The sequence below is a fragment of the Labrus mixtus genome, chromosome 20 (assembly GCF_963584025.1).
Source record: "Labrus mixtus chromosome 20, fLabMix1.1, whole genome shotgun sequence".
NCBI classification, from domain to species: Eukaryota; Metazoa; Chordata; class Actinopteri; order Labriformes; family Labridae; genus Labrus; species Labrus mixtus.
The window spans coordinates 6,881,763-7,118,614 of NC_083631.1; the positions used below are offsets into that span (position 1 = coordinate 6,881,763).

Here is a 236,852-nt window from a genome sequence, read left to right on the forward strand (position 1 = left end):
TTACTTATTTATGCTCAGCAGCCCGTGAACAGCAATTTAAAGGTTGACACCAGTGAAATGAGATTAAATAGCGTGAAGTGAAGACATATTGTGTTTGTGAGGGAGGGATGAGCAAATTAATCAGCACAGAAGAGAGGAAACAGCTGCTTTATGGCTGTTTGTAATGCCACCTCTCTGAAGATCAAAGCGCCTTTGGATGCCAGACGAAGATTCATGTTGATTCATTCAAGCAATTCCCAGTATTTTCAAGCATATAGTGTAAAACAGTAACACTTTTTGTGCTTGTAATGGAAAGACTTACAGGCACACTGCCACATTCGTTCCACAGTTTGATGCATGATGTTCTGTTTTTTTTTTTCTACAGAAAACATTTACTGTTATCTAATGTGTGGGACTTTTGCAGCAGAAACCAAAATAATGAACCTGGAAGATATGATTTTCTGCCTGACAAGTGAAGCGTTTCAATCTCTCTTTCACAATCTCTCCAAATCACGCAGCACCTGACACCTGTGTGGACTGCAAATTTACCACAGAACCTCCTCTGTCTGTCTCGCAACGAGCAGTAAAGCTCTGCAGCTACAAAATCTCTCAATATGCATCACTGAGAAAGCTCCCCTTTTCTTTTTTCTCTGTATAACTTCTGGGTCCCACTGCAGCAAATAAAAAGACACTGACTGTAAATTGACCTGCGCCTGTTTGTCTTCCGTTCCCTCTCACAAACTTTTACAGGGACATGTGTGCGTCTGTTGGGTGACATCTCAGTTTCAAGGTCATTCAGGATCCCTGAACATTGTGTTTTGGAAAATATAGAGATGTAGGCAGCAACAGTATATCTGAAAAAAATAAAATCCCCTGTGTGGATCCGTCTGTCTCTGGAGAAAACATGCTGAAAACTCAGAGCTCATTTTCTTAAAGGAGGAGTTTGCATTTTGAAAAGTTTCTTTTTTTTCCCTTTTAAAACACTAAATTAAAAGCTGAACACCACTTTCATGCCCCCCATCCTACAGCTTCAAAAACAAGCATGTTATCTTAGCTTAGCAGAGAGACTAGAAACAGGAAGGAAAAGCTAACCAGGCTCCATCCAAAGGTAACAAAAGCTTATCTCCCACATTAAAAAGTGACACGTTGGCTGGGCTCAGTCACATCTTCTCGGCTGGTTGCGAGGCAACCTCACTGCAGCACCGTGATTCCAGGAAGTTACAACAAAACAGGATCCAACATGTTAGAGGTGTTGTTTGGCTGACTTTTATACCTCAAAGCCACCATCACCACCTCTCTGCTAAGCTAGGCTAATTGGCTGCTGGTGCTAGCTGTTTATTTTAAGTAAACAGGGGCGTCTCCAGGATTTCTGGGCCCCATGAAAAGGGCCCCTCCACCACAGCCACAACCTAACCCCTGATATAAGATAAGAATGTACTTTTATTGTCCCCTTGGTGAGATTTTCCTTAGACTCCATCCAGCTGCAATTTACAAGTGATACAAAATATAGAACAATTCCATAGAACTGTATCACTATTTCAGGTCTAATATAGGCTCCAATCCCCCCTCCCCCCCACTACTCATAGTACAGACATGTTAGCTGTATTCAACTTCTCAACTAACTCTTATGAGGGGGAGGGGGGACTGTTTATGAACCCGTTCCTCAAACATATTATATACAGCTTTTATTTTATTTTTATTCAGCTATTATAAGAACTTCTGATAGGTACTTTCCTTCATGCTCTAACCATCAACAGGAAAATACATGAACACCACCTCCAAGTGTTACAAGAATAAGTGGTGCCTAATGGAAAAATGGGGAACAAGATGTGGTCCAAGTCGCGCAGGTGAGAAAAAAAACCATGCCTAATTTCCAGTGTGCGATAAATAAATCAGTGCTTCTTGACTGCAGATTAAACCCAGAAAGTCATCATTTTATTATCTGATGTTGATTCATGGGAGAGACTCTCAAAGTCACAGAGTAATAAAGCAGACATGTGACTCTTCATGATCCTTTTATCTTTGTGGAATCTAATCAGATGCTGGTGGCTCGCCTCCTCCCAGAGGGGCCGTGGATAAGTGCATTATCTAGATCATTCCACCGCTGCTAACGAAATCACCAGCAGCCAACGCTTCCTACCCGAGAGAAGAACCCCGCCCTCCTTTCAGCCGACACATTAAGCCCCCCCGCTCTCGACTGACGTGAGCGGGTCACATGACTCTCATCAGGAAGGAAAAGCAGGGACATTTATTTATTTGTGGACATAAATCCACGCAGGCCTCTATTTATAGAAAGGCTTGCTATTTATGAATATGATCTTCCTGTTCTTAGCAGCTCAAAGTAAGCTCATCCTGCTTTGGATCAAGCAACAAACTTATTAATTTGCTCTGAACTAATGACAGACAAAAGGGCTAAAGGTTGACGCTGGGACAGATGGGGGAACGTGCTTTTTTCAGTGAATGGCCTGCCGATAGTTTTTAGATTGATGTCTGAGCTTCGGACACTAGAGGATGCCGGTGGGATCAGCAAGAGTATATCTGAGAGAATGAAAAATAAACATCTGTGTGTCTGAAAGCGGTGAGAGCGGATTGGTTATTATATGATGAGAGTGAGGCTCCACAGATCAGCAGCCTTACCGCCAAGGTCAGTATCACCGGGTCTCCCATATGTTCCTCCTGCTGGCCGCTCCGGGCTGACAGGATGCTGCATCAAGTTAAAGCAGATGTGCAGCGTCTTATGAACGCTTAACAGAGGACACTTTATCGTATATTTGTGTTCCCATTCAGGCTGTTTGATCACCATGTGAAGGATAAAGTCAGGGTTGGCAAACTTGCAACCCACAGGCCAGATTTGGCCCGCCAGAAGGCTTCATTTGAATCAAGAATATTTTCAATACGTACTGTCACCCAGTTGAAAAATTAAAGCAAAAGGTCAATTTGATCGTCCAATGAATTAATCAAACATGGATCTCTGAACTGTCTTCTTCAGCAGGGAGTTCATCAGAAAAGAAAAGATGCTGCCATCACTGCTGCTTCTGCTGCATTCTGCAAGCTCAGCAAACGTGCTGTCCTAGAAGAGAAAGGTTGAAGTTTTGGAGGTTTTTCTTTTGTCTTTGTCTTCTTTGCTTGCAACAGCTTGTCAAGTTTGATTAGCTCTGCATGAGATAACCAGATGCACAGAGCTGCACTGACGCGCGCTCCTCGTGACAGAGTTCATTACTCTCCACACTTCTTACCAGTTTCCTGTCAAGTCCAGGCTTGACGATAAAAGTGATAAACGTTTCACCAATTATAAGAAAGCTTCCTCCCCTGGAGTGAACCGTAAAGAGCAGCGCATCCAGATAAGAGACGCTCATAACGGTCACATGCGACACAGCTCCAGACACACGGACAGAGTGGGTGCAAACGTGCTGACTGTTTGGACAACCTGCTGCTGTGACGCCACAATTTCCCAGTTTGGGATCAATAAAGTAATTCTGTTCTATTCTAATCTATTCTATTTCCTTCCTCTTATCCGAGGTCGGGTCACGGTGGCAGCAAGCGCAATAAGTCAACCCAGACTTCCCATTACCCAGCAACGTTCTTGAGGTATTATAAGGTGTTCCCAGGCCAGATAGATATATACTCCCTAGTCTGCATCTGGTTCTTCTGTTTTTGCATTTTTGGCATACTGCGGATCTTGCCTTTGTTTCCACACTGCATCTCGTATTTTGTCCAAATCAGGATGTACTACTAGTTTAGTAGGCGGTTTCAAAAACAGCCTGAGACTCAATACACAGAAGGTAATTACACACAGGTGAGACTAACGAGGCACAGGTGAAAGCAATAGTAGCGAGGCACATAATTACAAAGGGGTGTAAAGACAACAAGTGAAACAATCCAGGGAGTTAAATCAATGCATCTGTTCAAACAGTCTGTTACATTTGACATGGACCAAAGCAGCACAAAAGGCTCACATTTTTTACACCTCCTCAGATAAAGAAAGTGCTCACTCTACAGAAGTGTCGGCTTATCCTGATTTACAGTACTCTTGAAGGTCTTCTTTTGCATAAGCCCCCCCTCTTCCTGAGCTACACTCTCCCATGTCCAGCTCCTCAGTCTGCTGTCCTTACGGCCTAACCTTGACTACTTAATAGACCTGAAAGCGGTTTCTCAACAAATACTTCACACTTATTTATAAGCACCTTGTACCATAACTTTCCACCCACAGTATATGACTAGTTATGACTTATAGATAACTAAAAATACTGAATATAATTTAAAATTCATAAGGTAATGATACTTTCACCCCGATAAACAGCCAACACTACAACCAATCAGGACTGTGACATAAAGAATTGTTTGGACAACGTCCCAAACTTGATTAGTTATATTGGTGTGAACGGGATGATTTGTGCTTTTTAAGGCCTAACATCCCTTAATGCTTCCTGGGAGGCCTTTACATCCTGTTGAGCTGGAGATAAATTTGCCTTTAACTGTGCGTTCACATTCACATGATGGAGTCCTTGTCTGTTTGGAGCATTAGCCGTGCACGTCCTCAGAAATTAATGCTATGCTAACACAAGGTACAGAAAGTTTTAAAGACTAAGACCCACATCTGTATGATGATGTGTCATCACCACTGGCTGCACAGCAAGAAACATGCCTGCCAAAATATTTTGCGACAGGTAATTAAGTTGACGTGGAAACCTGCAAAAAACTAAATAGAAAGAAGTTTGGACGTCACGTTTGTGCACAGAGGAACATGTTGGAAAAGCAGAGTGGGGACGGGGCTGACGGTGGTGCAGCTGTCACTTCCTTCTGTCTCAGAATTAACGGAGAAGTCATTTTCTTGAGCATTGCCGTGTTTCTTGTTTCCCCGTCTGCACATCAAGTGGTTGCATATGTCCTCCAGTGACACACTCAGTGCACAGTCATGTATGTAAACAACTACGATCATGACACAGCTGGTTGTGTTTGCAAACGCAGGGTAAAAAAAAAAGCCTTAAGGACCACTGGTCATTGATATCAGCAGGATGTTTCTCACACACGTCCACGAGGCAGTGACCTGAATCGAAGGTGAAAAACTGCATAACTCAACCTTCTTTCATTTTTTTTCGCATTTCAAATCTTTACAACTTTCCATCTAGAATACGCTGACACCCTTTATTTATCAAGGACTTAAATATTCTGTATGGATGTCAGTAATGCTCCAGTATTCATATGCATTAGAGGAGATTTAGACGCAGCAGGCTCTCAGTGCAGGCTTGCATTGTGCCAAAAAAGCCAATCGTTCACCTGAGTTACACCGGCCATGATTGATCACGGCGAGATTTTGGGCTGACTCATTGTTCTGAAGACGAGAGTTTCAAGGTTGTTCCCATTAACACCACTAAATTCTGCATAATTGATAGCAGGCTTGCTCTAGTCAAGTCATCTCTCACAAGGCTGCAGACAGTGAAAAGCATCTTTTTTTCCCCCTCACTAATAGCAATTTGAGCTGTGATGTTATCCAGCTGGATATGCATATGAACATGTGGTTTATGAGCCGAACAAGTTTGCACAAAAATGTGTTTGGGTGTAGATTTATGGCTCTGACACAGGCACTGAAAGACGGTAATTCTCCTCCTCATTTCCCTCCTGCATCTGTTGCTAAATGTCTTTTTTTCAGCCAGCGGTTACATAAAACAAAGTCTGTGTTACAAAGCACCGCATCCTGATGACACCTCTCATATGCTCCTGAGGGGTTTACTCAGCGGGGCCACATGGTGCGATGCTCAAAGGGCTTGGGCGACATTGCATTATTTCCACAGTGCCCTTTGAGGAGTTTCAAAGCCTTGTGTAAATATGTACCCACTCAAGGGTGAGTTACACTCCAGTGTTTGATCTGCGACAAGAAAATGCACAGACATGCACTCAAACACGCCTTTAATCATACCCTCTGTCCCCTCCTTGAATCTTTCCCCTTTCTTTAAGATGACGCCACTGAGAAATGACATACAAGCATCTGAGCTGAGATGTCTTGTGTTGCCTCAGCAGCAAAGGTTACACAAGACACATGGTTTATTTAATTTTTTTATATGTAGTAACTTTTTAAACCTTATTTTCTTCCATTGTTCCTGCTGTAGCTTTGTCCTTGGACCATTTCTGGGTCATTCTTTTTACATCATTCACGACCTTCCCCTGGAGACCATTCCTCTCGTCTGACAGGGAAAGTCTCCAGCTGTGAGGTGCATGTGTGAAGGACATACTCCAGAAGATTTCAGGGGCAGTCTGTCCTGACATTTTATAAGTTTTCAGGAGTTCATGTATGAAAACGGCTTTCTTCCCTTATTTTGTTCCGATTTGAATCACTTTGGCTGCATGTACAGTATGTATGAAAAATGCAAAATACATAAAGTTTGGTTGAGTTAGCCTTTAACTTAGGGTTAAAGGCAGGGTTACACTTTTTAAGATTTTGGTTGAAATTGTCTTTAGGCCCCAAGAAAAATTAATAACTCATGTGCTCTAAAAAAGGAACAAAGAAATTCTGTCATCTGTAGCAGTTGTCAGCCTGTCAAAACTTCGACCAATGTCTGCCACGAGGTACCAATCTGATGAACCAATCAGACGCCTCCCTGTCTTCCTGCTCATTCTCTACCCAATGCATACAAGAGCCCACACTCAAAGTGATGAGCTGAGGTCCGCTTCTGGACCAACGGCGCTCGTGCACGTAAGTGAGGGGGCGTGGCTTTTGAGGGAGCACAGAGGGGAGGGGGTGGGTGCAGACGGAGCACTGAGGGAATGCTACTTTTAAAATCATGCTAGTTTTTGAAAATTACCAACACCGCCTTTAAGTGTTTGTTTTTTGGGATGAAAATGAAAGCAAACTATGCTACTATTATGTTAAATAATGCATATTTTATATATCATAAAGCTGTGTAAACTGCCTCATGTTCCTTTATAATCCTTCATTTAGCAGCCTATGGTCTATGTTGCGTGTTAGTACACACATTTAATGCTAAGTGGTAACATTACACTAACTGTGCAAAGCTTTTGGTATCTGTCATAAAGAAGATTAGTTGTGACGGCAAACGGCAGAGCTTAGATTTAATGGGATAAGGAAAAGTATAATTAACCCAGATTCAAAACTGAAATTTTATAGCAAAGGCAGAGATGACAGAGACAGCAATTAGCGTGCGTGTGTGTGCGTTTGAGTGTGTATATGTGTGAGAGAAGCCTTCAAAAGCACTGAATCAAGGTCCCCGAGCACAGAGCTTTTGACAGCCCCTGTCTCATTCAGACGGATTCGTGGGCGAGATTTCTCAGTGCTGCAATACGACTGATTCCAGCTTTGAGGTGTTTTGGTGTGATTAAAAATGTCTGGATTCTGTAGGGAGTTCTGCATAAACACAATGTTTAGGGGATCAATGTTCATGTTCATTCCTTCTGCTACGAGGCATGAAGGTGAGTGTTCAAAATAGCTGTTTGTGACTTTAAATGTGAATCTACGCCCCGCATGAGGCTTCAGGCTGCTCATTCAGGCTCATTCTTCATTTTTCATTATTCTTCTTTCCACTGAGGACAACAAAATCATTTGTGATCTGTGAAGTATTCAGAATGAGACTGATTAACCTAAAAAGGGAGCCCCAGCTGCAGGTGGAGGGAAGATGCCAAACTTGTCTCTGATTCAAATGTTGCAGCAACACCCAGGGTGCATGGCCTGTTTGCTATCACGTTATCAAAGAATGTATGGCTCCATGGTTTGTTGACTGCCTTTTTGAAGCCTCAATTTTTTTTAGATTTTGGCAGCTGCTATGTTGGTTTTCTGGGATTTTCTGGAGCCAAAAGTTACCATTTTTTTGGATGAGAGGTTGCACTGGAGGGAGGCGAGGGGGGTTGGCAAACACTAGGATATCGTATAGCTGTAAAGTGTTTGATCATGGATTATTTATGAGCTGGCAAATTAACTTGAGCATTTTTTTCCCCTTTAAATGAGATTCTGTTTGTAATGGTAGCTGACTGGAGTTCAATAATTAGACCAAAGAAGGTTAGGCTGGGTACACACTGGATGATTTTACGCCTGATTTGCCCCCCCTATCTATCGGAGGGGCATGGCTCAATTTGCAGCTTATTGCAACTGATTATTTGTTCAAATAATCCTCAATAGCGTGGTGTCAATACGAAAATATTTTACTGCTCCCAACCAATCAGAGCCTCCTGATCTTGGACCTTACAATTCCAGATCGGGTTCCTCCAACAGTATACCTGCAATGGCCATTAAGGGCGAGTAGAAGCGTCACCAACCGGATGTTGCATACTTTTACAGCTCCCAAACATGGCTTTTGATATGCTTCAGCCAATTGCCCACTTCTCCATAGGACAAGAAAGCTATATGTGAATTTTCCTGCCGGGAAAATATCAATCCTGAACCAAAGGCTCTATATGCCACAAAATATTAAAAAATCAATCTATTTTTGTAATACTGCAAGCCATGTTTATTGTCTGATATCTGCATCAAAATAATCCCAAAGAGACTCCAACAATGAAGCATGGTAGAGAGGAGAAGTTTAGTGACTTAAGTTAGCTGAAGTTAGATCTAACGCTTCAACGTCACCCCTATTTATACACGACTTTAAGCCTTAATATAATTTAACAAATGAGTTTTATTTTCATTTGCTCCTAATAAAATTTACAAGGAATAGAGAAATGAGCTAGTTAGACCATACCATTTTGTACTAGGTTGTTAAACATGTTTAATCCTGCCTTAAAGTTAGGCATTTTATTATGGGGCCTAATAGGGACTGACTCGTGTTTGGAGCCAGCCTCAAGTGGCCACTTGATGAACTGCAGTTTTACGCAGGTACTGCCTTAGTCATATTAAAATACTCTGCTCCCAAACACCCATTTTCCGGATCTCCAGATTGTATGACTGCAGTCCTGATAAATTAACAGTGACAATGTTCAGTGGCCTTTAACAGAAGCTCATAAAAACAAGCCCTCTGCTGGATAAAAAACAAAAACAGTTTCATTGATTCCGGGATCATGGATGCTCTGTTTATCGCTGGTAAATGTTTCATGGTGTCACTGAAGCATAGAAAAACTCACAGTTCATGGCAAGGGACTTGAGTTTCCTCAGACACGGCTCACCCCTTGTGAAATGTGGCGCCTGACATCAAATATGTTATTAAATTTTCACACGCTGCTGACCGCAATATCATCAGGAGCAAACGCTCGCTGCTGCTGTGTGTGCGCCCTCGGGTGCTCAGACCTGTTTACTTGGTGAGAAGAGAGTGTTTGCATGATTTCAAAGTGCAAACTATTCCAACACTAGAGGTGCTTTGATGATTTATCTTACCGTGCTACGAGGTCAACACCGACCTCACTCCGCCTGGTGCTGAGAATGATTAGTTATTAAAGCCAAGCTCACCTTTGAGGAGCGTGTTAATGGACCTGAGGGGGAATTTAAATTGCAAAATGTGTACATGCAACCTTTACGAGAACCTTCCTGCAACTTATCGCTCTTCGTAAGCATGTAAAACATCCAGTCTGAGTCTGAGTTTCAGCTAAGTGATTGAAAAATATGAGAACAAATGACTCAGCAGCTTCTCCTTATGAAAAAAACCTCATCTTTGTTCGTCGCTCTTTAGAATAGGAAGGATTTCAAAAATGTGATTCAACCAGCAAGAAATTACAAAATGTACATTTCCTCTGTCATGCAGCCACTTTAAGAAATAAAGTTTGAAATCAAAGTGAAATAGATTTGACCCTGTTCATTTAAAAATCTATTTTCAAATATGAAGGTTTTTTCTCTCTCTCTCTCTCTCTCTCTCTCTCTCTCACTCAACTACTTCTAGCCTCCTCCAGGCGCCAGCACATCATCTATTCAAGTTTTTATTTTTTTTTTGACTGAGATTTATATCTGCTTCAACTCGGAGAAACGTTTCTGGGAATAATTTGGTGCAGAGCAACCCCAAAGCTGCTCAAATCCTAGTTTCTGTATCAGTCACGATGAGACTGTCAGGGCTATGTGCCGGTTAACTGATGATTTGTACCATGAAAACTTTGACACTGAAGAAGAAGACTGGAATGGATGCTTTGTAGCGACTTTTGTCACTTACGCTCTGGTTTATGTTTTTCTGATAAATACACTGCTTTCACTTTCTGCCCTCTCAGTTGTTCTCTTGTGCTTTAAACTTTGTGTTCAGGCTGTTACATCAACACAATGTTGTAGACAAGAGTTAGTTGTTTGGCTTAAAGTCCTCTGTTTGCCCGGTAGATTAGGGCTTTGATTTATGACTTTGCTCTGGGAAACTAATGAGCTGCAGCAGTGCAGCATCAGTCAGGAAATAAATAGTCCTTTTACCCACTGGACCCTTGTGTGGGTAAAAACCGATGGGTGCAATGATGATTTCTGTGTCTTTTTTCTCCCTGGGTTTTTGTTCCATCAAGGCACTATTTTTGTAACAGGAGCATTGACGTCAATGAAGAAATAAATGAAATGCAGAGTTTCAGAGAATCAAGGTTAAAGCCAATGGAATCACAAATCCACAAAGGCCTTTTAACCGTGTAATTTAAGGTTCTAAAGAAATGGGTGTTGCTGGTTTACAAAGGCTGATGTCCTCGCGACAGTCCCTGATTCAAGTCCGGTCCTTGCCATTTGCTGCATGTCATCCACCATTCTTCAAAAATATATTGGAAAGAGAAAGGTCTCTTTCTAATATATTTGCTGCTAATAGATGCTAATAGTTTTACTATACACCATAAAGGCCTGACTGCCCACTGTGCCAGCGGAGATGTTCCCTGGAGCATATCTTTAGCTGTGGGCAGAAAGCCCTGGGAGAGAGGAGATACGGGTGGAAACATGACCAGGTGCTGAAGGCACGAGTAGACAACATCTGCACTGGTATCCTGCACAGTAAACAACAACTCCACACACTGAGCACAACATCACCTTGGTCAGACTGGGAGGAAGACCACAGGTGGCGCACAGGGCCTGATCTGGGCTGCGAGCCACAGCCCTCGAGTCGCAGCTAAAGTTCGATCTTATAGCAACTTAAGTTTCCAGACTACATCGCAACACTCATGGTCATGGTGGAACTCACTGTCCCCTGAAAAGACCACCTGAAGGAGGCCCATGAGCACAAGAGAGCAAAATATCTCAATCTGGTGGAGGGCTTTAGAACCCCATGTAAGGCCCAGTACAAAACCATTGAGGTTGGCTGCAGAGGCTTTGCAGGCCAGTATCTCCATCAGACACTCTGATCTGAACCAGTTCTCTTGCCCGCTTCCATCGCTGCAACACTTGTTGGTTTGTCATGGAAAACCGAGAGGCGTCCAAAACGGCTGTGTGGGGGTGCCTTAAAACCGCCTACCTTCTCTGGTCCAAACAAATCCAGAGCATTCAGGACCAGAATCTAAAGTTAGAAGGAGGACATACTGGCTGCTGCGTTGTTGTCAGTGGAATCCAGCTCTTCAACATAGCATGTTTCCTTAATGTCTGATGATGTAGTAAGGTCATTTCATGATTTCATTCAGTAGCTATATGCTCCTAAGAGCATTCCATTTACTGTATACATTATATATCTCATCATTCAGTAACCCTTCTGCCTCCTATATTCTGACAGACATGCATACAGACTGTCAGACTGCATAACACTGATTGTTTCATGTGCTACTTTCATGTGCAGAACCAGGAAGATGTCAATTAAAAAATGTGATTGGCCATGCATCACAGCTGTTTATGGATCTAGGTTCTCTCACAGTTATGACAGTTTATTTTCAGTCAGATTTTAAGGGAATAATGTTTGAGTCTCCCAGCCCTGATATCATACATGCATTTTCTCTTTTCAATTTAAAGCCACATTTTCCGAGGATTTCAAACAAACGTATTAGCAGATTACGCTCTCAAACAGCTGCTGTTGATTAATCCTGCTCGGTTGTAAACTGCAAAATGATGTACCTTCTTCAAGGGTGCAAAGCAAATTAATAGCCATCTCCATTGTCAACCTAACTGCTTCTGTGAAGCACTGCCAGGAAAAATATGGCACGTCTGAAAAGGATGTGGCCTTGCTAGCAATCGCACAGCATAAGCAGGCAGTCTTTTGAATGCTTTGGCAGACTTAAGCTCTTCTGTCACAAAGGATGGGAGGCCGTCCTTGAGGGACAATGAATGAGCGGTCCAGCTTGGACAGAGAGTACAGTACATACGTAACTCCTTATTTTATACTGTTCCATTATATTCAGCAAAGTATTGAATCAGTGCAGCGAAACTGTACCATTTTACATTTGTACCTTTACTCAGGGGGGAATTTGAACCAGCGTGTAATGCTTTGAGTTTGTGCTCTGATGTACTTTTCTTTTTCTATTCTCTGCCCCACTGCTGAAAACAATAATTGGTGTGAATATCTAATTAGTTAAAGAATAACGAGTGAAGCAAAATAGTAAAGCTTTAACTACCTACTTTAGTGTTTGGCCGGTTAACTCTGCACCAAGTTTTTTTTTTAGCTACAGTCTGAGGACAAATTGTCCTCTAAAAGCATTTTTATTTATGGACTTGTGGTGTTGCAGGTGTAAAGCGATTAATCCTTGCATTGATCATTGTTGAAAGTCCAACTACCAAACCTGAGATGCCAGAATGGAGTTGGAGCAGAGTGATGAAAACAATGGTCTGACTGTTAGCTTCACTTTTATGCAGATGTTTATTTAAAGAGTTGCCCGTTGAGATTGCATTTAACACTGTGCAAGTTCCCCTCTTTTATTCTCCACACAGACTGTTTCTGTGCATACAACCAGAGCCCACTCAAATTCAAGTACACAACACGACTTTTACTACAAACAGAAACAAGGACATTTAAAAAAAAACATTGGTCTTTCAGATTCTGCATTCATACGCTGATTTTTTTTTTTTTTTTTTAAACTCTGCACAAGGTGGAACAATGATTTTCTTTCAGAGCATTATTATGGGAACATCAAGAAGTAAAAAAAAAAGTAGCTCTTTGAGGAAAGGCACACTTCATTTGGATAATAAGATGAACACCTAGTGCTTACTCAGGTTATAATATAACAATACTAACTCAAACTGTCTCTAAGTGTCATGCTGTCATTGTCTGTCCATTTCCATACCAAGATTCACTATAACACTCCTCGTTGCCTTGCTTGTTGTAGCGTGGCATTGCAGTGAAAAAAAACTCTTTGTGCTCCTTCATCTAGCAACACCTACTGAAACACCTGAGTCAAACTACCAACCTATTTTATTTTTTTATTATTATTTTTTTTACTTTTATTTTATTGCACTTAAAAAGCAAAAAAAAAAACCCCCACAATAGATCAATGGAAAAACAGACGGTACATAATGATTAGTTAATTAACAAAATATACATTTAGAAAGAAATGAGATTTAGAGTGCTTCAGCTAAATATATTTGAAATTAAGACTTATAACTTCTCTGAAGCATTCAGAGCTTTACGTAAGAGGTTCATTCAATAGAGAGAACATTAGAAACGTAATATTAGCTCACGTCTGTCCTTGAGCACAGAGAAGTTTGTGAAAAGCCTGAAATGTGTTTTCAGCTCTTCAGAAATGTGAGTGACTGCTTCTAATTGACCCTCATCCTGCTTTATTTAGCATCATATTCTGTCAGTATTGATTCGTGCCCACGGGAGCAGAACTCAGTGGGAGGCTGTCGGGACAGCATGTAGCAGTAGATAACAACAAGAGAAAGAATATAGCATACCACTTACACGGCAGCTTTGGAGACTAATTACTTTGTTTGTGTCACCATACAGCGGTTGAAAGGCTGAAGGCAGTGGTATGTGTACAGAGCCTGAGGGCACAATCTCATTTTACATTCAGCTGCCTTTTGTAGCTCCCCACGGCTGCAGGGAGCTGTCCATAGTTTAATATGAAATGACATTTACGAAGCGAAGATTTGCCATATTTGCTCACATTGAATCCTCATGATATTTGCAGATGCTTTGTTTGGTTTGTTAGCAAGATGTCCAAGTTTGACATTACAGGGCAGGGCCTGCTGATGAGCCTTCATGGATTCATTGTTGGTGTTCAGCATTCAAGATTACCATCAAATCTAAAAAAATAATATCTAAAATACCATTGGTAAAGAAACTTTAAAAAAATGCAGGAAGAGTACTGGAGATTTACTTTTTTGAATCTGTGCATGCCATCTTTGTGGTACCAGAAGTTTTGCAACTTCTAGCAGACTGAAAAAAATCAGCTGACCTTGGGGGACATCTAGTGGTGGATCATGGAACTTCTTCAAGATTGTAATGTTGTATTATAAAGGTGGAGCTTCCACAGAATTACAACAAATGTTTTCAGAGTGACAAGTGGAGATCAAATTGGAAATATCAAAATATAAGTATCCAAATTAATTCATGTCTGTTACTTGTCAAAGTAATGTCCCTGGAGTTTATTCCACATTTGGGTCATTGTTTCCATTTAAAGTCCATAATGAACTATTTGAAAATGTTTATTGTGTGACACATAAGGTAAAATAGTACGGAAGCCCCAAGTGGACATGAGGCCATAAATTTAACTTTACTTATTTTCCCCATGATACAGAGTAATTTTTCTGTTTTCATGAGGTCTTAACTTCTTCTTATATCTTGAATAATAAAGCTGGTTTTCACTTGATAACGAGTTCTTCTTTTTTTTGATTCTTATTTTCAGGCTTTTGCCATTATTAGGACAGTGTACTGAGTAAGAAGCCAGGGAGAGAGAGAGAGTGGAGAATGACATGCAGGAAAGGAGCCACACATTGGACTTGATCTTGGGGGCCGCCCGCATGGAGGAGTATAACCTGCATACATGGGGCGTGACCTATGACCGCAAGGCCGTCTGTGCTGGATAACGAGGAAACACTTGTTTCTTAGGAACTTATCCTAAGTTCACTGGGAAACCAGCATTGTCATCCTAAAATAAGGAGATTAATAAATCAAGATCTCTTTAAAAAACTAAATAGTAACCTACTTATTTTCATGGAAAAACAGAGTAAATAAAAAGAACACAACATTTGGATACCATGTCCTCTTAGGGCTTCCGTAAAATAGAAATAGTGGAGGTAAAAGAAAAGAATGAGCTACAGTAATTCTTATGCAAAATTCGGTTGTAAATAATTACAGAAAGTCAAAACTTTTTTGCTCATTATCTAATACAATGCGTGCGTGTGTGTGTGTGTGTGTGTGTGTGTGTGTGTGTGTGTGTGTGTGTGTGTGTGTGTGTGTGTGTGTGTGTGTGTGTGTGTGTGTGTGTGTGTGTGTGTGTGTGTGTGTTTGGTAGATGATGTGATGTGTGATTTCATTGTGTTGTGGATTAGTTACCTCCAGGGAGCGCCCGTCTCATGCATGAAGTCTTTTGTCCACATTTTCTACCTGCCTGCAGCCTGCAGCCAGCGTCAAGCCACAAAGAAAGATCCAGAAGAACAATACTGACACAAGTACTACAAAATAAAAGCATGATGAAGAAACCACGATGTTGGGAGTCAAAAAATGACATTCAATATTTAGCAGAGTAATAAAATGGGACAGCCATTAATATTGAGATATGAAAATCTGTGATAAGCACTGCCAAGATATATGCTTTATTGTGTTTATTTTGATTATTTTTTCTCGTGTTTTTGGTTGTTTCTTTGTCTTGTTTTGAAATTTGTATATCATTTGTGAAGGATGATAATTGTAAAAAGAAACAAAAGTAATAACAGGTAGACTAATTGGCCTACAGGATGAAGACTGAATTTTTTTGTTTGTTTTTAAGATAAATAAAATAATTTTTAAACCATAGTCAAATGATGGTTGATTTTCTGCAGAAGTTTGAGGTCTAGATTTGTTGCCAGAAACAAATTTAGAAACTTAAAAATCTAGCCTACAACTATAGGCTTATTGTTAATAATGCAACTCAATTAAACAGATACACTATTTGGAGGAAGGCTACAGCAAATCATAGATATAACCATAAACAACACAATAGGCTATTTGACAAACCTTGCAAAAATCCAAGGTTTAATTTGAAGGTAGCCGACCGGAAACGGGTCTCACCGCTCGTTCCGGTTGGCTTGACAACCTGTGTCCACCTTTTCCTACCTCCACAGACCTCCTCCTCCCCTCCTCTGAATTAACCACCTCCAACAAGTTTGACAGCTCAGCTTTTTCACAGCAGCAGCGAAAAGACAGCTGGACTCTCTCTACATTCCCCTTTTTTCTTTCTCACAGTTTTTTTTTTTTTACCTTTTTTATTTTGGTCGCTATGTGTGCGTCTTGCGTCTCCTGCTGGCTATGAGGGATTTCACGTGTACGTAGCTTTGGCCACTTTGCCCATTTTGGATTTTTGTTTTAAGAATTCCGGTAGTCCTGGAGTTGGCGTTTCGTAGTTTTTAATTTTTTTTTCTGTCTTGGGAGTCGCTTGGGATATAAAATTCAACATGTCGAGGAGCACGGAGGAGGTGTCCAAGCTCACCGAAAGTACTTACAAGGTGGGTGCTGCTGGGAACATAACAGGTGCGACCACGACTGGTGGAAAAAAAAAAACAACATACCTGCATGAATTCATGTGCCCACTGCTGCCCTGAGCTGTAGTTCAACTTTCCACAATATCTGAAAAAAATAGTTTTGACCTGCTTATTGTCTTGCAGGAGTTTTTAATTAGCTTTAGTTTAGTGAAGCACTCAAGCTATTTGAATGGGATAAAACTGCTGCACTCAAGGGAAACCTAACCTGGCTGATACATATGCTAATTTAAGGCTTTTGTAAAGATGATAAATAACTGTCAGTACTTTAAAACGAGTCATTTCTAACATTTTACCAGGGTAGTTCAGCCTTTTTTAAGGACCCCTGAGTGTTTCCTCTTATTTAGTTACTTCTTTTTTGAGTTCAACACACAATTCAAACACAAAATATTTAAACTCAACACCTATATTTATCCTTAGAGGATTTGTGAGAGACAATAACTAGTGTTAAAGAAAAAAAAGCCCCACCCTAGGAGCGACGTTTACTCGTGAAAGTGTTGCAACAAATTCAGCACTTAAATGAGCAATATTGTATTTTGTATAAGCAATTGCTTGGAAATTAAGGAGTCAGTCACTTTTTGTGTGTGAAAAGTTTCCCAAAAATTTGTTTGAGTACTCTGCTGCATCTATGAAGAAGGTTTTCTATGGGATTTGATTGCTACCAAAAGAGAAATCTGACCATTAATAACAATAAAAGTAACATCAGTGGATGAAAGCCACTCTTCAGTGAGAGTTATGTAACTTCCACACACTGTGTAGCCAAATTTGCTCTTACCAAAGTGAAGGTGAGTTTGTATAAAGAGTCTAGAGGGGTCAAAAAAGGGCATTTTAAGTCTTTTTGAACAGCTTTCCTAGGTCCGCCCTCCCTCTCGGGACAGCCCATTGCAGCTCCTTGGTGTGATGAAACGCAGGTAAAAGACTCCAGGTTTAATAATTTAGCTGCCTGTGTGTGTTGTGTGGTAAGATTATACAGCAGCAGGCTCCTTCAGCAGCCATCACCTCCCTATGATACGATTATGTTTACAGGAGGAGGGCAGCAACTTACAGCCGCGCTCTGCTGTCTTTGTGTTGTGCAAAGATTGCACTTTAGAGAGCACATTTTCCAGAAATGCTAAGAGGTGTCATTTACTGTCAGGAGCGGTTCGCTTATCGTTCACCTTTTGTTGACGCTCTGAGTCACACGTTTTTGATCACTGCAGGCGAAGCGGTTTCTTTAAGGAGGTCTGCTGCAGCTGTATCTTTTTCTCCATTGAACATTTGCTAAGACCTCAATCTGTTACAGAGTGATAAAATCTGAGACATGATGCAGCCTCTCTGTAACATTGATCAAGAAATGTATGTGGGTGACTTTGTGCCTAAAGGTCAGAGCTCCAGTTAATAAACAGTCCAGGACATGGACTGAGAGCGTCTCATCCTCCCTCACCTTTACTCCCAAGTGATGTCACTCATTCACATTTGAGTCACCCAACTGGAAACCTGCCTGTGTTTCGACATAATTTCAACAATTACAAAGCTTGAATGAACACTGCATGACTAACTGTCCCCTCCTTTTTTGTTTCCACCCACCCAGAGTGTGATGGAGCAGTTCAACCCAGGGCTGAGGAACCTGGTCAACCTGGGGAAAAACTACGAGAAATCCGTAGCAGGTGAGTAGTTTTACTACAAGAGGGACCGTCACTGTAACAGAGTTTAGGAAATCTTGTAACCAGATCTTTGAAGGGTTGCTGTGAGGCTTTCAACACAGAGCCGATCATCTTCCTGAGAGTTTCCATGGCAACAAAATATTTTTTTTCATCACACATGTTTTGCCTGGATTGCCACCTATAACCAACAACAAAAACATTTTTTTTGGTATTCTGAATGATATTTTAAAGGTCACATATTATTCAAAATACACTTCACCATGTCTTTATAACACACATATGTGTACCAAGTCTGTCTACAAACCCCACAATGATGAGAAAAGTCCATCTTCTCCGTCTTTTGCCTGCTCCACTTTTCAGAAAACGTGTGCCTCAAACAGGCCGTTTGGAGATTTTCCCTTCATGACATCACAAAGGGCAGTAACCCCTCCCCCAGGTGGTTGACACTCCCACAGCTAGGTGTTTGTTCTGCCCTCTGAGTCTGCCTTCTCACCGTAAACAATAGGGCATGAAGCAAGAAAGCCTGAGCCACATCTCCTTCCAGAGAGGGGGCGTGGTCAGACACAGCTCATTTACATATTTAAAGCTACAGACACAGAAACAGTCTGTTCAAGAAACTTCACACACATGTTTTGAGGAGCTCTGAGACTTAATTACACTGGTTGAAGAGGAGGAGAATATGTGACCTTTAAAGAAACGAATGTCCTGAAAAATGCACAAAAATATTGGACACATTTATTTTGCACACATTAGTTAGCCTCTGTTTGTTTCACAAATTCTCATGACAAACATTAATACTCATTTTCACTTTCCCAGCAATGACCCTGGCAGGAAAGATGTATTTTGATGCAATGTCTAAGATTGGGGAGAACGCTGCGGTGTCTCCGGTCTCCAGAGAATTAGGTAAGTGTCTTTGTCCTCTGGCTGTCTACTGGGATAAACTGGGGGAGGTCTGAAGACTGAGGAGACTTTCTTTGTCTCCTAGAACACTTTATCAGTTCTTTTGGAGCCCTTCTTGTCCATCCTCTTTATCAGTTTTCTCTTCTACCCTTTACATAAATGCTGTCTTTAATTTTGATCGCCGTGTTTTGCTCGCAGTGCTTCTCGATCAATACAAATGTAAGACTGACACATTTATCAATGAGACAAACAGTCATAAAAGGAAGATAAAGTAACATAAACACCCCCAGTCATCGATCTAAAACTCAAACATGCAAATACAACCACTTAAAAAAAGTCCTGCAGGAAAAGTCTGGTCTCATTTTTCTCCAGCGTTCAGAGTAAAGTCTCCAAGAATCAGATATTCAGAACACAGAGAGGAGTCTTTCAAAGTCTTTAATGTATTCCACAAAAAAATGAAAACAAGCTTGTGTTGTTTTCGTAGATTTTTTTTTCTGCTTCAGTTGAAGGAATCACTGCGGCATTTTGAACAAGCTGTTGTACCTTTTGAAACAGCAGAAAGTAAACAAGAAGAACAAGTGTGCAGTGTCGGATGTTGTCATTATCATCGAGGTAGACAAACAAGGGAGTCCTGCCGCTCGATCACAGCGGCAGTTATACTCTGATTAATGTCAGCGTGATGCGTGTGATGGATGTACTACAGTACTGTGTGTGTGTGTGTGTGTGTGTGTGTGTGTGCGCGCGCTGAGAAACACACTGCAGACGGTTTGTTTGCTTCTCTGTTAGTTTCTCTTTAACTCCCCACGCTCCGGCTCCCACAGGCTCATTTGCAGCCTGAAGAAGTCTGGCGTCCTCACCCGGCGTCACTGGTGGCACACTTTGATTTAACCGCTGCACGTCTCTCAGCTCCCCTGCTGATTAGCAGCAAAATCGCTAATTAAATTCAGCAGCACAATGGGAAGTGCCACGTGGTTCAGTACAAGTCCTGGCACAGCCCAAGTGACGCTCCAAACACAAAATGAAGGATTCATTTTAGAGACCGAATAACATTGAGTTTTATCCTAAGTTAATTTCAGCTACGATACATTTTAAAGGTGACTGGCATTCACATGTCGGCTCTCCATCCCGCCATCTGTTCAGCATGTTGGAAGCAGTCTTTGTTGTTGTTGCTAAGACTTTTGAGTGTTGGCAACTAATGAGACTTCAGAAAATAAGGTGTGAATTATGCTGACATGAACGGCCAGATATGTTTTGGTATGAAAACATATTTTAAAGAGGAGTGGGGTTATAAGCTGTTGGATCTGTGCAAAATAGATAACAACAAAATATCAAGTCATTAATCAGTCCCCAAAAGATAACAGAGACAAACAAAAAGGAGGAATTATTGGCATCTGTCTGAGTCCATCTTTCCACCGTAAACAATAGGGCATGGAGCGAGAAAGCCAGAGCCACCCAAACACTTCCAGAGAGGGGGCGTGGTCAGACACAGCTCATTTACATATTTAAAGCTACAGACACAGAAACAGCCTGTTCTGAGCAGGGCTGAAATAGAGGGGTTTATAGGCATGATCAAATACAGGCTCAGAGTGGATTTAGAACAAGAAACTTCACACACATGTTTTTGGGGAGCTCTGAGACTTATTCAAACTGGTTGAATATGTGAATATGTGACCTGTCCTACCCAATGTAAATGGTGTATGGTAAATGGAGTTGAGTTTCCAGTCTTCTGACTACTCAAAGTGCTTTTACATCGCAGGCCACACCTACACATTCACAACCTTTCACACACTGATGACAGAGGCTGCTATGTAAAGTAACCATCATCAGTAACTAATCCCATTCATACACACTCATGTCTCTTTAGGGATCTCAAGGGCTCGACACTGTGATTCTTTTTAACACCAATTATCCAACAATCTTAAAGAAAGAACATTTATTGATTGACTGATTCTCTCCAGTTAGTAAAGTAAATGTATTCAAATGTTTGAGTGATCTCCTGCTGTGTGAGGGCATCTTTAGAGCAGTTAATGAAGAATGAGGACAGCTTGCTTCCTGTGATGGGAAATGAAGAGGAAATGAAGGGAGGGATGCAAACAAAGTTGATGATTATCAGCGTCCATCGAAAGTAATTAAACCTCGACTCTTTACGAATTATCCCGGGTGTTAATATTCACATAAACAGAGAAAAATATCCCCCCTCAGTAGACATGATGCAGGAGTGACATTAGCATTATGAAACCGTTTTTATGTAGGGTGAAGTCAAAATGTCAAAGCTGAGTCACACTCACCTCTGATCTGTGGACAGACAGCTCCCACTAATCCCCGAAAGAGAGAGAGACAGACGGAGACAGGGGAGAGGCAGATCAGTGTAGTCTGACTCATTATGGGGGATTATGTAAAGCAGGAGGCGATTAAACACACCATCCTTATAGTCATCTCGTCTAATGAAGCGGGGCTGTTAACCTAAATGAATTGTAACTGGAGTCCGACGTGCACATCCCAGTAAGCCGGACCTGTGCAACTAAGTGCCATCAGGATCTCCAGACTGATATGGAGTCGTCCTATAAAGAGGGACATGGAGGCATAACATCTGGCTGGAAACGTAAAGTTTTGGACAAAGAATAAGAAAACTGTCTGGTTCCATTCTCTCCTCCTGCTCCTGTTCCTTCTCGTGGTTGTAGTGAAGCTACCCCGTCAGAAACCTGAGCTCCGGTGACGCGTAGCCGACCAGAAACTAGATACTCTCGAGAGGCATTCGAGGACCAGTGTACCTCGTCCTCCTACCTTCTTTCTTTAATTCCTTTAGTCTCCCTCCTCCTCCTCCTCCTCCTCCTCCTCCTCCTCCTCCTCTGACAGAGGTCAAATATCAACAGTTGTTTCATTCAAGCACTCAGGTTTCCGAGCCGTTTCATTATCTGGTTGAAACATCACAAGAATTAAGATCTTAAGGTGCAAGATGTAAAAAAAAAACACAAATAGTTTGGACTACATGGAACTGTATGTACAGATCCTACAGATTCTTATTTCCATTTGTTGTCAGAGTGGTACTGACCAATCACGTATCGGCATGCTTTGGTGTAGGAGGAGCAGTTTGTATGCTTCTCTTGTGATCTGAACACATGGTCACTTCTCAAGTTGGTAATTGGACTGTGAACAATGCAGCGCACACAAAAGGAAGTCTCGGCTGGAAGTCTTTTAACGCCTAGCGATGGCTGCTTAGAAGTTGTCCGCGGCCCCTAGAGGCATAAACAGTCGTCTGATTATAGTCGACGGGTTCAGAGATTTGACATGTAACTGATTCAGTTTGCTAAAATATGTTGGAATAGTTCTGGCAAACCGCAAACATGAAGCGTTTTGTTATTCTTCAACAGCAGCGATAGCTTTGCAGCCACTTCATGGACAAACACACACACACACACACACACACACACACACTGTCCTTTGATGGTCCTGGCTCGTTCAAATGGCAGCAGTCCCACTTTACATAATCCCAGCATGTTTGCAGGGTGTGTCAGGTGGCTCTCTGCGATGCCAGGATTATTTTGCCCACGGTAAACCACACAGGAAGAACTGTGGGCTGCTGTCAAAATCAGCTCACAGTAGGTTGTTGTTGCTCTTATTTTCTTCTTCTGTTTTTTTGCACACATTCTGCTGAGGTTACGTGATGTATTTTCTATTTAACTTTATCTGTTGTACTTTATCTCTGCTCCACGGAAACCACAAAGCAGCAAGAGAATGAAGGCTCGTAAGAATCAAGTGACTGATTTAGTGTAGTTTCACAGAACTTGACTACTGCCCAGAGATGAAGACATGTGACACAGTGAAAGTTAAACCCCACAGGGAAACAGTTGATGAAACTAAAAACATGGACACCCACAGATACTAAAAGGGATCATGATGTTCATGTGTTTCTTCTAATGACACCAGTCATTATAGCAACTGAAGAATTATTTGAACTTGTAACGGTCTGTCCTGCTTAGTTTTTGTTCCTGCAGCTCCCGTTTCTGAGCGCACCTGAATGTATCTCTCATTATCATCATCGTCAAAGGACACGTCTCTCATGGTATGCAAACTGTCATTAAAGCCATCACCAGGCATCAGTATCCAACACGACACCGGTCGTTAACGGGATCGTCTTAAGAATCTAACAATTGTGGGTTAACTCCTGAGCTAGCTGAATTGTGTTTCACTTTGTGTTTGAGCAGCTTCTATCAAACCTTTAACATCTCACAGTCAGACAGACATGACTCCATCCTGGACAAACAGCAGCCCGTCTGAGTGGTGTGGCTTTATCTCTGTTTCATTTTTTTGTTAGCTATTGGCGGTGCATTGCCTCCGCATGACACACTTTTGCCCTCACACCTTGCCTCGAAAGAGAACACCTGTTGCCCGGCAACGTGTTGCAAAGGCCGTGACAACAATAAACAAATGAGTGAGGTCTGGCTGGAAGGAGGAGACAGTTGATTGCTGGAGCTTTATGCTAGTTCAGACTTTTTGTATGCACAAGATAAAAAAACACATTTACATTGATATTCAGATATTTCATGATAATTATTTATGTCCTCAAAGTCTGTCAGGTATTTGGCTCTACATTATACCTGCTGACTGTTGTCAGAAGAAATTGTTTTGATTGTAGATAAGGAGACTTTAAGTCAGATGTGTCACTCACTTTGTTAAGACATTTTTTTCTCCACCATGTTCGTCCCCCTCTTTCCCACCTCCCCTCCGTCTTTTCTTTCTCTTTTACTCAGATGATCTTTCGTCCTTTCTCTGCCGAGCTGTTTGAAGTGCTCAAAGAGTCAAAGAGCGAGTCTCCCCCATTAGGGAAGGTGTGCCGGTAAAAGGTGTTGGAGACAGAACAGGGAGAGGCTCTGTTTACATGCTGATGAATGTACAGGGTCACACATCAGACTGGCTGCTCATTGAACATCTGTCAGGGAGTTATGCAGTCACACATTTTTTACACATTCATCACTGCCCTGATGAGGAAATCATCAAAATGTCCCATTGGTTGTCAGATATCTTTGATTCTTTTCTGTATCAGTTGGTCTGGTGTGTCACACGTATGCAGCAACTGAAACCTCAAAACCCAGTAAATATTAAATGTCTGAAGTCTCGTTAATGTACCGAGCTAACACCTCCTCTCCGTGTTAGTCCAGGTCGCTGAATGTTTAACAGACAAATTAAATATCCCACTTCATTTGCAGGGCCGGAAGAAATCTGTGTTTTTTTTCTTCTCGAGGTTGCATCACTGCTCACAACCCCGGTGTGTACAGAGCAGCTGTACGTGCTGGCTCCTGAGGAATGTTTCCTTATTTACTCACTGTGCATGGAAAATAAATACACATGGGAAAAGCTCAGTGTGGGAAAGAAATGTTCAGTGTCAGTGTTGAGTTTCCATCCTGAAGATCTGCATCCAACAACACATGATCCCAGGTCCACTCAAACATTTCTATCTGTCGTTGATTCTACTTTAATGCTGCACACATGAACTTTAAACTGCTTTTTATTAAAGCCACATATATTTAGCTTGTCTCTGAAACAACTGTGTACTTTGCTGTTTTTAAGAGAAGACGATATACTGAAATAATTAAATTTTACTCTATTATTGCGACATGCTACACACAAATGCACAAACAGGATCCTATGAACACGCACCAATGGAGAGATATCAGGGTGGGGGAGGTGTGTGTGTGGGGTGGGGGGTGGGGGGTGTCAGTGCCTTGCTCAAGGATGCCTCAGGAAGTGTACTTACACCTCTCCAGCTACCAGACCAATTTACAGACCTGGTCCGCACCAGGACTTGATCCAGTTCCCAACCCAAGTCCCTACAGACTGAGCTACTTTGTGAAGAAATATCTTCCAGGAGTTTATTCCCAGATTGGCCAACTCTCTGATGAAACTGCTGTAGTTTTTGCTCTTTCTCCATCATTCTTTCTTCTTCTACTTCCTGCAATTAATTCAGTCTCCATCTTCTGTCTGTCATCGGTCAGCCCTCTCACGGTTTGTTGCAAAAACACACATTGTTCTTTCATGTCCACCAGTCATCGGGGTGTAAATAACGATGTTTGTTTGGGGGGAAGCCAAACATTCATAGAAGTGTTACTACATAAACACTGACTCCTGCAGAGGCCTTTTATCGTTTGTTTGCAGCACAATCGAGGCTACAGCCACCACAGCTGTAGCCTCGATTGTGCTGCAAACAAACACAACACACACGAGTCGTCCTGAAGGCCGTCTGGATCAGATGTGTTCAGTTTTGTTGAGTTCTGATATCTGTGCCGTGTTCTTTAGCAGGAAGGTCAATAGGAAATGAATTACAGTTTCCCATGTAGTCACCATAATCCTAATTTTATTGCTTTTTTTGGCAACAGTTAGAGACAGCAGGTTATAACTTGTGGCTGCCTGCCATAAAAGCTTTTTTTATTACTTCCCGAGCGGCAGGTGGTCCGGTTTTTCCGGTCCTGGCACACGTGTTTGCTTTTCCTTTCATCCCAGCGAAGGAAATCCTTTGTAACACAAATCTGTAGTTGCTGACATCTGATGGATTTGAGTTCTTTGTATACAGTACACACCGTATCATTGTTGACTCACACGTTGAAACTGTTGCATGATATACTGAACCTCACCTCTACATTGATTCGCTCTCTTTTCTTCTCTCGTTGTGTTTCAGGCGTCGTGCTGATGGAAATCTCCGAGGTCCACAGGAGGGTTCATCTGGAGCTGGAGGAAAATGTGAGCGCTACATGTGTTTGTGTGCTTACGTTACACGCTTCCAGAATATTATTATGCAACATAACTGCTCTCCTAATTGCCCCGCATCACCCTCCAAGCCTGTTGTTCACTGTTTTTCACGACAACCGCACGCCAAGCCTCAATTCACTAAACACCGTTTAGAGGCACACACACTCAGCCTGCAGCTCTCTCTCTCCCTCTCTCTCTCTCTCTCTCTCTCTCTCTCTCTCCTCCTCCTCACCATCAACTACATTATCTTCACAAATAAGAAACGCGTGTAGAGGAAGGGAGAACAACAGGTTCAGGCTACAGGAGCACCTGTTGGTTTGTTTCCTCGATGAGAACAGAAGACAGGTCTCGACGTGCCCGGGGAAAACACCAGCTGGAGCTGTTAATACATTTAGAGTAATCAAGGCTGCAAGATGCTTACACCACAGTACAAACTCAAATAATCATCATCTTTATTTTATTTATGTGATTTAAGACCAGTAGCACAAAGCATGGAGCATAAACAAACTCAAACATTCATAAACACAAGGCGTGGCTCTTTACAACAAACTCACTTCTTCAAAAAAGAAACGGAGGTTACTGAAAACTGTTCGCCTCTCTGAGTGTGAAATAATAAGTTCAAACATTGAGGAGCAGCTTACATGATGCTTCAAACAAAAACCTTAGTCCATAACAGAATCTTACATTCTTACATTTAAAGGCTTTATATGTGATTTTTCACACTTAAATGTAATAGAAATCAAGTATATCCTCTGAAAATAACTCTGTGAGTCATGACTGTCTACAATGGGTGTAACACCCGAGTCCCACTGTCTGTGATGTTTTCAGAGTTTTCAGAGTCCTATCGCGGCTTCTCCTACGTCCTCCTGTTAGCTGTAGCATTAGCTGCACATAACGCTCGGTTCTAGCCCCCCTCGAAAAAAATTTGTCAGTGCGCCGTCATTGTCAGTGTGAGATCACTGATCTAAGCCCATTGGCTCGTTGTGGCAAGCCCTGCAGCTCACGATGAAATTTCTGAGAAGCGTGCTGAGCAACTGACCAATAACGACAGAGCGGATCGGCAGACCAATCAGAGCAGACTTGGCACACGTGGGGTCTAACAGTGTGGGCTCAGCAGAGCGTAGCTGACGGATTCAGAGCGTAGAGGGAGCAAGGAGGAGCAGTACATGAAAACAGACACTTTTTTCAAACTTTAGCTATTGTGAACGTACAAAAGTAGATACATAGATTAAATATACGAACCCCAAAAAGGGCATAATATGGGCTCTTTAACTGCGTTTCTAGATCACGGTCATTTCAAATTTACATGCAATGTGAAGATACGAGCATAATAAAGATCGCTAGCATTAGCATGCTAACACAACAATGCACCGCAAGTTGTTTTGGTTTCATGCTGGTGCTCAAGGGCGACATCTGCTGGATGAAGAAATCACATATAAAGCGTTTAAACCAAATATGACACTCATCTCCCAAACCATGGGTACAACGAGCCCTGCAAATCCTCTGAAATCTGTCCATCTCTTCAAAGATTCACTTGGTGTAAGAATAGACTGGAATATACTTCATTGTCTCCTTTTAATGCAAAGGCAGACATTTGTCTTTGACTAGTTTTTTATGCAAACACACACCATTTTTACATCCCTGCCCTCGGATCGAGTGGTTAATAGTTGTCCGTTTTTTTTCAAACCTATTCAGTCTGTTAAATGACTCAAGACGTTTCCTGATCCCAGGATGTCATCTTAAAATCCTACATGCACTTAGCAGACGCTTTTATTCAAAGTGCCGTACATTTGAGAGAAAGAACAACACAAGCAAGGATCTAAAAAAAAGAGGAAACAACATCAGGAAGTGCAAACAGTTTTAAGTCTGATCGGACACACATTCTTTCTGTCCCTACTTATCACATTTATAAAAGGGCAACAGTTGGTAAAATGTGATTTTTAAATGCATCCCTTGCCTCTCTGTAAGACTCCAGACAAAACAAATCCAGAGTTTGAGTTTAAAAGTTGCATTTTCAAGTCTTTCTTTGGGGGTCTTAAAGCACTTTCCTCTGGGGCTTTGTTGCTAACAGTCTCTGTGAGTGGGATGATTGTGAATGTTTGAGTCACAGCATCAGTTCAGGTCACAGAAGAAGATGGAAGAAAACCCATGTGGACTTAGGTGAGGGTGTGTGTTTGAGAAGCTCTATGTAGTGTGTGTGTGTGTGTGTGTGTGTGTGTGTGTGTGTGTGTGTGTGTGTGTGTGTGTGTGTGTGTGTGTGTGTGTGTGTGTGTGTGTGTGTGTGTGTGTGTGTGTGTGTGTGTGTGTGTGTGTGTGTGTGTGTGTGTGTGTGTGTGTGTGTGTGTGTGTGTGTGTGTGTGTGTGTGTGTGTGTGTGTGTGTGTGTGTGTGTGTGTGTGTGTTCAGTTTCGGGGTCTTCTAATTCACTTCCCCTCCCCATATGGGGTCTCGAGCTCCATCGCTTAAACGCTGCACTGAAGGGAGCGCTTCGACACATCGGCTCTGATGAGAGAGAGCAGAGAGGACAGGAGACGGAAAGAGAGAAAGCTGCGGGCATTCCCACGCTTTGTGTCTGACTCATTCATAAGCGCTGCCTCGGCCTTGGCCGTCGCCCCCGCACACACGCACCCATACACTCTAATCGATCACTCTCCACTTCTTTCTTTGAGACTTTAGGGTTTTTTTTTTTTTCCCTTTTTGCCGCTTACAGCTAACGGACAAACTGTTGCACTCCCATCATCCCCTCATGTTTCTAATCACCAGTGTGTTTTCTTCCCCTCTCCTCCTCCTCCTCTCCTGAAGTTTAAAAGGTTTCACAGAGAGATAATAGCCGAGCTGGAGAAAAAGACTGACATGGACGTCAAATACATGACAGTGAGTACTTCCTGTGTGTGTGTGTGTGTCAGGAGAACACACACTGCTTTATAAAATATGTTTTGTCTGTTTCATGTTTGTTTTTTATCAGTGTATCAAACACACAAGCTTCTTTTCAAGGCATTCAAAGGATCCTCACGTTATTGTCTGTTCCACCAAAGTCTAAACACAAAGAGGGATTCTGTGTATTTAGCTTCTGATGTGTGCGGGAGTTGTGAAGGATGTGAAAACTTGACTTATGATAAATCCTGCATGCAAGTCAGTACACTCTCAGAACCTTTGACCCCTGTAGTCATGTCCTTTTGGAGTGAAAAATAAAGCTCCTGTAACTTTCTTCAGACCTCGGTCCCTGTGATGGAGAACCTTGTAAAGTCCCCTGCACATTGATTATGTTCCTCTGATGGAAATGCTTCTTTTATTGGCTTACTGAATGTTCAGGAAGCTCCTATAATCAAGTCTGTGTTCAAAAGGCCTCAGTGTAAAACTCTTCATGATCAAGAACTGTGATCATGAAGAGTTTGGTGATAACTCAGTTACACGAGGGCTTTATCAACAGCATGACATTATCCTGTGCAGCAACTCACTGCTATCATTTTCTACCATCATGTCTGTTGTCATGGCGATTAATTTATGTCCATGTGCAAGTTGTTGCTACAGCAACATACAGAAGAAAACATGTTTCATGCAAACTATAACACAGAGCATTTTCCGTTTTCCTTTTTAAAATCAGAATCTGTAACTGATAATGCTTCGTCTTGTTGTGTTACACGTGCAAACATCTGCACAGAGGTGGCTGGATATGAGCGTTATTTCAATAAAATGTTACATTTGATCTGATTTAATATCATAATTCAGTTGTTATTGTCTTATTTTCAAATTCTAATGCAGCTTCTGCAAACTGTAGATGCAGCAAAAGTTACTCTAGGATATCACATTTTATACATACAAATTAATAAAGGTTGTAAATAATGCAGTTACAATAACCTTAGAAATCTAGCCTTCCATTAAAGCTGGCATGTACTTGCTGTTGTGATTTGTAAATTTTCATTTGAAGGTTTTTGTTATGTCCACTGGATTTTTAAAGCATCCAAACTCGAGCATGGAATAAGATATGATGGGTGGATTATGTTTCACTGAGTTGATACAAATGAGAATTTAAAAGCTTTCCCTCAGGGGACATTAAAGTTTCTCCTGTTCTAAGACATCCTCAAGTGCAAACTCACTTTTAGGAGAGGTTAGCCAACATGGCCACTGATGTCATGTTGATGCTCCAGCACTGACGTGGATCTGTCCTCTGCTGCAGGCCACCTTTAAGAGATATCAGATGGAGCACAAGATGAAGCAGGACTCACTGGAGAGGTCGCAGTCAGACCTGAAGAAGCTGAGGAGGAAGAGCCAGGGCAAGAACGCCAACAAGTACGAGAACAAGGAGAGCGAGGTGAGCACGCCTGCAGACATGTGACACACACACACACTCATTTGTGCATGGACATAATTACACACACATTAAGAACCCTTGACACCTGACACACACCGTGTCAAAGGCTGTGTAACAGTATTCATTTACAGTGTGTAGAGTGTCAGCTCCATGTTGGTTGTTTTGCCACACATGACACCCACATGCAGTCCTCTCCTGCACCAGCATAGCTCCTACTGATACACACTGATAAATGAAGACACACACACAAGCCAACAAAACAACAACAACAGAAGAACATCGTGATATAAACAGCAGCTCAGTTTCTGCTTGTATCTCAGAAAAATGTGCTGCTCCCTCTCCAAACATAGCAAAACAGGAGAAGAAGCATTTGTTTCTACTCTAATCAGTCGATCAATAAATTTTTCCAGGTATGTGTACACATTCAAGGAATTTGACTGCAGCAATTTACATATAAACAGACATGTGTGCAGAAGAAGCAGAGAAGGGAGGAGTAGGAAAAAAAAATGCAAGCTGCAACCTCCGATTTCAAAAACAATGGAGCTAATGCTGAAGTGATTAAAAAAAAAAAAAACTTGCAGTTCACCGAGTGTCCACTTGAGGCTGGCTGCAGAAGCCACATACACAACCATTCAAAAATGCCTGTTTTTTAAAGAAATAAACAGCTTTGGCTCTTAGCCTGGTGTTAGGTTGACTGAAAGTTAGGGGGAGAGGGTTTTTCCAGTATGGCCACCCCCATCAATACCCCCTGCAGTAACCATTGGGTGACGTCACTCAGGCTTTGAGCGGTCTTACTTCCTTTCCTGTCTGACATTCCTTTAAAACTTCACATCCATGCATGGGTTTGATGAAATGTTAAGTGTGATGGTAGCTTCACAAAGTTCAGCTGTTTTTGTAGTTTTGAGTTTATGTTGCCCCCCCCCCTCCGTACATGATAATAATTTTACACAAGCCTCTAAAAAGAAACCTCTGATGTGATTGATATACATTCTCCTCGCAGTTCAGTCTGTTTGTATAAAGCATCATTCATGCTCTTTTTCAGAAAGTAACTGTATCTTTTAAGTTGTTTAACTGAGTGTGAACGATGAATCACTGTGGAACATTGTGTTGTTACTGTTAGTTGAAGTTGTTACCACACACACACACACACACACACACGGACACACCCTCACAGTGACTAGAACGACAGCAGAAGAAGAAGAGTTCTCTCTATCATCCATCCAGTCAGAGAGCCTGTTCACCTGGGTGTGTGTGTGTGTGTCACTGTGAGTATTAAAGGGTTTGTGTATTCGGTCATCACGCTCAGCCCCTCCCATAGGCTGACTGAGGTAAAGAACAGGAGAGGAAATACATCACTAAAGTAGGCTTATTGCAGGTTTCACCTTCTACATACACTGTCCTACTGGATGGAAAAAGTGCTGACAGAAACTGACTTTACCCAGTTTTTATAAAGAGCTGGATCGTCCCCATCATTTGGTCCCGGCCCAAAAATATGGAAGTTCTGGTAGCTGGAGAGGTGGCAGGTCACTTCCCGAGTACAGCCGAGATGCCCTTATTAAATAAGGGCATATAATTTCTAAAAGAAGAGCTCAACATTTGTTAGTTTCAGTACTATAATGTTAGAATTTAGGATTTTTTCATGTCATCGTAAAGCATGACATCTCGTCATTTGAACATGTGAATATATAATACAACTTTATTTATGAAGCACCTTTAAAATCACTGTCACAAAGCTTCATAGACAACAAACACAGTCAGAGAGCAAAATCACACACATGTTCACAAAATCAAAAAAACATTTTAAGAAATATTTAAAACAAAATAAACTTGAACACTAGACAGAGAGTGAGAGTTATATGAAGGCCTGTATAAATGACACCTTGCACCTGAGTCTAGTTTATCAGTTAAGTTAGATGATGAATCGATAGAAAAAGTTGTGTTCAGTCTTAGAAGTTAACTTTTCAGCGGAAATGTCATTATAGTTTAACATAAAACAAACTGTAAGAATTTAGTGTAACATAGCACCTTTTCAAGCTTTTTTTTTTAAATCTAACTTCCTTGTCTCATCTAGATTATATTTTTATGAGCTTCCCCATTACTCTGCACTCCTTTCCCGACAGTCTCTCCATCCCTTCTCCACCTTCTTTTGTTTCCACTTCTACGTCATCCGTCGCCCGTCACCCAGCCATGAGTCAGAGTTTTTGCTCACTTATCTTATTTTTAGGACAGGTCTTAGAATGACAGACATCTGTCAAAAAGCAGAAAAAAAAAGATTTTTCTGTTGTTAAAAACTGTAAACTAATTGATTCAATGACTCTCCAAGGAAATACAATTGAGCTCCAAGCTCTACTCTATGAACACAAATTAATAACAATAAAAAAGAGAAGACTGAGATAAGAATGGAGGCTTTGAAATGTCAGTTAGGTTGTGTGTGTGTGTGTGTGTGTGTGTGTGTGTGTGTGTGTGTGTGTGTGTGTGTGTGTGTGTGTGTGTGTGTGTGTGTGTGTGTGTGTGTGTGTGTGTGTGTGTGTGTGTGTGTGTGTGTGTGTGTGTGTGTGTGTGTGTGTGTGTGTGTGTGTGTGTGTGTGTGTGTGTGGCCTGTTGCCATCCCTCGCTCTTTCTTGCCTGTAGTTCTTAAGATAAACATATGTTGTCCGTAGTTGTCCATGGCAACAAGCCCGCTGCAGTGTTGATAGATTCAAAGTGATTAAGTTGGGGTGTGTGTCCATGTAGGCTGTGTCTGTGAGTGTGTGTGTGAGGAAATAGCATTTCAAACTCGACGTTTTATCCCTCATCCACTTCTCAGTAGAAATTATTCCACCACTTCTATGAAAGTTCTTTGAAAGATGTAATCATCTGGTTAATAGTTTAAATGAACCCTTAGTACTTCTTAACTATCTTAACTAACAAACGTGACAGATATATCTGAGGCAGCTGATGATAGATACATAAATCAGTACAGGTTCATGATTAAAGCTGTGCATATGCAGGGAGAAAGAAATACGGCCACACATTTTTATCAGTTTTATGTTTGACTTCTTCTATTTCAGAAACCTTAATCATTCTGCTAGTGGGTGCACATGCAGCAGTCTCGATTTCATCCCGCAGAAATTTATGTAAACACTCTTTAAAAGAAAAAACATGCAAACACTTATTCGACTTGTTGATGAGAAGAAATGCAATTTATCAGATTGTGTTGCGTCGGTAAGGTTTCTCAAACAGCACCAGAACAACTGTTGTCCAGCATGTCTGAGGCTATTTTTACCTCCCACGCCGCTAACGCCTCACATGAAGCTGCAAAGTATCATCGCAGAGACGTCTCGATCAGCGTGATCAAACACCTGAGGGGTGGTAGCTGATTTGTTTTTCAGTACAGAGCTCGTCATGATGCCCACTTTACAGAATGTTTTATGATTCAGGATCAAGCGGAAACCTGCGGTGTTGAAAGATGAAGTCGATGCAGAAATGCAAAAAAAACTGCAGTTCCTCGAGTGTCCACTATAGGCTGGCTTCTAAAGCCCCGGGAGTCACTTACACACCTGTTCATAAAATACTCTTTATATATATATATATATATATATGTATATATACACTTTTTATATCAGCTGTAAACATGTTTACAGCCCTGTACATAAAACAACATAGTATGCATAGCTCATGTCTTACTTTGCATTCACTGTAGGTTTTGATTTTATGAAGAATCAGTGTAATGCATAATAAGGGGCGTGGCTTATCTGACTGCAAACAAGTTACTGCATATTGATGATTGGTGTACTGTACATGAAGTTAGAGAAAAGTTTTCATCATGTCACTTAGATCTGTCAAACAGTTTCTTATGAACCTAATCTGACATTGTTGAGATCCATTATGTTCTTGAGTTGGTTAAGCAGCAGGAGAGGCGCTCCTTACAGCAGCAGGGTAAGATGGCGGGATGTCCCAGGTAAATGCAAACACCTGCGGCAGTGCGGTAACTGGAAAAACAGAGGATTAAGATTAAAGACATAATACTGTAAAGGGAGAGCGATGGGGCAGTAATGAAAAGCAGAGGATTAAGATTAAAGACATAGGGCCAGATTTACTAAGCTCCCAATTAAAGAGTACTAAATTGCGTGTTCACTCCAAAAGTTTGCACGTTTTGCGGGTGATCTACTAAGAAAATTTGCGTGACTGACAACAGGTGCAAACCTTGTGGAGGCGGTACTATTTAAGTTAGGTTTTTGCGTGTTCTACTGGTTTATATCATGGAGAGTTTGGACAGAAAGCAGGACGACCGCAAGCACAAAATAAGTATTAGTGGGAGAGGCAAATAAACGCACAATACTTTCGAGTTATAGGAGATAAATCTGAATATTACAAAGAAAATTTTGGTTATAAGAAAACATCGGCATTAAACAGGGCTTCTCTTTTCTTCCCTTAATCTTAAGAATGAAGTGTCATACATTGCGCAGGAGGTGCGCACTGTGTCCTCTGTGGCACAGGCGCTCGGGCCGTTGTTGCGCACTAGACAGCTGGCCAGTGCTGTGTCTGATCGGACATAAATGCCCTGGAAAAAGGTACAAACAGTGGTGAGGTCCCCCCAATCCAAGCATCCTACAGAGTAGCAGCAGCCGGCTTTAGAGGGAGGTGACGTGCGCATTATGGAGAGGAGCGCACCGGAGGGGGCGAGCTGGGGGAGAGACGCGCGATCCGAGAAAAAGGAAATCCCTGTTTAAAATATAATGTTGGCGAAAAGAGGAAAATAAGACGACATAAATGTCAATGTTGAAATTCTATAGAATACAGAGGCTGTGAATGTTCAGTTTTGTTTGGCTACATGGCAACAATAGCCTGTAGTTGAATCATGGTGTTTCTCTTCCTTAACGATTAGAATATTGAATCAAATAAAAAAAATTAAATGCATGCCATTTATTTTTCTGTCATTTGAAACATGTAAACACTTGTGGGGAAAAACACGATCTTTATGCCTTCTTTTGTTGTGCCTATGTCTCCTCCTAACTTCAATAACAGCAGCCTGTTGTGCGTAACACTGGCCTCCTGGGTTAGCACGTTCTTTTCAAAGGTGTTAAATTCAGACACTATCACAATCACCGCAGTTTTTGACAGGTTTGGTAAATCACAATGCGTGTACTAACTTAACTTGTTTGCCTTTTGTCCTCCCAGTATTTTGCATGTTAGGGCAGAAATGCCCCATATTGCATATGCATTAAGGCAAACATACTAAATGGACAATGCGTGTTGTTTTGCTCATTTGAAAGAAGCAATCGTCACTGCGCGCCGTTAGTAGATCAGATAGCACATTTTTTGCTGGTGGTATCAAGTTTGCCCACGTTTTAAGACACGCAAACCTTTAGTAAATCTAGCCCATAGTACTGTAAAGGGAGAGCAACGGGGCAGTAATGAAAAGCAGAGAGAGCTATTTCTGCTGCCGCCCGTGTGAGTGTACATGTTTGCTGCAGAACTTTGCATCTGCTTCATCTGTTGACACGTAGACAAAAAGGTAAGCCTGTTATCAAGATCTCATGAGCTCTAAATGGATGGGTTCATGTCAGGACTTCCTGGCATTAGAGAGACAGACGGGCAGACAGACAGACAGACAGACGGACAGGACTGTGTGGACAAAGTTGATATCACATCTGCTGAGAGTCACTTAGCTTTTATGACTGGATTCTACACAGTCCAACCTTTTTATGTTTACCACAGTGTACAGAAGCAAAGACATATAAGAACAATAAAGATAGCTCACTGCATGGATTGTAGCCTCCCATTGGTTTACTGACGGCACTTACTTTAAGTTATGACAGATCCTCTCAAGCTGCTTTTATTCAGACATATTGGGTTTGTGGGTTTAAAGGCCTTTACATTGTGCCCTTATGTAACCCTCCCAATGAATGCGGTTTAATTAGCCTGCGTTCTGAGGCTTAATGTCGAGGACGTTTGTCTGGGCTTCCCTCAGAAGATGAAGATGAACTTTTTGTACCTAAATGCACTTAACCCGACATAGTTTAGTGATGAATCGAGCCCTGGGCCATTTGAGGAGAGCGGTTGTTCAAGCTGAATAGAGAGGGCGTGTCCCATCGAGTTAACAGTCGTTACAGGCGTGCCAATTCCAGCCCGCTGGATGAGGATGACGACATGGATCTCGCATGAAGCTTTGACTGAAAGTCAGGGACAAAAGAAGTTCTCCTACTCCCATTTTTTTTTTGATGGGTGTGGTTCTGATGGCATTATGTCATCATTGCTATCAGTGTGAAACTGTGATATATATATATATTATATGATGAACAGATGATGAATTCTTGATAATCTGAAACAGTTTTCTCAGTATGGTACACTAAATTTACTCAGAAGCACAACTGAATATGAGTTTATTTAAAAAATTTAAGCCCCCAATTAGATAATCGAAATACTTCTGCTGATGGGTGAAATAAACTTTAGAAAGCTGAAAAATAACAAATCAATAAATGTTCAGTTCTGCAAGCCACAGTTCCCAAAGTCCCCGTACTAATGCCAAAGACCAAGAACCTTTCAATGGCTAAAAAAATGTCCTAAAGAGTTCATTTAGACCCTGGTTCTAGTAGTGGAAACCCACTTGTTACACCACAAAAGTTCCCTAGTTCCTGGGCAAAGTTCCTGCAGTGGAAACACACTTCATGATTATGAAAACAAAAAGGTTTGACAATGAATGAAAGATCCACTTTGAAGATGAATGGATTGAAGTGTACTTATTACACTTTAACACACACACACGCTCAATGACACATACACACACACACCAGATGACCTCTGACCTCTTTATGATCCTGGTCTGTCTGTGTAGATAAGACCTCCCCTCCCCAAAGCGGCTGGCCCCTCCTCCTTTTGTTGCTCTTTTCCTTTAAACTGAACGCTGAATCTGTCAACACAGTTAACTCTCCTAATGACACCTCTGACCCTGCAAGAGAGAGATTAGAATATTTAGAAAGGAAACATGCTCCTTCCATAGTGTTTGTGTTGTTGTGTTTGTGTACAGATCTGAAAGGTAAAGGGACGAGATGGCTACAAAGCATGTGTCCGAGCAGATAAGACACGATACATTTGAGACTTGGTGAGGCAGCGGATAGTAACAATGGTCTGCTCCTGTGTGTGTTTGCTTTCAGTGCCTGGAGACGTTGACGAGCCGTCAGATGGACATGCAGTTGTTCATCGCTGACGGCTGTAAGGAGGCTCTGCTGGAGGAGAAGAGACGTTTTTGTTTCCTGGTGGACAAACACTGCTTGTTCTCCTACCAGTTCGCCTCCTTCCATGACAAGGTACAACACACTCCTGTCACTCCTCATGTAACAATCAAGAAGAAGGTTTTAGGCTATGTGGAGGAGGTGGTGGAGAAATCCAAACATTGGCACCAAAGCTTTTAACAGCAGAGCTCGGACGTGAAACACATGACTTTGTACCTCACATTGAAAACCTTCACCATCTTTAAATCTAATTAAAACACCAGCAGGAACATTTTATTTCAGCGTGTTTATGTTCTCTCTTTCTTCTGATTACATGTGTGTTCTTTAAATATCTCGCCTTGTTTCCCGTGCCCTCTGGACAGGCCAGAGACATTCTGACTTCAAAGCTGAGCAGCTGGCAGGACCAGTGCAACGACGCCACTGACATGCCCGACAGCATCCTGTCCATGATCGAAGGACTGCGAGCGCCCGTCACCATCACCCCTCTGCCCTCCCCCTCCCCGTCCCGGCACAGCGTGGTACAATGGGTTGGACGAAGGGACAAATTGAGATGCATGCTTTTACTCGATATGTTGCAAAATGTGTTTTAAAGGCTAAAACACAGTCTTGATAAGTTTATTGATTTATGAGATAATGAATTGCACCACATGTTCCCCCTAAAGACTCGATTTCAGAGCACCCTGATGTGGACGTGTGCATATTAATGGAAAGAGAATAGCAATCTTATCGATACCTAATGGGGTGCCGGTAACCTAGCAGTGGTGCAGAGGCTTAAGTCCTCCAGGCGGGCGGCCCGGGTTCGGATCCGACCTGTGGCCCCTTTCCTGCATGTCTCTCTCTCTCTCTCTCTCTCTCGCTCTCTCTCTCTCTCTCTCTCTCTCTCTCTCTCCCTGGTTTCTGGGTTTAAATGTATTAAGCATGATATCGCTCAAGAGGTTGAAATGACTCATGCAGGGTTTTTAGTAGGTTTGCATCTCGCTAAATATGCTTTATAGGTTACTTTTTAGCTTTTGATAAACTTTGAACTTGAACTTTTAATTTGTTTTCATATAAAACGTACAAATAAAAACAGATTTTAATTGGGTTATATGTTGTAGACTAACACCAAATTGTCCACATTTTGATCTTTTTGTGTTTAACATGGAATTTAAATTCTTTATCAAGAAAAGCTTTGAATGCTTTTCTGTGAAACACTGACCTTCAACATGAGGTTGTATTCATGTTAACACGTGCAGCAAACAGATTTCTGCTTTTTGAACTTTTGTTTGTTTTATAATTAATCTACAAATAGTTCAAATAAATGTAAATTGAGGCTGGAACCCTGAAATATGTTGAAAAGTTAAAGGGAGTGTGAACATTTGCTAACATTATAATGACTGTTTTTGTTGCAGAACATGTCCGCTCCCCCGGCCCCCCCTCTGAAAGCTCAGACCAGCCCTCTGGCCAACATGTTCACCCAGGAGAACAACACGTCCACTGTAAACACCATCAGCAACAATCACACAGGTATTTCAGCACGAGATGACCCTCACTCTGCACGAGCCTCTGTGCCATTGTGGCTTGAAGCTTTAGGCTGCTAGCATGGCTATTGATTCTTGGCATTGTTATTGTGTATATCGACACTCTTCATCCTTCATTAGTTTTTTCTTGTTTTCCTTCAGACCACGCAAACAGCGAGGACAGCAGCCTGCCCAGGTCCGTGTCTGTCGCTACGGGCCTCAACAATATTGTGAAGAGGCCGCGTGTGCGAACCATCTTCCCCCACACTGCCGGCAACAACTCCACGCTGCTCAGCTTCGACGAGGGCGACGTCATCACCCTGCTGATCCCCGACGAGAGAGACGGCTGGATGTACGGAGAAATGGAGAAGAACGGAAAGTAAGTGGAATCGCTCCTGATGCATTTTGGTGAAAACCACTGTAAGAATATTACCTTGATAATAAATAAAACTTACTTACTGTTGCCTCTCAGTTCTACAGATTTAACAACTAAGAGGTGATCCAAGATCCCCACAGAGAGCAACATCATAGGCACCATATTTTAATTGCAGATAAACTATATAACTTTTTGCACTCTGCTCATAAAAACTACTGAAAAAGTCTTTCATTCTTGCATTCATGAATGATTTTATCAATATTTCTGTATATTTAGAGAATCAATTGAAGTCTTTAGTTTGTAATTTATGACACAGTTTTGATATCTTTTCCAATTATAATGGTTATTAACTTTCATCGTGCAGAAGCCTTTACGGAAGATGGAAATAAGAAAATGTTGGACTCATTTCATATTTATAATGTGGAGTTCTAAAATGTTAAAGTCATTCAGCCGTCTTCCCATCATTCAGGTGATTGACAGAGAGTTTCTGCATGTTCATTACTGGACAGATGGCCCCTCGCCTGATTGTCATGCTGACCATGTATACACACACACACACACACACACACACACACACACACACATACACACACACACACACACACACACACACACACACACACACACACACACACATACACACACACAAGAGTGCTGCCAGAGCTGGAACACTCACTGATACAGAAATCAAAGTAAAGTATGGCCTGAGGGTGGGATGTATGATAGTGGACTGAAGGGGGGAGAGAGAGAGAGTGAGCACCACCTGCTCTCCCACACTGACAGACAGACACCTCCAGAGCTGAGGCTCTCCCCGGGTCTGTGATGTCTGACTTTTTTTAAACAGAGATTTGATACGAAGCCTTTGGAAGTGTGTTTTTGGAATTTTAATCATTTATCATGTTTGATCTTTGTCACTATCAAGGGAAATCACCTGGCAGAAAGAAAACACAGATCGAGGGCAGGCGGCCATCATTTCAGAGTTGTTTTCAAAAGTGAGGCTGCTGCGAACTAAAACTTTGTTCTCGCTGCCTGGCCACTGAGAGCGAGGCTAGCCGGAGTACCTGCAGGCTTAAAAAGTGTAAATCATCATGTTCATCAGAGCACAGCTTCTAAAAAGATAGACACTGCGTCCTGCAGGAGGGCTGGCTTCGATGCATTCGGGTCTCACACTTAGTTTTTCTGTTTGTCATAAATCAGCTTTGACTATGTTTCCCCAACAACATGCCTGGCAAGACCCAGGCCTGACGCCATGACGCCCACACACGCTGTTGATGGACAGAGGGATGAATATATACAGGGCAAAGATACATGTGAATCACTGTGAGGGAAAACAAGCTGGTCATAAATCAAACCACTCAACGTTTAGCAAACGATAACATCGTTATAGCATGCTCTCTTTTCTGACATCAGCTGGATTGCAGAGTCTTTTTATTCATGCAGGAGTGTTAAGAGTTCATTGTTCCTGTACAGGAAAGTGAACAGTCCTGGCTTCCAGAGGGTCGTCGATGAACAGGATTGTTATTAACGTCAAGCTAACCTGTTCATTGGTCAGCAGTAAAATCCCTGTTGGAACCAAACAAGTGTTCTCAGTGTAAATATTATAAAATGCATGCTTTACTTTACGTTATACTACACTCCATGTTGTTATCAAAATATGACCACTCATTGCAAAATCCTCTCTAATCGTGCAGGCTTATAACCAACTCTCCACGTTGACAGAATTGATGTGATTTTTTATATTGATGTCAACGTTAGAGTTATGGTCAAAATGTTTGTCTTAATTCATGTATCATGAATATGCTTTTTGCAGCTTTTGGCTAAGGTCGTAACCAGTAGATGCTCTTAATAAAAGTTACCTATAGTGGGGGTGGAGGTGTCTTTATGTTGCGCCTCATGTGCGAGAGGCTATACAGGTGGTCCTTAAAAGGGGGGCAGCCGGGTTCGGAGTCCAGCCCCTGGCTCCTTTCCAGCATGTCATTCCCCCACTCTCTGTCCTGATTTTTCACTCTATCCACTGTCGTATCAAACAAAGGCTTAAAAATGCGCAGAAATAAAAACTTTAAAAGAAAAGGTAAAACAGTCAAATATATATATTTTGTTTCCACATGACTGAAAACTGGTGAACACACCCCAACTCAGGAAGTGGGACCGTCTGAGGAGCTTGAAGGGTGTCTTTTATTCCTTCTGTTTCTATCCAGAGGTTTTTCGATGTGTGTGTGCAGTGAGAGCCGACGGGGAGGCTGGCAGTATGATTAATCACAGATGTAATCACCCCTAACTTTGCCTCTCTCTCTCTCTTTCTTTGTGTCTCACAGGAGGGGCTGGTTCCCTTCATCTTACTGCCGTGCACTCTCTGAGCCACTCGTGAATAACAACAGGTAAGGAGACGCCCCACACACACACACACACACACACACACACACACACACACACACACACAGCAGGTGGTTTCAGGTTTCAGGCAGCTGCATTGTTGGCCTCTGGTTACAACTATTAGCGTGATAACCTTTCTAATCCTGTCGGGGACTCTCCCATTCCTCAATCTTTGATTCCCGTTGTGCTTCGGTCACATTTTCCTCCTGATTTCCTCCATCATCTTCGAGCCATATGAAACCTTTCTGTGTGTGCTGTTACATGACTCATGCACATTCGGGAAGACCTGTGATGCATTCATTGTTCTTCAGGATTAACACAACCCCTTTAGAAATCTTCTGCTCCTATTAATATTAAATATCCCTCCAATCTGTGTAATCGAAATGGATCTAAAAATAGACTCCTCGGGCAAGTTCAGCAGGAAAATATCAGGAACCAGGATGTTGTGTGCTGATGAATAGATTTTTACTGCTGATTAGAAAGAGAGAGAGATCAGAGAGTGGGCTGCAGCCTGTTCTTCAAAGAGACTAATCCCTGTCGGATACATTTATTAGATCTTAATGTGCTGAACCTCCCACAGAGACGCTGCCAGCCTGCTCGCATCCAGGGGAACAGAAAGTTTAAACTATAACCAGCGCTGGGGGACACAAGTACACACATCAACATCCTTTTTTTTAGTCTGTGTAGAAGAGCATTAGTGTTGGCATTGTCCCTAAAAACCTTACGGGCATTTTGAGTTGAGTCCTCGTCTGATCCAGTACTTTTCAAACCTAAAGAAGAACCAAGAAAGTTTGAAATGTAAGAGCGTGTTCTGGAGATTCATCTTCTTCTTAATTGTCATGTTTCATCCTGTGTCTCCTCTGCAGTGTGTCTTCTGCCCCGTACCGCAGCAGAAGTGTGGTCAACCTGCACCACCAGGACACAGAGACGGACGAGGCCACCATGGTGCTCCCCCCGGCGGACTACAGCGACGGCTTGCAGCGGAACGCCGTCAAATTCAATGCGTTGAGCAGCAGCGACAACGTCACCACACACAACAACCACCAGCACTCGCCCACGCCCTCTGTGGCCTCCTCCAACTCGTACGAGCACAACACGGTCAGTCAGCAGCTTGTGCTCTTAGCTCTCATTTTCAGAGTTTAATGAAATATTATCCAGGAAGCCTCCGCCCTGCCTTTTTAAAAACGATTGTATCTAGGAACTTAATCAGCCCAGAAAATTTGACCTCCTGTCTTCTGCCAGACCCTGCGGTGCTGCTGTCACAGACGTGGCATTGTGACTTGAAAGGACTGGCAATGTGAGGCTACATCTCACCTGATACCTGCTGCAGCACGGCTACTGTACACTCAGATGTACTGTGTGTGTGTGTGTGTGTGTGTGTGTGTGTGTGTGTGTGTGTGTGTGTGTGTGTGTGTGTGTGTGTGTGTGTGTGTGTGTGTGTGTGTGTGTGTGTGTGTGTGTGTGTGTGTGTGTGTGTGTGTGTCTGTGTGTGTGTGTGTGTGTGTGTGTGTGTGTGTGTGTGGTGTCAGGTGAACTCTGCATCTCTGCATTAGGCAACTGATTACATTCTGATACACCCCGGGTGTCAGCTGACTGATACATGAAAAAAATCAGTTATGTCGCAGGAATAGTTTAACATTAAGTTTGCCTCAGGCCGGGTTTAGACTACAGCAGTTTAAAAATCCCAGCTGGTTTTTATTATCTGGCTGCAACACACACTTGGGAGAGACTCTGAGAGATATTCATTCTGCTAATCTCAAACCTTTTACTGCATACAAAGATTGACGGCACGTCTCCACTTCATCCAGTTGCACAAAAGTGAAGCCAAAATACAGACAGCGTCGGCACTAGCATGACACTGGTGATGTAATTTGGAGCCTGAACATGCGCGGCAGACTCAGACGTGATTTTGACTTCCCACTAAAAGACAAAGTTGTGCACTTAACTCTTTTCTGCTCAAACAGCTTTTTCTTTTCCATTTCTTCTGTGATACGGGAACATTAATTGAATGTAGCTCATGGAAAATGAGAAAACGGTCAGTTTTTGTTTGCATCGAACAACAGAAAAGTGCCTGAGGTCACATGATTAGCATGATATGTTGCTCATATGCACATTGCAAATGTGATTATTAAAAAATATATATCGTTCAGCCCTCCTCAAAAAACATGTAGCATTGATCTTAAGACAAAGAACTGTCTTTATATCGTCCAACTCTGGCACTTTGTCCTCCATCTTGGAATACAGGAGAACATGTGTGAATACAGCTGTTGTGTTGCAGAATTCGTTTTTTTGAGTCTGTGTCCGTTGGGCGCTGACAGAAAGTCTTAAAGTTTGTTTGAGGCTTCGAGGATGAATAGCAACCGTTTTCTAACCACAACAGAAAATCAGTTTGAAACTTTTTGGATTTTTATTTATTTTTTCTGTCATCAAGAGATACATGAAGTCAGCTGAGGTTAAATAGCTGCTTTCATTTTGTGTTGCAGTGAATGCACGTCGTGCATGTTACATGTCCATCCATCTCCAGCGTCCTCTCCTAACAGCAGCTCAGCTTCAGTCATTACTTTACGGATGCTCGTCTGTTTGCATAGCATGCAAAGCGTCACCCAAAGTAGTGGTTTCCTGCCTCTGAGAGCTTTTGTAGTTCCTCTGCGTTGGATGAATGTAAATATGTTGTGGCACGTCAGGTCAAAGCCACCTGCCCTCTCTGCACGATCACACCAGCACCACTTTTAAGATAACATTTCACTCTTTTCCACCAAAGTGAGCTGGCAATGGTTTGACAGATAGGATTTTATCCATGCAAATATTTATTCAAAATGTATCAACAACAACACGCACTTCATCACTTTTTACTCATCTAAAAAAGTTCAAATGTTTTACTTATGCTATCTAAAGAGATGCTTATTCCAGCTTCTTTACAACCAGATTTCATATTTAGAGACCACCAGAGACGCAGAGAAGACAGAACTAGAGATAAGTGATGAAACAGTCTGGAGAGGGAGATTAAGATCCATAACAATCGGATGTTTTCACTCTTTGGAAGTCAAACAGTTTTCACAGGAAGAAGCAGAGCAGGATTTTCTGGCACAACTTCACCAACTACCAAGGTGCATGAAGAGTGGAAGTCTTGGAGAGGTCATGAAGCTCCAGCAACATTTATAGTATGAAGATCAACTTTTTGAACAAATTAGACCGACGCGTATCGGCCCTGATGAAGGCCGCTCTGTTTTAGTACACATCCACTCCCCTCTGGAGAGCAGTGGGCGAGCTGAAGTTGATGAAGTGAATGTCTGTAAAAGTGAATGTCTGTAAAAGATTAGGAAGATGTGGAAGAGATGTGATGTTAGTTATATGGACATTACTGGAAAGCCCCTTAAGACTGCTTTTTTTCCCTACAACTTCTTTATTTAATGTTTTATGTGGTATAAATGACAATATTAATTTGCTTTCGAGAGGTAGAGACCCCTGCAGATAAAGTTCAAAACTGCAGGAAGCCTTCATTAAAAAGCCCTGTAACGAGGTCAGCTAACAGCTCCTTCTGAAGTCCAGTTTGTGCCAAGGAGCAGCGGGGAGAACTCTTTTTTTATTTGTCCGCTTTATTGGCCAGGTATGCTTACACACTCGAGTGAACTGTGCTCTCTATGTACAAAGGTATAACATTAAATATCAACGATAGACACAAAATAAGCAAAGACTAATATGTACCAGACTAAATAAGATATCGGTGCTGTTTCTTTGAAAGACAAGAATACCTCTGCAGTAAATTCTGCTTCAGTTTAAACCTTGTGAAAGATGAACATCGAGGAAATCGTGACCTCCAAACAAGCTTGTAGGAACAGCCGAGCTGAAGTTAGCAGCAGATAGCTGCAGAACTAAAGTTACACTAAACAAACATGTGATTTATTTAGGCCTCTGTCATCATGAGAAAATACTAAAACTGGCTGCATGACATAATATTTTGTAAAAGATATAAAAACGTATCAACATGTAAAAAAGGTGCATGAACATATTTGTAGCCCCGTCACTAAAACACTCAGACACACACACTCACACTCAGACGTCTGACGTGGTTGGTCAGATAGTTAGTGATGTTTGACCCAGATCGAGGTTCAGCGGTCAGATGGCACTTTGAGATACTTTTCTTCCTGTTGCCTCGGCACTATTTATTATTTACCATCATTTGGTCCACAGCCACATGAAGGCACGAGCGCCTGTGTGTGTGTGTGTGTGTGTGTGTGTGTGTGTGTGTGTGTGTGTGTGTGTGTGTGTCACTGTGGAGCCCCATCTCTCTACCTCTGACTCTGTATTATGGTTGGAATTCCACTTTGTGTGAACCCGATACCCACCTTTCTTCTCCGCCTCGCTCTCTCTCCGTTCTATCAGTTTCTTGTTTGTCTCTTTATCTCCCTTCATCTGCACACTTCTCTGTCTCTCTTTCACGCTCATTGTATCCCTCCCTCCACTTCCAGGGTAAATAAGGGTCGCCTGCAGAGAAGTTTACATGCAGTCAGACTTGCAAAGCTTTCACTCTGTGCAGACCACACACACACACACACACACACACACACACACACACACACACACACACACACACACACACACACACACACGTCCCAGAATAGACTTGCGTGTGGGAAAAAGTTCTCCACTTCTGCATTAGACTGTAATACTTTAGTTTATGTTCAGTTCAGTGTGTGTGTGGGTGGCTGAGGTTGTGTGTTGGTGTGTGCATGTCTCTGCCTGTGGCTGCTGCATTATAAACTTTAATGTCAATATGCTTTCTGAGTTGCAAAGTTCAGGCGATAACAACATGGTTGTTGTTGTTTTTTTAGCCTGTTTGGAGTTTTTTGCGCTCCATATTGATTTCATGCCAAACTTGAAAATCTGAAATATTCACATTCTTTTGCCTTCTTGGTGTCATCAAACTGCTATAAATCATTTCCCAGCCTTGCATGTTGGTCTAGAGGAAGGACAGGTGAGAGGAGGGGGAGGAAGGGGAGATTAGAGGCCTGAGTGCTGCAGGAGGTGGGGTTACCCTGGAATGCACTGTCACCATGAGAAAAAATGCACCCTCACTGGTTTGTTGAGGGAAAGATAACGACTCAAAGGAATGAATCTATTCAGAGGACAGAGAGAGAGAGAGAGAGAGAGTGATGTGAGAAAGTTAAAGGGCAGAGTATCATTTAAAAGAAAAAACAACAACACTCAACGTTTAACAGAGCAGAACAGACAGAGGGGAAGACGACCTTTGCTCCCTCACTGAGCATGTAGAAGTTTGTGTACACACCTGTTATTTAACTGAAAGACAAAAAGAGAGACAGTGAACATTTCAGAGAATCATTAAGAACTCTTCATGTAAGAAATGATTGCCTGATTGACGTGATTTTGAATCTAAAAATCTGTAAATGCAGAACAGATGTGAAACTCTGAACGTCCCGTGGGATTAAACGGGGGTCACAGTCACAGTGAGAGTGACTTTGCCAAAACTGAGCGCGACAGGAAAATCAGTGACCCGATCCACTGCTGACCTCTTGTGGAGGCTGTGCTGTACTGCAGGTTTATAACAGGACGACAGAGCCAGCAGCAAGGAAGTTCAGCTACACTACTCACACAAAAATATAAAGAAATATATGTCATTTAAGAATTATTTTTATAAATAAATAACTTTGACATGGTTGTCAGTCCAGGGTGTAACCCCGCCTCTTGCCCAATGACAGCTGGGATCGGCTCCAGCTACGATGCGACCCAGAACGGGAAAAGCGTTATAGATAATGGGTGGATGGATTCATCATAATTTCTCATGCTGGTTTATAATATAGACTATAACTCTCCTCCTGAACATAGTCTACTCTTTCAGGAGTACATTGAGATTTCTTCATTTTTTTCAGATCAACATGATGAGGGTCAAAGGTCATGCTGTGGTTCCACATTGTATTAAAGCGTGTTCTTGCCTCCTGAGACTCGTGCTGGTTTCATCCTGATCCTGACTTGATGTTAATCCCTCAAAGTCTTGGACGCAAACATTTTTCAAAAAGATTTTTTTGTTTTTCTGTGATCTAAATGATGAACATGAACCCTGCACAGGATGACTGACTTTGACTCTACATGAGAAAACTTGATGTGGGTGATTGACGACCAGACTTGAATTTCTAGAAGGTCGAGATTCCACAGTGACTGTCTTGTGATGTGACAGAGCACGTCGTCTTTCCCTCCCCCGTCCTTTCATCCTGTGCGTGCGTGCGTGCGTGCGTGCGTGCGTGCGTGCGTGCGTGCGTGCGTGCGTGCGATACAGTTCAACAAACAGAAAGAAAGAGGGATGTTTCAGGTATTAATACATGAATCTGTATTTTCTCCACAGGCGGCTCAGACTAACGGCGTCTCCAGAGCTCAGCCTGCTTACCTCGCGTAAGTCCCATAAGAACATCAAACCACATGATCGTCCTGTCTCTCATGTAGACTTGCACACTTCACACACATCTTTTTTTTTTTGCATTTTCACAGAGGAGGGAACCCATTCGCCACAGTCCGACTACGTCCTACCGTCACCAATGACCGCTCTGCACCGGCCATCTGATCCACAGGTCCTCCATCCCCACACGCCCTCTTCTTCTTCCTCTTCTTCTTCTTCTTCCGGGTCGTGCAGCTGAGCGCAGACTTTACTGCTCCTGCAGATCCTCCTGATCGGGATGGAGAGAACACATGGAGGGCAAAACGCCATTTGAATGTTGGACCCCCTTTACTGCTGCAAACACTCATCTGGAAGTATTGTGGGACCCGTTTTATTTACCAAACAGATGCTCCTATATTTAAGATATATATATATTTTCCATGTCTGTTTTGTCCCTCCGTTTGTGGTGACATTTAAAGACGCCTTTCTTACCTGCACTTGAGAAACGAATGAGAAACAAATGGGCAAAGAAAAGACTGTATGTGATGTATTTAAACTGTTTGATGTTGGCTCGTTTGACGTCAAAATGACTGTTAGGAATCTTTGCTGTTGCCATAGAGACAGTAAAAGAATGTACTGTAGAGGACCTCTGCATTTCACCTGCAGGTCCTCATGACAACGTTGAATCCCGGTGTCGACACCAAAACGATGTCGGCCGCTGTGAGGAAACTGCAAACATGTAAAGAGATGCATTTGAAAAAAATCAAAGGAAACACACAAGTGATCTTTCTCCTCAAGTCCCTCTTGTGTATATACTTGTACATCAGATGTTATGACTATTGTTCTCTGCCATCTAACTGAACTTTTTGTAGAGCTAGACGATCATGGAGACGGACTTTTGCCTTAATGACACAAACATACCTACTGTAAGACAAGAATCATGTTCCTGTTGCATTCTTCAGATTGTGGACACGAGTTGTGACTCATCTTCGCATTGACAGTGCAATCATTGTGCTTTCACCGCATCATGTGGCACCAAAGTGTGTACACTTGTTTTTGGTCTTTGGCCAACATAACACTCTTATCAGAATCTGCTGTATGAAAATAAAGATTTATTTCTTCAAGCTCCTATTTTTGCTTGTTATCGCACAAACTATCTACACAACAGTCACGTTTACACCAAAAGGAAATGAAAACCCAGGAACTACTTTTCTCTTCCTGTGAAGAGTTTTGATGTTCTCCCTTTGCACGCCTGGGTTCTCTGGCCCACACGCCAAAGCAAAAGAAAAGGTACTTGTTGCTATGGTTTTTAGAAAATGCTGACATACTCAATCATATTTTTAATGCTCCAAGTCCATGCCTCACAGATTCTGTACCTTAAGAGAGTTTTTTTTTAACCGCAGAAACTTTTTCATAGTTATAAGAACTGTTGGAACCCTCCCTCTTTTTTATTGGAACTATTTTAGTCCCTAGAAGCACATTTAGAGGAACCTTTTTAGCTCCTGCTTGATAGTAGGTGCCATGACGGTGTGAATGCTGACAGAGAAAAAGTCCTCATGGTGTGCAGCTCTCAGGGAAGCTCCTCTCCAAAAAGTCCCCAGAACTGTTTGGTCTGAAAACACCTATCGTCTCTGCAGAAAGTTCTTGCAGGGAAAAGTAGTTCAAGTTCTGTTTTGAATGATTTGCTGTGCATTCATTATATGTATGTATGAAAACTAACAGTATGTGTGTGCATTATTTACAGAGTTGGTGTTCATCCATTTGAAAAAATAAATCAAGAGTCAGACACATAGGTAGCATTCTTTTTTAATTACAGTAACTTATATATCAAAAGTAAGAACCTCAATCATAAGAGCGTGCGTAGTGTGTTTTCTAAAGCAAGAAGTTTCTTTAATTTCAATCCCTCCCACCCCGTTAGATCTCTTCTTCTCCTGCCGTGGACAGTTCTATAACATCTTTCTGAATGGAAGACGTAGACACAGAGACACCGCAGATACACCGACGTAGACATTCTCCGTTGATTGTCTGGTTGGGGAGGAATGGGGGCAGGGTGACTTGTCACAGAGTGGAGTACTAAGATACAAATCCAGAGATTATACACATTAGTGAGAGATTTCTTTCAGCTTTCACTCTCAGCATGCTTCCTCGAAGTGAGGCTCCTCCCATTAAAAGGGGGGGGGGGGGGGGAGCCTGCGATTTGACATAATAGTCCTCTTAAAAGTCGGCCCCGAAGTCCCGAGTACAACAGTGATTGAGGTTGTAAAGTTGAGGGCTTTTTCAGATTGTATGTACCTGAGTTCTGCATTGGCCCTGGAAAAGCACAACCCAGCAGAAGAATCGTCAAACGAATGACCAGTGCAAATATGGCCCCAAGAAAAAAACATCGACAAAAAAAACTGACCAACTGTAACTGTTCGAGACAAGTCCATCGTTTCAGCCAGAACAGCTCCTATCCAAAGATCTTCACACATCCTCTTTTTTTTTTAGAGACATGTTTCTGTTATTCCGTGAAGCACAGAGCGAGAAAAAGGATTACATAAAAACATGTTTGTTTGTTTTTTCCAGAAAGCGAACACAAACGGCAATCTACATGGATGCTGTGATGAGTACAATGTTCCTAAACACAATTTTAACAAAAAAATAAAAATATGTAGAAAGCGTAATAGCAAAGACAAAAAAAAAAAATAGGATCAAATAAAACTAGGCACAAAATCTGACATGTGCCGTGATTATTTGTGGCTTGATGCAACATGAAGGAATCTGCTCAGATCCTATAAATACTGAGCTTCATCTACAGAAAAGCGTCATGACTGATGGAATCTCTGATGATCACTCGTGAAGTGAAGGCACTGACAAGACAGGGACACAAACAGACGCTAGAATATTACGTTCTCAACTAGCAGATGAAAATAGATTTCTACACGTTCCTCTAATAAAAAAAGTTCACATCATAATCCAAGGTCAATATCTTGATCATTTGCAGTACATAACGTCATGGCAACAGCAAAGTGCAATATTAAGAAAACATCAAATAAAAAAAAAAAAAAGAAATGCTAGATTATGTGTGTGTGTGTTTTGTACGCATGGGGAGCAACAAGCGAGGAGCATGAGCTGGGGTTTTGGTCCCTCTAGCCGAAGGTGGCGCCGCAGTTGGGACACCTTCTCTGACGCAGGGCGAAGCAGAAGAGGAGGCCCAGGGGGAAGAAGAAGATGGCACACAGAATCCCCAGGCAAGTGAAGTCATCCTCCAGGACACCGACTCTGCAAAACACACGGAAAACAGTCAATTTAGCAAATCTTTCACCAAGTGCTTTTTTTTTTTAAATTTTAACTCATTCATTTACTTCCCCAATCTTTATGAACGCTTCATTTGATGAGACCAAAAACACATTTTAATGAAGCTATTTTTAGCTTTCTCACTTCTTGAATCTCTAAGTCTCCCATTTTTACAGTTTTTTTTTTGTCTGTCTGTCAAAAAATAAAAATAAATAACTGCCGGGTCTTGAAGCATTATGTATTGAAATCTGTGTTACAGGTCAAGACATGGTAAACAAAGAGCTCATGCTGGTCTCATGACTGACCTCTGCAGAGCAGCGTGGAGAGTCATACTGCTGGAGGCCCCGAGAAGGATTTAACTCATGCAACACATCGACCACGCTCCCCCAGAGATTTAACTCATGCAACACGTCGACCTCGCTCCTCCAGAGATTTAACTCATGCAACACATCGACCTCGCTCCCCCAGAGATTTAACTCATGCAACACATCGACCTCGCTCCTCCAGAGATTTAACTCATGCAACATGTCGACCTCACTCCTCCAGAGATTTAACTCATGCAACATGTCGACCTCACTCCTCCAGAGATTTAACTCATGCAACACATCGACCTCGCTCCTCCAGAGATTTAACTCATGCAACATGTCGACCTCACTCCTCCAGAGATTTAACTCATGCAACACGTCGACCTCACTCCTCCAGAGATTTAACTCATGCAACATGTCGACCTCACTCCTCCAGAGATTTAACTCATGCAACATGTCGACCTCACTCCTCCAGAGATTTAACTCATGCAACACGTCGACCTCACTCCTCCAGAGATTTAACTCATGCAACATGTCGACCTCACTCCTCCAGAGATTTAACTCATGCAACATGTCGACCTCGCTCCTCCAGAGATGGAAAATAAATCTATTATAAATATTATAAAGAGCGCTCTTACTGCTGATGCTTTTATAAAGTGTCACACAGCTGTGGATTTAGAATCATTAGAATGCAGAATTATCACAGGTAAGCTCGATAAACACTCAAAGTATGAGATTCTGCGGCGCTGATGAACTGGTTTAGAGCTCATTAACATGATTTCAGCCTCTTACACGCCATTGTAATCAATAGGGTGTGAGCAAACAGTGTTTGGCCTACAATGCACCGCACCACACTCTGTGTCAGAACTATTTGGATTAGCACAACTTGTTTGCACACTCGTGCCAGGAACCGCCACTCTAATCGGCCAAGGAAACAGAGCCCGACCTCAAGTGTTCCAGCCAGTTTCAACACCTCGTGAAGTTAACACACACACCATACTGTTCTCACAATGTGAGAGAGAGAAGCACAACTACTGTCTTCAGGACATTAAGTAATAAACTCTCAATGTGAAAGATGTGATATTATTTTTAGAGTTTAATCGTCAAAAGGAATTATTTGTTTGTGCTGTTATGCAGCTTTTTTCATTGTTTTTGTCTGGTTTAGACTTTACTTAATATTACAGTCATTTTCAGAGACTGGTCATGTAGGTCACTTAAAAAGGACCACTGATAACCATGCAAACGTTCAGTTAAAGTTTACTTCGGGGACTTCCAGGGTATCACTGCTTGTGTACTCGCAGCAGTAAACAAACCCGCTGCAGCGCTCGGTGAATTAAAGCTCCACTACCAGGTTTAATAATTAAAGGATCAGAGTGTAATATTATTGGCATTACGTGCTGAAGCTGCAGATTGCAACCGAATGATTCCTCCTCCCCTCTCTCTCCTCTTCCAGGTTTGCAGGAGAATCTTTTGGTGGATGAAATACTCTTGCATGTAACACAAAAGATCTGCCCAAGAGCAAATGTGCGGTTCGTCTATTTGCGGCTACTGTAGAAATATGGTGATACAACACGACTGGTTCCACATAAGACGAGATGAAACACTCCTGTAGATATAAATATCTCATTATAAAAAGTACAAAAGGTCTCAACTAGGGCCGCGCAATTAACTGTGACTTCACACTTATTGCATTAAGAGCAGCACTGACAATAAACATGTTGCCATAAATAAGAACAATAACTATACATACACAAGAAATGCTTGCTCACACAGCATGCCCGGGTATAATGACTTTGCTTTCACAACATATTAGTGCAGTCAAATGAAGCTCAAGATAGCCTCAAATTAAACTTTTTTTTTTCTCATTTATTTTGGATTCGGGAGGATATTTTGTCAACACCGGTTTTGGGTAAAACATCAAAAAGACATAAAAACTGTCAGTCTAGGGCTCCGGTGGCCTAGTGGTTGGTGCACACGCCCCACGTGCGAAGGCTGTGGTTCTCCTGGAGGGTGGCCCCTGGTTTCAAATCCGACCTGTGGCTCCTTTCTCGCATGTAATTCCCCATTCTCTCTCTCTCTCTTCCTGATTTCTGACTCTATCCACTGTCCTATCTCTAAAATAAAAGCAAAAAAGCCCAAAAATAAACCTTAAAAAAAAACTGTCAGTTAAAGTGTATCAGCATTCTGTGAATTGCACTTCATATGGTTTTCTCCTTTGTTATCACACTTCCCTTTTTTTCTCCTATTGTGCAGTCTCAACATCAACTTTTATTATCAGATGATTAAACTGTCATTTCTGCATAAAGAAAGATCACCCTAAATTGTGCACAAATGTCCTTTAAGCAGCTGGTACGGACATTTACAGTCTACGGTATGGACACAGAATAAATGTCATAACTCAGTTTGAACCAGTTTAGAGGGAGCTCGTCTGACTTCAGTTTGTTCTCGTCATGTCTCGTGTTCTGCGCTCACCTTTTGCCCCGTCACAAGTTTGAGTCTGAAATCATCTGACTGACAGGATGTTGACTCAACCACAGAGAAAGCTTCTCCAAAAAAAAAAAAAATGAAAGTCACATCTGCTTATCTGTTCTGCCTTACAACATCAAATGCATGAACAATAAAAGTATATAACCAGATCGTAAAAAAATATATAAAAAGCAAGCACAGACACAAAGACAGTTGATCGTTTTTAGTGTGACAGAAAGCCGCTGCGGTTCCAGTAAGCACGAGACTCTCACATACAAACACATGCTTCAACACAGACCTCTCTGTTAGTGAATGCTCTCATGTGCATTAGTGGTTTCTCAGTTTGCTTCCCTGTATCAACTCAGGACACTTAGGCGTCATGTAATCATGTTAGCTCTCCATTATCTACTGTAACAGACACCGGCCGGAGGTCTGTGAGTCCTCACCTGCAGGCGGGGCAGCCTCCCACCACCACTACAGAGGGCTGGATGATGGTGTAGGTCCCAGGATAGGGCTGCTGGGACACAGCCGGGGCCATCTGGGCTGGAGGGTATCCTGCGTATGACAGAGGAAGAGCGCACTCCATTATTTTATTGACAGGACATGGGAGGAGAGAGAGTGGGGGACGACGTGAAGCAAAGAGCTGAGGATGGATTTGAACCCACGGCTGCTAGACTGTACCCTCCTGACATGGGGGCTGCGCAACATGACCTCTAAGCAATACCGGCTGCAGCACTCTCCTTTATCAGAGGGACAGGACAGTGGATAGAGTCGGAAATCTGGGAGAGACAAAGAGTGCACAGCTCCTACATTGCACTTTTTTTGTGTTTTTTTTTTTTTTTAATATTTTTTTTTTTAATTCTATTTTATATATTGTAATAGCTTCTTATACTGTATTATTTAAATTGTTGCTAGTTCTGCGTTATTTCCTTGTTAATTGTTTAGGATTGGATTCGACCCGGGCCGCCCCACTTGGAGGGACTACAGCCTCCTCCTTTTAAAACCATACAAACATGAATATTTTTTATGATCGATAGAATCAAACAGTACAGAAACTTTTTTTTAAAAGTTCATCTATTTCTTCAGACAGATACATAAGAGAGGAATGAATCCATCAAAAAAGGGCGGGTAAAGACCTGCACACCTGTCTTAAAAGCATTGGCCATGTGTCCGTACAGAAAACATTGTCAATGCTTTTGTGCAACTTAGACCGTGTGCAGGAGTTTGTCTGCAATATTTGTGAATGAAAAACGAGAAATTAACAAATATTGGGCGTCTTGAATTTCTATTTCCATCGCCATGGATCGAAACAGGTAATAATATTGTTTGGCTTTTACTCAAATTGTATCCAAATCTAAAATTATAGTGTTGTGACAATCCTAATAAAATATTTAAAGAACAACAACAACAACAACAACAACTGATTAAGGCACAGTATGAAAACTGAATTAAAAAGAATGATCATACGAGGTTAGATTGATTCATCTGTATGAACGAGTGTAAACAGGGCCTGTCACCTGAGTTTATCTCAAACAGCTCCACAGTCAGATAGTAACAGAACACCAGGTTCAAAGTCAAGTCTCAGAGAGCTTCATGAAGTCATGTGACATTTATCTCTGTGTGTGTGTGTGTGTGTGTGTGTGTGTGTGTGTGTGTGTGTGTGTGTGTGTGTGTGTGTGTGTGTGTGTGTGTGTGTGTGTGAAAGCAGGTTTAAACAAGCAAATGTCCTTTAACAGAGCTTTTATCTGACTGAGAGTAGACTCTGTGTGTTCAGCTGACAGAAAGTCATGATAGCATGATTTGCATTGGAAACAGTGAGAAGTTATTTTCAGAAGTAAGTTACATCTGATTATAATGAAGGTGATAAAAAAGGCCACTTGGATAAAGTATAAAGAAACAACTTGACACGTCACTGTTGTGTGTGTGTGTGTGTGTGTGTGTGTGTGTGTGTGTGTAGGAGATTTGGGGATTCACTTGTTTTTTTTCAGGAGGTATTGATTTGTTTAAACGACTTGTGTAAACAGTCAACTTTGATAACCACACTTGAATTCTCAGAGGTGTTTACCTAAAGCCTTCGTCTGATATGGATGCCTTCATCTGACACATTTAAAGGAATAGCTGTACTTTCATGAGGATCTCTGTCAGACTACATTCATCCACAGTGAAGACTTAAAAACATTGTGCTTCTGCAAACAGGATATCACTTGCAGTTACAGGAAATGTGCGAAATGTCAGGAAAGCTTAACTTCCTTGCTGTGTTTGCTGACTGCAGATTTTTATACAGATACAATAAAATGATGGTAGCCTCCTTCACATAAAGTTGACATACAGTGGAAATAAAGGGGCTTAGTTAGCTCAACTGTTTGCTCTTTGCTGGTGCTGCAAAGCTACCTGCACACTTAAAAAAAAAAAACAATATTTACATATTTAACATTATGAGGCCTCTTATAAAAAGCATATACAACGTTTGGTTGAATTCTCTGACTATAAACGTTAGTTTTTTTTTTCATTCTTGAGGTACCTTAAAAGGAGCATGTTGTCTAATCTCTGCAAAATCTGCTCAATATTTGTATGTGCTTATTCTGCGCATGCGCAAAATTATGGCCACCGATAAACGAAACTAGTGACTAGTTCGCAGAAATTCAAATGTAGGCCTAGTGACATACTTTTGTTGTTCAAACCCCGCTCCTTAATGAGTCACAAATATTTCCAAACTCTGAGCCATCACAGAGCGAGCTTTAGACGAACGCGGAAGTGAGACGAAGTGATTCCTCTCTACTTTGTGGTAAACGTGAGGGACCGTGTGTGTTTGTGTGTGTGTGTGTGTGTGTGTGTGTGTGTGTGTGTGTGTGTGTGTGTGTGTGTGTGTGTGTGTGTGTGTGTGTGTGTGTGTGTGTGTGTGTGTGTGTGTGTGTGTGTGTGTGTGTGTGTGTGTGTGTGTGTGTGTGTGTGTGTGTGTGTGTGTGTGTGTGTGAAACAAAAACAGGGCTACTTGCCTTGGCCATCGGGGTACGAGTACGGCGGCGGGGCCGACGCGGGGATGGCCCCGTAGTTGTGCTGCGGCGGGCCGTACACATGAGCCCCGGGGCCGGGGTAGGGGGGAGGTATGTCCTGATTCTGAAGAAGAGGTTTGCTGTCCATCATCTCACCCGACGTAACGTCCTCAAGTTGTCTCGTTCTCGTGCTTAACTTAATGAACTCAAAAAGCAGAAAAACTCAAAACTGAACTCCAGCTTATCGGCTTGTGTTGCACAGACGCGACAAAAACAAAGAAAACAAAGAAAAGATGCTGCGCAAAAATGAAACTTCGTCCCTCTCCATGCGCCAACTTTGTCCCCGTCGGCGCAACAACCCCAAAAAATCCTCCAAATGTAAAGACAGGAATGGCCCGAGTCAGTCTGGTAATGGTTAACTTAACTCCATTTTCCCTCTTGAAGTTGGTCCTTTGGCACAGAAACGACAGTGAGCGGTCATCGCAGCGTCTTCTAACTCGGCTAGAAGTCAGAGAGGCTTTTTCCTTTCTGTCTGGATTGTCACAAGAGAAGAATCATGTGATGCGCTGCTGTAGCGCCTCTGCGCAGCCAAAGGCTTCTTAAAGCGACAGTCCATGAAAACAAAAGGCTGGAGTGCGTCACGCAGCGCACTGCAGAGACACAGACATCAGCTTCATCTTCATTCAGAAGCACACACTTACCTTCCGATGCACACTGATTTAGTGTTTAATGCAGTTATTGGTACAGTTCATAATGAGGTCACCGCATCAGGGTGTGAATAGACCCCATTGTGTGGAGGGAGGGCACACTTGTTTCCTCTGACTTACATAATATTTGTCCTGATTATGAGTGGGCTCCCCTTGGTGTTGCATAATATTTGATTCATGGCTTCAGATTTAATCAGGGGAGGAGGCTGCAGGTTGGGGAACGATGATAATGTGTCAGTGAATAAACCTCATGTTATGAGAACACATTTTTAAGGTAATGGGAGACACTATTTTCTCTTATGAATGATGATGACACTTTGTTTAGAGTATCATGGGCTCCTCTATATCAATGTTTCTAAACTGGTCTAGCCTCTGGAGGACCCTATGACTACTCCTTAATAAATATTGCAAACCAAATATCAGATATTTTTCAACCAGAATTATTTATGCTTATTTTATTCATATATTTTTTAAGATTTAATTTAGGGCTTTTTTCTTTTGTTGGTTTCTCGCTCCAAGAGTGAGGTTTTTTTTTTTATAAATGCAGAAAGGGTTGCACTATCTTGTAAAATATTTTACTCTGATTCAATAAAGCCCCCTTGAATCCTTGAGAACATGGTCCTCCATCATTACAATCCACAAACTGATTAGCAGTCATAACATATGTGACCAGCTGAGGCCTTTATACAACCTGCAGACTTTTCCTCAACAAGGCCCACCTGCAGCTCAGGTGAATCTCTTTTGGACATAATGCAGTAATATGTGTCTCCACCTCTGTCCGAGGTTCTGAACCATATAGGACCCTCAGGATGTCGGAGCTGTCCTTGGTGTAGTTAGAGGTAGCATCAAATAATTTACAAGTCCATTGCATCTTTTGTACATTTAGAATTTTTTAACATTTTATTATATCATATATTTTAATTGCTTTTTATATTTTTTATCTAATTCTTATTACAGCAGGAGCACTGTTGATTGTTTTATAGCCTTTCACTATTGTTGCTCAATGTCTAAATGCTAACTGTTTTGCTAAAACACCAAGTCACATTCCTTGTGACCATATAGTGGGCAATAAAAAAAACATTATTCTGATTAGAAGCCAACAAAACAAGGACTCAACTAAGTATTTTTTAAGTGAATAAAAAAATAAAAAGTATCAGTACAAAATAATTACAACTATTTAAAATTGTTATTTAATGCCTTGAAACATTTTTTCCAATTATTTCAGTAGCACCTGTCTTCCTGGTGGCGGCAGCATCTAACTGAGCATGCGCGAAATGATTTCCTTCTCTCTAACATGTTTCTGATTGGACAAATAAGACTTGTTGAAACTTTCGTTTGTTGCGACTGTCCCCAGTATCCCCTACAACACACACACACACACACACACACACACACACACACACACACACACACACACTGTAGGAGAAATTGGGCTATTGAGCAAGTTAAAGAAAGGAGGTTCTTGGTTAGGATTTTTAAGAAAGTGTCTTCACTATTCAGTCATTTCTTTTCTTACTGGTTCTTGGTAATCTTTATGCAAAACAAACATGCAGTCTATTTTCTGCTTTAGATAAAATGTTGCCAAACAGGTAACGCCAACCCCGTGCTTCAATAATTAACTTGGTTGGCGCTGAATAAATTATTAAAATATGCGCGTCAATCTGAAGCGGTGCGTCCAAAAAAAAAACAGGTGCTCCGGTGTTCCACCAATAAGAAGACGAGATCCCGCCTCCTTGCAGAGTCTCAACCAATCAGAACGGCACTTCCTCCATTTCCTGTTGTGGTTGTGGACTCGGGGAGTTGGATAGAGAGAGAGCATTCCTCTGGTCCAGAATGACAATTAAACACCGCTGCAGGAATGTGCACGAATGACTTTACCTCTCCTGTGCACAGGTGTTGCTCATGACACAGCCTCACAGGTAAGAAACTGTGACGTATTTCTAAACCTGTAAGTGTTAGCTCAGTGCTAACCGCAGCCTCTACTGTAAACAGCTTAGTGCCGACTTTGCGGCAAACGGCTCCATATCAGCTTTCTGTGTTATTATGCTGCATGGTGTTGTTGTTCACCGTGAGGTTTAAATGTGTCTTAGCATGGGCCTCGGAGACGGCAGGTATCAGCTGTTACACCTGATGCCATGACATGTTGATATTCCCTTGACAACCGCGGATCGGATCGGATATCCCACCTTTAATCAGGTAGGTCCGGAGTGTTTGTGATCCTGACTGGAGCATATGTTCACACAGCTCCACGCAATGGTAGTACATTTATTCTGCAGAATACCAAGACAATTAGATAGTTAGATATTAAATATTTACCTCTACAGATATTATTTTGGCTTATTTGTATTTGAGAATGAAAGTTAAAGCGACTGTTTTTAATCACATAAGTCTATATATCCAATCAAAGTGAGTCGATTTAAGGCCTGTTTGAATGTGTAGCAGTGACAGTCAATACTGTAGAGGATTAGTATCAGTCGATAAAGCAAGAGCTCAGGACTTCCGGTCAGAAACTTCAAATTAAAACTCCATGGCAACGGTTAAGTGCTCACTTGGAAACAAATATCAGTTTCTCTCATGATTATTTTTTTTAGAAGAAGTAACACCGACTATTAAATGTTAGGAAATGTTAAAGGGAATATCTAAAAAAAAAAAGCTGTCAAAACTTTAAGGGGGAAGTTGAAATAAACAAAATGTTGCTTTCTGTAAAACTTTAAGATGAAAACAAAAGAGATCTGGTAAAGTGAAGAAAACGTGGAACAACTTTTCTCAACATTTTAACAGAAATATCAAGTATCAGTACTTTCTAATCATTTACATTTAATTAAATTGTTTTGATAAAATTTAGATTCAACATTCTCAAACTTCCGAAAAATTATTTAACACATAAACTGACAAACAGTAATAAACAAATAAAATAAACCTGTGATTAACAAATAATCCCTCTGTGCTCTTTATTTACTAGTCCACATAACGGCATTTCAGGATGTTAAAAAGGTTAAAGTGCACGTGTATAAAATAACAACCTTCCCTCCTGTCTCTGTTCAGGGGTCATCATGCCCGCCATCACGCTGCTGTGGGCCGTGGACGTGTACGGCAGGGTGTACAGCCTCTCCACAGCCGGTCAGCGCTGGGAGCGAGCGGACGACCTGCTGCTGGAGCTGAAGAGGGTCACTTCGGGGAAGGGGCGCTGCTGGGGCATCGGCTGTGACCACCATGTTTACCTCAACATGATGCCCAGTGAGACCTCCATCCGCTACCGGGAGGAGACCTATGAAAACCAGGTCAGTCAAACTCACATGTACGTCTACAACGCACAATGTAGCGCTGTATGTTGGTAATGCTAAAGTTGTTGTGTGTGTGTGTGTGTGTGTGTGTGTGTGTGTGTGTGTGTGTGTGTGTGTGTGTGTGTGTGTGTGTGTGTGTGTGTGTGTGTGTGTGTGTGTGTGTGTGTGTGTGTGTGTGTGTGTCTCTGTGTGTGTCTGTGTGTCTGTGTGTCTGTGTCTCTGTGTGTGTGTGTGTGTGTGTGTGTGTGTTTCCAGAGGTGGAACCCAGTCGACAGCTTCACTGACACACTGCTGCCCACTGACCGCTGGCCGTGGAGCGACGTGACCGGGATGAACCCTCAGCCGCTCCACAGCTTTCAGCTTCCCTCCAGAAGCTGGGAGTGGGAGGGGGACTGGTATGTGGACCAGAGCTGTGGAGGAGAACCCAGCCAGACCGGGGTACATTGAAGTCTCTACTTTTTATTGGTTTGCTATCTTTCCAGTTTTAACTGATAAATGCTTTTTTTTCCACACTCTGAACACTAAATCCAGCGGCTTGTGACTCTCTCCTCAGGGCTGGGAGTATGCAGTCGATTTCCCAGCAAACTTCTCCCCCGACAAGAAGTGGAACTCGTGTGTCCGTCGTCGGCGCTGGATCCGCTACAGGAGATACATCGCACAAGGCACCTGGGCCAAGGTTTGGACACTCTTTATTGACATTTCATCAAATAACTTTCAATGTAAAAAGTTTCATAAAGGTCGGAGGGTTCATGTGAAGTCACTGTCTCTCTTCAGGTCCCGCTGGATAATCCCAGGAAGCCCCCGCTGCCGCTCTGTGACATCAGCTGTGGGGGTTGGGAGATGAGCGACCAGTCTGGAAGGTATCCTTACCTGTGGGGCGTGTCCCAACAAGGACAGGTGAGACTATTGGACAACACATCGATTCACAGGGCAGAGCAATTAGTATATAATCCACCAAACTGGATAACTATTTATGTCACCCCCCCCCCCCCCCCCCCCCCCCCCCCACTCTCTCTCTCCCCTGGTTAAAAAAACACTCATCATCTCACAAAGGTTTTTAGAGCAGGTGAAGTACACCTAGCTTTCTCTTCATTTCCTTTAACAGACATTTAGAAACAGTCAATTGCAATTAAAAAAAAAGTTTAGGGTTGTAAATATTGCTGCTAATTTGTATCACATTTGGAAACTGGAGCTGATGTCAGTAGGAGTGACTTTATTTTCTTGCCACTAGAGGGCAGCATGACTCCATGTCATTTCTGTATTTCAAACTTTAGGGTCCTTTCAATCACATGAAATCTTTTTGAGTTATTTCAACAAAAACTTTTCACTGTTTAATCTTTAATATAAAATGTTCTGTTCTTGCACACACATAAGTATCCTATTTATACATTATATAATGCATTATAGATGTATGATTTTTACTTAATGCTGTGTGCTGTCCCATACAGTCCAGTCTTCTAGCTGTGTTTGTACCCTGTAGGTGTGGTTCAGGGAGGGGATCCACCCTCGGGTCCCGGAGGGTACCTGCTGGGAGGAAGTAGAAGTGCCCAAAGAGGTGGCTCAGCTGTCAGCCGGCCCCGGAGACCTGCTGTGGGCTTTGCTGTGGGACGGGAACCTGCTGGTCCGTACTGGCCTCACCTTGGACAGCCCGACTGGTCAGTGTTCACCGAACTTCACATTTACTCTTCCCCACAAAGAAAAAAACAAACAAACCACGACACAAACATGACCTATGACCAATCAAAACAAAAAACAAAGCATCATATGAGTTCTAATCACCCAGGGTGTAACATAATCATTATTTTTAATAACCTCTTGTCTTTTTAGGAGCTTGTAATGCATTTTCTCTCAGTGGAAATTGCTTTGGATCAGAGCCATAAATGATCTCTGTTACAGCGTCATAATCTACAAAGCATTACTTCTCCACAGTCTTTTTAAATATCTTTGAAACAGGAGGGCGAGCATTCGCTTTTTATGATTACGAGGGAATTCTACGAGACACAACATTGACTGTAACCATCATGGTGGTAGCTGTATAACACGAGGTCTAGACTTTGCACAGCGTCAGTAACCACTTGATCTTCCTCCTCCATCAGGCACGTCGTGGGTGGAGGTGGAATCACCAGGAAAAGAGGTTGAAGCTCTTCATGTGGCTGTGGGAGTCAGTGTGGTCTGGTTGGTCACTAAAGACTACAAGGTGAAAACAACAATCCTCAAACATGTGTTTAAATCTCTGCAGAGTTCAGCTTATTGTCATCACGGCTCTAACTTATGTGTGTGTGTGTTTAAAGGTGTGGTTCAGGCGCGGCGTGAACTCCCACAATCCCTGTGGCTCTGGCTGGATCGCCATCGGAGGGGAGATGATGATGGTGGATGTAGGACTCAACGATCAGGTTAAAAATGTTCTCCTGATAATGACATCATTGTTTATTTTTTTGGGGTATGACACATTTTAGCGGGGACGCAGTAGCTCAGTCTGTAGGGACTTGGGTTGGGAATTGGAGGGTTGCCGGTTCAAGTCCCAGTGCGTACCGAGTCCAGTCTGGTAGTACCAGGTCACTTTCTGAGCACTGTGGAGGGGCCCTTGAGCAAGTCCCCTCACTCTATCTATCTCTACATAAAACTACATTTTTGTTGTTTGTTTTATAAATTGTTTAAAAAAAAAACTAAATATTGCAGTCCATTCAAAACTTAAAGGTAAACTCCCACACACTGACTAACTTGCAAAAAGACATTTGACAACATTTTGGTACTACACCTTTGTCTGCCTGATCAGAATTACAAGTAGTCACTATTTGCATTCATTGTGATTGAACTCTGTGATTATTATTACGACTGAAGGAGGTTTTCAAAATGACTCGATGACAAAAGTTTAGGTTAAAGGGGAGTAAGTTAAAACAGATTTGATCAGCATTTTACGATATTTAATCACACAGATCTATACCATAGACTGTAAATATTAACTTCCATACAGAAATGTTGAAGATCTTTCATCATTAACGATAACATTTTATTTCAGTGTCCCTGTTTTTTTATTATTCCTTTAATCCTTCCTGCTGCTTTTTTTTCTGACCCACTTTGTCTCTCGCTGCGTCCCCTCTACTCGAGTCACTATAGCCTGGACGTTGGATCTGGTTTCAGGTTAAGCCAGATCTGGGCCCCCTTCGCTCTGTATCTCACTCCTGAAGACTTCGCTAGCACTGCAAACTCATTTCTCACACCTCCTCCCCTTCTCTCTCTCTCACCCCCGTCCCGTCCCCCCCTCCTGCAGCCTCGAGTCCCGTCCTGTAACTCGAGTACAGACGATCCAGCCAATGTCCCAGCAGCAGCAGCAGCACCTCAGGCCCAGCCTTATATATCCCCAGACTATATCCCCACTGACCTGACATATGGGAGACTCCCTAATTAGAAGCTGGCCAAGGCCTCGTCATCATATCCCATATTTCATATTGCCGGGCTGTAATTATGGGTATGGCTTGTGTGAGGTGGCAGGCGCCAGTGTTACAGTATATGTCCTTATAAAGTCACAGTCGCCTGTGTCCTAATAGTGCCTCTGATACGTCTGTGAGGACTAATACACGTTTTATAGTGACATTCATTAGGATTCTGACGCATTATTTCCTCTTATGGTGTTACTGGTTTTTTTTCAGGAGCAGCCTAATAAAGAGATCAGACATGCTACAACAGGTGTTTTTGTGCGTGCGATCGTTTCCTCTCACCTTTGCTCTTCATTGTTGTCCTCTGTGTTCACCCGTCAGGTGTGGGCGGTAGGCGAGGACCGCGGCCTGTATTTCAGGATGGGTGTGACCCCGTCTGAACCCAGCGGGAGCGGCTGGATCCCCGTCTCTGCCCAGTGGGGGAACAGTAAAGAAGTTCTACCAGCCAGGTCAGTACGGGTAAACAAGTTGTCTGAGTAAGGTGCTTTGAGGTGTCCCGGTTATTTAAAGAGCTTCTGCATTGGCACATGGGTCAACGTATACGAGGACATGAGATCTCAGCCTATAAGCACTTTGTTTTCTCTTTAAAGGTTCTCAGATTAAATATGACGGACTCAAACAAATGTTTTTTTCGCCAAAGAGGAATCGTGAAAAAGGTTTACTCCAATCAAAGCAGTCGTTAACGGTCAACTCCAGATAACAGATTTATTTCACTGATGTCTAAAGCTGGTGCTTCAGAGCGCTTTTTCAGTTCAGGAAGTTGTGCAGCTTAACTCTTATAATAGAAACAGAGGAGCATAACTGAGAAATATATTGATGAATATCACATAAGCTTCAGGAACTTTCCCCCGGAATTAAAGGCCTTTTAGAGAACTACATGCATTTCAACCAAAGGAACTGGGGTCTTCAATTAGTTCTGGGGTAAATAATGTACCGCAGAAAAAAGGCCCTGCTCTGGGGGGGTAGTACTTTCCAAAGGTCCAGAGAATTTGGGGGCAGGGCCTGCAGCGTTGAACGTCTCTGATTGGTCAGGCACAGGCTCATGTAGCGTTAGGTATCGTCTCTGATTGGCTGGGTACTTTTAGGTAACCCTCCAATAAAAGAGAATCTTACTTATACTTTCAGCAGATCTTGTTTGATCAGCAACCAAAGAAGATGAATATTGACACTGAAAGTCTGGAGGAACATAACCACATTTTAGATAGAAACTAACGTTATCATTCTGTGCATATTCTTCTGCTAATTATGAGCGAATGTAACTGTTATCTAGGAATGTACACCTTTATTATTATAAGGTATCACACTCTCAAACTGTGATGTCAGCAAGGAAATGTTTGAATGCTTTGATCAGCTGTTATCTCACAGCAGGACACAGGTTATCAAGTATTTGATTGTACCTGTAGAAATCGTTCTTGGTGATATCTTCAGTTGTTTATGTTTTAGACCAGGAGCCTAGCACCTTCTCACCTCCTAATACTCGATATGAAGTCGTTTTTTCAATACTTGAAGTCAACCTGACTATTTTTCTAATCCTCCCTCCTCCTTCCACTTGTGTTTGTCTTTTATTAGGAATGAGTGTGAGTTAAGCACCCAGCTGACCGAGGCCTCGAGGGGCTCAGTGTTGAGCTGCACGGACTCAGACTCAGAGTTGGGCCCCGCTGAGCCACAAAACAACCGCAATGACACGCCGGTCCCGGAGGCAGCGGCCCCTTCTGTGGTCCCTCTGGGGGCGGCTGACACACCTTCACCTCCCCTGAACACAGAGGACACTCCGTCCGCCCCCCTCCAGGACGCCCCCAAACCCTTCATCCCCGCGAGCGACAGCTTCATCAACAGCCTGGTGTCAGACCGCGACAAAACCTCCACACAGCCGGCGTCCATCACAGAGGCCCCTCGGGAGGACGGCGAGGAGACGTCCCCGGCCCCCGTCCTGCTGACCCCTGTGGCGGCGGGACAAGACGTGCCGTGGATGAATGTAGATCTGGAGGGGGCGGAGGCAGCTCGCAGTGCACACGCATTGGGGCTCTCATCAGGGGACGCCGGTGCTGCGGCCACCTACGCCCTCGGGACTCTGGAGACTTCTCAGGCTGTGGGGGAAGAGGATGGACCGGTGTGGGCCTGGATCTCCGGTGGAGGCTGCGATGTGGACGCAGAGTCACAGATCAGCTGGCTCAGTTCCTCAGGTATGTGGAAAAACTAGTGTACAATTATTTCACACATAAGAGTCATGACTGTTCTCAATAAACTTTCAAAATCAAAAACACCTTAGGTGATTGTCCGTTTTATTTCCATCCCTGTTGTTTGAATGTCGTGCACTTTGTGTCTGCGTTAGAGATAACTCCATGTGTCATCACTCAGCTCATCCGTCTACCTGTGTGTGTCTGTGTCTCCGTCAGGTCCCCTCACCAGCTCCCTGTCACTGACTCCGGTTCAGTCAGCAGCCTGGAGCGAGCAGCAGGAGCACAAAGAGGAGATCAGCAAGAAACCGCTAGAGAGGAGCAACGTGAGACTGCTTTTATCTTGATTATTAATGAACTAATGTTTATCTTACAGCCTCCTGTGTGAGGTTTTTAACTGGATATCTTAACAGACTAAGATTAATCCCGAGGCCTCTATAGAACCGTTCTCTCCAGGTCGTGGTAAATTGAAGCTTGATCCAAAGGCAACTGGATGTTGATCTTCTACAAAGTCCAGTTGTCTTTGGATCAAGATTTGAATGACCATCAAGAAGATTGATAGTTTCTACATAGTTCTTTTTTTTAATGGCAGAAACAGCTGCCACACTGTAGATGTCGGACTAGATGATAAATTGCGCGCTGCAGAACGAGCCTTTGTTTACATTTTTCACAGAAAAAGATCAACAGTGAGTAATACCTTTTGTCTGCTGAAATGAATCAGGATGAGTTTTACTCCTTTTGCACAGAGCAGACAGGATCAGCAAAGACATCAGATTGTTCCACAGGGACACAAAACCAACACAAACCCAAAGATCCTCACAGGAGCTATGAGCAGTTTTCTTTTGTATAAGAAATTAACATGGAAGTCACATTTACAGAGAGTCTTTCATGGTGAACAAACGGTGTTGCACAGGCTCAGTCAGTCAGCATCTGTGTACACTCACTGCGAGAGGATCACCCTAAAGTAGGAGTGCACAGAGAGAGGGTGTGTGGGATGTTAAGGTTCCATGTCTCTGTCATCTCTTTGTCTCATCCTCCTGTGTCTGTCCTCAGTCTGTGTGGGTACGTAAAGGTTCGCTGCGCTGGTGGAGAGACTGGAAGCCTCAGCGCTGGGTGGATGTGGGTGTAGCCCTGGAACAGTCAACCAAACCCGACGGGAGGAAGGACAGCATCTTCTTTGTCTACTACACACAGTATGATGAGAAAAAGGTTGGTTCAGCTGTAATATTTTTTTAATTCTCATTTGTTTAACACATCCCTTTCTACTCAAAAGTCTCCCCTTTTTCTCTTTCAGTACCTTCATGTGTTTATAAACGAGGTGACGGCGCTGGTTCCGGTGCTCAGGGACTCCCACCATGCCTTTGCTGTGTACACGGCCCAGAGGACCAAGCAGAGGTGGCCTCTGGTCCTGGCGGCACAAACTGAGAGGGACATGAATGAATGGGTAAAAAATAAACACAGAATCAACTTTATGAACCTCTAAGGTCTCTCCAGCTGAAGCCCATTTCTGATCACATGTCCTGTTGTCTCCCGGTCCTGTCCTGCATGTTTAGCTTAGCTTGTTGTCTGACTGTTGCTGTGAGTGTCGGGGGATCACAGGACCCCCGTCCAGACACGCCCTGTGGTCCACGACCTCAAAGGGAGACATCATGGTCCACGAGCCGTCCTTCTCTCTGGAGGCTCCTGCTCAGACACCGGCCTGTGACCTCATGTGAGACTTTTTTTAAATCAGTTTTATTTGTATTTATTTACAGGTTTCAGTTTTACAATTTTTCTTTCCACAAAACAACACATGTACAGTACAAGACAAAAAAACAACAGAATCAGGGCAGCCAGTATCACAGTGGTAACATCTCAGGGGGACGACTCAGCTGGGACGACTCAGATGTGTGCAGGCAAAAAAACTTCAAGTTGAACACCAAGACAACCGGAGCTACTCCAATATGGCAAAAACCACCATTCTGATTATTTTGATTGCTATTGACATCATGATAATTAAACACAATTATGCAATGATTTGACAACATCTGCATCACCTGTATTAGAACGCTCTGAACACTATGAAAAACAAGCAATAAATCAGTGAAATCATATATAAATAATGATATATAATAATACAAAGAAAATCTAATAAATTTACCTTGTTTTTTAGATAGTGTCGATGTTCTCTTGTGTCCAAAACATACCTATAATATAATGTTTTTCACACATCACAACACCTATGATCATGAAGAGCAGAACACAGCATGCAGCACAGTGTAATAATTTACTCTACATAGTCTTGTTTCATGATCATGGGAAGCCAAATTCTTGATTTAAATTTGATGAATTGTTCTGCACTAAGACCGGCTCCTCTAGCCGGGAAGGCAGGGGTCTCTATGTCTGTAGACTTGTTTGATGCTGTGCCAAGAAAGGTCTCCAAACACCCAGTATTCACTCTTTGTATTAGGTTTGTGCAGAAGCAGTTTTTCCATTGAAGTAGACTTCCAGGTTAATAAAATCATTTTTTTCTGCAAACCCCTGATACAGTTCCCAAATGCAGAGCAATCTGCAAACTGCATGTGAGCTTGTTAAGTGTCTGCAGAGCCTCCAAAGACGGCCAGGTTGTATTTTGGCTGAAGATCTCTGGAATAGGCTTTTGAAAAGACACATGAACTGACGCCCTAAAGTCACATAAGACAGAGAAAATCCAGACAAGATGAACCCTCACCCTCACACCTGTAGATTTGGTTTCATTCTCTACTTCTTTAATCAGCTGTCCCCTCTCTCTCTCTTTAAACTCTGCATCGTGTCATGTTGCTAACATCGCTTACTCACCGCTCCGCCTGCTGGAAGTGTGTCATACTCCTGCTGCTCATCTGTGTGTCTCTTTCACTTTTGCTCTGTGTGCATGAACACTAAAGTTGCTAACACTGGGTGCTTCCGCTGTGTGGTGCTGCAGGTTCTGGCGGCAGGTCCCAGGTCACCTGCGCTGCGTAGAGTCAAGCAGTCTAGGGCTGGTGTGGGGCATCGGGTGGGACGGCACTGCCTGGGTCTACAGCGGGCGCTTTGGGCACCAAGCCACCCCGGGTAATCAAGGCCCTGTAGACAATTTTATATAGATGTCATCTTCTCCTTTCTTTGATAAATATATAAATACATTTGAGTCCTGCATACTCCTGATTATTATTATTATAATAATTGTTTAGTTATTCTCTTGGAGCTGGAGCGATTTTAATATATCATAATTTAGAAGGAAACTAGGCTAAGGCTGTTTGCTTTGGGCGTATTTTTACACATTATAACCAGTGCATTTTCTTCTTGCTAACAGCTTGTAGTAATGTGTGCAAGTACCTAAGCACGGTCTGTTGTAGCTACAGAGACATGCATATATGCAAAAAGACGTCAGGGTATTTAGCTGTCTATCATTACATCCTGTCCATGTGCGCGTGTTCTCTGCAGGAGATGAGGTTGAGGTGCACCAGCAGACTGATGTCAGGAGTGTTCATGTGTACGAGAATCAAAGATGGAACCCAATGACAGGATATACAGACAAGTAAAAACCATTATTTAAACACATTGAGTTTATCTCCATTCTCTTTGAATTCTCAGAATTATAATAGTTGGTATTTTCTGGTTCCAGAGGACTTCCTACAGACCGCCCTATGTGGAGCGATGAGAGCGGCCTGAAGGAGTGCACCAAAGGAAACACACACCCCCCCTCCCCTCAGTGGTCCTGGGTAGGTGGCATGGGTTGAAAGTGACTCCTGCGTACACACACTTTATTTCTTGTTTCATCATGAGCTCATTCTCCATCACCTGTGTGTGCATTCAGGTGTCAGAGTGGGCGGTGGACTACAACGTTCCTGGAGGGACGGACAAAGAGGGCTGGCAGTACGCCGCAGACTTCCCTGTGTACGTTATTTATTTTTTATTACCTCAATGAACACACCTCACTGTAAGAGAAACTGTCTAACCTTCTGTCTCCTGCAGGACGTTTCATGGCCACAAAACCATGAAAGACTTTGTAAGACGCAGAAGATGGACCAGGTGATCACACACACACACACACACACACATTCTGTAGCTCATAACTCGTTATTTTCTCAGCATAAAAAACAATCACATATTCTGGTTATTACAGGAAGTGTAAACTCTCGCTGAGAGGTCCATGGCTGCAGGTCCCGCCCATTTCTCTGAGTGACATCTCTGTGATGCCGTGTCTGGCACAGAGCAGCATGGAGCAGGTCCCCGTGTGGGCGCTCAATGATAAAGGAGATGTTCTGTGTCGACTGGGAGTCAGCCCCCAAAACCCAGCGGTGAGAAAAACAAAAACTTCTTGAAAATTTCTCTTTAATGGTAAAAAATGTGTATTTAAAAACAGTGTTTCTGAAAGGTTAGTTTAAAGTCGGGGAATAATTAACTCTACATCTATGCTTCGGCATTTGGATGAAAACATTTCTGACACGTTCAAATTCTGACATCATTCCAGAAGCTAAGATAATCGAGGCAACGCCTGCGAGCCAGCGAGACAGCTTGAGCTGCACTGATTTTAAACAAAAACAAAACATTTTAATCTAATTTCATTGGGTTTTGATTTCACAGGGCAGCTCCTGGCTGCATGTGGGCACAGACCAGCCCTTTAAGTCCATTTCCATCGGCGGAGCCAACCAGGTGTGGGCCATCGCCAAAGATGGAGCTGTTTTCTACAGAGGATCTGTCTCTCCACAAAACCCTGCAGGTGAGTTGAAGATATGAAACTCAATGCATCATATATGCAGGACATCATTTCAAAATGTTCGAATAGTAATCTCCCACTTCTAAAGAAAAAAATAACTATCTTGTCCCCCTACAGGAGAATGCTGGTACCACATCCCGTCCCCACTCAGACAGACTCTCACTCAGCTGTCTGTGGGGAGGACCTCTGTGTTTGCTGTGGATGAAAACAGTGAGGAGAAGTTAACACCATGTTTTTATTTTCATTAGATTGGGTTGGATTTAACCCTCCTCTGTCTTCATTTAGGTAACTTGTGGTTTAGACAAGGCCTCACCCCCAGCTACCCTCAGGGCTCCGCCTGGGAGCTGATCTCTAACAACGTCACCAAGGTTTCTGTGGGACCGCTGGACCAGGTGGGTCATACTGCCTCTGTCAAAGAGACTGAAGTCAGACACCAGTTAACATGAGAGCTGACTTTATCTGATGATAAATAATGGATTTTGTTTTTGGGTTCTGTATTCTCTGCAGGTGTGGATCATAGCAGACGGGGTTCCAGGTTTCACATCGGAGACCCCTGGAGCTGTCTGCCACAGGCTGGGGGTGGGACCCATGCAACCCAAGGGCCAGGGTTGGGACTATGGAATAGGAGTGAGCTCATCATTACATGTCCTGTCTTTGATTCATTCCATTTGGACTTTATAAAAACCCTTAAATTTCAGGGATATTTTAAATAGTTTCTGGACAACAATGCATTTTGAATTATATAGAATTATCACCATCTTACATCACTTTTAGGTTCTAACTGTCATTGATGTGTGTTACATTTTCAGGGAGGCTGGGAGCACATCAGTGTGAGGGGAAACTCAGCAGAGGCTCCTCGGGCCCCCCATCTTCCTCCTGCAGGACCCCCACGCAGCCCGCTCCCCCACCAGCGTCCTCCTGCACAAGTGAACGGGAACGCTGTGGGTGTGTAACGCCCCCTCACACGTCTCCTCCTCCTCCTCCTCCTCTTCTTCCTCTTCCTGCAGCCCTGTTTGTGCCTGGATCAAACGTTTGTGTGTCGTCAGACCGCTCCCACAGGCCCGCACCCCCCTTTCTCGTAGAGGGGGTTGCACAATCATTCAAACCACCGAGTTTAGACTTTAGTGTGTTGGTTTGGATTTGATGGATGGATGAATGTTTCCTCCTGGCTTGTTCCCCAGGCAGAGACCGGGTCAGAGTGCAGCGATCGAAAAAGAGAGCACAAGAGCATTTAAGTAGAAGGACCTGGATGTCATGTAGGATACAACAAAACATGGGAGTGCATGTGTTTGCTCTTACCAGGCTTTAGCTACTGGGTGATTTGGGACCTAGCAATAGCTTTTACTATAATGAACAATCTCCTGTGAAAACCTGAGCGGGCGGGACTTTGATAAAGGGCTAAGGCTCGGGTACCGGACTAACTTCAAACTCACAATCCCACTGTAGCCTGAACTGTTTCTAGACTCTTTGTTTTGTTTGTTCTTGCCTGTCAGACGTTTGCATGTGGTTTTTATTTATGTATTTATTTATGAAGCATTTGTTGAATTCTTTCAGTGTTTGCAATGGAGTGTGTTTTTTCCGCCCATGTTGCTACGTCGAGCCTTTTTAATAATCAAAGGTTTCTCTAAAAAATGATGACTGGCACAAAAAATGAAATCTTCATCCTTCAGGAAAATCAAAACTCTGTTTAATTACAAGCAATGGGAGGGACCGAGAACATTTACATTTACCTCTCTATCGCTTACAATAAGAAAAGTTCTTCCTGTTCCGTGTTTTCTCCGTCCAGCGTGAAATGACCGTGACTGTTGAAGCTGCATAGCAGGTCTGAGTGTCACCAGAGCTCGACATTCATCCTACAGGGGCATTGAAATGTGAAATAAACGTCTCAAAACATGACACGTCCGCCTGTATTTGTTCATTATTTCTGAAGTTATTCTTATGGCAGTAAATGAATTGTGTGGATGAAAGTTTCATCATGAAAACAGATGTTATAAAGTCAGGAAACATATTCATAAAAACAGACTTATTCAACGTTCTGTCACACTAAGAAAGCTTTGCGACTTCATCACAAGCTCAGGGCGAAGTTAGACGACAATTTAGAGTTCTTAATACAGACGTTGACAGAATTCAAAGACATGCAGGGTACATATGAACCTTCACCCTGAAGACCACCATCATCCAAACTCAAAGTCAAATTTCATCCTATCAACTCGATATTCTTCTTCTGATGCTTATTTAAAAAGTGCTTAAAAAAACAAAGTTTTAGGAAGATTCGATGGCCTCGTTGTTTTTCAAAGGTGTCCTGACCCAACGAGGGGTCGCCAGGGGGTTCAAGGGCAGAGTCCTCGAAACTTTGAGGGAAGAGAGAGGGAAATAGAACAAAAATAAAAATCCACTAACAACAAAATTTGTGTAAATAACAAAAATTCAATCTGAGATCTTTTTAATCACTGCATATCAAATTCTGTTCTATTGATTGATGGAAAGACTGTGAACAAAAACAACATATGGAATGAAATAAACAAATGTATAAATTGTTAATATATGTCAGGAAATTTATTTTTAAAAATGGAATATCAGATGTTTTGATAATTGACATCATAATGTACAGGAAGGGGAAAGGGATTTAAGACAACTTGCAATTGAGGGGTCCTTGGCAAAGTTTGGGAACATGTGGCCTAGTGGTTAGTTAGTGCACCATATGTACAGAGGCTGTAGTCTTTGAAGCGGGAGGCCAGGGTCCAAAGGGGGATTGGAAGTTTGAATGCAGCACAAAACACTGACGGAGCAGAGGGAGGGGCCGGAAATCTAGCACCATCAAATTGGGAGGATGAGTTTGATGTTGAGGATGAACGAGTGCAGCTCGAGCCGTCTGCCTGAACTTTGTCCCCTTACCACCACCACAGGAATAATATTCAACATCCTCTGAGCAGGTTTCTGTACCGACCGGTCTCTCAACATGTGAAGCACACGCTCAGACTTCAGAAGTTCTTTTGCATTTATTTTCATATTAAACAGTGTAATTATAAACATTTCATTCAATTACACTAAGCATGATAAATATGACGTAAAAATATTTTTAAAATCTACACGTTTCTTTAAGGACAGAATGAATTCACACCTCCTTTAGTGTCTTAAATTAACCGCTTTTTGCCGATGATGACGGTGATATGTTCCTCTGATCAACCCAGCTTTTTAAGTTACAAAATGAAACCTCATACCTACTTACATCATTTCCCAATTTACAGACAGAAAAAAAAAAAAGAAAAAAAGAATAACATTTACATACATCGGTACAGTTGAACATTAAGTTACATTTCTCAAATGTGCAAGATTAAGCAAATGTATACTGTAGTCAAATAAAACAAGATCTCCTTAAATAAACGTTCAAGTTTAACTGAAGCACAGGCTGCTGGTTTCAAACAGAGGTGGACATTGTCTAAGATACTGTACAGTGCCTTCTGTGTGTGGAGGGGGGCATGGACTGGATCTCCTGCAGGTGCAGATAGACTCGTACAGTAACTGTATTACCTACATTAAATAACTGGTCTTATAGCTGTACACTGAAACCTTGTGTTTGAATGTCCTGCTGCGGGACTGGTTGCTACAGAAACTGATGAAACACACACACTCTTACACACAGTGGCAATTATAGAGTCTGTTGGGGCCCTAGGCAAAAACTCATTGGGGGCCCCTGCAACCAGCAATATAACCATTATGTCTGCCAGTTTCCAGACGCTTACTCGTCCTTCTCTCATTCTTTTTTCACTCCCAGATAGATCATTACTTTGCCTTTCCTTCTGTTAATTTCATTCACAAATGTTGGTTTTCAAAGTAAAAAATGCATGCCACGCTTAGCAGGGCAACGAGAGGGAGTGCTGTCAGATGGGGGCCCCCCTCAGGGAGATATCCTACTGTCATTGCAAAACTCGCACATTTTGAGTAGCTGCTGTGGTTTAAAATGTGTCAGCCCTTGGGGGCCCCCTAGTGGCCTGTGGCCCCAATCAGTTGCCTGCCTTGCCTGTTGACTAACAGCAGCTCTGCTTACACACGCTTACACACACACACACACACATACACACACACACACATCCTGACACGCCCTGTACAGCCATAGATATGATGTTCAGCCTATAAATGATAATATTCAACAATGAAATGCTGGAAACTGCAACCAGGCGAGGAGGAAAATGTCATAAGAACAGGTTCATTAAGTTTGACACCTTAAGTTAAAAAATAAAAATAAAAAGGCAGACAACTCTGTTCATGACGCTGATAAAAGCAGCAGTGTTTTTGTTCTAGTAGTGTTTTTCTGTGAAGCTTTAAGTCCCTGCACATTACTGAAGAAACGCTCGCCTTCCCATGACGCAAACTTGAACTAATCAACAAACTCCATTGCACATTTGTTCACAAACAGCTTATTACATTTCTTCATTCTGACATTTAAAAATAAAATATACAACTTTTTTCTTTTCTTAAACACAATCTTACAAAATTGTGATTTGAAATTTAGTAGTGATCATAAATGGAAGAGTGCGGCTGTTTTTTTCATTTTTTTTGTACAGCATCACAGGCACTGTGATGACACCCGGTGACTTAACCATCCGAGCAACGTCCTGCACGTTTCAGAGCATTCAATGAAGTGTTACACACCGGACTTTCAGCTGGATTTCACCTCAGTAAGGATCAACAAACAACCCTCGATTAACAGCACAAACTATTCTTACGGAGACGTCTCAAAGATATGAAACTACGATCTGCAGATGTTCCCTTTACTCAAAAATAAAAGGAACATTCAGTGAGTCACCTTTGTAGATGAGAGATCTTTAAGTTGTACGATCATCCTATGCATGGATTTCTCTTCCTTAACGTCAACCCTTCTTTTTACAAAAGTTGCTACAGAAGGAAAAACACACATAGCTTCTCTCCGATAAGGAGACTGCACAGGTAGTGCATGACAAAGAAAAAAAAAAGTACTCTTCCATAAAAGGCAACCACAGAAATAAATCGCACAACATGAAGGAGGGAAATGAATCATGTTGGAGCAAAAAGTGTGGATCTTCAGATTTACATCTGCTGTAATCAAGGAGATGATTCCTCTTCAGTCTGTCGTGTTCAGAACATATAAAGTCATGTCTTCGTTTCTTTTTTTTTCTTTTTGGTGATGCAAAAGTCCTGGAAACGGAGTGCACTTGGACACACAATGAAAAGAAGCAGCCAAACACCTGGAATGCGTTTGATGAGTCTTTAAAGCAAACATTTAGAAACTTTTTTTTTTTTTTTTCCTGCCCACATGGAATTGCACTGAACTGAGACCACACACACACACACACACACACACACACACACACACTGATGTGGATGGAGACGTGATGTGGGGCTCAGACCCCCGGGGCCGGGCCTGGTCTGTCTTATTTTTACGTCAGCCATTTTTCTTTCGGCCATGTCTGTGTAGGTAAAGAACTGTTCTGCCTGAGAGAAGCATCCGCGGGTTGCCCCACTAACCGCGTCATCTGTCCTTATTCAGCCGATTTAAAAAAAAGTGCGAGTAAAAGGTTCATTTTTTTTCCAATAAGTGTGATGGAAAATAGTCCGTTCATTTATCAGGCTAGTCCTTTTCTCCGTCTTCACTGCTTCCTGAGGGGAACAAAAGAAGAGGAAGAAGGTTAAAACATGAAATCAGCTTATAAATGAATGACAGAAACAAGTGACTTTATTGTGTCATTATGTGGCCCAATAAGGAAGTCATATCTGCTCATAGCTTAAATAAGTTTATAAGAGAAGCAACATTTGATCATATCAGAAAAGATATGCACCAAGAAACAAGAAATGAGAATAAACAAAGTGTTTTCTTTCAGTTAAATATCTTTCACCTGAGCTGGTTGATTCCCCGTATCTTCCCATATTTCCTTTCCAAACTAGTGCATTTCAAAAACCTGTTCCTCTAAGCCTGTTTAAAAACATCACACATGCCCTCACGCTTCACTTGCCTCCTTGTTCGATGTCAGAGTCGGTGAGATGCGTGAGCGAGAAGCTGGCGATGCTAGCCGGTGAGATGGAGAAACGGGAGTAGTTGGAGGAGCCGGTCCAGCTGGGCTCCAGGACTGTGCTGGGCGGAGAGGTGAAGCGTGACGCCGCAGATGTCGACATGGTCTTTGATGCGGGGCTTTTGTCCGTCTTGGGCAGGAAGGCGGGCGAAGGGGAGGAGAAGTCGTCGTCCCACTCGAACCCACCACCTGTACAGATGAAAGGAATGAGTGTTTGCAAAGTGTGTTCATCAGTGGAGCACGTTTTCAAAGCTTCTGGTCGTACCTTCTTCATCTGTGGAGCTTTCAGAGTTGGTGAAGCGGTTCATGTAGCTGGAGCTGGACACTGGGCTGCTGAGCTCTGGTGCCTGACTGTTTGAGCCTGAGGAGTGGTCACCCAGTTCCTTGGTGGGAGTCTCCTAAAAGTCAATGATTGGGATATTAAACAGAATGCTTATTAAAAAGTGTTCCACTAGCTGAAGAAGATATTGCACTCACAACAAGTGCAAGTTCAATCAAGAGGAGGACAGCTGCATTTTTTCTAACAAGTGGGTCCAGTTCAATTAACTCCCTTTTAGATTTTTTTCCAGTTCAGCCTCAAACTAGAGTCATTTCTCAGACTATACACGGTAAAAGCACAAAGATAATTTAGATACTTGATGTCTCCTTACAAACTACACGTCAATAGTTTCCTTAACGATGTAATACACCATAGTTGATTTAATGTGCAGGTTCTAATTTACAGATTAAGAGCTTGAATTTTCTTTTTGGTGCTTTGAGGAGTACCCCCAAAGCTCAATTTCAATCATATTTTGATCTGACTTCAGTAAATCAGGGTCCTTTATGAAAAGGTAACTAGAAAACTGCTGCAGCAATTTCTTTAACAAACAAAAGCGCCTAAACAAATCCGACTTGTTTTGATTTTTTTCTTCTTTTTTTTTTGAAGCTGCGGCAAAATTTGAAATTTCAAGTTTGCAAAAAAAAAACAGATCTGTATATCTTAGAAAGACTACAAAAACAACTACTCTTTACCTGATCGAACAGGTAGACGGTGACATCATCGAAGAAGGACACGGCTCTTCTGGAGTTGTCCGCACTGAACCTTGCAGGAAACTGGGGAGACGACGCCTCGATGTTCAGCGTGGTTGGCTTCAACAAGCTCTTCAGGTTCTTGGCCCTGCTGTCGTCCGAGACGATAACCGGCACTGGATGAACCGTATCGTCCTCGCTGTCCGAGCTGGAGCTGTGGAGCTGGTACGCACGCATGTCATCGTCCGAGTCCTCGCTGTTCTCGTCTTCCTCGTCTGCATCCCCGCCGTCCTCCTGTCCGTCTAAAGCGGAGCCGTCCCGCCTCCCCAGGTAACGGCCCTCCATGTCTGGCTCTTTTATTTTGTGACCATCGCTTGCATACGTCCTGGTTAGTTTGGCGTGGACTGCGTTTGATGGGGCAGCAGAAGGAAGTGGAGACGAGCTTTCTTCGGTTGGATCTTGTTCTTCGGGGGATGTGATGTCCTTCAACAAATCGGGCTGGTTTCCATCTTCAATATGATTGTTAACAGACTCTGCAGCGTTATTCTCAGGTTTCTCTGTGATATCTAAATCTGCTTGTGTTGTTACGCCTCCAACATGCTGATCAGGTGTTTGTCCACTAGACAATGCCTCAGCAGATTCAGAAGATTCCTGCTGAGGAATTAGGGAATCTTCATCTTTCTTTGTGTTAACCTCCAATGCTGGACCCCCGCTGACCGGATTGTTGGAGTTCCTCAGCCATGCTGCTTCAACAGAACCTCCTGCAATCATTTCTTCAGACTTCTTCTCGGGCTCTGATTCGTTGTCAGAGAAGTAGGCGGAGTCCCTGTAATTACTCCCCATGAGCGGTTCCTCAGCGGGAGCTTCATGCTCAGCTTCCTGGTCCTCACTTGGATCCTCGATGTGAGCATCCGGCACACCCTCGACTTCAGAGATGACGATCTCGGGTGGAACCAGATTTGTCGCCGACGCGGGCTCTTCTGTCTCCTCCTCTTCTTTAGCAACACTCAAGCCATTCTTTACAGGGGATTGTTCTTTGACGTTCGGCTGAGAGTTCCACTCGGGAGACTCCAGGTTCTCCGTCTCATACCCGCTGTCGGATATTTTGTACGGAGGCTGGAGTTTGTGTTGGGCTATTTGAGCATTTAGATCTTCTCCTTGTTCGGCTAACCTGTGGATGTCAAGGGAGTCTAAAGAGTCCGGGGTCTCGGCGGAGTTTTCTATGGTGGGTAGAGTGGTGGACATGCTGTCCTCCAGTAAACTGTCCTGGCTGATCTGGTCCAAAGATGGACCAGAGACCAACAGAGAGGACCTGCCAAGAGGACGCCCATTAGTGTCCATGAAGGACTCCTCGTGATCAGAGAGGGTGGTTTCCAGTTCTATGTCAGCATCCTCGGTAAGTTCACTCAACAGGTCGTTACTTGTTAGGTCTTCATTGTGCCCGTTGTCTGTGGACAATTCTTGGACTTGCAAGGTTTCTGACATTTCAGTTTCTGCGGGCTGAAGATCATCCTTTGAGGTTCCAATGTCTTCTTCAAGGCTGGGGATTTTGGCATCTGTGCACAATGAGTCCATAGTGGCACTTTGAGAGAGTGCAGGTGTGTGATGATCAGTTTGACTGACGGTCACCTCAAACCTCTCTGAGGTAGAATCAAAACCAGAGTCTAGACCTCTGTCAGAGGACTGCAGGAGACCAAAGTCATCAGTGGAAGAACTATTTCTAACTGGCAGCTGGATGCTTGTGTTATCTTCTGCGACCACAGTAATGGAAGGCACCAGTGTTTGATTTCCTATCAAAGACGGATACGACTCGTCCAAGCTGGCACTCGGAGAGTCTAAAAGCTCCTCTCGTGAAGATGTGCTACTTGATGCGGGTTTAAGATAATTGTCTGGTATGGTTAAGCTGCATAAGCTGTCAAGGTTGTCCCAAGAACGCATTCTGAACGAGTCTTCTGGTTCGTGGGCGATGCCGGGTAAAAGAAAGTTCTCCTGCGGACTTGAGAAACCAGATCCTTCTTTCATCAGGTTATTTTCTTTAAGAAACAAAAAGTTGTCGGCTAGTTTTTCAGAGTTCAGAAGCCTGCTCACGTCTGTGTTTCTCTCCCCCTCCACTTCGACAGAATACGCAGGGTGAGTGGCTTCTGAACTACCCCCTAAAAAAGCATCCACATAGCTTTTATCTATATCCACCACCTGGACTTCTAATGACGCAGCTTCATGGAAAGGGTTTCCATTTCGCTCTGGAAGCTCCATAAAACTCTGTCCCCAGGAAGGAGAGTCCCCCTGCTTGGACCCACCTTCAGTGAATATGTTGGTGTGGTATGGACTGTCATTTTCCAGAGATGACCAGATGTGGCTGTCTGGTAAATAAGAGTCCTTGGAGTCAATACTTTGGTGGAAAAAATCAGCATCAGTGCTCGACTCATCCAGACGGACATCTTGGAGAACGACGAAGTCTTGCCGGCCCGAGCTGAAGTCCAAGTCTTGCCCTCTGCTGCCTTCTCCCCCAACAGTGCTCTCTCCTTGTTCTTCTAGTTGAATGTAATATTCATTCCCATTTGTGGGCTTTTGTACATCAAACACTGGTACAATCCCATGGATTCCTGAAGTAGTGTTCCCAGCTTCTGTGTGCTCTGCTCTGGCTACAGAATCAGGGAAATGTGCCTGGATGTCTTCACTGGAAACAGGGAAGAACATGCTGTGATAGTTCAGCATCGTGTCCATGCTTGAGCGTCTGTGGTTGCCTTCGTAGTGGTCGTGCTTGGCTGCCTCCCAAACGTACTCAAAGCTGAGACCTTTGCTTGTTTCCGTGACGGTGAGAACTTCATCGATCTCCTGTCGCAGGGCGTCATCAGCGAACTGCTCCAAGATAGGGAAGGAGGAGTGGCTAACAGTGGTCTGGCGTGTGGAGGGGTTAGGCTTCAGAGCATCCCAGCGTTGCTCAAAATCTTCTTCCATGTCCTTCTGGCCTTGCATGCGCAGGTAGGTAAGCAGACGGTGTACTTCCTCTGCCGTTGCCCGCTTGTCTGGAGACAGCCAGCAGAACTGCAGGACCTCGTACCTGCAGACATTTTCAAACAAGATATATTTTTATTAACTGTGATCATTTGGGATGGCTGGTATAAACAGGCTAGCAGGGCTAAACCATCCCAAAATGAGAACATTGACAAGACCGCTACCGCAGGTCGTTCATACCATCTGCAGTCAGACTGTTCAACAGTACCACCACCTGACTCTAATAATGTTCACAATCAATAATTCTACACATTGTGTGTTTTTTTAAGAACTGTCCTCTGTCGTTCCACAAGTGAAAGTGTATTTAGTATATGCCTAGTATTATTTTATCTCTATTGTATTTTTCTTGCTTTATTTAATGAATGTAAATATGTTTGTTTTTTTACTTTTTGCTATTGTTGCTAATTAAACTCCTGTTTTTGAGCTGTTGTAACAACAAAATGTCCCCCAATGGGGGATCAATAAAGTTTATCTTTATCTTTATTGTTCTTCAAATAATTCAAATTTAACATTTTTGTGGAACCTAGAGTAGCAACCACACGTAATAGTTACAATTAAACGTGATATCTATAATCTGTCTACAGCCCGAGTACTGTAGCATCCTCTTCCATAGTGGAAATGATTGACAGCTGTCATGGCACGCCCCCTGTGATTGCTGATCATTCGGACTATTGACTAATGACACAACTGTAGCGTTACAGACTGTAGAGAAGCTAAGAAACTAATTTTCAACCCTAACTTAAGAAACGCTCCATTTTCCTTAACATTGCTGTGTAAAATATATTTTTTTAGAATTACCACGATCACAAGACCAATTCTGTTAGTGAGCAATTGACATGATGTGTTAGCATCAAGCTAACAAACTTAGATGTACATCATTTTCCATCTGTGATCAAATTGCACCCCCCTCTGACAGTAATCAACATCCGCCACTGCTCTCAACACATTTTTAGAAAACTATCTGTATGACGTTTGTTCTAATAGACATGTCAAGAGGACTCACCATCTGTCCGAATAAGGAAGCTCCAGCTGCGGCTTAAAGAGTTTGACTTGTTGATCCTTGATGACATGATTGAGAACCTCTCGGTCGGACAGATGTGGATACGGCTGAGCAGCGTTCTCAAAGAGCTCCCACAATGTGACGCCCAAGGCCCTGCGGACGAGCAAGAAGAAAAGAGCTGTTGGAATTTACGCTAGGACACCTTACACATCACCCGTTTAGAAAAGTACCTTAAAGTTTAATGACCAAGGGGGTTAAGTGGTTATCAGGTGAGCTGTTGTGAATGTTCAAACCCACAACAACAAAAACAATTCATGATTCATAAAGAAGCCACGATAGCAAGAACCAAACAGGAATACTTCACTAAAAGATAGACATGATGCCTCCATGGAGAACATTGTTATTATTACCATATTGTTATTGTGAGAGGAGTCCGGCTCTTGTAATTACAGCTACCTTATGTAACCTCTGTAATTTATGACCAGAAAGCATCTGACCAACGACTCGTCCCGTAAAGGGGGGGGGGGGGGGGCTACTCAGAATTTACAGTGTGGAGAGATGCTTAGTTGGTGCAGTGTCAAATTTCCTTTTACTCTCTTCTGGAAATAATCCAGATCTTTGGTGATTTACGAACTCTGGAATTAGCAGAAAGGGCTTCATTTCTCAGCAAGTGGCCGGAGATATACAGTAATGCAATGACCTGCCATAATGTATTTTGGGGTTACTACAAGTACATAAAACATGTTTATATTTAATTTTCTCAGAAGAGTCATTTTAGTCCACTCACGGGCATTATGATTTATGTGTTTTTTAAAGCTGTCCTTTAGTGTAGTGAGGAGTTGTAAACAGGTACCTACCACACATTGCTGGGCTTGGTCGGCTCCATGGTAACCACACCCCCGTGTCGCTCGCCCACCAGTTCAGGGGCCAACCAGCGGAGGGGTGCAAACACATCATCCTCCGTGATGATGTAATCCTCCTATAATAACATTAGTCACAAAATCAGTCACACAGAGTGTTTGCAACTTTCACAAACTGCAGGGATCCAGAAAACTGTGCAGGGTATTTTAACTCCTCATTGCAATAAGAGAAATCATTTGTTTATTTGCTCCGACTGAAGCAGTGCACTCTTCCTTAGCCTCTCTCTTTCTTTACAGAAATAGATTGGCTGGGTGACCTTATCTTATGAGTATTAAATTCAGACAGCCGAACTGACGGATCAGCAGTATTTAGGGAATGCAGCAGACAGAACTTCCTTAGGACATATGCAGCGTTTCAAGTTTCAGGAGAGGACGATCGGAATTGTTCAGTGAAATATTGAATCAATCAAATGCTGACACCTGCATGGCCTATGACAACACAAAAGGTTTATATCCTGCCAGGTCATCCGGGGCTGGGAGTCAAAGATAGAAGTTGACAGTGACTTCAGACAGGCAACTTAAGTTCAGCTGTTGCACAATACAGACCGCTTGTTAGCCAACTTCAGAGGGAACCTTTTTGTTATTTAGTTAAATTTCAGGCTTCATTTATAAAGACCTTTTTTTTGGCCTTTTGTATTTAATTTAAATGACATCTGAAGAGAGGCGTCAAATATGGGAACAAGAGACCGGGGTAAACAATCAACGATTCAAGGCCGGGAACCGTCCTGATGTGACCGATGCATCGAGGCCTGCAGCGTCCATATATGGAGCACCAGGTCTACCTACTGAGCACAACAGGCGCCCCAAACAACCCGCTTGTTCAAAGCTAAACCTTTCCTGACATGCTCCTCTTTGGCCAATCAGAAGGACTCGTCACAGGCCACATTTTAACAACAGCTTTGGCTCCTCTGTGTATTGGAAGGTATTTCTTACAAACGTCCAAATCAGTGGTCTCTAAATGAACAAATCAGGCAAAACAAACAGAAATGCTTTCACTGATTATTTCATCTTAAAAACCTGGGCTAACCTTCAGGTCTTTGTTAGGAAGTGTTATTTTGTTCCCTAACTGCACAGAGACTTCAAATGGCAAAGACAACCCCAGAGGGATGGATTTGCAGTGTATGCAGGAAGTGGCTTATTAAAATCCAATAGAGACACAGACCCCTGAGAAGTCTTTATCTGGGATGGTTTGATCACTACATTAAAATGCAGCACTATTAAGACTTGTTGGAATCTAACTAGTAATCCTAAATAATGTGATATTGACCAATAGCATCAACCCTCAAAGCTTTGATTGGATTATGTGCATTTAATTGTTGATGTGTTTTAGTAAACAAACAAGTCTAATGTACTGTATCTGTGTGCAACAAGCTCCTAGTGTTGACAAAGACATTGAGCTCAATACAGCTGAAGGAGAACAAATCTGAAACTGAGGTCAAAGCTTACTTTGTATCTGTAGGGTCCAATTCCATAGTCTCCCACTTTGACAGTAAGATCTGCAGTCAGGTAGCAGTTCCTCAGAGCCAAATCACTATGAAAAAAAAAAAGGGAGAAAGAAATCAGCATGACACTTAGGGATGGCTTCATGGGAAACAGGGTCATAAAGATGAAATCAGGCAATGATTGTGAAGCAGGATGTTTCTTTTTTGTCAGGGGATGTTCAGCTTTTTTCCCCAGTTAGTGTTTAACCTGTACATTGTAATGTTGTACATTGTATTACTGTCTATAAATGCCTGCAGAGACCAGGTTAAAGGAACCACAAACTCAATGTTATCAATAACAACAGGTTATCTTCGATCTGATCGCCGCGTCAAAAGCCTCATGACCTCATAAGAATCAACTGCAAGGGAGTTGGGCAATGATCTTGAATGACTTTGGCAGCTATAGGAAATTCTTCTTCTGTCATTTGTCTCTGCTCTTCACAACAAGACATACAGGGGCTATTCCTGACTCGTGCATACAGCAGAAGGATAACGTTTCAGGAGGGGAGACACAGGCTTTGCAGGGCTGCCAGGAGAGGGCGTCAGAAGCCGAAGCCGTCTCTGCACATAAAGCATTGACATGTGGTAGATCATTCTCAAGAGAATGGAGTGGCAGGCTTCGGTTTCCTGTGAGCCCCCAGCGGCATTCCCTCCGCGCAAGTTTCAAGTCCCCCTTTACCCGCCTAGCGACAATCTCTGCTGACACCGGTGTTCCTGTGTGTACACGACCGGCTACTGTCAGAGCCGCTGAAACCTCTGGAAGATAGATGGTGATTTATTTTTGACTCTCATGTCCCCTGTCCGCTGCGTTTGGCTCAAAGCCTCACATATAGTAACATAGAAATGGGTCCAATGTCTTAACCCTACAAGGCTAATACTAGCACTGCAATGATCACTCCTATGACATGTGGACATCTGTGGAATTAGGTGTAATATCTGAAGGCACCTTCTTGATTCGATCTGTGATACCAGCTACTGTTTCAAGGTCTGCAACATTACATCAACCACTCAGTTTAGCAGCACTTTAGCATCCTGTAGCAACATTTCATTTCAAAGTAAAGTTAACATCGTTATTGCTTGAGATAGTATCCCACAGTGACTCTGAAATATAATTAAAATTAATTGTAGTAAATGCTTGAGAGGCTTATTGCAAAGCTTGGGAGCTTAAACATCTTTTGTAGTTCATCCTTAAGGGAAACTAGGAAAGAAGTAATTAACAAATCTCTTTGTATTTCACTTTTGGGAACAAATTTAAGAGCCTGAAATCAGCTTAAGAGAAAGAAAGAAACTTCCTTCTTCAGTTTCACGTCCCTCACACCCTCTGAGGTTTCAGCTCTGGATATCAGCCCTCACAGCGCCGGCCAAGAGGGTTTTGTGTCTGTGGCAGCGCACCATAACCAACCAGTCAATCACCTCCTGTTCACTTTTACCTGCTGCTCTCACTACCATCTCATTTCTGTCTCCCTTTTTACATGTTTGTGGCCTTGAACTGACAGAAATATTTTTAAGACTTGGAACTTAATTTAGTCCACATGGAGGAGAGCCTGTACAACTCCCATTAAGTTGTAGCAAGGATTAAAACACGACTCCCAATATTGGGCTATCCTTTTACACGCAAAGAGCAGAATCATCATATCCCTCTGGCAGCGGACAGCTGACACTGTGGCAATGCATGCGAGCTGTGTAATTGGAACCCTCTGAGCTTATTCTGAGCATGCAAAATAGAGCTGATGAGCGGCACATCGTATGTTACCCCCAAGCCACACGTTCCCAACACCCCCCTGTACCCTGCAGGTGGCCCACAGCCAGACATCCAGCACTCCCAGGGGGTAAAAATGAAAATGAAATGCAGCCTCTCTGCTGTACAAACCTTTTTTGGAGAACACTGGCACTCTTAAGACCGGGTGGACACTGAGCACTAAAGTTAAACTAACTGTTGACCTAACTTTTTACATCCATAGTTTATGAGGCTATGTCAAATTACAAACCCGGAAAGAAATGACAAAACATAAATCACAGCATGAAACTTGTAGTAAAACATATTTGATCCAAAGATTAAGGGCGACAATTTTTAGATGTATTTTATGCCTTGAGAAATGCGATATTAAAAGTTTTGAGATTTGTCTTTTAAGTCATAAAATTGGAAAAAAAATCTAAATCCCTTTAAGACCCAAATGTTGCACTGGACAAGAGAAAAAACACTTTCAGGTAAAACTATGAAAATGTTGGCAAAGAGACAAATGTGAAGCATCTGTGAGAAATTGTAAATTAAACTTTTGTTGTTCTTCTTGTCTGTTGTTGTCCACTAAGAATGAGAGCTTTATCCTAAACCCCCTTTTTTGAAGAATTGTTATGAAAAGCTAAGTTCGGTGGGTCTAACACCTTTATACTCTTTTTATTTTTGCATTCATGAAATGCTACCTGTGCAAGAAGTTGTGTTTGTGAAGGTGAGTGACACCAGCAGCGATTTCACAAGCCATCCTCTGCAGTTGCAGCAGCTCAGCATTTCGAAACACCCAGTCCTGCTGGGAAAGGTAGCCTCGCAAGTCGCCCTGTGAAGACACAAACAAGCAGACGACACACACGTTTAGCGGCTCATCAATGTCAAACATCAACATTTATGGATGAAGGAAAAGATTCAGTTGTTTTACAGCAATAGTGGAAATTGAACAGGTGGTAAAATGCACTGCGCAGAGATGACCACATGGGGGCAGCAGGCTGTTCCTGTCTCAGCACTTCTCACTGCTGATGGGCGAGAGCACCAAATAAGGGTAACGCTGTTTGGTGGACCTCGATGCTGTGTCACAGAGATTTAAAAATAAAAGAGTCCAGCTCAGGTCAGTGAAATAAACTGTGTCTTCATCCAGCTGAGTTTCAGAGCTCAATGAGAGAGGAGAACAAGGTGTCCGCAGACAAAAACTTTAAGTTTACCTTTAACAGCACCCACAGAATAAACTCACACAGGTATACACACAAGGTTATTATGTAAGAATAAAGCTCGTCATGTCAGACAGTATTACCGATATTAGACCTACAGGGGTCTCTGTGTTTAGACTGAGGAACTCTAAATGTGAACAAGGGTCAACTGTGTGGAGCTGGTCTGGAATTTCTGTGGTCACTATATATTTCATATAGTGACCATTCACCGACGAGTTACAGAACAAATAATGGTAATTAAACTGCTAATAAGCCAAGCTTTTCGGATGATGTGAGTCACCATTTTGTTTTAGAAAACAGTTTGACTCAGATTCCAAAATGTGAAAGCTTTTAAATTGTCTTTTGAGAAACAATGTTGGAGTGAAGGGGATTCCTGATTAGCCAGCAGAACAGAGTATCTCCTGAGGAATGAGCTATTAAGAACACACTGTACACACACGGCAAACTACTCTCATAATATATGAGCCGCTTTGTTGAAAATGTCAACTCAAATGCGGTTACTGAGCATTCAAGTCTCTATGTCTGTCTGTGTGTTTACAAAGGCTTTATTGTCCCCGAGCTATCCCCACTACAAGCAGCTTAGATCTGTCGTCTTACATAAGCACCTTGGGTTTGCTTCAGCCATGTTCACCCCTGCACACACAAACACGAACGCATAGAAAAAGTGCTGCACAAAAAACAGCTCTGAGAATAAACCTTCAGAGAAGAGCTATATTCAATGTATTGTAAGTGACACCCCCTCTGCCTGTCTGTATCTGTGAAGGCTCCGCAGCAGGTGATTAGGTCTGGGTGTCTGGGGGAGGGGGGGGAACCCAGTGCTGTTAATGAAATGACATTAACTGTGAACAGCCAAAACAATTAGGCCGCGTGTGAAACCCACAAATAAACACGGCCGAGTTCCCACTACAACAAATTACATTCTGGCTCGGGTCACCGTTTGATGAGTTGCATATAAAAAGAGGATTTTCAAGATATGAAGGGCTTGTTGTCTAAGCTACTAGAAACAGGTGATATCATGGTTTATTTTTAGCTTATTTTGTGTAAGCATAACAGAGACAGTGCGGCAAATAGAGAGTAAAGCACCTCATGGAAGGTGTGATTATTATTTAAAAGTAAAATCAATTCAAAGTGTGGTCAGTAACGTATACCGTACAAGTTCATAAAGAATGCCATGACAGTGACATAAAGAGCACTTCCATATTTGTGCGAGAATTGTCGCTTTAACAGCCGTTACAAATGCAGGAGATCAACAACTTTCGAAAAGCTAAACGTCAGCTGGCTTACATCCGAGGATCCATGCATTAGAGGCTGTCACTCACACTCTGGCATGTGACATTCTGTAGCCCCTGTACCAGTTGCTGGATGTATTTTGATGTCTAAAATGCTTTGAGTCAGGGTTACCCGGCACGGGTGATATGGGACAGAAAAACCAGCATCAATCTCCGGGCTGTCAGAGGGAACGTCACAGCATATTGGCTTTTTGGGATTCATCTTTTCCACTGTGCAGCTGCGGTGTCATATTTCATGTTTCGACATCTAGGAGTTGATCGACATGGCCTGAAGTAATGAAGAGGCCACAGACAAGTCGTCTTTTATTTGAAATCTCACATGAGAACAGGCTTCTTCTTTTTTTGACATGAAGCAAATTATTGTAAAGTTTCATATGCAAGTACTGAAAATGACCTTGTGCTGTTTATTACAAAGATGGTCTAAGACAAAGTCCGCCCTTAGATGAGGAACTGAAAAGTCCCCATCCAGTGCGGGATAATGAGCATAGCCATCACTCAGTTGTGTTTCCCCTCACACATTAGCACCTTCAACACAGCGGAGCAGCTCTTCACTACACCATCTAGCCTAATGAGCGGTGCACACGTGTGATAAGTCATTCACCTTGACTCATTTCCATCTCCTGTCAGAGGAGACATTAGAGCTGGCTGGGAAAGACCACAATGCCAGGAGAGCAGCCAGACCCGGGCAGCTGACAATACCCAAGCCAAACAGAGTTATGCAATCTGTGGATGGCGAGCCAAACTGGACCCTGACGGAAACGTTACTGGGTTTGGACTAATGGGAGCCACGGTGGAGGGGAAGATACTCGAATGAATCTGTGTCAATTAAACAGCTAGAGATCTTTTTACTGCAAACAAATAAAATGTGTCTTAACAGCCAAGGGGCTTCCATCAGACTGCATGCTGCACATATGAACAAAAACTACTGCTGATTAAAATCCACCAAACAAACCTGATTTTAAAAAAATAAATCAAATCTTTATGGCTTATGACATCCTGGATTCAAGCAGGAAGTAGATGCTCCTCTACTGCCCTCGTGCACTCGGACACACAAGATCATTTATTGCTGCCAAAGCAGGACATGTGATCAACAGTATCCTCACGTAGGGATGAAAGATATACAACAGAGTGTTAACAATCAACAAGTTTACAATCCATCTAAGTACTTCAGTTCATCGTAAAGTTCACTGTGACTTTGGCATCACCTGACTTTGTATGCTGTCTGCCAATACTTATTTACAGTGTTTTCAGTTTCATATGATAGAAGTCTTTAAAAGTTTAATGTTTAATCTGTGAGATCAGTCACAGCGGTCTATAAGCATAACGCTGCTGGCAGGACTTTTAAACAGTATCAGCTGATTGCTTTGTGAACTAGTACAATTCACATTAACCGCTTTTCTGACTGTATCACTGAACTGAATTAATCATCATTTTTAAATCCAGCTGGTCACCACTGACAGCCTCCCCCCAGTCCAGGTGGAAGAGGGTTGGGAAAAACAATGATTTAGTTTGCCTGAGTCTTCTTTATTCGTTTGTTTTTTGACTTTGTTTACTTGTTCATGGGGTCTATTTCCTGTGGAGACCAGGCAACATAAGGGGAGAACTCAGCTCCTGGCAAAAAAAAAAAAAACTTGAGACCACTTTTTGATGGTCTCTGTCTCGACTCGGAATCAAAAACATTTTTACTCTGTGTTGTCTCTGTCTCAGTCTCAGTCTGGGCGGACTCCGGATTCTAAATAAAGACCGATCAAGACCACCACTGATCAGCCATTTTTAGGTCATTACTGTGATTAGAAGGAAAATGCCTTTTTCTAAAAGAACCAAATTAATGACACGCCCTCTGCCACAAGATGATGATGATTTTTCTGTGATATTTATAGTGTGGCCTTGACTACAACACTAACAATAAGTGAACAAAGCCAAACAAACAAGCTGGTTACCTAAAAACAAGCTAGCAGCAGCTCAACTCAAAGTCCATCAAAACGTCCTGGACCATCAAAGAAGACTTTATATTTAGGTATTTAACAAAAGCTGATTTATCAATTTAAGGCGTTTCAACTCTTACTTTCAAGGACAATATTAGAAACACTTTTCAATATATCGTTATCCAGAAGTATTATAAATGTTCAATCAACATCACATTGACTGAGTGGAAGTATTTGTAACATGTTGGATGTCCGATTTGAGATCAATCAAACAACATGTAAACAAGGTGGCGCAACATTTCGATCTCCTTGCACTCGTCAAGGGGCAGCCCATGGGGTTCTTTAGGAACAGCTTGGTTTGCTTCAGAGTGCAGACCTAACTCGACTGTCTCCACATTCACATGGTGCTACCCATAAAAATGCACAAACACAGCAACTGGTGGAGCTGACACCAAGAGGAGCGTAAATGGAGCTTGTTTCTTTACTGGGTGAGGTGGGAATGTGAGAAGTCCCAGGCTTAGACTAGCTATGCGACTTCAGCAGGGAAAGGGGAGCAGAGGAGGGAGGGGAGGGAGGGAGGGGGGAGAGAGAGGGAGGGAGCTCCCAGCAGCCAGGGCCCGGCCCACCCAGGACAGATAGAGCAACAGTGAATAAATCAGCTGCCGTGATGAAGTCTGAGTCACTTCAATCTGTGGAGATGAAGAGGAGGACTGATTTGGGACAGTAGGCTCCCAGTCCAGATGGTCAATAGGGCAGGTCAGCTATGCATGCCTGCTGGACAGTATTTAAGGGGGGGTCTCGCCCTATGAATGTGTGAGTTTAACAGGCTGACATGAGCTAATTTGGAGATTTCTCAACTAATGAAGCCTTCTGAGTGAAGAAGTGCTGAAGTGGAAAGCAGTAAATAAACTCTTCACTATTAGAACACCGGGGATTCACGTTCAATGGGGAAAAAGTCAGATTAAACCTTGCAGATATACATTATATCAATGTCTTACCAATTCAAGATATTCCAAAATAAACCTTCAGTGGAGCATTTGGTCACTCACCATTTCGCAGTACTCAAAGACGAGCAAGAAGGGGATCGCCTCAACACACTGACCCAGGCACTGCAGGATGTTTGGGTGCTGCAGAACTCTGTTCAAACAAAATGACATGAAGCCTCGTCAATAAGTTATTCTGTTATTAAGCTAAGTGATCATCTGTGAGATTCTACCAGAGATAAAGTCTCATGCAATGTGTCAGGAGAAAGGCAGAGGGTGCTGCTGATAATACAAGTGTTGTCATCAAGCTATTTTTGTCCACCTATACTGTATGCATGTCATTCTGAATGTCTTTTTTAAAAGACTGATTGTAGATAAATCTTCATGCTTTTATTAATCAATCAAATATTAATCATTTGACCTATAAATATGCTCCTTTAAAAAGCGTGACTCATAATAATAGTCGTCTGTCTGCATTGTGTATGTGTTAAAGGTTTACCTGTATGGATCTCCCTGCTGCAGGAAATCATTTTGCTCCTTGGCACTTGCATTAGCCTTTAACTCCTTCACCACCACTCTGGCTCCACCTGGATCAGTGTAGATTTCACTCAGGAGGACCTGTTTGTACATGACAACACATTAGGCTTTCAAGTTACAGAGAAAAAAAGCCCAATACCATTAATACATGTAACATAATGATGCGTGTTTCAAAGAGGTAAAAGGTTGGAAATAACAGAACCTTAAAGTCAGTAATAGTAAGATAAGGCCCCGTGTCCACGTAATATTTATTTCTGAGCACCAGTGTCTTTTTAAAAATGGTTTTTAATGAAGAGAGAGCGTTTGCAGCAGCAGGCGGCCATTCAGAGAAAAAGAGCAGGGCCCAGCGTCCTTTTTCCGAGCCCTCTGCCTTTTTCTGTGCAGCCACTCAGAGCGTTTGGGGGTCCACCTTTTCAGAAAGGCGCTGTTGACGTCACCTGTGCTCTTTTCCAATCGTCTGATATTCCCCATATTTTTTGTTTCCTCAAGATTATTTCTTGTACTCATATCATCTTTGCTCCGTGTCTGCTGGGGTAAAAATACTGTTGCCATAGGGACAGGACGTGCACCGTTTTTCTTCTCAGTGCCAAAGTGCTTCATGCAAGTGCTCCTGAGCGATCAGCGACCGTTTTCTGCCCAGAAGAAAATGCTAGGTGGACACGGGGCCTAAGTTAAGAAATGGATCAGCACCTTCAGCACTCTCTACTTAAAGGTGGTATAGATTGAACTGACCTTGCATTTTAATTTTGTTCAGATAAATCAAAGACTTCAATTTGAAGAAAAAACTGATCTTACCTGACCAAACCAGCCATTGCCGATCTCTTGGATGTAACTCAGACTGTGACGCGCTACCTGGAAGCCTGCAGGTCCTTCTGTATAAACAAACAAACAAATGTTAATTACATACTGATTTAAAAGTTTCCCTTAGAGCTTCTGTCGGTCAGACGCGTGGTGAATTCCTACATTAAAAAAATACTAGAAGAAAGACATTAAAATGAACAAACACTGAGGGTTTTATCCTGCACAAATCTGTTATGATTCCAGCCAGATGTGATTTTCATGAGAGTAAACAAAACTCATCAATCTTCAAAACTTAAGGATGTAAAATGTCTGTTTATTTAAAATATTCCAGAAAATGAAGAATAAATATATAAAGACACAGAAAACGGCACCGTAGGTAAGAGAGCAACTAAAAAAATAATGATATGTTTCTGTGCATGTTTGTAGCAAAGACTTTAAGAGACATGTTTTGTCACACAGACTGAATCTGTTTATGATGAGTTTGTGTCCGACCTGTGATGCGAGCAGGAGGTTGGAGATGTGGGGGTCCGGGCAGGGCCACAGGGGACACAGCGAGGGTATAAACCTCAGCCGGTGACTGCATAGAGGGCGTGTCCTCCGCCGGTGGAGTGAAGTCAATCTCATCCTCAAAGTGGTCCTCAAACTCCTATATCATCAAAAAGAGAGAGAGAGTTGAAAACAGGCTTGACATGCTACAACACAACACTGTGCATATCTTTCATAACAGAGATTGTCCTTTACAATTGTTGCCCACTCTGTATTCATTAGGGGTGGGGGGCCCACATGGGGCATGTCAGCTTCCTGCCTGCCAAGACTCTCACCTTGAAGTTGATCTCTCTCTCTTTGCAGCAGCTCACACAGTTCACAAACAACACCACCAAGGCCACAAGCGCCGTCAGTGACACAACAAGGGACAGGTAGAGTGTTGTAGACAAGGGGTCCGCTGTGCTTCCAACTGAAATAGAAAGAAAAGATTAAAACTATGGTTAATCATTTACATTCATGTAATTTCATGTGTGTCAAAATATAATCTAACATAGAACAAAACAAGGAAGGAAGACTGCACTGTTTCAGGTATAAACACAAGTGTGTTTGAGTAACACAGAACATCGGGGATGTGCTGGCTCTTCTTCTAAATCCACCCACAACAAAGGTAAGCTTCACATACAAAAATAAACCCTGCAGTGCTATTCCAATGAAGCTAAACCGCAGAGATAGAAATGCCAGCTCATAAATCATGCAGCAGCAAGGCATACAAAAATTCTAAGCATGAAAAGAGTCCAAGTCATGATTTTTAAGGTTTACATTTTTCTGCAAACACGATGTGACAATACTTGGGACTTCTTCTACCACATGACACAACCTTCATCTCTAATCAGCCGTTCAGAGAGACAGCTGCGGGGGTTTCCACTCGCTGCTAAGCAGCTGATGGTGCAGCAGCGGTGACAGCAGGTGTGGGTCCGTGCCGGTGAAGATGCTGCTTGCCCTGCAGTTTGAGTGCGAGGGCTGACAGCAGCCTTACAACCCACCCACTGCACCGCTCAGCTACTGCTCTCTCTCCGTCTCCACTGATGCTGACCAACATTTACACAGCAGCTTTGTGTTTTAGTGCGACTGATTTCCCACTAAAGCTTTGCTCTCTGGACTGCCTCACGCACAAAACACATTAACTATTAGTGGAACTATTTATTCCAGCTTTTACAGTGTGCTCCTGTAATAAATAAAGATACTATTTTAGTAAATATAAATGGGCTGAAACAGGCAGCAAAATAAGAAAGCAGTCTTCAAAGATTTCAGTCATATTATATTTAAACAAAATGTGCTACATCAGCCTTACAAAGTGTGGTTGATTGTCCTGTCTAAAACGATGTTGTCAAAGGATGCCATGTGTATGGACTTAGTTTTACAGTGAACACAACTGACACCTTGTAAATAGTGACAGACTTGTCTTTGTTGGCATTTATTGTGAGCCTGTCACCTTTGGCAACCCCACCTTGTCCTCTCACGTCTGAAATGTCACTGCTCATCCCTAACTGCTCATCTGATAGGTATGAGTGCGGGAGTGTCATAGACTCCGTGGTGTGTGAGAGAACAGTCAAGAGATGTTTAAGTCACACTGCATACACATGATGCTTATGTGTTGTATTCTTAATATCTCTTTATTCGGATTAATAAATCAGTCAGAAATGTTTTGTATGTCGTCTGGGAGAAGAATGCATGTGTACAAATGTACAACTTTTCCCCTTTAATTATGTTGTATCACTCTGTAGTAAATGTAAACATTGTCTCTCAGAACACTTCATCACACCTTCCTTTGGCATGAGGTGAATACGAATGTGCACTGAAGGAACAGAGAGAATTTTTGGAAGCACTGGCCCTCTGTTCTCCCCCCCTGAGTTTATTCTGGCTCCCACTGGTCGAAGCTTGTCAGGTACATCCTGTCTGCTGGAGGGAGATCCAACACCTACCGAGTCTCCTTCTGCTGAGCTACAAAGTCCCAACTGATGAAAGCGACTCCTCCTGAACACATCCAGACTACAAACCGACTCCTTTCACACCGCCACATGAGAGAAAATTAGAAAATAGAGTATGACTGCAGCACGAACAGTCTGAGCCCTTTGGAATAAAAGAGAACGCAGACGAGGCCAATGTGTCAGCACTAAGCTGTATTAATCACTGCGTCTCCTCATGGCCGACCAATCCAAAAAGCACAGCTTGTCCCAATGTTTTCATGGCTTGTTTGCTTGGTCAGTTTGGTCCTGCAATGTAAAAAATATATATTTCCAGAACCTCCATATATCTTGTTAATCCAATGATTCAAAGCTCTGTATTTAATATGCATTTAAGCTCATGTTGCTACAGATTTAATATGTCATGAATGCGCTACATGCAGCAGTGCAGGAATTAACTGTAATGCTGAGACAGCTTTTAACACAGTTCTATTTGTGAAGCATGCAAACGTCAAAAGACAGAAAGAAAGAAGTCAGCTGAGTGGAGACATTTTTTTCCCTACTATTTACTCATTTGTTCTTCAAAAGCTTAAGTGGATGTGTGTTGTTTCAACATGTAAACAAAGCTTTTAAACCTATCCAAGTAGACGAGGCCGCACCGTGATTGCTAAAGTTGACAGAACGGTAACATTGGCCAAACCAAGCATCAAGAAAGTTGTTGAGCAGACACTGTGTTAAGTAATTAGGCATTAAGTCCTGCCTTCCTGCAGTTCATTAATAAAATATCGCCTTGAAATAAGCCTGATGTAGGAACTTGTCAGACATCATGCTGAGCAGTGCTCTTACTACAAGTCAGATTTGTTCACAAGGAGCGGTTATGAATCTGTACAGCAGAGCCTGTCAGAGTGAGGATGAGACGAGCAGCATCACTCCATCTCCCAGAGGATTATTAGATAGTGTCAGCCAAGAAGATTGAGATTCATTCCATGTCTACTACACTACACCAAGCTATCATCCACAAAAATAGACATGACTGTCAAATCTGGTCTCTTTACAATGTCAAAAACAATATTCTTCCAAGCATTCTGACTTTTAACAAATATTGTAGTGCCTCAATGTTTTAACACACCACCTAGCATTTGGTAAAACTATAAGGTGTGTCCACAGGATTGATTCCACAGACCTCCACTCTGTGCTAAAGATTGCAACAAAGAGACAGTTTCATCTGTGAAATATTGATGAGAAGGGGAATTAAAGATTAAACAGGTCTATAGTCAGGACACAGGCCCGGTGGATGTAGCTCTAAATGCAGATGTTTACTTACAAATGTTAAAGTGTTTCCTACCTTGCAATTCATCAAGAGTATCAAGGGAGAGGTGGTAAGCCTTGCTTGGTCTTATGTGGGTTCCTGAAGGTTACCCATAATACCTTTGCAGTACAGTTGTAAGTGGGGAATGAGAGTGTGACGCAGCCCGGCCTACTACACAGAATCAGCTTAACATGCTTGAACAAAAGCCACAGACTACACGATACCTTTAATCATTTAAGCTCATTGTAAGTCTAACTATACACTTAACACTTGACACAGTCCCCGGATGAGTGGAACTACAACTATGAAGCATTCACAGCTTAAGGAAAGGAAAATAGTTGGAGGGAGTATTTCAAAACAATTAGCGTTTTGGTTTGAAAGTAACGACAAAAACATCCTTGTCCCAGAAACACCACAGGTCGGGAGTCAGCGCTTTTATCAAAACCACAGAAAGTAACCTGGCAAACATAAATACTGCAAATATAGGTGATCTACTTTTCTAGTTGGATGCTTTTAGGCTTTTTTGGCCACTCTGGAACTCTCTTTGGAAGTTGTTTATCCACACTGGAGAGATTCAGGCTACAACAAGAAACAACTAATCTGCAAGAATTAAATATAAATAATCATGACAGTATGATGGAGCTGATTACAAACCACACTGCCATGGATCCATTCCAGTCAGATCTAAAATATATGTCATATGGGCATTTTTTCACAAATCATTTACAGCTTATAAAATGGGTACATGTTACTGACAGGAGCCATACTCTCGAGAGAATTCCAGCTGGCTTAAACAGATCTGAAATCTAGCTTTGAAACAATCCTGGAATGAAAGACATTTGGCTGTAATGGGGGCAGCGATTTCGATTCAAACGGCACCTGTCTATTTCAGCAGAGCAATGGGGTTCCAGGAAGAGCAGAACACCCAGTGAGACTGCAGCAGAAGTCAGATAGTAAAGAAACAGGAGCGAGGTCAAAGCAGCGCTACATGGGATCAGTCCCCCTCATTTAGGCATTAACTGAGTCATGGGTTCATATTATGACTTGGCAAGCCCCCACAAAATGACTCAACTGGTTTTTGGGACTAATACGGCAGGGAGCTGCCAGGTCTTATTTTGGTTCCACTGCATATTTTAGCAGGCATTCACGCAGAGGGGGAGCTGACCCATTTTTGCAGACTTTACCCACCAGCGTGCACAACAGTGCATGTCTGTACTTTCAGCTGCAAACAGGATGAAAGATGGCATTGTCTGGCTGACGTGTTAGGGTTCAGCTACGATTCTTCTGTCTGCTAAGATTGAAGCCTCATCGATCAAATAAGGAGCCCAGGGATTCTGAAGCAGCTGGTTCTTATGGAGACTTTGTGTTGTCATTTTTCAAAAATAAAAATAAAAAGTCAGTGAAAAGATGTGCAGTGAAGGAAGCATCCCACCTGGAGGAAAGAAGCTCTGGTTGGAGCCTTGCCCTGTGATAACAACATAAAGCATGGCTGGTTCGTACAAGCAGAATCCCCTAAAGCCTGGAGTGGTTGTCACTGAATCACTGAGCAATGTAAAGAAAGGTAAAGGCCAATGTCCACCTTGATTTACAGTCCAGACATGCCAACTTCACCTGGCTGTTAATAAAGTTAAGGTTTCAAATGTGTAAACAGAGCATATGGTACTTGGAGAGAGAGGCATAGCAAACAACTTTCCAGGTAAACGTTTATGTCTGATCACACCCTCATGCGTGCCTTAAAAAAATAAAGACGTTGCAGCGGTTAATAAAATGTGTAGGTGGGGCAAGGATCAGGTTGCCGTGAGATAAAAGCATAACAATGAATCACATATTGCAACATCAGTTTCCTGTATGTTATTTAATGATTTGGCAAACCATATCATTGCTAATCATTGACTTGTGCCGATAAGGTTGGAATGTGTTACAGTTAAACATTACCCGCCCTCATAAGGAAGCAGGTAGGACTATAATATCGAGAGAGGCATCAATGACTGAGCCTCGGAGAAGCAGCAGCAGCAAAACAAAGTGGGAAAAACTCTGCAACTGTTTGCTTGTTTCTAAATGGTTGTGCTTTCACCACCATCGGATTTGTTTTAAAGCGATAAAGGATGACTGATTTAAGTTCATTTATCTCATGCAATTAACCAGAATGCAACATCACACCTGGATTGGTGTATTTTTTTTTTTTACTCTATCAGGTATCTGATCAATACTCAGATCGTACCATACCCAGTATCTGTATCAGTAACTGTAGGGTAAATGAAATGTCTGCAGAAATTACATAAAATATCTAAAAGGCTTTAAACCCATTTCTACCACCCGTCGTCCCTGATGCCCAGCTACTACCATCGAACTGTGTCGTCCCCACAACCACCGCCGTCCTCATTCATGCACGGCCTGCTCCGACCTCCACCTCAGTGGCAAGGAAGTGTGGACAACAGGAACGCGAGAAAGACAAAGGAGAAATCCTGCCTGCATATTATCCCATATGCTCTTTTGTAAAAGCCTCTCGAGATAACACTTATGAATTGGCGCTATACAAATAATGATTGATTGATATGTAAAATGTGGTGGAAATAAATAAAAACATAAATACTGACATCTATGAATCTGTTAACACTTTGCTTAAACTGATAAGTACTAAATTGGACAAACAAAAATCTGAACTGCCATCCATTTCTTTTTGCTGATCCTTTATGAATTAGAAACTGAAATTAGTATCCAAAGTAAAACAGATGGAATTGGATTGTTTTGCACCAGTTTCCTCTGTTTATAAAACATAGAGATGCACAGATTGTGAAAATCAGGGCCGATAACATTTTAGCTGAATGCAAATACTGATGGTTTTTTCATTACTTCTTTTGCTGCAAGACTTTGCCTCATGTTTGACCATGAAAACATGACAGTTTGTCCAACAGGTGACCGACCGCCTCTGCCCAATAAAAAAAATCTTCTCTGAGTCAGTAGTTAGGTGTACAAGATGTCAACATTGAAATTATTCTACACAACACATAAACATCTGCTTCTGACATCGGTTCACATTGTTTGAAGATGTGCCGATGTCTGTACATGGGGCCGATGCCGATATTTAACTGATGCATCGGTGCCTCCCTAATAAAACGCTTTTATTACAGTCACATGTCTTCTAATGACATCATGGTATGACATTGTCTTCCATGTTCGGTACACTGCCATACATCCTAAAATAACCATATATGTGATCACATATGGGACAAAACTGGTGATGCAGGAAAGGAGCCAATGACAAAACACAGACCATGTTACTCTAGGTGCACATCAAAACAATAAGAAACAGTACGAGTTTCCATGCTGGTAGGCCTCTATCCACGCCATTGATCCATAAAGGTAGTTAAATGTCAATGACCTGACCAACCCACTGACATTTAACACCTCTGTACCTGCAGTTTAAACATGCAGTTGTATATTAACCAAGTCATGCCACTGTTACCTAGGAACTGATTCATTTGTTAACTTCAATGACAATTCAACTAGACTTGGTTAATGAGTATTTCCTGTGAGCTGGTAGTATAAAAATGTAATGTTTGATTCGTGACAAGACAGGGTGTTATCTTTTTAATAAGAAATACTGAATGATTCACGAAGACTTTCTTTAAATATATCCTGAAAAGGGAAAACGACTATCAGCTAGAACAAGTATCGATACATTGGTAAACAGTCTTCACTTGTAAGCAGGAAATGAATCCAGGTAGTTGTTGTGTTGTTAGCTTTTAGCTTCTGATTAGCAACACACCTACACAAGCAAATATTAGTTCACAAGAACATCTGTTAAACGAGAAGTTGGGTCGACATTGAGTGGTAGTACTTGAACAAACAAACGCTGAGCTGTGCTTTAGCTTGCTGTCAGCTGTCTCACCTGATTTGTGGGGATAGAGAAGAGGGGCTCCTTCGCACAGACTGAACACCGACAGTAAAATCCCACCGGCCAGCAACAAAACACATCCATGGCGGCTCTTCATTCTCCTAGCTTAGCTAAGGAAATGCTAGCTATATGGTATCGTCGTCCTAAGCGGTATCTTCCAGATTTAATATTAAATTGATTATTTTAACCATTGATGATACGTTTATAGGCAGCTTAGCTTACACAAAAAGCATTTGTTCTGTCCGTTTAGCGTGAGCGACTTTCTGTTAGCCAGCTAGCTCGCAGTCAAGTTAGCCTCTCCATGCTAACAGTTTCAGCTGACGGCAGCAAACACCTCTACGAAATTTAACGTGCCGTCGTCCATACAGACAAAATCAGCGATTACCTTTCACGACCTATCATGTTGAGCGCATTTACCTTCATGCTATTTAACTGAACATAGCTACATGATAATGATCGATAGCCCTGAATATCAAGAAACACCTATCCTCCAAAGCGCCATGTTCCTGTTCAACGTCACATCACGGAATGAGGCGTAAAAAAAGGTGATGATTGACAAGTAGTCCAGCCAATCACAGCAAAGAATGCCAACATCTTAAGCGCACTGAGCCAATCAGTTTCGAGCTTCATTTTCAGTCAAGTGATTCCAGTTGTCTGTCTCAAAAATAAGCTTTTTTTTTTTTTTACATCCTTTCACTTGCCAACCATGTGATGAACTATCAAGGAAATACGACCTGTCGGTAAATGTTTATATCAAGGTTTCAAGGTCAACCTTTAACTACAGTAGAGATGTTTAAAGGTGAATCTGGTCATTTTAAAAGGAGCAGTGAGTCTGGCTGAAGCAACACGATTTATTTAATGTATTTTTACATTACCAGTCAGTAAATATGATTATTACTTGGCATTAGATGTACTGAAAAAAATGATATTCTCTATAAATGTATACTAATAGCGAAGGGAACAAAAATACAACTCAAATTAAATAATAATAATAATAGTTGATGTAAGATGTAAGAAATGGAAAGATTCAAAGTTTAGACAGCTTTATCCAGAGTCGTTTTGATGACATTCATGTCTTGCACACCTTTGTTTTCTGTATGAGGTGTGATTAAACCTAATATGAGAATATATGAACAGATTGTTTGTTTTGTTGTTTACAACTCAAGCCCCTTATTTATCCTTTATTATATAAAGCTTAACTTTTAAAAATGACAACTGCGTTTTTACATTTTTACCTAATGACATAAAAAAAATAAAAAATAAGACCACTGCTGGTCACATTTGTTGAGTTAACCTGCTATGTGTTTAGTATTATAATTACTAAATCAATGTTAATGTGAAGTTCAGAATCAGAAATACTTTAATAATCCCAGGGGGAAATTCGGTTGTTGACGAAAAAAATAATTAGTTGAATTTGTTGAAGAATAAGTAGTTAATGCAGGAGCAGTGGATAAAATATGATTTAAAAAAAATGCATTGATTAAACAATATATGAAAGGTTATCAGGTTAGATTGTAATACTGTTTATTGTATTTTTACAAGTTTTTTTGAGTCTTTGGTCTTCAAAGCAATACGAGTAAGAAGATTATCTGCTCTGATTAACTGATGAAGGGGGAGGAGGATGCACTCTGTGGCGTGGGGGAAATCTCCTGGGTTTGAGGACAGATACGTCAGGTTGCTTCTTGCACTCTGGATCACGAAGCTGCAAGAGAGAGCGTCGCTGGCTTTTTAGACACTGAGCAATAAAGTGAGGCAGAGATCTGCACATCATCGTCACAGACAGTGCAAACCTCACCCGAAGCACGGTAGGTGCCAGGCTTTTTTTTTTGTGAATTCATGTGTTTGTGTGATGATGGTTGGCAGTTGTGTGGATGGGGTGTTTGTGCCTTGAAGTATTTTTGCTCTAAAAGAGAGATGCATGACAAAACATGGATGTCCAACCTTATGCGTGTTTGCTTTTTTTCAAGTTGCAACAACTTTATCAGTTAAGAAAACACTCCTTTCTTTCATTAATACGCTTTGACCATCAGATAATTCTTACATCATTAAAATTTCATATGATACGTGTTTTTATTTCTCTCTTTGAGAAAACAATGATGAATTATAGATTTTGTTAATGCTGTTGTACCTTGCTGACAAAATGGTACAGCCCTACTGATACATAGGTTACACTCTGCCTGTTTGTTTGTTTTTTAAAGTGCAGATGTACCTGCAGAGTAAACATAAAGATATGATAAAGCTAAAGTTCTGATAGTTTGTAACTGACAGGGACTGTTACCTGACAGCTGAAAACACCTGCACCTGTGTCATTTACTGTCACTTTACATTTCTTCCGTGCGTGTGTGCTTGTATCCCTCAGGCAGCTACAGAGGACCATGGCATTTTCAGGGATGCTGAGCGACGAGGACATCAGGGCTGCGGTCCAGGCTTGTCAAAGTGAGTCACACACACACACACACACACACACACACACATACACACACACACACACACACACACACACACTTTCATGCAAGGAGACACACATAACAAGCAACTGATCATTAACACATACTTTAGAGTAAGCGGTTTTACATCCATTCATGTAATACAGAGCGAAAGAGACAAGCCCACACCGACTCCCACAGGGGATACCTGTATGATGTGTTGTTCACAGTGGGGACAGGAAGCCTGCAGGTAACCAGGCAGCTGTGTGGCAGGAGAGCTGTTACCACCCAGATACCATCGTGTTTGTGCTGAGCCTTCACACAGAGAAGCCCAAATCTCACAAGCTCTCACATCCCAGAGCACTTAATCATTTATCTCTGACAATTACGTCTGCATGAGGAGGCAAACTCAGCTGCACCGCTCCAATGGAAACCAAATGTCAGTGCTTACATGCCCTTTATCCGAGAACCCCAACCCCTCTTTAAGTTCAACAACAGATAACTTTCAAACGTTGACATTTGTCCTGTATACTTTTTTTGCATGTCTCAATTAAAGAAGGTGCTAATTTAACGTTTTTTTTTTAAGGAGTGAGGAAGTAGGCGAAGCAAAAACATAAAAATCACATGACGGTTTGTGATGCATTTTTTAAAGAGGTGTCTCTTTGTCTCTCTTTTCATACTGTTATTAATTTTCATATAAGACTGTTAATCTTTCAGTTTGTACTGTAACTCAAGGAGTCATTCAGTTAATAATTTACATGGAGGTAACTCATCTCAGATTAGCTTTTCTTTTCAACTGGAATAGTTTGAAAAAAAAAGAAAAGAAAGGCTTTTAACATTTAGTTTGCATTAGACCCATAGGCAATACTCAGTGCGCTTTGACTGTTTCAATGGCATAATGACATCCCCGTTAATGGCAAAAGACAGTGATGCGCTACAGGGTGTGTATTGGTAAATGTCACCGGTTGAAGAATGAAAGTCATCTGAGCGAATGAGTACATGCGACAGCTCTTTTCAGCCGCTCGCACTCTCGCTTTCTTGTCATTCTGGGGATCGACCTCTCACTTCTGCATCTGTCCTCTCTGTCTATTGCGCTCGTCATCTCTCACTCTCTCTCTCTCTCTCTCTTCCTTTCTCTCTGCCCCATGTAGCTCCAGGCACCTTCGACCACAAGGCATTCTTTGTACAAGTGGGGCTGACTGGCTCGTCTGAGGCTGAGGGGGAGAAAGTGTTTATAGTTCTGGACCAAGACAGGAGTGGATACATCGAAGAGGAGGAGCTAAAGTAAGAAAAGGATGTGCGAGTGTGTGTGTGTGTGTGTATGTGTGTGTGTGTAAGTATGTTTTAAGGGCTAAAGCAAGGATACAGACGTGTGTGCAAGTGTGTTGGTGCATGAGTCCCACATCCGTGTCATGGCCCTCAGGCAGAGGTCAGTGTGTGAATGGAGGGAGCATTTCCACTGTGAATGAATTCAGTAAGACATGATGGGGGGGTGGGGTCTTGTGTGTGAGTCAAGGAGAAAGGCCCTACAGGGGGAGAAAAATGTCATCAGAAAAGATAATGTCCACACAGACATAAGGCTGAACTTATCGCTGATATTTTTTTTTGATGCACCCATCAGGCTGTTCCTGCAGAATTTCTTCCCGGGGGCGAGGGAGCTGACCGCAGCTGAGACTAAGTCTCTGATGGCTGCAGGAGATAAGGACGGTGATGGAAAGATCGGGATGGAAGGTGGGTGTTAGTGAAACATCTGTAAGAGCTGGCTGCAGATGAGAATGAGAGCTGTTTTGGCTGAGGAGCTGTCCATTACTCAGTGCTGAAGTTGCACTCTATGAAAAAACACATGCACTCAAACCAGGCAATACAACAAATCTGCAGGTTTTGTTGACTAAGTTTTCATGATTTCCGACTGAAGCCGATGTTTTCTCTCTCTCCCTCAGAGTTCTGTGACATCCTGAAATAAAGAGAATCAACACATCTGACCACGGCTTTCCCCTCCCTGTTTTAAATAATGGACCTCTCATGGATATCAAGACCGTCCAGATTGTTTGATGCAAAGACAAGAAACCTCAGATGTTCTGTTCCTGCCTGCTGCTCTCCCTGTTGATGTGAAACAATAATGTGTAATAAATGTGTTGGACTGACCGCTTTTGTTGGATATTAGTTGTGTGTGTTGAATCAATCAGGTACCTGGATTGAATTATTAAAATTGAGTGAACATGTGATTTCACGGTGTGCTGGTCTTTTTTTCTTCTTCTTACATGGCAGGGTAAACACCTCCGCTTATTAAGTCTTAAACTAATGGAGGGACATCTGTTATAATCAGGGGTTTGAATTCACTTATTCCACTGAGCTGCATGTACCCTGACAACATTTAGAAGAAATGTTAGAGAGTAAGGGCAGAGAGGATCTTAAGAGACGTATACACACGTTCGTGCAGGAAATCATTAGGAATAAATATATGATGAAACAGATGTTCAAATATTCAATCATGCTGAGTATTGACCTTATTTTATAGATACAGACATTAAGGGCTCTGGTAGCATTTCAACCCCAGAAAAGGGTTATTTCCTCACATTATTTTGACGGTAATAAAATTCATATTCTGATTTACTTCTAAAGAGAAACTTATAACCTTAAATCTGTCCTATACGTCACAATGTACACTCAGAGTTGATGAGAGAATGACAAACCATTCACACTAACATATACTTAAACCTTTATACTGTTTGCACAACCCCCTTTCAAGTGAAAGAGAACTTTTGGTTCTTCCAAAGACTCTCTTCATTTTCCTTAATTATGACTTGTACTGCCTTCTACTGGACAGTTTCCAAATTTCTGCACAAGCAAGAGATTTCAACCATTCCAAGGACACCCCGTACACGTGGTTGAAACAAAACCCAGAGAATGGCTGATAAGGGTTAATATGGTCATTGCATTGGCTTAAATGTCCAGAATATTGACAATCTGAGGTGACACCCCACCAACAAACAGTCCAACGAGGCTTTACAACATACAGAAAAGTCCTCAAAGATGTGAGAGTTCACGATGTGACCATTCAGTGAGAGAGCCGCGCTGCGTTTTGCGCCATGTGAGCGCGTCAGAGAGGAACGAGCTGTCAACATTTTGCGAACTTGTTCACGCAGAAAGAAATAGTCCGAATGATTGGTACATTCCCTACTAAGGACTGGGATCCGACGGGAGGTGCAGGCCCCAAAAGTCTGGTCCCTGTTAGGTCGCTGGGTTCGTCTGAAACTCGACTCACTATACCCTGAGTAATGGAGTCTTATGGAGTAACCTATGGTTGAGGTTTACAGCTAATGCCGCAAGACTGCAGAGCGGCAGAAGCTGCAAATATCTACCATCTGAGAACATCTCAGGGCGATGGGGCAACCACATTCCTGCAGATGCAAAAAATTATTATTATTGGCCTCCAATAATGCATCGTCAACTCTTAATAACACATAACACCGAGTGCAATTAAGCATGACACACAACAAGGCAAGCATGTTAATTAACTTATGTACAGCCGCTTGGAGGCAATTCAGGCAAAGTACCTGCTGGTAATATTTAAGATCACATATTAAGTGAAGCTCTGTTAAGTTGGAAAGAAGCTCTGCAGGTTCAGTGTGAATGAACTGGAACATTTGATCTAAAACACACCAATTCCCAACAATGAAGTTATCACAGAGGAATGCGTCTCTTTTCTAATTACAATAATAAAGTGATAAGCATTAAAGCTTGAGTGTTTCTCAATACAGTAACCGAGCCAATCTTAATACTATATTTACAACTTTTAAGTGGTTTAATAAGCTATTGCCTTACAGAGTGATCAATTACGCGCAAGGCCGTGAATTAAATATTCAGTGAAAGTGAAGAGGAGTTAAATTTAGCCCTCGGAGCTCATTCATGTGGCCTGAGTGTTTCTCACAAACCACAACAAGGAACATGAACCATGTTGCTGCAGTGTTTTCACTCTCGCACATTTCCATTCATTTCGTTGATATTCTCGGATGAAACTCGCGACATAAGAATCAGCATTTTAAATGTTGGCCGTAAATCTCCTGAGTGCAGTGAAGTCAGAGAGCAAGTGGAGCCCGCTCGGGTTTCCACACGTCTAGCTATAGGCCTCCTCACACATGGTAGCATCCTCATTTGTTCACCTAAAAATAGGTCGAGGCTAGTAGACACATTTTTTCGAAACCCATGCATCTTGGTATCTGATACTGAGACTCAAAGCTCTGTAAATGGTGTTGCTCGAGGATATATAAGCGAGAGGGAAAGCTTCCTTGGGGCATTCACTCGAGTCCGCCTTGGTTTTCACTCGCCTCAACCTCAACGCAGCTCAAAGGTGAGTGGAGAGTGCGCCCCGCAAAGACCGCACTGGCTTCTGGCACTTTGCACTACAAGGGAGGAAAAAAGGGACTCAGATCAGGAGATCCTCGTGGACTATAACTGTAGAGAGAGAATTGGAACCAACATAGCAAACAACTCGGACCTCAGGACGATTTAATGAGAGCCAAAGGGGAGGCCAAAATGTGGCCGCTTGATTTGCAAAGGATCCATGGATGATAAAAATGCATCTATTTGACATGATCCGGATGATCCAAAGAAAAAACACAGCCAAAGCTATCGACGCGTTTGACATCACTGCAGCACGTTTGGGTGGCAGTGATTCATGCTGCCTTGATTTGGCCTCTCAGTGGGAGCATCATCTATTTAGTGCCAGAGCAGCGTTTGGATACAGAGTCAGGCCTGTGTGTGATCAGGCATCCGCTGGCAAAGAGTAGCTCTTTAGCCCACACAAAACAGGAAGCAACTAACTAGTACAGTCTAAAAACCTACAAATGATCTAAGCAGACAAGAGGGCTTTAAAAGGCTGATAGTTTAACATTTAAAGATGCTTACCAGTGCCTTTCTTTGAATTATTTAATTAAGCAATAGAGGCTCTATTTAATACAAGCAAGTTAATATGTGATGTTTAACTTAAGTCTTCAGACCTAAAGATGCTGTTTAACACATTAGAATTTAAAAATATGGAGGAGAACTCACTTTAAAAGAAGCACATCAAGCTCTCTCGCATCTTAGTTCCACCTCTAAGATGCTTAAAACATCAGTCATTCAAATGGTTTTCTTTGACGTCTCTGCATTTCAATATTTGACTACTACTGTTTTTGATTTGTGATGTTTTTTTTTTCTAAACTGTCTTCCTCTTTCTCTCCCCTCAGAAATAAAAAATGGCCATCGCCGGTGTCCTCAACGCTGCTGAAGTCAAAGCCGCCCTTGATGGCTGCGCAGGTGAGCTTCAACATCTTCACTTAGTGTGCAACATTCATAAAGTTAATGCGCTGCACCTTTTTTTTTTTTTAATACTCATTATTTCAAATTCTGCAAAAACACACATTTGGCTCAAAACACCTCCAAAGTGTCTGAGATCACAGAACCTCTCTCCCTCTCTAAATGTGTAACCTAAACCTACAGCAACAATCATCATCTCACATCAACACTCATTAGTCCTGTGTTGTGATCATGCAGCACCCCCCCCCCCCCCCCCCCCCCCCCCCTCGGGTGCTAACCGTGTTAAAATGTGTGTTTCAGCTGCTGACTCCTTCAACTACAAGACTTTCTTCAAGGCATGCGGCATGGCCGGCAAGTCCTTAGATGAGGTCAAGAAGGCCTTCGCCATCATCGACCAGGACAACAGCGGCTTCATTGAGGAGGAGGAGCTGAAGTAAGACACTTGAGGAATGCACACTTAAGCAAAGGAAGCCCAAAATATGCACCAGATCCAATGATCCTGCAATGGTTTTTTTTTAGCTTTAACAGAGGCAACAGCTGATTTTAATTCTTATTTAAACATTTAGTCTGAGCTCGGTCTTGAATGCTGCACTCAGACTTCACACTTAATGCACTAAATAAACCAAAGAAAGATCACATTTAATGAAGCCTGAAGGTTTTTAAACATTTAGCTCCCTAAAGACTTGACTTTGGACACGCTATATCATCTCTTGAATGCTTTGAATGCTTCCCATTCTGCATGGGGATTTACAACATACCATTCAATTAAGTGTGAGATGTTCATATATTTGACTCATGCTGTTCTCGTCCCACCTGTCAGGCTGTTCCTGCAGAACTTCTCTGCTGGTGCCAGAGCTCTGACCGACAAGGAGACAGCAGCTTTCCTCGCCGCTGGAGACAGTGACGGTGATGGCAAGATCGGTGTTGATGGTGAGAATCACATATCCACATTATCTTTGAATTTGTGGGACAACTTTAAAACACCCATTCACTTTCCCACAAGTCTCAGTCAGAATACGGGTCCAATTAGACACGATCGCATATAAGAATCTCAACCATATTTTGCTCCCTACTAATGGCAGTTTCATTCTACTTTCACAGAGTTCGCTGCCCTTGTTAAGGCATAAATTTCCATTGACCAAGATCCACTTCATTTCATGGAACTGCGAAACTCCTTGCAAGATTCAGTATTCATCAGCTGAAAGAATATTTTTTATTACTTATTTATGAGTTGCCTGTGGATTATTTCTCAGCATGGAACACATATTTTACTGTAATATATTACAGGTGTGTTATATGTTCTGAAAAATGACTTGTGCAAACTGTAAAACACCATCTGCACTTTTGAGGAAGAGTGAAAAACCAGGAATAAATACTCTTTTGGTGTAAATCAAATCCTTCAGGTCCCTCGTCTTTTTCATTTTGGTGTATTTTTGCAACTCAATGTGTTGACATATAGCTCTAGGAACCTTCCAGGGTTTTTAAATACTAGAAGGATGCTCTATACTTGTTTAGATCACTGGTTAATAAGAGGGGGAGGAGGGGGGAGGGGGATTCAGCTGGACTAAGGCCAGAGGGAATGGCCCCAAGCTTTGCTAGCACACGTCCAGGGCTCGGGGAAGGCTTGAAATGGATAGCTGTCACACATAAGGGAAAAAAAAAGCTGCTCTGCTCCAAGGTCTCAACTGCTGCGTAGTCAATTAGATGATGTGCTGTGGCAACAGGAGAGCTATTAACAGCCACTGTTGCATCAGCAGGAACTTTGAGCAGCTTGAATCTGGTGCAGAGATGCAGATTTTCAGAAGTCTGAGGGGCTAGAAAAAAATAACATCAATGTTTTCTCTCAGTCTTCTTTTAGTATTTGGAGTGTGCCACAATTTGTTGGCACATAAATGCATTTAAATGATCCCTCAGCCTCAGTCATACTTAAGTCAGATTACAAGTTGAGGATGGGATCCTGAGAATGCTCAGCAAACTGCAAGTCAGCAATATGTAAACCCTCAACCCTATCAGATAACACTCTGAGCTCGTTACCAACAACCAGCAGACCAAACAGAGAGGCTCTTCTAACCTTCTCCCTACAAGACAGGGCTGCCCCCTGCAGGTCAAACTGATAACAGCATTACAAGAGATCCAGAATCTCCTTACTTTTATTTGACTTTTCTTTTTGGGTTAACAAAAAAAAACTAAAAAAAAAACTAAAAAAACCCTTCTTAATCCCTTCTAATGATAGTAATTATAAATGGAATTGTAAACACAAGGGGTTTGTGCAAACAGCAACTCAAGAGAAGCTTTTCCAGAAAGAATTTAGTCTTCTCTGATTAGTTTGGATGATTATAAAAAGGGATTATAATTTGCACTATAGCTCTAATGTGCTGTAAGGTCCAAGATGCTGGCTAAATCTGACAAAACACTAAAAAATGTACTTATATAAATCATTAAATCAGTGGTGTAAATCAGTTTTTAAAAGCAAAAGGGTTACTTTTAAACATTCTGACTGTCTTTCTGAAAGTAAATTTAAGTTAAATGCATGAATACAATGGTCCAAACACACGAAAAGAGGAAAAAGAACCAATTAGCGCCACTTACGCCAGCTCCAGCGCATGCATGCTCCGTACCCACCCTCCTGAATACGGCAGTGTGGTGCCAGCAGCACTTCCAATTCGTCCTCCTCAGCAATGCACAGGCCTATTCTTAGCATTGGGGCATATTGAAGACTTCTTCAAACGCACCTTTTAAGCGTCTTCATTTGTGAAACTCAAAATAGACCGCTCTTCGGCCACAGGATTTTCGCCACCCCCCTTCCAGGCGGTGTCAGTTCTCTTGTGCCTCAGATTTCCATAGAGTGAAACTATAAAAGGTCACCGGGAGCACCGGGAAGATCACTGCAGTCGACTCGGAGTCTTGTCTGTATCATCTGTAGACTACAAAGCAAAAACAGCACAGGTGAGTGCGCACGGGGAAGGACAGATCCGAGACGCAGCATCTCCATTATTGGCATCTTTGAGAAAACTGTGATTTTTAAAACAGATGTAAAGTGGACTTCGGTTTTCATCCTGCTGCATGAAGACGTGGATTACTGCTCAGAGCTCATCTGTAGGGTTGAATTATAAGAACAAAAGTCAATCCAAGCCTGTTTTGTGGGATTTGGAGATGCAACATCGAATGAGCCACTCAGAGAAATGAGGAATTGAATCTTTTTTTCTTTTTGTAACATCGAATGATTTTATTCTAATCCAGACTTTTTTTTTGCTTTTGGAACTCCTAACAGCATTTTAAACTACATTAATAAGTGTATAAGACTGTACTGTTCTGCAGAAGATGGATTGGGGCTTTATGTTTAAATCAGTGTAGTATTTCTCATGACTGGTAAAACATATTTGAATAGGCAGTGAACTTTAACACAATGTGATTATCTGTTCATACATTCAGGCAGTAACAGATGATTGTATCTTATTCCTGCAGATCACAATGGCCTTCGCAAGTGTACTGGCTGATGCTGATGTCACTGCAGCCCTGGCTGGGTGCAAAGGTGACTCTCCACCTCTCAGCCCCCTTGTGGCTGCTTTTGTTTCGATCCTAGATTCACCTCTGTGCGTGTTATTTTAACAGCAACTTGACGTTCATTTCAGACGCTGGAACTTTCAACCACACTAAGTTCTTCAAGGCATGCGGTCTGGCCGCTAAGACCGGAGATGAACTGAAGAAGGCCTTCGCGATCATCGACCAGGACAAGAGTGGGTTCATTGAGGAGGATGAGCTGAAGTGAGTGCATTGAATAGTAGAGATTTATGCCCTTTCACCAGGGCATGTAACAGATACTTCAGATGTGTTGTGCTGTGAGGACACACTGCACACGTTTGGACAGAGCCATGCAGGCTTAGACCTTCAGCCAGCTACATCCAATTATCGTTTCTCATTCGGACCAAATTTCTAAATTTGAATAATTCATTAATGACAACTTTTAACTTTTATCCATTTTATTAATTCAATCATTGTAATCGCAGTTAAACATTAACTTTATCTTCGCGCAGATGGCACATGCTACTTTTTACATAAACGTCCCAAGGTCCAAACTAGCCAGCTTTAATAGTCCTAAGGCGCATGCGCGACTTCAAAGACGCTATAGGCTGCTTTTATTGGAACAAAATGATCTACATTTTTTTAAGTTGAACTTACTCTTTTCATTGAATTAAGTTAAGGGTAATATGTTGATTTTTTTTTTATTTAAAGTCTTACCAGAGACATCCAGGTTCACAGTGAATATTATGCAAATGATGTCAGTCCATTCAACATTTTCTTTACCCAAAAGTATTTTTTCTGGTCCCTGAACTAACCACCACCTCTGTCCAATCACAGGCTGTTCCTGCAGAACTTCAAGGCAGATGCACGCGCACTGACCGACGACGAGACCAAGACTTTCCTCAAGGCCGGTGACTCCGACGGTGACGGCAAGATCGGCGTTGATGGTGGGTCAATGATGACGAGCTTTTCACGCAAACAGCATGGTTACTGTGTTCTCTAACCTTTTGTCTCCCTCTCATGTCTCCACGCAGAGTTTTCAGCCGTGGTTAAGGGATAAATGTCACCTGACCAACCACACCTGCTCTGATGGAACAACAAAGCCCACGTCAACCTCCCCCCTTTTCATCCGAATATAGGCTAAATAATTTTTATACATTTGCTTAAGAGACGTTTCCTCCTATGCAACTCACTGTCCAAAAATGATGGTTGTGAATGTCGCTCGGTTGTGTTCATGTCTTAAAAATGAATTTTGCTTACTGTAAAATTTATGATGCACTTTCCAGGTACGAACGGTAAAAAAGAATAAATCTTCTTTTACAGCGGTCTTATGGGGTTTCTGTTCTGTTTTGTTGTTTTCTCCATCATTCAATTCAATTCAAAGCTTTTTGGTCATTACATACAACAGAAGTGCAAACAAAATGAGAGAGGGTTTCTCATCAGGATCCAATAAAAATAAAAATAAAATAAATAAGACACAATTAAAATACACACGAACACATACACACGCACACACCTACATCCCATTGTTCTCGGTGTAAAATGTCCATAGCACTTGTAATCAACACAATTGGGAAACATAGGCTTAATCTCCTTAGCTAATTCTTTGGGGACTAAAAAAGAAGATGCATGTCCAAAGTAGCAATTAAAATTAACTTAGAAAATTGCATGCAATCTATTGTACACTGTCTAACTTATGAGCATACTGACAAGTCAGTCCATTGAAAGTGAGGGTGTGCAAGAGTTTTTACTTGCAGATTTCTATGGAAAGAAAAAATAGTTTATACACAACTAAAAGTACTGAAACAAATAAATGCAACATTGAAATCTACCAGAAGGCTGATGAACACAGGCCGAAAAGTGATTCTAAATTGAGTCCAGCCTCTGATTAGGGAAGTGTAAACATGTGTAAATAGATAAATAAAAACAAGAACATTGTTATGGAAAAAAAAAACAACTACAGTTTAAAATGACTCAAAATGACCTAAAATGTGTCTTAGTGCCCCATAACTACACATCTATAGGCATAATGAAATAATGGATATAGTAAAAGTACAGTTTGTTGTAGCTTCCCTCTCTGCAGTTCCCCTCTTCTGCCACTAGATGGAGTTATGACCATGAACAGCAGGAGTTGGGACACGTTATTGAAGTCTTCATCTGACTATAAAAACGACCTCCACCTGTTTGAAGCATGAGTGGTTCTAGGCAGGGGCCAACAGGAGCCAGAGCCCCTGTAACACTGAGCTTGGTCCCCCCTGTGGCCACCCCTCCAAAAAGAAGAGCCCCCCTAATAACATATACACACGTATTTGACTCACAATCTAGTATTTAATTCTGTTACTGAAACAAATATAAATCATGGTATTTTATGTTGTGTTATTTAATGATGTGCGCTGTTATTTGGCATATATATATATATATATATATATATATATATATATATATATATTAAAGTGATTATCTTTGTCTATTTTTCACCTGGGTTTAATGGTCCCCTCTGACAAAACAACTGGCCCCAGTTTGGCCCCCTCAGTAAAAGTGGTCTAGAACCGCTACTGGTTTGGAGTAACACCTCAAACATCCAAACAGAAGAGCCAGTCTTTTGGTTATGAAGACCTAGTTTAGTAGTGTCAGTGGGTAACAAGGAATAATAAATGAGATATTTTAGGCACATATATATATATGTATATATGTATATATATTTCAGTATGTTTTAATATGTAGATAAAATCTTGTGATCTCCATTTCAGCTTCTCCTTATTTTTTTAAACTGATCACTACTTTGGGAAATATTTTCAAATGAAATGATCTAAAGGTTGTGTGTTAGAGATGAACACATTCAAGCATATATAGAGTAACAAAGATAGAAACAGACACTCTCCATTTAATCACTTCTTGTTTCTGAAACGAACACTGAAAAGAATAGAGTGACTTCTTAGAGAGTAGCTCGTCTATATGTCCAGCAGTGAGCCTCGTAAAGAACCTAAGCAATGAATAAATGATCAGCGCAGTAACAGTATAGTCTGCGAGGTATCAACATGGCGCATGACATCATGCAGAGGGGTTTGTAGGTAAAACAAAATCCGGTGTCCTCCTACTTTTCACGCCCAGTTTGGGGAAGCTGATTGAGTTTCTCTCTCACTCGCAGCAGAACACTATCTGACTATCTATCCATTAACAAGTTGGCACCGGTTTAAGAATTAGGAAAGGTTGACAGTGACAAACCACCGGAGATACAAGCTTTTATTCAATAGTGAAAGACGCCACGGTGCCGCCAGAGAATTAAACAAAAGGCTGCCGTGCGTTGACTGCGCGGAGAGGTCATCTGTTCATGTTACTTAACATAATTAAGGCTCTTTAATCTTTTCACCAGCAAATGATCAAATAAGATGGAACTAGATGTGACTTCTACAGGTGGCAGAAAGTAAACACAAAATGTCTCACGTTACATGAAATATATATTCTTTATTTCAGACCTACAGGTCCACATCATCATGAAAAAGCACAAGATATATAAATACAGCACAATTACTTTTTTTTCGTTAGTTATAACCAAATGCAAAAAGTAAAGCCCTCTGATGGAAATTTCCACCAGATGTTTCATTGCAAATATTACTGAACATTACGTCACATTTAGATTCAACTTAAACTCAATTTATCCAACTAAAAATACATCTAAGAGCAATTTAATGAAGGGAAACGACAAGAAAGAACAATAACTTTGTTCTAACGTGCAGGGTAATCTCCTGCTGCACCGTGAAACCCCCACCTAAGATCAGGTTGCACCAAATTGCTTTCGGTAAACCTGTGCATGCAGCAACCAAACCGTATAGAAGACATATTTGCGTTCAAATGTTGGGGGGTAAGAAATAAAAATGTTATCCCTAAAATAATACTAAAGCACAGTACAAACACTCGGGAACTGTTTAAAGTGTACAGAAGAAAAGTTTTGGAATTTGGCCTTTAAATAATGTTCAAGAGGATAGTTTAGCACCAGGCCAGCATCACCTGCACTTCACGCTCGCCAGCTGACGCGAGGAGTGCCTGACTCCTGATGCCAGGAGGCTGGGTGACTGTCCGGAGGGGTGGGGGGATGCTGTGCCCCTGCCTCTGGTTGCAACCGAGGATATCCCCTGAGTTTCAGGTTGCAGATATTTTGGGAACACTTTGGGAGGTGACACAAGTAGAGGCTGCATGCATGATGTAAAGGGTCAGCACTGGTGACCTTAGCGCACGGACTGGTTTTAATTCAGCTCGTGCAATTTATTGCAGGTTGATTATGGTGTGCATTGATTGGAAACAATGTCTATGCTAACAGATAAACCATTTCCAGCCCTCTCCTCCTCATAAAAGATGCTGCTCTATCCCGCATATAAACACTTTCATTCAACCTACATCATCGAGAGAAATAACCTTCTTTCTCTCAGTGTGCTGCAGTGACCACTCTCCCAGGACTCTGCTTAATGACCCCTGAATGTGTTTGTGTGTCACACCCGCCGGGGGCCACAGATGCCCTCCGAAAAGACAACCTGAACTGGTAATTTTGCAAGTGGACAAATTGGGCAAACTGGCTACAACTTAGTGACCAAAAAAAAAAGATTGAACTCCATGTCGAAATGAAGCTCATAAAATGTCAGATGTCTGACCTCTCTCTAAATGATGAACGTAAGTACCTGGGACACTGCACATTATGCACCATCATCACCATCATCATCATGGCGGGACGGGGACGCTTTCAGCAGCGGAGGGTGACCTCGTGTCCCTTAATCAGCAGAGTTGACAAAGCAATTTGGCGAGACTGTTCCCATGTCAGAGGGTGGGGAGGTTCAGGAGCACCGGCGTCCCTGACATTGAGTGATGCGAGTTTAAGGATTATATTACAGATGATTTGGTTGGTTATAATCTCAACCCACATCTGTTGAGGTCAGAGCAGGGGGATGGGTCCAGATTTGGACAGGTGAAGCGCAGCAGAATGCCAAAAAGAACAACAAAATACGCACATGAAAGGTGACCTTATATTTCTACATCACTCACCTCTAGTGATAGGGGCAAATTTGAAGTAGGATGTGGCTCAGATGTGCTCGTTTTGGGACTGCTGCCTGTAAAAGGATATCTGCATGAAAAGGTGGGAGGAGGAGGGGGGAGGAAAGAGAAAAAGAAACAGCAAGGGAGGGAGAAAAATGAGAGCGAGAGAGAGATTGCAGTTACATTAGAGTCTCCCTGCATTTACTGTACTGTATAATTCTAGAGGTGAGAGGAGGAGGGAGGGAGGGAGGGGTGACAGGAGGGAGTGGTGTGTGGGGGGAGAAGAATGCGCTTATTAACTTAATTTGCTATTTACAAGGGCGTTACAGATGTCCACGGTCCGGTCTCCGTGTCCACGGGCGTTATAAACAGTGAAGGTTAATTAGTTAGCAGAGAAATTGGATCAGGGGCGGGCAGTTAGAACTTGATCCACAGACAGGTAACTCAAGCAATCCCCATTGTCACTGCAATCAGACCTATATAAATCCGCCTTGACAGACAAGCAGTCACCACACACAGCCTTACCTTTCTGCTGGATCACCAACCGGACGAGAACCCCCCCACAACACGGTAAGTTACTGAGTGGATTCTTGGGAGGTTTGCTGTTTGAAAGGAAAGTTGCTGCTTTCTTATTTTTGCTGTTTTAAAGTTTTTGCAGATTCTCTGGCTCCTCTACGCTTTTACTCAGAGCACTTTAAGTTCGTCCTAGTTTGATTAAAGGTGGAATAATTGCGTGCGTAAAGGGGAGAGTTATGCGCATTTTTTGCCAAAGAAGCTACTGCAACGTTTAACCTGTGCGTAAGAGACAGTGGAGTGTTTTTAACAGTATTTCCACGCTGACTTTCTTTACATCTTTATGAAAATGTAGGACCTATTTGAGCAGCATCGTTACCTGCACACCTTTTCAGCTCTCCATCAGTGACAAGTGCGCAAGTTTGCTCCTGTTCCTGGGTAATTGTGTTAATAATTCACCACGCTTGTCTCCCTACATGCAGGAATAAAATGTCGCTCTCATCTATCCTTTCCGCTGAGGCCATCGACAGTGCTATCAAGGACTGCCAAGGTATCGTCTTCCACCAATATCATTACTTCTCTCTCTTATGCTATACCGTACAGCCTACATCTTCTGGAGCCCTGCTGCGTGTACATGATAGTCTGAGACTGTCGAGATTAAAGATGCATACAGTCATAGAGTTGAGTTGAGCACACAGTAAAGGCTTTGTTCGAGGGTATAAATGAAGATTTAGACTTATTACTGGAGGTGGCCGATGATGAAAACTGGCCCCTCAAACCTCTAAAAAGCTGAAACAAACTCCTTAGAGAGCATTGAGGTGTAGTATTAACAGCAGGAGACTCTACCTCATCACACTTAATAACACCTTATCAGACACATGGCATCTTGTTCAAACAACTTAGACTGATATGAACAGTTTGAGGATTAGCTGAATATTATTACTCAAGACTTTTAATTCTAGTTATGATGAGATATATAGACCTTTAAAGTCCTTTAAATCCTAATGATTGAAATGGATCCTGTGTGTGTGTTTCCTCACTGTGCTCTTTATCCTTCCTCCCCCAGCGCCAGACTCCTTCTGCCCAAAAAAGTTTTTCCAGTTGTGCGGCCTCAACAAGAAGAGCCCCCAGGATGTGAAGAAGGTTTTTGGGATCATAGACAACGATGCCAGCGGATTTGTTGAGGAGGAAGAGCTCAAGTGAGTGAGCGAGGGTTTTTTTTTTCAAATGGATAAAAGATTAGACTTCTTTCACCTTCCCTGTGAGGTTTTTTTTCTTTTTTAAATTCTGCTGCACCAGAAGGAATTCAGGGACGGGCGGGGGATGCCAAACACTCTTAAGACTTACAAGTTTTTCATTGCTGACAGGGCATAGAGGACACATTGCTTTTCATACTATGTTAAACAGAACAAACACATGAATCCCCATGAGAACATTCAACTCTCAGGACGGGCTGTTAGAGTGTGGACATTGTGAGACACTCTGACAAGCCTGCAGAAATGTAGTAACTGTGCAGGCTTGTTGTCCTCAACATTTAATATGACTTGCATATTCCACTCTCAGCACACGTTGTTTTCTTGCTGCTGCTTTTGATTAACCTGTGTGTATATATAAACACTGATCTTCATACTCCTAAACTTCATTGCTGTATTAAATCATGTGTGATTTTACAGACCTATAACTAAGTTAAAATGTAATGTTACCTGTGCACATTTAGATGATTCCTTTTGTCCAATAAGAGCACATTGAACCATTGTGTTAAATCCTGTTATCTGCTGTTGTGGTTATTGCTGTGTTTCCATTAAAACACACCTCTGACTCTTTTGCCTTTCTGTCTCGGTGCACGGCAGGTTTGTCCTCCAGAGGTTTTCCCCCGGGGCTCGCATTCTGACGGACAAGGAGACCAAGGCTTTCCTGTGTGCTGCTGATGGCGACAGCGATGGGCGGATCGGAGCAAACGGTGAGAATACCTGCGGCTTAAGAAAAAAAATCTATTTTCTACTTTGGCGATTTTCTAATGCAAAAGGAACTTCACTTGTTGTAAACCCCCCAACAAAAGGTCTGGTTGTTCTGGGTCATTAAGTTAGAGGAAGACAGACAACCATACATTCCACTGGTAAAATAAGAGATGAAAAACACTGCACACTTTCAGTGCCCTGTATTCAAAATGAAAGTATCCAACCGAAGCATGGGTGGATGCAACGGGCCTCAAAACTTGCACCACGACACTACTTTCCAATTTTTGATTTGCTGATGAGTTAATTTATTTCTTGGGTTATAACCGACTATTATTAGAAATGTAGTGTTAAGCATCATTGTTCTAGCTCTATTGAGGCATGTGTTAGGCTGATGATCATCCATCTTATGCTGTTCTGTTTTTCTCCACAGAGTTTCAGGCCCTGGTCTTGTCCTAAACGACTCGACTCCATCGTCTCTTCATCTCAATCTGACCCCGTCCTTCTCCCTGTTCCACAGCTTCAAGGGCTCTTCTAGATTTAGTCGATCACATTCCACTTTCTGGTTAGATCAAACATTTAATTTGTCAGACTCGCTCAGTTCCACAGACAAACACACTCTCATCATGTTTGTTGTGCTTTTTTTTTTTTTTTTACTTTTCGGTTTTTCGACCGATCGTAAAGCTGTATTTCCCAAATAAATGTACACTAAATTTACCAAATTACTGAGAAATAAAAGAATAAAATCCAACTCCTGTGGCTCTTTTCCTTTGTTCATTTTTTTGTTTTCATTATTCTATTCAAGTGTTATATTTTGTGTGTTTCTGTGGGTCTTCTGCAGTTCAAGATGTCACCAGGTGGCACGATGAGTTTGGTGATGCACAAGATGGTATGACGATATTAGAATTGGGAATCTAAATATGACACTGATCCAGATGTTCCAATACACAAAACAAGCACACAAGCAAAAACACATTCACACGCCCTTCACTGCGTCCTTTAATCTTACCCTCATCCAGCAGTAAATGAGGCCAAGGGCCAGACAGGTGAGAAGTGAGACGTGTCCTGAAAACACAGGGTTTCTGTTTGAGATGTACAGTATGTACAGTACAGGTGTGTGTGTGTGTGTGTGTGTGTGTGTGTGTGTGAGTCACAGAGCTAGCGCAGTGAAAAAGCAGGGGAGGTGACCTTGATGACCACCTGAGTGTCACTGTGGCTGGATCGAGTGACACCTGACCTCAGCTTTGTAAATAAACCCAGCTGAACCTCGGTGCTGCTCAGACACACACACACACACACACACACACATACACACACACACACACAAACAAACACACGCACACACACACACACGCACACAGATAGGAAAACAAAACCCGAAGCATTTGCAAAAAATCAAATATGAGGTCAGACTCAGACGGACCTTCATGCAAACACACATGATTCTGCATATCAAACACACGCACATCAGAGATGCTGTTAATGAATGCATCAGTGTGTGTGTGTGTGTGTGTGTGTGTGTGTATTTATGCTTGTGTAATGGAAATGCAAACTCAGCAGAATGCTATAGCTCAGAGCTTGATTATTGTTGAAGCTATTGGCATTGTTTAGTAATAACTGATTATTTAAACATTTTTCTTTTATTGTCTCTTTGTTTTAGGGATGTGGTGGTTGAGTTTGTCTTCTAGTTGTTATTCTGAATATCTGAGTCATTATTTGTACGTTTGTTTCATAAGAACTTGGGGTACATGAAGAGTACGGGCAAGTATAGGAAGGCACAAGGGAAGGTGTATTTTTATTTCCAGGTGCTAAAAAGAAAATCGACTTTCATAATCAACATACTAAATACTCTGATACTACCTGACTTTTGATACCACGGGGTTATAAATTATACATTATATTAATGATCGATAGTATCAGAAAGTACCAAAACGTCTTCTTCTGTCATGATTTCCACCAAAAGCTGAAGACAGAGAGTACTGTCTAAATTGTAAATATGACGTTTGCATGCTTTTGAGCCATTCAGACAGTGTGCAGGAGTCTTTTGTTAATTAAAAGCAAGAAGTTACAGAATATTAGGTGACCAGGTTTTATATTTTTATTGCTGTGGTATTGAAACAAGTATTGGTATCGTTTAAAGGTCTGAAAACGTTATGAGTGCCTGGAATTTATTTTTAAATGTTCATCCTGTGTAAGATTTAGTGTCAAGTTTCCTAAGTGGCTCGTTTGATATTGAGTTTATTTATCGATTGATTAAGCATAAAACACTGCTGCTCTTACATGCATTTCTTAGTCAGCTCAGGAAAAGTTTGCACAGAATGTATATTCAAGAATCATTTTATTAAGCCCATCAGTTCTCATAAAAACATCGCCTCTCTCCTCCCTGCAGCACACTTTAAATAGCACACAGCTTCTCCCAGTCTCTGCATTTAGCGGATTCTCTGGATTTAAATTAACAACTACCTCACTGTTTACCCGAGCACTAGAGGCGCCAAAATGCAGAGTGCCACACGTTCCTCCAGCGGTTCCACCTGAGCGTCATGTCAATTACCTGTTTATCACAGAGAGAACCTGATCATTAGTGAAAGACACCTGCTGCTCACTGCTGCGAGGTGAACCCTGCTATTAGCATGAAGTCGTGCTCATAAGTGCAACATGTGAAGTCAGAGCTATTGCTGCTTGATTCTGATGACGTGCTGCGATAATGACAGAGGCTTTAAGAGTGTTTACAGGCCTTCATCGATCAGTACCTTAAAAAAGAAACAATAAACACATCTCCTCACTTTGGCCTTTAGCTCATTTTCATGATACATGCTGGTTTCTTTTTATTTTGATACGCAATGCGGCCATGCTGCCCTTATTTTCATAAAATACACCTTTAACTGTATTTTACATTTAATATTTATCCTGTTATAATCTATGGGGTTTCACTTTCTAATAATCATGGCATTCTGGTCTTGTTATAATGTCCATGTTGTCCTTTTCATTGTGTGATTACTTTCTAGTCTGAAGCACGCCAAGCTGCACTTTAAGTATGAAAGGTGCTATAGTGTTGAAGTGTTTTATTATTCTATGTACCTTGTCATGTCATAAAATTCATTGTCTCCAGGATGACATGAATGCGATGAAGCCAAGCAATGATTTATTTTGCATTTTAATACGTAAAGTTGGTGACTATTTTAAACATTTTTTTTTTTTTTTTGAAGATTTATTTTTGGGCTTTTTGGGCCTTTATTGTAGAGATAGGATAGTGGATAGAGTCAGAAATCAGGGAAAGGAGTCATTTAAGGATACCTTTCCGATAGAAAAGGACAGCTGTCATTAAAAAGTAACACCAAGATTCCTTCAAGTGTTTGTGTCGTCGTGTCGGCATGTCCCCACCCCCCCAACGCTGTAAACCTAGGGGGAAACACTGAATACGATATGATATGGCCTGGTAGGATACAAAACAGTGCAATACATTTGATATCTGGGTTCTGTGTAGCACTGCCATGCAAAATATTGTGATATTTTGTCTTCTCCCAATGCATGTCGGAGAGTGTTAACCAGCTACTTTTACAGACATGTTGTCAATCAGTCATGCATCGACAAACACAGTGCTAATTAGATCACCATTTATCTATATCTGCTGTTTTCACTTTCTGATCCTGCAGGCATGGGGTGAAGGTGCACAACGGGTTGGGGTACACAACTGAAAGCAGGACAAGGTTGGGGAAGCCAGTCGGTAACACAAGCCGGAGGACACACAATGGAGCCGTGACCCCTGCGGGTCAGGGGAGGCGAAGAGTAAAACAGGAAGGAAACGTGAGCCAGCAGGTCGACGCTGACTGCTGGATGTGCAGCTGTGGGACAGCAGAACAAGATGATGTGACAGGCAGATTACCTGGACTGAAGGGCAGAGAGGGAGGGACCCAGAGAGAGAGAGAGAGAGAGAGAGAGAGGCAGACAGAGAGAGAGAGAGACAGAGAGACAGAGAGAGAGAGAGACAGAGAGACAGAGAGAGAGAGAGTGAGAGAGAGACAGAGAGACATAGAGAGAGAGGCTGGAGCGATGTGTCTGGGAGAACGTACCTCTGACAGGACAATAATGTCTTTGTGATATCTGAGAAAATGTGGGAAATATGACAGACGGCAGCAATTCAGCTTTTGTGTTATATAAGTTTATGCATATATTGCCATTTGCAATAGTTGTGACAGGAGACCAGGCCTGCAGGATATGAGGAAAATCTGTGATGTGTGATAACATCATTCAATATTGCAGTGAAAATATTATTATGAGCTAATTCTAGAATATAGCATGTTAGCTTTTGTGACAGTACCTATGTGTTTCTAAATAGCAGGAATGCTTTATTTCTCACCAAAAGCTCCTCAGTAACACATCATGTTTTATAACCAGTTAATCTGAGTGCAGTGGACTTCTGGTGCTGCAAAGGTGGGATTGAATAATCCAGGTACCTTGTAGGGTTGTCACAAAACTTCAACACGTTGCGAGTAAAATCGAACGGGAGCGTGCCTACGTTCCCACATTTCCTTTTTCATAAATTTGTATCAGTTAGGGTGAGGGTAACTTATCCTAACCCTACCCTGTGGGAACATAGGGCTGACCCCAAATCGAACAATATCAACAAGGGCTGCGCAAATAGTAGAAGTAGTTGCAGAAGTCACCCTGTTATGTCAGGTTGTAGCATCAGGTAACAAAGTATGAACCAATCAAAGAAGTACTCAAGCAAAGACACCTCTAGGAACATTTTAGTGTGCTGCAGCGTGCATCTCTCTTTAGGATGAACACATCGGCCTCCCCTGCTCGTCAACTTCAATAATTGATGCCCTCGCTTCATTGTCACCAAAAACTCATATCAAGAAAGGAGTGTCAGGCTCACCTTACTGATTAAGTCTGTGTGAAACTTTAATGTGCGTCCCATCTTTAACTGATAACAAACTGAGCTTAAAGGTATCAGAGATGTTGCTACCCGATAGTCTGAACAGGGAGGAACGTCGTGAAAGATTTAACTGGCGCGTTAGGATGACTGAATGGGCTTTGTGAGCTCAGCGCAGGAACTCTATCCATAATGCAGGGGATGACAGCACTGCCTCTGTTCCCCAACAAGCATTAGTCCTGAGCCTCTACTTATGATGTCTGCGTGCAGCTTCCCTTCATTAATGAATGATGGGAAAAGCACGTATCAATGGCCACCCCGGATACACACAGCAGGGCGCTCGTGGAAAGCGATTTTCTAGAAATCCACTTCCATTGTAGCTCCAGCTCGTTGTTTACATATCTGCTTTTTGACAGGTTTTTAGAAGCTATTAACTAATTCAATGTTTGCAATTTGAACTAAAAAGCCACACCCTCCTTAAAGCCCCCGAGCAGCTGCTACATGTGCTGACTCACGGGGCAGACACAGTAATGGCTGTCGTGCGGCAGCAGACGGGTACTTTGCAGACTTTTCCCAAATGAGAAGGCACAATCAGATAAGATGGCGAGAGTCACCCGGGACAAAAAACTTTTGACGAGCTCAATAATCGAGGCGAAACTGCCGGGTTGGGAGGCGGACGGCTGAAGAATGGTTGTGCTGAGGTAGAGCTCAGTCAGTAAACATCTTACAACATCTAAAAAGTGAAGTAGATGCAAACAGAGAGTCAGCTAAACACACTGCATTTATAAAAAAATCTTACTTACAAGCGTCTTCCTCCTTATGGGCTGGTTTGGATAACATTTTCATCAACAGAGATTAAAACTACTTCCTGTGATGATACTCTCTTTTATGTTCCCTCACATTAGTCACAGCTAAGTTATAGGCCTCCTATCAGTGAGATTTTATCCATACCAATACTGCTTATTGATATCGATACTCTAGAGATATTTAAAGATTAAGAAAAAAAGCTCAAAACGCCTTCTTTGTAATCATTGTTGAATGTTTTTTAAAAGGATACTTTTGGTGAATGAGGCTCGGCTATTAAAGGAAAACATTGAAGGAATGTTATCGTTAAATAGGAGCAGTGTTTGTCCATGAGCTGAAGTCAGGTACCAATCAGGTACAGGACAGGAAGTCCTTTCTCTCTTTAGCTGCCATCAGTCTGTTTAATGAGTAATATACAAAGAATACACCACCTGTATGCAGGACAGTTGTACACACCTGAACATAAAGTATTTTCTGTGTGTGTGTATATAAATTTAGATATTTGAATCATAACCAAAATGGTCTCAACCTTCTGGTCTCACCATGTGTGTTAACGAGAATAATAACATTGATTGTTTGACTTATAATTGGAGCGTATTTCCCTCAATGTCCAACTATTCCTTTGAGGCAGAGTATAGAAGTCCAGGGAAAGTTTTTGAAAAATCCCGCTGGCCAATCAGTGACCCAGTAAGACAAGCACCTACACGGCCCATGTCAGCCCCGCATCCTGCAGATTGACAGACTTCAAGTCCCTTGTTCCTACATGATTTAAACACCTACTGTGCACTGTCAGGTTTCAGCTCCCTCCGCAGTCTCAGTTTCTCGCTCTGGTCTTAGTCTGGACATCAGATCTGGCGATTACCTCAGCCGAGCTGCCAGGTCAAAGTCCTCCACTAAGTCACAGCCGCTCCAACTGTACTGTAAACTTTTGAAGGACTCAAACACGTGGAAAGTCATTTTACTCCTCTTGCCTTTGAGTTTGTTCATAATTCTTATTTCTTGTCATTATTATCAGTCTGCCTATCTATGTCGACTTTACTGTCAGTCTTTTTTGCATCTATGTCGCTGCCTATCTTTGTCTGCTCTAATTTTCAGTCTTTATGTCTATTTTACAGTTTGTGGTATGGTGTGTGTTATTTCCTAAAAACCTAACCAGGGACAAGGATTGCAAATAAGCAACAGCAAAAGACCTATACACTGCACTCGGTTGCACTTTAATTAGATGTTACAAAACCTACAGGTATTGTCCCTTAACTAAATCATATTTACAAATTCACACATGGAGCTAAATGTTTGAATGCATCTCCTGCAGTTACTGATTCTGTTGTTGTTGTTAGGTTCATAGCAGAGTGAACAGCTCCTCTGTTTACTGCTCACCTCTTGCATTGCACTTGCAGTGAGAAATAACACTGTGGCGTCCTCTAGTGCGTTTGCGGTGAAACATTCAGAGAGCAATGTGGTGACGTCAGACGTTAATGTTTTTGTAACATCTGGATGATTTTAGCACAGCTGTGTGGGTGTCATAACAACCAAGATTAAAAGCTCCCGTTGGTTAATTCCAAACGAATCAATAAAACTCACCTTTCACTGGAGTCTAGTTTTTTTTCTGCTGCATTCAAGTGCACCTCGGACGCTCGGATTTCCAATAGATTAGACTTCTTCCGATTTAAGTGCGTTTAAGTCCAAACTTTCAGTCCTTATGTTGAAACAAAATGAATAATAAAAGAGAAAATGTTGAGTCCTCAAAGCCTTGTGCAAGTTACTCTGAGCGAAAAGAAACTACAATATGTGGACAAATACAGATGCACTGATTCATTAAAAGTTTTGTATCAACACAACATTTACTTCCGTCCGCCATTTTCGGCGTAAAATGACGTCACGTATGGTTACCTACCTTTTAGCCTAATTAAAAAAATGAAGGCAACATAATACAAAATCTAGTCTTTATAAAACAGTCTTTAAGAACTAGGGTTTTTATTGTTTGTTGTATTATTCTACAATAATAATTATTTCTTGTGTTTTTATGTAAGACAGATGTTCATTAAAAACTAGGAAACCTGGGTTTGTGTGTATAAAATGTTCAAGAATAAGAACAGTGTTCACACAAAACAATCATCCTTCTTATTGTCCATGATCAATCCAGTTTAGCTTGGAAAACTTTGGGTAAAGCCAGTCTTCAAAAATTAAATAAATTATCTGTAGTTTTCACAAAACACACAACTAAAGGTTTCAAATCCTTATCGCTTTTGCAACACGTCACTGGATGTATACCCTCAAGATTTTAAATTAATCTCTTTTATCTGGGGAATCATGATAACCCAAATGTTTTTCAGCATGTAAAATTGTTGCTTCGATTTTAGGAGGGCAGTTCCGTTTAACTTTTCCATTCGGTAACTATTTTTTCTGATAATTTATTTTTCTAAATGTTCTTTATTTGTAACATATATTGACAGTACTTAACATTTTAGAATATCAATACAAAATTGACAGCAATCACACCTCCCGTAGTTAAGACACTGAACCAAAAAATAATTATCTCAAGTACAAAGAAAAAAATAAAAAGGGGTAAAGAAAATCTATAAATGAAAAATAGGCTCGTAGACCTCTGGAAAAGGGGTCAGACTAAGTTACAACCTTTTAAACATGTGTTTAGTAATATCAATTAATCTGTAATTGCACTCCAATTATTCGCAAAAGTGCTTTTAGTAGTTTTCCGATTATTTCTTTAACACCTGAACGCATCGTTAGCTTCACCGGATGTGATGTCACTGCGGCCTCTTTCCTGCGTGTCAGCGTCGAGCGTCGGTAGCCGCTGCTGCTGCCTGTCAACAGAGAGACACACCTGTGTCCAGGTTTCTGTTTTTAACCGTGTATTTGTGACAGTAGGCCACTAACCGTCACCCGCCATGTACCAGGTAAAGCCCGTCAGTGGAAGTCACGTAAAGGTAGATTTACCAACGTGCATGTACAAGTTACCAAATATCCACGCGCAGCATGGGAACAGCTGCACATCTGAGCACGCGCTTCAGGTAACTGTGAACTGATTTCATTTGGACTGGGTTCATTTTGTCAACAGGTTAGCATCATGTTAGCATGTTAGCAGGTGTTTCCTCCTGTAGTTCGTTTAGTTTTTCACCTGTTCATACATTTTAATCTCGCGCGTCGTATTAGCATTAGCTCCCTTTAGCTAAACTAGCCGGCTAATTTAGCATGCTAGTACAATTAGTAGCTTCACTTCTGGCTGATGCAACAATTACTGCAGAACTCTACAACATATTCAAAGCTTAAAATCCAGGGGATTGTTTGAGGAGTTTACTAAGACTGACACTGAAAGAAATGATAACAGAAGTGTCTTAATGATGACACAGCTGTATACAGGAGACCCTTACTCTATACCAGGGCTGATCTCAACACTGGGATTATGTTTAATATGTTATAAATACTGTATCAATGTTACATTTCCAAGGACATTCAATTGTAGAAAAAAACAGTTTCAACCCTGGATTTAGAACAGCTTAAAGGTCTTTCTGAAATATTTAAAACTGTAAACTCCCTTCATGATGTAGTTCTCTCCTCCTCTCTGCAGAATGGCGAGGTGGACCCAGCAGTCAGAGCTCTGGAGGCCCGGCAGGATGAGATCTTGAGAAAACTGTACGAGCTGAAAGCTGCTGTGGACGGCCTGGCCAAGACGGTGACCACCCCCGATGCCGACCTGGACCTAACTGTCAGCAGCTGCCTCTCCTCCCATAGTCCCATCCCTTCAACCTTTAAAGGCGTCACAGATCTGGACACAGTTCTGGGCAAGGTGATCGATCAAATGAGAACCATACTAGCCTGCTCTACATCCAGGCATGAACTGAATCTAGGACTTATAGTACATTTTACCTTTTCCTAACAGGTAACACTCCTGTTTGTATACAAAGTCTCTTGACACAGCCCGGACAAAGGCAACAGCAAAGAAAGAGAAAACATCAGACCTAAACCTTCATCACATAATTTGCAATTTTGCAACAAGACATGCATTCAATGGCCGGATTGGATAAGTGGGAAATCGCAGGATTTGAGAAATTATACTCATACAAAAACAATGTCGCATGGAATCAGCTTTTTTGGGGAGTAGGTTGCATACTTATAGATTTTCTCCATTGTCAATAATGGATTTAAATGCTGCTAGAAAGACTTGTACTAAAATAAAGGAAAGCATTTGTTTCTATCAAAGAGGCCCAATTCCACCCTGAGTGTTTTGTAAGACACAGAATACTAGTGCTGTCATGATACCAGAATGTGAAACTCAGATATGATTCTAATAATAATCAAACCACACTGATACCTGTTTCAACACCATGAGAAAAAAAAGTCAGATGTACCCAACAACGGGTAATTATTTGTTTTAATGATTAGAAATTGCAAGCAAACTGTCAGCTGCACCAATACATTTGCAACATTTTGGTACAGAAACATTTCAGATGTATGTATTCAGACAGAGTGCGGGAGTTTGCTTGCAAGAGTCATATTTTTCACTATTTTGGTCTTTTTAAGGCCTTGGTACGTTTTGCTGCTATTGATAACTTGAATTATGGAGATCTTATTGCTTTGAAACACGTGGTATCAAAAAGTATCCACAAAACAAACATTTTGACAACTTTACAAAATACGGATTGTCTTCTGGGAAGAGAAAAAAGGTAAATCTTGAGTATGTAGAGTGCAGTCTTGAGTTGTTTACCTGATCACACCCTTCACAAGAAGTCATTACAAGTTGGGAAAACAACTCTGACATGAACAACCTGCTCATAATTGGAATGTGTTTCAAAGAGACATGTGGGTGTGGACCGATTAGAGTCTGTTTGTGCAGACTGTATTGACCTTTTTAAAGCAGATACATGCCGTAGCACTTTGTTTATTTTGGATGCTGCTCCTCTTTACCTCTTTTTATCTCCATCATGTCATCAGGACCTCGGTGCTCTGCGGGACATCGTCATCAACGCCAACCCTGCACAGCCCCCCCTGACTCTGCTGGTGCTCCACAGCCTGCTGTGTCAACGCTACCGGGTGCTCTCCACCGTCCACGTCCACTCCTCGGTCAGCAACGTGCCACAACAGCTCCTGTCCTGCCTCGGACCCAGCCACGCAGACAGCTACTCCCGCAACTTGTTTCAGCTGGGCTTCACTCTCATATGGAAAGACGGTAAGGCACAGTCACAGAGGCAACTGATTACAACTCCTTTAACTATGCCAAAGTAATTGTACCATACAATGAACACTGAAATAAGACATCAAGCCATTAGAGGAGAGGAGAGGCTTTTTTACTGTGTGATGTAGTGAATGTGTGTCTTTTGAATAATGTCAGTAATAAGACAACAATGCAGCAGCCTGTATGTCCTCCTAAGTTTAGATTCTGGTCCTGAATGTTTTTTCTGGACCAGAGAAGGTAGGCGGTTTTAAGGCACCCCCACACAGTCGTTTTGGACGCCCCTCGGTTTGTCAGATATGAGAGCAGTTATCAGGTCAAACCAACAGGTGTTGCAGCGATGGAAGCGGAGCAAGAGAAGTGGTTCAGATAGAAATGATTGTACCTGACCTAAAAAGCCTCTGCATGTTTCTAATAAGCTCCACGAGCAGAAACGTGCTCAAACTAGGATCAATATTGGAGATGCTTTTGAAAAATGGAGAGAGGTTAGAACACAGAAAGGTTTACAGACCGATGCAGAGCTGGCTAAACACTGAAGCTTCCGTTTTCGGGACATGGAAACCCCCATTTGCATCGACTCTAGAGAGGAGGGGGCAGGGGGGAGACAGTTCTCTCCAATGTTTTGATTTTTGACTGCAATACCCATTTTAAACACTAGGTGTCATAGTAGCATATTGCTCCTTTAAGGATGCAAGGATGGACATATTTTAAAACAAAAATCGTCTTTTTGTGCTCAACACCTCTTATGCTTGATTACATTTATGGTTTATTATGCTTTTGAATTAAGTCATTTGAAAATTGGTAAATACTTAAATTATCTTTGTGTATCAGTCATTTAATTACTAAACATTACAAGCTTCGCACTCACCCTAAAATCTGGTTTACAAGACGCACTTTTAATACCTATTTTTTGATCCAAAAAGTGGGCTGGCACCTATGTACCAGCACGACCAATAAACTGGTATAAAATGTGGAGACATGAGCTGTCATGACTGCAAATGCAGCCGCCATCCTCACCCAGTTCAAGACCTAAAATTCACTCCCAGTCATTGTGTTGTGCAAGATGCTGCTTTGCAAAGCATGCTGGGATACACAGCGACACAGACCAGGCTGGTGATGTAACTTTTTAACGGCTTTTCTCCTTCATTAGGATATAATTGTATATTAATAGAAAACAGTGGTTTAATATTCAATAAAAAAAACCTTGTAGAGTGCTGGTTTGATTGAAAGGCTGCTCAATTAAAGACAACAGGTGAGCAGCGTGACTCTAGTCAAATTAGTCGCAGGCTGTGGGTCTGTATTTCACACCTATCAATTAAACTGTAGGCTGAGAGCACAGTACTGTAGCTAGCAGGACTCCCCGAGGCAAAAGGAGAGATGGTACTAGAGTTAACTGCACAGAAACTTCAGGTTGTGGTGTTGTCAATAGTTGGCATTCTTACTTGATCTAAAGGTTGTAAATGACTTTGTTTATCATTAGTTTAACTTTTTGTTCATTTTACAGTCCCCAAACTGCAGATGAAGTTCAGTGTGCAGAACATGTGTCCCATCGAGGGTGAGGCCAACGTTGCACGTTTCCTCTTCAAGCTGATGGCGCCGTACCCCAGTGACCCGGCTCAGGCCACACTGGTTGATAACTGGGTGGACATAGCCTTCTTCCAGCTGGCGGAGGGCAGCTCCAAGGAGCGGGCCGCCGTCCTCCGGGCCCTCAACTCCGCTCTGGGCCGCAACCCGTGGCTCACCGGGTCTGAGCTCTCCCTCGCGGACGTCGCCTGCTACTGCTGCGTGCTACAGAGTGGCTCCGTCTCCTCCACTCCAGCGAATGTCCAGCGCTGGATCAAGTCCTGTGAGAACCTGGGACACTTCAGTCCTGCCAAACTGCTCGTGAAGTGACCCCCGGGCTGAACCAGGACCAAGCAAAGTGAGAGAAGGGCATTAGAATTTTAAAATACACGGGCCATGTCTGAAACAGTTTCTAATGCTTCCCTCCTTATCGTCGTTTGTAACCAAACTGACAGAGACGAGGGCAGGAGCAGGAAAGTTGACAGTTAAAGTTTCTTCTCTCTGCCATGCTGCTTTTATAAAACAAAGAGATGCTAATAATATGTTTATTTTGAAAGGGAGGAAGCATGAGAGGACTGTAAAGACAAGGGGCTGGGTGACGGATTCAATCAAAAGTACTGACAGAAGCTATCTAACACACACACTGTACACCTTCCACCCACTTTGTGCCTAACATGATCCTGTTCTAAATGTGTGTGTGAGTAATGTGTGGTAAAGGGTATTACCGGGTGTTTTCAGGAGTAATACTTTGTACCATTTCTTTTCTGAACTCATTAAAACTCAAACTTTGGATCAAACTGTGAGCTCAGGACTGATTGTTTGTTTGAACTAACTGATCTATCAAAACTGAAGCGCACAAGTGTGTCCAACAGGTGGCAGGATTCCCTTTAATAAACCGTCATGTGGTTACTTCTAACAGGGTCACAGAGCTGCAGCTCATCAAAACGGAAAAGGACGTCTCAGGTCTCTTCCTTGTTTCCTCTCTCCTCTGCTTCCTTGTGGTGGGAGGGACTAAGACTCAAGTGGAGGAGGCAAGTGAGGGATGCAGGGATGTAATTAAGGCACTGAGTACCCCTAGAGTCATGTAAGGTAGGGAAACACTGGACGGGTGGTTCCTCCATGATAAAGACACAAGAACTGGAATATAAGAAAATAAATCAGAGCCAACTTGGCTTGCATGTTTCTGGACAAAACCAACCTGTCCATACTTTGATACTTTTTGACACCACCTGCTTTAAAAGCGCACAATCAGTTATAATGATCACTAGTATCCTTTTTTAGTAGCCTGTACGGCTCCAAAATAATTTCTAAAGCAAGTATGTCTGCAAATGAAATATGAAAACTACAATCAACCTGTTTACTTAGACAGCTGTAAAGTGTTTTTTAATGTTCACTTGTTAACTGTTCCTTTAACTTCCAGCTGTAAGATATTCGACATAAGCCTGACACGCGTGCGTCCTGCAGGAATCCTGTAACACACACTCCCCTGACGATCACTCGGTCGAAGTCGGTTTTCTCTCTCTCCCTCTTCTTGTGCTGCTGCAGAAGTCAAAAGACAAGCAGACAACTTGAATACATACATACACAATCACACATGCCATGATGTGCAAAAGAAGAAAAAGCAAAACCCCGAGGGTCTCCGGTCCTCTCCTGAGGTTTGGGTTTTGCATCGTTGTCGACAGCTCGGGTCCGAACAGAGAGTGTGTGTTTGTACGCTCTGACAGCCTCCTGTTGGTCTCCTGGCAGCTGCCTGACAAGACTGACATGTGGACACAGGGAAGGGGAACACACTGGGGGACTCTGCAGGAGGAAGAGGAGGAGGAGGAGGAGCAGTTTGGGCTTTTTTGTGATGCTCTGAGTCACGCTCAAAACCAAAGCTTCTCTGAAACTGTAATCAGTGTGTCACTGCTGCATGCAAACGAAGCAGCAATGCCGCCTCGCCACCAATCGTTTTCCAGTTGATGGAAAACAAGCAGAGAATCAGACAGCAAATAAGGCTCTTTCCATATCTCTTTATATATGATATAAAACATACAGACACGAGATGCATTCTCATTAAACAGCCGTAGAAAAAAACAAAGACACATCACTTCAGTTTGACCCTGTAGCTACCTCAAATCACAAACAAGAGCACAGACACAACAGATGCTTTGTCACTAACTTCAGTTCATGAATGCCATTGTCCATGATTGTCTTTTTTTTTTTTTTTTTTTTTAATCCACGAGGCCATTCAGCAGTGAGAAGTACATGATATCCAAACAGGTTGGAGGCGGAGCGATAATAAAAAAAGAAAAGACACACGTGGGCTTTTTTGTCTGAAATAATATATTACTCGGTTTGATTCTGCATCGTTAAAAGGCAGAGAGAGATTCACTCTGTGATCAGAGTGCACACGTTGCTGTTGTATCTCAGCAGCTGAATGCGTTCAAAGTAGTCGTCGGTGAGAAAGTTTCTCTGCGAGGTCACCAGGTTCCCCTTCTGACTGAAGAGCCGCTGGACGGGCGCCGTGGAGGGGAGCGTGGTGTTGTATTTGAGGAAGAGCTGCTTCACTCGGGGGAAGTCCTGAAGGCACTCCAGGCTCTTCCCCTTTCCTTCGATGTACTTCTGAACCTCCTCCATCACCCCCCGCTGCTGGATCTGAATGGCGGGCTTCACGGGCCCGTAGCTGAAGAAATCGTCCTCGGACTCGATGGTCGACGAGTTGCGGCTGGCCGTCGCCACGGTGATGATGCAGGGATCCATCTGAGAGGCCTCCGTCGCCAGCAGGGAGCACATCTCCTCCCGCTCCGACGCCGCCATCCACCACAGGCGGAACTGAGGCGTCGTCGCCGTCGCTATCTTCGCCTCCGTGCTGGTGAACAGCTCCTGGAACCGCACGTCGATGGCCACGACGACGGCGTTGATGACGTCGGCGAAGTAGTTGGCGGCGTCTTTCTGCTCGTTCAGCTTGTTCTTCAGGCTGAGTATGGTGGGGATGACCAAACCCAGGTAGCACTTCTGCTCCGCTTGGAAGAGCTCGAGTGCGAAAGCGAGCGGGTGGAACACGGCCACGTACTCCTTGAGGAACGCCGTCTCCTCCGGCTGCATGCGGGACACCTCCAGGCGGGCGCACAGCTCCGTCAGCTCGCGCTCGCTCAGGGAGACGACCTTCTGCACGGCGCAGTACTCCACGTTCCAGCGGACGACGGCGGGGACGACGAGGGCCATTTTCCCGATCTCCTCGGCGGCGTCCATCCCCACCTGGAGGTGGTGACACTTGCTCCATATGGAGTACACCTTGGCCATCGTGCTGTAGTGGAGCTGACACATGGGCCCCTGCGACACCGCCTGCCAGAAGTCCTCCGTCACGATCAGCTCCAGGGTGTGCGACGCGCAGCGCTGCACCGTGGGCAGGAACAGCAGCATGTCCTGCTCCGGCTCGCCCTCCAGGATAGCGCCCACGTTCTCGTAGAAGCCGATGTCGTCGTCGTCGTTGTCCTGGACGTCCAACGCGAACTCTTTGAACACGCTCGTGAAGGGGCTGCCGTTGTCGGTGACCGTGGTCTGGACTTTGCTTTCGATGTTGTACGCGACGTGGATGTCGTGTATCCGCCCGGCGATGTTGTCGTAGGTAATCCTCCCCTGCAGCCGCGCGAACCCCAGAGCGGCGGACTTCCTCTCCAGGGACGCGGCGTCGATCCAGTGGCAGGTCATCCCGAAGAAGCTCCTGCTGTTGGCCGTCCAGACGTCGGCCGTGGTGCACACGTACTGGACGCCGCTCAGCTTGGACATCAGCTCCTCCCGCATCCTGGAGAAGCCCTGGTCCACCTTCGTGAACAGGGTCACCCTGTCCATGGACTTCAGCCCCTCGGTCAGACCCTCGATCAGCTTCCTGAAGCCCGGCTGCTCGAGCACGTAGAACGACTGACAATCCTCCACGATGAAGTTGAAAACGAGGTCGTCAGTCTTCGCCTGGGTCATGCACTTGGCCATGATCTCGGCTTTGAGTTTTTTGAGCTGCAGGTGTCTGCTCTCGTCTCCATTCTGCTCCTCTTTCCTCCTCCCTCTCTTGGCATCCGGCCTGGCCTCACAGCCCAAGTGTGTTCTCTGAAACACAGAAACAGCAACAAGGTTTTCTTTTTTGGAAGTTGTTGGGAGGGGTGTGTCACTTCAACTTAAAAAAAAAAAGAGTTTGAATAAGTTTGCAAACTTTAACTGCATTAAAAAAAAAAACTCAGAATAACACTTGTGCATTGTTTTCTGTTGCAGCTGGGTTATAAACAGAGCCTGCAGCGCCTTCAGTCTGTGCACAGCATGCAGCCACAATGTAACGTTATTTCTCACCAGGGTATCTACTCATTCATCGACTCCTGTAAACATTAACCCGGCGCACACAAAGGAAGCATTACAGGGAAATTACTCTCTGTAAACTTACGTCTAAATGCTTCTTTAGGTTTGATGTGGATGTTTTCGACGTGGACAGCAGATTTACCCTCGGCAGACATAGATTACACTGGACGATGATATTTTTCCCTTGATCTGCCTTGTACGTGAAATGGTGGCGATAACGCCAAGTGTGCATTGCCGACTTGCTCTCACCGTAGTTGTCCGGCGCATCGACATCCATTTTCGGACGTTATTTCTACTGTTTACTGACGTCCTGAAAAATATATTAAAAGTACCGTAATCCGGTTTAGTAATCGTGATTACACGTAAAGTAACGATGGCGGAGGATGTCTCCTCATGAAAAGGGGGCAGGCCTTTGTTCAGATGTTGCATAGAGAATAAAGAAGGAGCAGACACGGTGGTCACTGCTTACCTTCGCACATGCGCGTTTGTAGTCGACAGAGTCAACCGAACCCTGCAGGTTAGCGCAGTACGCATGCACTGTACACTCACGGGCACCCGTACTGTAACGTCACCGTCCACTGCTTGGGATTTGTTTTCCTCACATTCGTGGTAGTACTTTTACCAGTATTTCCTTTGCCTCCAGTGTTGGAGTGAATTGGCGCCACCTACTGGACTGTGGAGGTAGAGTATCACGAGTTTTTCATTAAGCCAGCTGTGTCAAACATAAAGAATATTTTAGTAAAGAGGGACAAAGAAGGATGCATCAAATAATCCCTGAATTGCGTGATTTAATAAAGATATTTATTTTAATTAGATTAGACAAATCTCAAGTGCAGTAATAGATGTACAACATTCTCTTTTCTCCTTTTATTTTCATACTGTTTTTATTTCTTGTGTACTTAACTAGTTACGCTTTTATTTATTGTTCTGCTCTTTTTTCAGCACTCTTACTAACAAGGGTTTACAAAGTGCTTTGACACAAACACTACAACACAACATAAGAACAAAAACAAACGACAACAAAAGTATGTTGTATTTAATCTTTTCATATTTAAGACTAGTAATGCTTAGTTAAATCCTGGTTGTATATATTCCCATTCTTAGTTTTGATATTTGTAGTGCTTATTTACTTTGTATTTAATATTATATTGTGTTTAACTTTGCTAATATTGTGTGTTTGGACAACCTGCTGCTGTTAAAGCCACAATTTCCCAGTTTGGGATCAATAAAGTAATTCTATTCTATAAGACTATGACAACACAGCAACCCACTGATGAGACACCCAGCCAACAACAACAAAACCCCAACAGTAACAGAACCCAAACAAAAACCTCATCAGAACCCAGACCTCTCATAATTCATACTAACTCAGGCATATCCTTTATTTTTTTATGTAGAGCTAAGTATTGGAGAAATGCACATATAAATCAAATGTTCCTGTGCAAATGATAATAAATGTCTAAGAATCTCAAAGGGGGAACTGCTGTGGGGTTGGTTGAGTGGTGGCATGTGTTTGGATGATTTGCATCATTCCATCATGACACCAAACTAATACATCTGACCAGGGGCGCCGTAAGGGGGTGAAAAGTTTGGACGATTCTAATTCATTTAATTTCTTCACTTGTTTATTATATTGTCCTTCAGACAGCTTCAGTGTTGCTTCGGTGAAAGAAACATAATTGTTAGTTGTAGGGCAGCTGTTAGGTGCTGAAAAGGTGACTAATAACACTAATCTGTCAATAACAGAGACTGAGATGAACTGCAGGGAGAAATAGATAGATAGATACTTTATAGATCCCGAGGGAAATTCAAACTGCCATTCTTGCTCACTAGATTCTACCAGGCAAATACTTGGAAAGTGATTTTGTTTTTCCAACCTGAGAAAAGATGCCAGTTCAAATGTTTCCCTTTCTGAAAGACCTTCCACCTGACACAGAGATCAATTAAGAGCTCCAGATCTGATATTTAAATGAGCAGTAAAGCAGTTTCAAAAAGAGAACAAACTAGTGTGCACACATCCAAGCAGAATGCACACAGGTGCAGGACACGTATATATATAGCTGCACTATAGCAGTTTGAAAGAAGCAGCAATTAGCAAGCTATATGATCTAAGACCTTCTCTGATTGGAGGAGTCTGTGAGCGTGATGAGAGATGACGGATTTGTCAGTTATTCCCACGTTTTATCTTTTTCTGACAAACAATTATCATAATTTCTCATATTTGACTCACCATCTTATAACCGTCTGTTCTCAAGAAAGAGAAACACTCACTGCCATTTGCATCACTATCTATTTATCTATCTATCTATCTGTCTGTCTGTCTGTCTGTCTGTCTGTCTATCTATCTATCTGTCTGTCTGTCTGTCTGTCTGTCTGTCTGTCTATCTATCTATCTGTCTGTCTGTCTGTCTGTCTGTCTGTCTGTCTATCTATCTGTCTGTCTGTCTGTCTGTCTGTCTGTCTGTCTATCCATCCGTCCGTCCGTCCGTCCGTCCGTCCATCTATCTATCTATTTATATATCTATCTATCTATCTGTCTGTCTGTCTGTCTGTCTGTCTGTCTGTCTGTCTGTCTATCTATCCTCTTCGAGCACCTAATTGCTTGCTTTATTAAAGCTCTGTTCATCAGGGGATTTGGGAGATTGGTCGTTTGGTGTTAGTACACCTCAGAGAGGGGACTGATGGGTCAATTCTCCTCATTATTTATTATTTAGCACCCCCCTCCTCTCTCTCTCTCCTGTGACTGCTGACAGTGGGTTAGGAAATATTCAGACTCTAGTGGAGGATGTCCAAATGCCTCAGAAGAAGAGATAGTTTGTCAAAATGTCCCCAAAGATATCATTCCCATTCTGAAATATTTTAGTGACCCAGTTAAAAATTTGTAATGTTACTTTTCTTCTGTCTTTATCCAACAGAAGCGCGTGTCCATTGGTTAGATTTGGTGAGGGTGGGGTCTCACTTAACAGCTATTGACGTATCCCTCTTTGGTACTGGTTTTTTAACAGAGGCACAGTCTGTGTAGGAGCAGAGGAAAGTGGATTGAGACAAAGCAAATAGGGGAAAACAGAAGAGTGAAGTGGTGAGGAGGTTTGAAGTGTTCTGATTTGGCACACGATGCTGCTGTCGTGCTGCCCTGCGCGCTTCAAACCTGCGTGGAGCCCATGGAGTGGGCACCACTGGTGTCCTCTCATGTTCACAGTAACAACCAGTTGGTGTTGAGCATCAGGTGAGCGTTTTCAGAGCACAGACTTCTCCCTCTTTTTTACGCGCGTCACTTTCAGAAGAAGAGCAGAGGGAGTGTGCGTATTAGAACAAGTATGACCAAACAGGATCCGCGCCCTGACGCGCTCCTGTGAGTGCATGTTGGACCGCTGAAAGTGTGGACTAGTATGAAGCGCCATGGGTTGGTGTGACCGCGGGGTTCAAACGCTGCTGGCCACCGTGGGGGCTTTCGCTGCCTTCAGCCTGATGACCATCGCTATCGGCACGGACTTCTGGCTCTATTCGCGGGCGTACATCTGCAACAGTACCAATGCCACGACGGACGAGACCCCACCGCAGCCCAAATCCAAGAAAGGCGATCTCACCCACTCCGGGCTCTGGAGAATCTGCTGTATTGAAGGTAAGCCCGCTCTAACGCAAAAAAACCCGCAAACTTAGACAGCTCTGCGTGGTCATTTGAGCTCAACAGGTTGTCTGAATTCTATCCTTTTTCCTACACTGGATAATCTTTTGTTTCCCAGTGCGCACAGATCATGAGCGCACAATGGCGCATTCCTTTTACGCACAGCCAGTGTCTCGATCTGGTGATGGAAACAACCAAGAAATGATCACTCAGGAGGAACAAGTTTCAGAACCCATGGATCAGGTGGGGGTAAAAGGTCAATACGCACGACAATGTATTTTTGAAGTAGCAAATCAACGTAAACCTAATGGCGATGTCCGTTACGTGCTTGACACAAACTGTCTGCCAACTGTTACTTCGCGTTGTTTTCCATCACAGACTCTCACAGTGAAAAAGTCTGCAGAAAAACACGACGCACAAGCCGGCGAGACGGAGCCCATTCACTTTTTTTACCGGTCCAAACCAGGAAGTGTGCGCGCAGTTTCTACTTTCATTCATGTCTTTATTGTATCCTATGCTGTTGCTTGGCAACATCATTGAAATCGCTATGGAAACATGCCCGGTAATTTAAAAATAGATCGCTGTGAGTTCACGTCATGTCCGAGCAAAAATATTAATCAGCTTTTAGTCAAAAGAACACGAGGTGACATCCTCTATTTCATGTTTTCATCCTGCTAGAAAAGGTTTTTACGCATCAGATGTTTGAAAAGGAGGTGCGCGTCTTACTTCAGAGATAGACAGACTCTCTCATTCATGGTCCAACATTCGTTCCGGCCACCCCTTGACTTCTCGTCTCAGCGATCAATGAATGAGTCGGTGTTGCTGGATGGCTGAGTCCATGTCACAGACGCATGTCATGACGCAGAGATTGAAAGTGACAGATTTTCGAAAAATTTACTCAAGGGATTTAAAAAAGCAAACAAAACTAGCATTTTCCTACAGACTCAGGTTGAAGACTTTTGAGAAAACACACACACGCACACACACAATGTAGGATCTCTTAATCCAATCCCAAACATTGTAAGATCTGTTGAAATGGAAAAGTGGGTACATGCCGAACTGTAAGAAGACATTTTTTAAGGGTGTTAAAATGTGAAACTCTTTCACACTTCACTAGCTCTTTCTTTAACTTGAGAAAACTGCAGATTTAAGAAGCCTCAGATAAATGTGCAATACACTGGAGGAGGTTTCCACCCTGAAGGCAGCACATTGTGTTCCTGCGGATGAGACGTGACAGCCTTTGGGGGATTTCTGGTATCTTCTTACCTTCTTAAAGGACAAAATATTAAACTTTTTTCTGTTTTGTCATCTTCAAACCGACAATAAGTAACTGGAAAATCTTTTATTTTTCATGCATATTCTATAAGTCGTATTTTTTTGTTTTGTTTTGGAAGTTTGAAGACTTTTTTCTTTTAAATATTTGTCATCTATTCTATGCTTTCTCTTGTGTTGTCAGCTTGTTTTCATTTGCATTCAAGGCCTTAATGTCATCAGAGCCCACATCTAAGAAGTGATTCAGCTTTCTTTATCCATGATAAAGCTGTTTCTGATCCTGCAGTGAAGATATTCGCTGTGGACACATGTGGAAACCCCTCTGTTGTGTCATGACATGTGTAATTTTCTGAGCTTGGCTGGGCACCTGTCTGTCTGTGACGTGGACAGACACAGAGTCTGCATTATTTCCTGTACAACCCAGAGAAATGGAAATAAATTACAGACGCCAGCCAACTATTATGCCAAGGATGACTTCCTGTCTGTCCTTTGAAGTAAATAATGAAAGTGGATTAATGCCGGGCGGAAGCTGAATTGATGTTGATGAGATCGGGGACAAAGACAGTCTCTGTGCTGGGAGGATTTTCAATTGAAAGCAAACACAAAGACCAGCCAATCATATCGCTCTCTGCAGTGCTAATAGTTTCACCTCTGTGCCTCTGCTTAAAACTTCAAGATGCTGGACGGTGGCCCTGTTGTCATGGAGACTCATAAGTATAGAGGAGAAAGACAAGGAAGGAAGATGCTACAGACACACCCCTCCTCCACACACACACACACACACACACACACACACACACACACACACGCTTCTGGTCACGTTGGGTTATTGACGGGGACAGCTAAACCATCACCACGTTTGGTCGGACAGATTGCAGAGACAACATGTATTTCTCTCAGCCACAAAAAAACAATAAAAAAAACAACAACAGCCCTCTCCACTGCGCTCTCCTCAGAGCCACAGAATGAATGTGTTTGAGTGTTTCCGACCGCCCTGCTCAACAAGCATCGCCTCTCCTTCAGCAGACCTGCGTGACATTTAAGGAGAATGCAGGAAATACATCCAATGAGTCTGAGGTCAGCTCTACACTCATTTATAGAGTCCTTAGCATTTCACAGCAGCTGCTTTGATTTTTCTCTGCTGTGTTTGTGAGGCCGGGGTGGCATTAAGTGCCCCTAATTTGCATGAGAATCGGCGATGCATCACAGGCTGGTTACTTATGTGTGACTCTTTTAGCTAAAAACCACCTCTGACAATGAGAAATAAACTCATGACTCATCCAATTAACAGGTAAATATTTACAGTAAACAACGAGCGTCAGGTTGGTGTATAGTGGAGTTCAAGGCAGCTGTTTTCAGGTGGTGTATAGGGAAGTGTGTATTCGTGAGGAGGGGTTTGTTTAGTCCAGGGTGTGTGTGTGTGTGTGTGTGTGTGTGTGTGGGGGGGGGGGGGGGGGGGGGGGGGGGGGTCACTTTGTCTTTCCCGTCATGCTCCCCAAGTCTGTAATTAAAACCCGACAGCTGAGAAGCCATGCGGGGGCACTAATTATCCAACGGGCTACAACTTTGCGCTCAGTCACTCCATCTTTTCTCCTCTGTGAGTTTGGGCACTTTCTCTTTTAATATCTTGAAGATTTATAAATCCTCTGTTCTTTCCTGTTTCCTGCCTTTTTGATTCTGCTTTTAATTAACACTCTCTCACCTTCCTCATACCCACAAACCCTCAGACACTTTTAAGCCTCGTGTCTTCTCCTTCCTTTTGAAAGCTCTGTTCATTGGTGTTGAAAAGACGGTGAGCTTAAAAGAAAAGTTGAACATCTTTGGGAAATTGTGCTTACTGTATGCCTGTTGACTGACTATAAGCATTGGCGATTCTAGAGCTTCTTGGGGCCCTAAGCAAGAACCAATAGGGGGTCCCTCTGACCAGCATCCATCACCGTCATGTCTGCCAGTGTCCCGGCGCTTACTCTGCTTCTTTTTTCTTTCCTATAGACAGATAATTCCTCCTAATTTGTCCTTGTAGAATTTCATTGACAAACTTTGGTTTTCACAGCACTAATGGACGCGACGCTTAGCAGGGCAACAACAGTGAATGCTGTCAGATTGGGCCCCCTTAGGGAGTTTACTGTCGTTGCAACATTTGCACATTTTGGTTTAAGTTTGTGAGCCCTCGAGGGCCCCCTACTGGTCTGTGGCCCCAAGCTTTGCTTGCCTTGCCTGTTGACAAGCAGCACCTCAGACTATAAGGCTAACAATAGCAGAAAGTTAACTTAGCTCAACTTTGCACAAAGACTGGAGACAGACTGAGGAAAACTGTCACCTCATTCATTGTATTTATTACACAGCATGTTACTATGTGTTAATATGTGAGCTTTATTGGTGCTGTCAAATTGATTATGTAACCTTTGGACACAGCCAGGCTAGCAGGCCAGGTTTCTACGAGGGTGCAAAAGGATGCATTGCACCCTCATTTTAAAATTTCTGCACCCTCAATTATAGTATTTCTTTTTACAATAAGTAATCAAGGCGTTGAAATGAACACAGTGACTCAGATTGGGTTGATTAAATCCATGATCTGATGGTCATGACAGGTGCACGTGACCTGTCCGTTCACACCATGAGGTACCCATAACACCTACACTATTTTAAAATATGACTTCAGATCTGTAGTTTGGTACTTTTCCATATTGATCGTAAAGAACTGAAATGTTATCTTTTCAAAATACGTGACATCAAAAAGTCTCAAAGTATTCAACATTTTGACAACCTTAGTCCAGAAGGAGAAGAGTTCCTGTTTCTCCTCCAAAAAAACATGATTCCAATAACGTTCAGTTCATAGCTTTAACCAGCCGTCTGTCTTTGAGATCAGAACCAAAATGACCAAAAGATGAAGACATTTTTTCATTTTCATGCTAACCTAAAGATCATTTAACCAGCTACAATAGGACCTGCATGTTTCTACAATGAGTGGAGAAGTTTTCAAAAAGTTAGGTCATGATGAAAACCTGAATTACTTCACGAATAACTGAAATAATCACATCATTCTTTAACATTTTTTCAGGTTTCAGCCACAATAGTTATTGTTTTGTCTGAATCTGCACCCTGTTAAGAAGCCATCATATATGTACATTTGTAAGCAGTAAGAGATGGCAGCCTTCACAACACGAGGTGATAGATCTCAGTTTTTCTTCTAACATCGTGGAATCAGATGCACAGTCTATTCCGAGACGAGCTGTGTTTGAAGAAATTGCTGCCTGGTGACAATTTAATTAACCAACTGTCAGTCATATCAATGCTGAATCACTGACGCCAAATTGCTTTTTTATTTCATCTACAGTTGGACTGAAAATAAAAAATAAAGAAGAAACATCAGAGGGGGTTTTTGTTTGATTACACAGATGCTTGTATATTCTGTCCTGGCGTTCCCTGCTTCCAAAGTAATAAATGTATGTGTCGCTGAGTCTGCAGGAGATGTTCGGGCATGTCTACATTTGATATCAAGCGGCAGGAAAAACGGCGCTCTGTCTGTTTACAGCTTCATAAACCCAATCATCCCACCTGCTGTAAACCTCAGGGCGCAACACTCTCCATCACAGACCTAAGCACAACGAGGAAAGGAACAAAAAAGCAAAGCAGATCTGTTATGTGCAACATTCTCTCAAAGTGTATATAACCTTCTGGGAGCGTGATCCACTGAAATGCAATTTTAAAAGCTTCCTCGGATTTTTTTCTCCCTCATCATCAATCTATTTGCAGAGCTAGTGAAGTGTGAAAATGAGGAAGTGTCATGGTATACTAACACTCCTGGAGACACCGGAGTGAGCCAGTGTGTGTTGGGCTCAAACGAGATAATGTGATTGGTTTATTCCTCTGAGACTTCTCTCTTATTGGCTGAGCGGCGTTAATTCACAATAATGACAATGTGCATCACGCTGTTGCCTGTGGCACCCCGGCTGTGGCAGCTGCTCCAGATACAATGAGTGTGTGTGTGTTTGTGTGTGTGTGTGTGTGTGTGTGTGTGTGTGTGTGTGTGTGTGTACATCAGGTGTATGCGCGCCTACATGTGTCCATTTGTGTTAGCGCTGTTAGGTGTTAACAGATTGAAGTGTGAGAGTGTGTAGGGGGTTCACCGGGGATGTGCTGTCTCTAATTTGTCGGGCATCTAAACACAATGAAGATATCAAAAAGCATCCGTCGGAGTTGTTTACGTAAATGAGCTTATTAAAGACCGACAGGGGTTGCCATGGAGAAGAGGAGGAGATCAGTGTGAGGGCTTTGTGACTCCACTCAGGAAAACCATTACTACACATCTAATGTGTTATTCTGGATTTATCACAACACAGTCACCTGACACAGTTATCCAATGTGAGAGACTTTTTAAATCCTCCGCCCCAGTCACTTCCATTCCAGCTCAGCAGAGTTCAGATACAGCCTCAGAAACCCCCTCCTCATCACATCCTGCATTCTTCTATCACCACCACTAAAAAAAATAAATGGGAGCTTTCTACATTACCTGACTCTTAAAGCTCTGTGTATATCTGGTTCAACCCTTTGTGTCTACTTTTCCATTGCACAACTGTCCTCCTACCTTTAATGCACAATCCCATATCCTTTCCCAGTTTCTCTATTTTCTCTCTTGCGTATTCCCTCGTCTCCTCCTCACATTAAATCCCCTCTCTTTATTGTGACCTTCTATCCTTTTTTTCCACAACAATCATTCCTCTCCTCCCCGTGCTTTTGTTCTTTAATTTCCTCCTATCCTCGTTCCCTCGTTTAATGACTGCTCCCTCTCCCTCCCTCCCTCCCTCCCTCCCAGCTAGTCAGTATTCAGACTTTATTTCATTTCAAGGAGGGTCCATGTAAGACGTGCACACACAAACACACACACAAACACACACAATAACACACACAATAACACACACACACAAAATAAACACAGACATTGAGCTGATAACTGTCATTCATAAATCACGAGCCCCGAGGCCTCGGCTTATAATCAGATTCCCAATCAGTTGCAATATGGTCTTCTATTTCTTTATCACACAAACGCACGCACGCACGCACACACACACACACACACACACACACACACACACACACACACCTAGAAGACAGAACACAGAGGCTAGAATAACCTGGTTTATGACTCGAGTGGAGGAGGAAAAATATTGTTTTTAAGTGAATAATCCTCACAGTGGAAGTTGTGTTTTTGTGTAAAAGCACTCTGACATTTCCTTTTAAGAAGACACACACACACACACACACACACACACACACACACACACAAACTAAGACTTTTAACAAAATCACAGGTATAAAATCTGCTACAAGCCCTGACGCCTCAGCATGATTTAGTGTTTACACAGCAATTAACAGCACAGCACAAGGTGTCTGTTCTGTTGCTGATCTAACCACAAGAGCTACATGTGTGTGTGTTCTTTCCTTCTTCACGCGGCACAAAGTCTCACATCACTGCTCAAAATAGTCCGCAGCCCCTTTTCTCCATCAGCGACTAGACACAGAAACTTGTGCTCCACTTCCACCGACTGATTAGACGCTAATTAATTGGATGTCCCTCGTTAAGCAGCAGACCCAGTTAATGGAAGCGTGCCCTTAAAAGCGGCGGCACAGACAGTGATGGTTATTGACCCTTAAACACCTGGGGGAATCCAGATGACAGGTGTCTGTAGGTCATCATAATTGTCAGTTTATGTCAGGATAATTATTATTGTGATGGGTTGACTCTCATCTATGCTGCCTGTTAAGACGCCTTCAACACCTTCTACATAACTCACTTCCTGGTGTGTCAGCTGTAAAGCTGTCGAACAACAAGAGAGTAAAGATTGCCAGCAGAATCTCCTCTTCTCCGCCTCTTCCTGTTTGAGTTTAACCATCAGCGCTGTGCTCGTAGGGCCTTTAGCATCATCAAGAACCGTCACCACCCATCCCACAAACTTGTTCTGCCTCCTGCCATGAGGCCAGAGGTACACAAGCATTTCGGCTAAATCCAGCAAAAACGTTTGCTGACAAACAAGTCACCCTGTAGCAAAACCACATCCTGGAGCTAAGATTAGCTGAAGTAGCAGCTGCCAACAGCTGTTCTTTCAGTTCAATTGAAGGAAGTGACCTGACGACGTAAAGCCTCCTTATTGGAGTTTACATTAAATAAAAGACTGATTGAAAATAATGATTCTATAACTCCTCCAGTTAAGATCTCATCTAAATCATATGCATGTCATCTTGTAATTTTGTGCAATCAACATACAGTATGCCTGACAGATGGAGCAACAGCATCCAAGACAAATGGTCAATTGCATTCCCAATGTAGGCAACAGACAGATGGAAAAGATACTCAACATAAACATTGTTGCGTCTGCAAAAGTAGAGATATTCTCTCTAAAAGAATGCAAATGAAAGCACCACCCAGTCCACCTTTCATACTGTGGCAGGATAACTAAAGTGCTGTGGATATTAAAAGTCCAAATAGTGAATGAATAGCCAAAGAGCTCCCGGCATTACCGCCACTGCACCGAACACATCCATTCCCCCCCCTCTCCAACCTCTTTTCTGTACACAAGGTGTTGTTTATTCTGCGGCTCAATCACAGCTACAGGCTTCTCTCCCAGCTTTAACCCCTCTCAGTCTCTCACACCCTCCACTCCACCCGGCGTTAAAAGCCTCCTGCACGCGCTCTTTTGTTGTTTCAATAGGTTTCTTGTTCCACCCAGCCGCTCAGCCGTGCACCTGAGCTGGATTTGGACACGCGCCACAGCCCATCAAGTCCCTCTGGGCAATGCAAACTTAATCCCACCGCCGTAAAGCGTATGCACTGATGCTCGAAACACAAGCTACACACCTCCTCACATAACCAATATATGTGTGCATTGAGTTGGATCTTCAGTTTGCAGGGTTCACAGTGGACCGGGGGTTGCTATAACAACAATAACAACGGCACGACAATCTTTCTCTGACCCATAGCGCACTGTTAAAAATCTTAGGTCAAAGAATGAACTCTTATTTAAAGCAGGAAACCTCAGAGAGAGCGAAGGGTTGGTCAGAAAAAGGCATATGGTGAACAGAAAATGACTTTACTTGTTGCCTATGATTTTAAGAGTATCTCTCATTACTGTAAATTACAGACTGCTAACTTAATAAAAAAATAAGTCAGGGAAAAAAAACTGGAAAAGACTCAATTCATAATATATATTTTAGTCAGACAACTCATGTTTAAAATTTGCCACCCCAGGCTCTGACCTTATCAGTCCTCTCAGATTGATGCTTGTACTGACATTTGTGTAGCGCTAAGTTAATAATATTAAACCTCCTGTAGCTGACGCCTACAGGTGGATGCTGGGAAAGTAGTGGGGCTGAAAGTATGAGTGCAGCACTGGTGCAGGTTAGCAGTAACAAAGCAGAGGGAGAGACTGTAAATCGTGTAGCTTAGATAGAGCACCAAATTGGGAGGATTGTGGTCAGGTTGATTGTGGCGAGGGGCGCATGACAAGTGTGTGAACTAGCTCACAGGAGTCGCTCTTTTCAACAAACACTAACGATGAACAGTGGAATACGGGGCGGCAGTAGCTCAGTCTGTAGGGACTTGGGTTGGGAACCGGAGGGTCGCCGGCTCAAGTCCCGGTGCTGACCAAATATGGAAGTTGGTCTGGTAGCTGGAGAGGTGCCAGATCACCTCCCGAGCACCGCAGAGGTGCCCCCGAGCAAGGCACCAAACCCCCTCCCCACCACCAGCCCAGGTGCGCCCGCCGTGGGCAGCTCCGTCACCCTGACATCCCTCCATTAGTGCATGTCCATAGGATCCTGTTTGTATATTTCAGCCTATGTGTGTGTAGCATGACTTACAGAGTGTAAAAAAAGTCAATCTTAATGATCCAGCCTCTTATGTGGTTCAGTTTGTAGAGTCAGTCATCTCTCAACCGGGAAGGTCGGGGGTTCGATCCCCAGCTCCTGCAGCCACATGTCCGATGTGTCATTTAGCAAGACACTTAACCCTAAGTTGCTCCCGCTGCTTTGTTGGCGGCGTGTGAATATGTTTGAATGGGATTAATTAATACTGATGGTCACTTTACACAGCAGCCTCTACCATCAGTGTGTGAATGTGTAGGTGTGACATGCGGTGTGAAAAGCGTTTTGAGTAGTCTGAAGACTAGAAAAGCAATGAACAAGCTCAAGTCCATTTAGCATTCATGGAGACCTCTTGTTGTTGTCTTTGTCCCGCAGGCATCAATCAGGGCAGCTGTTACAGAATCAACCATTTCCCTGACGACAACGACTACGACACAGACAGCTCTGAATACCTGCTGCGTGAGTACTCCTCAGCTCCCTCTTTGTCTTGCATTGACAAAAGTTTGCTTTATTTCATTCCTACAGGCACACAGAAGTGCAATGACCTTCGGCTTCTTTGTTCCTTGTTATGAGAGCTGCCTACAAAACAGGAGACACTCGTAAAAGAAACTGATAAAATGAAGAACAAAGATGTGAAGGTTTCTAAAAAAAAATGTGTCAGCATTCAGTAAGAATTCAAGAACATACAGGGCTGGATTTTAAAATGCATTGTATGAGACAAGGTTCTTATCTACGGAAGCCCAAAGTGGACATGTATACCTACATTTTATCATCCTTTTATCCCTTCATAGTGATTAAATTGCTGGTTGTTTGGTTGTTTTCTTGAGCTCTCGACTTATTGATCTCCTGCCAGAGTTGACTGACGGCCAAATTTTGGAAATATCGTGCTGTTTTTTTTTTTTTACCAGCTAAGACAAATAATGGTGCTGGTGCCAAAAGAACACAGTTTGCAGCTTAGCCATGCAGCGCCCAGGAGGCATCAAGAGAAAAAGAGAAAATCAGCTACAGCTGCCTGCACCTTTTAAACCATAACTTGAAGAGATCATGTGGAAAGACAGCCAGCAAGTTCATCCTGGACATGTATGCGTACATTTTACTTTTAATTTTCCTGTGATAACGAGTAAATTCTGGTTGTTTTCTTAAGATCTCGACATAATTATCTCGTATCAGAGTTGCAAAAACACAGAAGTTACATCATTAGTGTGGACAACGGCAGCATCATGTTCTGACCTATCACAGTGACCAGCCTATGGTGCTGTTTTCAAGATCACCAGACACTTAAGTTATGACTAAAACACAAGCTTTTTTATGTTTTATAATATTAAGATGCATTATTCCATTATAGGAGGGACACTTGATTTGATTTGCTATTCCCAGTTAATGAAATAAATCAGTCTATAGGTCTCCAGAAACAGCAGCAAATGACTCGCTTTAATGAGAAAACGGACTAAACATAATTTGTTGATGCATTTCCACTTCAGGCTTCCGTACTAAACAAGTGATAATTGAATGTTTATTTTTTATCTGTGTGTGTTTGGATGTCCTAATTCTCTAACACATTATTTTGCAGCTTTAAATCACTTGTTATGTCACAGCAGAGTTAAAGGTAGCTGGTCAAAACACTACTGCAAGTTGCTGCATCGGTTTGTCTGGAAAGCTTTAATTGTCTAAAACATTTTAATGGACTCTCACACTTGAAGAAAATTGTCCCTTTCTTGCTAATTAATTAACTCCATAGCTCAAACATAGCTGTGGCTCATTTTTATTTTCCTATTAAGAAAGAAAAATGTTTCTAAGAAGCCTGATTTAAAGTCTTTACTTCTTAATTACTCTGACGGATGCTCGGTCGTCAGCAGCTTCTTTTAATTACACAACTGTGCAAAGAGGGGTTTGTTTACTCTTCACCGTCTCAAAGGAGAACTTTAATTAACGAAATACATGGAAGAAACTCAAATCGTAGCAAGTGTATTTGTCTAATTTGGGGTCAAAAACATCTCGTTGCACAGAAAATTACCTGACCAAGCAGCAACCTCCGGTGTTGAGATTAGTCCAGATTAACATTTCATTTCAACATCATAAAGCATCAAAAATAAAACCTGAATTGATTTACATAAGTAGAAAATATTTGCCAAAGTAGAATAGAAATGAGATGTCTATTTTTCATTACAAGACAAGACACTTTCTTGCCCCATTGGCAGATTTGTTTTTAATTTCAGGTCAAATGTTTGAGTTTTATATCTTCAAATAAGATGTTTTTCTGGACTCTTCATGTGAATGTGGCTTATGATAAGTGTAATCATATATATATATATATATATATATATATATATATATTATTAAATGTTTTAAAGGTTTACTTTGGGCCTCTTTTTGAGAGATAGGACGGTGGATAGAGTTAGAAATCTGGAAGAGCGAGAGAGAGGGGGAACAACATGCGGGAAAGGAGCCGCAGGTCAGATTCGAGGACTACAGGTTCTGTACATGGTGTGTGCAAACTAACCACTATACCGGCGCCCCATAATCGGATATTTTAAAAAAGAAATTAGACAAATACACTTGCTAAGGTTTGAGTTTTTGCAGTGTAGCTGCGTGAAAACATTAAAAAGCCTTCTCCTCGTTTTATAAATCCAAGGTAAATGTCTGTGAAATCTGGTCAGAATGAAAGAGAGAAGGCTCAGACATTGATCAGATTTGAATACAGAAATGAGGATATTGAATCAGCAAAGCACCTTCATTTAAGGCACAGCCAAGTCAGGGTCCTCCTCATATATGAAGAACAAAGAAGACTTGTCAGACTTTGGAAGAAACTGAGTCCATTAAGCCCGAGGACAGCTGAATAAGCTCATCCTTTCTTGCTCGCTTTTTAAAAATGGCACAATGATTAATTTTTTCCGGGGAAGGTGATAGTCAGTGAACGCTCTCGTTACATCCCACAGCTGATTAGCAGAGCTTTGTCACAACAAGGCCCCCCAAGAATAAAAAAGATAATGGAGTTCTCAAAAAGGGATGGCAGAAGAGAAGGGACAGGATGGATGAGGGCTCAGCGGGGTAATTGAAATTCAAATTATTTAAAAGAGCCCATTTTTCTTTTTGTGTTAACTGACTTTATGAATATCACCGTAAGTGAACTGTTTTAATCTTTGAATTGTTTTATTTTAACATCTATAAAGTTATTCATAATTTAACCAATAATTGATTTGTATGTGTGTTTAACTCACTGGCCTCTCTATCAGCCAATCAATTGCCTGTTCATGATTGAAGTTTAAACCGTTTACATCGGACATTTCATCTCGTTTCATGTGGATGTCCAATCAGTGTTGATGCTTAATGTAGTCAACAGAGGCAATGCATCCCATAATGAGTCCTAAATTGACCAAGATAGCTGAATTCTCCTGCTGCTTCAGGACCATGCCTGCAGAGCCTACATGTACCAGGATGCATTGCAAGAGAGAGATTTTGCACCCTTCATTTTGCATTGATATGGTAGAATATCGGGTCAGACAACAGACTGTAAAATGTGTTGTTGTGAAAAAGGGAACTTTTTATTTATTATAATTTATATGTTTGTTGGATGTTCGTTGTGCTGTTTGCGACCTCATTTAAGCTAGTTCCCCATACAAGTAAATGTGAAGTGATACTTAAAATCCAGCTGATACAGCCTAAGGGGAAAAATTTCCACACACTCTTTACTTAATACAAGTTCATTTATTGAGAAAAAAAAAGTCCTTATTGCAGTAAAGGTGAAAAAGGTCAGTCTCCGAAAAATGGAAAAGCTGCTTTGAAGCTAAGCTAATAAAACCTCACATCATATTTGGTAGACTTATTATACATCTCTCATATTTTTGAGTCATGTTTGATCTGTTGCAGAGAGGTGGTTATTACAACATAAGTATTCTTTTTCTGCTGTGCAATGATGCAATAAATCAGAACGATAATTCCCATCCAATACAGTAAAGCTAAGCGGATGAGCCTGTTTTGAAAATCTAAAGGAGTCGAGATAGAACATCTGTGGTGAAATGTAGGCGATAAAAGGAAATAGTTGTCAGAATAATAAATACTCAAAATTCTATTTTAGCTAAAAAATTAAATTGTACTCCATTACTGTCAATCAATGGTAAAAGCCTGTAGTTCTCACAGGTCACTGACTTAATCAAATGATGGTGCTAGTGCGAAAAAGCAGAGTTTACTGGCATTTTTGCTCCCTTTAATCCTAACTCGGACAGATTATGTTCACCATGTCCTCACTCTTATGTCTCTGCAGGTATAGTCCGGGCCTCCAGTGTGTTCCCCATCCTCAGCACCATCCTGTTGATGCTCGGCGGGCTGTGTGTCGGCTTGGGTCGCGTCTACAGCAAGACAAACAATGTCCTCCTCAGCGCGGGGATTCTCTTTGTCGCTGCGGGTGAGTTCGAGGGTTAGAACGTTAACCAGGTGCTCACGAGAGAGGAGCAATCAAGTCAGGGCGGTGGTTTTAATAATGGAGAGAGGCAGCTTGATTTGACTCCCGTGGTCACGTATTGAACTTCATGAATGGTGCAATCAAGAAGACGAGTTTCATTCCCCACTAAGGATTTTTCTTTCATCATGCACCTCAACCAGACGTGATCATTCGATGGATCAGATACCTGTAATCATTGGCTGATGACTAACTTCACAGTGGGAGTTCTTGACTTTCATCATCGTTTCCAGAAAAGCCAAGGTTGATTGGTGATTGTCAGCCCATCCTGTAGATTGCTTTCACACTTCATCACCTGCCTTTCGATCGCTTTTTCCTTTTTAAATCACTGTGTTATCTTTCTGTCTCTTCTTTAAGGTCTTAGCAACATAATCGGCATCATCGTCTACATATCGAGCAACGCGGGAGACCCAAGCGACAAACGGGACGATGACAAGAAGTACACCTACTCCTACGGATGGTCCTTCTACTTTGGCGCGCTCTCCTTCATCGTGGCGGAAACCGTGGCCGTCCTCGCCATCAACATCTACATCGAGAAGAACAAAGAGGTCCGCTGGAAGGCGCGACGGGAGTTCATCCGCTCGCTCTCCTCCTCTTCCCCGTACTCGAGGATACCGAGCTTCCGCTACCGCCGGCGGACGTCGCAGGCCAGCTCTCACTCCACAGAGGCGTCTCGGGAGAACTCGCCGGTGACCAACCTGAAGGGGGTTCCGTCTTCCAGTGGGCCCCTGGACGAGCTGTCCATGTACGCCTTGGCGAGGGACAGCATGATGGAGAGCACATACAGTCCCGAACACGAGGCGACAGCAGAGTTTCTCCAGGTCCATAACTGTTTCCCCAACGATCTAAAGGACGGGGTGAATCGCAGGACCACACCGGTGTGACACACACGCTGCTGAGCTGGAAGTCCGCCTGGAAGTAGACGAAATCAGTGGACTACTTTGTGACATACCACCACCTTTAGAGTCTTGTTTTTTCAGAGAGACTCTTTTTCGTCGAAGGCTGAAAGAGAAGAGAGTCAGCCGGACTTTAAAAGAGCCAATGACATTCATTTATCTGCTTTTAGACGCCATCAAAGCAGAGTAGAGTTGTATTGTCCGTGCTGTAGCCGATGCGACCTTAGACCCCGTCTCCACCTTGAGTTTCTTTTCTCAGCGTCAGCGTCTTTTTTCATTACAATGGGTAGAGAGCGTTTGCAGCAGAAAGCAGCCGCCTGGATGAAAAGAGCAGAGCCCAGCGTCCTTTTTAACAAGCGCTCTGCTGTTTTTGTGCGGCCGCTCCCGAGTGCTCAGGTTGAAAATCCTTCAACTTTTCAGGAAGGCTCTGGTGACATCACGGGCGCTCTTTTCAAAATGAATGATATTCCCTACGGATCGTATCTTGTACCTACATCCTCTTCGAGTCTGCTGGGGTAAAAAACGATCTCAAATATAAAACATGCAGTAAAAAGTAACAGAGCCGTGTCAGTCATACAGCAGCCGTTGTCAACAAACTGTTGTCATAGAGACGGGATGGACATGCAGCGCTTTTCTTCTCAGTGCACAAACGCATCATGCAAACACTCCCGAGCGCACAGTCAGCGCTTTTTTCTGCCTGGAAAAAAACGCTAGGTGGACACAGGGCCTTTTGGATCAAACCCTTGTTTGTGTAACTAAAACATTGTGGGTTACCTGAGCTTGAAGTGTCAAAATGTGCCAATCAGCTACCTGTAAATGACTGAACACGGTGCTTAATGAAATGTTGTGTTCATCTTGAAAGTGTTCCATTTGTGTGTGAAATTGCTTCCCTCCGGAGTTTGTCACATGTTCTCATAAACATTATTATTATCCTGCCTTATATTCTTATCAGGGCTGCTCCATATTCAACTGGTTGTTAGATAAAGCCGATACCAGACGATGATCTGTAAATCTATTTTCTTTATGGGGAGGGATTGGAAAATGGTTTTAGCTCCAAGTCTAAATGTTATCAATAACCTTGCTTGAGCATTATGGGGCAGCCCTAATTCTCATCATAGGTTTGAAGCAGACCCCTCTGTCTCTCAGCACTGCCCTTTATATTTACAACATATGGCCTTTTAGACAGACTCGAATATTAAGTATTTTTGAGCATCTTTCTTGAGTATGGTTTGGGAGTCCCTGTCTTTAACCAATGCCTGATCCTCTCTGTGGTTGATGTGTTGAATGTCAAGTATTTCATCCAGTCCTCCAAACTATATGAAAGATTTTGTCTCCATCACTGTCTCTTCTTCAATCCTCTTCTTCTCTGACATTTGTCAGTCGAGCAAAATGTCAGTTCGGTCAGGAGGACCCCCTTTTTTATTCACTTCCATATCAGTCCTCCATCCCCCCCCCCCCCCCCCGTCCCCCCCCCGTCCCCATGGATCTGACATTGTGTTTGTGTGCGCTTGTCACAAAAAAAGAGCGGCTATCAAAAAAAGCGGGGAAGCCCAGAACTGTGAAAACTTCCCCTGTCAGGACTTCCTTTTGTGTTTAATGAAGCCCCGGCATGCAGAGTGTGTTACGGATAAGGATCAGAACCAGACGGAGAATGTTTGTCTATCTGTCACATCCGCCTGCGAGTCCATCTGGTCGCTCCCCCCCCCCCCCCCCCCCCCCCCCCCCCTCCCTCATGTCAAACAGAGGACCCAGACAGGAGCAGAGGGAGCTGTCTACAACTGGGACCCTGAAGGATTGGGCTCTATTAACCAGACATTCATATGTGTGTGTGTGTGTGTGTGTGTGTGTGTGTGTGTGTGTGTGTGTGTGTGTGTGTGTGTGTGTGTGTGTGTGTGTGTGTGTTCGTGTTCTGTCTTTTCGTTCTCTCAGGTAACGCTGTGTTGTTTTGACAGGTTTAACACTTTGAGGTCCATCGTTGCAGTGCTGGGAAAAAAAGGACCGGTGATAAAGATAAACCTGTAGAGAAAAAAAAAAAGAAAAAATGCCATTACTGTATTTAGCTGTGAGGCTGTGCTTGAGCTCGCTCCAAGAACCAGCTGGAGTGGGATTTTTTTTTTTTCTTCCAGTCTGAGGGCTATTCAGCCGCTTCAGGATTGGCAAGCGAGCTCACTCCACCACAGAATAGTATTTGATTGTATTTAGTGTGTTTGATATTTCATTAAAGCTATACCAGGCTGACGATGTAAAAGAAAGCCATCAGTATGATCCACTAGGAGTGTAGGTCTTACACTTTTATATTCCAGTTTGGAAGAAATGTGTTGTTTGTAATGTAAACATGCAAAGTTGTATATGAAAGAATAATAAAAAATACAACAAAAAAAACACTAAGACATGTACAGAGAATTTGAAGCTTTGTCTCATTAATTTCGGTTTTGATGCTATATGTGTCTGCTCAAACAGTAACATTTGATTTAACCAGGGCGACGATTTGATCTACAAGACCTTCCTCTGGCTTGTGGACGATCTTGTGGATTGAAATGTTGACTTGGTTAAATACATTTGCCCATTGGGAGCTGAGCAGTGTGCACACCTTTCTCCTTTTTTCTGCAGTTAGTACATTTATTGTCCTGCACCTGTTTGCATTTTTCCTGAATGTGCACACAGTTTTCTGTTATATAATTAAATGTTACACTATATATTCAGTTTAACAGATTGTACACTATACAATTCCAGTCTGATTTAGACCACAGACTGTGAGTATTAATGGACGAAGCCTGAGTGATGTCACCCTGTCATCTGTTCCTGCAGGGCGCTTTGGAAGCCCCTCGATGGCAGTCAACATGTCGCCAATCCTGTGTCAACCTAACTTTAAGTTCACCTAACGACAGGCTGAGAGCTGGAGCAGAGGCGGGTTTTAAGCCTCTTGACAAACCGTTACATCCACCTGTCAATAAGGTCAGACACACACCTAACTGGATAATGCCTATCGTCCATAAAATCTGAACGGATGCTTTTTTTTTTTGTACCAAGCTCTGCCGTTAAAACGGGCATTTATAAATTGGGTGTGTATGTGACTTCCTGGTCTTTTGGAGCCTGACTCAAGTGGACACTCGAGTTCCTCATTGGCTTAATTTTTCATCGCCTGAGGTTGCAGCTTGATTCAGGCATATTGGAAGTCGACAAATTTCAGTCAAGTGTTTGGAAACGGATCCCTTTATTTAGAAGAAGAATATTAACATGACCGTCATAACGATGGCTTCAGGGTGCGAGTATTCTAATTTAGCTAGACTAATGTTGCCTGGATGAATACAGTCAGTTCCCTCTGAAGGCAATCTATTCTGTTATGAGTATATTTAGCTTGACAAGGTTGTTTTTTCTTCCTGGAGAGAACATTTGGAGGATGGAGGATTGCAGCAGCTCATCACCGCCGAGTTTATACGTTTCAAACCTGATTTTAGCGGAGGTGATTTGCATCTTTCTCTCAATGCTCTTACAGTGCTGGTACGAAGCGTTGAGGTGACACCGATATGCTTTCCTGCCTCATGTTGCTTTACTCCTTACTCAGTTGACCTGAGGTGATCACCACTCTGGTACGACCAAGAGGTAACTGCTGGAGCCGAAACATGGAGACAACACAAGGGTGCCAAAAAACTGCAGTTCCTGAACTGGCCACTTGAGGCCGGCTCCTAAAGCGAGTCGATCCCCATTAAACTCCATATAACTGTGCAGCGGATGTAATCATGTTTGCATCCTGAAAAAAACAAAAGAGTTTAGCTCATTTTTGTGTTCTTGACGTCTGTGAGGGGATGAATCCTATAAACTTCTAAAGAGACTTCAACCAGTATAAGTTTAACTTGCTTTGTCCATTATTTACGAGCAAGTGAGTGAGGTGATTTATCTTTAATGATCAGTTTCTTGGTTGGGTTAGCTTCTTATGGTGTTTACAGAAAGCCCTTTAGTTCCTTCATATTTTCTTCTCCAGAAAGAAGCATACATCACACTGGCTGAGGCGTTTCTGTCCATTTTATGTTGTATGTAAACAAACGATAAAGGAAGAATGTGCAACGTTTTGATCCAGTAGATGTCACACTTGAGCCCCAGCATTAAAACCAAAACAAACTGCTGTTTGGCGACACCTCCCCCATACTAAAATCCTCCACTCCCCGCCAGCAATACCTCCCTCAGGTCCACTCGTGTTCACATGAAGGAGTGGTAGACAAAAGTGTCCTTTTGCCTGAAAAGCAATCGCCTGTGTCCTGCATTGTTGTGTTAGCAGGCTAATGTTAGCGCTCTTTAGTTAGCTCGTAGCTTCAGCATCACATTGTGTGTAAATTGACACATAATGACCGTGATCTAAAACGCTTACATGACATCCAAATAGGCAGTGAGTCTTCTTTTCTTTAGTACTTGACTTAGACAGCTTTATACACAAGGGGAGGAGCCGGCCGTCCTGTATATGGAAACATGATGTAAACACGGCTCTGACAACAACACAGCCAGCAGGACTCGAGCTTCTCACTCACTGTAGACAGTCATAACTCAGAGACACATTTACACAGGATAGACTGGATTTATGAAATATTTATGTGTAACATTTTCACATTCTTCCTTTAAGTAATTGGAGTACACAATAAACAATCTCCCTCTTCCTCCACAAACATTCACACACAAACAAATTAAAGACTTCCCCTTCACCTCTTGCTTTAATATCTTTGCATTTAGCGTGTTAAAAGCTCAGCGCTGTGTGAGGGCTGAAAATGGGCCAGAGTGCTGTTTTTTAAAGTGGGGCACGGAAGTTTATAAAAAGCATGCCCATTTACTGAAGGATTTCATTGGGAGAAGGTTGATTGTGCCTTTGAGATGTTTCAGCTTTTTTATGTTTTTTTTTTCATCCTCAGATTGAGTTCTGATGTTTTTTTTGTGCAAAACCATGAAAAGGTATTTGGGTGGGAGATCAAATTTGAAGTGGGAAAAGATTGTTTTCATGTGCAATTCACAGAATGCCACGGCTTTGTGGAGTATTTTTAAGAACTAGATGTGGATGTAATATCCAGGAATATTCAGAAGGGCACATTATTCAAATCAAAACTCAGGTAAATACAAACCTCTGATCAAAATAAAGAACTCCAGACTGTGTGCTGCCAGACTGATTCAAACTTCAAATTGACATTTTAGAGGTCCTTTTTTAAAGCTCATTTTCTGCCTTTCTGAATCTGGATCAGCTGCTGGTATCAGGTGGGACCTTTTGTCTCACAGCTGAACTGCTGATTGGCTGAATAAGTGGATCAGACGACAACTAATAAAGGAAATGTCCCCCAGAAGGAGTCCCCTGGCACGCAGCGCCTGAGAGACAATCGAGTTGGAAACAGATCAAACTGAATAAAGGAATGAAAAGATTTGTCGGATAAATGACACATTGATATCACCCAGTGTTTGACATGCAGATTAAATATTGAGAAGAACTGTCAAAAGAAGTTTTCCATAGATTGTCTTTGATGATGTAGTTAGAAGTCCATTTCCAAACTTTACATAAAAGAGCTTGAATCAGTATCAGAGTCGTCAGTTTACAGGTGTAAAAGGTGCAGAATTTCCCAGTATATCTCCTTGTCGTCGCTAAACGGCCTCAGCTCACCGAAGGCGACCAGGGAGGGAGAGGAGGAGAGGAGCGAGGAGGAAACTAGGGCACTGTTATCTGGCCCCTTTCTGCCAACCACCAGGCACCAGGCGGAGAAAGAGAAAGAAAGAGCTGAGGACAGGAGAGACGAGAGGACATCAGGCGGAGTGAAGCTGGAGACAAGACGGGGGAACCTCTGGAGTCAACGCCCGACCTCAAGGAGCTGCACACAAACACATCACACACACACACACACACACACACAACACACACACACACACACACAGATCCACAACTTTGGTGCAGCAACATGTTCGAGGAGCAGGCGACCAGGGTGAAGATCACGTCCGTGGTGATCGTCGTGGGCATGTCGGCGATGCTGGCGGCGGTGGTGACCGACCACTGGGCCGTGCTCAGCCCTCGGGTGGAGAGGCTCAACGCCACATGCGAGGCGGCCCACTTTGGCCTCTGGAGACTCTGCAAAAAGATCATCTTCATCGTGGAGGAGGACCCTCAGGGCAAAGGCTGCGGCCCCATCAGCTTACCCGGAGGTATGGAGATTTTTTGATCTTTGCGTCTGTTGGATGGTTTTTATCCTTCTAAATGCTCACAGTCAAGGTGACCAACGCGTATTCTTTGCATTGAAAATATTCTGACTTTGATTGTTAAATGTCTTTTCTTATCTTTTTAAGCACCTCTGCTGGCTTGAATTAAAATGCTTCTTTGGTCAGATTTAGAAACACTAAGAATTGGTAAAGACAAATCCATCCTGTAGTTCTGCTTTATTTTTTACAGTGTAGCATGGAGGTCACCGCAGACCAAGACAACGGAAAGTAATGACTTTTGAGCTAAAGCAAGATTGAAGATTTGACTTTGACGCATGTTGTTTTTTCACTTTCCAGTACTTCCCACTGTCATTAATCTTCTATAGTGCGCAGGAAACATCCAACCTTGGCACATATAACACTTACATAATGATGCTTTTGAAGGGGATGTTATTAGGAGTTCAACATTTTGGTTATGCTTTTTTTGTCAACCATCATTTTCAGTTTTTTATTAATGTTTCGTTTTCATGTTTTTTTTTTAAGATTTATTTTTGGGCTTTTTGTGCCTTTATTATAGAGATAGGACAGTGGACAGGGTTGGAAACCAGGGAATGACATGCAGGAAAGGAGCCACAGGTCGGATTTGAACCCGGGCCGCCTGCTCGGAGGACAACAGCCTCCATACACGGGGCGCACGCTCTAACCACTGCGCCACCAGTGCCTTGTTTTCATGTGTTTTTGTGAAGCACTCTGTAATGCTGGTTTAAAAAGAAACGCTTCACAAAAACACATTTTTACTTTTATTAACGGTAAAAGAAGAGAAGCAGGTTTTCTCTACATTTGAGTCTGTGTTTGTATACGTTCAAACACACACACACACACACACACACACACACAACTCGTACATGGATGTTGCATAACAGTTCTGTGGCCATTTTTCACACTGAACTATCATTATGTTCCACAGAGGAAGACAATTAAGCCAATTAAGCACAGCTGAAGTGAAGAGCCTAATGGAGGAGAACGGCTGTTATCTACTTCACCGTGAACGTGATGGAAACAAAGATCTGCTCCTTCCGAGCTGATGGACTCTCAACGTTAGATGAGAGATAAAAAATTAGTTTTACCTCACAGCTCTTATTAAACTTAACTCCTATATCTTTTACAGAAAGCACTCACGTGTTTATCAGCGTTCAGTCTGACTCTGAATACTAATCATGAGATGTTTTGTAACGTCTACATTTGGTGTTCAGTCTTGATCGCGGCGTATCTTAAGATTTAAAGTTACATTTGATCATATTCAATGTAAGACTTGTAAGGAGATATTACTTTAAAAAATATATTTTTATGGGGCTTTTGCCTTGTTTAGGTAGGACAGTGGATAGAGTAGGAAATGACATGCGGGAATTGGGAACGGAGCCGCAGGTCAGACTTGAACCCGAGCTTCCCGATTGGAGGACAATATCCTGGGGAGCGATCTAACCGCTAAAGGCCATCAGCGCCCCAGGAGATCTATCTTAACTTTTAAAATTCACAACATTTTGGGCAAAACACTCACTTCATTTCAATGTACCGACAGGAAAAAATCAAAATGGTGCCTGCTGCAGAATCTTTATGAAGAAAGTAGAATCCAAAGTCTATCCTGAAAGTTCTTTCATAACAATGCATTCATTAAATCCCCCTTTCACACATGAACCCCTGACACATCCACAACACTAAATTTCCTGACATTTTCCAGACTTTCCTTTCACACGTTTCCCACAAAGCGGGCGACTGTCAGTGTGCATCATGTTTGGTTCAGGGGAGTGAGGCATGCAGGAGAAGGAGTAGGAGGATATTCTTCAGTGACGGGTGCAGATTCTCAGAGTTAAATCACTTCAACACAAGTCAAATAGTTTCCACAATAAAAAATGCAAAAGTAGAAAAACGTATGTCCTGGAACATGGCGAGAGAACGTGATCGTGATTGTGAACACTTGCTCTCAGAGAGGGTTCCACATTATTACCTGCTGCGTTCACACATAGTCTCACTTGGACTATAAATGGGATTTGAGAGGACTGACAAGTAAACACGCTTAGAGTCTGGGTCAATGAATACATAGATTTGCGTTATCTCTTGCAGCCCACCTGGAGATGTTTTCCAGAAGTGCACGTGTGAAAGGGGCTCCTGTGATTCTAAAAAAAAGAATTAAATTAAGCATTTGGTTTTCGTATTCAAAGTCCTCCAAAATCTCCCTGTAGCTTTAATGATCAGCCCTGTTTGAACAGAGCCAGCAGTGGGATGAAGAGTGTCTCTCTGGCCCCTGGCTGTGTGCGTGCCTCGCAGCTCAACAGACAGATCTCGCTGTGACTCGATCATTGACTTAGCCTCCAGCTCCCGTACCTCAGGATCAGTACAAGCCGTAATGAAGTGTGGCTTCCTGCACCAGCTCGTGAGTTAGAGTATGCACCTGAAGGGAACTGAGGGGGGCATGAAGGGAGATTGGGGAAGAAAAGTGAAGTCTGCTAGGGCTTGATGGAGGAAGGGGATGCCTCAGTTGACGGGAGAAGAGGACGGGGAATTTCAAAGAGAAGGGAGGCAGACTAGAGTTGTGACAGCAGCCTGTTATAGGAAATGTGACAACGATGAGGGCTTCCAGAACACCTGCTCGGTCTAAATGGAGACAGGAGATCTGAGAAGACCAGTGCTTTGAGATCGTATTCCTCCATGGACGAGTCAGTCTCATGAGGAGTGAGTGATTGTCGCTGACAGATTCAGCAACAATCCAGTTATAGCCTTCACCACCTGACGGAAACCGCAAAGAAGTGTTGTATCAATGCAGAGTCCAAACAGCTTTTTTTGAGAAGCAACTCAAGATGAAGATTGATGAAAAACACATCAAATGCTGCAGCTTGATTCAATTTATGTAACTCTCATTTCTGGACACTTCCAAATGTGTCACTTCTAGATGGTGCAGGGATGGTTTGTTTACCGTGTTTGAAGGATTGACATTAAGCTAAGCTAACAGGCGTCTGGCTGCAGCTTCATATTTATCAAACAGACAGGTTGTAAAATACAGCAGCTTCAAAATATGAAACTGTCGTTAATCTCCAAGGTCTTGTCTTGAACCTGTCTGTAAGCCCATTTTTGATGCTGCGTCCAAGTTAGGTGACACAGTTTGATGGCGAGGAGGGTGGAGATGACGGATGGGTCAAACTTCAACTTTCTCACATGTGAACCAAGTCTTAATTTGTGTTAAATAAAAGTGGAGAAAAATATCATGTGCACACCAGAAACTATCCCCTGAGCAAAAGAAAGTGTACCATGCTTACCAGAAGGTATTCTGTCTGTGCACAAGACAGTTCCTGGTTCCCACAAGAAAATATTCATCAGCAAGTGAAAGTTTATCGTGATCACTGGACAGTCTTGTGTGTGCACGAGAGAGTTTCTTCCATTTTCTCTCATTGGACGAGCTTAATGGCCTTCTGCCATCTTTGGGCTGTATCTCACAGAGTTCATGCGTGCACATCTTTCTCATGAACACAGAAATTGTCTTGTGAACATGGGCTAGCTTTTAGATTTTGGTGCACAGAAACATTAGTTTTTATTTTTTCCAATTCCCTAATTTCAGCTATTAGGGACTCCGTAGTTAGGTAACTGACAAAGGTCATGTCTTATATGGTAATGTAACTTGCTGAAGTCACCAAACAAGTGCATATATGTATGTATGCACTCTTTAAAACCCAAATCATGAACTCTTTTTCAAACCTAGACATCTAGATTTGGTGATTTGAAAGAGTAACCTTTCTGACACAAAACTAGTAGTTGAAAGTCACATTTTGAAGCTAAGATCTATTCACCAAGCTGCATGATCAACAAGTTCTAAGTGAGTATTTTCTATATAATGACGACTGGAGGCCAAGCCATGTGACGGACTCATTGTTGTTGACGAGTCACCTGTCTCACCTCCAGCAGCTGAGGGAGTTCAGATCAGTGATCCCTCCCTTGGTGTGCAGCTGTTCTGTGAGAGACTCCCACTGGCTTTTTATTCAACCACAACATTGTTTCTTCACTTGGTTTAAAGGGGAAATGAGTCATTCTCTCACATTACCTGAAAAAGGTCCGGTGATTTTGGCATGTAGGGACACAGCTCTGCCATTTGCTCCCACGCCAGCTTCAACAGATTTGATTATACAAGCTCGTCTCTCTCCATTTGTGGCCTTGGTGTTTGCCAGAAATGGATCAGTGAGTGTCTCCAAATGTCCGAGTTCTCTTTGCTATCTTTGACAACACCTCACAGGGCCTAGACTGTGGTGGGCTTGATTAGTTTCTTGTCCACCTTCACAAAATGATTTAAGTGAACATCATCTATCGGGGAAGCTGATTCCACCTCCTGGGGAACAAAAGGCATGTAGCCTATAAACTCCTTCATAGCAGAAACTCCAATGACACCCAGCCTGTTAGTCTGAGATTGGTTTAGTTTGACAATGTCTGTATCAGAGTGACTACAGCTACTCTTTCTTTAGTTTTCCCCTGAAGGCTTAGAGGTAAAATAAACCTTGAGGAGAATTTAAAAAAGGATTGCACGGCTTTTGCAGCTGCTAAACCTGTGGAAGTGAGCCACAATGAAATGGCATGATTCACGGAGCAAATGCAAAGGGTTAAGTGAACCCAAACTGCACTGCAGAGCAAAACGCGTCCTGGTCATCCAATGCTGTTTGCACGTATTAGAAAAAGCCATTTTAGGCAAAAATGTACCTATTTCTATTCAAATGAGCCATGTTGCGGAAAACATCCAATTCACAAATAAAATGCTAACGGCCACACTCAGCTAGAGTGATGGGGGGTAAGTGGAACCTGCAGCAAAGTATTCATAATATGTCATCAGGAGGCTGAAAATCAAATCTTGAAATGAAACTCTGTAATGTGCAATTCCACACGTGTAATGAATGTAAGAGTGTGTCAAATGTGAAAAATTCAATGTTTTTAAAGCGAGTCAGTGTTTGAATGGAATATACCGGCTTACCTTGAATTAGACAAACATTACTAACTCATGAAAAAAGGATGCATCATGCACTGATTTGAACTGTTTGTATATATTTAATATTCATATTTAAAACCTACAATTCCGAGTTCTGAACAAGCATTAAGATTTCAGCTTCGTTTGCATTCATCCTGCCGTGCAGAATCCACTCATACTGTTGTATGTTTCTGAATGCATCAGGTGTGGAGACTCAGATGTATGTTTTCTAACGCTTTGAATGGACTCCAAAAGCAACCAGCTGCTGAGTTTACACCTGATCAGAGTGGATACCAGCACCACTCATGTTCACATGTTTCTCAGTTTATTCTGCGCTGTAGGTCAAGTGGTAAGCCAAGCAGGGTGGTGTTAAAAACCCCCCGAGTTGATGGAGTGTGCACTATAACAGATTGCATCCTTGATGAACAGAATACCCAAGCAAGCAGTGGTGATTGGACTTAATAACAACAAATTTGCATTTTTCAAAACAGAGGGGGAGTTATTCGTCAGGAGGCGCGTACACACAAACACTGTTTCATATACGGCACAATTACACATGCCTTTGTAAAAAGGTTGTATAGCAACACGGAAGCAGAGTGGTGAACTCAGATTTAGCTTCCCACAAAAATGACGCATGACAGCTTGAGTGCTGTGAATATCCATCGAAACCTCTCAGTGGATCCCATCGCGCTGCCCGGCTGGGAAATAAAGCACATGAATGATGCTTTTGTGTGCATGTGTGTGCTCCTACATGTATGTGCTCACAGAAGACAGGGAGAGGAGTTCATTATGAGGGATGTTTTTAGAGCAGCCAAGTGGTCAGACGACTTGTTTCCTGGCTCTAGAGTTTGAAAGATATTACCACCAGAGCACTCACACTTTCAAAACAAACCGTCCTCCTCCTCCTCCTCCTCTGCATCTTTCAGTGACACCATGTCTGACTGCTGTCCTCAAATGTATACCCACAAAAGCCCCTCGAGCCATCGTTTTCCATTTCTAAATGCCCAAAATGTCTCCCTCTCTTCTGCCAAGTTAGGCTCCTTCAGCGCGGAGTCAAACTGTGGAGGAGTTGTCGCAGGTTTAGTATTCAGAAAACAAGTTCAAAATCAAAATGAATCACTCCAAATTATGTAAATGTAACAGAAAATACATATTCAGAGATAACTACTCCCATCGCTTACAGATTAAAATGCTATGACGGAGTGTGTGCCGAGTATAATGGCGGCAGTCAAACTCATTATTGTTTAGAGTTTAATGAAAAAGGTCAGGCCACACATGCACATACACACACACACACACACACACACACACACACACACACACACATATGCATGCACACACACACACACACACACACACACACACACACACACACACACACACACACACACACACACACACACACACACACACACACACACACACGCATGCACACACAGGACCGAGCCATGATGACTCTCCTGTGCTGATGTGTCCCAGTTATCAAAGCTCCTGGTGGAGTAGAAATTCAAATATCACCACAACCACCACCTCCCCCCCCCCACCCCCCACCCTGTTCACATTGACCCAGAATTAGTCGGTCATTCTGCTAGAAAAAGAACAGCCGTCGCCTAAAAAAACATGTTCTAGAAGCAAATGTTGAACGTTTGCACAGAAGTCTTTGAAACATTATGATTCAGTTAAGAGTTAGGGAAAGGCAGATGAAACACTAAATTAAAAGCAGAGCCGGAAGAGAAACTGAACAGCAAAAAGACTGAGACAGGAGGGACGACAGGTGTGATGGAGACAGAGGAAAGGGTGAAGGAGAAGCTGGGTATGAAAGCGAGGAGGTGGCAGCAGAGTTTAATGGAAAGAAGTGAAACTAAAATGACAGGCGATACCTCGTTCTAATCACCCCCCCCCCCCCCCCCCCCCCGGAACGAAATCTGCCCATTAGCCAGACTTCAAGGTCAATTATACGCACCCACATGTCCACAGTGGATGTCCACTAAAGTTATGATACCAGTCAGATCTTTAACTTTCAAAAAGATAAGGCTGCATTCGTTTTGTGGATTTACTACAAATAGTTAAATGTGCCTTAAAAACAAAGAAAACCTTGAAAACAGAACTTAAAGTTTTACAGTTTTTCCGCCAGTGAGAAATGAAACAGTGACAGAAAACATTTGCAAATGAAATCCGTGTGAATCTCGGCTTTGTTTCAGCACTGAGATAAAGAACATAGGAAACAAAGAGTCTTGTTTTTCTGACCACCCATTCTGGAGAACTTCAAAGTTGTTGTTCCTGCCACTTGGCTGGAATTTAGCTTGAAAATTATCTTGTTTTTTTTGTTGCAACAAAATTTCAGGTGATCGTGACCATTTTGAAGATCCATTTACAACGTATGCATCAACAGCTCTGCATAATAGCTCCAATAATCTGGTTCCAAATTCTTTATCGTAGTCGTTACTGCTGGTAAAACGGTTTCCTAAATCATCAAAGATCTGCTCCTTCCACTGAATAACTTTGATGCAGAACTCTCCAGTATTTAACACTTTCTCATGAATGTTAAGCACACACATGTACGTTCAGTAGGCTTAACTTTAACAATGACAAGTGCATTGATAGGCCTTCATTTCAGAGGTGTACACTGCAGATTGAAGAATATTGAAACTAAATCTGTGTTTGCATGACTAATTTTTCTTCTTAAAGCCGGGGGTGGGTGGCTGCTGCAGGTTCAAGCCATAGACCTTAATGTGCAAGCTGATAGACACGATCCTTGGAAGTCCATTGTGTTGAAAGAGGTAGTTCTGCAAGCCTGCAGTTAATGCGATTTGTTACACTGGCAATTTTGCTAAAAATGTGTGCCACTTAGGGAATGTTTTGTCACTTTTACCAAAAGTGCTGTCAAAGGAAATTGCTTAGTCCTAAATGGCAGTATTTCCAAATTCAGTAATTTAAATAATATTTGAAAATAAGCCACAAAAACAGTTTTAATGTAATTCAGTGGTCTTTTAAAGTATGCATGGTCACTTACCAAAGACTGTATGTTCAGATGGATGTAGTAACAGCTGTCTGGGAGTGAGGCCAAGAGATTTAGAGCTCCCCCTGCTGAATGGCTGCAGTACAGGTCATAAACCCCGCCTCCTCCTACAGAGGTGTCATGGCTGATTCATGTCACAGTGTTCATTTTTCTCAGTTTTGTTTTACTTAATTATTTCATTAAAAAAAGTCACAATTGAGAGCGCTGTCTGCAAATGAGGCTCCTCATTGTTCGCAACCGGATAGGCAGAGTAAGCAGAGTAAACGTGAAATATAACAGTCCATAAACTTTCCATAAACAGGAAACTGACACAAGAACAATCTATTCTGGTGTGGACTGTATCGCCCTTTGTCGCTTTATTATAAATGTGTGTTTCGGTTAGTGGAAGGGGCGTAGCATCATTTCCACGGGTCCCCCAGCTCCAATCTCTTCATGTCTCTGCTCCAAATTATGTACCAGCGCAATATGTCACCGCCCGCTGCATGGGGATTTGGGAATAACTTACAATGGGGGGTATAACTATCTTATTTCCTTTTCTTTGCCTGCTCTTTGTGTGAATCTTCTCAATGCATCGATATGGAGCGCATAACTGGAGGCGCTTTTGAAGCTTCCTTTTCATCAAAGGTCCTTCTGCTCCGTCTTTGTGAGGTGGGCAGATAATTGTCTTGGTAGAGACCAGAGAAACACACATTAGCTTTGATTAGCTCAGCCCCAGAGGTACACACACCTGATGAGAGAGCGCTAATGAAAATAATATATTTACAGATCTGGGCTGCACTGTGGTCCCGCCTCCTATTCCCCCTCTCTCCAGCTTGTCAATCCCCTCACATGTAACACACACACACACACACACACAGACACACACACACACACACACACACACACACACACACACACACACACACACACACACACACACATAAACATTCACACAGTCATCCGGATTTGCCTGTACATGGGTAAATAGATGGGACTCGCCAAGACCTGCAGCAGCCTGTTGCTAGGTTACCTGTTTAGTGAGTCTTTCTCATCCTGGGTAACAAACATCTCCTCTGTTGCTTGGTGCACATACACACACACACACACACACACACACACACATACAGGCAGCACCCAAACATTGTCCGTCTTTGCGTGGACAGAAAGAGTCTGTTTTATGGGTTTAATCACAGCGAGAAAGGTTGTTGAGTGGAGGAAAGAGGGGAAACTAACTTGGCCTTTAGACCCCTCCCCCTCCCTCTCCGCCCATCTGCCTTTACAGACAGCAAACAGATTGATGGATGAGTGGATAATAGCTGCACCCGGGAATTGTTTGTTCTGTAAGGGGAATTTTTTTGGAAGATTGTGGTCAAAGGAGAAAAGTTTGGACAAACAATGTGCAGACGTGTCATTGTTGTGAGGAAATGGGAGGACATTGATTCCTGAGAGCAAACACGACAGACAGAGAAGAATAAAATAGAAAAGGATGAAACAAATGTTTACTTCCATTTGCATAGTTAGGACGGTACAGGTGCAGTGATATGTGTCTGCTTTGCTCTTTAAGTCAGCTTTAGATGAGCAACAAAACAGATAGTTGTGACTTTCAGGATGAAAGTTAGTCACATGACACGGCTCTGATTTTTTTGGGAGAAGTATTGAACGTTCATCTGATTGAACAGCAGAGGAGAAAGGTAACAGTTGTGCGAGCTGGTTCATGACGTACTTAGAGAGTAGTATAACACACTTTGTCCTTCAGTTTCTGCCGTTGGTGTTTAAAAAGAATGTCATCAATCAAAGAGCAGACGTGGGAAGAAACCAGTACAGTACAGTAGTTGCTGTGTGAAGTTCTCTGGTATCTTTATTTCAGTGTTAATGCCTCTGACAACTTTTTAACTTCTCTGTCTACATCTGTCATTTCTATACCTCTCATTTTCTTGAGTGAAGCCTTTGGTGTATCCATGGACACATATCGAGTGCTACTGATGACAAAGTGAAAAACCTACAAATAATTCATTAAAATAACTACAGTGTCTATTTTAACAAGAGCTAAGAATGTATCAATGTATTATTTCCACAACTTATAGCTAATAAGATTGTCAAATCAAAACATCAGGGTCCAACATGCTGTGATAGTAATCATTTTTTAAGTGGAGTTTAGTACTATGACAGTCAAGGCTTTTAAATCATATTTGTTGTGAATGAATGAGTGAATATTGGATCCATAATGAGAACTTTTCCATATGTTGTCAAAGGTTTAAATAAAAAAATTGTCAAATACTGCAACCTTTTATTCCAATAACATTTGTTTTTTCCTGGCAGGAAATGTTTCTGGACTTTTATCTAAGACGTAAAGTTATTATATTAAATATTAAAATGATTAATTGACTGTGCTGACTTAAACTCAAGGAGTTGAAGGTGCTAAATAAATGCAACACAATGATTAGAAGGGCTTGTAGTGACACAGAAAGCAAGATTTCCAACCTAAAGACTTATTGTTTGAATAGCAGTGAGTGTCATTAATTGCATATCTATATTTTGTCTTTCATGGAATGCACTGAGAGATTAAAACTTTTCACTGATGAGTAATTCAGTCTCACAGGGCTCAGATACCACCTGAGCCACCTGCTCCCCCCACCCCTCATGTTTAATCTCCCTCTTTCCTCATCCTCTCTCCCCTCTCTCTCTCTCCCTGTCGTTCTCTACAGTAAAAAACTGCTCCTACTTCAAACACTTCACCTCAGGGGAAGAAGCGGAAGTTTTTGAAGTCAAGACCCAGAAAGGTGGGTGTAAAATACACACAAACACTACAACCAGGTTTCCTACTCATTCCTACCTTCCATAACTCATTTGCAAAAGGAATTGAGAAAAATATGTTCATGCAAAAATAGTGTACTGCATGTGTTCAGAATAACAAGCAAGCACTTGAGCACAAATTAAGCTTTGTGCACACTGGCCCATGAAATCTGCTCCAATGTTCTGGTGTTTTTATCTTCTCATCTTCTCGGCTTCAAGATTGCCGCTTTCAAAGAAAATGTGTTTCCAGGAAACAGCTTCTCTGTTCTTGCGCTCGCTCCCCAGCAATTCAGCTTTCACACAATAACACACAGAGAAGCGTGAGGGGACACACAAAGATATTTTGAAGGCAGGCAATTATAGATCAATGACAAAGATTTACATTGTAGGAAATGTTCAGCAACTGTGAATCTGAAAGACATTAGCTGGAATACTTGGAAACAAATAGTGTTTCTCACCAGCTATAAGGTCTGTGCTCTGCATTCAGTATTAAAGAAATCTATGTTGTACAAAGAAATACTATCATCAATGTCAATCAATTAACTTTGTGGATGCTGTAAGTGCATGGATATACGGAGTTCCTCAGGAGTCAATATGGGGCCCCATATAGTTTATTCAAAAATACAGAAATTAAGTAATCTAAGTAAACTAAGTAATTTGCAAACAAAAATAGTTTCAGAAAATAATAAAATTTCTAAATAACTGCCATCTTTTCTCACACAAGCATCCTCTCACAGACTCCCAGCCTTAGGAGACAGACGCAGAATGAGTGTAAAGTTAATTTACACCTGGTGCTCTCCACAGTCAGGGTGCTAAAAAAGAAAAAAAAAAGACGCTCAGAGGATAATTTCTCTGTGGGAGTATAAGCAAGAAGCTGAATTTTATTTATCTAACAACCAGACAGGAGAGGAGGCAGGGGGGAGGAGAGAGGGGGAGATGTTCTAATCATCTTGTTATAAGCCTGCAGCATCTTATCCGTCATGCACGTGGCATTATTGCCAGTTTGGATAAATGGCGATTGCTTTTAGTGCGAGGCTAATCTAAAGGCTAATTATCTTTGTCATAACTTGCCTGAGTGCAGTACGGTTATTATGCAAACGACACCGCAACATCCCCTTCTGCTCCTACAGGTTTTAAACACCATTTCTTCCCTCCATCACTTTCTCAGTATCTCATTCCTCGTCACTGTTTGTCCTGCTGTTGCGTCTTTCTCCTTCCTTTGTTTTTCTTCTCATTGTTTTTCAAGACTTGTAAAATGTCCCGTGTCTCCTCAGAGTATAATATCTCCGCAGCAGCCATCGCCATCTTCTCCCTGTTCTTCATGACGCTGGGCACGCTCTGTGTCATCTTCTCCTTCGGGAAGGGGCGGGACTACCTGCTCCGGCCTGCTGGGATGTTCTTCGCCTTTGCAGGTCAGTCGTGTCGCACAGTGTGAATCACAGGTCAGGATCCGTGTGGAGCGACCATCTCTCCGTTTTCAGACTTTAACTTAGATTGAGATGTGTCCATGTGATCCTGGTACAAATTAAACAGTGAACATGAAGCTTTGTTGTTTCTAGTGGTTATATAATCCAGTAGATAAGAGCGCCACTCGTACTGTCACAGACTCAAAGTAAAAGAAAACTGACAGTCTTTGAGTGTAAATATGATGAAACTGTTTTGACAACCAATCACCACGCCTGCAAGTGAAGCATCTGCTTTTCTCTCTGTTTTTGGCACGCAGGCCTTTGCATCATCATTTCTGTCGAGGTAATGCGCCAGTCTGTCAAACGCATGATTGACAGCGACGAGACCATCTGGATTGAATACTACTACTCCTGGTCCTTCACCTGCGCCTGCGCCTCCTTCACCCTCCTCATCCTCAGCGGAGGCGCCCTGCTCCTCATCTCCATGCCCCACATGCCGCGGAACCCCTGGGAGAGCTGCATGGACGCAGAGCCCGACACCTTAGATTAGACACCGCTGATGCGACAGGAACAAATCACAGAAAATACAAGTTTTGTACCCTTTAGCCCTTTAATGACTTATACCGTCCTAAATAGTTTGCATCCGTGCAAAGTGTTTTTTTTAAGCTTGATTTCCAACCTGTCCGTTGATTTTAGTTCAAGTTATTCAAATATTAAAATGAACATGAAGACACTTGTGATAGACACACAGATGCAGCTAAAAAAAAGTAAATATTGTCTTTACATGATAAAGCTTACGTCCTTGTTGGTGTGTTTAAGAGCTGAGGGGTACTTTGGGTAAACTACAACCTATATCGTTTTTTTTATTAACTTAATATTTGCTCTTACCCTTTTTTTCAAACCTACAGGAGAGCTCAGTCCCTGCTGTAACTTTAAGAAACATCCCTTTGTATTTGTTTGTGATCCTCGATGTTACATAGGTTAAGATTTCCACTCCTGGTGATCGTTCTGCTTTTACGGCTGATTTGCGGATAGACTCCCCTGAAGATTGTGTTTTGACTTTTACTTTTTGATTGCAAATTGACAATCAGTATTTTAAACTGCTAAAGAGTGAGAACTAAACAGTGCTGAGATTTATAAATATTAATTAGATTGGATTAGATTAGTTTGCTGAAGCACTCACTACTAAATCGTGCAAAAAACAAGTTATTTTATACGGATACAGCGATCTCCAGCAGCTGTGTCTCTATATGAAGGATGTTGGAGTAACAAAAAACGTGCATTTCATTTTCTACTTGTTTCCACTGTGACAGACAGCTGGATACATTTTCATTCAGGTCAAATATTCACTTCAACCCGTGGATATCTGGAGGTCCAGAGAGGGTCATTTTTTATAGGTATTCATGGTAACAATGAAAATGTAACAGTGCAAGCTATTAGTGGTAAATCATAAAACCTTCATCGCTCGTTGATGACAACACCTAGATGACGTTAGTATTTGACAAAGGCCCCGTGTCCACCTAGTGTTTTCTCCAGGCAGGAAGCACTGCACGTCTGTCCCGTATCTATGACAACAGTCTGTTGACAACGGCCGCTGTATGACCGACACTTTCATTTGAGATCGTTTATTTCTCGATCAGACATTGAGAGAGGAGGATGAGGCTACAAGACACGATCGGTTGGGAGGCAAAACTATGGGGATTAACATACTTTTTAGAAAAGGGATGTCAACAGAGCCTTTCTGAAAAGTTTAAAGATTTTCAACTTAAGCGCTCAGAGCGGCCGGAACGCCTGGAAAAAAAGACGCCGGGCGCTGCGCTTTTTCTCCAGGCAATCTCTTTCTGCTGAGAACACTCTCTCCTCATTGTAAACAATTGAAAAAAGACGCTAGCGCTCAGTGGACTTGGGGCCTTGGTAAAAATAACACCATACTGTTGAACACAGGGAGACATTTAATGTAAAACTGTTCATGATGGTTAGCAGCTAACACGACAGCTACACGGCTTCATCATCTCTAAATGTGAGGGCGGTCAAATGATTTTAAGTTAACGATGAGACTTCAGTATTACAACAAACACGGTTCAATAAATGAGCGTCGATAAATACGACAAAAGGTCAACAAAAGAATGATGACACAGGACAACAAAAAGGAACAGGATTACATAATCATCTGTAATAATAGGCTTCAATCAATGCAGTCATTTGCTTTTTCTCTGAGGATTTTCTTCAGTCAATCTGAACCGTTGATTGTCTAAAGAGAGAGAATTACTTCAGGTCAGTGTTCATGACCCCTGGTGACTTCAGTCCTGCAGCAGAGATCCATAAAAAGTGTCCTCACAGCATAAACTGAGCCTCGGAGTTATGCTCTGCTTTCTGCAAATGTACTCTGCTTTAAGGCTCCAAACGAATAAATAAAATGTTAGAGCACGTACACAGAAAACTCAGAATGTAATTCTTCATGTAAACCTTAACTCCTACCAAGAATTTAAAAAAATCACAGAATATTTAGTCTTTGCATATTTTGTGTTTAATGTTGATATTGAAAGTTATTATTTTGTACATAAGGAGCACAGTTTACTGAAGTAAAAGTCCCTGTGTGTGTGTGTGTGTGTGTGTGTGTGTGTGTGTGTGTGTGTGTGTGTGTGTGTGTGTGTGCATACCTGTCCTATGAAGTTGATTCTTAAGAACAACCGACTTTCTTAGATATTTAGCAACAAAAAAAATGAGTGGCGCTCTGTTTCTGTTTGCAATGATCGCCAGCAGAAGCGCACACTTACTGCAGGGTTAGCGTGTATGTTTACTCTTTACTGTTTACTCATCTTTTTACCCTGCAAGCTACCCGAGAATATGACATTTGTAGTAATGGAAAAAGCTGACAATTTATCAAGCTAGCACAAGCTAACTGCCGATCCTTTGCACCTGCCTGACTCCGCGTCCGCAGGTGAAGGCCAACAGCACAAGGTTCACCCTTGTTTGAGAACAAGCTTTAACCGCTTGGCGTTTCACATCACTATGATTATATTCCTTTACTGTTGCAGCCATTACGGTGTCCGCCATATTGTCTCTGCATTTCTTAGCCACATCTGACTTCTGCTCAAATATTTCTGAGAAGTTTGACGCTGATGACACTTTGATATTCCTCTTTTTTTCAGTCGCTGTTTGTGACTGTAAATGGCGCTGTAAAGCTAAAAGCCTTCTGTCCTATAGACACCTGTATAGTTGCTCTTTTATGAAAACTGTATTCCGATGTTCAGCCTGTTTATTTAAATGAATTTAATGTTCCCTTTATAGATGACCTTTTCTTTTCTAGTCCAAACATCAAAAATCAGAGTTCACCTGACAGTGTTCTTTTTTCATTCGGCTCTTTCTCAGAGCAGATTTGACAAAAACACTCATCTAAGTCTAACCTGTCATTTTATGTGAGTCACTGTGGCCCTGGATTCATTCAGATGCAGCAGGTGGTTAAATCAAAGCTCCATAAATGACGCTGTTTCATGCAGGAACACAAACAGAAATGATTAAATTTAGCCCCGAGCTCGTCCGTGAGAAACAGTTTTTCTCTTCTCAATCACAACCTGACTTTGTCTTTGCACAGGCTTGTACTCTGGAACATCACACCTGTACAGTTTGTTCATATTTCATATCATCCTCAATGACAGAAGGATTCTTACCATCATTTTCAGCTGGACAGGTTGTAAAAAGAAGAGACATGTGACACAGTGTGGGCTGTAAGAATAGTTTCATATACATCATTTATGCAAATAAAAATCCCCCTGAGTTGAGTATTAGCTGTAGAGGACACACCTGATTTTTTATGTGATGTTCATTATCTGAATAAGTAGAAGTCTGTTTTTGTCTTTTTTTCAGAAGAAATACAATAAAAATGACTCTGAAAAGGTCGACAATGATGTGGGTATGATTTGTATGCACTTTACAATTTAGTCAATATAACACCTTGGTGTAAAATATGTTTGAATTTGACGAGTTTAACAACAATAATGTATAATATTTGTTCCCGTGTGTTTTACATCGCTGTGGATTCTACGCCCACATGAGGAAGGTCAACACTCTTTTGTCCATGCAATAGTTTCATATTTTCATCTAAAAGCAAAAGCAAGTCAATTGTATGCACATCTATTCAGAATAAAAATGGCATCTTGAGTGTTTTCTCTTCCAAGAATTCTTCTAAGTCCTCGTGTCATTTTCACAGAAAAATGGGTTTGAATTGAGACACAAACCTATTGGAAATGCTCCAGAGAGCTGCAGGTGAGTGGCTCTTCAGGAGTGGATTTTAGAGATGCATGAGGCGGTCTGCATCATTCATGAGACCTTTACCTCGGGGTGATGAGAAAGCAAGCACAGCTGGATTTACTCTCTGCCTCCGACATTCATTCAGATCACTTTAAAAGCCCCTCTTAAGGTTTAAAATCAACGATCAATACAGGTGAGATATTATCAGTTTAATATCATGCCTTCAAATAACACACTTAAATCTGAACACTAACATGTTGGTCATCATACATTATGCATATTTAAAGGCTGCTGCACAAGAATTCTTGGTAGATTATATGGAAATTGGCAATTAGTGAATTCATAAAGCTCAAGGCTCGTACATCATTTTGCGCAAAGGGACATGTGGCTATTTAAATCATTCAAACCATGAAAACACACAAAAAGACGAATTAGGAGAAAAAACTTTGTATTTACTGTAGCATCAAACTTCTGATGTACAAAGTTTATTAAAAACAAAAAGAAGACAAAAAAATTAGGTTTAAAAAGAATACCTGGAGACACTGGAAACCCAAATGCTTAATAGCCTTCTAATTTAAGGGCAGCGGTTCCCTATGGGGGGGTCACAGGCCACCAAGAGGGGGGTCGGGACTCGTGGAATACCTTCCAAAAAATTGTATGTTTTACACATTATTGTAAAATTATAGACAAAAAGGCGTTCAATGTCAAATAACACCATATCAATCAGTGAAATGAAAATTAAATTAACCTGCAAAAATACTTGCACTGTATTCTTTAGTATTATCAGTGCTCAGATACTAGAGTGTGTGCATGTATTTACCTTCAGGGACAGTGAGGATCCAAAGTCTCTGGAACCCTTGTTTTGGGGGAGGCAAGCTGAAATGTTTTTGGATCCCTTGATTTAGAAAACTGCAGGAGTTTTTTTTAGGAGTTTTGTGCAAGTGTGACCACGGCTTCTGTTATACTTTGCACCACATTATGTAACTGCTTCTATGACCAATTGAAATGAAAATCCTCTGATGTCAAGGTTTCTGGTTTCTACTCTGATTCTGACTCAGACAAACCGTTCAGGGCCGCACTTAGCTAATTGTCACATGCATTGCTGATGTGTGCAGAACAAGGCAGATGTCAGAATGTGATAAGCCACCCGCACATTCACGAGATATGATGTAGGACTACAGTGCAAAATGAGCTATTTTTAACAAGATGTTTTGGGTCAATTAAGTTTTATTTTCCATCATACAATGTATGATGTACTATGTATTTTTACCTTTTTTAAGCTTTTGTTTAAAGCTTTATTTTTGGGCTTTTAGTCCTTTATGTAGAGATAGGACAGTGGAAAGAGTCAGAAATCAGGGAGAGAGAGAGAGAGAGGCGGGAACAACATGCAGGAAAGGAACCACTTGGAGGACTATAGCCTCTGTATGGGGCGCTCGCACTAACCACTGGTCTACCCGCGCCCCCGTATTTTTTTTCTTTTTTACAACTGAATTTCCTGAGGTTTTAATGCACTTTGGCCTGTCCTCTGTGGCCTGTTTCCTCAGAAACTTTTAGAAAATTGCATTGGTATGAGTCCTGAATACTAGAAGAAGAAGCAAACATTTTGCTGCGATTTCATATCTTTACCCATGAATGTGAGACGGAGGCTATAGGTGCAGTCACAGAAAAGCCTCCAGTTCGTCTCACCTACAGTCACTTTGTTGATGAGGCAGGCTGATGTTCGCAGGAGTCATCCGGTCCTTTGAGTCACTGCTACGAATGTAACGCTGTCAGTCCCTTTCCTGACCTCTGACTGAGTGCTGTCAAAGCTGTTACTATTCTCTGCACACAGCAGTACAGTACAAGCATTTTCCATTCAGCTGTGTCCCTCCGAGAGAGACAGAGTGTGAGTGAGCAGAAAAGGTTTAAAAATCACGGGTTAGATTTCTTCTGAATCTGGTGGACAGAGAGAATGAAATGAAACAGAAATGATGGACATGAGGCAGATATGATGACAGTAACAGAAAAAGCCAACAACACCCGGAAAAATGTGCAGATGGACACAGCTCAGCCGTTAAAGCGGTCGACAGAACATGATCCTGAAAAGAGCCGTGAAGCTCTGTCAGCAGCAGAGAGGAAACAATGAGAGCTTGAATACCAAGGCCCAACCAGAAGTCACACAAAGTGCTGGAGTGCAATATCACAAGCAGTTGTGAGAAACCGGAGTAAGATGTATACATGCCATAGTATCCCATTTTCTTTCAGAGTTCTCCAGGTAGCAAAATCGGGTTTCTCCAAATTGAGATAAGGGCTTATACATGTTTCTGAAATTTCAGAAACATTTGATGGTTCGCTGCTGCAGGACTGAAGTCACAGTGCGACACAATTCATGATGCTTTGAGTGGCTGACGTCTTAGAGAGCAGCGTTTGTAAAGACAGCTGATCCCCTCTTCTGAACTAAGCTCTTCACCCGAGGGAGACAGCTACAATCACACTTAAGTACTACTTTCACCACCTCTCTCTCTCTCTCTCTCGCTCTCTCTCTCTCTCACACATCCTTTATTACACTCTGAATATGTATGACTGTATTTTCCTTCAATCCTTCCTACCTCTCTTTCTCGCTCTGACACCCTGACAGTTTCCCCCCCATCATCATCATCATCATCATGTCACACTTTTATTTCTCCCTCCGTTCCCCACTTCTGCTTCAAATTCCCAGTACTCGCTCTCTTTTTTTTGGTCATTTTCTGTCTTTGTTACACACATTTTAGTTTCTTCATGTTTGTTTCTTGTCAGCAGATGTTGCCCCCCCCCCATTTTCCTCTCCTTGTTCTCTCCCCATATTTTCCTCATTTTCCCTCTGCTGGGTCTTTTTATCCCCCCCCCCCCCCCCCCCCCTTTTTGACGCTTACCTTTGGAGGAAGCAACAGTTCTCATCTTCTCATTCTTTTTTTTATCAGCTTTTCCTCTCTGTCTCCCCCCTTTCACCTCCCTTCCCTCCCTCCCTCCCTCCCTCCATCGTTCCGCCTCAGCGCTCTCTCAAGCAGCCACTCTGCTGCCTAACGACTTGGATCGGTGGTGCCTGTTGAGAGGCGATAGACCTGTAATAAGGCAATCCAAACCAAGACTGTCGGCGTTCTACCAGTGCTGCGTCTGCACGCTGCTCTCCGGCCTGGAGGAGCTGATGGAGAAGGACGTGGAGATGAAATGTTGTTAGTGTTGAGTTGAGAGAGCTCGAATAAATCACAAACGTTTGCTGCTTTTGTGGTTAAAAGAGGAGGGAGAGTCGCCTTTATTTTACCAAACATGGAGGGCATTTTATTAAAAAAATAATAGTCTGCAGAGGAAACACAGAGGAGAGTTTTTGATTTAAAATATATGAATAATCTCTGACAGTCTCAAGCTTTAAAGTACACGTTTATGCAAACAGTTTGATGTACTTACTCTATGGTTTAATTAAGTTATTGTGTAATCTCAGAGTCAAGCAGCTTCTCGACAAATAATAATCAAGCCTGATGAATAAAAAACTTGAATTTGTATAGCACCTTTCAAAGGAGCCAAGGGCGCTTTACATCAGAACACACAAACAAAAACAACATATAGGCCTATATACTGATATGAACAGTGCGATATAAACACATTAAAGACCCCTCGTCCTGTGCCTCCACTCACCAAAAACCTGATTATCTCAAGGACAAGTCCAGTAAATATCAACTGAATGCTCCGAAACTGTCTGAGTTCATATTTGAAAACAGCTCAGAGTTGCCATCACTGGAAATTTTCAGCTAAGGTTAAATGTGTTAAACACAAGGCTCACATGGCTTTTGAATTACACCTGATATCTCCAGAACTGCAGGAGTAAGACATGTCACGTCTGTCGTCTTTGGGGTGTTCACTTTGTAAACTCGTCATAAAACCTCCGATAATAACAAACAAAGTGTACTCGTCAAAGAAAACAAATCTGTCCCGTCTCAGTCTGTTCATGTTCTGAATTCAAAGTTGATCATTTACGTCATCTGACTTCTGTTTCCGCATGATGCTGAAGAGACTATTCTGTGATAATATGCATCTGTGAACTATATACTATATATCTATGAACTTGCCCACAGGTTCTTGTAATTAGGTTATCATACTCTAAAAGACTGTAAGAAATCACAGATTTGTGTAAATCCATTTTAAAATAATCTGAAATCTCCTCCTTCTGTCTTTACTTTGGCCGTAAACCCGGTTCTTCTTACCCAGACAATTCTCTCTAGATTGGAGGAATCCTTGAAATCGCCAGACTAATGCTTGTTTAGATGATAAAACCAGAACGTAAGCATGCTCAGATTGTGTAAACCTATACTGTAGAAAGGAAGACAAAAATTCTGCTGCTTCAGGTCCTGCATAATTTTCTTGCCTCCACACGCCTAGCTGCCAAGTGCTGCGTAAAGCTGGCATGTTTGTGGGATTGTTGGTTCTGGAAGGACAGAGAAACTGTCAGATGGTGAGGAGGAGCGGGTTTGAAAGCTGTTTGAGACAATGTCAGTAACGGATCACACATTGCAAGTGTTGTTATTTACCTGCACCGATGCTTATTGTGTCAGACGAGCTCACAATCAATAGTGATGTGATTGACGGCTCAGCGGAGAAGCACAGGAAACGTTTAAAAAAAAAAAAAATGCTTTTGCATCTCACTCCCACTGGGTTAATCAGAGGAAGAAGCTGATGAGATATCTGACCTTAACCAGCTTCAATCAAATGATTAAGTGTTCAAATGAATATATTTAAAACAGGAGCGAGGGTATCAAAAGCTGACAAAGTCTGCCTACATTATCTCTTAACCTTTAAAATTAACATATTATAACAGGGTAATTTTGGTGCGTGCCCAAATTGTTTTTTGCAAAATTAATCATATTAATTCACAATTCTGCTGTAGAAATCTTCTCTTTTTTTACATGAGCATTTATTGGACTTCAATTGCTTTTGCAGCCTTCTTCAAGTGGACACTCTTGTAATTTTAGTTTCCCCATCGGCTTTCTTTTTCAACACCGGAGGTTGCCACTTGGGTTGTAAGCAAGACAGCAGCATATGTAGAGAGCAAAAGAGGTGGAATCCAAAAGTTGTTGTGCAATCCTTGTGATGCAAATACTTTTCAAGTTTCCAGTCTTGACCTGAAGTCCTTCATCGCTAACTGCTAGTTCCACCAGAAGCCCCGAAAAGTTGGACGTCACTCCCAGAGGCAGAGACCGTTTTTTCAACTATGTATTGAAATGCTGCTAGCTTGACTGCAGAGCCCTGCTCATGTCAAACTGATACCACAGTGGAACCTCGTTTCCTTAAGGCCACAGATAAAACTGAGTCTGGAGTGAGAACATTTTTGTCACCGTGCAGGAAATATTTCCTAATATGTCAAACTATTAACTTATTTAAAGGAAGAATGTGCAACGTTTTCATTCAGTGTGTCGCCTTTTAGCACCAGCATGAAACCAAAACGAACTGCTGTTTGGCTGCACCTCCGCCATGATGAAGCCTACACACCTCCAGCCCCCCTCCACTCGCATTCGAGCAGAGGAGTTTAGTGCACCTGGTGGACAAAACTGTCCTTGACTCGAGCCTGTGGCCTGCATTGTTGTGTTAGCAGGCTAATGGTAGCGCTTTTTAGTTAGCTCGTAGCTTCACACTGCAGCACAAGGGGAGGAGCCCGCTGCCCCGTCCATGTAAACACGGCTCCAACAACAACACAGCCAGCAGGACTCCTGCAGACTCAGAGTCTGATTCATGACTCAGAGAGACATTTACAGAGGATATTCTTGATTTCTGCTTTATTTATGTGTCAAATGTTGTGCATTGTTCCTACAAGGGAATCGTCAGGCAGGTGATACCAACACCACCTCTGATCCATGTTACACTGCTGTATGTACATTTCGCCACCTAGAAATTCAGATAGAGAGAATGAAAGTCGTTTCATCCTGAGCCTGATAGTTCAGAGAGTTTGAGTTGGTGTAAAATTTACATTTCAAATACAACAACACACTTTTGCCCACTACAACACACAAACACACACAAATACGCAAACACATGCTTTGGTCTTGCTGCCTATGGCAACAAGAGGAGTCAAAACTCCCACTGTTTTTTTTTTTTTTTTTTTGGTGAATTATTAATCCAAGTCTGTTTTCACAATCAATACGGAGGAGAGGTAGGAGAAAAGGTCAGGCTGTAATTGCCCAAAAACACACACAGACGCACAACACACACACACGCAGCGGAAACAATTGTTAAAAAATGATGAGCACGGAGGCGTCGTATTCAGTCCGACCCTTGTGGAATAATAGATATGAGCACTGCAATATTATTTTAGTGTTATTATGTAAGAAAGGAGCAGAGACGGAATAAACTCACACTGAGAGGCAGAAACAGGTAATCACAGAGATGACTGTTTTAAGAAAGTGTTTATTACCAGATTTGAACGAACACAAACAGAGAGACATCACCTTGTTCTTCTTTTTAATGAAGCAATATTCAGATTGTTTTATTTAGAGAACATGAACAACAACAGGTGCTTGATTTGATTTTGCAAATTCATTTTCTGATAATACAACTTGTGGTTCAGCAAAGAGGAAGCTACAATTAATTATCCTAACCCAGAAAAGAAACCAAAGTGGTCCTGTCTCGTTCTGTTTTGAATATCTTTAATAATGAATCTTCTTGCTGCTGTTTTATTTTAGCTGAATTTACACAAGCACAGGGTACACAGCATGGACAGCCTTCAGAGTGTTCTGTCTGTATCTGACTAAAATGACTCAGAATAAGACACAAAGTCAGTAAAGTATCTGTCATGTTCTCTGTGTTGTTCTCAATGTGCGGACCAGACTCGACTGCACGTCCCTTTTTATTTTTAGTTTATGTTCTCGAGTCCGTCTGTCTTGTAAACTTAGCTTGCTTCATAATCAGGTAAAGACATGCATGTGTTGTAGTATGACGTTATGTACAAGAGGTAACCGTGCTCAGGCCCGGTTAGTCCTGGAGCAGTGTGAGTGCAGCGCATCATGCAATCATGCTTATGCACGGTATGAGACAACTTTGAATCGGAACTTCGACAGAATCTCACTGCTGTGTCATTTCCTACTGACATGGGATAGAACCAATCACAAGATAGAAGGCGGGACATAACGTTGGGATGAATCTGATTGGATCGTTAGTAAATGGCCCTGAGTGCAGAATGAGTCATCAGACATTTAAAACGTTTTACAGGAAGAGAAAATTCAGTTAGTTTGATGTATAAATACTCAGGTCGTTCTTTTGTCATTCAAATTGAAACATATTTGGAGGATAAATGAACATTTAACACAGGAAAAAAAAAAATTTCCTCTCATGGGGAATGTAAATGCAGTTATTTTGCTAAATGTTTCTTAGTGCTGTGCTCATGATGAATTAATGTTGGTGAATAATATAACAAAGAGTACAGACTAGAGCTGCTCTTTTTGTAAAATGTCTAAAGATAACATTTGTTATAAATCTGCACTAGACAAATAAAGTCTAATTGATTGATTGATTTGATAACATGTGCGGACCAAACTGAGAGTAGGTGTTACCATGGTAACGGCATATAGGGATCCAAGTTAAAAAAAACAAAAATATCATTTGTGTCAGTCCAGTTTGAATAAGAATAAGAATAAGAATTAATGTGAAGAATTTGAAAACCCTGCACAAAGAAATGCTAGCTCAGATTTTTTCACTGCAAGGATACAAACCTTGAGCAAAGGCCAGGGCTACAGTTTATGAACAGAAATATTGTTCTTGAGGTTTCATGCAAAGTGCAATTTCCTAGAATTACTCCCCGAACTTCAACATCCACAGTTTCCTTTGAGGCAGGCGCCGCTCTTCAGTGACTGTGCCATTTTTTGCTTCTTATATCGCTGCCAAGTTAAGAATGAGGCATAATCAACATTTCCAGATATGCAATACATATAATACAAAAAAGGCAGTGACACACGCTTGTGTGCTAATTACCTTTGAGTGACGCTTGCAGAGCGACCGTTTTTCTCACTTTGCTCGTCTGCATCATGCTGGGCCTGTGACTAATTCATGGGCGACGTGGGAGGAGAGCACATAAGTACGGCCAAAGTTTTTCCAGTCTTTATTCTTATTTTGTCTCATACAGTATACTCCTGAATTTTAGTCTGGGCTTCGTAGTCACCATGGAGACGGAGAATAAAAGGTCAGACTGACGGATGAGGACAGTAAGGGGGAAGAGACACTCCGTAATGGTAAATGTTTCACGCAGTTGGATGTTTGAATTGTAACGATGGATTTTAAGAGTCTAATTTTGGGCATCCACTCACATGTGTCCATATGTGATGTCATATGTGAAGATAGATGCATGTTTTTGTATGTATGTGTGTGTACATGAGAATATCAATGTGTTTACGTTGGTGCATTCAACAGACACAACCCGTAACATTTAAGATAACAACAAGTTATTTTTTTCAGGACTCTGGGTGCTTACACAATCTGACAGTAGACAGTCCCTTCTCTCCATGCTGTATCCTGTTAGGACCTACTGTTCAGCAGACCGATATTTGTTCCTACTTGGTCTGATTCATTAAGTGTGGAAGTGGCGTCGCTAGCCCACCTCATGTTAGTGACTCTCCAACTCAGACGTGATCTGCACGATGGCTCAGTAAATAATACAAAACTTCACATTGCATGTAAACAATTTAACAACTTAACATTGGAATGGCGCGATACCAGAACCGGACCGTATCTATCCTCCTTTGTTTTGATTAGGAGGCGCATGTGAACTGACATTTTACATTTAATTTCGCACAGCATTGTGGGTGGTAAAATACAAATCATTTCCTGAAGTGATGCATTCAAACCATACTGCACTAAACCCAGAAGTTAGCATGCATTCAGAAATGTTCAGTCTACTGAGGTGGACCCAAATAAAAGCTATTCTCATGTACACACACATACATACAAAAACAAGCACATGCATCTATCTTCACTGAATGACCCCGAGGGTTCAGTCTACTGAAACCCCCGGCTGAATAAGTCTGCACTCCGTACTGAACTGTGGCTTTTGGGAAAGGGCCACTGAGGGCCGCTGCAGCTGTAACTCTACAAAGCTGCATTCATGAAACAATCTTGAAAATTAAAATGTTTAAAGAAGTATATTGAGCATCACTCTTTGCATGTTTTGTGTGACTGAACAGAAGGAGAGAGGAGGAGATACGTGTTCCCTGCACACACAGATGTTCATGTCAGGTCTACTGTTGAACTAAGCTCACAGCAGCTGATCCGAGCTGTGTGTGTTTTAATGCATCTGCACTGATTCACTCTGACACGCTCCATCAGCCTTCAAACTGCCTCCTCTGACTCTGTGAGCACTCCAGGTTACGTCCTCCTTAACACGCGTATCTGTGTCCGGCTTGACAAAAGTTGTTAGTTGAATGTGATCCAATAAAGAAAGAGTGAATGGCTCACTACTCCACCCACCTGTGATCAGTCCTCCTCTGGTTTTATCTCCACTTTGTCCTTATCTGCATCAAATCTGTGCGTCACAGGTGTGAGTACTTTATAAACCCAGCTCTTTTTTTTGACACTTTTTTTTTTTTTTTTACCCATCTGCCACTTCACAGTGTTTTTATCAAGTATGTCATTTTGTCTCAGCATGCACGCTTCAGAAAACTTCTAAATTATCAACTGTTCGAAAAGAGACAGCCGTGACCCTTCTTCATTTTAAATGTTGGCTGTGAAAGGAGAGCGAGTTATTTTAAACTGTGGTTATAAAGGTTTCTATTTGCAGAGGAATGACATTTATGGTTGAGAAAAATAATGAGCTCTTCAGAACATCAGCAAGATACAGTGGTCAAAAATAACTTTGTACACTCAACTACTAAACTTATTCTTCTATTATTATTATTATTCTAGCTTTTAGACTTTTTCAAAGGTAAACATTGTGTTACTTCACCACATCTAAAGTTTACCTTAAAAACTTGCAGAAAAAGCAGTATTCACCCCGAGCTCTCCATTTCTTGTTGTTGCAGTTTCACCTTTTGTTCAAACTTTAGAAGTGCTGAAATAATTAACAAATGCATGACATTCATATATATCTTAAGATATCAACATAAAAAACGGTTTTCCCAACATGGGATAACAAAGTAATTAAACTGTAATGATTCATGCACGCTTAGAGCTTCTGTAAATTCACATTCTGCATCAGTCTGGTTTCTTCCTCTCTAAATCCCCTGAACTTTATGCTGAGAGAAATTGATTTCCTGCACACGTAAAGCAAACTTTACATAAAGTTAATGCTCTCCTAAAAAGACTAAATTAATCTTTTAAATGAAATGATTCACAACCACAGACTGTAAATATGAGTGGACGAAGCCTGAGTGACGTCACCCATCTGCAGGGGGCGGTAACCTTTTACCTAATGGTTAGTTCCCCATTTGTTTCCCACTAACTAAACATGAGCTACTCTAGAACATGTGATGAGGAAGTACTCACTATCTACCCATTACCTAGTGGTTAGTTTCCCATTCATTTCCCACTAACTTTGCAAAATATATGTACCTTATTGTAGAGTGTTACCCAGGGGGCTTTGGATTCCCATCGATGTTTGGATTCCCATCGATGTTGGCCGCCATGCTGGACATGATGTGTCAGCCTAACTTTCAGTCAACTGTTTCTTCAATTGTTTTTTTTTTCTTTTTGCATTTTTATGCACTCTGTAAAAAGAGATTAATCAATCATTAGAATAATTGAACACAGGGCTCTGCAGCTGTGATTCAGATTTGATGATTAAACAGATTCTGCAGATCTTTTGCAAAGGGAAAATGTTTGTGTTTTTCGAAAACATTCTTCCAGTTAAACTGTCCATTTGGAAAGTAAAAGAGTAAAAGAGAGAACCAGCTGCTTAAATGCAATCAGCTATCATCTGACAATGATTTAGCTTTTAATAAATCTCTATAATCAGAAAATGTCTAACACAGCAAGTGCTGCTAACCAGCCAGTTAAACTTGTTTTCTCTCTGCTGTAACTTAATTCACGCTTTTCATTTCGTCCTGGCCTCGAAATCCTTGATTCCTTATCTGAATATTTGCAGGATTTACCAGAAGCCCCAAAAATCATGATGCTGTTCTCAGAGTCTGTAACTAATCGAGATCGAGATTCAGGTTGAAAAAAGATAATTAAAGCTGCCTTATAGTAAGATACGTAAGAGAGATGAAAGAGGGGGATGAAACCATACAATACAGGGTTAAAGTCATATGCATTCATTGAGTGCATTAACTAGAACAAAGATGATCTTGTCACACGAGGATTTGAACCTAACCTTGTCTCTTCATAGCCAGCGGTGGTTGTCTTTTTTTGGTCCCTGATCAGCAGGAGACAAGCTGTTAACATCTGTAACACTGGAGGAAGGATCTCATCAATTCATGCTTTGTCTTTGTTCCCACTCCACAGGTGAGACGGGGGGACGGAGGAAGGGGGGGACGTGCGTGTGTCTGAATTTCATCACGATGTAGACTTCGGCTTCGAGGCCCCTCGGAGGAACTCATTAACCTCCATCTGAAAGATTATTAACTCACCTTTCCCGTCTCTCCTCCTCTCACGTCCTCACATGTTTGAACCCCTCCCTCTCCTCTTTTCTTTTTCTTCTGTTTTCAGCTCCTTCCTGCTGTTCAAGCGTTGTCCTTTACTGTCACCTAAAAAAAACACACAAACACAATCCTCTTAATGATCTGATTTTTCTTCCGCGGTCTTATTTTTGGCCAGCCGCTCTTTTTATTGTCATTTATAAAGTTTCCCGCTGAGATCCGAGGACACAGAAACATCAAAACACAGCTGGTGTCCATTTGGGAAAACAGCATGAGCAGTCAAACATTCACACAAGTTGTTCAAAAAAAAACAACCCAATTTAAAGTAGAGAATAGGAGAAAAGCTGAACTTAGACCATTTAAAAAAAAAAGAAACATCTGTTACTTCTAGGAAATGTATCTCTATGAGAGTAAGAGAAAAACAGGCTATATGCACAGAGTCTTTGTGTTAATAGTCTATTAAATAACTGGAATAAAATGGATTGAACACATGGACTGTGTTGGCCTAAAAAGTCAAACTCCTAACGACTAAATGGACTTTGAGATGCATATCACCACTGGAAATCAATCACAGTTGATAAATTCTGCTACTCTCTTTTTAGGCATCATCGTCATTTTGCAAGAAAAAAACACAAATGAAAACCCAAACATGGAGAACAATAGCAAATACAGGAAACAGATTCAATCGTGAGCATACACCGAACAACACAAAGAATCTTTACACTGGAAACTTTCTAACATTTCTATTCAGTTTTGATGCATACATTGTCTCCATAGTGACAGGAAAGCCTCAGCCTGGCTGTAAACAGAGAGGATTAGAAACTCTGAGATGTTTCAGAGCTGCAGAGACAAAGCAAAAACATTTCTGTGTAGGAAACAGACGTTCTAGCACACACTGTCATGCACACAAGCCATTTTAGTACGTGCATGCACACACATACTTACACACATATACGTACATCTCAAAGCACTCTCCATCCATCCAACATCCCGCCCTAAGAGCTGTGATATTGAGCGGTTGTCGTTAATCTTAGAAGAGAAATGCAAGTGGAGCCTGGAGATGAAAAAAGATGCCACATCTCTCACAGCAATATCTCTCTCCTCTGGCAATAAGTTCAGATTTCATTATACATTATGCAAGACACAATCTTCTGCTCTAAATGAAATGTGCTCCACTCCTCAATGGCTGTCTGACCTGCTAGATTGGGGAATGGAAGGGCTGAAATTACCTGGATTAAAAGGGACATTTTGGGCGCCTCGTTTCAAGCATTTGTACTTTTTTTTCTTTTTTTGACATGCTAATGTGGGTCCAACACTCCCTGCATGTTTGGGTTTGAGACCAGCAATAGGGAAAGCTGAGAAGTGGATTGGATGCCACTGTATCCATGGAAACAGTCTTGACATGGAAACGTCAATCACAGCTCTAAAAGGTTGCATGTGCATGATTGATAAGGATGAGAGCAGATGTGACACAAGGAGAGGAGTGTTTGTGTTGGCTGAATGTACTCATGTTGAGGTTGCTAATTATCCACATTTTAAAGTCGCATTCTGACAGTTTTCTTTCTTGGATGTTCTGATTGTTGACAAGTGCTCTGCTGCCCCTATTTTCCTGTATTTACAGTGATTCAGACAAAGCCGCCCTTGAGAAAACACTTCAGTTTCTATGGTGGAAAAACAGAAAATTAGCGGGCTGCGTTAATCAAAGTGATGTGTTCAGATAGCTGCTATCCTTTAATCTCTTCAGTATTATACTGCTCAAAACAAACACGATTAAAGTGTCTTCAGACTTCTCCCATCATGCCACAGGGAGCAGGAACAGGTGCTACTGCAAAAAAATGTGCTGTTTAAAAGTCTTAATGTACTGTAGCAATAGCAATTTATCAGCAGACCAACTTTGTCATGTCACCTCCCAGGCGTTGATGTTACATCTCTCAGCTCTCAGTTTCCACCTCAAAGGTGTGCATTTAAAGGAAGGTGTATTTCTTTTTTACATTTCAAATTGCAATACGGGATGTTGATATGATCTAAGATAAGTTATGGAGTTGATAAGCAGCACATCCAAACAGGTTAAGATAAGTTATGATTGTAAATTTTTTTTTATTTCTCTAGTTATGATTTGTACTCATTTGAAACTTTTGTGCTTCATTTTATTCTTTTACTTCAGGAGAAACAAAGTGGACGTTGGAAAAAATTATGTTTGGCGGTATGTCTCTACTCTCAGATCTGTATTGTACAGACAAAAAAACCTGCATTAATTTGGATTCAAATGTTGATTTATTCTGGTTTTAAGAAGAATGTAACTTTTATTCAGTCTAGCTGAATCCCACAGCTTCAAACTTTAATAAAAAGCACAAAAAAATACAGAAACACTGAACCTGTCCTTAGAAAGGATCACACCATAAGGTTAGACTTCTTCACTCATGGTGAGAAGCAGATCAAAGATCATTTCTAAGTGCCTTAAATTATGTTTTTTAAGCAATTTACCAAGGTTAACTGTGCTTTCTAATGTGTATTCAATCAAAGCAGAATGAGATGAAAACCAGAACATCCCACAGAAAGAGTTTTACTTGGAGAGAAAAGGAAGTTCAAAGATGTCTCAACCAAAAACCTTCATATTCAAAGCCTTGTTTTGAAAAGCAGCCACTCTATTTTGAACTTTCCCTGGATTCAATCATGTCCCTCTAGAGTGGCAAGAAATTCAATGTTAACACAACTGATGAGTACAAGAAAAAAAAACACCCAACCCCATCTCTCCCCTCATGCACTCCCTCCCCCCCAGTCCTGAGTGTAATGCAATCATTAAGCCGGTCTGTGACGCCAATCTAACCCCAGTGTTTTCTTCCCCAGACGGATGGCTTCAATAAACCCCTTATTAATATTGGCTCCAGCCCCCCACCCCCACCCCCTGCTTCCTCCACAGTAACAGTGGACTGACTCTGACTGGGCTGAGAGGTTAGAAATGTGACAGTAAAGGCTGACTTATGATCCTTAGCGGAAAGAGACGAGGAAGCCACGTCTCTTAGCAACAGTTTCTCCTCTCCTCTCCTCACCGAACACTCTGATACCAGCTGGAATAAACAGAATTATGTGTGTAAGTGTGTGTGTGTAAGTGTGTGTGTGTGTGTGTGTGTGTGTGTTTGTGTGAGCAGATGTATGTGTGTGTAGTAGCAGGTCTCACTAGCTTGACACAACAAACAGCTCAGCATAATGTCCTGTGGCAACTTGGACCAAAATTGTGTGTGTGTGTGTGTGTGTGTGTGTGTGTGTGTGTGTGTGTGTGTGTGTGTGTGTGTGTTAGAACTGTGGGAAATGTTTTTTTTTACACTTTAAATCTGCATCAACCAATAACCTCAGTAACATGTGTTAGTGTGCTCTGTATATGTTGTATGAGTGCAGGTCTAATCTTACAGGAACAAATAAGATATGTAAACACTGGTCAAGATGCTGTTCGTTTAAAGAAACACAACATTTATTTGATTATTTACATGTAAATTATCATGTTACCGTTGACTATTTTCAGCTGTGCATTGCAAGTTTTGACTTGACCTGTGAATGTTGGTTTAAACTGAAAAAAATTTCTCTGAACATCCCAAAGAGTCTGTTTTTGAGTTGTGTGTGCATATTTTTAACAGTGTTGTTAGAGTTTGTTAAAGCTCCTAAGAGAAACTTTTGGTAGTAATATTTTGGTAACCCCTGTGGACTAACTGGGATGATTAATCACTTTGATGATGAACCTGAGCTTGAGCTTGTAAAGCGCTTTTCTAGTCTTCTGACTACCTAAAGCGCTTTTACACCTCAGGTCACACTTATCCATTCACACACTGAAAGGTTGCTATGTAAAGTGACCATCAGTATTAGTTAATCCCATTCATACGCGCTTATTCACCTCCGATGAAGCAGCGGGAACAACTTGGGGTGTCTTGCCCAAGGAAACATTGAAAATGTGAGGCAGGAGCTGAGGATCAAACCCCCGACCTTCGGGGTTGAGAAACAAATGACTGAGCCACAGCCTGTTCATGTGTAATTTTTGTTTTTTTGACAACAAATCTCTTTCTTCTTTATTTTAAATGTCTAACAAGCAACTCATTTTTTTTGGTTTAGAAAAGCTTTTTTTAAAAGGCTGTTTCTTCAGCATGCCCATAATTGTCACGACCGACACCTACCTAGACAGGGATGACAGGCAAAAAAATGAACTAAATAAAAATAATCAGTCTTCTCTCTGATGGTCTGGATAGCTTTCATCTCTAGTCTTTTTCCTTACCAGCTAAAAACTGCTCACAGGTGCTTTACATCCCAGCATACAAACATTCATATTTGTGGTTATGTGCATGCTAATAGGTTCTCTGCACTGACTGTTAATGTATCACTATAAGTGAAGTAAATGTATTCAGATACATATGTGAGTGTATTGCACCCTCTTGAGGTAAGATTTTGAACTGCTTTTCTTTCCTCTACAACACTGAGGTAACGTTTTAACAGCCTTTAATCACTAAAGGTAAAACACAAACGGTCATGGTGTATGTCCTGAAGAAAGATTAACACACCTTTTCAATACTGCCTGTGTAAATGTCCCCACCCAAGCCCAACAGTGCATGTTTCTCCTGAGGAGGCTGAAAAGTTTTAACGTCAGACAGAACTTTTTGACAAGACACTGGTCACTCATTGAATCAGTCTCCATATAGTCCTCAGGCAGCCTTTTCAGAGTTGGCTAAAAAGAAAATGTACAAAAACAATTTTATTCCCATTGCAATATGCATGTTTAAGAAGACTAACAGATATCACTTTTTGACATGCTTTGCTTTTACCTATTTATGGAACTTTTGGTAGCCTATAATTTTATGTGAGTCTAATGGAATGGCGTGAATGTTTTGATTTTTTCTGAACCTCTAACCAAAGGTCATTCAGTCACTATGTGATAGACAATAACGTTTTTTAAATCTTAAATCTTGAATTTTGTTTATAATCTCTAAATGGAGGAACTCCCTACTGTCATCTTCTTTTGAATGTATCTTTTGAAACAATTTGTTTTGGGTGGTAATCAGAGCAAGCTAAACAACACAGTCTTAGCACAAACAGTTTGTTGAAATTATACAAAATTGAAAATAAAATGTTCAGGGTTTTTTGTCAAAGGCATAGCAGCTGTTCATATATGAACCTAAAGCATGAAAAAGTGGCAAAATAAAACAAAAACACACAAATGATGTGACCCATCAACCATGTGACTGATATTATAGGCTATTGATCTTTCTTGAACACAAATATATCAAAAACAACATATTATTGTCTTGTGTGCAAATAGAACAGAAAAACTTTTCAGTCGTTTAAGAAAATTATCTTTGACCCCTTAAAACTGAATAATTTTAAATCAAACCAAAGAAACATCAGGAATAAGGTTTAGTGAAATAAAGATCTCTGGTGACATCTACTGTTTGAAAGAAGTACAACATGTGAAATATTCCTGCCACGTTTTTAAATGAGAAATTCCCCCGAGTCTGACAAACCTACACATGACCTTTTTACCACTAAATATTACTTTTAATTGGGCTCCATGGCGATGCTACTTCCGGGTTGTCCTACAAAGATACGTCATTTGTTTTTGTTTTTGTCTACCATCCTCTGACACCAAAGGAAGATTTATAATCTGGTGAGTTTCTTTAGCTATAATATTTGAGATTTAATCATTTTATTCCTCATGATATTTGATAAAAAGAAGATAATTATAACAATTAATAACAATCAATAATAATTATGAGTTAGCACACAGGTCACATTTTGAGGTTGCTAGGTAACGGAAGCTACTTAAGCTAAAGTTATGCTTAAAGTTGTTAGTAACTACAGCTGCCTGCAACAAAACATACAAGACTGGTTACAAAAAGGGAAATTAATAAATAAATGAATATAAAATGTATATAAAACATCGCCCTAGTAACTGACCCAAGATATCGCTCATATATCAGAGTCAAAAAGTCTTGACATGCTAATGTAGCTAGTTTGTTAGCTATCTTGCTAAACAGCTTTTGGGTTGCCAGGTTGAGGCTGTATTTGTGATTTTTGATGAATGTATAATTAGCCTACAGTTCTTTTATACTTTTGATCCAAGTGGGAAACGCCTGGCTCATGACTAATGATTTATTGACACTTGTATTGACTACATGAAAATCACTGTTTATACAGTTAATGACTTATAGACAAAAACATAGGAATAAGTAAATTGACTTGTTGGCTTAGAAAGTGGGAAGAGCTTGTGTTACTGGGTTCCAGCTGCATGGGTTGAGGGGGTCCGGTAAAACAATGTCCATCCTAAATTTAGACAATGATAACCTTTTTGTAAACCAAAATACTCACTATTATTAAGACAACTAAAATACACATTCTATTTATTATTGTCTGTATCAAAATGTAATCCCCTCTTCTTGAAATTGTGTAAGCCTGAGTCTTTTTTTGTGCACTGTTAATGTAATTGAACTTAACTGTCACAGCCACGTCAGGACCTGCACAAAGGTCAAGATGCCAGAAAAGAAAGGAGGCTAATTTGACCCCAACAATAACTTGGTGACAAGCTTCTTTTCAGTCAGCTCCACTAGCTGATCAGAGCCAGGCTAGAGGAGGCTAGAGCCTATATGGGCTACCGATCAAACATGCATGTATTGATATCATTAACCTTTATGATATCTGGAGGGCCCATTCACTTGGCTTTTCGGGGGCCCAGCTATTTCTGTGGGCGGGCCATGTTACCGTCTTGATTAAAAACTTATGTGTGTTTGTATTGGCAGAAAAGCTATTTAAATTAGATGAAACAAAAATGATTACATTATAACAAAACTACACATCAATAGGCCCAAGCCATTCATTACAAATACTAAAGCTTTTATAGTTCTAGTTCAGAAAGTTGTGCTGTAACTACTTTCAGGAAATGAAGGGGAAAGCGCATTCTTTTCTCTTCATTTTGAGGCTATACGACAAACTTTGAGGTACTAACGGCAGCACCAACTTTTCCTTAATCCTGGTTTAAGATCAGAACCATGGTCAGCTCCTGTTCAGCACCAAGGTCAGCTCTGACCCCCATCATCAGGATCAGTACCAAACTGTACACATAATGGGCAAAACCACAACACTGTGCAGTGTTTCCTCTACCATTATATTAGGGAGGCTTTTTGTGCCTTTATTGTAGAGATAGGATAGTGGATAGAGTCCGTAATCAGGGAAAGAAGTCATTTAAGGATACCTTTCTGATAGAAAAGGACAGCTGTCATTAAAAAGTAACGCATGAACACCAAGATTCCTTCAAGTGTTTGTGTCGGCGTGTCGGCATGCCCACCCCCCCAGTGCTGTAAACTTAGGGGAAACACTGCTGTGAGGAGAGCATGGAGAAATTACCTAATGCTTAAAGGTGCTGTGTGTTATTATTGTCAAGGTTCAGGGGAAAAACAAGGAACTGGACCCACACGCAGAATTAACTAAACATATTTAATAAAAAAAAAGGCCAAAGGCAAAACAAAAACTTACTTCAAAAAGTTAAACAAAAAAAAAACACAGGGATCAAAAACTGACACTTACATATACCAACAAACGACAATGAACTGACACAGAGGGCAAGAAACACAGAGACTAAATAGACAAAGGGTAGTCAGACACAGGTGAAGACAATGAGGGCAATCAACACTGGAGGGAAACACACAGAGGCAGGACAAGAAACACTGAGGACAATGTTAAACATCAAGACACACCAGAACAGAGAGGGACACAAGGATTTGAAATTACAAAATAACACAGGAAACACTGAAGACTAAACTAGGAAACACACAAGGGAAAAACCAGCAACACTAGGGAAGAACAGGAGAAATCAAAACATGGAAACCCAAACGCCGAAACACAAAACCAAACAAGACCAAATCATGACAAGTATAGACCATGTTTTATGATTCAAAATAACCTGAAGTATTTTGTTTAAGTTAAATTAAGGGCTTCTGATTAAATCATAACTAGAAAAAAACGAGACAAAGCTAATAATAAGTCATGATACATTATAAAACATATAGGTGTGCAATGCTTTACATTTCTTTGTAGCTTATCTGTGAGTGTTTGCAGAAAACATGTTTGTTTCCACGCAAAAATCAAATCAATTAATGTCAGGCCAAAGAGTAGTGAGCCATAATATATTTTAAAACACCATGCACTCTAATACAACGTTTGGAGAGTGTTTCACTGTGACTCTCTCTCTCTCTCTCTCTCTCCCTCTCTCTCTCTCTCTCTCTCTCTCTCTCCCCCCCCCCCCCTCATCTCGTGCTCGCTCGCTTGACGCACTTCACTCCACTCGACTGTGCATCTCAGGCATCGCTGTCAGGAATACCCAGAGGAGAGGGAGACGCGCTGATAGATTTTTTGGGGGGGAAACTGCATCAAGTGAACACTGTTTAACGAAGAAGCAAAAGAGACAAGAGGAAAAGGTGGACACACGACTGTCCGGGACGCAAGTGGTTAAAAGCTTGCTGCGTAAAGCTGCGGTTGTAGTTAGAGCGACTTGTTTGGGAGTTTGGTGTGATTTCCCCACACTTTAGACTTTACAGACGGTTAATTAACGCAGTTTGGAGTAGTTCGTCAAGCTGGCCACTGCTCATTTTGCTGTAGGGCTTTTGTAGCCCGGGAGACCCTCTTGTACTTTGGACCTGGTTGTGTGTAAAGACTCACGTAGACGTATAGCAGAGCCGTTGCAGGAGGTGCATGTGATGCTGAAGCGTGCGAAGATTGAGTGAAATTGTTCATCTCGCTTTATTGTCTGTGTTGTAAGATCGCCCCCAAGACTGAAGACTGACAGCCTGCACCTTTTCTTTGTTGTCACCATCGTGCAAGGACTATGTTGATGAAGGAGTACCGCATCTGCATGCCTCTCACAGTGGAGGAGGTAGGTGAAGTTTTCTTGTTATTCTTGATGTTTGCATCCTTCTCGTGTCTGCTGCTTGTCTACTCGACTCGTGCATCACAGCGCAGTGGTTGACTGCCACATGGATTGCACGTCAGCATGTCTCGTTTCATAACCTGCAGTTTTTTTTACTCTGCAGCGTAGTTGATAAGTTATCATTGATGCGCTTTTTTTATTTTGCAACAAAGGACATGGTAAGAGATATAACCTGTAGCCACCGCGGGGAGGCGCTGCTGCTGCTGTTGTCTCTCTTTAGCTTATAAACCGTGTCATTTATGAGAGATATCGTGTAAACCAGTGGCCGAGGAGGGACAATGTGGTCATCGTGCATCTAATTTATAAGTGTTTTGATAGTAACTGTATGCTTTCTGATGGGTTAATAATAATATGCAAATGGTGCTTACTGCCTTCCTCTTTCTTCTGCACCAAGCAACCCTTTGCCTTTTATTTATTCTTCTGTCACAAATCATTATAATACAAAGCTGTTATCTTTCTACTCCCTTTTTGTTTGCAAGAAGATTACATGTTTGTGCCACCTCTGCATGAACTCTCTCTCTCTCTCTCTCTCTCTCTCTCTCTCTCTCTCTCTCTCTCTCTCTCTCTCTCTCTCTCTCTCTCTTTCACAGAGCTAAATGACTCAAATGCAGGATAAATGCACACATCAGATCATTTTTCACTGTCTCACACATTATTTGTGTTTGGAGGTTAGCAGCGTGAGAGAAAGGATGAGACAGAGAGAAGTGTCCGCAGGCTGAGGTTCCCCTCAGGTCACACTGACACAGAAGCTGCTTCATGACCCAGTGATCCTGATGTGTTGTGAGAATTTAGGATGCATTATTTCTTGAATGTTCAGTGCTCGGCTCAGTTGGGGCTTCTTGTTTTTTTCTCAGACATCCTGGTGTTCTTTTTACAAGTGATTTTTTTGAGTGACATTAATGATTTTTGTTGTTGTTTTAAAATGTGTATTATATTTAACTCTGTGTGTAGCATGAAATCATATACCCAGGTTATACATTCCAATGTTATTTGTACCTGAACAACAGATGTTCGAGCAGAAGTGTTATTTAACTGTCATGCAGGCTTCATGCTCCATTTAACCCAGTTTATGAGCTGTCACTTACACACAGTGTGTGCTCTGTGTTACTAAAGTGCTTCTTAGAATCACTGCAGATCTTGTCCAGCATCTGAAGAAACAATCCTTCTCCGCAGTCAAGCAAAGCACATTGTGTTCTGAAGGTTGGTTGAGGATGAAATTGCAGTCATCTGTACTTTTAATCAGAGGGACCTTGAAGCGACTCCCACTGAAATCTACTGATTCTTATCTAGTGCGCTCGATTGTTCTGCTTTGGACCCTTTTCTTCTGTGAGTTTCGGGTTGTAATTACCGGGATGGAGCGTTGTCACAACTTGTCCTGAGGCTGATTGGCTCTTCTGCTTTGCTCCGCTCCAGTGGTGATGGAGGTTTCCGTTTTCCCTCAGTGGCCGATTAAAAGCTATCACATCTGCTTTTGTATTGATAATGATGGAGGTTTATCTAATCTATTGCTCTGTCATTGACCGGGAAAATGAACATTTGTAAGCTATTCATTTCTGGTACACTACCCCTGCATAAAACACACAAACCATAAAATCACCATTAGTTCAGCTCTCTCTCTCTCTCTCTCTCTCTCTTTCTCTCTCTCTCTCTCTCTCTTTGTGTGTGCGTGTGTGTGTTTAATGATCAGAAAAGAGTTTTAAAATGAGTTAAATATGGTGCTCAAAGACCCAGCTTCATCATTTTTTGGCATCTGTCTTTGGTGTATTTAGGGATGTTAATGTGCCGAATTCATTTATGGGTTTTGGTAGTTGGCATGAGGGAACAGTATTCTGTGCCACACTCAATGCCGGTAATGAAAAGCTTTTATAAAGAGACTCAGGTGAGGCCAGGAGCAAAAATTCTTCATCGTTCTGTAGCTTATTGTTTTGATGACGCCTTGAAGCCAGATGAAGTTGTCTTCTTCGGACGGTTGTCATCATCAGTGATGGATGGGTCAAGCAAACAGACTTAACTTGTCTTATCAGGGTCCGATTCTCAAGAGGAATAAATAGTCTATAACCTCTTTTTAATTGAAATGACATGCTCTTAATAACAAGAACTATGTTAGATAAACTATGCAAGTTATACACCACAATTATATAGGTAGATTACATTTTTGAGCTTCGATATGGTGTAAATGATGCTGAACATGGCGCTGAAATCATGCAAGTGTTTGTTGGTTTGCCCCAGTCTATTTTCTGCAATAATCCAAATTCACTCATTCTTTGATAGGAGCTGTCGAGAAATGCTTCCTCTGATATCTTAAAAAATGTATGAAGTATCCAAAAATGCTTCCCTTTTCCTTTAAGTGAAAACGCAGTGAGTAGTAGTGTTATAAAGTGATTCTGTAGAGAGCATTATTTGATATGGGATACATTTCCGTCGAGTTACGCTTCCCCTGACATCTTACACATAATAGACCGAAACTTGCTCGGAATATCCTAACGATGCATTTGGAGTGAGTAGGCAGCGTAGCATTATCAGGTAGCATTATTTAACAGGGGACGGAAAGCCTCGGCTATCATTTCACACTCTGGTAGGATTTTGCGAGGCAGCTAATTCCGACCGACCACCGGCAACCAGGGCAATGCTAACAAAAAAAACATCATCACTGCAACACTGTGTGCAAAATACTCATTCTGAGTTTTCCTCTCTTCTAAACAAATGTTTAAATAATTTCCCAGTGCAAACATGTAGAAAAGAAGGAAAGCCATTTACTCTCTTCTGTTGCAAAGCAGCTGCAGCTCGTGAAATTGACTGATGCAATTTACATAATGTATGTGTGAAAATCAGATATATGCTAAAAACACTTTTACCTCACAGAGTCAGTGTTCTGTCCTCTCTGTTGAATTTACGATGAATAATGAATCATTTTGTGCTTCTGTGTCCTGGGTATATGGTAAAGCAACGCTCACACAACACATCAAAGGAGTCACAATTCAAAATCTTGACGGTTGGAATCGCATCATGAGGGCGCCGCTTCAGATAAATATGAGTGTATAAGGGAAGTGGACGGCTTTCTATGCACGCAGACACGACTACAGGGGCTGAAGAAGTGTATCACAAACACTCTTCAACAGACCCATCAGGAGACTCTTTGTTTAAAGAGAGATCACTGCTTGGAAAACAAATCTGACTCTGTCGTTATGATCTCCTCCTCAAATATTTGCTGTTCACTTCAGTCGACTCCAGGAACAGGCTCGTAACTAGAACCATGTCTGCAGGACTCTTTTCTGTAATGCCGACAACGTGCAGTGACCAGAGTATTCAGTACAGTGGATATTTTTGCATCATTATGATGCTTTGTGCATTTTTATTTATTTGATTTGATTTAACCAGGTTGGTCCCATTGAGATTAAACCTCTTTTTCAAGGGAGACCTGGCCAAGACATGCAGCAGCAAAAACACAAAGTTACAGACAGAAATACAAAGAGAGACACAGTACAATTTACAAAACACTTACATTTTGGATTAAAATAGAACCATCTATTTCCCATATCTGGGAGTCAGTCGTTCAAACAGCCGAGCTAAAACACTGACGTCCTATAGAATCTGCTTCCATGTCTTTCATTTCATGTATGTTGGAATAACATATAAAAAGGTATTTGTAAGACGTTCGACAATGAGTGTTGTAGTACTCAAGATTGGTCTTGAGTGGGAGAGGGTGGTGACAATTATTTCCTGCGATCAGTGCACGACCAAACACTGTCTGCATGCGACTGTTATGCCTGTAATTTAACTGTTGCATTACATTTTCTGTTCTCCAGATTGTGCTTCTCCACTCTTTTGTTCATATTGTGATTCTGTCAAACTAAACATAGCATTTATAAATAGGCAAGTATTCTCATTTTAGCGTCATATAGCGGACTCTGTTGCTTTGTCCGCCACGTCTTCCATCGTTCTTTTTACATCATGAATGGCCTCAGGAGACCCCCCCCCCCCCGTCTGACAAGGCACAGTCTCCCGCTGTCAGGTGCATGTGTGTCTCTAGAAATGTTTGTGTGCATATTTCTAGTGCGTATGTGAAAACTGCTCTCGTTTATTCACTCCCTAAAAGTCTGACATGCTTTGTTATCATGCCAGCAATCTTGTAGTTTGACGCAGTAGGCAAAAGTCAGCTTGAAAACTGTCCATCAAAACATGGAGAAGAACAAAACATCCATTGTTGCCTCTGTTTTTTGTTGTGTTGAATGTGTTTGTTAGTCACATAAAGCAAGACTGGAACAAAAACATCATGTCACAAAGAGCTGACAATGACTAAACAAGCACAATGCTTTCTCTTGCAATCAACTCATAATCAATGAATCTTCCACAGAAGCATGATTGATGGACACCTATTTTTATTTATCAGTCAGTCAGTTTACGCTCAGTTAGTTTGTTTCCCTGCAGACTGTGACGGCCCACACCACATTTAGGCCCGGATCCAAGTACTTGTTTATGTCTCCAGAGTGGAGGCTTGGTGCTCTGACTACCAGGAATCCTGTTCCTCGTTGGTTCCCAGAGAAGCTCGTAGCTCAGCCAGGCAGTGACCTTGCTCACACGCACAGCAGATGGAAAAGAAACATGCTTACTCAGAAGATCTGCCAGACGTCAAAGGATGAGCCAAGGATAAAGACAGAGAGACAGAGAGAGAATGCATGTGCTGAGAAGGTGATGGATTGCTTTGAGTACAGATATTGAGTAACTTTAAGGATGTGACATTCCTATACCATGAATTGCATTTTAAAGAAAGGATGGAACTTTTAATGGGAGCAGCTAGCGTTGCAAAACCTTCCTAGCAGCCCCGCTGGAGCTCGCTTGTCAAGTCAAGGTATCCATACCTTAGTAACAACAGCTAACATTACTATTAATGTTATAATGCTAATGCTATTATACAGTCTCGCTTTGAAGACATTCAGACTGAAATGTCAGAAGTTCCCACGAATCATCTCCATGACGACGTTCAGATGAGACGGAACAGCTCCTTTCTTTATGAACAAAAGTACAATTAGTACACTGCAGTATAAAATACTTAATTTGAAACCCTGACAGTTGTTGCTGCTTCCTGTTTGCATGTGCAGCCAGCACAATGCAATGCAATACCGGGTTTATTACAGCTTTGTGTAGCCTTACACATAATACCAACACTATTATGATTAAAGGAAGAATGTACCACTTTTTGATCCTGTAGATGACTCCCTTTAGCACCAGCATGAAACCAAAACAAACTGCTGTTCGGCTACACCTCCTCTATTCTGAAGCCTCCGCTCTCCTCCAGCGACACACCTCCAACCCCCCTCCACTCGCGTTCCCATGGAGGACTTTTGCACAAGGGGCAGATCTTGGCTCGAGCTGCAATTGACTGTGGCCTGCATTGTTGTGATAGCGGGCTAATGTTAGCACACTTTAGTTAACTCGTAGCTTCACATTGCACATAAAGACATGACATTTAAAAAAGCTTTTTATTCTTCTTTTCTCTAGTCCTTGACTAAAACAGCTTTATTTGTAAGGCAGTCCCGTCCATGCGAACATGATGTAAACACGGCTCCCACAACAACACAGCCAGCGGGACTCGAGCTTCTCACTCATTGTAGACAGTCATGACTCGGAGAGACATTTACACATGATATACTGGATTTCTGCTGTATTTATGTTTAAAATGTTGCACATTGTTCCTTTGAAAATGACATCATCTGGCTTCATAATCAGTATCTGTTAGTAAGGTTGTTAGTAAGGTTATTAGGCTATTTTCTAAAACAAATTACTCTGTGCTTCTCCAGCTGAGAAGCTTTGGATCTGACGGTTGCTGTTTTTGCCCTCTCTCTAAAGCATTATGTTGGGCTGCATCATTTGCATTTCATTCATCTATTCATTAAATCCTGGTCGGCAGAGCTCATCTTCAGGGGAACAATGGGCAATTGGAAGCAGTTAATGCAAAGAAGTGTTTTCTCCAGGCGGCTAAGAAATGATTTTAATTCTCCACACCACTATTTTTATTTATATATCGATCCACTGAAGAGAAGGCGGACTGGGGAGAGGGGGATTAGATTTTGGTGCATTATTAGTGAAGAAAAGAAAACCTCAGAGGTGTGACATAAAGGAGTGAAAGCTGCAATACATGTACAGATTTTTTTTTCTGCCTTATCTTGTAAATGGAAAGTGTAGGAGGGTAAGGGTAATTCAGTGTCACGGCCAACAGCCTTAACTGTCCTCTGTCAGGTGGATAATGGGAAAGGTACCAGACAAAAAGGCTCGCTGATCCAATGATCTGATTGTCTAAAATAGAAAATGTGTATCAGCCTCCAAGACTTTCTAAAATGCAGTATTGGTACTGGTGAGTAGGCGGGTCAACGAGTCAACCTGTGACCATCATTTATGAGCCCTTCAAAAGTCATTTAATTTGTGTAGTGTTACTGTGTGTAGTGGTTGGGTCACACCCATAGAGTGACAGAGCTGTACTGGAGTGTGTCGTGTGAGCAAAATGTCAGCAATTACATTTCATTTTTTTTAGGATAAATAAGTATATTTTTTAATCACACTGCTATTAGAGAGGCATTACTTTGTGTCAGTATCAGAGTCAGTATCTGGGGAGTAAAGATGGAATCAGAACATCTCTAAAATAATGTCGTTCTGATGGTTGGTACCTCATGTGCATTCTTTTGGGTTTTTTTAAACTTCTTTCTTGTTGCCCTCATTCTTTTAAAATATGCTGCTTGTCACTGCTGTGTCAGCTCTGTAACCGTTCAGGGTGTCAACAGTCCTGCACTAAATCTGTGAATGTTTCCCGCTCCTCCTTTTATCTTCCCTAAAAGAGGCTTTATAAGGAAGCACAGAGAGCTCCCTAGATTCACCTGCCTCCCTGCAGCTTTGAGGAATCAAAAGAAAACTTCTAATAATCTTCATAAGACATATTCATTGTTTTTTTTCCCTTTAAACTGTTGGTTTGTATCAGATACAGTAATCATGTCAGAGTTTTCCACTGTAAAAAAGGGCAGAAAGAGCTGCTATCCACTGCTTTGATATTCCCAAATTTGGATTAAGCAGCAAAGCAGAGCTTAGTATTCAAGTCAGTCTACCGAGAAGGCCTGACACTGACAGGGTCCCATACTGCAACATACCAGCAGGCACAAATTGCCTGACTGCAATAGCAACTTTAATGACGTGGTAAACATCTAGGGTCAACTGTTTACTATTTATAGCCGAGAGCTGAGGACTAAATTAAGAGCAGTCGTGCAGAAACAGTCGGTCAGGTGACTGAAGGTTGTGGAAACGGGGGTGACTTACAAACGGGCGAGAAGTGATTGTATCCTCGGGGAAGGAGACCGGGGCAATGACCACAGCAATGACCGCTGTCATTGCCCCGGTTGTGACTCATGCAAAACATGTGATTTCACACAGTAAGGCAGGGAGTAGCCTTTGACATTGACCCAGACACAAAATACTGTGAACATATATTTACTGAACGGATCCTTGTGTAACTCAAAAAAGAGAGGCTGCACCATAAGAACCTTTAAAATCAAAGCGAAAGGGGGTATTTTTTCTTAAGTCTCTGTAGTCTTTATTTCTACCTTTAGGTTTCAACACGGTCGTAGATACGACAGAAAAGTGCAGTTTTTCCCATGCAGTCAGAAAACAACAGCCTTTCATATTAGTAGAGGAACAAACCCCCCAAAAAGGCTTTAGTTTTTGAGATACCCCTACCCGAGGTAGAACAAAGCACAACCATATTTTTTCATAACTTGAACATGTCTAGTTTATGAAACGGATGGTTGTATAAAAATATTTTACTGCAAAATAACTTTTTTTGGATGGTTTATGCATCTTACCAAAAAACGAAAATAGGTCAAATTAGGGCTTCTCCAAAAGGGACAGCTCTAGCCTTATCACATGTATCTCTGGGAATCAGAATCAGAATTTCACCAAATGTGGACAGGATGTTCACAGATAGTTATTAGTTTCAATTATGTAAAGTTTTTATCAATACCATTTTCAATTTTTCACACTTAAACACACATGTAGTTTAGGTGGAAATTGAAAATTGAAACAAAAATTCAAAAAGGTATGTATATCAAAGTCTGTCATTTTTTAAGTAAGTACACCAAACATTAAAATATGTCATTTGTATCTTCTTTAGACTGTTATCTCAACATAAAAGCAAGTTATTTGACTTTTCACTTGACCCTATGTTGTCACCAGCCTCTAACAGGAAACTAGTGCAGTCAGGATTTCAGGGCGACCTGGTACAATGGGGCCCTATGGATGTGTATGTGAGAGGAGGTGGCCACAAACAATAGATTAAGACTCAACAACAAGACACAATATAATTATATTCTGTAATATATATATAATTAAACATTTTATAGTTATTCCTAATATATTTTGTCTCACATTTTCTATCTTACATATGATTTATATGATGACACTCAGAGTCAACCCGCTGCTTTCAACAATATTGTCACCTATGACATTGTTTCTATTTCATTCTAAAAAATTAAAGCATTGTCTTGCCATCAGTTGTGAAATGAACTAAAAAAACAGTATTGATATATATAACCTTGAGTTCTTAGAAATTAAATATACTTCATATAGTCTATTTGTAAATTGGCTATACAGCCTGTTGTATTTTTTTAAATGTATTTCAGTCATATAAAGATGATGTGTAGTCACCATAGCTCCTGCTTTTAAGAAGAACCATAGTTACTTCAGAGGATACACTGGATGAAGGGATAGTTTTTATAATACCCTAAGTATGATAAAGTGTTAAAAAAAAGCTACAATAGCAATTTTTGTTGAATGATTTATTAGGCAACCAATGGAGCTGGGATACAAAACAATTCTTATGATGGCTTAAATGTGTGTGAAGTGAATTAGGAAAATAATCATGCAGACAGTTTTATAAGAAACTTCTTATAAAGACACTTATTTTACCTCATTATATATAATGACATTTGATTTTAAATGCTAATTACAAAGGATGATTTCCACTTTTAGACAAAATGACTGTGAACCTGAGAGCTTAACACCTTGCAACTAAAAGTCTTTGTGTCACACTAAGCATCCCCTGGGGACAAAGTTTTACCTCTTATCTCTTCGCTGATCTTGTCCTGTCCTTGTGTAAGTTGTGTTTACTGATGAAAAATCTTCTTCTTCTTCTGCAAAGTTTGAAATACCAAATGTATCCCTAACTCTGAATCTTGGCTTTAGAAAATGACACCAACCCGCTGAAAGCAGTAACGAATAAGAATAACTTCACAGAAGAAAGTATCTTCTATCTTAAGGTCTTGTTTGCTTTTGTAAACCATTTAATGATATCAGTATAAGTTTAAGTGCGCTCCATAACCAACCAAAACAATCCTCCCAGGAGCTTTAAGAAAACAATTGCTGCAGAAAATAACCATCAACAAAGTCAACCAACCAAATCAAGACACCACAACCAAAGACAACACAACCAAATCAAGACACCACAACCAAAGACAACACAACCAAATCAAGACACCACAACCAAATCAAGACACCATAACTAAATCAAGACACCATAACCAAATCAAGACACCACAACCAAATCAAGACACCATAACCAAAGACAACACAACCAAATCAAGACACCATAACCAAATCAAGACACCACAACCAAATCAAGACACCATAACTAAATCAAGACATCACAACCAAATCAAGACACCACAACTAAATCAAGACACCATAACCAAAGACAACACAACCAAATCAAGACACCACAACCAAATCAAGACACCATAACTAAATCAAGACACCATAACCAAATCAAGACACCACAACCAAATCAAGACACCATAACCAAAGACAACACAACCAAATCAAGACACCACAACCAAATCAAGACACCATAACTAAATCAAGACATCACAACCAAATCAAGACACCATAACTAAATCAAGACATCACAACCAAATCAAGACACCATAACCAAATCAAGACACCACAACTAAATAAATCAAGACACTATAACCAAAGACAACACAACCAAATCAAGACAGCACAACCAAATTATTATTGATGATGATGGTAATGACGATGGTTTTGTTTGATAATTTTAAGATGGTTTCTATACTGATTGAGCTCCCAAGAACAGCGGTCAATGTTGTGCTTTGCCTCTGTGCACTGCCTGTCAGCATTTGTGTCCGATCTGACTTAAAGCTGTTCATTTGCACTTACTGACATCGTTTTCCTCCTCTCTAGATCCTTGCTTTTGTTTTACTTACTCTATAATGTACGTTGCTTTGGATAAAAGTGTCTGCTAAATAAATTGTAGAATTAGATTCAACACAATCAAATACAACAAAATAAAGACAAGGCAACAAAAAGTAGACAATACTGACACAATAACCACATGCAGCCAACACAACAAAATGCAAGGAAAAGGCATTACCATCTACAGGCAATCCAGCCACAGACAATAGAACATAGCTAAATGTATTTTTAAACAAAAAAGTTGTTTGGTTATATGTTGTCATTTGTCTTAGAATAGATTATATGAATGGAGAATCTGAAGGGGGCTATTATCTTTGGAGGCAGGGCAATGTTGATCAGACGCTAAATGCTCATCAGACTAAAGTGTACAATTGATTTTGATTCCTGCGTAAGGTTTTGCCATCTGCAATCTATTGTATTGTATATATTTGCTTGTGTTTTCTACATTTGGCTGTGTACCATTTAAAGTACAATATACAGTTTTGTGGTCTGTATTTGTTTGTGGTTTCTTTGATTTGGTTCTGTTGTCTTGATTTGGTTGTGGTGTCTTGATTTAGTTATGGTGTCTTGATCTAGTTATATCTCAACTTTTAGGGGCCCAAGTTCCTCTACTATATCTTAATCTATCAATCTGTGATGTATTCACTTGAAAAAAAAAACTTTCGATCTCATACCTCTCTAAAACGTCCATCCCGTGTCACACCAAAGTCTGACATCTGTTGCTGCTGCCTCCAGCACTTTGGTTGCGGTGAGCCTGAAAAAGTGGCCCTGTGTGGTTAGGAAAGGAAGTGACCGCATTTTGAATGGTCTCTTGCACGAGACGTACACTTCACAGACCTGCGTACAAATTACACGGGCACGTCCCAAAAACATTTGCTTTAATTCCAGGAAAATATATATTTAGCGGGCAGATGTAGTTGCATCCGCAGCAGGAGATGGCTTCTTTCACAGAGGCAGAGTGAGGATACTTTGACTCAGATCACAGCAGCTCACTCTGCTTTGAAAAGTGTTGGACATTTGTTTTATTAATGTGTCCATCACTAATGGGAATGTTCTACTAAAACTGCTCAAGTAAAAAAAAAAAAAAAACATTACCTCCATATTTAACAGGAAGATGACATAATTTGTTGTCTTCCAAAACTTTGACGAATTACTTCTGAAGATGAATCTGTTTAACGTGTGTCTATGCTATGGTTATGTTCTGGTTCTGTTCAGGCGTTGAGAGAAACACGTTGTGATTCAGAAAAGGTCGTTGTTGTGTTAAAATGACAGTTTGTGAAATTAGGGAAACATTGTGATGATAGCTGCTTTGTCATCATGGTTTCATTAAAAAAAACTTTTTAGTCTGTGTCTTTATCTGCTGGGAACACGAGGAAAACCTGAACGATTTAATTTGATTTTGAAGTTTAGCTTAAACCAGATAAAGTTGAGTTCTTCCATCTTAGTAAGGAGCACCTGACGATTAGTTTTTTATATGCTCCAATGAGGCTCAAACTTCATCGTTACTTTCCTTCTTTTTGAATAAGAGATGTGGGAGATGCCATAGTGGCTTTTAGCCTGACGCAGCCTGAGGTTAATATTATGAAATGAATGAAAAAATAATGTTTTGACTGGAGGTGGAAGATTTGAGTTTTAAGGTGAAAGAGATGACAAGGAGTCTTGAGGAGTCAAAGACATCTAATCAACTCCTATAGGACCCTCACAGGTGTCAAAATCCAATTTTAGTGGGCCGAAAATTAAGCAAATTTTCACATGATTTTCTATTGAAAAATGTATTACCATGTTTAAATATTTAAAGGATCTGGCACTTTTATTGAAATTGCAAAAATGGAACCAACAAGAAGCCCTTACTTTAACTAACCCCATGGTCCCCTGACCTGTTCAAAACCAGATTACATTTTATAATCTCCAGAGCTGGGAGAAGAAAGCCTATATGTAAGAGGTTTCAGCAGCTGACGTGGAGGCTTGAAGCCATCTGGTTGAAATTCTTGGTTTCATACTAAGGAAGTATCGCGAGTGTTGCAGAACGAGCCGTTTAGCGCCCTCTGCAGACGTATCCGGGGATTACTCCAACATGCGTTTACGTCATGATCTGAAACTTTGCCCCATGGACATCCAGCATTGTAACACTACATGTGAGATTTAAAAATGGGTCAACTTTAATGAAAATCAAATGATGATGAAAAAATTGATGAACTTAGATTAAATTAAATAGAATCGGGCTGTAAGGGCATTCATACATGGCCCATACTGGAAAATAACACTGGGAAAAAACTCGCTTCAATGTGTTTTTGTGTTTGACAGAGCAGCAGTTTAATGTGAATCTCACATCATTCACCTTATCAGAACAGGAAGCACTTAATGGCCTCTATTCCTCCGTCTCTTCCTGTCCTCTTAAACCACGTTTGCTGTCAACATCCTGTCTAAACAAGGAGACACAATGGCTGCTGAGAATAGCCGCCGCCCTGACACGCTGTGAATGTGTCAGTAGAGTTATGGGTCAGGTGTTAGGAGAGATGCAGTATGGAGAAGGGGAGCAGCTGGGCATGCAACACCATAATGTGATCACAATGTATCAGGACGCATTGTGCACGCTGATTGATGAGTGACTGTATTTGTGATCACACATGACATGTATCAGTCTCTCTGTGTACACAAAGTTACATCTTTTCTCCAGCGGCAGACCAAAACAACAACTTATTGTTGATGACAGACCCATTATGCTGCATTCAGTCGTTGTGTTATAACAGGGAACGAGTCTTCCACATTTAGGTCTTAAACTGAAGTTCTGTGAATGCCAACATAAATGTGTGTGTGCAATCAAAAGGAGTGTGTTGTGGGTAGTCAAATGTTGCAAAGGCAAAGCCAGGACGTTCAACATCATAACCCTGTTTTCTCTACAATCAGGTTTGTTAACATCCTGAGTTTATGTTTCCTGCAAGTTGACAATCTCTAAGAACTAAGATGAAACACTCAAATGATCTGAATGACACAAGAGTATTGTCAACTTTCAGAGTTTTCAAACTTTAAACAAAAAGTTTAGACTACAGTGTTGACTCTCGACTCTTTTCTCCATCTTGTTGAATCACACTAATCATCGAGGTGGTGGAGAACAAGCGCATGAGCCACCCATCAAAACGTTTCCTTCAGCAAATCAAAGCAAGAGATTCACCGATTCAGTCAATGAGCTGTATAATCATCATCTGATCCTCTGAAAGGGTTTCGCTTTTCAAAGGGTAATTAGGAGGTGATCACGCCATACTCCACAGAGCCGTGCACCCAATCAGCTCTGAACGTGGTCATCACCAAGACGATATTACCACAACATGAAGCTGGCTCTGAATGTATTTTTAACCTTTGAGCAGGTCGGAGAAGAGAATGAGACCGCTCTGTTCTTGGTGAATTATAAAGACCGTGAAGTCTATGAAGTGTAAGGAATTTAATGCAGAGGGTCGTGTGTCCGCAGCCGTCAGTATATGGGTGTATTCCCAGAGACGCAGTGTTCATACAGGAATAACAGTTACATGCGTCCCTGGTTGCTACAGCAACATCAGCGGCTTGCAGTTGATTAGAAATCTCTTTGATGATGAAGTGGTCTTCTGAATGTGTGCGACGAGAACACTTGTGTCAAGGTTGGTCGCCTGTGTGCATGTGTGTGAAGATCTGAATCCACTGACCCCTGCAGCCCTTAGCTCTGACGAAGAAACAGAGGCTCACTGATAATAACGTTGATTGTCCTGAGATGTTAACGTCTTTTAATTTAAATATTCTTGCAGTTTTTGAAGTGTTTGGAAAGATTTTGAAATCTGATGAACAGCTGTTGGAAAATCAGACTTTGTCTCGTTTGACTTCCTGATGAAGGCTTGATGCCGAAACGCTTCAAAGTGTGTTTTTAAAGGCCCTGCTGACCATGCCGTTAAAATACTCAACAGCCGTGTTCAATCAACAAAAATCAGAGCAATTGCTCCTGCCGTCAATCTTTGTTTTTTGTGTGAATCCCCCTTCATAAACTCCTGTCCCTTTCTGAGGGACTACAAATCTTAGTTTTTGGGTTTGCTCAGTCAGTCAGGAACCAGAGGGTCTCTGGGTCTAGTCACAGGGGGGACCAAAGTACAGAAGTTAGTCTGGTAGCTGGAGAGGTGGCAGGTCACTTCCTGAGTACTGCCAATGTGCCCTTGAGCAAGGCACTGAACCCCCAACTGCTCTTTCATGTGCAGCTGCCCCACTCTGACATCTCTCCATTAATGCAATTCTTTAAGTCCTGTTTGTGCATGTGTGTGTATATTTCAGGCCTATGTGTGTGAGAAGCATGTCTCTCAATAACAGTATAGTGTAAACCAGAATTTCCTCTCGGGGGTTAATAAAGTATCTAAAGCGATATGTATATATATATATATATATATATATATATATATATATATATATATCTTTAGGATATAGTCGGCCACACATTTCTGCAAGGGTCCACAGCCTCTTTATTTCTTCCCAAGATTTATGATTCTCTCAGATATATTTACATCTCTTCTGATATTTATTTAAACTAAAAATATTTTTCAGTGCATCAACTGCTGGACACCTTTTTTTGTATATTTGTACCTTTGAAGGAACAAGAACAGACATAACAAACATACGAACATGTTCCGAGAAGATAATCTCTGACTTTCTTCTCATGGACAAGCTTGTGCGTTTGATTAGTAAATGAAAAAGCTTTTAGGTGAGAAATTCTTCTTCTTATTTTTTTACACCAACCACTCAAGAGGAATTTTGAAAAACTGTCTCGTCTTTTGGAACATGAGGTGATTTTTATTCTTCACACTGCATGTCCTTCTTTTTGTTATTCCACAAACACGTTCTGTCTTATTCTTGTGTGTCTGTGTGTGTGTGTGTCTGTGTGTGTGTGTGTGTGTCTGTGTGTGTCTGTGTGTCTGTGTGTGTGTGTGTGTCTGTGTGTGTGTGTGTGTGACTCAGCGTTGGACAGATACTGGGTGCCATGTGTGCAGGTGGCCGTCAGCATGAATCCTCCTCTCTCTCTCGCTCTGTGGCATCTGTTGCTCTCGTCAACAGACTCCACTGATTTGTTATTTTCTGTTCTCTAATTGCAGTTATGCGACTTTTTCGTCGGCTGTTTTTCAGTCCACTTTGTCTTGCTACATATTTCCCCCTCTCAAAATTATCTCTTGATGCGTGATGTTTGTGTGCCGTGCCGCGTCATAGCACATGTTGACCTTGTGTCCAAAATCATTCTGTGCTTAGAAGGTTAAGGTTGCGTACATTGGCACATAATTGTTTTGTATTCACACAAGCACACAATGTCACTTTTGGATGCCTTTCATTGACGCGCACTATTCTTTGTAAGCGTACCCTCTTTCATGTGTGTGACAGCTATTGTTGGCGTGGAGGTCATGGGTACTTCTCAAGTTGTAAAATATCATTGGCTGACTGCCGGTGAAGAACATGTGAGTGAGTCTGGTCGTGTGTGTGTGTGTGTGTGTGTGGGGGGGGGGGTTTGAGGGTGCTGTTAAATCTTTCTGCAGCTGCTGTGACATAAGCATGACTTCTGTACATACAGTTCTGAATTCTCCCACGTAAAAGTATTCCTGCAGGATAACTGAATGGACGGATGAAAAGAGATCCTTATCTTAAACAAGTCTTTCTTTCATTTGAACCTCCATCATGTGTAGCGCAACTGAAAATGGAAGTAGCACAAAGTGACCTGTAAAAGTCTGTGTAACACCTTTTCTTTACATCGAGCGAGCGAGCTATAGTGGATGGAGTGTGAAAAAAAAAAAACGTCTCTAGAAATACTACAAGCAAGTGCTGCAGTACTGCAGGGGGAGGAGGCTGTTTTTGGTGTTACTTCCACTCACTCCCTCTGAAAATGGACTTGGCTGAAGTTTGAAACATCTCTTATCCAAAAGGCGTTTTGTATCATAATGTATTAAAAATTGTGTTGTACTGATGTCTTGTATCATAGTGTATTGTAATGTATTGTATTGTGTTTTACAATACTGTATCACATCACATCGTATCATACTTACCATATGGTTTCTTATTGTATCATATTTGATATTATCTCGTGAGAGAGAGAGAGTGGGAAAGGAGGGATTTGAACCCGGGTCACCCCTTAGGGGACTGTAACCTCTGTACATGGGGCTCGCACACTAACCACTAGGCTGTTGCCGCCCCAGCTGATCGTAATGTAACCCTCTGTACTGTACCGTACCGCACCCCATAAAATATCCTAATCTAATATACTGTACCGCAACGCATCACATCGTATCAGTATGTAACCTGTTTCTTTGCATATCCCATCACATCTGATCACACCGCATCGTACCCTCCCGTATGGTACCATACTGCACCGCACAGCATCGTATTTTATCTTGAAAAGCTGAAATTGTTTGCTCCAATGATTTTCCTGCCTGAGCATTTACTATGAGCTCAATGTCACGGTGGTCACAGTTGGCTAGATTTGGCCGTATATGTTCCTGATGGCCATTTACGCTCAAAGCACTTTGATTGATTATTTGAAGCTCGTTCCAAATCAGGTTCTTTAACATAGTACGGCTCCTGCAGTGCATTTTTCCATCATATTTGACTTTCAAAGTCATGCCTCACTTCCTCCCCATTCCACAAGAAAAGGAGAACCTTCAACTGTCTGTAAATCTTTTCCACAACCTTCTTTATATTTCTTCCACGTCGATGCCCTACACCTCAAAGTCTGCCCTTTTGCTCACTCATAAGCCTCCCGTGCCCTTATGGCCTCTGCTGCTGCTGGTTTTATGTTAGAATCCGGGTTAGAGTTGCAAGAACCAAAGCTGTTTTTCCTGACACACAAGTTAATGAAACCTATCTTTATTTATGATTTTCAACAAGCCAGCCTTCTAACAGTGGGGATGTGAAGCTTCCCCAGGATACAGTGGGCTGCACCATGGCAGTGAAAAAAGAGATCTTGCACGGAAGCTGACTGTGAGGCCGATGCTGCATGCAAGAACCCTTGTGGTCGGTGCTTTTCTCTCTCAGTTTTTCATATCTCTCTTCATCTCAGACGTACGCTGTGCTCTCGGTAGTCTCTACATTACGAATGCATTCATTTTCCCCAAGAAACCTCAAATGTAAGTTGCACCGAAAAAACTCCACAAAGTGTAGCAGGCAGGAAATAAGGCTCATGTTACATGGAGGGAGTCGTGTTAATCAACCGAGTGAGCTGGGAAAAGTCGCCTACTTTTTTCAGAATGGTTTTTAATCCTTTGAGTTGAGCTGATTTGAAAACAGCAGTCCACAAACCACTGGCCATGTCCACTTAGTTTATACAATCTTTGATGCTCATATGCATGCAAATTATGTTTGTGACAGCAATGACATCAATCAAAATTGCAGCAAAAGTAAATCACACTGCAGTATCCAGCTGAGGGCTCGTGATTCCCCATGGATGGGCTGATTCATCTCTCCATGCTCCTGCTTTTAACTGACTTTGAATCAGGATTTGCAGACCTACAGTCTGAGACAATTTGTCAACGCATTAGATTGGACGGTATGATGGGAGAGTTGTCTTACATCGTGTCACCTTAAGATCGCACAACAGTTGTTGGATAGTACAAATAAACTGGTTTGTTCCAGCATCAAGATTTGAGCAGGAACCAAACTCATTGGCAGCATTCAGAATATGAATCTATTAATGTTGTGTCTTTTAGAGAGCTCTCTGTTTGCACAGCACTTCACAGTGAACAGCCTTGAAATCTGTCTCTGTGATGTTTGTATCTCATCACACAAAAACAAATCCAATGTTTTAGGTTCTCCTCATCTGAAGAACACTCCATGCACTTTGGGGTCTCAGCTTATTAAGCAAACTCTGCTGGGTGCTGCAGAGGTACCAGTTCTCTTCCTGAGTGCTACCAAGGTGCCCTTGAGCAAGGCATCGGACACCAAACAACCCCTCACTCTGACATCTTGCAGTTTATGTGTGTTCATGGGTCAGGTTTGTACGTGTATGTGTGCATTTCTGGCCCATGGGTGTGTGTAGCATGAATGTCTCCTTGAGGATTAATAAATTATGTTACATTAAAAATGTAATAAAACATTTAATTAATACACAATGTTCACCACCCTAATTAACTTGCAAGCATGCTAACATTTGGTTATTGGGGTGTGGAACAAATTGAATCATATAAGCTGATGGGAAGGTCCTTGATTTACAGCATAAATAAAGTATAATGGATGCATTTTATTTTTACGTCATGATGGTGTTATATTGAAAAGTTAAGGAATCTTTAAAGCTCAAAACATTTGTGGACTTGACTGATGTGCCAGATTTAACGGAAATGCATGAAATACAGTCACAATGTTTTCAAACACATCTTAAATGCTCAACACTGAAGAAAATTGTAGAAATGATTTGAAGCTTCAGCGTCTGTACCGACATGTCGCCAACATTTCCTGAAATGTTTCAGCTAAAGTGGAAATGTCAACAATTAGGGAGGCTTGTTCTGAATGCAGATCGGTGCTCATATCAAAGGGGATGATTTTTAACTTGCTGTCAGATATAAAAAGGTTGTCAAATAATCAGAATCAAAGCAATTAACCTAACAGTTGCAGAGTTTCCATGTGACGGCCGTGCCACTAGCATGAGTTAAATGATAAATAATGTTCTTTAACAAAGTGTTTGTTTACACTTGCAAGCAGGAAGAATAAAACAAGGTTGGAGGTGTGAAAGCAAATCGTTTTGAAATGACTTCAGTTGCATATAAACAGACACATAAAAACACACTCCTGTACGACATTTCATTTTCCTATCATGCAGGAATTTTGTCTTGCATTAACAAGCAACATGTTTGTGCGATTCTGCTACCAGCCCAGGCGAGGCCTTTTATATTGATGAGGTGTTATCTGAAACAAGGAACTGTGTTCTGGTTTTAAAAAAAGGGAGGCATATTTTTCAGGCACGAGAGCATCAAAAGAAAAGTTCACAAAAAGATGTTCTGAAACCTGTAAGACTGAGACAAGACGCGGGGTGAGAAAAGGTGGAAAGGTTGGGCGAAGCTAAGTATGAGACTGTCAGCAGAGGAAAGGTTGATGGAGAAAGTGACATCCATCAAATTAATGTTAAAAGGAAAAGGAGTAGTAGGAGGGGAAGAACGACAGCGGTCCTCAATCAAGTCCTCTCATGTGATGGCTCAGCGGCCTGTCACTTTCCTGAACACCTTTGTCCTCCAGCTCTGCCTTCTCATCCCTGCTCATACTCTCCACCTTATTCTGATCCTCTACAACAATATAGTCCTCTTACACTCCTCTCTCCACCCTCCCCTCTTTCTCTCCTTCCTGTTTTATGCATGCATATAAACATGTCTCTTCAGCAGGCCACCCAGGGTGCTTCCAGGCTGGGAGTGAAAATGATGCATGGTGTAGTGAGCCGTAGTGGATGATCCTGATGTTATGTAATCCTCGGTTCAGGGACCTCGGACACAGCGGAGAAGACGGCTGGAGAGGATTAAGGGGGAGAAATGGGTGCAGAGGGAGGCATCACAGGACGAGTGATCTCTCCCACCTGCAGCGAGCAGCATTGACAAGTTACACCGCTCCCCACGTCTCTGACATAGTTTATGTAATGTGGCTCCTTTGCTCACAGCAAGTGGTTTGAAGATCTCCCCGTGTGTATTAGTGCTGCTGTCAACTCCACTTCCTTCATTATAGTATTTTAACACCACATTTTATTTATTGCTATACAACTGAAGTGGGATTGAATTTCACCCAGCAAAGCAAAATAAATTCCTTTCACCTTGATTTAACCGAGGCATAAGCAGAGACCTTACCTCAAATCAAACAAGGGATTTGTGAGGTATATTTCAGAAGTTGTGGAATACCAAAAGGTCGTAAAAAAATGACATTACGATCTTGTTATCAGTAAACATCTGGTGATGCTATGTCCCCAGGGGACAATCTTTCCATGGCTTCTTGTGCAACCATAGACTGTATAAAACATGGCCGGATTCTCAGTCACACATTGGTTTCTGAAAAGGCATTTTGAAGCCCTATGATGGCGGTTGCCATATTGGAAATGCTATCTCGACCTAACGTTCAGTTGATGTAGAAACAGGCAAAGAGATGGAGCTAAGGCGGATTGTCACCCCCAATTCACACATACTCTGTGCGCGCCGCTACACCACACTCACCTGTCAGTCAGATCAGACACCATCCTAATTAATGTAAAACTTTTATCCTCCCTCTTACCATATTTATAGCGCCACGGTTGTCAATGTCACTTCTCCCACACTGACAAATCTAAATCTAAAAGGGGCGGGACTTCTGATATCAGCATCGTGAACAACAACGGCGGAGGAGAAACTAGTGTGACTCATCTTTTTCAAGGGTACACTTTCCAGCTCTAGAGCTGCCAGGACACGATTCCTTTCAATTGTTTTCATGTTTTCCTGGTGAAACATCGTTGAGTGACAGCAAATACTAAGCACACTGAGCTATCTCAACACACCTTACAGTCGTTTCCGAGGGAAGTGGAGGTTCTGTTTTGTAGAGACGTGTTCCAAAACTGAGGTTGTTGGCGCTGCCAGCACATTAAAAAAAAAAAAACGGCATTAGTGGACACATGCAGGCCCATAGAGATGAATGAATCACAAATGGAGGATTACATTTTCCACTCTGACCTGCCTTAAATTTCCCCCGCAAAGAAAAAAAGATTAAACAACATCACAGTTGAGTTTGTAATCTGTTGCACCACTTTTTCTGACTTAAGTGCTCTTAAGGCTGCAGTATAGCCTACACTGACAAGGACCAATGACTACCTCTTTATATCTGCTGTAAGAGGACTAATGAAATCCTGCAACTGGTGATTGAACATGCAGAAAGTCTTATAAGTACCTTTCAGTTTAGGATGAATTGAGAGACCTCAACACAATTTTAAAATGCAGGTGGTGTACTCGGAGCCTCTCTGGAGGAATCTGAACCGTCTGTTCCTCCTGATGGACAGCACTAACTCGCTCTAGATCTCTCACACTCCATTGCTCTTATCCGCTGCGCTGACCGAGGCCATGAAATTAGGAAAGGCTATCGTCCACTTGTGTGACACAGCTTACGCTTGTGTTGTGCAACCCACAAGATATTGCTTCCACGAAACAGCTGCCATCCCCGGCCTTCCTCCTACGATGCTTATGCGACCAACGCTGCTCTGGCATGTGAATTTATTGAACCATTACAGAGAGCAAACACCCACCTTCACATTGTGCTGAATCAGCATGAACGCAGCAAGCGCAGTCAGTCATGTTCACTCGCTCTCAACAGCGTGCCCAGATTTCTGCTGAAACAGCACAGCGTGATGTGTGCCCTTGATGAAAAGTCACAGTTTTTGGAGTCCGAGCTGGGCGTGGTTTTTTGGGGTTTTTTTTGCAAAGTGAGGAAAGTAAAGGTGAAAATCGTCGTCAGTTTAGGAGAAAGTACTGTGATTAAACATGTAGTTTTGAAGGTTAGACATAAAGACGGACATATTCTTGGGAATCGTCCCCAAGAACAAGAACATGTACTTCTGTCCCTCTGAATGACAGATTTATCCTGATTCAATTCCCCCGCTGATTTTAATGATGTGTTAGTTTGTGATTAGAGAAATACTTCTCTTCACATCCTTGAAACCGTCTCCTCATTATCTTAGATTAGAATTGGCCAAACACCATTATTTCTTTAACATTTTGGTCTTCTGTCCTCATGCAATAAGGGTTAGGACACTTGGAACAGAGACGTCTGAAACATCTAAGAGAGGCAGATTTTTCCAAACTTCAGTGTCTGAACCTTCAGACCTATCAGAACTTCAGGGAATTTATGTGTGTCACTATATTTGTGATGCTCATTATTGTGTTTGTGCAGTGAGCATGCCGCTGACAAACCAACAACACGACAGATCAAACCAAAGATTGTGATTCAAGTTTTGTTAGGATGTGACTCATAGGTTAGAAGTTTATAACTTCACTTTAACTGTACATAACTAGCCACCGTTGTTTGTTTTTAGTTACAAAAGTGGGCTGCAGCCTATATACCGGTGTGACCAATAAACCAGTATACATTTCTGGGGAGAAGTATATTGATGCAAATCTATCCAAAGCTTCGTCACAGATATGCGCCGTCATGTGCAGCCACCAGACTTCACTGCACAAAGCATGCTTTATGGCTGGTAGTCGCACCGAGTTCTTTTCTCCCACATGGGGTCATAATCATGCATTTAAAGATGTTATACTGTAAAGTAAATAAACCACATGGTGTGCTGGTTTGATTGAAAGGATCCTCAATTAAAGAAAACATGTGACCAGCAGAGGTGGGCAGAGTGACCCAGGACAAATTTGTCACAAGCTGTGGGTCTTAGTACTTAATAATAAGTGTTACCATAGGCTGAGAGCTCAAATGTACTGGTAGCTAGCAGGATTGTGAACTCCACATGGAGAAAACAGATACAAGCCTTGATTCATTTTGTTGCACAGATATTTTCTTATTCAAAAGCTCCAGAGTTTTCTACACACTCAAACATTCATGTTTCGGTTTGGGCTTAGAGAGATGTTTTCTACATGTGCTGTCTTTCTCTGGCTCTTCCATGCACAAATAGGTCACTTTTTCACTATATCCACTTTTTCTTTCTCTGCAGCTTCCCCAATATCAGTCCGTGCAAGTTCTGCAGTGTTGCAATAATGCCAACTTCAAAGTAAACAAAACCATCCTGTCTTAAGTCTTTCGATTTTATGCCATTTATACATTTTCTTTCACGGCACAGTCAGGTCCTGTGTGAGATTCCTACACTTGTGCCGGAGCTCCCAGAGGCATAATCTGCTCTATACTGCTCTGTATGACCAGCAGCCTCCTGGTTGTGTTTTTAATGGAGTTCAGTGATCTATGATCTTCAGAGGTTCTGTGTTTATTGTGATGCTGGTCGGTTTCATCACGTCTGTGAGACGAAGGAGTGAATGGAGGTTTCTCTCTCACACTGCCTGCAGGTGCGGTGCAGTGCTGCAGAACAGGGTTTGTGTTTCTTTGCTTCTGCTGGAAGATTTTGAGTCACTTCTTAGTGACAGCTGAATTTGCAGCTGTTGATCCGTATGGTGTGTTAAAACTTCTCAGTATAAATTAGGCAAGATTATTGCCTCATTGTCCTCTGCATAATACTTTCAAATGTAGATCTTTGACTACAGGGTAGTCATGGAGGTTTCTCTATATAACAATCCATTTGCTGCTGTACTCATTATATCCAGTGTTTCGTTTATTTTAGAGCTAATGTTTTGATAAATGAGTATTAAACTGTGCCATAGGAAAATAATTCCTCTCTGCTGCTTTGCTGTTAAATTCCCCCCAGCCACCATTAGTGTATAGCTGCTGAAAGGCAGGGTGTTTATATCTGTGTGTGCCCTCTGATGTTCATATATTTCAACCACCATATGGACAGATAAGATAAAACCTATATGAATGGATTTCACCAGGGGTTATGACCAACAGTGTGGGAGATATGTCAGGAAAACGGGAAAGTGGGACACAGGTGCGGACCCAGGGGTGTCTTAAAGTTATCCAAGAAGGAGAACCACAAAAATCGCATGCGATAGATTGGAGGGGGGGGGGGGGGGGTAGGGAACAATGAAAATAGTATAGAGCCAAAACACTCCTCTAACTAATGCACTGAAAATTATCAACTAAACCACTGCTGCCAAGCAGCTGACTAAATTCCATTCGATTCTAAATTGTCCGGGAGACCCAGAAACAATTCACAAAAGTAAAGGCTGCCAGGGAGGCCTTAAAACTCAACACAAAAGGCTGGGGTATATCAACTACCTAGCCAACCTACCTAGGACAACAAGCGACACCACAGGGAGAACCTCTCAGTACTTCTGAAGGTGAGATAATGAGTCAGCACAGAGCACTGACTTCCAGGAGTATATATAAGCTCCCCACACCTGGTTTTAATCAAGGCCAATCAGCCACAAACACACCTGACTCTGCACTTAGGTGATTCATTCACCAACCCCAGTGAGAAACCAGAGAGTGTGTCCTTACAAGACAGCAAATTACCAAATGCCTTGTTTATGATTTTTTTTTACATACTTGTATGTTGACTCAAGGTTCCTGTGGTGCGTGCAGCAAATCAAATTTCTGCTGGGAAACAGAAAACATCACATAAATGATTACACCTCAACCTTTTTCACACATGCACTCCTGGCAATTTGTAGAGTAGAACAACTTGCCCGTGATATTTTCCAGAGTTGCTCTCTCACATGTGTCCCTCACAGCTTGAGACGGTTTCTATCGGAGGGGAGGGAGAGGGGTATCTTTAGAAACATGGGCGACACAAAAACTAAAAACCGCTGTGAAGGAGAGAGTAATCAGGCACAGGTATAAACAATGAGAGCAGGGCACACAATCACACAGGCACAATACATAAGACAGAAAGTTAAGCTAAGGGGAAGGAATTAGTAACAGAGTGAAACAGGAATCCATAACGGACATCCAAAATGAATAAAATACGTATACATGTTGCATCATAGCTGTTAGAGCTAAATAATAGGAGAAACAAGACAATAAAATCCGAATGAAACGGGTCAATAATTGTCACAATAATGTGAGACTGTTCATTCCCTAAGTATACTGAGTTTCATTCAGGACGATCTGCCTGCACAGATAGGAGCAGATACAGATCTTATTCTGTCATTAAAACAAACGCACGCTCGCACAAGCGCACACAGACACACACACACACACACACACACACACACACACACACACACACACAAGCTATAGGAGCTCAGCCATTCCGAGTGCTCAAAGCACTAATTAGTGTGTCAGTGGTTGAATTTTAATTACATGTTAGCATTGTCACCACGATTGTCTTATGTGCCCATGTGTGTGTGTGTGTGTGTGTGTGTGTGTGTGTGTGTGTGTGTGTGTGTGTGTGTGTGTGTGCTCTGTGAGGATCTCTTATCTTACACTCACACTAACACTCCTCGGCTGCAGCACAATGAGCACAGCTCCTCACCACCTGCTGCTGTGTGAGAACAGAGAGGCAGAAAGAGACACACAGAGTTGGATCACAGGACACGCTCCACGCTTTCATCTCTGAATTAGAGTATTAGTTCAACTCAGCATGATCCTTAAACCCAATTTCACTTTCATCTTGATGCTTCTGTGTTGTGATTTTTCAATTCTTACTGAAGCTGCCGTTAATTTGTAAAGATCAGGATGTTTCATTTAGATGTGTAGTTTTGTGACGAGGAAAACATTTATGCTGAATTAAAACGCACCATAATTAAGCAGCATTAAGCGCAAGCCTGAGCTGCAATCGCCTGTGGCCTGCATTGTTGTGTTAGCATGCTAATGTTAGCACACTTTGGTAAACTCATAGCTTCATAAATTGACATGAAAAGACTGTGATCTAAAGACACATACATGACATCCAAATAAGCAGTGAGTATGTTCTTCTTCTTTTCTCTTCTCATTGACTAAAACAGCTTTTATACACAAGGCCGTCTCGTCCATGTGAACATGATGTAAACGCAGCTCTGATTACAACACAGCGGGACTCGAGCTTCTCCCTCATTGTAGACAGTCACGACTCAGAGAGACATTTACACATGATATACTTTATTTCTGCTGTATTAATGTGTAAAATGTTGCACATTCTTCCTTTAAAGAATAGAGGGATGTAAGAAGAGAATCTCTTTGTTGCATTATCAGCCTTCCCTTTTCTAGTCTCCCTCTTCAAAGTGGTCGTGTAGCTCCTGTAATAACATAAGAGCTCCATTTGTAACAATACTCTGCCATTAGTCAACTTCTGACAATAAGTAAAGTTTTGTACAGAGGATGCTGAAGTGTCCAAGATGAGGGACCATCACGAGCAGATTACAAAGTTTGGAAGAAAAGACTGAGAGGAGGAGTTTGGATCACAGCAGAAAGCGACTGAGTACAGGAGGATGAGGATAAAAAGAATGAAGATGGTAGAAAAAAGGTGGAAATGATGTGATTAAGATGGATGATAAGTGGAAGGGAACTGCAGAAGAGGGAAACAGTACACCTGAGTTAGTTACATTTAGAGCAGTCTTTGATCCTGCGAGTGGATCTACTTTCTTTAGAGACAAAATTTGAGATTTTCAAGGCCACTTTGAGCGAGAGCCTCTCCTGCTTCCTCGTCGTACGGGCGAGTTTTACAAAGACTAAAATGAAAACAGTCCGTCGTTCATCTGACGGAGCTCTCAGGTTGGCAGCAGACGAGCTGCATACAAAAGCAGGAAGGACGAACATCACAACATCTGTCGTGTTTACACAATGTGTGTGAGCCCTGAATGAGCCGGGGGTCACAGGAGACACGGTGCTTAATGTTGGTAAATGAAAGCTGCTCGCCGTCAGTGTGAGCTCAGAGGGTCCCCTCGAGTGGGCACTCTGCCGTGATGCTTTTCATCGGGCAGAGAGTTTACAGGATGTATTCCATTCAGCCGTCTCACCTTTGTTTTGAATGAATCTCTGGATGTGTAATTACTGATTAGTTTATCAAGCTCCTCTTTTTTCTTTTGTCTTTAAATGTCATGACCTCGCCCATTCTGCAGCGCTCTGATAGCTCCTGAATACAGTTTATTAAAGACAGGACCTTTGAAAAATTAAACAAACAACACTCAAGTGCAAAGGTGCAAACAAAATACCAGTATTCAGGGGGCCCATTTTCCTCTGGCATCACGCTAAGGCTAGGAAGTAGAGTGCTGTTGTGATTTAAAACAGCTGGTGTTATTTTCGACACATTTGAAAACGGTACCTTGAAACATTTCCATTTCATTCCAGTTCAGCAAAGTCATTAACGTGCAGTTTCCGTGCAGCTGCTTAGCCATTTCCAGTACCATCTGTTTCCATGTGTGGAGTTTACTAATCCTGCTGGCTAACTGTACGCTAGTTGAGCTCTCAGCCAATAGTAACGTTGATAAATATGTAGTGTGGACTAGTGCCCGGCCGATATGGGATTTTTGGGAGCTGATTGATATATCGGGGGGGAGAAAAAAATCTGATACCGATGTATCAGATCTATGAAATCTGTAAAGATAGTTAGATATAGATAAACACATGTATTCCATTAATTCCTCAAATGCAGTTATCAAACACTTTATAATGAAGACAAGATGATCACTCAACTGGAACGTAACCGCCCATGTATGTTCACCATCGCTTGACACTCTGGAGAGTGATACTACTTGTTGTAGTCCATATAGCGCCCTCTGCTGGTGAAGGAAAACTGCTAGTGTAATACAATGAAACTCAAATTAAATGCTATTTGACTGGTGAATAAATCTTGTAATATCGGCACATATCTGCGATAAAATTAGCCGATACTGATAGAAAAAATTATCGGCTGGCCGATTAAACCAACAGCCTGTAACTAACTCACCTCGAGTCACGCTGTCCACCTCTGCTGGTCATTTGTCGTCTTTATAGGAGCAATTATGATGTTTGGAAACAGTCAATCTAAACAAGAATTATTAACAAATGTAGAACTATATAATGGATTTATATTCTTGTAATGTGTGTTTAAGATGAAGTGCAGGTTTCTCTTCTATCACTTGTGGTTGTGTCTGTGTCATTGCAGTGGAAAAATAATGCCAACACACTCTAACAGCTGCTCAAACGCAACACGACGCCATCAACATTCCTGCTGGGAATACTCCAGCTCAACACCTTTCTTTTCCCGCAGATGGAAAAATGTACCATTGTGATATAAGATGTTACACACTGATACACACTGGCTCTGCTTTTTTCCCCTTTACACTATCACATATCTCCACTCTCTTTATGTGACTGGATGTGGAGTCACAAGTCAAGATCCCAGGCGGTGCTTTTTTTCCATTAGCTTAACACAGCTATCCTTAGTGGAGCTCTGTGTGTGTGTGTGTGTGTGTGTGTGTGTGTGTGTGTGTGTGTGTGTGTGTGTGTGTGTGTGTGTGTGTGTGTGTGTGTGTGTGCGTGTGTGTGTGTGGCAGTTGAGTCCTAAGTGAACCCTTTGCATTCTTTCACAGTGGTAAAAAGTCACCATCAGGGTCAGATCGATTTCCCCGGCCCTGGAAATAGGTCGTCAGGCAGTCAGAAATCTCCATCCTGGAGCACTCTCACTCCCAACGAATGTCGTTTTCCGAATGTATGGAAAATAGTTTCCGTGTGACGCCACTGTCCGGCCTGTCAGAGCGACCGAAAGTGACATTGTCATTCAGCCAAGTGGGTCAGTCATCGAGGAGTGACTGATGTGTGTGTTGACGGATGAGTCACAAGGGGCCGTTGGAAAGAGTCCCCTCGCTGCTGCTGCTGCTGTTACTATTGTTGTGCTGCCGGGTGTCCTGGTCTGGTGTGAGGACTTTGTCAGTCTGCTGCAGACAGATCTTTAAGCCCTCAGCTTTCCTCTGCTCACTATGGGGACTTTCCCTCAGGTGTCAGGTGCTGTGAGTTAAGCGCTGTTATCCTGGTATTTTCCTCTCTGTGTGTATCTTAATGGCTGCTCTAAAAATATACTGTTGAGTCAGTCGTTGGAGAGCACATTGTTGCCATGTGAAATAACCCATCAGAGGTGTATCTAAAGCTCGCCATTACTCCTAAAAAATGGCATCAGGTCAAACCTAAAATCTCAATCTTCAAGCTTCAAACTGAAGATTGGTATCAGCTGATATTGGCCCTGATGACAGATATCTACCCATTGGAAAATAATGTGCCATGCACCAATTTCAACAATTTGACTCTCTCAAATCTTCATTCTTTTAAAAGATTTATTAAAAACAATACATCTAATGTCAAGCCTCTCATTCCTTTGTCTCCTCTTTTTTTCTTTCAGTACCAGATTGGACAGCTGTACATGATCAGCAAACACAGCCATGAACAGAGCGAACGCGGGGAGGGGGTGGAGGTGGTCCAGAACGAGCCGTATGATGACCCTGAGCACGGATCAGGACAGTTCACTGAGAAAAGAATCTACCTCAACAAGTGAGTGTCTGCACCGTGCCATGTAACACCATTTTATTGAATTATTTACAATGCACACTGCGGGTGTTTAACATTCTCCTTTGGTGCCAAAAGCAGAAACGTGAACCTTGATTGTCGAGCAGCAAAGAAAAATCAAAGCTTCTGCGTTTGACTTTTTTTTATTCTTCAAAAGTTCCTCTCGCTCTAATGATCCACAGCATTGCATCATGATGTTGGTGTGAAGACATGGGTTATAACTTCAGTTAGAGGTCTGACCGTGTCGAGATCTTAAGACTCTCTAATTAGAATAAACAGAAGAGTATGTAAAGTCATATAAAGGACATGGAGAGTATAACAGAGAAAAAGACGTTGCTCTAAGCCAGTGTTTCCAACCTTCAGTTTTAAGCTGTTTTCATATATTCACTCCTGAAAATGTCTAGATAATTTCAGGGCTCCTTCCTGAGATCTCAGTTGCCACCCCTCGGGCTCTAATGCTTAGAGAACCAATTCTCTAAGCATTAGTGTTGTGTTTCTGGAATGAGGTAGGTTAGAAATGTAATTAGGTGTCACATTTCATGACTTTCTAGGTCTGTTTCTCTGCTCAGCGCTGCTCCATGCTCTACTGAACTTGTTAAGCTCGAAATAGAGTTTTTGATTTCTCTCTTATGTAGATTTCAATCGAACAAACTTCTGATCATCGTCTGAAGTGTGGCCTCCTCACTCTGAGTACGTGTTGCTTTTTCATATGCAATTGTTCTAAATATGGCCAGCAGTTTTACTCATCATGACCAAACTGATGAGGTGAATCCAGGTGAAAGCCTGAATCAGCACCTCATTGATTTTCTCATTTCATGTGTAACGATTGAAAAGGATGAGCTGTAGGAAAACAGACATTGAGAAAGCTTTGAGAGGCCTGAAACGTTAAAATGCTATAAAGAGAAATTCAAAGAAACTTGAAACCGAGACATAGACACTCAAAAATGCACACCTCCAAATCTCACACGTTGTATTTTAATCTCTACTGCCTGCATACATGGCTTATTTCTCTACACACCAATACTTTGTTTTCATCACAGTTGATCACATACCGTTGGTTTATAGTTGCTCGGTCAATAAATCCACATCAGACACTTGACAGGAGCGCATGTCCATAAATTCTTCCAGATCCTATCAAGGTAATGAAATTTGACTCTATTGATTTCCATACATATATCAGAGCACGGGGTCAGCCGCGGTGAACTGGAGCTGTTATTGATTTAGTGTCTTGCTGGAGCACATGTGCACATCTGTGGATTTTAAATGTAACTCAACCCGCTGCACGGTTTCAGGGACTTTCCAGGACTATCAAACTGTCGGAGTAATCCCAACAAGTAGCAGTGAGCGGGCTATGCTTTCACCAAACACAGCGCTGGAGACAAACAGGATGGACTTAAAGAATGGATAGAGACAACATGCAATATCTCATGAGATCATTAAGTTCCCCTTTTAACCTTAACTTCAGCATTGTGGCCGTCCCAATGTTGATTTTTTTTTTGCTGGATTTAAAAGTGGACCAGAAAGAGCTGGTTTTAAAACAGCTGGTCCGTCCCATCACTACAGCCCGTCATCGTCTCTGTGAGGAAAATCCTGACTCTTGTGCACGACTAGTAGCACAATAAAATCTACATGTGACAGACGCTGCAGGAGATAACAAGTCTGGTGTGTTGATTGAAGTAACATATACCGGCTTGCTAGTGCTAACATTAGTGTCAGCACACTTACCAAGACCAAGACATACCCGAGACCAAGAAAATACCAAGACCATAAATATCACTGAGAAATCCTCACATTGTGGGCAGCAGGCGTGTCACTCACTTAGACCGTAACACCGGTTTTATTTGTTATTTTGGAAAGAGGCGTTTTTCCTTCTCATCACAGTAATGACGTGGGAAAAATAGCCCAACATCAGTGGTGGTTTTTGACCAGTCTTGATTTAAATTTGGAGTCCGTCCAGTCTGAGACCGAGACAAGACCGAGTAAAATGCTTTGGATTCTGAGACGAGACCTTCAAAAAGTTGCCTCAAGACCCCGTTTTGAGACCAAGGCTGATTTCTAGTACTACAACACTAGCTAACATGTAAAAAAATACAAGAAAATAACTTCACTCACTGAAAAATCTGGCACACAGACCTTTTGTGATCGTCTGTTAGTGCCTTAACAGACACGTTCCTCCATATAGTTTGTCTGATATTTGCATTAAAAATATATAAAACACACTTTGAGTGACTTAGCAGAGAGCTAAGTCACTCAAACTGACCATGACCCTAATGATGCATAACTTTAAGCCTTTTTTTTAAATTTAATGCAGCATTATTTATATTTCACATGTCATGCACAAAGGCACCTCAATGTGCTTTACACAGGGAAGACAAACAAATACATGTCCAATATATTAAACATTAATTCTCAAACTGATGACAAAATGTACTCTTGTGGAAATTCATTACATTACAGACTTCCATTTATAAGCCTTCTCCTTCGGGTTTAAAATGATAACTGATCAGATTAAGCCTGTATTAGCAGAATGAAAAACTGTCACAGACAACCAGAACACTCACTCCCAAAAGTACGACAACGAGACGAGTGGCGAGCTGCACAGAGAATCACAAAGAGAAGAGTCTGCGGTCCGAAGTGACAAAGTGAGAGGGCCTCTGGGAAATGTGAAGTGTCATTGACAGTCTTAGAGGAGAGAAGGGCTTAGTGCCTTTGTCTGTGTCTGTGTCTGTGTGTGTGTGTGTGTGTGTGTGTGTGTGTGTGTGTGTGTGTGTGTGTGTGTGTGTGTGTGTGTGTGTGTGTGTGTGTGTGTGTGTGTGTGTGTGTGTGTGTGTGTGTGTGTGTGTGTGTGAGTGTGTGTGTGAGTGTATATATATATGTCTTGGTGTCACAGTGAGTGTGGGCAGGGACCGATGAGGTCCGCGTGTGAATGATGGATAATTTGAGCAGTCACTGCTGGACGCCGCGCCCGCCTCACTCCACCCACAAACCACCTGTTACCATGTTAAATCTGCAGTCTGTGCATGCGTGTGTGTGTGAGTGTGTCTTGTTGTTAAAGCAGTGTGAGGACATGTGACAAGTGTGCGGCGTCTGCACACCCCCCGTGGAGAGAGACGGGAGCGAGCCGTCTGTCCCCCGTCTCGGTGCCTCATGAAGACTCTTTCACTCACAGCCGCTGGAGACAGAATTAGAAGTGAGACTTTAATAAGCAATGGCTGGTTTAAAAGATAATCATCCTGAAAGTGAAAACTGCTACAACTTAATAATGGGGTTGTGTTCCATTATGGTGCCTTTTGCTGTGTTTGCGATTGGCTTGTATTCAGTTTGAAACTAATGGGAGCAAATGTGATTGGTGCTGCAGCAAACTGATTCTCACAGGGCTCAATAATGGCACCATTTGCACTGACGCATTCTTCTTGTAACGGCTCCATTATAAAGAACTAATCAAACAAATCCCGAGGTACTAAATGAACACACTTTGTTTACCAAGTAGAAGTACACATGCTTTAAAAAAAAAAGTCTGGTAGGACTAAAAGTAACTTGTTCATTAAAATGAAGGGGATAAATTGCAGACTTTGAAATGTACTCAGTACCTCCCTGAAGGAGATTTCAAGGTTTGAAGATACCAGGATTTTTTAAGATTTTTTGTGCCTTTTAATGTAGAGATAGGACAGTGGATAGAGTTGGAAACCAGGGAGAGAGAGAGTGGGGAGTGTGGGAGGGGAGCCACAGGTGGGATGTGAACCCAGGCCGCTCGCTTGGAGGGCTACGGCCTCCATACATGGGGCGAGCGCACTAACCACTGCCCCACCAGTGCCCCAAGATACCAGGATTTTGAACTTAGAAAGCTTGAAGAACTTAGATGACTTGTTTTGATCACACAGTAAGAAAAGTACAAGAACTAGGCATCACATGTTTGCTCTTTTCTTGGGTTTTATTACAAACAATGCAGGCAAACTCCAGCTCACTGTCGAAAATTGCTCAAATAAGCTGGCATACAAGAAAATCAGTAAGGACAGCAATCCAAAATTGTATTTTAATTGCCACACGGACGTTTTCGACTGGATGCTTCACCTGTGTATGTTTGAGAAAATTGTCTGTTAGACGCTGAAGACGCCGTGCTGGCCTTGTGGTTTTTCTTGTTTGAATGTTTTTTTTCAGGATTCAGCACCCTGTTGTTTTATGTTGAAAGGGAGTTGAGCGTGTTTTTTCAACCAATATTTATACTGAAACGTTGTCAGTTTAGACAGTGCTCTCTCTCTTTTTCTGCTGGCGGCAGCTTTGGGTTAAAAACATGACTCGAGATCTGATGTTTTTTTATAGCTTGGATAACTTTTGATTCTGTCAATCATTACAAATACCAGAGATTGCATGCCGATGAAACTCATGGTATGAAAAGGTGTCAAAGGATTAATTATCTTATCAACCTTAAACAGAACTTCACCTCAAATGTTGAAGATTTTTACACCGATATCATTTTAACTAGGGACAAATATTCCACCCTTTGTCTTTATTCATCTTTTACGCTCTGAGCTGTATGATCTGTCCTTGTATCCAAAGAGCACCTGTATGTTTTTGAAACCTTACTTTTTGAAGTAGCACTCCTCAGCCATTCTGTTGGTGATGTTCATCAGAAAAGCAGTATTTTAATATTTTAATATTTGAAATTTGAAGTGTTTACTTCCCAGTTTTAAAGAAATGTGCTTCATTCACCTTTAAATTCTTGAATCTCTCAAATCTGTGGCTCGGCTATTTTCCCTCCAGCTAACAAAGGTTTCCCTTTCCTGTTGAGGCCCCAAAAAAGATTCTCGACAACTTGTCTTCAACTTTCAAGAATCTGTTTCTGCTGAGTAATAGCTATGTCTCTGAACTTTCGGACTGTCTTTGTCCCTCTTTGTATCTAAGACTTTGGTGAAAGTCCACTGCAGAGTTCAGGGTGTAATCATCGTTATCAACTTCCCCAGGGGCCGTCGTGACTGCCTTTTTAATCCCCCCCGCTATGGCTTCACACAGCTGGATGTTTGTCATTACTTGGCTGGGTGACAGGGGCCAAAGAGAATAGAGGAGAAACACATGCAGAGAAATCTTTTTGGCTGAACAACATAAAAGCTATTTGTCTCATCAACTTTTTTGTCCTCTGATTCTTCAAACTACATCTCATCCAACTTTTCTGTCTCTCTCTGTGTTTCAGCAAACTTCCAAGCTGGGCCAGAGCGGTGGTCCCGAAAATATTCTACGTCACAGAGAAGGCTTGGAACTATTACCCGTACACAATCACAGGTAGTGATGCTGTTACGACCTACAGAACCAAAGACTGTGAAATAAAAACAGATATTGGAAGGCTTCAGAATAGTAGAGGTGTCTCCAAACAGCAGTTTGTTTTGGTTTCATGCATGGTGTTCAGGGCGACGTCTACTGGATCAAAAAGCTGCACATTCTTCCTTTAACTCCTGAACAAGAAATCTAAAGCAGCAGATTGAATTCCTACAGTTTTGGTATTTTTATACATTTGCAGTTTGAAGAAGCAAGAAGTGTTGGTGGTATGCGTGCTTCAAGGGCCCTTTTGTATTCAAGTGTCTTCATAACAGGCCGTCAACTACCACTTAAAAATGTAGAAATATGTATCAGAAGCAGGACTGATTCACACTCTGTTTTCATCACATATCACACGTTAAGTACTGAGTTCCTTTCTTAACATCCAGGTCGGCACAAAAGTTTCCAAAAGAACAAAACTTTTCACACCATTTTCAGGATCATCTTCAGAATCAAAGCACTAAAACATCTCCTAACTTACACTTGTGACCAAATACAACAAACAAAGCACTGCAGTTACTAACTGTTGCAGATATAGTGCATGATAAATGTGATACACATTATGTCAATGCGACAAACACATTGGACTAAGTTCATCCACAGTAGGACCATGCACAGAGTAAACGTATCCGTCTTACAGAGACCAAACTAGTCTCCTGGTGCTTGATAACACCAAAGTGCTTTTACTGAGGTATAATTTCTTTCCAGCATCCTGATCTAAGTATCCTATTATTCTCCTCTTCTTATCCCTCTCAACCTGTTTGATGCCTCTGTCGTCTCTCCGTGTCCGCCTCCTCCACACACCTCCCATTTTTGTCTGTCACAACGATGCGGTCTGCTGGGAATACGCTCAGAGTACACGGTGAGTACTTGTGCATCTCACACATTATCACACATTCTGATTCATACGTCTAACATGTAAATCTTTGTGGTGAAGGTTAAACACGAGGGGGGGATATGCTTCATGCATGCTGCAGGCTCAGATATGTGTGAGGTGAATGTCCTGATAAAAGTCTCTCTCGAGGAGGAATTCATGTTAGCATGCACATACATGTGTCTCACTGCACCATCTGTCATATTGTTTGCCTCTGTATAGCTGTGCATTAACACCCTTCTGAGTTGAAATGGCTTGATAACATTTGAATGATGGCCTTATGTTGATGCTGCAGTGTGTTTGCATGCTTTCTAGTGTGATAAATATTGTTGAATTCAATGTGCTTAAAAAGATCTTTTCACATTTCAGCATTCACATACGTAGATAGCAGGAGCTGTTAACCTGCGAGTCGAGATCTAATCTAAATAAGTCATTCATATACACACAGAGGACATTCCTTTGGGAGGAATTTGAGACTCTGTGGATTCTTGGACATACAGACCGGAGAAGCTGGGGTTTAAAATGTCAATTGTTCGATTAGTGGACAACCCGCTTGATTTATGTGCTTAAGCTGCTCAACTTACCCGTACCATACGATATCATACCACACAATACAATATGAGTGAAACAGTACGGTACGATTACGACATTATACAATACGATACTATAAGTTAGATGATACGAAACAATACTTTAAGATATGATATGATGCAATACGGTACGTTTGATACAGTACAGTGTGTGCCAGTGATGACAGTAACTAATCAGACCTATTTAATTTTTTGTACCAGGCTGTAAACACGTTTATTTATGCTGTAAAAACAGCTTTTTCGCCTGTTGGTGTGTATATGACTTCCTGTGTTCCTTGAGCCGGCCTCAAGCGGACACTCGATCCACTGCAGGATTTTGCATTTCTGCATTTGCCGCTTGGATACGACACAATACGATATGATGCCATACAATACATCTCATTTAAAATTTTTCACTCTGCATGTTTGATCTGCAATTGGATTTGAATTTGAGCTCAAATGAGGGGGTGTGGCTTGTCAGACATATTGCATATGGCAGGTTTTGTGAAACAAACAATAGGGTAAGTTTGATACGTCCCCTAAGGAGAATTTGTCTTGGAGTCCAAAGATGTAAACATTCAGCTGACTCCACAGTTGTCCCAATAAATAACTAAACATTACATCATAGAAAAGTGAAAAAGTGGAGATAACAAGCACTTTTATAAAACTCCACGAGAATGACATCACATTCAAAACACAGCGTTAACAGTATGAGGATATGAGTCTGTATACAGTGATCGTCAAGTTAGACAGCGCTCGTGTCTGAGGGTTTGTCTGCAGAGGAAGAGAGAGAGAGAGAGAGAGAGAGAGAGAGGGTGTTTTCGTTTACTGACATTCTGCTTATGTTACTCTGACCTTTTATTGATCAGATTGTGCTCAGAACAAAATGAATCTAATCAAACAGAAATAACATCTCGTCTCAGATTTTTTGCTTTTTTTCCCCCACACGTTGACATTTCCACGGTCGCCTTCTTTGAAACACATCTTATTTAACATCATGAGCAAACCCTGATCTGGATCCTCCATTAAACCCCATGTTGTATAGTCCTCCTATTGGTGGTCGATATGTTTATATTCAGTCAATAAAAAGGTACCCAAGAGTAGTAATTAACCTCACCTATTGATTCAGTCACTCAGCCGCGTATATGAAATCCCTCAAGAGTTGGGGGTCAGACCTTTGCGTCATACAGAGGTCGTATAAGCCGCATGAGTCCTGATCTGAATCTTGACCAAATGTCTCTTTTATATGCAAAATAAGCACCCGTTCTACTCTTACTCCTCCTCATCATCATGTCCCTGAGGGTGAACACAGACGCCCTGCGAAGGAATCTCATTTCAGCCGCTTTCATCTGAAATCAGATTTTCATTTTCTACTCCTTAACATGCAAAGCCAAGTCAAATCGACCTGTCACCTTCCCTAGCCGCTGATTTCTCCTCAACAATCGTCTGCTGTTTCACCTGAATCCCCGCTGACCCCGAACCCCAACGCTCAATATCTACTAATCAAGCAAATTTCCCTTCGCAGTCATTAAGAAACTTCCTCGATTGACTGTCGCTGAGAAAAGAGCACTAATGATTTGCTCTGGGAAATCAGAGGAACATCCAGCCTGCTCCACCGTATGTCCACTGCGGAGAGGAAACATCAATGAGGCACAAATAAAATCAGCTGCAGACCGACGTCCCCCCGGAGACTGTGAGCAGACACACAGAACATCTGGATGTTTGAGGGAGGTCATGACGGCCGATGTGAAACTGGAAGAGCAACTTTTTCTGACTGAGCAAAGGAAAGAATATCAGTGCCAGTCTCTTTCTAAGAAAAAAAACATGCTGTAGGTGAAGATCGCTGCTCAGTTTTTCTATTTTAAATCAGGAATGTTGAGTCACTAACCACACAGAGGGACACTTTTGGACTCACACGGCCTGAAGGGACTGATTCAGATTGGGGAACTTTTGGTTTTTCTGTTAGAGAAATGTGGGCGGGATGATGAGCAAGATTGATGAGTAATGACAAAAGTAGTTAGTGTGACGGTCACTGCCTTACTTTTATAGTCAGGCTTCTACTAATAAGTCCTGTCTCCCTTGTTCTCAGAGGAATCTTCTGGTCCAATTCAGATCACCTGGGCCTGCTGCTCTCAGGGCATCAAAGCCACAGCCCGGTTGTTGTTCTGACTCTCTCTCTCATTCCACCTGGACTCATCCCAACCATCCCACACTTCATTATGCCACACATGTTTCCAATTATACTTTCAATCATTTCCTTTTTTTACAATTAATAATTATCTAATATGGTGTCCTTCCCATATGTCTTTTTTGCCACTAAAGTTTTTTTTATTATTTTTCCAACAGAAAAAACATCAACAACATAACATCAGAATAATTGCCAGACATTTAGACATGTTCAATTTTAGGTCATAACCTAAGTAGTGCAGTTCACAAGGGGTCTTTAAATAGCTTCTCATAATTTACATGATAAAATAAAATGAAAATAAAATAAAACAGTGAAAGAGAGGTAAACGACATGAAGTTGTCAGAAACCTTCCCATATGTCTTGAAGAGGTCCCAATGCTCCAGCTACACTTGTAGTATGAATATACATTTTTTGAACAAATTAGACCGACGCGTTTCGGCTTGTGGCCTTCATCAGGGTCCTTCCTGTACATGTCATGGCCTTCCAGCCAGGTTATGAGTAAAAGGTCTCATCAATTCTTTCCAAACAAAAAGCTCTGCCATTTGCCTCAGTTCCACTTTGTTTGTTTCTAAATGATTAGCTAATATTAGTTTCCGCTTAATAGGCTCTCTCATCGAGGTCATGTTGACATGGAACTATGATTCGATGCATACAGGAGCACAAATGTGACTAATAGAACAGTTTAACAGGGCTGCCTTAGAGTGGATTTAGAGTCCCTTTCTGCAGGTGAATAATCAAAAATAAATGCATGTTCAAGGCCTCTACACAGACCTCTTAACCTACTCAAAGGGTCAAGGACTCGGCAGTGAGAATCCTGTTGCTAAAGAACTGATTGCACTTTCACGCTGAGCCTTTTAACATCACTGGTCTGACTCGTGGTGCTGAACTTTGCATTGCATCAAACGGAGTTTCTCCTTTTTGAAGCACGGTCAGGTTTTTCCACTTTTTCCATGCTGAGGATACAAAGCACCTTTCTCTAGCACTTAGAGTATTTGAGACTCTTTTATCACGGCTGACATTTAGGTACCTACCAGTTATTTTTACAACAAAAAAAAGAGGGGCTGGTTGCACCA

At 41.9% G+C, this 236,852-nt stretch overlaps 13 protein-coding genes and 1 long non-coding RNA gene across 17 annotated transcripts in view; 10 read left to right on the forward strand and 4 right to left on the reverse strand.

The window, feature by feature from the left end:
- Positions 1-16,021: 16,021 nt before the first annotated feature.
- Positions 16,022-49,028, forward strand: baiap2l1b (BAR/IMD domain containing adaptor protein 2 like 1b). The gene is made up of 14 exons (XM_061065431.1): positions 16,022-16,423; positions 18,027-18,102; positions 18,916-19,002; positions 25,673-25,734; positions 28,545-28,616; positions 29,920-30,054; positions 37,191-37,343; positions 37,631-37,786; positions 38,660-38,774; positions 38,930-39,146; positions 41,459-41,521; positions 42,383-42,614; positions 47,875-47,921; positions 48,018-49,028. Exons 1-14 carry the CDS (start codon positions 16,373-16,375, stop codon positions 48,088-48,090), a joined length of 1,539 nt encoding a protein of 512 aa, XP_060921414.1. The 5' UTR covers positions 16,022-16,372; the 3' UTR covers positions 48,091-49,028.
- Positions 49,029-49,694: 666 nt separating this feature from the next.
- bri3 (brain protein I3) lies at positions 49,695-57,501 on the reverse strand. Its single transcript, XM_061065462.1, has 3 exons — positions 56,948-57,501; positions 54,398-54,506; positions 49,695-51,165 (listed from the first exon to the last, which is right to left on the reverse strand). Exons 1-3 carry the CDS (start codon positions 57,093-57,095, stop codon positions 51,033-51,035), a joined length of 390 nt encoding a protein of 129 aa, XP_060921445.1. The 5' UTR covers positions 57,096-57,501; the 3' UTR covers positions 49,695-51,032.
- Positions 57,502-59,415: 1,914 nt separating this feature from the next.
- tecpr1b (tectonin beta-propeller repeat containing 1b) lies at positions 59,416-73,162 on the forward strand. The gene is made up of 26 exons (XM_061065905.1): positions 59,416-59,570; positions 59,742-59,847; positions 60,697-60,932; positions 61,191-61,373; positions 61,489-61,611; positions 61,710-61,832; positions 62,416-62,590; positions 63,032-63,132; positions 63,227-63,328; positions 64,694-64,821; positions 65,942-66,555; positions 66,769-66,875; positions 67,603-67,758; positions 67,844-67,993; positions 68,103-68,260; positions 69,491-69,618; positions 69,991-70,084; positions 70,172-70,268; positions 70,364-70,443; positions 70,522-70,578; positions 70,673-70,847; positions 71,134-71,269; positions 71,384-71,476; positions 71,552-71,658; positions 71,774-71,893; positions 72,076-73,162. Exons 3-26 carry the CDS (start codon positions 60,705-60,707, stop codon positions 72,217-72,219), a joined length of 3,579 nt encoding a protein of 1,192 aa, XP_060921888.1. The 5' UTR covers positions 59,416-59,570; positions 59,742-59,847; positions 60,697-60,704; the 3' UTR covers positions 72,220-73,162.
- LOC132995759 (uncharacterized) lies at positions 61,668-64,784 on the reverse strand. Its single transcript, XR_009677052.1, has 3 exons — positions 64,655-64,784; positions 62,409-62,617; positions 61,668-61,805 (listed from the first exon to the last, which is right to left on the reverse strand). It is a non-coding gene; the product is annotated as an uncharacterized LOC132995759 (long non-coding RNA).
- A 1,084-nt stretch (positions 73,163-74,246) lies between the features above and the next one.
- On the reverse strand, positions 74,247-101,440 carry lmtk2 (lemur tyrosine kinase 2). Of its 2 annotated transcripts, none has more exons than XM_061026670.1 (14): positions 100,861-101,440; positions 94,031-94,164; positions 93,702-93,855; positions 93,204-93,280; positions 92,371-92,489; positions 91,938-92,025; positions 87,159-87,289; positions 84,703-84,787; positions 83,194-83,315; positions 82,340-82,489; positions 78,325-81,382; positions 77,579-77,711; positions 77,253-77,502; positions 74,247-76,899 (listed from the first exon to the last, which is right to left on the reverse strand). In XM_061026670.1, the coding sequence occupies exons 1-14, from the start codon at positions 100,961-100,963 to the stop codon at positions 76,875-76,877; spliced, it is 4,629 nt and encodes a 1,542-aa protein (XP_060882653.1). In that variant the 5' UTR covers positions 100,964-101,440; the 3' UTR covers positions 74,247-76,874. The 2 variants fall into 2 exon arrangements, with proteins under 2 accessions (XP_060882653.1, XP_060882652.1); XM_061026669.1 differs by having other exon boundaries at positions 74,247-76,903; positions 77,257-77,502; positions 100,861-101,437.
- Positions 101,441-102,488: 1,048 nt separating this feature from the next.
- pvalb5 (parvalbumin 5) lies at positions 102,489-105,517 on the forward strand. The gene is made up of 5 exons (XM_061026673.1): positions 102,489-102,671; positions 103,226-103,302; positions 104,444-104,576; positions 104,914-105,023; positions 105,233-105,517. The coding sequence occupies exons 2-5, from the start codon at positions 103,242-103,244 to the stop codon at positions 105,253-105,255; spliced, it is 327 nt and encodes a 108-aa protein (XP_060882656.1). The 5' UTR covers positions 102,489-102,671; positions 103,226-103,241; the 3' UTR covers positions 105,256-105,517.
- A 2,036-nt stretch (positions 105,518-107,553) lies between these two features.
- Positions 107,554-109,985, forward strand: LOC132954181 (parvalbumin beta-like). The gene is made up of 5 exons (XM_061026671.1): positions 107,554-107,643; positions 108,521-108,590; positions 108,891-109,023; positions 109,411-109,520; positions 109,692-109,985. Exons 2-5 carry the CDS (start codon positions 108,530-108,532, stop codon positions 109,715-109,717), a joined length of 330 nt encoding a protein of 109 aa, XP_060882654.1. The 5' UTR covers positions 107,554-107,643; positions 108,521-108,529; the 3' UTR covers positions 109,718-109,985.
- Positions 109,986-111,382: 1,397 nt separating this feature from the next.
- On the forward strand, positions 111,383-113,440 carry LOC132954182 (parvalbumin beta-like). Its single transcript, XM_061026672.1, has 5 exons — positions 111,383-111,536; positions 112,056-112,122; positions 112,223-112,355; positions 112,950-113,059; positions 113,147-113,440. The coding sequence occupies exons 2-5, from the start codon at positions 112,062-112,064 to the stop codon at positions 113,170-113,172; spliced, it is 330 nt and encodes a 109-aa protein (XP_060882655.1). The 5' UTR covers positions 111,383-111,536; positions 112,056-112,061; the 3' UTR covers positions 113,173-113,440.
- A 4,023-nt stretch (positions 113,441-117,463) lies between these two features.
- On the forward strand, positions 117,464-120,356 carry pvalb8 (parvalbumin 8). The gene is made up of 5 exons (XM_061027101.1): positions 117,464-117,707; positions 118,133-118,200; positions 118,717-118,849; positions 119,501-119,610; positions 120,039-120,356. Exons 2-5 carry the CDS (start codon positions 118,140-118,142, stop codon positions 120,062-120,064), a joined length of 330 nt encoding a protein of 109 aa, XP_060883084.1. The 5' UTR covers positions 117,464-117,707; positions 118,133-118,139; the 3' UTR covers positions 120,065-120,356.
- Positions 120,357-128,057: 7,701 nt separating this feature from the next.
- aimp2 (aminoacyl tRNA synthetase complex interacting multifunctional protein 2) lies at positions 128,058-132,833 on the forward strand. Of its 2 annotated transcripts, none has more exons than XM_061065555.1 (4): positions 128,058-128,230; positions 128,872-129,090; positions 130,236-130,470; positions 131,978-132,833. In XM_061065555.1, exons 1-4 carry the CDS (start codon positions 128,192-128,194, stop codon positions 132,364-132,366), a joined length of 882 nt encoding a protein of 293 aa, XP_060921538.1. In that variant the 5' UTR covers positions 128,058-128,191; the 3' UTR covers positions 132,367-132,833. The 2 variants fall into 2 exon arrangements, with proteins under 2 accessions (XP_060921538.1, XP_060921537.1); XM_061065554.1 differs by having other exon boundaries at positions 128,059-128,314.
- Positions 132,834-134,028: 1,195 nt separating this feature from the next.
- Positions 134,029-136,833, reverse strand: zgc:161969 (uncharacterized protein LOC569044 homolog). 2 transcript variants are annotated; one of them, XM_061065552.1, is made up of 2 exons: positions 136,451-136,833; positions 134,029-136,122 (listed from the first exon to the last, which is right to left on the reverse strand). In XM_061065552.1, the coding sequence occupies exons 1-2, from the start codon at positions 136,640-136,642 to the stop codon at positions 134,407-134,409; spliced, it is 1,908 nt and encodes a 635-aa protein (XP_060921535.1). In that variant the 5' UTR covers positions 136,643-136,833; the 3' UTR covers positions 134,029-134,406. The 2 variants fall into 2 exon arrangements, with proteins under 2 accessions (XP_060921535.1, XP_060921536.1); XM_061065553.1 differs by having other exon boundaries at positions 136,615-136,832.
- A 2,350-nt stretch (positions 136,834-139,183) lies between these two features.
- Positions 139,184-156,849, forward strand: LOC132995453 (voltage-dependent calcium channel gamma-4 subunit-like). The gene is made up of 4 exons (XM_061065445.1): positions 139,184-139,987; positions 149,498-149,581; positions 153,384-153,524; positions 153,936-156,849. Exons 1-4 carry the CDS (start codon positions 139,765-139,767, stop codon positions 154,460-154,462), a joined length of 975 nt encoding a protein of 324 aa, XP_060921428.1. The 5' UTR covers positions 139,184-139,764; the 3' UTR covers positions 154,463-156,849.
- Positions 156,850-160,139: 3,290 nt separating this feature from the next.
- On the forward strand, positions 160,140-175,052 carry LOC132954485 (voltage-dependent calcium channel gamma-1 subunit-like). Its single transcript, XM_061027040.1, has 4 exons — positions 160,140-160,639; positions 171,336-171,410; positions 172,698-172,835; positions 173,147-175,052. Exons 1-4 carry the CDS (start codon positions 160,399-160,401, stop codon positions 173,377-173,379), a joined length of 687 nt encoding a protein of 228 aa, XP_060883023.1. The 5' UTR covers positions 160,140-160,398; the 3' UTR covers positions 173,380-175,052.
- Positions 175,053-196,939: 21,887 nt separating this feature from the next.
- pitpnc1a (phosphatidylinositol transfer protein cytoplasmic 1a) overlaps positions 196,940-236,852 on the forward strand; it is a 49,522-nt gene continuing 9,609 nt past the window's right edge. Inside the window, exons 1-4 of the mRNA XM_061026727.1 lie at positions 196,940-197,546; positions 226,675-226,823; positions 232,027-232,115; positions 233,003-233,010. Coding sequence (XP_060882710.1) covers positions 197,499-197,546; positions 226,675-226,823; positions 232,027-232,115; positions 233,003-233,010 — 294 coding nt within the window. The 5' untranslated portion in view covers positions 196,940-197,498. The remainder of the gene's footprint in view (positions 197,547-226,674; positions 226,824-232,026; positions 232,116-233,002; positions 233,011-236,852) is intronic.

Coding starts and splice junctions, on each gene's coding strand:
- baiap2l1b (XM_061065431.1), top strand. CDS start 16,373: ATGTCGAGGAGCACGGAGGAGGTGTCCAAGCTCACCGAAAGTACTTAC. Junction 39,147..41,458: donor GAAATGGAGAAGAACGGAAA/GTAAGTGGAATC, acceptor TGTGTCTCACAG/GAGGGGCTGGTTCCCTTCAT. Junction 41,522..42,382: donor CCACTCGTGAATAACAACAG/GTAAGGAGACGC, acceptor TCTCCTCTGCAG/TGTGTCTTCTGCCCCGTACC.
- bri3 (XM_061065462.1), bottom strand. CDS start 57,095: ATGATGGACAGCAAACCTCTTCTTCAGAATCAGGACATACCTCCCCCC. Junction 54,507..56,947: donor CTCGTACCCCGATGGCCAAG/GCAAGTAGCCCT, acceptor TGTCATACGCAG/GATACCCTCCAGCCCAGATG. Junction 51,166..54,397: donor GGAGGCTGCCCCGCCTGCAG/GTGAGGACTCAC, acceptor TGTGTTTTGCAG/AGTCGGTGTCCTGGAGGATG.
- tecpr1b (XM_061065905.1), top strand. CDS start 60,705: ATGCCCGCCATCACGCTGCTGTGGGCCGTGGACGTGTACGGCAGGGTG. Junction 61,612..61,709: donor CACAAGGCACCTGGGCCAAG/GTTTGGACACTC, acceptor GTCTCTCTTCAG/GTCCCGCTGGATAATCCCAG. Junction 67,759..67,843: donor CACAGTATGATGAGAAAAAG/GTTGGTTCAGCT, acceptor TTTCTCTTTCAG/TACCTTCATGTGTTTATAAA.
- lmtk2 (XM_061026670.1), bottom strand. CDS start 100,963: ATGAAGAGCCGCCATGGATGTGTTTTGTTGCTGGCCGGTGGGATTTTA. Junction 93,281..93,701: donor ACCTCCTGCTCGCATCACAG/GTCGGACACAAA, acceptor TTGTTTATACAG/AAGGACCTGCAGGCTTCCAG. Junction 83,316..84,702: donor TTGGACCCTACAGATACAAA/GTAAGCTTTGAC, acceptor ATGTTATTATAG/GAGGATTACATCATCACGGA.
- pvalb5 (XM_061026673.1), top strand. CDS start 103,242: ATGGCATTTTCAGGGATGCTGAGCGACGAGGACATCAGGGCTGCGGTC. Junction 104,577..104,913: donor ATCGAAGAGGAGGAGCTAAA/GTAAGAAAAGGA, acceptor TGCACCCATCAG/GCTGTTCCTGCAGAATTTCT. Junction 105,024..105,232: donor TGGAAAGATCGGGATGGAAG/GTGGGTGTTAGT, acceptor TCTCTCCCTCAG/AGTTCTGTGACATCCTGAAA.
- LOC132954181 (XM_061026671.1), top strand. CDS start 108,530: ATGGCCATCGCCGGTGTCCTCAACGCTGCTGAAGTCAAAGCCGCCCTT. Junction 108,591..108,890: donor CGCCCTTGATGGCTGCGCAG/GTGAGCTTCAAC, acceptor TGTGTGTTTCAG/CTGCTGACTCCTTCAACTAC. Junction 109,521..109,691: donor TGGCAAGATCGGTGTTGATG/GTGAGAATCACA, acceptor CTACTTTCACAG/AGTTCGCTGCCCTTGTTAAG.
- LOC132954182 (XM_061026672.1), top strand. CDS start 112,062: ATGGCCTTCGCAAGTGTACTGGCTGATGCTGATGTCACTGCAGCCCTG. Junction 112,123..112,222: donor AGCCCTGGCTGGGTGCAAAG/GTGACTCTCCAC, acceptor CGTTCATTTCAG/ACGCTGGAACTTTCAACCAC. Junction 113,060..113,146: donor CGGCAAGATCGGCGTTGATG/GTGGGTCAATGA, acceptor GTCTCCACGCAG/AGTTTTCAGCCGTGGTTAAG.
- pvalb8 (XM_061027101.1), top strand. CDS start 118,140: ATGTCGCTCTCATCTATCCTTTCCGCTGAGGCCATCGACAGTGCTATC. Junction 118,201..118,716: donor TGCTATCAAGGACTGCCAAG/GTATCGTCTTCC, acceptor TTCCTCCCCCAG/CGCCAGACTCCTTCTGCCCA. Junction 118,850..119,500: donor GTTGAGGAGGAAGAGCTCAA/GTGAGTGAGCGA, acceptor GGTGCACGGCAG/GTTTGTCCTCCAGAGGTTTT.
- aimp2 (XM_061065554.1), top strand. CDS start 128,192: ATGTACCAGGTAAAGCCCGTCAGTGGAAGTCACGTAAAGGTAGATTTA. Junction 128,315..128,871: donor CATCTGAGCACGCGCTTCAG/GTAACTGTGAAC, acceptor TCCTCTCTGCAG/AATGGCGAGGTGGACCCAGC. Junction 130,471..131,977: donor CACTCTCATATGGAAAGACG/GTAAGGCACAGT, acceptor TTCATTTTACAG/TCCCCAAACTGCAGATGAAG.
- zgc:161969 (XM_061065552.1), bottom strand. CDS start 136,642: ATGGATGTCGATGCGCCGGACAACTACGGTGAGAGCAAGTCGGCAATG. Junction 136,123..136,450: donor ACCTAAAGAAGCATTTAGAC/GTAAGTTTACAG, acceptor TCTGTGTTTCAG/AGAACACACTTGGGCTGTGA.
- LOC132995453 (XM_061065445.1), top strand. CDS start 139,765: ATGGGTTGGTGTGACCGCGGGGTTCAAACGCTGCTGGCCACCGTGGGG. Junction 149,582..153,383: donor CAGCTCTGAATACCTGCTGC/GTGAGTACTCCT, acceptor ATGTCTCTGCAG/GTATAGTCCGGGCCTCCAGT. Junction 153,525..153,935: donor GATTCTCTTTGTCGCTGCGG/GTGAGTTCGAGG, acceptor CTCTTCTTTAAG/GTCTTAGCAACATAATCGGC.
- LOC132954485 (XM_061027040.1), top strand. CDS start 160,399: ATGTTCGAGGAGCAGGCGACCAGGGTGAAGATCACGTCCGTGGTGATC. Junction 171,411..172,697: donor TGAAGTCAAGACCCAGAAAG/GTGGGTGTAAAA, acceptor GTGTCTCCTCAG/AGTATAATATCTCCGCAGCA. Junction 172,836..173,146: donor GATGTTCTTCGCCTTTGCAG/GTCAGTCGTGTC, acceptor TTTGGCACGCAG/GCCTTTGCATCATCATTTCT.